Source organism: Equus quagga, chromosome 2 (assembly GCF_021613505.1).
Source record: "Equus quagga isolate Etosha38 chromosome 2, UCLA_HA_Equagga_1.0, whole genome shotgun sequence".
NCBI lineage: Eukaryota > Metazoa > Chordata > Mammalia > Perissodactyla > Equidae > Equus > Equus quagga.
Genome location: NC_060268.1, coordinates 169,111,344 through 169,370,222, shown reverse-complemented (window position 1 = coordinate 169,370,222; position 258,879 = coordinate 169,111,344). Strand labels below are relative to the sequence as shown.

The 258,879-nt window shown below is 43.1% G+C and overlaps 1 protein-coding gene across 3 annotated transcripts; it reads left to right on the top strand.

Moving 5' to 3' along the window:
• Positions 1-41,857: 41,857 nt before the first annotated feature.
• On the top strand, positions 41,858-253,693 carry GFRA1 (GDNF family receptor alpha 1). 3 transcript variants are annotated; one of them, XM_046654232.1, is made up of 11 exons: positions 41,858-42,035; positions 42,990-43,283; positions 44,120-44,413; positions 45,620-45,703; positions 102,421-102,435; positions 192,903-193,239; positions 221,319-221,428; positions 224,064-224,198; positions 227,968-228,149; positions 251,928-251,981; positions 253,145-253,693. In XM_046654232.1, exons 2-11 carry the CDS (start codon positions 43,244-43,246, stop codon positions 253,298-253,300), a joined length of 1,407 nt encoding a protein of 468 aa, XP_046510188.1. In that variant the 5' UTR covers positions 41,858-42,035; positions 42,990-43,243; the 3' UTR covers positions 253,301-253,693. The 3 variants fall into 3 exon arrangements, with proteins under 3 accessions (XP_046510188.1, XP_046510190.1, XP_046510189.1); XM_046654233.1 differs by lacking the exon at positions 41,858-42,035 and adding an exon at positions 42,557-42,695; XM_046654234.1 differs by lacking the exon at positions 102,421-102,435 and having other exon boundaries at positions 41,859-42,035.
• Positions 253,694-258,879: the final 5,186 nt, after the last annotated feature.

Below are 258,879 nucleotides of genomic sequence, written 5' to 3'. Positions count from 1 at the left end.
TTCAACAAATATTATTGAGCATCTCCTATGTGCCATATTAGAGAAACAACAAGAGGGTTTAATAAAAACAGAACTACATAAAAAGGATTTTTCTTCCCCCGGATATTTCTAACCTCATTGGAGAATTATTATATTTTTCAGCATTTTGGCAGCAGTATAAACAACTGCTTTCAGATGTTTCAACAGATGTTCTTCAGAAAGAAAGCCAATTATTTGCGTTATGATATCCACGTATGATTCTCAGATCTCAACTTTCCATCTGTACATGTTCCACTGAATTGCATACCCATGAAATATAAAAGTTAAGATTGTTCATTGTCTGTCAACCTCAGACTTTTACTCATAATAACACTAGCACCTGGGTTATTGAGCATTCGATAATTGCTTTGCTAGAAGGCCTTATATAAGGCTATATTGCTCTTGTGATTTAAAATGTATTTCCTCTCCTTTCTTAGATTGATGACTTCCCTAAGTTCTAAACCAGGCTTGCAAATACCCACTAGAGCCCACGGCATATATATTGCAATGAAAAGAAGAAAAGTAATTCATTTATTTTATGTTTTTCTTAAGACATCTGCCCCCAAAAAATGCGGGGTTCAACCAAGTTTAACAACCATTTATTGAGTATCTACTTAGGGTAAAAATCTCTACTAAGTACTATGGAGGATACAAAATTGAAAGATACTGGCCCTGCCCTCCTGGAGGTCATAATCCATCAAATGGGACACAGCGTGCACAATAACTCCTAGGCAGGCCGTGTACAAGAGCTTCACCCTTGTGCTATGAGAATATGGCAGAGGGAGAAAGAATAAGTCTGACGTGGGTGATCTGGGAAGTCTTATCAGTAAGGAATAAAATATGAGCTGGATTTTAAAGGAGGATGGGACTTTAACAGATAGAGATTAAAGGAGAAAAAAGCGGAAACTTAGATACGGCCAACACTTGGCCAGTGTTTAACATTTTTGTATACACAATGGAGGACCATGTAATGTTTTCTAGCAGGTGAGTGGCATGTCAGAGTTGCTTTATGCAGGCAATCTGTGGCAATGGGCTAGAAACATTAAAGAGACTAATAGCTAACATGTGTTATTAACTTGCTATGTGCCAACCATTGTCTGAGACCATGACAGCCCTTAATTCTTTTAATCAACTCAACAATGCTATAAGATCAATGCTTTTACTATTTCCACATTATTATTGGAGAACTTAGGCAGAGAGAGCTAAGTAACTTGTCCAAGGTCACATTTGGTAGCTACAAAGTAGCAGAATCAGGATTTAAGGCAAACTCTCTCTTTTTTTGTGTGTGAGGAAGATTGGCTCTGAGCTAACATCCATTGCCTATCTTCCACTTTTTGCTTGAGGAAGATTGGGCCTGAGCTGAACCTCTGTGCCAATCTTCCTTTGTTTTGTGTGTGGGATGCTGCCACAGCATGGTTTGACGAGAGCGTGCAGGCCCCTGCCCAGGATCCAAACCTGCGAACCCTGGGCCGGTGAAGCAGAGGACACGAACTTAACCACTACACTACCAGGCCAGCCCCAGGGTAAACCCTTAACCGTTTCACTTACTGCCTCCAAAAAACTAGAGGCTAGAGAAAATGAGACTATTTCAGCAGCTGTGTTTCATTTCCAGGCAGATACATTTCCTAAAAAATGCTTGTCACCAACAAATTAATATTTTTTCTGAAGTCATTTTCAGACTTCTAGAATTTGGATTAGTAATGCAATGCATCTGTAATGAATTAAAATCAAATGTGGTCTAAGGAAAAATAATTGAGAATGGACGATGGCTTATTGTAAATGCTTATTTAACCAGCTATATATCTAATATGTAGAACTAAAAATGAAATTCATATATGAAGTATTGTATTAGTTTCTTAATATTTATATTGTTTTCCTAGGGCTGCTATAACAAAGTACCACAACTAGGTGGTCACAGTTCCAGAGGCCAGAAGACTGAAATTAAGGTGTTGGCAGGGTTGGTTCCTGCTGAGCTCTCTGAGGGACAGTCTGTTCTTCGCTTCTTCCTGGCTTCTGGTCCCTGCTGGTGGTCTTTGGCGTCCCTTGGCTTGTAGATGCTTCATTCCAATCTCTGCCTCCATGTCCCTTGGAGTTCTCCATCTGTATCTCTGCCTCTTTGTCTCTTCTCCTCTCCTTATAAAGACATCATATGAGATAAAGGGCCTACCCTACTCCAGTATGACTTCATCTTAACTAATTCCATCTGCAACAATCCTATTTCTGAATAAGATCACATTCTCAGCTACCAGGGTGTTAGGATTTCCATGCATCTTTTTGGGGGACACAAGTGGAGCCATAACAGACCTTAAAAGTCAAGTTGTGGGAAATACTTATGAATTTTTTTAAATTTGAAGTTTATTTTTATTATAATCAAAGCATTTTTAGTGGCTTGTTGGACTTTAGAAAACATCTTGCATAATCCTTTTATTTTATAGATGTTAAAACGGAGCAGGTGGACGTTGATGGATTTCCCCAATGTTGCTCAGGCGATTAATGTGAGAGCGAAGTCTAGAACTCCCTCCTAATTCCTTCTGCTCCAGTGAAAGATCTTTTTTGTTCACTAGTGGCTTTCAATTACTTCAGTTAAAACAACTCCTCTTTTATGTTTTTTCTATATTGAACTTTTTAGTAAGAGTTTGAAGAAGGGGTATAATGATTTGGGTACAGAGCTGGCCTGGGGCAATTCATCTACTGCAGGAGCCCCTCCACATTAAGGAGATTAGATAGATAGATGATAGATGATAGATAGATAGAGATATAGCTAGGGACAGAGTCAGAGAGAGGTAGACAGGCAGAGACAGGTAGATAGATATAGAGAAAACACATGCATACATACATATATAGACACACATATGTGATAAAGTTATCTATATAAATATAAATGCTTAAAGACGTCAATTTTATTTTCAGTCGTCTTACACTTCTACAATAGAAATGACAGTAAACTGCCTGTTCTTAATTACGGATTCAGAAAAGCAAACTTTTCTTGGTTGTGAAATACATTGCATGAAGAAATTCCATTAACACATTATGAGTTATTAAATATCAAAATAATTAGAAGAAAAAAGCTATAGTGTAGCTGGTGAACTTGGATTTTCACGTTGGCAGAGCCCAGCGCCCAGCAGAGGGTCTAGGAGGGCGGCTCCAAGTGCCCTGCCCAGGAGGCTAGCCGGTCAGCCCCAGAAAACCAAAACGAAACAAAACTTGGAAACCACTGTTCTCCACCTTGCATAATTAACGTGTTTATGTAATAAATATTTGCTGGGTGTATACTATATGTAAGGCGAGTAAGAACTTGAGATTACAAAGATGAAGAAACAAGGGGCTCGAAATCTGGTTGTACCAGGTTATAGTTTCCATGGCAATAAATATAAGTGGTTTGGAATTACATAGAAAGAGTTAAAAGAGAAATTTAAGGCTTTTTGTTTGTTTGTTTTCTCTCCAGTTATTCGTTTTAGTCATCAATGTGTTCTTTGCCTACCTGCTAAGCACATGGTCACTTGGTAAATAACCGACTCTTTAGTTGTCAAATAGGTCTAAATTTAAACCAACAATTAACATATTGTACTCTAGTCTCTTATTACAATTTCTATGAAGAGTTCTATTAATTTCAGTGAATGAATCATAGTGACTATTTGGAAATTTGGGATAAATTTTAATATTTCTGTTACTTTCTGTGAATTATTCACAGTGACTGTAAATTTTGAAAAAAAAATGAAATGTACATATATATATGTGTATAGGTAAAGTGAACCATAAATCCTATTTTTTCTTAAAACAATTTGCTAAATTGCTCATTTATCAGGATAAAATGGCTTTATGCTTCCAACGTTTAAAATGACTTCAGTGGCCTTAGTACAATAGTATTACCTTATAAAAGCCAGACACTGCCATTATTTTCCCTTCACGATGCCATAGACAGTTCAAAATGTTTTATTCTAGTTTACATGGCTCATAAACTTTATCTTTTATTTGACATTGCAGGTGTGTTGATAATAGAATATGGAAACTCGGTAAGATGGTTAAAGGAAACAATTAATTAGCATTTAAATAAAAGAGCTCCCTAAGAAACATTTTAAACAGAGAATAAGCTGATTATTTCATAGGTAATAGTAAGCGGTTCTGGAACAGAATTGAAGGAAATAAATGAAGAGAGTGAAAGGAATTTAAATATCTGAAAACATATAAGGAAATATTACAAAATATTAGAATTACTGAAGTTATGTATATATCATCATTTGAAATTTGACAGTCTTTACTGTAATTCTGTGTCGTATATCTCATTATTCATCTTAGGAAATGTGTACATGCACGGGGTTCCTAAACCTTTTGATAATCTACCTGCACCATTTCCCATTTCCAGTCGTGAACACAGAGAAAAGCAGGAAGCAGCTGGGATCTTGTACTCTACGTGCCTTAGCCTCAAGTGAAGAGATGCAAGGACTGTGCACATGGGGTCCAAACACTCGTAAAAAAAGATTCATAGGGATATCCTTAGAAGAAATTAATAAAACCTAAGAGAATTTGTCAGAAGAATGTCCTAAAGATGATTTTATTTTGGTAATTGTTGTATTTTAAATGCTTTCCTTTTCTTTGGTGATGTCTTTTATCTTACTTACAGATGCTATTATTCATAAGATATGATATTTCAGTCCAGAAAGCTGTAACTGTAAATGAGACATAATATTCTCATCTAGAAGTAGATAAGGGGATTCAAATCTCCTGCTTCACAGTGTAAGCTGATTACTGCAGAGGTCGGAAAGCTAGTTGCCACTTCCTTTAAGTGCCAGCTGTGATATTTTACATAACTGACCAGACACCTTGTCTTTCCTTTATTCAGTCCCAGCATCTGGTTGGCAGCCTGTCTCAGTGGTTCGCAAGATGGACCAGGAATTCTGTGCCTTAAGAGCAGTGCTATGACTTTAGGGTGAGGCCATGAGGAATGACCACAAACATCTTTCACGAAATGTTCATTGAAGAACTACTACGGACCAGGCTCTGCCACCACAATGAATAAGACGAATGAGCTCTCTGCTCATATGGAGCCTACAGGGTCAACAAGAAACAAAGTACACACATTCACTAATTCAATACACACAGAGTAAGTGTAGGTGTAAAATCTAACAGTATGGGACAGAGACCTGCTGTAGACAGTGCGGACAACACGTTTACGCTTCCACAAAGTCCCTCAGGCTAGACAGAACCGGCGTCTGAGGGACGGAGAGGAAGCCCCTGGGATCCTTGCACAGATGGGGTTGGTGAAATGGTCAGGGCCCAATGCAGGGCCTTGAAGGCATGGAAGGAGTCCAGCTTTTATTTCAAATGCAATGGAAGGCCATGAGAGGGTTCTGTAGCGGAATGATTACATTTTAAGAAGAAGAAAAGAATTACTAAGCACTGCTCTCTTGATGGAGGAGTGACTACACATCACTGGGTAAGGATGGAGGGTGTTCACCAAGGTCCAAAGCTCGATTTAGCTGATAACTAGCTAGCAGAGCTTGAGCAAGTCATCGACTCTCTTTTCCCCTTATTGCACTTGTTTTCAAATGGGGATAGGAGAGGCAGAGTAAAAGAAAGGAGGAAATAGGAGAGATGAAAGAAAGAAAAAAATACTCAATACTGAAACATGGAAAGTTCAGATAATAAATTGAAAAAAGAAACAAACAACTAAGAATTTAGTAATAAATGCCCCTAAGCAAGAAGTAGTTATCCCACTCCACAGTCTGGAAAATCCCAATTTAGGTCACATAGAAAAGAATCTAGAAATCTGTTAGAACCATTGCCTTGGCTACTTTGCTTAAGGGTTAATAGCAGGGTCATAAGGAAGAAAAATTCAAGGGTGATGCCAGAATCCACTCTATATTCCTTAGATTTGGGTGTGCATAAGTGTGGGCACAGCAGAAATTCACTGGCACACCCATTCTGACTGTAATAATATTGAAATCTTCTCACAGTGGTTGGTAAATAACCGCTACCCCAGACCTCCAGTACCAGCTCCCACTACTGGGCTGTCCCACCTCCACGACCATGCAGATGTTTCCACAGTCTGGCAACTAAGGGTTAACACCCAGCTTAACAAAGAGCCTCGAGGAGCCTGCTCAGGGTCAGCTCTGATTTCTCAGTGCCTGGACCTGTAGGTGTATTGCCTCGTTGCTGCTATGACAAATCACCACAAACTTAATGGCTTAAAACAATACGAATTTGTTATCTTACACTTCTGGAGGTTACAAGCCCCAAATGGGTCTTCCTGGGCTAAAATCAAAGGATCAGAAGTCTTTTTGGATGCTCTAGGAGATAATCTGTTTCCTTACCTTTTCCAACTTGTAGAAGGTGCCTGTGTCCCTTGGCTCCCGGCCCTTCCCTCCATTCAAGCAGACAATGTAGCATCCTAAAATCTCTCTCCTTCTCTCACTTTCCTGTTGCTTTAAGGCCCCTTATAATTCCATTGGGCCCACCTGGATATGTCAAGATGATTTCGCCATCTCAAGATCCTTAACTTGATCACATCTTCGAAATCCCTTTTGCTATGTAAGGTGACATAGTCACATGTTTCAGGCATTAGGATGCAGATATCTTTTGAAGCCATTATTCTGTCTACCACAGTGCTTATATATTTTAAATACCATCCTTGAGTGATGTAATAAGCTACCTAGAATTTTCATAAAATAAAACTGAGTGTGTCACTGTTGAAAAGTGAGATATGTAGGGAAAGAATATGAGTCAAATAAGAAAAACCTAAAGTAGGTCCATATCTCAAGAATTTTCTGGAATGCTGCAGACCTTTAATTTTCCCCTCTGTTTGGTAGTTACCAGTATCAAATAGATGAAATATCTAAAAGGGGAAAAGAGTTGGGACAGTCCAGAAAGAAGGAGTGAGGAAGAGAGAGAAAGAATAGAAATATCACTCGTATGTCCAAATCTCCTGTGAGGGCTCAGGAGAGGAAAAGGACAGGGTAAGGACCCTCAAGCGGATGGATCCAAGAGAGGACAAGAGGGGGCTCCAGAAACTGAAGGTAGGGTGGTACTAGGTAATGTCAAACCCTTCGAGGGTTAATTATCTCCTAACCTGGGATACTGAGAGATGAAGGAAGTGCAAAATGACAATTTGAATTTCTTCTGTGATTTAATGCCCATGGAACTCCTTGGGATGGTTTGACGAGAGTTGGGGACATTTTAAGCAGGGTAAGAAACAACTAATCTAGTCTAGTTTATCTGCTCTTAGAGGGCAGGACCTTGTCTCATGGGTCTCTTATATCAAAGTGCCTTGTAGGCAATGGGGGTAAATGTCCTGAAATAAAATCCAGGCGCACAATAGAATGTCAGCTCCATGAGGAAGTGCCTGTTGCTCTTGTGCACCACCCATGCCCAGCTCCTGGAACAGGGCCCAGCCCATAGCAAGTGCCCAGTAACTCTATGTTGAATGAATAAAGGAAACTGAATGCATGCAAAGGTTTGGTGTAAACAACAGCTTTTGGTATGAACAGCGAACATTTCATTGTTCCTCTTAGTAACCAGAAAATGCTAGAAACCAATACTCAATTCAGTGTACTGACATTTTGATATACTATGTCAAAGCCTAAGTGATCAAACGAGCTGAGAAGGCCTATATTCCTGTCTATAAAAGAGTTGCCAGGTTTAGCAAATAAAAATACAGAATGCCCAGTTAAATTTGAATGTCAGGTAAACAATGAGTAATTTTTTAGTATGAGTGTGTCCCAAATATTGCATGATAACTTAGCTAGAAAGTCATATTGTATCATATTTTAGATACATTATAACTTTGTAAAAATGTTATTTATTTATTTTTGGGGGGGTGAGGAAGATTGGCCCTGAGCTAACATCTGTTGCCAATCTTCCTCTTTGTGCTTGTGGAAGATTGTCACTGAGCTAACATCTGTGCCAGTCTTCCTCCACTCTGTATGTGGTACCCTGCAACAGCATGGCTTGATGAGCGGTGTGTAGGTCCACACCCAGGATCTGAACCTGCAAACCCCGGGCTGCCAAAGTAGAGCTCACGAACTTAACCACTACACCACCGGGCCAGCCCCCAAAATGTTGTGTTTTTAATGATGGTATTATTAAGGAAGAAAAAGGAAGTGCTTTCACTAGACTGTGTTCAAAATGGGGGTAGCGAAAGGTGAAAACTGGCTGTGTCATATTGTGTTGTTTTAAAAGCATGCTTTTCTGTGAGCGCCCATGGAGGAGCACTGAAATTCAGCTCTCATAAATTCTGCAGAGCTACCAAGGAACAGTAATCAGCAAGGATAAAATCTGAAGGGAAGGTCAGTGAGGCAGGTAAGAGCTGCTGCATCCATATTACCTAAAGCACACACAATTCCACAAAGCAGGACCGGCAAGAGAGCAAGTAAGAAGGAGAGAATCACACCATGAGAGCCTCATTAGATTGCCTTTAGGAAAAAGCCCCCACCAGCCCCAACAGCTTCCGTACTTTTATTTTATGTGCATATTGTGCTTGTTTAGTCCATAAGATAGAGGTGAGCATGTTCTCCGTACTAAGTGATGTGTCTTCATAAAGCCCTGTTGCTGGTGAAGTAATTCACTGTTTTTCTTAGAAAGGGCATGATGTTGCTGTATTCGTCTGTGTCTGATCTGAAGAATCTCTATCGATGCCTTTTTTTCCACTAGGCATTTAGATGCTACCTGGCTGTTAGGCCTGAAAATACCAGATGGAGCTTGGGAGCAGAGCAGACACCGTTGTCATAGAAACGAGATGCTATCCCAGTTCTATGCAGCTGCCATCTTTTTTTTTTCTTTCACTGTGAGGAGTTCTGATAGGAACAAGTACTGATAAAATATAGAGATCACCCCCACTCCCCAGGTACACTTACCCACCTTGGAAAATAGTGCTACATTTCAAATGTTGCACACGTAATTCATTAAGATGTCCCTCAGCTTACCGAAAGCCTAAAACCACGGAAAAATGACTTAATGTCCAGGTCTCCAAATCAGAGTCTAACTGGGAAGCCCATGCTTTGACATCATCTTCTTCCCCTAAACTGCAGTGATGCATTTGTCTTATCCCAAAATGAGACAATATCCTTTGTAGCCAGGAGAGCCTCAGTGTTGACATTTCTGGAAAAGGCAACTTAAGTGTTCCTAATCACTCTGCAAGCTCTCTACTCAGCCCGAGAATAGGGAGGGACCTCTCCTGGTTCTCTGAATTCCCTGCAGTGGCTAGCAGAATGCTGAGCACACAGGAGAGGTATGATGAATTCTTGTGTGTCCAAGCTTGAGGGATGCAGTTATTGGCCACAGTCCCACACTGCTGCATTTTCTCTTTGTGGCGGCTATGGCATCCTCAAGGAAATAGGACTGTGAAGGAGGTGCTCAACACAGATGGGAAGGGGGGCAGCAGTATTTCCTAGAGGCCAGGCTGTTTTTGTGTCCCTCTGCAGTTGGGAAACAGGTTAAATCCTAGGGCCTTGAACCCCTGGCTTGAAGAGTTACATTTAGCAACAAAGGACTATTAAAACTGAGGTATTTTAGGGCAATGGTTCGTGTATTAATTTCCTACTGCTACTGTAAGAATTACCACAAACAGTGGCTTCAAACAACACAAATTTATTCTTTTACAGTTCTAAGGGTCAAATGTCTGAAATCTGTTTCATGGCTAAAAGATGTCAGGAGGGCTGCTTCCTTCTGCAGGCTCTGGGAGAGTCTTTTCTCGCCTTTTACCACTTCTAGTGTCTGCCTACTCATTGGCTTCTGGCCCCTTCCTCCATCTTCAAAGCCAGAAGCCTAGCATCTTGCTTTCATCATCACTTTGCCTTCTTCTTCGGTAGTCCAATCTCTCTCTGTCTCCCTCTTAAGAGGAGACTTCTGATTACATTTACAGCCCACCCAGATAATCCAGGCTAATGTCCCCATGTCAAGAATCTTAATTTAATTACATCTGTAACCTCCCTTTTGCCATACAAGGTAACATTCACAAATTCCAGGAATTAGGACATGGATTATTTGGGGAGGGGGGGGGCTGCCATTATTCAGTCTACCACAGTTCCCAAACCCGGATGATCATGAGAATTACCTGGGAAGGTTTTGAAAATAAAAATTCTCAAGCCCTACACTACAGCGATCCTATCAGAATTTCTTAGGGTGAGTGAAAGCCTAAAAATCTCTTTTTAAGACTCTCTCAGGTGATACTGTTGAAAACTTCTGTTAAGAGCTTCTTGAAGCTCTTTCCCAAACACAGGTGGTGAGGATTTAGTACCTCCGTGATTGGATTCTCTGGATCATGTTCAGGGTCAGTGAGTGTGTGGGAGAGATTTTCAAAATATGTTTGTTGGGAAGGTCATACCATCCTCTGAGGTTCACAACACTTCCACAGAACGGCTTTGGCAAATGATTGTATCACGTGGACAGGGCCCAGCAACTCTTCAATTTAATGGTAAAAATACCAAAATTGCTTGCTCATGCCTCCCTAGACCTTTAACCATATGAAATATGTATCTTGATATCTGGGATCAGCTGTTGTTTCTTCTCCTTATGGAGATTTTCATTTAGTGCCTCAGAACATTCTCTTCCTTCATAGATGCTGCCATGTTGTTCTCAGAGCTCTTAAAGTTGCCTATTTTGCCTGCCTCAAGAAAAATGGCTATGGTAGAGGAAAAAGCCCACACAGTATCTTTAGAAAAACTGTAAATATTTCATCATTTCTTACTAAACATACATTATTTACTCTGTAATGTAAATATTTTATGGCCTGCAACTGGCAATTGTAGAATATATTGGTATGTTTGGAGAATTGCGGTTCAGTTGAAAATCCTACACTGTACGCCCAGCTCATATTTAACTTATACAACTCTTTAAAAAGCATTTAACTCTCAGAATTAAGGGAGTAATAGAATCTATTTTTCAAAGGGGCCTGGAGGACCAAACTTAGAACCTGAGACAACACGTTTTTGTTAAAGGAGAAAGTTGGAAGCTGTAACTGCCCAGGACTTCTCTCTGCGGCAGGATGCCAATATAATAGAGATACCGATGCCTGAGTGGGTCTAATTTCATCCAATGGATAGAAGGGCCAGACATGCTCACAACTAGCTGATCAGAATGTTCATAGTCTGGTTGGGAGTGAATCTGAGAAGAAGAGTTTTACCCCACAAAAGGCGGCGCCAAAAAACCTTCCCCAGCTTTAGGATAAGTATGTGAAGCTGTGCATAGGACAAGAAAATCCTTTCATTAAATAAAATGGCTACATGTCAGAACATTTAAGCCAGATTTTGAAATATAAACCTAAACTGTTTGGAGAATTGTTGTTTTTTTTTTTTAATTCTAGTGACTCTCCAATATAGAGGTCATTGGAGCTGCCATCATTCTAAATAACAGCCCATTTCAGGGGTTGGCTGTAATCCAGGAGGTTGCATTATTCCAAATTGCCTGTCAAAAACTGTCAAAACACTGCCATTATCAAAAAGTAGTCCTTTTAAATAATTTTCTCACTCTTTTCCCTGAAACTTTACTGGCATTGGGCCTTAATATCATAGCTTATAGGCATAGTAAGTGAAAGCCTTTCAAATGAGAAGTGGAAATAACAAAAAACGTTCTAGGCATGCAACAACATATAAAATTCTAGGCAGAAAATTCAGTCAAGTTTGGAAATGCTGTGTCCCCCAAAAGCAATAGCCATTTCTAATCTACAGATGAAATGGTAAGCAAACGATACAGAATTATGAGTCCTAATAGTATGACTTTTTCCCATGTTTAAAGCATGGAAAGAATTCTGTAGTTAGTTGCTAGACTCCATATTTTTCCTTTTTTTCCTCTCCTTCCATATCAACTTTCTAATGAAAAATGTTGTACCTTACAGATTACTGGTGTCTATTCCTTTCATTTCATAAATGCAGAAATTGATGCCCAGACAGCGGCCAGATTTACCCAAGGATTCATGACAGATCTAGAACTAAACTCTGTACTCTTTTTAATACACGTTCCAGCTCTCTTCTTGACTTGGAAGTTCATCTCTTCTACGTTCTCTTCTTTACTTTATGTTTGACCCTATAGAATTTCCCTGCTTGGATTAGAAAAACCCACTGAAAAAAAAAGAGCAATCTATGCCGCTACATTCTCTCGGATATAGACCTTGACGTTAGGACTTCAATTCTAGCAAAGAATTTCAGCAACTCTTCTGTTTAAGGCCATTTATCTTTCAAACCGTGTAAGATGACAAAATATTTTAGAAAGACTGCTCTTATTTGGAGTGATTACAATTCAAGCAACGAATTAGGAAATCAACAGGGCAATTGAGTCCCACAATCGTTGTGACAGTTGTATTTGTCAACAACTAGTTTTCAGAAGAAAAGGAACTCAAAGAAAATACATATCTTCCAAATTCAGGCAAAGAGATACACAGAAATATTTCTTTAAACTATCAGTAGTATATTACAGAGAAAATTTAATGTGCAGGTGAATACTTTTAACAGAAAGACAATGCTTTGGACAAATGTAGCGTAAAGATATTTCAAAATAGATCTGCAGCTTCTGAGGATGCCAGTAATATATGTAATGGTGCTTGATCTCATTAACAAGCAGCTCAAACTCTTCAGCTACAATAAAACACAAATCATCATCGGCACATTCTCCAGAGCAGTATATCTGTCTGACCCAACTTCTGCTCTGCAGTTAACAATTTTGTTTTAATCCATAAAAAAGAAATTCTCATCATCTCTAAATTGTGCAAGTGAGTTCCCAAAAGATCACACTTAAGTTTAGTTTTCATGATGCATGTTGTTCTGTGTTCCACAGCAATCTCTAGGGTTTGGGGGATATTCTTTTCACAGTCACTGACTATCCATAATTAACTCATTGCCAACAAAGATGGCTCCAAGACCTTCCAGTGGAGGATTCCAAACCTCCCCCAAGAGCATTTGGTTGAGTACTTTTGATCCTTTACCATCCTGTTGTTAAAAATACAGCAGTCTAAAATATCTGAACTTGAGAAAAATTTCATAAAGAAATATTTCGTAAGCTATACCTTAAGGAACCTCTAATATTCCTCAAGACTTTTATAGGCTTTCTTTAAAAAAAAAACCCCAATGATTCTATATGAAAATAAGTTGAGAAACTGCATTCTCTAGTCCCCTGAAGACTCATAATGCACATTAGTTTATTAAAGGTTCTGAGGCATCCTATGATAAAGAAACCTGATTTGTGTAGTTTAACACTGTGTTCCCAACCATATTTGGCCAAGACCCTTTTTCACAAAGCATACTTAACCATGTTAGGGCCGATGATATTCTGCAAAATACAATTTATGTTTCAAAACCTGGTATGGATTTCTGTTTAGGCAGCTACCAAGGCCTTGGTCAGAGACCACGCAGCTTCCCTTTGCCCAGGAGTTCCAAAAGTTATGATCCTGGTCTGGGCTCCCATTCTGGTAATCTGTTGGTCACTAGCGAGACAGAACATGAGCGTATGTTTTGAACTGAGTAAATCACCACTGATAATTTTGCTGCTAAAATCTAGGCCCCCCGATGATAAAAATAATAAAGACTTATTAGGTACTTGCAATATGTAGAGACACCATTCTCAGTACTTTTTGTATTAACTCATTTAATGCACACAAACATACCTATATTTTTTTCCTTTCCAGAGAAGAATACTGAGACACAGCAAGACTTGTCGAGGTCACAAGCAAGTAAGTAGGATCCAAATTTAAGCCATCAGGTTCCAGAATCCCTGCTCTTAATACACGTGCACAAATACACACTTGTTTTTACAAATGCGTAGGAAGGCTCATCTAAGTATCACCAATATTTTCTTATGTCCCCTCAGCCCAGGAATAAAAATAGCATCACAAAACAAATAGCACAATGAGCTATCACTTTCAAGACAACAGCTACCCCCGGAAATAATGCATTATGCCGCCCTGCTCCCACAGAAGACTACATCTGAGCTATCCGAGACGAAATAGTAGCTGCGATTCTCCTTAAATTAATTGATTTTTGGATACTAATAATGGCAGCTTACATCTGTTGTCTCATTTGACCCTCACAACAATTCTGTGGGGGAAGCAGAACAATTAGTACCATTGTTTGCATTTTACAGACTGAGAAACTGAGGTTCTGATTTACGCGAATGTGCAAGTGACAGAGCTGGTTCTAAACTCAGAAGCGCCCAATTTTGGTTGACTTTTTCTAAACTGAGGAGACTTAAAGTATACAACTTCTTTGTCCAATTAAAAACATTCTCTCAGGGCTGGCCCAGCGGCGTACTGGTTAAGTTCACGTGCTCCACTTTGGCAGCCTGGGGTTTGTGGGTTCAGATCCCGGGTGTAGACCTACACACTGCTCATCAAGCCATGCTGTCGCAGTGTCCCACACACAAAATAGAGGAAGATTGGCACAAGTGTTAGCTCAGGACCAAACTTCCTCACCAACAAAACCTCAATAAATAAATAAATAAATTCTCTCAACTGCACACTTTTTTAAGGAAAGTGCAAAGTTAGTGTAGACATAGCCAAAGACCATTAGAATGTCACTTCAAAAATCGACCTAGGAAACCAATATTTACTTATGAATAGAAATCTTGGTTTTTACCCATTCTGCAGTCATGTTTATTTGATTTTGCAAAATCTGACATATCTGTTGTGATTTTCCTGCTAAAGTTTTTTTCATAATGAACTTGGAGAAATATTCTGTTACCCCAACTCCATATTGCTCTTTTCCTAGATTGTATCTCTCTTTTGTACTTAATCATCATTTGGAATGACAGATGACCACAAGGAGCCATATCTTGCAACCATTCAGCTGTTCCAATAAATCATAAACAGCCGACATATCCCTTTGGTGTACATATCCAGCTAAAAGTGAATTTAAATGGCAGGTATGTGAACAAAGTCACAGGAAATTCTGCCTACAAAGTGTATAGCCCTAAGAACTCTCTTCCATGTGTTTATTTCCAATTTGATATCTGCAATCAGTCATACTTTATTTCTTGTATAGTAAATGAGATGAATTATAATGGTCTGAAGCATTTTAACTATAACAGTAAGGGACAAAAGGTCTATTTACAATGCAGTCTACTGAAAATTTTACCATGACTTCAGTTTCCACACAAATTCATATTTTAGCCCCTTTGTAAGAAATGAATTCCAAGTGACGGGCCCAGTAGGCAAATATATTTTAAAGACATGCAGTACTGAATTTTCTACCTATTTCTTACGTGTAACATAAAGGGGATGTTCATACTCAGTTATGAACTATAGACAACTCCACTGTTACCCATGCTGCACTTCAGTTAGAAGCTTATGCTTCCTTCTGCCTTACAAAAGGATATACAGCTCAAGCCAAAGGTTAAACATTAGCAAATCCTAAGACTTAATGCTCATGAAGTGACATCTTTTTGAAGTGTATTTTCAGATAACATGAAGAAGTTCTGCCATGAGGGAGGAGAAAGGGTTTGTGTCATGGCCTTTTGAGCCCAGTGTTAACATGATGTTAGAATCTCCTCCTTCTCTCTACAACCAAACTCATGTGGTGCCAAATGGCCAAAGTTTTCAGTGAAGGGAGTCCAATGCCCTTCTCTCTCCTCTTTGCAAATAACAGAAGGGTAAAACACACTGAAAGTCATCCCTTAGCCCTCTGGTGATATCCAACATGGATCAATGTCATAATGTCATAATGACTGTTCTCCAATCTTGTTAAATGTGACACCTTGATGAAGGGACAAACAGATGAGATAGAAGGTATCAGATTAGAATCTTGATGTAATGTCTGCTTCTGTGGTTAGTATCAATTCTGGAGCAATTTCTTGTAATTCCGTTACTCTGTTGACTTCACGATAACACTGTGTGCCAGGCACTGTGTAAAATATTTTTTCATGGATTGTTCCTTTTAATACTCAATATAACTCTAGGCTGAAGGTATTGCCATTATTCTCGTTTAAAAACTGAGGTCTAGAGATTAAGAAACTTGTCCAAAGTCACACAGTTAATGAATGGTGGTGCTAAAACTCAAACTGAGGCCCACTCCATTTCTGTTCATTTGTAGTACATTTTGTGGACTTTAAGGCAGAATGTCTTCCCTCTTCAGATTTCTGCATACATTTCTACCAAAGACTTGTTTTCACATAAATTCATAATCCCTTTCCTTGCAAGGCAAAAATTTAATGCTGTTTAATCTTCAAAGGATGTGTTGAATGCTAACAAGCCACCCAAGCATTGGGAGAGACAGGATAATGAAGGAGAGGGCATGGGAATCAATTCCTAGAGTTGCATTTTATTATTTTTTTTGTTTCTTTTAGATTTTATTTTTCCTTTTTCTTCCAAAACCCCCTGGTACATAGTTGTGTATTTTTAGTTGTGAGTCCTTCTAGTTGTGGCACGTGGGAGGCCACCTCACCGTGGCTTGATGAGCGGTGCCACGTCCACGCCCAGGATTCGAACCGGCAAAACCCTGGGCAGCCGAAGCAGAGCACGCAAACTTAACCACTTGACCATGGGGCCGGCCCCTGCACTTTATTTTGATGTTAGTAAATTCTTGAGAAATTATTTAAGTAATCACCATCAGCCTACTACAACTGCTTATTAAGCTTTCACAAGGCACCAATTGCATATGGACACATGGTTTTTGCTCAATGGATTTGCTCTGAAGTGAAGCCTTCTCTGTCTACTGCCCACCTCTCCCTCCCAAAAAAAAAGGAAGAGGGAAGAGTGGAGAGAGAGACAGAGAGGAAAGGTTTTCATTTTCCTTTCTTATGAAGTTTGGTTTTCCCCCAGTTGAATCCAGGTGCTCTGGTTTTTCTCTCTTTTGCCTAAAAACCAGTTTTTCCATCACTTAACAATGTGTGGTCTCTGGAATCAAGACTCTTCCTCTTACGAAAATGCAGCAATGGCCAAATTCCCACAGCCAGGAGAAAAGGAAAGATTGAGACAGTTTTCTCCATAATTGCTTCAATCCTCACCCTTGTGCTAGCCACGGAAACTTGGCCAGCAACTATTAAAGAGATGTTGGATTGATTCCCCCCCCCCTCCTGTTACTGTTTCCTCTGCCTAAAATGCTGCTCTCCTCCTTCTGAGTTATCACTCGCCCTCTCCTTCTTCTGGTCAGATGTCACCTCTCCAGGGAAACCTCTACTGGCTTCTCTTTCTCCCCATATCCCTAATTACTGCTCATTGCCTCCATCCCCAGCAAAATTAATCACCTCTTCTTTTTGCTCCTTCTTTGTAACAGTTTGTCATGCCATTCTCATAGCATAATCACGTTGTGTTAGTTAGCTGTTTGCTTTTCTGTGTTCCCCAAAAGCTGTGAATTCTCTGAAGACAGGGAATTTTTTAAAAAAATTCACCAGTATGTCCCCATAATGTCTGGTACATAAGAGATGCACAGTACATCTTTATTCGACCAGATTTGCACCAGAAATGGCATATTCACCACCTTAGCCAAATCCCAAGGGAAGAGAATTTTCCTCCTGTCACTGCCTCCCCTCATTTTCCTGCAGTAAACTCCAGCTTCACTGCTCCACGGCCTGGCACCATGTCCACATTTTGAAGCCTAGATATACGAGCACAAGTTTTGAGGAACACATTTTTGGTGAGGATGCGTCCAATGCCACAGCGTGAGGTAGAAATGAGCATTCCTTTCCTCATTCAGCTAACAGGGACAGATCTCCATATTGGACTTATTTCAATTGATTTATGGATCTCAGCTGAATCAGAAAACTGAAATCAGGGAAAATCACATAAAACAATCCTGATTCTTCACAGGGGTCTCAATACTTGAGGTGGAGTCTGTTTCTTATTTGTGTGTGGTAGAACACTTCCTTTTGGGGACTGCTTCCCTCACCCAAATTGCACACGTAATCGGTGGGGTTATCCATCAAGATATGCTCCACTTCGCATAGGGATGGGCATGCCCTAGGCCCATCAGAATACTCCATCCCACTGAGCACAGTGATTGGCCAGGGTTGGTGGGGGGTTACCTTAGCAGACCAATTGATGTGTTTCAAAATTTGATGTGGATTGTGAGGTGGCAGGGGAGGGAGGAAGAGAAAATGAGAAACAAAGACAGAGCAAGACAGAGACAGATAGATACTCTTGCCTTGAGAAATCATCATGAAAGCCCATGAGCTGGACCAATGAGAGGGGACAGGGTTAGAAGTGTGCGTGGGCAGCGGGGAAAGATAGTACACATTCTAGGGTTAGAGACCCAGAAGAGTGCTCTGGACCTCAGTGTACCGATCAATACAAAACCAGTGTAAAGATTTTAAACTAGTTTACCCTTGCTGGAGCATCTGAAAAAAAAAATGTCCTCCAGCTGTACCAGCTCTCAGCATCCCTGACTATCAGGGCCCCTCCACATGGTTGCAGCCAGTTTGGGGATGAATCCGTTACAGAGGAAGCATGGCTGAGAGAAGCAGAGAAACAGACACCCTCCTGATGACATCATCTGAACTCCTAGATCCAGCCTTACTTGAATTCTCCAATAACATGAGACAGTAAATTATCTTTTTGGCTTAAGCTAGCTAGAGTTTGGTTTCTGTCACTTGCAACTGCAAGAGTTCCAACCAATAAATTTTTCTAATACACAAATCTGTTTCCGATTTCCAGGTTATGGGAAGAGAACTTCAAGTGCAATGATGCAGGACCATTGACTTAATTTCAATGCTATACTTGACTGTTACTTTTGGGAAGATGATACCTAAGGACAATTTTAAAGGAATGAGAAGGTTGAGAGAGGTCAGATTCAGACTCTATTAGACCACATGCCTCACCTACACACCAGAAGTTAGTTCCTAATAAAGTCTCTTGCCTGTGTAAATACATTCTGGGTCCCTCAAGAATGATTACTTTGGTCTACCAGGGTTTCCATTAAGGGATGTCACTCCCTATGGATTTTACCCAAATGTGCACTTCTGATATAAAGTGAATTTATATTCTAACTGAATATCTTGGTACTTTTCAAACTATAATAAATATGCTTGGCAAGAAAGGTTTGAAGTTAATGAGATTCCTCTTAGTTTACGTTGTTTTTACTATACCCCAAAACCAAAACAAAACTCCAAACTTTAATAATTTAAAATGACCATTGACCAGTCAAATAGTCCTCACATTTTCAATTTTCCTGTAATATATCATGTCTCCATTGAAGTGGACTATTATAGCTGCCTGAAAAAGTATTGTTTGATGTCTGTAAGCGCAGTCAGCAATCAATAATTTGAAATTTGTACCATTTGTACCTTTAAGTCCTGGCACATAATTTTTTTATTTCATTCAAACTGCTTACTGTTGAAGAAAAAGGATTTTGAACCACTGCCACAGAGCACATTTATGTGTGAAACAGGGTTCATTTATATGGTGGGAAGTACATCATTTTGACGTTTATTTGCAATATTAATTGTATATATTGATTCCATTTTTTCAGAAATTGTAAATTTATTATAAATATTGCCACTGATGACCTTATTTTGGTGAGAATATTCTTCTGCAGAACTTGAAAACATTTTGGAGTCAAGTCATGGATTTTTAAATTCAGAAAGACAACATATGCTGTAATATTAAATTAAAATTCTATACTCAGTTGTTAGTTCAAGGACAAACTCGAGCAGGAAATGCATTTTTTTTTAAAAAAAAGTTTTCTCTTAGCTGTTGGATTAAGAACGAATGACCTTTCACGATCAGCTCTTCTTTACTCATTTCTCATGTTTGATCTTAGCCCAAATATAAATGTAGTGTGGAAAGTTATCTTTAGCCATTTCTAAGTGTCACTGGTGTTTTCTGTTAGTAATCATAAGAATAACCTGTCTCAAAACCTTTTGCTGCCCTCCCCATCTATACCACCCTACACGCAAACACACACAGGGTTTGAAATAACTGCATAATGACCCTTACAGAGATCACCCGAGTTCAGCAGGCCTGGGAAGAAGAGAAGTCAAAGAGCTGCCGCCCGAGAATCCCGGGAACAGCTTCAGAAAGAAAAGGAAGACTTCAGACTTTCACAAGGGATGAGATGCTCTTGAGCTGTTAAAAGGGATACAGGATTTAGGCTGGGCAGGTAAGCTTATCCCTGGAGGATTGCCGCTGACAAGGGAGGAATCCTCTTCAGAGAGGATAACCACACTCTGGGAGAGAGAGAGATAATCTGGATTCTGTCCTTTCACTCACTCAAAAGTATAGGTCAGTTACTTTATTTTGTGGACATGATTAAAAATATTACGTCAAGCAATTTAGTGCTTGCATTCTTATCCAGCACCTCCTATGGGATGATGTGATAGGTCCTATGGAGGGGATGCGGGTGGGGGAGATGAAGATGTGACCCTTGCAGCTAAGAGGCCTCTACTATGGTGGAATAAAAAGTAAATGCATAGAACTCTAAGACATTTGAGTTGAATCTTGAAGGGTGGGTAAAGGGAGATGGAGGGGAGAACATTAAGCAAAGGGAATCACATAAGCAAAAGGCAGGAAGATATATAGTTATAAATATATAACAACATTCAGGAAATGTTGTCCAATATATGTGGCATGTAAAATATAGAGAGTAGAGAAGTAGAAGACTAAAAAACGCAGATTGGAGCCAAACCGTGGCAGGGCAGGTCTCAAAGGACAAAAACAGAATTTGGACTTTCCTCTGCAGACACTGGGAGGCCACTAAATGTTCTTGGGTAGAAGAGCCAGATGCTCGTTAGAGTCTAGGAAGGTCATCCCAGCGTCATTCTTCTTGTGCATGAGGATTGGGACAGACTAGAGGAAGGTGTCCAGGAGGAAGGCAGCGAGGAGCTGATAGGGGTCAGGGCACTTGGAGTGGAGAGAAGAAGAGTAATAAAGGAGGCATGGCGGAGGTAACACTGTCAGTCTCAGCAACTGCCGAGCAAGAGACAGGGGAGGGTTGAGCCTGGGTAAGGAGAGGATGATGGGAGGTGATGAATTCAATTCCAGACGTGTTGACTTCAAGTTTCCCGTGTGAGATTTAGGAAAAGAGTCCAGCAGACAGCTGGAAATGTGGTCGGGAGAGAGGATGCAGCTAAGATAAAGATTTGGGAGTCAGCCACAGAGAGGTGAGAGTTGAAGTCCTGAGAATGGATGAGATCACCAAGAAAAAACCATATGGAGGGAGGACCAGGATGAGCACAAAGGAAACTGAAAATGAGAGGAAAAACAAAGTACTTTGGAAGACTGGCAAGAGCCAGGGAAATGCGATATAGTAATGAGGATGCATAGAATAAAAGGCTATTATCTGGAGCTGAAAGAGACCTTAGAGATCAGTCGAGCCAATCTTTTCATTTGACAGGAAGCAGAGGCTCAAAAAGGTTAAATTACAGCTGGCCAACAACTGTATTCTGGGCTCTACTTAGTCCAAATGGAGAAGTAGGTAGAGCTTGTCTCCCGTCCCCCCACCTCCCTTTCTCAGACTGTCTTTTCTTTCTTTATTATTTATAATAACATTCATAGTAGCAACAATTGTTAAGCTCATTCTTGGGGACGTGGTAGAGAGTCACGGTTACGGACTTTGGAGCCAGACTCCCTGGATTCCAAACTCGGCCCCTCTGCTTACTAGTTGTGTGACTTTTAAACCAGCTACTTAAACTTTCCGAGCCTCAGTGTCCTCGGCTGTAATGGGGTAATAATAGTATCTGCCTCGCAGTTGATCCACGTAGAATACTTAGAACAGTACTTGACATCTAGGAATCACTAAGTGAGCATTAGCCGTTATTTTATGAAGTACTGTAAGTTGGGGCCACCATATAATTTATTGTTTGAAGTGGGATGCTTTTGAGCAGTGCCTTGCAGAGCCATAAGGGAGCCTGAGGGAAAAGGAAAAAAATCAGTAAGACTGATCCTTCTTTCATTTAAAATTTTGGTAATTTGTTAATCCAAAATTTGAATTTGTTTGGATTTTTTGCATTAATTTAGATTTTTGAAAATACTGCCTTAAAATATGATTTATCTTGATTACTGAGTTTTTGGGTGCCCCTTAACTTTTGCACCCTTGGCAAGGACTTCACTGACTTCATCTCCCTCCTTCTGGCTCTGCTGTTGAGGGTGATATGGGAAACTTTTAAAAATTACGACAGTGGGTCCTGCCTGGCAGCGCAATGGTTAAGTTCATGCACTCCACTTTGGCGGCCCAGGGTTTGCAGGTTTGGATCCTGGGCATGGACCTACACGCCACTTATCAAGCCATGCTGTGGCAGGCATCCCACGTATAAAGTAGGGGAAGATAGGCACAGATGTTAGCTCAGGGCCAATCTTCCTCAGCAAAAAGAGGAGGATTGGTGGTGGATCCTAGCTCAGGGCTAATCTTCCTCAAGAAAAAAAAAAAATGTATGTCAGGACAGCAGGCATAAATCAGTATCAGGTACGATGGGACACGTGGTCCCCCTAGCTTTCAGTGCACCATCTGTAGAGCTCCTATTTGTAAGTGTGTGTGTGTGTGTGTGTGTGTGTGTGTGTGACTTGTTTCCCACCAGTGTATGTGCTGCTTTCCCAGGGCATAGCTCTGACCTCACGACCAATTGGGAACCATATATGAAATCCAGGTGTGCTCCATGAAAGATCACCTGGAATTGGATCCTGGGCCCCAAGCGCCGGGCTCACTGCAGTTGTTTCCCTCTAGGGTTGTGGCCTCAACCTTCAATCCATATGGCCCTGCAAATATGCCACGAGGCCCGATGATAGGCTAATCTCACGAGGTGAAAGTAAGACAGCTTAATGTCTTACTATTTCTTGGAGTATTTACATAATTTAAGGGATAACATTAGAACTTACCTCATAAGATTAAGTGAAATAACATATATAAACTACTTAGCAAAGTATATGTGGACATGGTAGGTGCTCAATAGGTGGTAGGAGCTGTTATTGCTATTTAATGACAAATAATTATACAATACCTAAGTAGGTAGGTGTTGTTAATATAATTGAACTGTATGAAATTGTTGGTAGTCAACAACGTTTGACCTACAAAGTAGCAATCTCACGTGGTTCAACCTATTACTGCTGCTATTATGATAATTAGGTGGGACCATATGAACTGCCACTTGGGAGATCAAAGTGGTCAAGTGTTTGCAATTTCACGTGGCTCAACCTAATAAAAACAGTATATGGTTGGCAACATTGAATTAATCCAAAGGGCTAGGTGATTAACAGTTGTTATATTGGGTAATCACTCCACGTGGGCAACTGCTTGCTTTATGAATTAGAAAGCTCTTCCTAATTATATGCCGTATCATTATCTGCATAGTATCATTGCATACATTCCACAAACATTTATGGAGCTTCGACAACATGCCAAGTATTGAGAGATGACTAAAAGGACTGGATGCCAGCCACAGTGTAGATTTTTTCCAGAGCACAGTGTTCTGGAGACCGAGGTTGTATCTCAGATTGTGTCCTTTTAGAAGCTAGAAGTTACTGGGAGGAATTGTTGCACGTGGTCATTTTTCTATGTTGATAATATCCAAATTTTCAAAAAAATTCACTTCTTTTTAGCAGAGCCAGTGAAGTTATCAGGAATAATATATGAGATGGTGTCAGATGGTGGAGGGAAGTTGTTGCATTTCCGGCTTTATTCCCAGTTCCCTAAGATACAGCCCAGAACAAGCAGAAAGGCAGCCTACACACTTGATTTTGATTTGCTGACGTACACTGTGGATGCCTCTGCCCAGACCCTAAGTCATCCCTATGAGAAGGCAGGATTTAAAAATGTATAAGCATTATACTCTCCGGAAACAACGTGGTTTAAGTTACAGAATGTCAGCCAGCATGACCTTTTCATTTTTGCATTTGGAGAGAACTGGAGAGATTTGCAAACTCTTCCCTCTGTCTTTCCAAGTCCTCTCTCTTGACTTCTTACATTCTGCCCCCAGTGTGCTAATTCAGCCTCCTCTCGCTCACGAAGAATTTGGCGTCAACTGAAGTTTATCTAAAAGTAACCGTTGTGGTTAAATGTGGGTAAAAAAACTGGGAATCATTGGGCAGGCCAGTAAAATGTCTAGGAAGTCAGTTACTTAGATCTATAGAAATAAACTGATTCAAGATTTTTCTTGAATTCCTATGAAAACCAGTAACTGGGACACAAATAACTCTCAGAAATAGTGGCTGGTAGATAAGCAGGAACATGTGAACTTCAGCATAACTTTGATTGAAAAAATTTTCCCCCCAAAATGACCAAATATAAAAACAGTTTTTAGAGAAAATTATTTCAGAAAAAGAAGATGTTTCAAAGTCACTTAAAACGATATTGCGAGGTTCCATCTTTGTTTTACTGACTTAGTTATTAGCTATAATTTATCTTTTTTGTGTGTTAAGAACAGTTAAGATCTACTCTTTTAGCAAACTTCAAGTATACAATACAGTATTAATAACTAGAGTCAAATGCTGTACATTAGCTCTCCAGAACTTCTTCATTATGCATAACTGAAACTTTATACCATTCGGCCAACGTCTCCCGGCTTCTTCCACTCGTCAGCCCCTGCTAACCACTATGTGACTCTCTGCTTCTATGAGTTAGATTTTTTTAGATTCCACAAATAAGTGAGAACATGCAGTAGTTGTCTTCCTGTGCCTGGCTTATTTCACTTAGCATAATACCTTCTAGGTCTATCCATTTGGTTGCGAATTACAGGATTTCTTCCTTTTTAAAGACTGAATAATATTCCATCATACATGACCTCTTTATTTAATTCTCTTTCTTTCTCTGGATTAGAGGGGAAAGCACCTTTCAAACTGCAAGTTAAAACGTCCTCTCTTTCCTTTCCCTCCACACTCCCTGTCCTCTACTTCTTTCTCTCTCTTTACTCTTTCTCTGGATAGGAGCACTGATCATGTGTCAGTCTGAGCCCCTGGATTCTGCAATGCACAGACTACAAAATATGTCTATTTGCTCTCTCAGATTCTATAACTTACTCTGAATAGTCCTTTTCTTCTAGGCAGCATGGGGTTCTCAACTTCTCTTTGTCTGACGTTGGTCTGGTTTGCCCTTCTGGAAAGAAGTAGTCCCACTTCTGAAAAGGGCACTTTTTAGATAAGGCACAAGCTTCTTGAGGTAACTTTCTTTAAAAAAAAAAAAAAGTGAAAGTTTTATTTGCCTCCTTTTGTTTTCATAATTGTTTTGCTGCCTACCTTCTCTAACACATAAATGTGTTAATTTTAAGCAAATGGTAACCTATTTTTGCTTCTTTCCAAATGGTTGTTCTGTGAATCATGTTCAATTATTTGTTCATTCACTGAATTTTTATTGAATCTCTATTTTATTAAGGAAGCATCCAGCACCTAATACACTGTGAGTTACTCAGTGCTGATGCTGAGAACTATTCAAAGATGACTAAGAAACAGTTCCCACCATCAAGAAATTTGCAATCTGGTAAGGTAAAATCATAAATATACATGATAACCTGTAATACAAGGTAGATTATAATAAATATCATCCAAGTTAAACGATTTAAGTATTTAGAAAATCATTCTCCTGAATTTCTATGGGACTCCTGCAGCCTAAAACCTTTATCTCTGACTCAAGCATTTAAAAAATCATGTCCCACCAGGCACTTTTTCATAATATCAGATCTTTTAAAAGTAATTTAGCCATGAAAGGCTTCCTCTACTTTCCCTCTCAAAGAACCACAGCTTCCTAGTCAATGTGTCAAGATAACCCTTATATAGCATTGGTGAACTCTGGTAAATGTGAAAGTCATTCTTTTTTATTTTACTTATTTATTTTTGGTGAGTAAGATGGGCCCTGAGCTAATATCTGTTGCCAATCTTCCTCTTTTTGCTTGTGGAAGACTGTTTCTGAGCTAACAGCTGTGCCAATCTTCCTCTATTTTTTGTGTTTGGGATGCCATCACAACATGGCTTTGATGAGCAGCATGTAGGGCTGTGCCCCATATCTGAACCTGTGAACTCTGGGCCGCCAAAGCAGAGTGTGGGAACCCAACCACTATGCCACTGGGCTGGCCCCAAGTCATTCTTAAATGTGGAAGCCAAGAAATCAATGTCAATATTTCATCAATAACAAAAGGATGGATTAATGATGGAAAAAAAGACTGTCTCAAAAACTCGGAAGTCATCACTAGTGATACTTCCTTCATGGCTAAGGAAAAACATTGCTAATGTTGTCAACTCAGGTGCCTATAGATAGGTATTTAAGTATTAAATAATTCTTTGACAAACCCAGGGATCAGCATGGAGGGAAATTATTAATATTGATAAGTGGTATATGTGGATTTTGTGAAGCAATTAACAAAATTACATAGACAACAATTTCCTGTGATTTCCCAGCACCTGGCACAGTGCCTGGCCCATTGTACCTGAACAGATGAAGGAGCACATCATATTTCTCGTACCTAGTAAGGTGCCTGGCATACAGAAGGCACTTAACACATATTTGTTAAAGGAATGATTGATTAATAACTCTTGTTTTAGGTACTTAACTAAGTTATGACACCCATTTACAGTTCTCAGTGCTGATGAATGTTTCTGTGGCAATTCCAACATCTCAGTATTTCAGGTGAAGGTGAGAGAGCACACTTCCAGGCAATAGGGTCACTGCTGTTACCTCCCCTTCACCTGATATCTCTCATTCATCCTTTGAGACTCAATTTGAATGTCGGTTTCTCAGAGAGGCTTTTCCTGACCCCTGGACCAGCATTTATTGAAGTCTGGCTCATGACCCACCTGTATTAGATTCCCCTGGGTTATTGGTCAAAGTGCAGATTCCTACTCAAACACACACTTGTCCACCCATGTTTATTGCAGCATTATTCACAACAGCCAAAACGTGGAAGCAACCGGAGTGTCCACCAAAGGATGAGTGGATAAACAAAATATTCTATATATATACAGTGGACTATTATTCAGCCTCAAAAAGGAAGGAGATTCTGACACATGCTACAACATGGATGAACCCTGAAGACATTGTGTTGCTGGGAGTAGAGGGGAATGAGGAGTTATTATATAAATTTTCAGACTGGGAAGATGAAAAAAGTTCTGGAGATGGATTGTGCTCATGGTTGCACAACAATGTGAAGGTGCTCCTTCCGTTGAACTGTACACTTAAAAATGTCAAATCATAAAACGATAAATATTTTGTTATCTACTTTACCACAATGAAAAAAGATCAGATTTCTGGCTTCCACTCTGGCCTATTAAATAGGAAAATTGAGAGGAGAGGATGGATGCAGCAGGAACCTGCAAGCTTTCCAGGTGACTCTGATAAAAAAAATTTGAGAACACTGATACAGACCGTATTCCATCCCCCCGCTTCATACCTCCAGAGCAATCTCCACTTTCTCTTTGTGATCATGATTGTAGTTTGACTGTAAGCTCCATGAGGGCAGGAACTATGGGTATCTTGTGCAGCACTGCATCCCGAGCATTTAGTACAATATCTGGCTCAGAGTGGCACTGATTATATATTGATTGAATTGCTTTATTTGAACATGAGTTTCACATTCCTTGTTTGTAAAATAAGTATAATAATTATCTTGAGCGCCTGATATGAAGATTTGAGATAATACTCATAAAGGACCTCCCACCATGCCTGACTCACAGTATGTGTTCAATCACCAGAAGCTGCTTTATTATTATTACCAGGAGGAAGAAGAGTATAACTGTTCAGGGTTTAGACCAGGAGTTACAGACTCAGATGCCACAGGCTCCAAGCAGGTAATGTAATTGCACTCAGCATGCTGTTTTAGTATTATCCGATAGGAAGTTCTCGGAACTGTGGTGAACTGAACCTGTATATGCTGTATAAAGGAGGTTACCACTACTTAGCTTTTGCCTATTGGTGCTATATGGGTACTCAGTCCCTGAGCTACCAGATCTTTTGATTTTTCAAGAGAAGATAGAAATATGGATTTTCATCTGAAATTTGCCAATTTATAAAAGTCATCTAGTTATTTAAAGGTTTCTAAAGCTCTGTGCAAAACAAACAAAACACTTTTGACCATGGACCTTGAGTTTGTATGCCCTGATTCATCCCAAGGTCCAGGGTATCCCAGGTCCCAAGGAGAGCCCCTCCTTCTACTGAAATGGAACTGGAAGCATTCATCTTGATCCGGTTCACTGTGCTTCTGGGTTTAGGAGACCATCTACTTCAAACCAATGAAAACAATAGGTGGAAAGGGGTGACAGTGTCCCTGCAATCGACCTTTCAAGAAGTTCAGGGGTGCGCAGGGCCAGGATAGATGTCCAGGGATGCTCACAGCAGTGTTGCCATTACTACCAACCCAAATGGTAAACAAAAGTGGAGGATCACATTGCATGCTTTCATTTAATTCTTTTCCAGTAGGTTTCTTGGTGAACTACTTACTGCCTTTGCATTTAGGTTATTTATCTACACCCAGGAGGACAGAATTATTTCCAACAGCTAGGGGGCTCTAGCAGTCCACCTTTTAGACACAAATGGATTTGCTGTAACAGTTTCAAATCTAAAAATGGTTGACTCTTCGTCGTCATCTCCAAATGTCAATAGATAAATGCTATCTTAGCATTATTTAATCCATATGCAAAATTATTGATATTCTTTGTCAAACATTATTTTATTTTTTTCACTTTTCTCTCCTATCCATTTAAATTTTTTTTCTATATGTAATTAAGCTTCTTGATTTTATGTTGACAGAGTTCTTCAAATTATCTAAATTAGAAAATAAATTTCTACTGATGTGATAAATTATTGAAATGCCTGGTAATCATACTAAGCATTTAGGCTGGTATATTTTAACTCAATTCTTGCCTAGCACATCTAGGGGAAAACTATATATTGATACTGATAGATAAGAAAAATAAATTCTCGCTCCACAAAAATTATATAATTTGACCATTTTAGAATCAAAACAACTTTTCAGCTTTTAGGGATGCTCCACAAAAGCAGATTTAAGTGGAGCATCTGAAGTTTTATCTGCTTGTCACTCCTGCTATTTTTTCTGACATTTCCACTATCGAGACACTTAAATGTACTAATTTAGCCTTAATTCCCAGTTTCTCTTTCTTGTGCCCTCCATTCTGCTCTAAAACATGTTTTAAAAGCACTTAGAGGCACTTAATGGACAGATTTAGCCAAATCTTCATCCTGTTTCGAAAGCTCAGTTGCATACAAAAGCCTGAATAAACACTTTCCTCCTTCTGCCTTCATCCCTTAAAAATATTGATTGTGGTCAAGGGGGGATGCAGAGGGAGAGTTCTCTTGTGTGAAAGCTACACAGAAAAAAATTCTTTTTTGAATTGGTTCTTTTCAGATGCTAAATGCCCACTTCCTCTTTCTTATCAGCCACTTTAGTGTACTACTGGAAATAACAGTACTTAAACAAGTACCCACACATATTTTCAGTTTCCTGAACATCTCAAACGTCACTGTTTCCCAAATATACTGACTTCAGGAAAATAGGAAATGCATTTTATTCCAGACCCTTCTTTCCAATTTGCAAACCCAGGAGAATTTAAGGGAAATGCAATCCACATGTTTCTGGCCATTTCTACTCAAATACATTCATCTAAAGGCTATTTTTTTTCTTTATGGAAGTGATTTGATGTCTATGAAGCTTTTAAAATAAATCTTGGTGCTTTTTTTTCCCTAAGAGAGAGGGAGTTTTCTTTTTAGATAAGATTAAATTAATATAAACCCTTTAGGATTTGACTTTGGCTTCAAATTTAAAAGTCATTTCAGTAAGCATGAGTTCTGAACTCACTTCTAAGTGATCACATAATCTGGTCCCTCATCTATTTTTATCGTTTAAAAAATTATTTTTTTTATTTTTTGCTTGAGGAAGATTGGCCCTGAGTCAACACCTGTGCCAGTCTTCCTGTATTTTGTATGTGGGATGCCATGACAGCATGGGTTGACGAGTGGTATAGGTCTGTACCTGGGATCTGAACCCATGAACCCAGACCACCAAAGCGGAGCACGCAGAACTTAACCACTATGCCACTGGGCTGTTTCCTATCATTTCCTTTATTACATTGCTTCAAATCCTTTTCATACAGTAAATCATTCATTCACCCAACTTCTATTTAGAATGTCAACTTAAGCCAGGTCCTGTGCTAGGTGCTGGGGATATGGCAAGAACACGTCAGATACGCTCCCTGCCCTCATGGAGCTTAGAGTCCAGCAGAAAAGAGAGAGATTGAACAAGAGGATTGCAGATCTGAGGAGAGAACACCAGGGGATAGCAGAGAAGGCTTCCCAGAGGAAGTGTCCTATAAGGAGAACTTCAGCTAAATAAAAGAGGGGCCAAGAGCCAGGCTGAGGGAACAGCATGTGCAAAACTCTGAGGTGGAAGAAAAAGAAGGTGAGTATGACTGGAGCTTGGGAAAGTGAGCGGGAGGAGTGCAGGATGAGGCTGGGGCAGCTCACGCAGGACCCTGGTTCCCCATCTGCCTCTTCGAATTCATGGCACAGTCACCGCCACTAATAGGGATAAAACAGCATCCTCCCAGCCTGACACATCTCCCAGATCAGCTCTCTGTGAGCTTTTCACCTGAGTGCCACCAGCCAGGCAGAGCAAAGCCTCAAAGGGCGAAGGTAACTCCTCTGAAATCCTTCATATATATATGTACATATATATAAAAATAATATAAATATATAAGTAATATATACAAATATATACGAATATATACATATGTATGCTTATTGATATAAGAATATATTTATGTATTTAAATATGAACAATATATTCATATATATATCTTTATATGTATACACATATATGTAAATATGAATGTGTAAGTGTGTCTTTTATATTTTACTGCCTTTTAAGTGGAGCCCTTTTCTCTTGGCACTGTGGCTGCCTTGGTTTGGGCTTCGTTTTCATCACTCTCCAAGAGTTTGAAATAACCTCTTCAGTCTCACTGCCTCCAGCCTCTCCCCTTTCCAATCTCCCAGCTGCTGCCAGGTTTAATAATGTCACTTCCCTGGTTAGAAATCACTGAGAAGTCCTCGATGAACCTCTGATAAATCTGCTTTGCCAGAGTGCGGAATCCAGAGCAGTTTCTGGCCCCAATCTGCTTAAGCAGCCTGGCCTCCTGCCATTCCACCTTCACCCACATCCTCCCCTCCTCCCCCATACCACTCCCGCCCCCAGCATCCTGCTCTGTAGCCATGCAGCCACACAGACGTTCCTTTCTTCATTGAATAGAGCATCTCTAAACTTATGTCATGAAACACTGGTTCCATGGGATGTTAATAGGAGTTAGGTCCTCAAATAGTTAAATATGTTGGGAAATGATGATGAAGTTTGCTATGAGTTGTATTGCGTCCCCCTTCCAAACTCATATCTTTAAGACCTAACCCCTAGTACCTCAGAATGTGATTTTATTTGGAAATAGGGTCTTTACAGAGGTCTCAAGTTAAAATGAAGTCATTAGGGTGAGCGCTAATCCATTATGATTGGTGTCCTTATAAAAAAGGACAAATTTGGGCACAGAGACACACACACACAGGGAAAATCCCATGTGAACATGAAGGCAGAGATTGGAATAATATATCTACAAGTCAAGGAATGCCAAAGATTGCCTGCCAACCATTAGAAGAAGGAGAGAGGTGTGGAATAGATTCTCCTTCACAGCCCTCAGAAGGAACCAAGCCAGCTGACACCTGGATCTAGACCTCCAGCCTGCACAACCACGAGACAAGAAATTTCTGTGGTTTAATCCACCAGGTTTGTGGCACTTTGTTATGGCAGCCCTAGGAAACTGATATGAAGCGAAACAGCTTATTATAGTGCAAGATTTTTCAGAGTCCTTAATATGCTAACACACACCCTAAATCTCCAAGATGTTACAGAGCATCCCAAACTTGTTTCACAACAAAACTCGCCCCCGCGACACACCCAGTACGTCTTCTAGGAATCAGTATTCTGAAGAACTCACTTTGGGAAAAAGCTGACCTAGGACCCTGAACTCAGCTAAAGGTTAAGGAGGATAAAATGCAAGAAGTGAATGAGTAAACAAATTCACCCTAAATTGTGAATAACTAATAGCCATTTAACATTCCTAACATAACCCCTGTGGAAGGCTGAGTGAAAAATTGCCAGGGTGAGAAAGTAAGCATGGGCAACAAGATGTCCATTCTCTTATCTCTAAGTATCATCTTAACCCTCGACCAGTTTTGTAATTTGCAGGGCCTAATGCAAAATGAAAACGCAGGATTGCCGTTCATAAATTATTAACTTCAAAATAGCTACAGCAGAGCATTAAACCAAGCTCTGCTGCCTTCTACGCATGGGGCACTGTGTTAATGCACAAGTCTCATGCTCACGGAGACCACCGCCTTGACCGGTCCACCATAATCCTTTAAAATCTTATTCTGCTATCTGTTCATTGGACGAATTACATTTAAAATATTTCTGTGTTGAAGGTCCCTAAGACCACGCCCAGGTTTGACGACTCACAGGACCCAGCGTCTGGTTGTACGGCTATAATTTATTACAGTGAAAGGAGACAAAGCAAGATCAGAAAAGGAAAAGCCATGTGGGGCAAAATCCAGAGGAAACCAGGCGCAAGCTTCCAGGAGTTCTCTTCCAGAGGAGTCACATGGGATGCGCTTAATGCCCCCAGCAAGCAGTTGTGACAACACCTGAAATGTTGGCTACCAGGGAAGCTCATTAGAGACTTGGTACCCAAGGTTTCTACTAGGGGCTGGTCATATAACAACCCTCTTCCTAGCGTGAATCAAAATTCTGGACTCCAAGAAGGAAAGTGAGTGTTTAGCATAAACCATAAGCCATATTGTTTTCACAAACTGATTAGGCAGAGTGAGCCATTCTTACCAGGAAATGAGGGGGACTCTTCTCAAATCCAAGTTACCAGACACCAGCCAACAGCCAGCTTTGTAAGCAGGCCTTTCTAAGAATAGCAATTTCAGGCCTGCTGTGTTAACTCTTTTCTGCACAGTTCCAAGGGTGTTTTTTCTAAAATTCATTAGATTTTGCTAATAAGTGTTTACACTAACAGAAACTAGCAAATCAGGCACAGATCAGCTTCTCCGAACACTCTTTCCTGCCCGTGCTGGGTGGATGCACTTGTCAATGAATTCAGATTTCTCCTGCCCAGCAATTTAAGATGACTCCTCTAAGAAGCCTGTAAAAGATGGCACACAGTGAGTCTCAGCTCTGGTGGAGAAACCTTCCTTCTACCTCTGCTTCTACGACTTGCTTAGGCATGAAGCGAAAGTGAGAGTTTATTGTATCGTTTTTAGAAGCATTACATTCAAGCATTTGGGTGTTGTTAGACACGGCTGAAGTCCTCCCTTGCACACCCACTCCAAGCCTAACCAGTTTCTGGAAACTGGTCTCTTTTGGGGAGCTGAGTCTGCTGCCAATCCTCCTCTTTTTGCTGAGGAAGACTGACCCTGAGCTAACATCCGTGCCCATCTTCCTCTACTTTATATGTGGGATACCTGCCACAACATGGCTTGACGAGCAGTGTGTGGGTTGGCACCTGGGATCCAAGCTGGCGGACCCCGGGCCGCCGAAGTGGAATGTGCAAACTTAACCGCTGCACCACCAGGGTGGCCCCTGAAATTAATTTGATAGGACAGGGAGCTGTCCTGAAGCCCCTGAATGGACATTACACTCACTGTGGAATTGGTATCATTCAACAGAACTCTCAGTTTGCCCATTGAAAGGCTACTCTGACTTGACATTCTTAATGATTTCTTAGTCTTCACAGTAACTACTGTGAATGAGACTAACTCAGGTTCAGTCAACTGTCCTCTAATATTTTGGAAAGGCATATAGGAGAAGGGGTCTGGGGTAACTCTCCAAATTATCCAGATTTCTATTTATCCAGATTATGTTTGGTTCTGATCAATCCATATGAGGTTACTATCTTAGTATTTCATAAATGGAGCAATCAGACAATTCACTAATCATTTTCAAAGGTAAATTAGTATTTAACACTTGTCAATTCAATGTGCTATGGGATGTAGCATATGAAAATTTATTTTTTTGTCCCTTAGAATGAATCTCGGATAGGTAGTGTGGCGTACAGGAAGGACCACCGGATTTAGAACTTGGCTCCTGGACTAAGAAGCTGGGTGGCCTTGGGCAAGTCACTAGTTAGCCCTGAGCTTCAGTTTCCTCATCTGCTCAATGGAGAAAATAACACCCATCCTTCATCACAGAGCAGGTATAGGGATCAAATAACGTAACTGAATTCATGTGGAAGTGGTTGGTAACTATAAATCAAATTGTGTGTGCGTGTGTGTGTGTGCGTGTGTGTGCAAGGGCTGAAAGAATAAAGCAAAGTGATTGCATTTAAGAAAACTCTCACGTTTAATAAATGATGGCAATAACCCCAGCCCCATTATTGGGAGCAGTTACTGTCATCGTCTGCATCACTGATGGCACAATTAACTTAATTAACACATACCTCTGTGGCGAGTCTGCTGAAATAACAGTTTTCCTTTTACATGCCCCTGCCTTGCCAGCAAGGCATCTCCAAGTCGTCCATCTTCCATGTAGGAAGGCCAGAGTGTTAAATGGCTTTGAGTTGGTATGCAGAAGACAGAATTCCAGAATATTCACATTTTTAGCAGCTCAAATTACCTAGAGAAATAATAGAAGCTTCATCAAAATCTTGTAGAATAGGGCAAAGATCAATGAATGCTAAAGTGGAGGTGTGTCTGGTTGGGGTAGCTATGACCCCATAAGGACGTTCTCATCAAATCCAGAATGACTTCCATAGGACAACATCCTGTTCCACATGAGGTTCTAACAAAGAGCCTTTGGCCTTTGGTAACGAGGGTTTTTGACAAATAAGGATGAGTCTGTGTCTCTATGAGGAGCAGGTCTGTGGATGGGCTGCTTTGTCATATCATGGACCCTTGCTGATAGCCTTTGTTGAGTGCTAGATAGGGCTGAACTGGAAGACCCGGGATAAAAGGACATATCACTACTATTTTGGAGGTCTTGAATTTCATTCCAGTTCTTCAGAGTAGTTGAAAACCTCTCAGGAATGTGCCTCCTACTCCATTACCCTCTTTTACCCTTCTCTCAATTCCATGGATCCATTCATTTTCTACCTTTCTGCCTATATCTTCTGACTCTGTAGAGCCTTATTTTTATTTCCATTCATGGTGACATTTCATCCTACACTCTTTTACAATAGGATTTGATTATTTCAGATATGCAGTTCATCAATGAGATTACATTTTCCTTCAGAGCCAACGTTCTTCTGTATTTCCCACAGCAACCTAGCAGAGGGCTGGACCATGGCAGAATCTCAGTGAATAATTGTTGAATTGAATTGACTTTCCTTTCTTTCTCTCCTTCCATTAGCAGTTGGATGTACTAGCTCCACAAGATTGGCTGTATGTATTGGAGACCCACTGTAACTGTGGCTTCAATAAGACAAGTTTATTTGTCTCTCACATCATAGTATGGGGTGGAAGGTCCTGGATGGGCAAACAGCTTTGCTCCAGGAGGCCATCCTGGGACTCAGGTCCCTTCTATCTTGTTGCTCTACCATCTCTAGTTATTCAACCTGCCTGGTTGAACGTAGCACAATGAGCAGCAGGATGGAGGACAATCGAAAAGTTTAGAGTAAGGGCACCTCTCAGAGATTCTTCAAATCATTTAGGTCACATCTTATTTATCACATCCTGACCACATGACCACAGCTGGCTGTGGTGGAGGCTGGGAAGTGTAGTCTTTCCTCTCATGGCCAGATGTCCAAATACAGAGTATTATTAACATAAAGATGTGGTTTTCAAAGTTGTTAATGATGATTCATCAATATGAAATACATTCTACATGACAATCCAATACAGGCACCATACACTTATAGAAATTAAGAGTTTTTGAAACAATAATTACCCCTGGTTTGTGTAATGCATTTTCGTATTTTTATATGATATAAAATAAATGTTTGTGACTAATGAATGGAGCATGGCCTGCAGTTTGAAAGGCACTACTATAGAAGGATGAGAGAAAAATCCTAGGGGGTAATTAGAGTGCCTACCATCAGGAAGGAAGCATTCAGATCTGACTTTAGGCAAGATCATTTACCTGCATTCTTTGTAGTGTACTTCACAGTACCAGCTACTGGATAGGTATGAGAAAATAAATAAATCAACCAAAGCAATCCATCCATGAATCAAGTAGTCGATGAAATCTGAGAGAGTACAGGTGGAGTCTCTACTGACACCTGAGACAAAATGTTAAAGGCTCGAGGGCCTTTGCACCATGAGATCCTCTAGGGACTGGAAAAGAAGAAAGTCTTTTTGTCTCTTAATATGGGTTGTGTGTAGATAAAACACTCACACAAACATCCATCCCATTGATCCTTCTGTATTTTAAGCTTAAGAGATAATTCAGATCAAAACGAAATTGATCTCATTTTAATTCTTCATCATGGTCTCAAACTTATGAACTATGTCAAGGGCAACCTCATATATTCGTTGTGATAGTGTATCTTCTAGACTAGCCTAATTCACTTTTGTGCTAGAGTCATCTATATAACAGATTTGTCATTCCTTCTATACTTCAAATTTGAGGAAAACCTCATATCGTGTGATGTTTTTTTCCTTGACAGTTTCAACTGACTTTTGTCAGATTTTTGACAGGGGAAAATAAAGCCAACAACTCTAAGAACATTACATTGCATTTGTTTTCAGAGCAGCAGTTTTGGATGAGTTTGAAATGACTTTTAAATGATGTCACAATAGATGCTTTAAAACAGGCCCCAAATCCTTTGTGCTACAAGCACCGTTGGCTTAATTAGTTCTGGTGGGGGCATCATCGTTAACTGCAAGCTAATCGTGTTAGTGGGCTCATACTACAGTGCTGCCAGAGGTTTTGGTTTTGGTAAACAGTGCATTTCCATGGCATTTATTGAAAGACGCCTGGGTAAGTGGCATGACAAGGACATGCTGCACGACAGAGTCTGCCATTGTTGCAGCCAGGGCCTCTGAGCGTCTCACTCCCAAGTTTTTGGGAGTCTTTGCTGCTTTCCTGCTTCATCACTGCTGAGAGAGGCCCATCCTACCACTTCAGGCCTAATGAGCATCAGTAGAAATCAGAAGTTTTTACTCTCTTAAAGGCTGCTAAAAGGCTTCTGAAGAAATGAGTCAGTGTTTTCAGTCTTGTTTTCATTCTGCGTCCCAAAGCTCATCCGGATCGGCATCTGTGTTTGCTGCCTCTAGAGAGAGAGAGAGGCTAATTACTGGACAAAGCTGGGGATTAAGCTTCCCTCTCGCCCTTATGAAGGAACAGTCCCTCTGGAACAGGGTTTAGGGCTTATTAGGAAGGTGCTGGGGAGAAAGGTATTTCTCAGTGCAGATGTTCCCATCCTTTGTGGATAAAGAGGACTGAAATGTACAGGGCTTTTAATACAGTACCTTTGGCAATCACTAAGAAAACCTTGCAAGTCCCCCGAAGATGGGGTGTCTTTTGCCATATATCCAAGCAATAAGACATGACAGGCACTTTATTTCATCGAGGCTACACACCTTGAATGCATTTTGTGGCATAAGGCCAAAGTATAAATGACTTCAACTCTCATGAAATGCAATATTCTTTCACAAATGCATTAAAACCTTTGCATTGGCTTATTGGTACTAAGAAATGAAAATTACTTGCAAACTAAGGAGGAAGAGAGGTTTCCTAAGACAGGTTCCTAGGGGTCAGGCTCCTTGACAGCCAATAAGAAGACGCCGTTTGCAAATAATGTTCAAAAGATGTATCTTAATATAGTCAGCCTGGAAAAGGGTTTTGAAATCTGAGAGCAACTGCCTCTTCCTGTATCACCGAAGGGCAAATGCTGAAGCACAGCCTTAGAAGGTGAGATCTGTGTCAGCATTATAGACCCTTCCACCAGCTTTCTGGGTTCGAATGATGACTATTTTCTCATTTTCCTAAAACATTGCACTAGGTCTTATGTGTTTATAAAAGTTTTTAACACTTTTGGGTCAATTCTGCTTTTAAAAATTTGCCTCCAAGGATGAGGGCTTCAGCGTAGTTGTAACCTGGGCCTTCTAAATCCTTCTCTCTCAGAGAGAGGCACATTTCTAGATGATTAGAGAACTTCAGGTGGGAACGTTACTCTGCCTCTGGCTTTATGCCTTAAAATATGACCTAAGGCAAGCTATCATTTCCCAGAAATGAAATATGTCATATGTTACTATTAAAGTGAACCAGAAAAAGAGCATTCTATTACAATAATGGGTTTTGTTAAAAAAAAAAAGTAAATGCCAAATCCCCAAAGGAATAATACATATTTGATACTATTATTGGAACAGCAATACCAGTAATTGCATGAGCTCCTCATATTTAGTATTGTTCATATAGTAAAGGGATTTTATGTAAACCTTTCAGTAGAATTATTGTGTCAGAGGAAAATGAGAAACAGCATCACTCTTTATTCACGCAATCAATATAGTACATTTATTGGGATGACTGTGTGTCAGTCATCAGTCTAAATGCTGGGGATGCAAAAAACAAGAATAGAGCATCTTCCTGCCTTCAGGGAACTCACATTCCAGTGGAGGAGACAGATATAGCAACTAACTACAATGCAATGTCACAACAGCTACAATAAAGATTCCAATGGGGCCATGGGAGTACGCTACAAAGAACTATTCATTATGGCCGAAGGAGTCCTTGCTATTCTTAGTGGCCTGTTAGAGCTAAGCCAGATCTTAAAATATCGCGATGAAGCACATATTAGGCAGATGCAACAGCATGGGCGAAAGTGTAACAGTAGAAAAAAAAAACCATGGTACATACATTTAGGGAATGGTGAGTGGTTTTGTGTAGCTACAGAGGTAGGTCTGCCAAACTGTCTAATGCCAAATACTTTGATGGATTAGTTTGAGTTAAAGAAACTTGAGTGATTTTTGAGCAGCATAATTTTACAAAATGAATGTATTTTACATTATACTCTATAGGGCCAAGGCAATGAGAGTAGGAGACAAAATACTGCATGGAAAACTGTCATTCTCACCATGACTCATCTGTTAACTTATGAAAATACTCTTACATCAAGAAACGCAGGAAAATTGCTCACTTCACGTGCTTATGGGTGGATTGAAACTAATTTTCTAGCATTAAAACCAATTTCCCACTGAGAAAACATGTCACAGAGGATGGCATGAACCTTTATAATTATTAATAATATTTGATATTTCAATGTCACCTTTCATCCTGAGATCAGTCCCATACACATGGGAACACAAGCTCCAAGGAAACAGAGATAATATTAATACAGTAAGTCACACTACATTTTTATCTTTCATATTCCAAGGGCTTGCTGTGTGTTTCTCTCACTTTTAGAAGGTAGAGGATATAGCTGTAAGGCAGTGATTTTTTTTTTATTAGCTCCTATCACGGGAAGGCTTAGGATAGAGTCAGGGCCACAACTTTCCATACACAGTTCTCCTCAAGAGACCAACTTTTGAGGTATCTAGTCCCCTTTCCTTGGCTTCTTTGCCTGCTGATCTCATTCTGAGTGGAGGACACACCAGCAGTGGGCTGTGTCTTCATGGATTCTTCAACTTCCTCAGCAGAGTAATAAGTCATTATCATCATCATCATCATCATCATCATCACAACAGCTACTACTACTGCTGCTCCTTATAAAGTACTCGCTTGATGTCTGCATTATTCTGCTACGTGAAGAACTTTATACGTACACCACGTTAACTAATTTCACACCAACATTGTAGGGTAGAGCTGTCCAACAGAACTTTCCGTGATGATGGAAATGTTCTATATCTGTGCTGTCCAATACGGTAGCCATTAGCCACATGTGGCTATTGAGCACTTGAAATGTAGCTAGTGTTGCTGAGGAACTGCATTTTTCTTTTCTTTAATTTTAATTAATTTTCATGGAAATAGCTGCATGGCTAGTGACTATTGTACTGGACAACACAGTCATGGTGGCTGATGGCTTATTTTTTCTAAAAAAATAAAGCTCGGTTTTCATCATCAGTAAGAACTTGAGGTGTGAGTGCATGATTCTAAAATATTCTTGAATCTATAAATATTTTTAAAAGAAGCCCCGTATTCTACATTTGGAGAACTTTTATTCCACTCTTCCCCACCCTGTTAAAATTTGATTTAAAAGACGTCTGTGGAATATCAGGGTAAGGAGAGTCATTTCTAAACAAAGAACACTTACAAAAGATGTGGATGATGTCCTTAAATGAAATATCCTTGTCATTCAACCATCCCACGTGGTCAGCAATGATAGGCACTGGTCTATCCGTTGAGAATTGGAATTCCAATAACTGATTTTCCAAAGGGAGACATTCACCTCCGCTTATAAAACGGAATGGTGAAAGAGGGTTTTATGTTTTGAGTGTCCACGAACATTCACATTTCAGTCCCTGTCTCACTTAAACCACCTCCCCAGGGTTTCTCCGGTTTGTGTGTTAAAATACGGGAATAAACTTCTTTAAATGAAGAAACTGACTGAAAGACATTACATTTCCGCTTAGTCCACCCTGTAACTTAGACTGTTACCACTGCTTGAGAAAGAGAACTTAAGTAGCCCTTGGTTTGAACCATCTGTCGCGAAAATGTGACATATGTTTGCTTTGTTTACTCAACAACCAAGTGTAAACTGATACACTGAACAAAATAATCCGTGTATGGTGTGACTGTGTGTGTGTGCGTGTTTAGGGGAGTGCCTGATGAGTGCGTTAATTTCCTCATAGCTGCCCCGGAGGAACACGTGCCCAGGAGCGCGGAGCAGTGAGATGTCCCTGGGGCTTGGGGCGCGCATCCAGGCGCAGACACACTCCAAACAATGCGCCGCACGCATTCGTGCCGCCGCCACAGCCGAGGGGCGCGCCTGGCTGATGAGCAGTTGAATAGAGAGCTACCCACCCCTCCTCTTTCCTCCTCCTCTTCTCCCCACCCTTACACCCGGGCCTCAAACTTCAACCAAAGCCTGTGCCCTTTTCAATTAACCCCCCTCCATCAAAACGAGCTCTTCTTTCCTCTCTTCCTCGGCCCATTGTCTAGCGAGATGGGTTTACAGATTTGACAGCTGGGCTCACTCCTACTTGATTCAAACTCGGTTTCCCTGAGAGATGAACTTGGACAACAGCAAAGATCCCAAATACACGCCCTGAGCGGCCAGACCGCCATGCATTACAGCGGGCTCTTCACTAGACCCCTCTCTGGACCTAGCGTTGACTTGAGCGTCCCGGGCGCCCCCCGGCGTTCAGGGAAGGAATCGTGCGTTTGGGGCGGGGTATGGGGGTCTGCAGCACTGCTGAGAACGAGTGGTCCCAGAGACTGGGGTGAAGGGCTGTGTATGTGTTGGACTTTTAAATTTATTATTATTTTTAAATGTACTCTTGAACCAGCCAAGATGGAGGTCAGCTTATAAATTTTCCAAAGCCTGGTCTGATGCGGTTTAAAAGGCGTGGGCCGGGGGTTCCGCTTTTGTCTCCTTGTTCAAGCTTGAGGAGAGAGGTAGAGACTGCCTGTGCATGTCTGAGTGTGAGTGTGAGTGTGCGCGCGTCGGCGTGGATGAGTGGGTGGGCGCATCCCTCGATCGCGGCTCCGAAGGACTGGGTTTGAATGTGTCTTTAACGCGCCAAGTCTTGAGTCACATCAGCGAGTGACGTGGGGAAAAACTTTGTGTTTGGAAGAAGGGTCTGGTTCGATTGCCCTACAACAGAAGAAAGAAAGAGCTCTTGTTGCATTGTGCCCTTTTGTGTCTCTGACTGTGTGTGTTTGAGAGAGAGAGAGTCAGTGTGAGTCTGGCAGCGCTCGCGGCCGGCTGCATAGCGCTGCGTGTCCTGTGCGCGCGTGCGGGGTCCAGCCCCAGGCCCCACCGCCGGCTAGTGTGTTCATCTGCAGGGTCCGCGCCGGGGAGCATCGGGGAGGCAGGGGGAGGCTGGCGGTGTGTTGCGGGGTGGCGGGAGCCGGAGCAAACCGAGGGTCCTCTGGCAAAGAAATCTGCTCTCCGAACCTGCTTATCCTTCGCGCAGCTCCCAGTAACCACTAACATCCCTAACGGGCATCAGAGCTGGGGGCTCTCTTTGGAAATCGTGCTGGCCCAGCTCGGTTCTCCCAGCTCGCGAAGATTACCGCATCTTTCTTCCTAGCGCAGAGAAGTGAGTCTGGGAAGGGAAAGAGGGGGCGGGGACACCCCCCCAACATAAACAAACAAACAAACAAACTGGCTTTTCGCTGCGGCTGGACACGGTCGATTGAGTCCAGGTTGGTGGGATTTGGAGAGTTTTCTCGTTCCGTCGGTTTGGGAACCTATTTCCGCTCTCCCACTCCCCGCTTCGCCTTTTGAAAACGCCCCTCAACTTTGGGGCCCAGGGGCGCGCGCGGCGCGGGGCTGCACCTGCCCTGGCGCTCTGGGGCTGCCGGCCAGCGCGCTCGTCCGGGGCTTTGGCATTGATGCGCCCGAGTCCTGAGCACTGGGCTAGCGCGTGTGCGTCGCGCACGCCAGGGAGGGAGCGGAGGACGCACGGCGGGTAGGGGCTCAGGAGCTGTGTTTCGGCCTCAGCCGGGACGCCGGTTCCCCCTCCCCGGCTGCCTCTGAAAGGAGACAGATCCGGGAGGAGGGGAGACGGCGACAGGGGGCAGCGATTGGTGGTTTGGGTGGGGAGGGCCGGCGGCTGGGAAATCGAGCTGGCGCGAGGAGGGGGCGGCGAACTTCCCGGGAGAAGGGGCTCTTTCCGCGCCAGGGCTGGCGAGAGAGCTGACGCCGCCGTGTGCTTCGACTCAGGGCAGCGGCCGTCTCCGCTCGCAGCGCTCGGAAAGTAACGTTATTTATTTATTTGCTCGCGTTCAGCCTCTTGGCTTGGACCCGATAGACACCCCCTTGGACTTTGGGAGTCTGCGTCCGACCTCTCCAGCCCCCACCCTGCCCGTGCGGGTGGCTCCCGGGAATACACGCACACGCACCTCCCGCACCGCCTCCCCGCGCCCCGACCCTGGTAGGGGTGGGCCCTCACCCGGGAGCTGGAAAGTCCCTCAAGGCGGGAACAAGGGTGGGGAGGGGGGGAGGATCCAGTGCTCTCGGCTCTCATTTCAAAGCGCGCTCTCCCTTCCAGGTTGGATCGGACCTGAACCCCTAAAAGCGGAACCGCCTCCCGCCCTCGCGCCAGCCGCCCGCCCGGAGCTGAGTCGCCCGCGGCGGTGGCGGCGGACAGAGCTGAGAGTTTCCTCCCGCACTGGATGGAGCTGAACTTTGGGCGGCCAGAGCAGCGCGGCAGTCCGGGGATCACTGCATGCTGAGCTCTCTTGGCGAGACCCAGCGGCGGCTCGGGAATTTTTGGGGGGCGGGGACCAGCTGCGCGCCGGCACCATGTTCCTGGTGACCCTGTACTTCGCGCTACCGCTCCTGGGTAAGTCGAGGCGGCCGCTAGCTTTCTTAACACGCTAAGTCTTTCCGAGGGGTACTCACTGCAGCCCCCTCAAAATTGCGGCACGGGTGCTCTGGGTGTGGGAGGGTGAAGTTTCATTTTGGGGAAGGGGATCGTGAATCGTCAGCACCCCGGGCCTGGGAGGCGGTGGCGGCGCGGCACTTGCCCGCAGCTTTTCGTGGTTGTTTTTTATCTTCTGTGGTTTTTAATGGCCTAGCCTGGCAGGGATTTAAGGGGTCCGAGCTCTCCAGCCCCGGGCGCGGCGCCCCTTGCCAGTCCCGGGGAGCTCGCGGAGGCGCGGCGGGCAGGTGGGGTGTGGGCGAGCACTGGGCTGGGAGAGCAAACTTCGAAGGGAAAACTTTTCCCCGAATAGCGTTTCGGCGCTCCCCGCCGGGCCGGCTGCGGACAGGGCGCCCGCGCCCCGCCTGCTGTCCTCTTCCGAAAGCCCGCGGGCTTCAGCCGGGCCCGGCGGAGCGAGTGGCTGGAGCTGGGGGCGGCGGGAGGGCAGCCCTGGAGGCCAGGCAGCCTTTTGCGCACGGCTGCCCCGGGCGGCGGGGCCGGTGCGCGCAGTGGGCAGCGCAGACTCCGGGGCAAACCGCGAACGGCCCCTCAAGCCTCGCGGGCCTGGGGGTTGGGGTGTGGGGGAGACCGAGGCCGCAGGAGGTCCCCGGGCGGGAAAATGGACCCCCGGGCGTAGAGGGGCGGGCCAGCTCGCTGCGCGGCGCGCCTCTGAAGCCAGGTCAAGCACGCGCTCTCCCCCGGGCAGGGGCAGCGGGCGCTGCCCAACATTACTCACGCTCCCTCCCCTCCACCCGCAGACGTGCTCCTGGCGGCCGAGGTGAGCGGGGGGGACCGCCTGGATTGCGTGAAAGCCAGCGATCAGTGCCTGAAGGAGCAGAGCTGCAGCACCAAGTACCGCACGCTGAGGCAGTGCGTGGCGGGCAAGGAGACTAACTTCAGCCTGACATCCGGCCTGGAGGCCAAGGACGAGTGCCGCAGCGCCATGGAGGCCCTCAAGCAGAAGTCGCTCTACAACTGCCGCTGCAAGCGCGGTATGAAGAAGGAGAAGAACTGCCTGCGCATCTACTGGAGCATGTACCAGAGCCTGCAGGGTACGCGCGGACCGTCCTCGCCCCCCGTCCCCCCCAACCAAGCAGGCGGGCCCCTCAGCCCCCGGTCACGCTGACCTCATCCTCTACTCGCTTCTCCCCAGCTGCAGAATGAGGACCTTTCATTGGCCCCCAGGGACAGCGGCAGCTGGTGTTTGCTGCTTCCCGAGCAGCATTGCCAGGGCCTGGTTGTTGGAAAACCCATGAGGGTGTGGGGGACACCCCCGGGACCCCGCTGAGCTCTCTGAAACCTGGTCAGAGCACCGGAGTAGGAACCCATTAAAGGCCACGCGAGGACCCTGCAACTTCTCTCCAAGGAGAGCTGGCTTCAGAGAATAATAATACAAAGAATTGCCCTGCATCTTGGCTGCAGTTTTCCCCCTTTCTTCTTCCCTTCTGTCCATTCTGACATGAGATAAAGAATTAAGTATAAAAGGTCCGGTAGAATCCGTTCTGTCTTTACCCCTTTCAAACCCCATCAAAGACAGATGTGGGAAAAACCATTTGTCGTTTTAGATTAGCTGAGGCTTGAAGCAGCTGGTATGGTTCAACCTTGGTTAACAGAGAAATGGCTCAACTATAAAGGTCCACTTGTCACAACCATCCGTTCCAATGGGAATTCTTTGGTCCTTGTGTGCCAGAGGTGGCTCGTGTTTGTAAATCTAACACAAACATCCAGTGCATTCATTTTCCACTGAGACTCACACCAATAATTTGTAATAGCAGATTTGACCTCTCAGCTGCCATTTTCTCCAGAACCTATTAATGAAAACCTGTTTCAGAGGCTGACTGTTTAACAGCCTGGGTACTTGCTTTCTGACCCAATGCCATGTTTTGAGAGCAAAGAAATGGGAGCCTCTTTTGGGTCACCTTTCTTTCATTGGCTCCTGGAGGCAAGCTGGGCTTGTGACGTCACTGGGTTCTTCCTCTCTGATTTCATTCCTTTGCAAAGAGTGGGAGAGTTTTCTGGCAAGATCGGGCTGGGTCGCTCTCCAATGTTTTCATGGCACTCTGGGGAGAGCAAGGACAACAAAGGCAGAGGGAATGAAAAGAAATAACCATAGCCAAATAGATGCATTTGAAATCTTTGAAAGTTTCAGCATCTTTTTGTTACACAAGCATAACATAGTTAGAATTCAGTCAGTAACAAAAACTGCGTGAAATATGTCTGTTTTCCACATCTGAACCCAATCTTTCTGTTGTTTTTAGGAAATGATCTGCTTGAAGATTCCCCATACGAACCAGTTAACAGCAGATTGTCTGATATATTCCGGGTGGTCCCATTCATACCAGGTAAGCAGATTTATACTTCCACTCTGCTGCCTTTGCCGGCTTGAAGTCTGTTGGCTTGCATTCTCTTTGGCTCTCAAATAGTGTATAAGTAGATAGTTGAATGGCGCAGTGTTTCTGGGAAATTAGAAATAGGATGATGATAATGAAGAGGCAAAATGCCTAGAGATGATTGTATGACTTGAAAGTAATTCTAAGTGAAGTAATGTGCTACGGTGGTTTGAAAGAGGGTGGAGGGAGTGACTCGGTTGGATTTTTTTTCACATTAAAATATGATTGGCCAACTCTTGCAAAGGGAGGGCCACTTCTGTCTGTAGGTGGCAATCGTATTCTCTTTTTGCTGCTACATACCTTATACAGTGCCTCCCTGGAAATGGGATCTGTTCAAATGATGCCACTTACTTAACGAGACGTTTGAAGATAATCTTGGATTGTTGAAGAATTTTGGTTGGACTCACTTGTCTGCCTGTGATTTAAAGGATTCAGCTCTACCATTTGTGAATACTTCTTTTGTTTCTAAATTTTCTTGAGCAAGTATGCGCGTATATAGGAGAATGTATTGCTGTCCCAATGGCCCTTCAAAAAGTATTCTCACTTCCCATGGTTGGTTTGGTCTCTCTCTGGAATTCTACATTTGGTTTAGAAGTGAACTTAGTTTTAGAATTAAGTTTTTCATAACATCTGCATTCAGAAACCCCATAAATAATGAGCAAAGCAGGAATTTCTCTTAATGACATACAGATTCCAGACTGGTGTTGTCTTTATTTGTTTACAGTTAAGACATTTTCTCAAGTGTATACGGCCATTACAGATTATATGTTTCTCAGTGGTTAAACATGGTGGTTAATGTTGAATTTGATTCTGTGGGATAACGGTTTGTTACTGGTGAGAGTGTTCTGGCTTTCTACATGTTTTCCTTCAGAAAGCGGTAGAACCAGGAGAGTATATAACTACTGATGTTGTGTGTGGGTGTATTATATATACATTCATTCATTCACAAATATCCACTGAGCACCTACTAAGTTCTAGCTATTGGGATTTTGCAAGTCGGCCAGACAAATGTTGTCCCTACCTTCATGAATCTTAGTGGCAGCCAGCAACTGACGTTTATGAAGCTCTTTTTATGTGCCAGGCACTGTATCAAGAGCTTTCCATCATTAACTTATGTAATCATCATCAAGTGCTTCTTCAGTATTATTATTTCCATTTAGAGATGAGGTGATCGAGGCAGTGTGAAGTTAGGAAACCAGCCCAAGATCACAAAGCTCCTAATTGGCGGAATCAGAATTTAAACCCAGATTTGTTCTATTCCAAGCTTTTGTAACGCCTTCCCCTTGCTACCCAGAGTGTGGTCCTCAGACCAGCAGCATGGACTCACTTGGGAGTTAGAAGTACAGAATCTCAGGCTCCGTTGCAGACCTCCTGAATCAGAATTTTCAGTTTAAGATCCCTGGGCAGGGGGCTTCACATACACATGAAGCTGGAGAGGCACTCCTCTGCGTTATTCTGTCTTTTGGTTCAGAAGAAAAGTATGGATTTTGTGTGTTGTGTGTGTGTGTGTTTGTTTCTGTTTTAGGATAAGATATTAGGGGGTGTGTATATGTGCACACACACACACATATATATCAAAAGCATTCATACGTTATTCTGAATAATGCTGATAATTACTACTCCAGATCCCTACTAATGCTCTCTGTTCCCTTGGTCAGGACTGGACAGTGGCTGAAACAGTGGAGGAGAGATGCGCAGACAAATTATGTGACCCTCTAGGCCCTCATGGGAGCAGGGCTGGAGGAACTAGGATGGGGTGCGGCACATGGGGTACCAGAAGTGAACCTGGCCTTCCCAGTGCTTTGGGGGGCAGCACCTCTTGCCTGCAGCCTGCCTCATGGAAGGGTTACTCCTTCGTCTTTGTACCGATGCCTGGAAGGATATGAACCTCCCCGTGGACAGTGAGAGTGAGGAAGCAGGCAAGGAAGAAGCTTCATTTGGGTTTTAATTTCAGAACTGCTATGAGCTGTGGGACTTTAACAGACTCATTTTCCCTCTCTGGGTGTCTCTTTTCTTAATATAATGAGGCCACTGGAGTACACAATCTTCAGTCCTAACAGCCCAGGATTCTGAGGGAAGATTGAGGTCACCTCCAGAATCCCTCCACTGTGCTCTTGCATTGCAATTTCAGTTCTTGCTTTCATGCTACACTTCAAGTGGCTTGGTCATCCTCGGATACCACTGGTTTTCTGAATTTCTTTTAGGAGTATTAGAAATTCTTCTGCATGAACAAAGTCTCACTCACTTACTTTTTGAATCCCTCTCTCAGCCAGGTTTCTTTTCATAGCAAATATGATCCTGAGTTTGTGAGACCAGTCCTGCTGAGAACCAAAAAGTCATAATGAATTAATCAGAGCCAGGAAGGCCTTGTCTTGAGCTTCACTTTATATCTCAAGGGCATTTGAATTTAGGTTCCAGCACTAATGAGCTTTGACCTCTGACAGTGATTGTGTTCCTTAAGTGGGTATAAGAAAGCCAAATGGAGCCTTGAGAGGTTTTAAGTCTTTGAATAATGCATATTATCCAGTTTGACATTTGTAGAATGAAGAAGGACAGAGAAACAAGATGATAAACGTTGCTTTTCATGGTTTGAATTTGAGTTTCTAGAACATCTCTTCTGTCTTGAAAATCTCTCAGAAGAAACCAGGACAACAGGGCCTGTGCCTTTTACAGATATGGTAGCAATCAGTTTCCATATTTGGATTTCTCTGCCCAATGTGAAGGGAATGTTTATCTACATACATTAAGTGTGAGCTGAATCCTCTCACTGAGCAAGACATGTTTGACGTTCTTGCGTTTCCATTTTCTTTGGACTCCTCAAGCCCACAGCCATCTTTGCCATTGTTTACTTATGACCAGTGAAAAGGTCTTATTGAGGTATTATCTCTTGCCTGGTGGGAAAAAGGAAGGGAACAAAAATAAGGTAGAACCTAAAAACTGTCCTGTGTGTTCTGAAGCGGGAGCTGCAGAAGGGAAATGAAGCAGGCTAGTCAGGCGAGAATTACGGTGGGAGCGTGGAGGGACTATTCTTGTGGAAACTTGATAGCGGAAGCGTTTGGCCTCGAAGGTGCTTTTAAGGGCTCGAGAGGAGGTGCCTTTCCTGTGGGTTGATGCCGGTGTGGTTTTTAGGGGTCTTGAACATCAAGAATCAGGCTGTGAGTGGGAGTACACAAAGGAAAAAGCTAGCCCGTGCAAGAGGATGTCGAGGAGAAAACACACAAAAGTGTCTTGTGAGCCAAGAGGGCAGAGCTGTGTGGGGGCGCCGGAGGCCCAGAGGACCAGCCAGCACGTGGCATTTCACATCTGCATCTCTCTGTCCTGTAACCTCCGTTCCTCCCTCGCCTTTTCTTCTTCATAAAAGTTCAAGAAGCAGCAAGAAGTAAATAGTGATTTGGAAGGAAGATGAACCTGTTGGCGATGTTTTTGGACTCTCTAGAGGGGGAGAACAAAGCAGAAATTTTGAAAATACAGTGGGTGCCAAGAAAAGCCTGAGGATGGGGGATCAGAGGGAGGATGTAAGAACCTCTGTAGCAGCGAGAGAAAAAGAGGGCTCCAAGGTTTAGAAGTATTGATTGGGAGGTTGGATTTTGTAGAGAAGGGTCAAGTGATGCCAGGCCTTCCTCGAATATAGTCAAAGTTGGTGGTATTGCAAACAAGAATCAAGCGGATAGATGGTGGGGAAAGAGTGGTGTTAGGATTTGAACATGCTAAATCGGATGTGCTGAAGGACCAAGTTCTAGCTCTGGCTCTGTCATCATTTCCTGCTAAGTCCCAGGAATTGCTTAGACCTTCCCGGGAAGCCTTAGGATCTTGAGATTGGTTCCCAAGTAGTAATTGGAAATGGTTTGCTCCAGGATGCCCCTCAAAAAAGGGGATGGCCCCTTTTTCTGAATGATGCTGTGAATAACTAGCCATGTCTAGCATTTCTGTTTTAATGTACCTTCATATTTATGGCACTGTTTAAAAAAGCTTTCCTAAAAATTTTACGTGTTGAAGGAGAGCCTTCTAAGGTCATCTGCTGTCTTGTCAAATTGTGATGAGAGAAGGGCTTGTAAATACCAGCTGCTAGGGTTGTATGGTCCTTTCCTTTGCAGTCAGCTGTCTAAAACAGCTCTCTAATCACGTTGTCCCAGAATTTGAGAACGCCGGTTAGTTCCTTGCTACCTTTTCTGGCATATGGTAAACTCCTTAGCATATGGTAAACTCCTTAGCAGGCCCTGCCCTCCTTCTCTAAGCCTCCTCCCCATTACTTCCTCTCCACTCAAACTCCCTGAGCAATCCATTCCCCAGATGTTTCATATACCTTCACCTCCTTGCGCCTTTGCACATGGCTTTGCCTCTGTTTGGGAAGTTTCTATTAGTTCTTCAAGACGAAGATCAGACTGCATCTCTGAGGGCCATGCTGGAAATCCCCCAGCCAGGCACTTCCACTCAGAACTCTCAGGCTGCATTCTGCTCTTGCCTTTATGATAGCTGTTAATCACAGCATATCGAGAGGACTTATTTATGTGTCTGCCTTTCCCACTGCAAAGTCAGAGACTCGCTTGTTGTGCTGGGTGTCTGCTCAGCATGGAGCATCCTTCCTGGTCCTGAGTAGGCGTCCCGTTAACCATGGGGGTTGAATATCAGAGAAGAAGGACCTTACAGACTTAGTCTAACCCTCTGCTTTTACAGCATTGAAGCTCAGAGAGGGGAAGTGGTTTGGCCGGGGCCACACTGCTTGAGGGTGGCTTCCAGGACCTTTGCCAGAACATGGCGCTGCCTTAGGAAAGGCCAGCGTCGGCTTCTTTCTGTTCTCTATACCCTCTGGACAAACTTCATCCATTCCTAAGACCTCAGCTACCACTTACACCAGTGCCTCAGAGCCTTGCCTCCCACTCCAGCCACTCCTGAGCTCTAAACCAGTGTTTCCAGCTGAATGCTGGACAACTCCATCTGGATGTATCTCAGTTATTTAAAACTTGGAGCATTCAAAATGGATCTCATCCTCTCTCCCCTTTTCTCCTTACACCCTTCTCTTCTGGAGTCTCCTGTCCCACATGATGGCATGATCTGCTTAAGTGATAAGCTTCGAGGTCATCTCTACCCCCTCTGCCACCCTCACTCCTTTGGCTGGATCCATCATCAAGTCTTGCTGAAGTTACATTCCATCTTTTGTGCTGCTCTCCTCTCTTCATTCCCTTCGTATTCTCATCTTATCTCTCACTTGAACTTTGCATTGGCCTTCTTACTGGCCTGCCTGTGTCTAGTTTCTCCCAATCCAACGTGGCCTCCTCATTGCCAAGTCTTACCTTAGCACCTTGGTGGCTTACAGAAACCATCTGGCTTCAGTCTTCATCCACAGATTCTTCTACTAATAGCTTTTCTGTCTCGCCCCAGTTGCCCTGTGTCCAGATAAGCTGGGTTGACTAAGTGCTGTCCCACCAGTGCTCTGGGCAGCTTTGTGCCTACACATCTTTGTACGTGCTGGTGCTGGAGAAAGAACTCATGCTCTGGAGTTCCACCGACCTGGGTGCATCCTCGCTCTGCCTCTCACTTTGTCTTGGGCAGGTCATTTGAGTTCACTGTTCCTCAGGCTCCTTAGATGTAAAATGAGATGATGACAATGCCTACCTTATAGGTTCCTGCGAATTAAAGATGCTATATTTAAAGTACCTAGCATAGTGCCCGGAACATACTTGGTCCTCAATAAATCTCAGTCATTTTTAATGCTGTGCCAAGGTTCTGTTAGCTCTTGGCTTGCTCCTGACTCTAAGACTGCGACTCCTTGTAGCAGACCATATTCCCTGATCATGGAACAATGTTTGTACATCTTGAAAAGGATAGCAATCCGGAGACTTCGGAAAGGCTCCTCATAAACTACCTTGGACAAGAAATGAAAAATCTATCCTCTGTCTAATGGGCCCTGGAGGAAAGTCTTGTCTCTTAATAACCTGGTTTGAGTCTTACCTCCCCTTTGGGGAAGGTCTCCCTTATTTCTGCTCCGAACCCCCTGTTCCTGTGGGGCCTGATCCGTATGCTCTTTGGCCGGAGGTGAGTTTGCTGCAGCTGGTGGTCACCCAGGTGGGAGCTCTTCCTGTGCTTAAGGATTCTTGTGATCAGCCTTCCCTTCTCAGCTTGACTGACTCCCATTCTTCTCACCTTTTCCCATAAATCTTCTTTCCAGTGTCCCTCGTCGCAGGAAGAATTACTGCTTCCCGAGAAGGGCATGCCTTAAAGTTGGGAGATGCTTCTGTCTCCACAGGCTGTGCTAAGTACACTTACATTTCACTTTCACACACCACTACTTTTGGTTTTTATTCTCTCCCTCTCTGGCCCCTCCGCAATCCATTTTCTTTTTTTTTTTTTGTAGAACAATAAGGAATTCCAAACAGGTAAAGAAGGAAAATGAATTTAAATCACCCATAGTCTCAGCTCCCAATTATAACTACTGTAAACGTGTTGATATGAGACTTCAGATTTTTTCCCTACATATATGAATCTGCGTATATATGTGTGTATGTTGTGTGTGTGTGTATATATATCTTTTTTTTTTGAAAAATGGAGTCATAGTCTACACATACTTTTTTTATTACCCTCCTGATGACCTGAGGAATCTGTGTCTTTTTGTGTCACTGACCACTTCCTAAAGGCAAATTTTATTATTTAGATTAACTGTCAACCTCAAGAAGTTTCATGAATAAACCAGCAGGTCATTCCAGTATCTAGATACTTATGGCAAAGGCCTGAATGTTCCAGTGAAGGCTGTGAAGGTAGAAGACAGTCAAATATTTTGCATAGAGTCACTGTAGGTGCTGTTACCAGAAGAGGGGAGATAAAACATCAGTGAGTGACAGGTAATTGGGTGAACTGAAGATTGTTACAAGGTGCGCAATTATTTATAGCCAATGTGTCTGTCCTCATTCCTTCTCCTTAGTCCTCTGAAGTATTTCTTTCTGCCGTCTCTTAATTTTTCTGCTGTCTTAGCTTGTTCTTTCCAAAGGATGTCCTGTTTTTGTTCTTCAGGATACAGTACTGAATTCTCAAGAGAAGGTATCACATCCAGATTGTTTGGTCCAAAGAGTACTGGTCCAGGAGTCAGGAGAATGGTGTTCTGCTTCCAGCTTTACTCCTAACTTGCCGAGTGACCTTGGGCAAGTGCTTCCCCTTCCTGAGAGCGATCTAGTCCTTTTGTAAAATGAGGGCAGGGGTCTAGGGTGATCTGTAACATATTTTCCTTCCTTCTCGAAGGGCTTGCCTGTTGAATCGTGTATTATTTTGAGACTTAACTGTTTTGCTTTCTAGAGTTTTCTTCTTACCAAAGAAACTTGTGAACTTGCCATATATATTTTTCATATTAATAACATTTATAAAGCATGATTTATTCAATATACACCTTACTTTGAACCAGAATGTATTTAAAGCACCTCATTTGAGTACATGGAAGAAGATAAAACAAAATAAGAACTAAGTGTAGAAAATAGGGACGGGGAGAAAATGAAGCCAGGAGGGAGTTCAGTAGACAAAAGGCATATCATAAGATTATATTTAAACAAATTAACAACAAATTTAAACAAATTATTGGAAGTGCTATGTTTGTTTTACAGGGGCATAAATAAAATCAGTGGACTGTCGATGCAGTCAGACTTTTAGAGGTCGTTCTAGTCCAATCCCCTTATTTTACTGATAAGAAACTGAGAGTTCCATAAATTTCTAGGACAGTAGAGCATAAATTGTGTAGGACAGTGATGACAAGTAAAATTAGGTGTGTGTTTGTTTTTAAATTGATATTGGAAACTCTCCCCATCCTGGCATTTCCCCGCCCTGTTTAAATTGTCCTTCACCTGGCCGGGTCTGTGCCCGTTAGCATGCCACGCTTTGTTTTTACGCAGTCAGGGTGAGAACCACAGCTTCGGATAATGGGGGAGTTGTCCATTGTTTCGGGATTGTTGCGAAACAAGGGTTGATTAATAGGTGTCTGTTTGGCAACAGGAACCAGTGGCCGGAAGGTTAATTTTCGTATCTTTTGGCCCCATCAGAGTTGTCTGCAGGGGAAACTGAGAAATCGTTTGTTACTTTAAGCCCTCTCAGTCCTCGGATTAAAAAAAAAAATTCATCTTTCATCTGGAATTTTTTGTTAAAGAAGGTAACCACTTCCCGTAATTTAGAGACTCAACTAGCTGGGTCAGTGATGGAAACGAATGGGTGATTTGCATAAGGGGCTAATTTATTATGTCCCCTGGGCATTTCTTTCATCTCTCTTTCCATTCTAATTAATGTTCTAAGAGGGTCTATCACCATATCAGAAATTAGGGGTGAAAGCAGCCATTGTTAACCTTTATTCTTCTGATTTTTTGTCTTCTGTGATCTTTTAACCATTTTCTTTTCATATCCAGGGATTTGCATAGATAAGGCTGGGAGTGTATGGAGAGGAGATTGTAGGGGTGTGCTCTTTGTTGATCTTTGTTCAAACAGTAGGTTGTTGTAAAAATAAAAATGACTCAGGATAGCTCTCCAACCGCGGAGGGATTCGCAAAGCATGCGGAAGGGTACGACCGGGGTGCAGAATTGCTTCTAAATTCGAGCCCTCTGAAGCATCCATCTAAACTGCATACACACACACAGACCTAGATATATTTGTGTGTCTGCCTGCTCACGTGTGTCTATTTATAGTGTGTGTGTGTGGACGTCTATATCATTAAAAATTTTGGCCCCAAAAACGTCTTCCTTGACATGTGTTTCAATTGGTTCTGGCTGTGACAAAGGCAGCTGTGTGTGAGAGAGTGTGACACAGCTGAGGAAAGGCACGAGAACAAGCAATTTCTTCGGAAATCAATTGCAATTTACTCCTACTAAATTGGCCCAAGGTCCGCCCCGTCGAAGCATTAGCATATGACAGACTTTTAATCATTTGGTCAAATGGCCTATTTTTGACCAACCACAGTTCCCTCTGGGACTCTGCCCATCAGTCCCAGAACTCTGTAATCTCTAAAGCTGCACTCTTTTTAAAGGGATGGTGAGTGTGGGGAGAGGAGTACCTCTGGGGGACCTTTGCTGAGTGCCCTGCATGGCACAGCCTGTTCATGGGCGTTATTTCCTTTTGGTCCCCCACCATCCTAAAAGCCAGGTGTTATCTCTGATTTCTGAGGAGGAAACCTGGGCTCAGAGAGATTAAGCAACTTTCCCAGGGCCACACAGCTGATAAGTAGAAGAGTTCAGATTCTCATCTTGTTCCCCATCTCCAAAGCCTGTGCTCTTTCTGCTGTTACGTGATGAAATTTTAAGCACAGACCTGAGTCCTTGATTAAGGAGAAGATATGTGGTCCCTTCTCTCCCTCAATTCCCAGTTTCTTCACCTCTGTCTTCCACCTTAAAACTGTTCAACAAAAGGCCTTCAAAGTTGAAATATAAGCCAATTTCTATTACTTTAATATTTATCCCTGCATTCTGTGGGTTCTTAATTGACAACCAAAATCCAGAACATGCACAGTATTAAAATCATTCCTGCGGAACTGCAGAAATATTAACTAAAGAAGCAATTTCTGGATTGTGTCTTTTTTCATTTCAGTGGGAGATGGAAGGCTTCTAAAGTAGAGCAGAGTGCCTAGGGCCATTTTTTGTCATGTTGTCATATAAATAGCATTACGCAGTGGTAAAGAAAGGAATGCATAGTTTAGTCCCACTTTACGGTGACCTAATATGCTATTCATTTGTCTTCGCCATGCTGGTACCACTTTCCTTTACGTCCCTCTGAAGGGTCTAAGAAGCACCATGCCGACAGTTATTTCTGTTGCCCTCTGCACATTATCGTTTTGTATACAGTTAATAATGTATGAAAATAAGTATTGACTGCATTCTCTGTAGGAATAGGCCAGCAGGTTTCTTAAAGCCCATGTTTATGAAATGTTTCATTGATCCCTGTTACTACGAGTTTCAAGTAAACTCTTGATGAAGAAGATACCAGAGGATCCGTGAATTCCGGAGTCTCCTTGAGGGAACCACTATATTCTTGTAAGCTTGGGAATGGCAGGAAGCACATGAATGGGAAAAGAAGTGGCCAGGCTGAAACTCTAAACATATTCCCAATGGGAAATGATTACCCTTTCCATGAGACCTCAAGAGAAATAAAAGCAATAATTACAACGGCTGTGAGAGGCAATGAGCTAGGTGTTTCACAGGTAATAACTTCCGTCAACCTTGTTTAATAATGGGTACTCTTAGCCCCATTTGATGGGTAAGGAAACTGAGGTTGAAGTAAAAAACTTGTCTGAGGACACACACCTGAGAACTGATAGAGCCACAGTCTCATCTGGGAAGTCTGGCTCCAGAACCAGTGCTGTAACAACCATTTGCAGGAGAGAGAGTCTGGGAGGGTTATGTGCCCAAACTGCATGAAGGAGTATTAGGCATTTCAAACTGAGGGATATATATGTGAGTGTGTAAATAATATATATTTTATATAATACATGTAGTTACTTATTTATTTATTTTTTTGGTGAGGAAGATTGGCCCTGAGCTAACATCAGTTGCCAATCTTCTTCTTTTTGTTTGAGGAAGATTGTCGCTGAGCTAACATCTGTGCCAATCTTGCTCTACCTCGTATGTGGGATGCCCCCATAACATGGCTTGATGAATGGTGTGCAGGTCTGTACCTGGGATCTGAATCCGTGAACCTCGGCCACTGAAGCAGAGTGCTCGAACCTAACCACTATACCACCATGCCGGCCCCATGTGTTTATTTATTTTTGAATGAACAGAAGAATTGGTCAGTTTCTGTAATCTTTGTCAGTGTTCAGTATTTCAGTGTGATGGAATGATGTTTTGTCAAATCCATTCATCAGATATTTACTGAGAACTTATTATGAGCCTAGTGTGACGCCTGAGTGATTCAGAGGTAAATAGGACCCTGCCATTGCCTTCTAAGAATTCTCTTTTTTGGGGGAATAGGTATAAACAAAACAAATTATGATGCAAAGTGGTAAGTGAATGAGTACAACTCTGTACAAGGCTCAGATATAGCCCCAACGAGGGAGTAACTGACTAGATGGAGTTGTGGGTCAGAGAAGGCTTGCTGAAGGTGACTTTGAGCTGAGTTTTGAGGAATGGATAGGAGTGTTGTAGATAGAGATGGTTGGGGAGGGCGTTCCGGGCAAAGGCGACAGCATGGGCAAAGGCATGGAGTGTCCAGGGTGCTAGTAATGAGCCACTTGCTACGGCTGGAGCACCAGGTACAAGCCGTGGTGGAAGGAGAGCTGGGCAGAGAGGCAGACTGGCCATACTCGGGGGTTTGGCCTTTGTCTCAGCAGAACTGGGGAAGGAGGATGGCTAATTCACCTCAGCACTGCTGGAACTTTCAGGTTGAATCATACGAAATTGCCGTTGTTGTAGGTCAACATGGTAGAAAAGCAGAAATTTCATATAGTTCAACTTAATATGGTTTCGTGTCGTAAAAGCCTACCCAGGGCTCTGGATGCTCCTAGACTAGAGAATGACATAGGCCTGCTGTGGGTGAGGGCATCACAGAGGTCACCCTTTGGGGAAGTGAAAAATGAGGCCAGGAGCATCGTGCTATTTGCCTCAGCTCCTGGTGGACACAGAGCAACTGTAGGTCAAGTTCAAGCTCCTCTCTCACAGCTTTGCCTTTTCCTTGTGGGGGAAAAGGTACACAAGGCTCCAGAATGCAAAGACCACGTGCACACAGCTCCCCATTTAGGTGCCAACAGTGGGCAGAGGAGCAGGAGTCAGTGGGGCTGCCTGGGCCTCATAGGGTGGTCCTGGGAAGGTGGGTGGGACACATATAGAACAGATGACAGCAGAGCAGACAGATGCCAGCAGGAGTGAGTGCAAGAAGCAGAGTGGTCTGGAGCCACGTCGTGAAAGGTCTTAATGCTTGTGGTAGGAGAGAGGTGTTCCTGAAAATTTTTCAGTGGGGCCCCTTGGGCACTGAGTGACCTGCCTGGTGAAAGAAGGCCTCCACGGATGGGCAGTGGGTATGTGGACAGTCTTGGACCCCTGAGAGGACTGGCTCCCCACCTGCCTTTCTGCACCAGTCCAGTCCCCACCCAGCGCTGCCCTCTGTCTCAGGCTCGGGATGGGCTTCTCCTTTTTCACTTGGGGCCGGTGGCTCAGGCATGGGCGTTTGGATCCCCAGACCAGCACTGTCCTGCGGCTGGGAGGGCTGGCCCTGCCCAGCCTCTCTGTGGACCTTTGGAATCCTGACAGGGAGCACTTATTTGGAGGACTCGACATATGGGCTTGTTTTTTCATTTGTTTTCTATATGCTGTTTTATTTTCCTGGTTCTCCGGTCCTCTGTCTCGCTTGGCTGTTTTCTGTGCCAAATTCTCAACTGGCTTCAGAACATTTCGCAAGAGTGTGTCTGAATGAAAACTCAAAGATTCTAAATGCAGGGAGTTGTCTTAATTGAAAGAGATGCCCGCTAACCCCAGGGCGCGCCGGCGAGGGAAGGACCAGGAGGGAGGGCTCGTGGGATGGCAGCCAGTAATTACCGCAGCTCACAGAGCTGGTTCCTGAGAAGTTACTGAATCTCTCCTGTGTCCTTTCTTGAGCCCAGGGTGTGTTTATGACATTGTCTTCATGGTATCCTGGGGGTGGGAGTGGGGAGAGGTGGTATTCGGCGGCAGCTGATCCCTGGGTAGGAATGCACCCAGAGCTGGGCAGCGCTTTCATACCTCAAGAACCACCAGGCCGACCATCTGCGTTCATTCCAGAGATTAAGGTGGGGCTAGGGAGGGGCAGGGGATGAGGTCCTCCTGATGATCCTAGGAAATTATGAAATGCAGAAGAGCATTGGGAAAGAGCAAAAGTCTTGGAGTTAAGCACACCCGGATTTGAGTCCCGCATTCCTGCCTTTACTGGCTGTGGGACCAGTTACTGACTGACTTAGTTACTTACTCCCTTCTCGGTCTTGATCTTAAATGGGCATAATCATAGTATCCAATTCATAAGATTATTGGAAGTAACACTTGGAAGGGACACTCAAAAGTGCTCAGTAAATGGTTAGTGAGTGACTGCCAGTCCCTTCCTTTTGTAGGCACCCTTCTACCTCCTCTCCCAACTTATTAGCACGAAACAGAAATAGTGGATTATTTGAGTGGATGTAGATCTCTTCTGCTCTGGGAAAAAAAAAAAAAACCCAGAATAGATACCAATAGTTATAACTGGAATGATGATCACCAATTCAATTCAGTCCAAAATGCTTTTTATCTACTAAAAAAATAGCTAATTACATTCTTTGAGAACTTTCTCTGTGCCTGGCATTGTGCTGGTTGCTGGGGAGATGGTGGAAAACCCAGAAAGAAAGTACAGACAGAGTGAAGTGCCATGGAGGGAGGGGGGAGGAGAAGGAGAGAGGAAGGGAAGCAGGATGCAGGAAAGAATGCTCTGGAAGGAGGTGGCAGAGACTGGGGTACAGGGATGTGGGGAGTGAATTCCGGGTGAGCCAGGGCACGTTGGTGGGAGAGGAAAGAGTGTTCACCCAGCATGGAAAATTAATATTGGATATGCTCGCCCTGTGTTGAGCGGATATGAGAGAGCTGAAAACCTAGTGTTTTTTTTTCCTGATTATTCTCAAGACTGTTTAAAAAATGTAATGTTTGCAAACAAAGTGGAAACAGTCGAAGCATTGTTTTCTATTAGCAGGATAAGGTTCACTGGCTATGGGTATTTTTTCATTCTTGTCTTCCAAATTGTAATTTTAAAAGATGAAGCATTTCATATTCAAGAATTTCCTTTGTCTGAAATAAATTATTCATTTCTACCCAGTTTCAGAAACAATGAACATAATACTTAATGCATCACAATTAAGCGGGTGTAGCTTCATATAAAATTATGTTCCGTGCATTTTGGTGGCAAACAGAACAGTGTATCCTATATCTTGTCGACATTTGTTCCTCATAAGCAAAACATAAAGAAGTAGAGACTCAGAAATGCGTTTTCTTTCCTCTCCTGGTGGAGGAGGGGGAACTTCAGACCCAAGCGGCCTTGTTTTTGACATTCCACAGCTGTTGGTGGCTATGTCACTGCAGAGAAAGTGAAGTTACTGCTACTATATTGTGCATGGGGTCAGGTGAGGGTCAGAATTCTTGAGCACCACCATTCATCTCAGTCCCTTTGTCTGGGTTTGAGATCCCCTAGAATCCTGTCTTAGAAGGGCTGCGCCTGGAAATGACTTCCTTTTGGGTTTGGCGGCAGCTGCTTTGTGAATGCTGGCTGGTTGGTTGTGTGTATACCTTTCCCAAGCCTCTGGCTCTTGGAAAACTCTTCTTGTGACAAGGTTCCTCCTCAGAAAATTGTCATTGCCAGCAAGGGTCGAGATTTTCATGGAAAGCCTCTTTAGGCTTGAAGGTTTAGCTGTGATGGTTCCCGGGAACTCAAGTCCCAGCCCTGAGGTCAGAGTCAAAGCTGGCTGTGATTGCCGGAGAGCAACTGTGAAAACATTAATTGTGAAATGCCTGCTGTGTGCCCAGCAGGAGGATATGAGATGCCTTCGTAGGTTATTTCATGTAATCCTCATAAAAGCCCTGAATGCTGGCCCAAAGTTGGGCTGGAGGGCATTGTTCACATTTTATATAAGAGGAAACCAAAACCCAGAGAAGGTGAGTGATGTGCCTTAGGACACACAGCTAGTTGGTGGAAGATCCTGAATCTGGGCCATGGGTGTCCAGCTCCAAAAGGCGTAGCTCCTGGCATGCTATTCTGCTTGTTGCCTTTTTAATCGTTAGGTCAAGAACAAAAGCAACTAAATGCAAGATGGATTCGCAGCTACCTCTGGCCTAAACAATATTTTGTATTTGAACAGTAAAAAAGAAAATAATTTATAATTTTAGGGAGGCTTAGAAAGAAGACCCTGGACTTGGCCAGAAGTTTTCCCAGATGCTTCCCTGCCCTTGACCCTGGTATAGTTCGTTGAGTGCCTGCCCTGGCTGGCTGGACTGCCTGTAGCCCTCCAGAGATGTGGGTGCTCCTCTGGTCTCTGCTTCGACCTGTGTGCCAATGCGTCACCTTTGGAGCTTCTGCCGAGTCCTCTACTCTGACCTATGTTTCCTATGTGGGGTTCAGAGGACCCCTGGCAGCTCTGCACTCTCAGTTTGAGGGGCTCTCTTTTAGAATATATCCATCCGGCTGCCTCCTGGATAGTTCCACCAAGTTATCCTGGCCACAACTCAAGCATGTTCCATTTTGAACTTGCCTTCTCTCTTCAACATGGGGGATGAGGAAGAGGCATATTAGAATCTTAGGGAAGTGTTTTTCTGTTTTGGGGGAAGCAGGACTGTAGTGGAAAGAATGTGGATTTGGAGTCAGACCTGGGTTTGCATCCTGACTTCAACAGTTCATAACTTAGGCAAGTTATTCAGCTTCTTTAAGCCTCAGTTTCCTGATTTGTCAAATGTGGGTAATATCTACTCTGCAGGGGCATTGTGAGGATTGGCTCTGAGTTGGGAGACACTGTGTTTAAGTGTATAACACACTGTCTAGAGGCCTCAAAATGATCGAAGTTCTAGTTTAAAAACAAGAACTTACTCGTTGGCCTCAAGACATTTCCCTGCACGGTGGTCCATGTGCTCATCCTTCTAGCTTCTCTCAGACTTCATGGCTGCTTCTGCAGACCTCTGCATGCATTTGTAGTTGCCATCTTGAGATGCACAATCACTGATCGCCTGGTTCAGCTATAAAACAGAGCGGCCACATCACGCACTATGCACCAGCTGTATACCTCCCTTGTTATAACCTGCAGGCCTGCCTTATGGTTTCTTAATTTTCTCAGACATTCTCGCAGCCTGGCAGAGCTGATGCAGTAGCACACTGAACATAGGGTCAGTCACTGACTTTTTCCTTGAGAAAACTCTAAAATAGAAAAAAATTATACTCAGGGTTTTATATTTGGTAATTATAAAAAAAGGCCTGTTGTTGTTTTCCATTTCCTCTTGAGATGCCTTTTACAACAGGGATGACAAAACGGTGGCCTGCCTGGCCTGCTCACTCCTGCACCTTCCCCCTCGCTCCCTCAGCCTTCATCCGGGTCCCCCTCTCACCCACATACCTTCCCCCCATCAGAGTGACCCTGGGGTTTTTGCTCTAGAAGCCCAGCACCATCTCACCTTGCCCACTTTATGGATCTCCATGAGCTGAGTGTGCGATGCTGGCATTGGCAGATTTTCCTCCCCACCAGCTGCCAGGAGTACAGAAATTCTATTGACAGAGATGTTTAAAAGCCTAGAGGACTGGCACTGGGGACTTGAGAAATTCTTTGCATGTGTCAGACACTTGGATTTGAGTCTCTGAACGTCCTATTAAATAAGTTACTTTTCCTTTGCTAGACCCTTCTCTTCCTCTCTGGCAAAGCAGAATATGTGGGCCACAGTGGCTTTCACCAGCAGCGTCATACCTTTGGTGTGGTCATTGTCCCATGGGGGAGGTGTAGGATATTCTGATAGCTTTCCCCACCTCCACCCCAGATGTCCTGTCTTGGCTGAAAATTGTGCTACAACTGGATGATTTCTCCAGGGACTTTGCAGTTCTGACCCACCATGTGCTCTTTGTTGCTTTGTCAAGGATCTTAGGATGATTTCTTCCTTCAGTTCATCAATGGATATTTACCAAGCCAACCTTTTGTGGGCTGGACACTGTGGGGACATGGGCATGGACAGGACACATGAGGCCCCTGAATGCATGAAGCTCACGGTCTAGTGGAGGAAACATAATGAGTTGAAACAAACAAGTGGTTTTCAGTGACAGTAAGTACTCTGAAGAAGACAGACCGATGTGACAGCAAACAGAGGGGAGAGGGAAACCCCATTACACAGGGAAGTCAGGAGGTACTGCTGAGGAGGTGACTTTGCCCTGAGACCTCAATGACGAGGAAGAACTGGCCATTCTGAGCACCGGCTGAAGTGCACTGTTAGCAGAGTGCAAAGGCCCCCAGGTGGGCAGAAGGCTGGCACACTCTCAGTGAACAGGGATGCCAGTGTGGTTGGAGACTTGGGACCTTTTTGCCAGTGATGATCTCCTGTTGCTTCCCTGGGCAGGGGGCCAGCAATGGGAGCAAGGCCACCACCAGGGGTCAAGAGGAAGCTGTAGCCGGGGGTCATGGGGGCACTAGGAGGCTTCAGGGCCATGGCGCCTGCTTTTGGGGGGCTCATGTACCTTATACAAGAAAACATCTTTGGCTGCATTTCACCACTCTAGAATTCTGAGACGTGAGCAAAACAGCTGTCTGAATAGGAGACTTTGTGTTTGAGTGTGACCAGAGTGACCAACTTTGCCCTGTTGCACTTCCGATGTATGCTTCGAAAAGGAGATTCTTCAGTGACAGTTCTCTGTTAGGGCAGGCTTCATATTTTCCATTGATTTATTTCTTTTTTAAAAGACAAAGGAAAGTAATTATAGAACAAATTGGAGTTGAAGGAGTCTTTTATGATCCCCAAGTCCTGGCCCTTGGTTGATGGATGGATGACAGAACTGGAGACTAGAATGGTTAAGGGACTTGCCGGAAGACAGACTGGTCCTGGAGCTGCATCCTCCTGGAGCTGTGTCCCACACGCTTCCCCCTCTCCTCAGCTGGCATATGCAGTGTGTCCAATTAAGGCAGGCCTGGAAGATGAGGAGACTCGAAGGCGACAACTCTGTCCCTGCAGGCATCTGGACTATCCTCGCAAGAAGAATTCTTAAATAATCAAGTCCCTTCCCACTTCTCTGGCCTCGTCTTGTTTCATTTCCCCCGGAAGGATCATAGACTCTAAGCCACTCTGCCTTTTTCCTGCCCCTCAAACACATCAAGCTTGTTCAGTCCTGGAGCCTTTGCTCTTGCTTCCCGCATTGTCTGGAATGTTCTTCCATGTCATGTTTGCTTGGCTGGCTCCTCCTGGTCATTTTTAATCCAGAAGTCTTCCATAACCACTTACCTAAGTATTTTCCCCTCCTCCCTCATTCTTTATTACATCTCACTATTTCATTATCTCCAAGGGACTTACCGCTATCAAAATTATTTTGTTGATTTACTCGTTTGTCCATTTCTCTCACTAGAATGTTAAGTTGCATAAAAGCAAGGACCTCATCTTGCTTGTTCACTTCTCTGTCCCAAATCCTGGAAAACCACAGAGTAGGCACTTGGCAAATATTTGTTGATGAATGAGTGAATGATGAATGAACGAACATGCAGTGAGTGTGAGCTGGGTAGGCAAAAACAAATAATTAAGTGCTTATTTGACTAGAACTTAGGTGAAGTCGGACAGAAATGTACAAAACCGTGCTGGTGCTGTGAGGGATCTTACAGTCTTGTTAGGGAGCTGTAGCTGGTAGGATTCTTTCTCTCATGAATGATGGAAAACTCACCTCTAACAGTCTTGGATGATAAAGAGAATTTGTTAGATCTTGGAATTTATTCCATATCCAGGGGTAGGGCAGGTTTCCAGCACTGACACCGAGAACATGACTTCTTGACTTCCAGCTCTTGGATGTGCCCTTTATGTTGAGATGTCATCTTCAGGGTCAATAGAGCAAGATCTTCCAGCAGCTCCACACTCTTCCCTCATGGCCACAAAAGGGCCTCAGCCTTTCCGTCCATCTCAGCCTTGTACATGCCATCCCTGGCTAGGTACCTGGTGATACAATGGTGAACAAAGTCACAGTAACCCTGCCCTCATGGAGCTTCTGGTCTAGCAGGGGAGAGACACACAGATACATAGAAAATTCCAAGTGTCAAAAAGTGCTCTCAAGGAGAAGCAGGTGGTGTACATGGGGCCTGTAATGCAGGTTAGACTTGGACTGCGTGGGAACATCATCCAGGCAAAGAAAGGGAGAGACCATGTGGTGTGAGGAAGAAGGCCAGTGTGAGATGAGTCTGGAGGAGTCGGCTCAGGCTGGCTAGGACTCGGCAGGGGAGAGGCAGGGCTGTACACTGGGCCTGTGTGCCTAAACTGCGGAATGCACCGTGGCAGGGTCTGTGGGGCCTGCATGGTTTTCTCAGCTCATTGTCGTCATTGTCACATTTGAGAAGGACTAACTACACCCATCTGGGAAAAGGAGGCCCCAGAGCACAAGTGCTGGCATACTAGGGATTTAAGTCACTTGCTTTTCAGAGAAAACTCTAATCTCTTAGGCCAGGCCCTTCACCCTCGCAGCCTCACTGTCCTCAGCTGTGAACTGGGTCATATTCATACCTGCCCTGGGTACTTTACAAACTTGTTGAGTAGACTCGCATTACATGACACATGGCAGAATGCTTTGTGAACTCCACAGTTCAAAACCAAGTTGCTTTCGGGTTCTTCAATAGTCCTTCAAATGTGGGAAAAAATACGGATTCAAGACAGTTTGAAACAATGAGTCCTAGAACTTTGGGACCAGAAGGAGCTGAGGGAGCTTTTGGTTAAGCTGTGGAAGGTGAGGTGTGAATTGCTGAGGCTGTCCACTGGTTGGGGCTTTGAGGTCATCTCAAGGTCAGCTACCTCTCCTCCCCTGTGAGCAGCACATCCCCTCCGTGCCCTGTAAGGCTCCCGGGGAAGGAACAGCCGTCCTCTTCCCACCTGATTGGAGCAAGGCTGGCGTGTTGTACGTGAAGCTCAGGCCTAGAGACTGTAGGTGACTCACCCCCACCCTCACAGGGAGAGAAAGGCAGAGCCCAGCGCCCTCCCAGTCTCCAGCTCTGTGGCTGCTCCTCTGCTCTCCCTGTACCCTTGGCTGACCCAGGCCACATTCTGGAAGGAATACAAGACCACAGGTCTGTCTGATTCACCTGTGGAACACACAACTGGCTCCCCACTTTGCCTCATGTCTTTTAAAAGGAAACTATTATAGGTGAAGTTGAAGTTTCCGTAAAGCATCATTGAGTAATTGATAAATGCTACAGGTATTTTCTGAGTGCCTTTCTGGGCCCGGTGCTGTCCTGTATATTGAGGATACAGTGGGAACAAGCCAGAGAAAGGCCCTGCCCTCAAGGAGCCTACATTCTGTCTAGGGGGAGATAGACCATAAATAAACATATAAGGAAGACAAATCGAGGAGGGCAGGGATAGAGAGTAATAGGGGTGAGCATGTTTTAGGTAGAGGAAGCCCTCTCTGGTGACATATTTGACCAACAGTCACCATGAAACCTGGTAAAGAGTCTTTGAGGTTGAGGAACCAGCCTGTGCCCAGGCCCTGTGGTGGGAACAAGGTGACAAGTGAAAGTGCCATGTGCGGAGTGAGGGCGAGAGAGACAGCAAGGGGCCTGGTCACGTGATTGCAGGACCTTAGCAGCCACAATAAGCACTTTGGCTTTGTTGCAGGTGTGATAAGAGGCTCTTGGAGGGATTGGAAGGTTTAGAAGAGAATAATGTCATGATTTATTTATGTTTTAGAAAAATTTCTAGAATGTAGAGGGGTAAGAGGAGAAGCAGAAAGCCAGTTAGAAGACTGATGTAGCATCAACTCCAGAGCTGACGGGGGCTCACACTGGGTTAGCGATAAGAAGCAGTTAGAGTCAAGGAATGCACCCAACTCACTGATGGATTGGTAAAGGGGGTGAGAGATAACGAGAACTCAGGAATGACTTCTAGGCGGTTTTGGTGTTGTCGTTTCCTGGGTGAATGATGGTGCCATTTTGTGAGACGGGAAAGACTGAGGGTGAGTGCTATTTTTGCTTTGGGAGATGAGGATTTAGAGTTCCATTTTGGACACGTTAACTTTGAAATGGCTTTTGCTGTTCTGAGCAGATGTTTTCCTCCTTGCCTCTTCAGAATTCAGTGTTCAGCTGTGGTTTATCCTGTCCATATTTTATGCTTTTCCGCCTGTATGTTTTTCCATGAACAATATTCCACTCTAGATCAGCATTCGGGTTAGTTCCTTGTTTTTGAGATTACAAATAATGCTGCTGTAATGTTCTTACTCTGGCCTCTCTGTGCACCAATGGGGGAATTTATACTTAGAAATGGAACTCCTGGGTTATGGGCCATGCATGTTTTTTGGGGAACAGCTTTGTTGAGATAAAATTCACATAGCCTACATGGGGACACACATTTTCACCTTATTTTTAAATCTTCCAAAACTAGCTTTTGTTTTTAAGTCGTCAGTACATCTTTCAATTTACTAACACATTTAACCACTTTCTCTGCTAACCTCTGCTGATGCTTATCTTTTCATAGCTATTTCATCAGGTGTCCTTGCATAATAGTCACTGCCTTTTCTTTTTTAATTTTTCTTTTTCTAATTAGTAGACTGTATTTTTTGGAACAGTTTCAGATCTACAGAAAAATTGGGCAGATAGTAGAGAATTCCACTATACCCTCCTCCCAATCCCCCACTCCCAGTTTCTCCTACTGTTAACATCTTGCATTAGTGTGGTGCATATGTTATAATTAATGAGCCAATATGATACATTATTATTACCTACAGTTCCCGTTTTACATTGCTATTCCCTCTTTCTGTTATATAGTTCTGTGGGTTCTGACAGATTTATGATGTCCCGTATCCACCATTACAGTATCAAACAGAGTAGTTTCACCAAGCTAAAAATCCCTTGTGCTCCACTTGATCATCTCTGCCCTGCCCCTGAGCCTTTGGCAACCACTGGTCTTTTTAATGCCTCCATGGTTTTGCCGTTTCCAGAATGTCATATGGTTGGAATCATATAGCCTTTCAGACTGGCTTCTTTCACTTAGCGATTGCCCTTAAAGTTCCTCCGTGTGTTTTTGTGGCTTGATAGTTCATTTCTTTTTATCACTGAATAATATACCATTGTCTGGATGTACCACAGTTTGGTTATCCATTTCCATATTGAAGGAAATCTTCCTTCCAGCTTTGGTTGCTTTAGTTTTTGGAGATTATGAATAAAGCTGCTATAAACATTTGTGTTTCGATTTTTTGTGTGCATGTAAGTTTCCAACTAAATTGGGTAAATTGATTTCCTAGGAGTGCAATTGATAGATTGTATTTTAGGTCTATGTTTAGCTTTGTAAAAACTGCCAGACTGTCTTCCAAAGTGGCTGTATCATTTTTCAGTCCCACCAGCAATGAATGACAGTTCCTGTTGCTCTGCACCCTTGTGAGCATTTGGTATTGTCAGGTTTTTGGATTTTAGCCTCTCTAATAGGTGTATAGAGGTATCCCATGGTGGTTTTATTTACATTTGCAATTCCCTAATGGCATATGATGTTGAATATGTTTTCATATGCTTGTTTGCCATCTGTGTATCTTTTCTGAGATGTCTGTTCAGATATTTTACTCATTTTTAAAATAGGATTGTTTGCTTCTTGTTGAATTTTAAGAGTTCTCTGTATATTTTGGATACAAATTCTTTATTAGATATGTGTTTTTATGTTTGAAAATGTCTCTATTTAGTCTTAATTCTTGACTAATTTAGTTGGGTAGAATATTCTAGTTTGGCACTTATTTGCTTTTAGCACTTTTGCAATATTGTTCCACTGCCAGTTGGCAACTCTTGTTGCTGATGCAAAGTCTGTTGTCAGTCTAATTATTGTTCCTTTGAGCTATCTTTTTATTTCTCTTTCTTTCTAATAGTTTAAGATTTCCCTGTTGTTTTTTGTTCACTGATTTCACTGATATTTCGATATGGTTTGATTTTTAATTTGTCCTGTTTGGCATTAGGTTTTTTTTTCCTATCTGAATACTTTTGTCTATTTCTGGAAAATTCAATGATTATTTCTATCTAATACTTCTCTATTCTCTCAATTCTCTTTCTTTTGAGTTCTTCAGAGCTCTAATTCTTTCCTCCATTTCTCAGAACTTTGGGTTCATATTTTCCATTGATTTCTCTGAGGTATGCTCTGGGTCAGGTCTTCAGACTTGTCTTCCTGGTCATTAATTCTCTCTTTTGTGGTTCATTGAACCCATCTATTGAGTTTTTTGTTTCAATAGGTATATATTTTCATTTTAGAATTCCTATATGTTTTTTTCAATCTTTTTCTTCTTTTTTACGAGATGTGTTTTTGTAATTTCCATTTATTCCTCTATCTCACTGAACATTTGTATTTTTAAAGCCTTCTTTCGGATTGATCTGTTCTCTCATTGTCCCATTTGCGGCTCCTGTTTATTTTGTTGTATGTTTTAATATTTCACCTATAAGAAATTCATCTTTAGTGACAATGGCTTTCCCTAGGAGTCCTATGTAAGGTCTTGAAGGCAATGTAAGAGCATCGACTAGAATCAAGTCTGCAGTTTTGAAAGTCTATTTTGAAAATTTGACTAAAAACAGAGAATATTCTTTTTAAATCCATCCCCTATAAGAAGTCACTTAAGCAGATAATGCCAATTTGTCTCCCCAAAACGAATACATATACAATAAAACATGTCCTTAAAACTGCCCTACTTTGATTCTTTCATTATTTGAGGAGAGAAGGTATCCACACAAACAAAGTTTTTAATCACACAAAAACCCTTCAAAAATTGCCCTCCTTTTGCTTCAGAAACCATACTCAAGATGATAGGATCTTGAAATAATCTATATTTGCTTGTCTGGGCCTTACAGGTTTCATGGATTATGGGCCATGTTTAAGTGAATTCCTTGGCTTGGAATCCACACATCGTGTGGAGCATGCCCTTGGGATGGCACACTCTTACGAGATTCAGGCTTCTTTCTGTGTCCTGTCCCTCTGCCAGTGAACAGAGATATTCTGGGCCTGTTTTCAAGATCTAGACCTTTGGAGCTGCTGGTTTCATGCAGGAAGGTCTTTGAGAGTTTCCTGGTCAAGGCCTGTGACCGTGGTGGCTGCGTTCTCATGTCCCTGTCACAGTGGTTCTCAAGCTGGGCTATACCATGGAATTACCTGGGAGCTCTAGGATCCTAATGCCTGGAGCTCACCCTCAGATTTTTTTTTAAACCCCTCAAATGATTGTGAATGTGCAGCCAAGTCAAAAATTATTGCCTTATAGGCATTTGCCCAGTTCCCCAGTTTTTTCTTGCTTTCCTTTTGTGTTGTTGTTGTTATGTTACATTTAGTATTTTATCTTTTTTTTGGGGTGCATCTCTGTATCTGCATCAGTTCAGATTACTATACTGACCAGAAATGAGAATGACTAAAATTTTAATCAGATGATAAAATGACTCAGACAGAATATTTTAAGAGGCCTCATTGGCTTATTGAATTCTTCCTGCGATTTTTAATTTCTCTGTGAAAGATAACTCTTTTGCTGGTGCCCTCCCCCCTTCATTTCTTTCAGCATGTGTGCTTATCATATATCTTTAATTAAAATGAATTTACAGTTTGGGGCTGAATTTGAGTTAGTAGCATTCTCTCCTTCTCCTTTGTGATACAAATGTTTCAACGTATTTTGTAGTTGGAGAAAATATTCCAAAATAAGCTAAATTGGGGGTCATAAATGTAGTGAGATTTTAAATGTCAATTAAGAAATGATGGAAGTTGTTTTTTTGGGGGGTAGTGGAGAGAGTAGATTGTTCAAAAATCAAGGTGAGAAAAAGTGATATATAGAGGGAGCTGTTTTTTCTAGTTGATTTAAGAAAATATATTTGATATAAATGTGATTTCTGAGGCAAAAAGTGGGTAATTTTTGAAGGGTTTTTTTGTTATTAAAAACTGTTTTCATGGATACCGTCTCTCCTCAAATAATTAAAAGATCAAAGTAGGGCAGTTTTAAGAACATGTTTTATTGTATAAGGATTGTTTTTTGGGTACAAATTGTCATTATCTGCTTAAGTAACTTTTTATAGGGAGTGGAGTTTAAAAGGAATGATCTCCATTTATAGTCAGATTTTCAAAATAGGCTTTCAAAACTTCAGACTTAACTCTGGTCTATGCTGAGTTGCATCTGCACATGATTGTAACCATAGACACTTGTGTCCCTAAGTATGTACATCTGCAGATAATTTAATTTCAATTGCCAATGCACAGGACGAGTTTTAAGCTATGTCTAAATAAGAACGTTGTAGAGATAAAGCCATTATCTGGATAATTAAAGCCAAAACACAAGAATCTTGAATTATATCTTCCATTTTCTGGATATTTCAGTTGAGGGGATGTTTTGATTGAAATCATCTGGGCAATTGCCTCAGTTTTCCACTTCACTTTGTATATGTAAACACAGCTGTTGTATGATTGACATTTTTGGGTTTTTAAAAAAACCTCCTTTTGGAATCACTGTTTCTCAAGATCAAAACTCTTACTCAAGGATGGTGTACTTGAGCCCACCTTTAATATCTAGATCCTTGGATATTAGCCACGTCCAGTGAAAATGCCTTCCAGTGAAAATGGCTGGGTAGCAAGTTGATTTTCCTTATCCCGGTGTTGAAGAAACTTCTTTCTGAAGCTAGTGGTATTTCTAGCTAGCCTCTAGAGAAAACAGACAGTAGTCTAGCCAGCGCTGTGAAATCCTGCGCATAAAAAAGGTTCAGTCTTCACCTGTATCTAACAGTCACAAAAAGCATGGCGAATATTCCCATGTTTAGAAAAAGATCTAATTTGACCATCCTGTCAGCTCCAGATGGTACCTGCTTCTGATGAGCCCCTGTTTACTGCCAAAGTGGAACCTCAGCCAGTGCATTTTAATTCCATTCCCAAACTCATCTGCATCATGTGGCAATGTGTATTAATACCCATTGAGCTGCTGCTTCCATCAGCTGAGGATGCTAACGTGGAGAAGGGAAGACAATGCTGAGACACTCAGCTGGGAGGCTTCGGAGACCTTCTGAGACTCTGCATTTTTGCATCCGAATGAAGGCTGTATAAGATCTGAGAAATTCTGTGGTTGAGATTTGTTTTGACAGATTTGGTTCTCCAAGGCCTCTCTGTTTTCTCAGTCTCTTCCAGGCAATTTGAAATGCTTGCAGGATAGTTGGATGGAAGCATGGGGACCGTGAACCTCTTGGTGACAGGTTCTTGGAAATGTGTGAATTGTTTTTTTCCCCCTGTTGTTAGTTTTAAAAGTTCTTTAAGTTCTTCTGGCAGAAGACACACTGTCACTTCTATATCCGAGAGTATTGTTTTGCAGAACCACACATGTTTTAGAAATCCAATGTATTATGAAATTATAAATTATCCATTAGGGGAAAATAGGTGCATCTTAAGTCAGGGCTTGTTTTTGAGGATTGAGAGCCGGTTTGGTAATTTGGTTGAGAGCATAAGGTCTGAAGCAGATGGTTTGGTTTCAGATCCCAACTCCACAAGTCTAAGATGAGTAATTGTAACCTCTGTACACCTCAGTTTCATCATCTGTAATATGGGATGATCTTAACTGTCCCTACTTTATAGAACTGTCTTGAAGGTTGAAAGCTTAATGTCCTCTCTGACTCAGAATAAGCACTCTGTCTGTTATCTGGTATTCTTTTGTTTATTCCTTTCAGTCTGTAGACATTTGTGTGGTGGGCCAGGTTGTAGAGACAGGTGAGATTTAGTCTCTCTCCTTTAGCAAGCAGCTCAGGGCCTAATGGGTTAGAAAAGTAGGCGAAAGTTACTGTGATACTCTGTGGTGAATGAAGAGTAGATAAACGTGCCCTTTCTAGTCCTTTGCCAACGTTCTGAGGGCCTCTTTCTGCCCTGCCCAGGTGTTATATTGGGTGGCCTTGAAGGGCAAAAGTTCAAAATGAGTCATTCACTCTTTTTTGTTTTGTTTTGTTTTGTTTGGTGAGGAAGATTGGCCCTGAGCTAATATCCGTTGCCAATCCTCCTTTTTTGCTTGAGGAAGGTTGTCACTGAGCTAACATCTGTGCCAGTCTTACTCTATTTTGTGTGTGGGCTGCCACCACAGCATGACTTGATGAGTGGTGTGTAGGACCACACCCAGGATCAGAACCCACGAACCCCGGGCCGGCCAAAGTGGAGCACTCAAACTTAACCACTATGCCCCTGGGCTGGCCCTCATTCACTGTTGAGGTGCTTTGATTTCTGACAGATGGGAAGTCTTGATTCCTTGAAGAGAAATCCACCTCTAGAAAATGCCTCTTTGTAAATGTGGTTTTGTTGCTGTTTATGAGAAAGAAAATAGTTCTTGAGTGCCAAGCATTCAGTCTTAATTTTCGCTGGGTGGGGAGATGGGTGGGGCATTATCTGAGGACTGGAAGGGTGATGCAAGGATGAAGTGGAGTAAGTGAGCCTGGGGTTGGGAGGTCTCACCATCCAGCAAAAACCGAGCTGAAGAGCAGTTCGGTCACAACAATGGGGGTCAAAGGCGGGTGCATAAGGTCAGCCTGAGGCTACACAGTGGGAGCTTTGTCCTGAAGACATAAGATTATGGCAGCTGCTTCCTCAGACTCAAAGTCACTTGGATGTTCTTGGTGGCTTGATGAACCAGATACAGAATGAAATGCAATGGCTTCCCATTTTTTATAATACACCATAGAGAAATCAGACGGACACCTGCTGTCGATGTCCTTTTCCCCTCTCTGAAGTGTTGTCACGTCCCGGGTCTCGTGAAGCTCTAAGGGATAGATTGTGACGTTTTCGTCTGACGACCCTTTCCTCTGATTAGGAGCCGTACTAACAGGGCTCTATTGTGCAGCACTTTCAAAACTGCTTTTAGAGTTTTGCTCAAATTTAACTCTTCGAAAATTTCGATAAATCCCAGGTGACTTGACTGTCAGCTTAAGGGTTTGTTATTGTTGTTAGAGTTTTTAAAAACTCAAGTATAAATTAGCTTTTAATGAAGACCAGTAACCTTCTTTTGTTGAAGATGATACTTGTCTGTCACAAGATAAAGAATCACTTTAATTATTACTATGGCACGGGAAACTACTTTTTAAAAAGACTCTCGTTCTAAATGTATGACAGACTAAATTAGTATTTAGGAAGTGCTGAAAGGAATTCATTGTTAAGTTACTTTTTATCTTACATCCTATCTGGCTTTCTTTCTTTAATTGAATGTTATTATTTTGGGCCTCATAATATTTGCTGTGGGTAAAATAACAATAAGTCATTAGATTCACTGCCTCTGCATGAGATCAATAATAAAATTTCCATTATTTATTTTCCCAGAAGACCTTTAGACGCTGAACTTCCAGCATGGTATAAAGGAAAGGGATTTTATAATGATTTACTTTTAAAAGATTTTCACCTCTGATATATATCCGAGAAAGCCCCACTAGAATTGCACTGTGATAATAATAATTATAAAACAAAAATGTCAAGAAATTGTTCCTTCGTGATCTGCATTTTGACTATACATGAAACCTAAGAAATACAAGGCGTGCAAAGCATAACAGTGTTTAGGCACAGGCTTTACCTGAACAAAATTTATCAACATGATGTGTTAGGGAGAACTGTAAATATAAACGTTTTTAATGGAAACCCACAAATGTGGATGAACGTCTTTGTTGATTGATGGCTAGGTGATTTCTCTGTCTCCCTCCCTGGGCATCTTGGTAAAATACATATTCCTATTTGTTTCTAATGTAGCTGGACATGGCTCATGATATTTCTGCTTTGAGATTTCTATTCCATATATTCCCATTGTGAGCCCAGATGAGAAAAATGAAAAACAAACATATAAGCTTTAAAAGTTTCTCACTTTAGGGAAATTGCAAATGCTAATCCTATAGCTGGCAAGCTAGCCTTAAACACGGGCAAAAATTATAGATTTTTGTTTCTTTAGTAGGGCAGCCTTTAAAAGGAATCGGCATTTGTTTTGCATGTCAATAGTTTAAAATTAAATGTGGAGGAAGAGATTGAAATATTCTATCTCAGAAAAATCTGTAATGTCTCATAGATTTTAGATTAAATGGATTAGATTAGAATAAGTGTAGAGGACATTATTCTTTCACTGAGCAGATTATAGCCAATTAAATCGTAATTCTGAACTCTTGTTAAATAAATATCTCTTATCATCAAACAGGACAGCAAAGTGTCAGAGAAAAGACGGGTGTGTGTTTTCTGAGGCAGTCACTCGCTTTGCAGAAATTCTACATTTTTATGGAATATATACAAAGAATGTGGACAGGGAATGGTGTGTGTCACATTCTGAGTGATCGTGAGTCTGGCCCTTCCGAAGGCTGGGTTCCGTATCTCGAGGGACTGGGAGGCTGCATGCAGATGGTGAAGTTTGCGCTGTTCTTCTAACACTCCCCAGTCAGACAAGTAAACCGTTCTGATACCTTGCGAGGTCACAGGGAGGTCACCTTTCAGGCCAGCATCCTCCAGGACCTGTGATGTTGAAAGACACAGCTCTCCTGTCGTCAAATGCTGCACCTTCCCAGCAGCTGTGCCCAAAAGAGCCCGTGAAGAAATCAGCTGTGTTTGAATGCACTTAATGTTGTATATAATTCCGGTGTTAAATTTATTGGATGGCTGAGCCTAATGTAAAACATAGTGTAAAAACGAGGCTACATGTGTCAGCTTTATGGCACATTTGGAAGGAGCTGAAGGTTTTCAGGATGTCTGCCCCGTGGAGGAAAACCGGCTGTGACCGTGGCGAGCGAGGCGTGGAAGCTGGCGGTCAGATGGCTCTGACGCTTAGAGGTGTCCGTGTGATACCCGGGGATCTGGGCACAGATGCTCTCTGCCTCCAGAACTCTCTTCCGCTGCTGGCTTGTGACCTTGTTGAGCAGACCTTTGGGGCTTTTGGCCAGCAGAGGTGACACTTGCATCCATTCCAGGATGTCCTTTATCCAGGGATGGAGGAGGATTAAATAATGTGGGGGGACCAGGACCCAGGTTTTTGTAGGACCAAAGAATAGCTAAAAACCTCTTTGTTTACTACTCTGATAATATACAGGAGTGGATGAGCGTGGATGTGGGTCGCTACAGAGTGAAAAAGAAGAGCAGTGGTGGCAGTGAAGGATGGAGGAAAGAGAGCAGAATTACTTCTCTTGCTATTTTTAAATTTTTTCTTTCGCCATTTTTTGTTGGCTCATTAATCTGTTCACCAAGTATTTATTGAATATCTGGTTTATACCAGCATTGTGGCAGACGGTAAATACAACAAGTTGCTTAAGGGCTTGGGTTTGATTCTAACTCATTTCAGCTTGAGTCCTTGCTCTGCCACATACCAGCTGTGTGACTTTGGATAAGTCTCTTAACCTCTCTGAGCCTCCATTTTCTCATCTGTGAAATATAATAATGGAAGCATCCATCTATTCATCAATAGAAGTGTGGTTACATAGTTTATGCTTTAAACATAGAGTGGAATACTATACAGCTTTAAAAAAGGTATGAGACAGTTTTCTATGTATCTTCAAGACAAGTAAAAATTTCAAAGTATAGGGCAACTTGTACAATATGCTACCTTTTGTATAAAACGTGAGGCTTATATATACATACATAAGCTCTGGACTGATACACAAGATACTGATAATAGTAATAGTTATGTGTGAGGGGGGTGGGAACTTGACATATGGCAGACAGAACTTGGAGCGAGACTCTTCACTGTATACCTCTTTTTATGTTTTAATACTTTTTAACCAGATGAATATATTATCTTGTATAAAATGATAATAATACAGCTTAGTAAGTTTGTTGTGAGGGTTAAATGAGATAATGCACTTAAAGTTCTTATTCCAATGCCTGGCTCAAAATAGCCCTCAAGTTATGTCTTTCCTAACATTGTTGTGGTGGTAATGTTGAAACAAAGTTGCGTAGAAGAAGTAAACTTTCCCTGTTTAGTGGAGAAGACAGATAATCACAGGATATAACCAATGTGGCAGTGAGAGAAGGTGTAAAGTGTTCTGGAAGCACAGATGAGGTTGTACCTCAGTTTTTGGGGGGACATGGGGAGCCTCGCAGAGGTGGTCTAGATAGTAACTTCATTTTCCTCCTTCAACTCCTTTCTTGATTAACTAAATGTGTTATTTAATGTAACAGCTGCCCCATTCCTCACGTAGGATACACATAGTGTATGTTTAATTTCTATATATATTGGGGATGAATTCAGTAGTTTTCATCAGTTGCCTCCTTTTAATCATTTTTTTTCCTTGGTCTGTTTTTTCTCAGATCACCTGCCTCCTGGAAGGCAGGGACCATATTAATTTGACTTGTTTTCTTCATAGTGACTTGTTCTTACTTGGTAATTTTTATAAATAGGAAACACTATGCACTTTTCTCCTTTTATATCTGAGAAGGTACTGACAACCTTCTTTTGGGAATGGAGAGGAAATTTCCCACCCTAGGCCCCTTTCACTGATGAAAGGGAATTGTTGTTCCCAGTTCTGTGGCTCCTGGCAAAGGCATTGACTTCTGGCCGCACCGGAAGTGATACGGGTGAGGCATCGGAGGGAGTGCCAGCGCCACGGATGTGGGACAGACCTCCCTTGGGGATTGTGGGCTGGGGTGGTTATCCTAACAGGGCACTAGGGGGCGCCCACGTTCATGGCCTGCTGGTCTGTGCTTGTAACAAATGTCAGAGCAAAGGAAGATTCTGGTCGGAAGGTGAGCTTCCTTGCTCCCTTTCCGGGATTCCTCCTCTGTCAGTGTCCTGAAAGGCAGTGACAAAACTCACAGGGATGGACGGTGTCTCAGTCAGCTTGGGCTGCCATAACAAAACACTGTAGACAGGGAGGCTTAAACAACAGAAATCTATTTCTCACACTTCTGCAGGCCGCTGGTCCAAGAGCAAGGTGCCAACAAGGTAGGTTTCATTCTGAGTCCTCTCTTCTTGGTTTGTAGGCAGCTGTGTGCTCGCATGACCTCTTCTTTGTGCGTGCTCAGAGAGCATGCGAGTGAGCGAGCTCTCTGGTGTCTCCTCTTAGAAAAGTGCTGATCCCGTGATGAGACGCCTCACCTAAACCTAAGCACCTCTCGGAGGTCCCATCTCCAAATACCATGGTGTTGGGGGGTAGGGCATCGACATAATGAATTTTGGGGGGATACGGGCATTCAGTCCGTAACAAGTGGAATGGACATTTGCCAGTTTTGGGGAGGGGTAGTTGCTGGAGCCACATTATGCTGGACTCCCCTCTCCCTCACCCAGCGTAGGGTACCGGCCGGATCTGCTTCCCTGGTTTGGATTCGGGTTCCAGATGCTGGGGGTGGGTCATGATAGGGGGCTGTTTCTCGGTGCTCAGAGGTGTAGTGACCTTTTGGATGGGACTTGAGCAGGACGTTTGGATATCCAATCAGATATTGATACCATTTTCCTCATTGTTAGGGAAAGAGAGAATGTGCGCTGCGAGATTCATTTCTTGTGAAAAGAAACTTGTGGATCAGAAAAAGAAGCTTTAATTTAACAGCCTGGGAATGCTCTGGCTAACCAGTAGTTTTCAGACAAGCTGTGGTAGCCATTTTAGCTACATATCTCTTTTGCTTGACTGGCTTTGGCCAACCACCTCCAAGGGTAGGTTTGGTTTGGTTTTCTGCTTGCTGAGAGAGGTGAAGACGACCCTCGCTCAGTGGGTCTCATGCTTGAATATTGAGGTGTTCCCAGTGCTACTCTGGGTTAGTGGCATGGGTCCTTGTCCCACCCCAGGGCTTCACGGAGCGGTCCTGAGTAATACAGTTTTTGCATGTATGTAGTATAATTTACACTATAGAATGTTTCGTATACTAGGAGAGACATTAAGAGGCCAAATGTGTTGCCCAAGGGCCCTGAAAGATCTAATGGAGGGCACAACCAGGTGTACAGGCCCATGTCTTAGCTAAACTGGACCCAAATGAACAGACCTCCCTGAGTGAGGTCTCTTTTGCTGTTTGAGTTTAATCCTAAATTTAAGCTGTACTCTGAGGATTCAGAAACACCCATCCCAAGTGAAAAAGGCTGGCTAAATTTTAGGATTCCAGCCCCTTTTTTTCAGTACCAGCTGAAGCTGGTTTCTTCTGTATGCTTGTCCCTTCATTTCACTAGATCCTGAGATGCTGGCCAGATGAGACTGAATGGATTCCCAAAGCTAGAAGTTCTTCCTTGCACCTTAAAAGTTACATTGGAAAGGGAAAAAAGGCAACTGGTTATAGACATTTTCCTTGAAAGGTAACCAAAAATATATATATATATGACAGTAGGATAATCAGAGCTCTGTTCTGGTTTAACACAAAAATCCTACATTCATCAGGGTTGTAAATATGAGTCCAGTGCTCCTTTCTCCCAAAGAGTAGGGAGATTGAAAATGCTGAGGAATGAGACAAAAGGAGCCGTATCCAAAAAGGGATCTATCCACAGCTGCCGGTTCTGTCATCCACGGCATGGAACATCGATTATAGTAAATGACAGACTCTTTCCCAAAGCCATGTTCAGTGAGGTCTGAGGAAAATAATTCCTTTTCTTCCTTTTTATGTAAGATGGGCCTTTATATGTAAATTGTGTTGGGGGAAAAATGAAAAATCAAATGTGTTTGTTAAAAGAAACCAGGCAAGGTATTTCGATGGTTCATTTTTAAAGGAGGAAGCCAGTTGGGCAGGACAGATGCCCTTGAAGGAGGAAGATGGGGATTGGGAGCCCCTGATGGGTGGTGGCTCTTGGTGAGATGGTGAGAGAGGCCAGGTGACCAAGGGGAGCAGGCAGGCTGTGCCTCTGTGGAGCTTCTGGACTAACAGGGCAGAGAGAGAAGAGTGTCATGAGAGAGGACGGGGAGCCGTGGGTGCTTAAACCAAGGGACATCTGGGCTGGACCAGACCAGGCTGCAGCAACATCTCCCCAGGTGTCTGTGGGGGGGAGTCATTAACTGGACAGCTCTGAGATGCTGGGAATGAATCCTGGGAACTCTCTAAGGCAGGGAATTCTTGTCTTTTAATATGCTTACACACTGTCAGGAGTACTCAGAAAGCTGACTAACTCAATTAAAAATAATTTTACTTTTAAATAATAACAAGAAGGAACTAAAGAGGGCTACTTAGAATCCTGGTTTAGGCCTGAACTTAAAATAACTTGCTCTTTGATCTTAACTAGCAAACTATATTTAATTAAAGGTCAGAGATCTCTGTAGTCCCCTGCAGCAGGAAAACACATGAAAAGTGGGCGTTCCATCAGCTGCCTCTAGACGCGCTTATCAAAGAGGGGGCCTCAGACTGGTGACAGCTCCTAGTAGGAGGCCCTGGGAAGATCTGAGGCTTTTGCACCCTGAAATTGAGGCCGTCCCATAACCCTCCTGATTACTTTTTAACACCTTGAGGAGTTTAATGATTAAAATGTGTTCCACTTCAGAAAACTTCAGAACAAGCTGTAAAAAGTAATTTGAAATTCTCCCTTTCTCCGTATCTATGCCGAATGTGATCTTTAATTACTCCATAATAGCTTTTTGTGCTGGTGATTTGTTACAAAAATAGACAAGTCCTTTATCATCATTGAACACCAGGATTAGTATTTTTTTTTTTAAATTAGGAATAGTTTAACTATCTTAAAAGGGTTGAAGAAGAATGGCAGAGAACTTTTTCTTGAGATATGAAATTTTAAACACAATGCCTTGATATTTACAATAAATGGATTCATTCAAATGGTATATATTTAAAGAGAAGTCAAGGCACTAAAATACTCATCTCTTTAAATCACCCAACAGCTTTTTAAGGCAAGATCCTGGACGGCTGCCAAATTACCCTCTGTAATGTATATTACCTGGGAGGATGAAATCTCTGGTGTTTTGCTCACGTGATTTCTGAATAGTATGGAATATGTTTAGTTTTTAACCTGTTTGTCTTAACAGGTTCCAGAGTCCAAGGGCAGGTTTGGTTAGTTTGACCTAAAGGGGCAGCACTCTTACTTGAAATTCCCACCAGTTTGAATCATCGGGTATTTGTCGGTGAGAAGAGAAAGTGAGCCATTAAGGAAGAAAGAGATCAATTTGCCTTCTCCTCTCTCTCTCTCCTCCTTGGCTGTCCTCTCCATACTGGGGTCCTGATTTGATCCCAGTAATAACATCTACTTGTCCACTGTAGACACAGCCACATATTAAAGCAAATCCTTCTGAAATGGTGCTGGTTGCCGAAGGAAGGAGAGTTGATTCACAACTTGGTTGAGTTAGTTTTAAATAAGCTTGTGTGCCCAGGTCTTGATTTAGGTGTTGTGGAAATATGAAGTCATGCCTGTCACAGAGCATTAGCTTTTATATTGTAGTTAGAATTTAAATTTATGGGTATATTCCAACAGATTATTTTTCTGCACTAAGCAGGTGAGTTGGGAAAAGGTTGGCAGCTGTTTTTAGTTAAGACAAAGGTCTAGAATTTGGAAAGGGAAAAGGGGAATGCTTTCTAAGGCTGGGAAAGGAAAGCATTATCTAATCAAGGCAGCGTTCAGAACAAGAAGCTTTCACCTGGATTCACCTAACATATATACACTGAAAACAAATACTTTGTATAAATTATATCATGTGAATCCACATTGAGATCCAAATATCTTAGGACTAGTTATCACCATGCTTTATATGATACAAAGGCATATTTGCTGTGGTGGGTACAGATTTATAACTTTGAATTATAACGTTTTAGAGGTAGGTGTGGTTGTAGGTATTATTTAGTTCAGCCTCATCATTTAAGACATGAGGGGACTGAGGCTCAGGAAGTTTCAGTAACTTGACTCATGTCACAGAGCCAGCTAGTGAAAAAGCTGGGACTGGAAATCGAGGCTGTCTGTCAGATCTCACTGGCTTTTGGAATAGTCTTGAGGACGGGTTCTGTGCCTGGTTGTCACCTTCTCTGGGACCCATCTGCCGTTGCCAATCCCTGTACCGCTTTAAGGAATTCCCTAAAGCACAGCTGTGGACATTCTACTTCCCTGCTCTGAAGTCTGCATGGCTCCCCTGGAATGAATTTAAAATGTGTGTGTAAGAGTATTTTAAAATAGAAAATAAAGCCCAAACTTGCCTTAACATCATCTTCAAAGTCTTTTCCAATCTGTAATCTACTCCTGCCCTACTTTCCAGCGTCGTCTAAGAAGTCTAAGATGCTCCATTCGTCCAGAGATGTTCTGTATTTCCGCTTCCCCATGTTTTCCTCTGCTTCTACTTGGAGTGTACCTCCTCTCTGAAGCTTCCTGAATTAATTACTGGGCTGCTGCTTATTTCTGTAATGCTCTGCTAGCTGATAGCTTTGATGAAGTACTTCTCTTTCCCATATTGTAATTGTGTGTGTGTCCATGCCTGGTTTCTTTAGGAGAGGGTAGGGGCTCCCGGCCTCCTTATGCGCATTGCCTCTGTCCAGTAGTTTCTCAATAAATATTTCTAGAGTTGAAACAGGTCCTGTTTATGTCATCAAGAACTCCTCCCTGAACTAGTTAGAGAACCTCAATTTCAACTGAGAATCGACATAAAGCAGCCTTTTGGTGTATGTCTTCATTGTGGCACTTTTCCGGTAACTTCTGGGGAACAGATAGTTTCCATCTTGGGAGGCCATGTGGCATAATAGAAGAACTTGGACTTAGGCATGAGAGAGACCTGGTTTTGAATCTGGCTCCTTCATTTACTGTCACTGTGACCTTGAGCAATTTATCAGTCTTAGTTTCCTCATCTCTAAAGTGGAATAATAATACTTATGTGTCAGGGATGCTGGAAAGTTCAAATCAGAAAATACATGTGAAGTGCTTGGAATGGAATAGACACTCAGGAAATGGCAGTAAGAATCATCGTGATGTGTCAGGAATCCTTTTGGTTAGGAACCGTACTGTAGCTGGGTTTGTAAGTCCTCACTTACCCTATGTGCTGTTTGAAGATGCCCTTTGGGTTGATGAGATGAAACACAGACTGAAACCTCCAGGGAGTTGTCAACTGGGAGGCTGACTCCTCCTTTCGATGGATGGTTGGGTAAAGTACAAAATGACCAAAAGAAGCTCCTTGGAAATCTCAAGTCAAAGACAGAGCCAGGGATTTGCTGCTAGATTTCCAGGGTAATTTAGGGAAACGGCAGCCTCTCAAACCGTGGCAGTGGAGATATGTAACACTGTGGAACCGCGTCCTCTCTCGCATCAGTGAGACCTGCTTAAGATGAACTACCATCTCATCCTTAAGGAAAAAGAAGAGGGAGAAGGACACCCATCAGTCCCTCCAGCCATCCAGTTCCCCGTCATGAGCTGTGCCCCAGCAGTGTCCAGGCACTAACGTATTTGCTTAAAACGCAAATCTGTATTAGGGAGAAGGGCAGTCCTACTGCTGGTTGTCTGTACAGAAGCTTCATAGGTCTATGTTTCAAGCCAGGAGAGGAGTCACCTCCTCACCTTCATGAGTCACTCCAAGTATTTATTCTGCATAGAACACATTATGCCGTAATTAAGGAGGTTTGGGGAGGGTCGAAGTCTTAGGAACCAAACTCTGGGAATCCTACCCTTCCTTTCCCTGATCTCCTTCCACATGAGAAGAGGTCTGTCTAATAGTGTTGTTGGTGCTGAGAAAGCCCCAGATGGACAAGAACTAAGGGCTCTATAGGGCCAGCAAAAGCATACAGAATCAGGACCAGAGCATTGGCTCCTTCTCTATGGCCCAGGGCTTTGATGCAATTTGTACTTGCAGTCCCATCCTAGACTGGGCCATTCCACAGAAATACTTGAGCTTTCTTTTGGACAAAATTGAGTAGTTGGTTAGACTGGCTGTTTTGACTGTGTGATCATTCCGCTGGTCACTTGGCCTCATTGCCTGACCATCCCACTGTTTGGTTGTGTATAACCAGTGAATTCGTTTTCTATTGTGCTTAACAAATTGCCCCAAACTTAGTGGCTTAACCAGTACAAATTTATTCCCTAGTTCCAAAGATCAGAAGTCCAGTATGGATCTTTCTGGGCTAAAATCAAGGTGTCAACAGGGCCATGTTCTTTCTGGACACTCTAAGGGAGAATTCATTTTTTGCCTTTTCCAATTTCTAGAAGCCACCTGCATTTCTTGGCCCATGGCTCCCTTCCTCCATCTTCAAAGTCAGCAAGATACCATCTCTCTGACACTTTTTTTGTTCCAACATCTCTCTAGTGACAGAGTCTCTACTTTTAGAGGTTTATGTGACTAGATTGGGCCCACCCAGAAAATCCACGCCAGTCGCCTCATGTCAACATCCTTAATTTAATCACATCTGCAGAGGCCTTTTTGCCATGTACGGTAACATAATCACAGGCTCCAAGGATTAGAATATGAACATCTCTGGGGGCCATTATTCTGCTCACCATAGCCAGAGACAGAGAAGGGCTGGTGCCCTTGATCATCCATTGGAGCCATCCTGGCCTCCTAGGAGTGCCCAGCTAGGAGATGATTGAGGAACCTTTAAATCTCCTCATCAGAGGCCTCCAGATTTTGGGGGGCCTGCCGTGACTTTGCCTTCATAATTCCCTTAACTTTCCGAGTCACACCACTCAGGGCTTTCTAAGGCTGCCAGTTGCTTACTGACGCCAGGCCTGGGAGATAATGGGAGTGGTGGGAGGAGAGTGGAAAATGATGCCTCTGATTACCCAGACCCTGAAACAGTCCATCTAGAAATAGCCATGTTACAGCCAGTTCTTTTGAAACTCTAAGTCAGGTACATTTTGTAACAACTGGTATAATTTGAAGACGTCTCAAGCCACAAACTGGCTCCAGAAGTGAGCTTTGTTCTTTACGGCACACTTTGCCCCAAACACAGGCCCTGTAAAATAACTTGGAAGGCCCTTACTGAGGAACATCCTAGAGAGATTGCGGTATGTTCATCTTTGTTTATGCCCAGCCCTGAGCACGATGCATGGTCTGCCCTAGGTGCTAGATCAAGTGTAGTACGTGGCGTGCTCTTCCATTTATGAGCACATAGAAGAAATGGGTCTAGTGTGACAAGACGCAGAAGTAAGTGCTGTGTTTCCCCCTTCCACCCAGTGTGGGCCCAGAAGAAATTAAGGACCCTGAGATATTTTGTCTCTGCTTCTGTAATGCACAGAATGAAGGCAATTAAGCCAATGAAACTGTCTTCTATTTCAGTTTACTGGAGATTCTGAACAAAAGCAGGTGCAGGAATTTAAGAGTATCTCATTTGAGGAGGCAAAATTCTAGTTGGTACATCTTTTTTAAAAGGATCACCCTGACCTTCTGTTGCCACAGCATGCAGAGAGGAGTAGTGTTTGTGGAATGAAAGGATGGCTGTGTAGCTCAGTGCTTATTAAGAGCACTAACTTTGGAATTAGACAACCCCATGTTGGAATTGTGGCTGTGTTACTTACCAGCTCTGGCCACGTGACTTCAGCTCAAAACCTCTTAACTCCAGAGAGTGGGGAATGACACTGTCAGTTGACATAGTTCTTTGGGCATCAGCTGGGTAAGGAAGAAGCAAACAGATATGTTGGTAGTGGTCTCAGCTCTGCTGCTCTGTGATAACACCTTTATCACAAGAGTCTGCCACATCTGAGGTCCATTTCTGTTTCCTCTCTTGAGGCACAGAATAACTTTAGTTTTTTTATGAAGTTTCAGCAGACCCAGGAGTTCAGAGCTTGCCTCTGCCTCACGGGCCCTGTTCTCATTGCCCTGGACGTGTGGATCAAAGAGGAACCTGGAGAAGGAGAAGCAAAAAGCTTCCTAAACAATTGAGGGCTCACAAGTGAGGGGTGAAGGGGGAAACCCTCACAGATGACATGCAAAGCCCCTTTTAGATGAAACCCCTTTGAGAAGAAATTTTCTTCCTGTGAATAGGGGTCTATCATCTCAGTCTGAACTTGAATCGTTTTCAAAAGGCAGCTCTTTGATCATGAATCTTAAAGAGTTCAGATGAAATTTTCTGGGCCTGCCTTATTTGGGAAACATTTGTGCTTTGTAAAGACTCGGGCACGCCAATATTTAAAAGGCCATGCTGAGCATCTTCAACTCTAGTCCAAGGGACCAATTGGCAGAGGGCAGCGAACAAGGAACCTTTTGTGCCTCCATGATTGCAGAGCAGCAGGCATTTTGTAACTGCTGGGTGGACTTCAAAGTTAATTACCATTTAGAAGTCTGCATAAGATAATCCTCCAAAACACTGGAGATCAGGAAAGTTTCAATGATTTGTTTATACTTAAAAACCTAAGCCAGTACTACCCAATAGAAATAAGAGTGTGAGCTACGTGTGTAATGTAAAATTTCCTAGTGCCACCTTCAAAAAATAAAAAAGTGCAGGTGAAATTAATCTTAACATTTGATTTCACCCAATTTATCTGAAATATCATTTCAGCATGTAATTCAATATAGACAATTATTAATGAGCTATTTTACTTTTTTTGGCTGACCAAGGCTTTGAAATCCAGTGTCTGTTTTGTACTTAAGAGCGCATCTCAATTCAGATTCACCACGTTCAAGTGCTCGGTAGCCACACATGGCTGGGTGAGGACTGAAATACCAGGCGGTGATCCCTTGAGAAGGGGGGGCGTTGTCTTCCATCTGCACATAGCTTTTTCAGTGCCCAGTGTGGTACCCAGTACCTGAGTGTCGTTCTTTAGATGTGTTCATAGGATGAAGAGCTGGATACAGTTATGAGGATGGGCTTGCCCATCTGTGGCCCAGAGAGGCAGAGGTTGACGTTGCTAGTCATTAGAAATGTAGTCACAACTGAGGACTCTATTTTTTCTTCAAACAGCTTTATTGATATGTAAGTCACATACCATACAATTCACCCATTTAAAGTGTGCACGTCAGTGGTTTTTACTATATTCACAGAGTTGTGCATCCATCAGGCAATCAATTTTAGGATGTTTTCATTACCCCAGAAGGAAACCTGGCACCTCTTAGCTGTCATCACCTCCCCATCCCCTCATCCCTTCCAGACCTAGGCAACTATTAATCTGTTTTCTGTCTTTAGATGTACCTTTCTGGACATTTCATATAAATAGAACTGAACAATATGTGGTCCCTTGTAACTGGCTTCTTTCACTTAGCATAATATTTTCAAAGTTCATTCATATTGTAGCACGTATTAGTGCTTCATTTCTTTTTATTGCCAAATAAGATTCCATTGTATGGATATGCCACATTTTATTTATAAATTCACCAGTTGATGGACATTTGGATTGTTTCCACTTTTTGGCTATTAGGAATAATGCTTCTGTGAACATCTGTGTACAAGTTTTTATGTGAACATGTGTTTTCCTTTCTTTTGAGTATATGCCTAGGAGTGGAATTGCTGGATCATATGGTAAACTCTATATTTAACCATTTGAGGATCTGCCAGACTGTTTTCCAAAGTGGCTACACCATTTTACATTCCCGCCAGCAGTGTGTGAGGGTTCCAGTTTCTCCAGATCTTCGCCAACACTTGTTATCTGTCTTTTTGATTATAGCCATCCTGGCGGGTGTGACGTGGTATCTCATTGTGATTTTGATTTGCATTTCCCTGATCTCTAATGATGTTGAGCATCTTTCCATGTGCTTATTGGCTATTTGCATGTCTTCTTTGGAGGAATGTCTATTCAGATTCTTTGCCCATTTTTTAATTTGGTTGTTTGTTTTTTTATGTTTGAGTTGTGATAGTTCTTTATAGAGTCCAGGTTCAAGTGCCTTATCGGATATATGATTTTCACTTATTTTCTATAATTCTGTAGGTTGTCTTTTCACCTTCTTAATGGTACCCTTTGAAGCACAAAAGTTTTTAATTTTGATTATGTCCAGTTCATCTATTTTTTTTGTTGCTTATACTTTTGATGTCATATTTAAGAAACTATTGCCTACTCCAAAGTCACGAAGATTTATACCTTTTTTTTCCTAAGAATTTTATAGTTTTAGTTCTTTGATCCATTTTGAGTTAATTTTTGTATGTGGTGTGAGATAAGGGTTCGATTTAATTCTTTTGCACGTAGATGTCCAGTTGTCCCAGCATCGTTAGTTGAAAGATTATTTTTTCTCTATTGAATTGTCTTGTCAAAATTCAATTGGCCATAAATGTGAGAGTTTATTTCTGGACTCTCCATTCTGTTCCATTGATCTATATGTCTATCCTTTATACCCATACCTCATTGTCTTGATTACTGTAGCTTTGTAGTAAGCTTTCAAATCAGAAAGTGTGAGTCCTCCAACTTTGTTCTTTTTCAAGGTTGTTTTAGCTATTTGGTATCCCTTGAGATTCCATACAAATTTTAGGATCAACCTGCCAGTTTTTGGGAAAGAAGTTGGAATTTTGATAGGATTGTGTTGAATCTGTAGATTGGTTTGGGGAGTGTTGCCACTTTAACAAATGAAGTGTTCCGATCCATGAACAGGACTCTGGTCCCAATTTAGTGCCTTTTCTACCCTTCCACAGAGACACATCATTGTACTTTGTGAAACTCTGTAAAAGGACCTCGATCCCTGTCATTTACCTGATAATTCAGAGAATTGTAGATTGTTAGATCTAGGGGGAAAACGAGTAGAGTAGTTAAATCACCTTTGATGAGGCAGAAGAATGAGGTATGTGGGAAATATGTTCAGGAATCGTTACTTAAAATGCACAAATTTAAAGACTCCAATGATGTATTACACACAGAGTGTTTAGTACGATGTGTATCTTTGGCTACCATATGTTATTAACATCCAATTCCATGAGCTCGTTTTTCCAATATTTTACTATGACAAATTTCAACGTAAGTTGAAAGAACTATACATTGAACACCTAAATACCTACAAGCTGAATTCTTCAATTAATATTTTACTATATTTACTTTGTCACATCTCTGTCTCTTTCTTCATCTACCTATCCCTCTATCAATTCATGTTATTTTTGATTCCCTTCAAAGTAAGTTACTGGCATTAGTACACTTTATTCCTAAACACTTCAGCATGTATATCATCAATTAGAATTCAATATTTGTTTATATAGTTTACTTACAGTGAAATATACCATTTGTGAGTTTTGACAAATACGTATACTTGTGTTACCTAAATCTTTCTGAAGATACAGAATATTGCTGTCACCCTACAGAATTCCCTTTTTTCCCTTTTTAGTTAGCTTCAACCCCTTCTTCCCCCCCCCCCCCCCCCCCCCCGGGCAACTAATGCTCTGTTTTTTTTTTTTCACCAGAGATTAATTTACTTGTTCTAGAATTTCATATAAATCAAACCACACAGTATATACTCTTTTGTGTAAGGCCTCTTTCGCTCAGTATAATATTAATAAGATTCCTTTATGTTGTGTTGATGTTACTATTTCTGTTCTTCTATATTGTTGAGTAATATTCTATTGTATGAATGTACTGAAGTTTGTTTATTCATTCTCCTGTTGATGGACACCTGGGATATTTCTAACTGTTATGAACGTTCATGTACATGTTGTTCTTGTGGATTTATGTTTTCATTTCTCTTCAGTGAATACCTAGGAGCAGAGTTGCTGGATCATGGTATGGGTGTATGTTTAGTATTATAAGAAACTGCTAGACCTTCTCCCGAAGTCATGCCATTTTACACTACCACTAACAATGAAGGAGAGTTTTAGTTGTTATTTATCCTCACCAAAACTTGGTGTTATGAGTCTTTTTAATTTTAGCCATTCTGATGACTGTATAGTGATATATCACTGTAGTTTTAATTTACATTTCCCTTATGACTAATGATATTGGACACTTTTATGTGCTTACTGGTCTTTTGTGTATCTTCTTCTGTGAAGTGTCTGTTCACATATTTTATCCATTCAAAAAGTTGGGTTGTTTATGTTTTTATTAGTGAGCTTAGTGAGTTAAAGGAGTTCTTTATGTGTTCTGGATACTAGACTTTTGTTATATGTAGGTTACTCCTGAAAATTGTTTATAGATTCACTTTCTTTCTTTCGTTTTTTTTGGTGAGGATGATTGTCCCTGAGCTAATGTCTGTTGCCAATCTTCCTTTTATTTTTCTCCCCAAAGCCTCAGTACATAGTTGTATATCCTAGTTGTAGGTCATTCTGGTTCTTCTATGTGGGATGCTGCCACAGCACGGCTTGATGAGTGGTGTGTAGGTCCACACCCAGGATCCAAACCGGTGAACCCTGGGCTGTCAAAGTGGAGCATGTGAACTTAACCACTCACCTATGGGGCCAGCCCCCTATGGATTCATTTTCTTAATGGAATTCTTTATTGAGAAAAAGTTTTAAATTTTGATGAAATTTAACTTATTTTTTTTCTTCTATTGCTCTTAGTTTACTGGCTAAGAAATCTTTACCTGTTCCTAAGTCACCAGGATATTTTCTTATGATTTTTCTAGAAGTGCTATAGTTTGAGCATTTATCAAAACCTTTTATTTGTCTCTTTCTCTATTTATCATTTATCTATGACCTATCATGAGTTAATTTTGTGTATGGTGTGAGGTAGGGCTCCAAGTTTGTTTTTCTCTATGTGGATGTTCCATTATCATTTGTTGAAGAGACTTGCCTCTCCCCACTGGCTTGTGTTTGCTCTTTTGTCAAAAATCAATGACTGTAAGGGGCCGGCCCCATGGCCGAGTGGTTAAGTTTGTGTGCTCCGCTGCAGGCAGCCCAGTGTTTCATCTGTTCGAATCCTGGGCGCGGACATGGCACTGCTCGTCGAGCCACACGGAGGCGGCATCCCACATACCACAACTAGAGGGACCCACAACTAAGAATATACAACTGTGTACCAGGGTGCTTTGAGGAGAAAAAGGAAAAAAAATAAAATCTTAAAAAAAAACATCAGTGACTGTAAGATCACAGGTCTACTTTTGGGCTTTCTGTTCTGCTCCACTGATCTACTTTTCTGTACTTACGCCAATAATACTCTGTCTTGATCACTGTAGCTTTATTGTCTTTCTTGAAGTCAGGTAGCATCAGTCCTCCAAATTTTCTCTTCTTTTTTCAAGATTACTTTGGATATTCTAGATTCTTTTTTTATAAATTTTAGATTTGGCTTATCATTTCCTACAAAACATCTGGTGGAATTGTTATTGTGATTGTGTTCAATCTGTAGATCAACTTGGGAGAGCCAATATCTTAACAATATTGAGTCTTCCAGTCTGTGAATACAGCATATACCTCCATCTGTTTAGGTCTTCATCAGTTTCCCATGAGCTCATTTTATTTTTTCTGACTCACTTGTCCTGTTGCTCCCTTTTCTCTCGTTTCCACCTATTGAGTCCTACAGTGCAGTGGTGACAAGGGAGTGCCCTACAGTCAGATTGCCTGTGAGATCTTGGGCAAATTACCTTATTAGTAAATTGAAGATGAGAATGATATTTACCTCATAGCGTGTGAGGGAGCATTATATGAAATATTTAGGTAAAGCCCTTAAAAATGAGGGCTCACTAAATGTTGGCTTTATTTAGGACTGCTCTTCATGATCCAGCTCAGACTGGACGTGGTCTGTGAAGCCTGCTTAGTTTCCCATCTCTGGAATTGCTCTCTTCCTCACTGTACTGTTTTCTTCTTTAGCAATTTAGCACTATTGCCTTGAGTATGTCTGACTCTCCTCTTTACTATAAGCTTTTTGACTGTTGGGTCAGGATTTTAGCTTGCTTTGGATCCATTACTTGCTCATTATCATGCATCAGCTCCAGTGGACAGTAAAAAGTATCAGAAATGTTCAGTTTATTTTATCTGAGCGCGAGCACATCCACTATCTTATTTTTTCCTTGAAGAAGTAGTGAAGACAGGCTTTATCCTCAATTGTAGATGAAGAAACTGAGGTGCCCCAAGAGAGACTAAGCCACTGGCCATAACCAGTTAGGGACAGAGGTAGAACTAGAACCCAGCTCTCTGGACTTGAAAAATAATAACCATTATGCTTTAAAAAATATATGTGTAAAAGCGTAAAGCATGACTAAAATTTCTCAACCTCTATAAGATGCTGGAATCCTTTTTTTCAATGCAAGCCAGTGGCACAAATGCTTCATGAAACTGACATTTACATTTCACAACTGTATTGAGCCAGTGAATAATATCATACAGATTTGAAAGATTCTTGGACTGCCAAATGAACGTCCCCTTCTTTTCTTGAAAAGGTGCTCAATAGGCTATGATCTGTGGTAACCACATTTACTGTTTGCTGACTCTTCTTCACAGGGATGAAAATTTACACTGCAGAGGTTGGTTGTAAAGTGTCCTCAGCTCCCTCGGTACTCCGCCTTTTGCAAATGCCTGCTTCACTGTAGAAGAGCCCAGCCCAGTGTGTGGTCCCTGCCATACACAGCCATGACGCAGAATGATGGAGAGAGAGGAGCCAGGTTAGCTACTGAGCCTGGGAGTAGGTGACTTTTAAAAATATTCTGCCTTCCAGAAGAAAGACCTGTGCTCTGAAAGATTCACAAAGTACCTGTAGTTCACATTTAATTACTTGCTCCTAACTACCTTTGAAAAATACTAGCACTTATGTGATATAGATTGTGGAGTAATACTTCTAGGGTTTAATGTTCGTTCATGCGATAAACATTGATCCTGCTTCCAAAGGAACAAATATGACTAGGAGAGAATGAATACTCCATTGCTAGAGGTGTTCTCTCATATCTTTTCCCTGGGCTGCATCATTTCACGCTGGAGACTGGTGGGCATGGGGAGTAGACTCTGGGATATTTCACTGGACTCCTCTGATTTTTTGGTTTTAGAAGCCATGCAAGTACATTTTATTTATCATGACAAGCATAGTTGCCAGGGTGCCAAAGAACTGTGTTGATCTTAATGATATCCTGAAACTTAATTTCCCACAGGTCTCTGTCCAAATTGCCTGCTTCCATTAATTGCCTTCTTTGTGCCAGGCACTGTGTTAAGTCTTTACGAGCTTGATATCCTTTAATCCTCACAACAGCCTCTGTAACTCCAAGTGTATCAGATGGAGATGCTGAGCCTCAGAGAGGGCATCTAACTTTGCCAGTGGCTGAGCCAGGATCAAAACTCAAGCTCTCTTGACTCCAGAGCCCGCATGTGTATTGCCTGCACTGGGTTACCTCTTACCCTGGGCCTTTCCCTCCCACAGCCTCTCATACCCTTCTTTTCATGAATCCTAGTGGGATGACAGCTGGATCAAGGGCAGCTGCACGGATTTTTGTAGCTCTGTCATGTGTCCTTGTATTGTATTGTTCTCTCTTTCCTTATCCTCTTCCCGGAATGCTCATTTTTCATCCAGCTCTACAGTCTTTCCCCATGTCCTTACTTACCTTAGCTGTTGCCATGAACCTACTGAGATAGTTGCATTTTTTCAAAAAGAAAATTTGTAATATTTTTAAAAAGTAAAGGAATGTCTAGGTGCTTTCTGTATTTGGACCCAAAATCCACAGATAATATAGGTACAGAAAAAGTGTGGTTGGAGTTCTAAAAATACAGGGAGTATGATATTAAAAATATTATGGGTATGGCTTGAGTTAACTCTCTGGGGTGTTTTGGAAGGAAGGAGGCATTTTTGCTTGATTATCCTTCCACACATCCATCTACTGGGCATTCATTGAGAGACAGTGTAGCATAGTGGTAAAGAGTTTGGGCTTTGAAGCCAAACTAATTGGGCTGAATCCAAGATCACTTGCTTCCCTGTGACCTTCAGCAACTTAAGTTAACCTCTCTGGGCCTCTGTCTCCTTATCTGTGAAATGAGGATAATAAGGACAGCTACCTCTTAGGCAGTCTATGTAAAGTACTCAAAATAGTGCCTGATACAGGAAAAGCTCTGAAAACATTAGTTATTATTAATATTAATATGTGCCTACTATGCTCTAATATTCTGCCCTGGACTTTGGGACTACAATGGAGAAAACATCCCTGGCATCGGGGTGCTTTCAGCTTAGCTGGAGAGAAAGAGAGAGAGAAAATGACAAGTGTATATTAGTGCAAGTAATTTGGGAGCATATAGCAGAGGGTCCTAGTGGAAGACCCTCGTCACATTCATTATAGAACTCTAGAACTGGAAGAGATTGCAGAGGTTTTCGGGTCAAACCCCCTCTGGAACCCAGAGTGCTTAAATGGTTGTTCTCTGTTTATTCAGGGGATTTATCATAGGGCCAGGCCAGATCCTGTGCTTCTGAAACTCAAGTCAGGCCAGAGTGTATCATGTGGCCAAACCTCCTCCTTGAAGACTTGGGCCAATTTGCTGAAATGTATTTACTCACAAATTGTTCCAATTAGCAGTGCTTGATGTTGGGGGCAGTTTCTCCAAACTCAGATTTTAATTGTCTCTGGCTCCTGGGAGTTCTTCTGATAGAATCTGTGCCAAGCCATCAGAATAATGATGATAGCCATTGTCTTACATTTAATGTAAAGTTGTCCATCCTGGTAATGATCACCTGGCAAAGAGAGCTTCATTCTGCTGGACGTTTGTAAATATTTAGGAGACTGGGTAACCCCATCTGATTAAAACCAGGATCTCACAGACCTACCTGAGGAATCCATACGTGATAAAACTAATCAGTTGACTTGGAAATGGAGATGGAAGAGCATCTTTCAGGAAGTGCATGTTGGGGTTGGGGGCGCAGATAGAAATTGATTCAAGAAGGCACTGTAACCTTAAAGGTTTCAGATGATTTATAATTTATCTGTAATGGGAAAAACACTTTACTACCGAGACACTATCTTGGGATAAGTTTGAAATCACTAGCCGTATTATGGATGTGTTTGTGGATGTATGTGAATTGTGAGGAATGAAATTTTTTTTCTGTGAATGTAATTTAGCGTGGATAAGATGACTAATAAGCTATATGCAGTAAGAACCCATTTAATATAGTGTGTGTAACTTTAAACTTAAAACCGTCATGTTGTAGAACTGGAAGGGACCTTAGAGATCATCTAGCACAAATCAGTTTTTGGATGGAGGAACTGAGTCCCAGAGAAGGCGAGTGGCTTTGCCTGCAGTGTGAACTAGAATCCAGATATTATTGGATTATTGGATTTGGAGACTTTTTAGAACATAAGTTTTGATATCCACAGCCTCACTTTTAGTATTTTACCACTAGTGGTTTTATGTCATTGCTAACCAGAGCCATAATCTGATTTCTTCTGGAAGATGGACCAACTCTTCAGCCCTTTGCATATGTGGCTGCTTAATAAAAATACTTTCTGTGACTCCTAATTGATACTCAATTGCATAAGTTTAGGGAAATTAGAACAATATTATTTGTCAACTGCTTCTTTTGTTTGAGCTATTAATGTGGTTTCTTGTGATTTCTCAGTTAGCTGATTTAAAAGAATTCAGAGAAAGTCGTGTATGTTGTTCTTTTCAAAGAAAAGTACTGGTTTCTAGAGGGATTGAGTTTAATGTAGTTTCATATCATTGAGGTTTTAATAATGCAGTCTGAAGTATTTGTATATGAATTCATTAAGCCCAGATTAGTCTTATTATAATTACTCAAAAAGTAATTCAATTTAAGAGAAAACATTTTAAATGGATATAAAATACCCTGTTAGCTGGGAAGCCATACTGTTCTACTTTATCAGCTCCATAAAGTACTAGCAGATTTGAACATAACTTTCACAGTATACAGAATGCAATCATAAAAAGTATTATTCCTAAATCTATTTTTTTTATGTTCTTTCAGTAGTTAAGAGCTTTATCCCTCTGTGCTAGGAATGAGATATGCTAGGGATAGAATGTCATAAAAATGTTAGGGACTTACTAGCTTGTGTCCATTGCACTGCCTTCCCAAGTCACTGTAGGGTAATGGGTTACAAGCATGTGGCTAAGATTGATGTTGATAGCACATGCCATAGAAAATGTAGCAGGAAGATACTTCAGGGCTTTAAAAAAATTTTTTCTTACTCACAAATAAAAGACATTTACGTGTGCCTTCAGAGATACAACAATGACAGGCAAAGTGTTGGTCTTCATTTCGAACATGATAAAAGGTGAGTGGAGGCCAGGAGCAAGGAAAATGATAGAACTTTCCACAGTCCGCATAAAAAATGAAACAAAAGGAAAAGGAGCGAGAGATACAAGGCCTACGCACATTAAAGAGCGGGTTAGTTTTTGGCATCAAGGGCTAGAGTTTGAGTGAGGCCTTCCGGTTCGTCTTTAATAACCAAGACTCACCAGGGTCTGTTCAGTTTGAGCTGCCTGAATGTGCCTGGGAGAAGCAGGAGGGGCATGGATATTGGCTGTGTGGCCACATGGCTGCCCGAGCTGTCTGGCTTTGGAGACACAGAAAACTAATCACAGCCCCTGTGTGGTGCCATTGAGGCCAAGCAGTGGCTCTGGAGGAGCCCTTGACTCTGGCTGTGCTCCAGGAGAGCACAGACCCACACCTGGACAGGAAGGGGCTCCATAAATGGTTTGTTGTGTTCCAACTTTAACAGATTTATTTAATAAAGCAGCAGAACCTTTTTCTCAGGCAAATTCTTCACAGAACCCCAGTGTACTGAGCAGAATGGTTCTCAATTCACTTGTCCCCATGCACTCTCTCTCTCTTTTGAACCCTTGGCCTCCAGGGAGCATGGCTTGAAACACTGATCAAAGCCAATGGCAGGGCTGGGTGAGCCCCTTCCTTGGTAACCTTGAGAAATAATGACGGATCCAAAGGGGAGAGGCTGTGTCAGAGGGGCGAGTGGTGCTGAAAATAAAGGACAGGCCCTGGGTTTCTGGAACTTTTGGGTTCTAATCACAACTCCTTGGATCATTGGTGTTTGAAGATAGGATGTCATTGGACCTCTGATCTCAAAGATTAAAAATAATTCATTCATAAGGTCATATTTGAGAATTGCTTTGGAGTTTCTTAATGGCACATAGCTACATGATGACAAGAAGGAATTAAAACGATCATTTTATTTTAATGGATTTTCCTCTTGTGATACTTTTACAGTCCTATAAAAGTCACAAAGCTTTGTCAAATAGTAGGCAATCAATAAATGTTTGTTGACTAATCATGTTACAATTTATAGAAGTCTTTCTGAGTACCACTCCTTTTGCACCCTTATATGTATTACTTCATTTAACCTCCATAGCAATTTATAAGGTAACACAATAATTGGCAATTGTTATCATCTGCATGTTGCTGCTGAGAAAAACAAGGCTTGGGGAGGTTGAGTAATGTGACTAAGATCACACAGCCAGAGACGTGGGACCAGCTCTGACTTCAAGACCTGAGCTCTTTGCTGCCCTGTTCTATTGCTTACTATCCTAATAACATTAACTTTTGCTTGTTGAACATGTACTCTAAACAAGCTACCATGTGCTAAGGACTTTACATACATGATCTGAGCTGTCTTCATGAATTCTGAAACATGTTTTATTTTCCCCCTTTACAAATGAAGAAACTGAGACTCTGAGGGGCTAAATAGCTAGCCCAATATGGCTATGGCTAGGATGGTGGTTTAACAAGGCTTTGAACCTGGTGTTATTTGACTCGAAAGTCCATGTGCTCTATGCTGATTAAATTCTCCAACTTGATCCTCGTGATATCCCTGTGATATGGAAAAGCTTCTTTCTACCATCCCCTTTTTATGGATGAGAACATAGGCTACAAGAGGTTGAGTGACCACTCCTGGTTTCCACCTGGTGAGGGCCTGGGACCCAATCCTAGGTCATTGGGATCCAGTGGCCACAATCGTGGTGACACGGCAGTGGAACATATTTGGGAGAGAAGGAGTTAACCCTGCCCTCCTTGGGAAGCCCACCTGCCATTTTTGGACCTATGCTTTGTCAATTTGAAGCTGAACTAGTCTGGAGTGCTGGTATTCCTTGAGAGGGGAGGCATTTGTGGGCCCCACTTTTCAACACAAAAAAGAAAGATTTACTTCATTCACAGAGATTTGGAGAAGTACACAGACTGAATTCAAGTTACTCTTCATATTCATACATAGAGCTTGCTGGTTTTTGAAATTTGGTGTGGGGGCAGCTCCGCTGATCATGAAATTGACTTCAGTTAATGGTGAACCTGACCCCATTCAAGGAAGCAGCGTTCATTGCATCTGTTCCCTCCATCCCTTCCTTTGCCCCTGGTTAGTTGGGTCCCAGTAAAATTTCCAGTGCTTTGCTGTAAAAGCACTTGTACTTGAAAGGAGAATTTTCTTTCTGTAGCTCAAACCACAGGAGGACTCACAAGACAGCTGTCTCCCCAGGTGTCACTTCTTAAATGGAGTTAAGTGCATGCATTTTCAAGAAACTAAACTCCCTTCATATATAATTTAACCTAGAAAAGAAAGCAAAATTGAGAGAGTAGTGTGATTACATTGTTTGAGAACTAGTAACTTTACCTCCCCTAGTCTTATGGAAGTCATGCACACTTTCACTGTTTGGCATATCTTTAATGCTATGGGGTGTGGACTAAGTGTGATATTGTAATAATAGTGAGAGTTTCTCTAACCATAGCTGGGGACTGTGGATTGAAATAGTAAATTATGCCCAGCAGACTGAATGAGCAATAAGACTGCCATCCAGTTCTCCTCATAAAACAAAGTAATAGATGAATAAAGGAGAGCCAACTCACTTAACCCGTGTGGCTCTGTGGGCTGCTAATTATTAACCCAGGCGCAAGAGAGGGCTTCACCCAGAATGTAGTTAAATGATTTTTAATAGAGGTAAACACTAGCCGTGTGGATGAGTAGCACTCAAGAAAGTTTTTAATCAGCAACGTTTAGCAATCACCCAGCCTAATTGCCATAACTTATTAATAATAATAAATAATCTAGTCTTTTTATGGCCCCTGTCTCTGGAGGACTCAGTGCATTAAAGATCTCTGGGGTGTGAATCTCTCAGTAGCAATGTGGGAGAAGGACAAGTATTCTTGGTGCTCACTCCTAATGGAAGAAACTGGACATTGAGGCTAAGAAAGGCAAATCTGAGTTCCTTCTTTCTTATTTTCTTCTTGCCACATCTGAATCACCAACCACACATGCCGTTTCATCTATCTATAGGACCAGAATGGCTCCAGGGGGTGGGAGTGAAGCCAGAGAATAGGCTTTCTTTGTTCCTGTGAATGACTGGGGTTGAGCTTTTCTCCCTTGGGAAGTGAGTATGAGCAGAGCTTTGTCTGAAGGAGTTCATTTCCTCTGCACAAGTGTCGCTGGTGTCCTTTGGGCTCAACCTGACTGTGGCTAGGGTGGGCAGTGGAAACTCCCAAATTGTGTGATTTCCAGTTCCTGGGAGAGCAGAAAAAATGGCACTGAGTCTTACTCTCAGGGTGATTCTCCACAGCAGCTGATGGGAAAATGTTTGCGTGAATTATCAAACTTAACCTCCCCAACACCATGATGTGTGTATTAAAACATCCCCAGGTCAGCAGCGAGGCAACTCAGGCTCAGAGAGTGCATGTGGTTGACTCCCAAATAATTCTTAGTGGTTGGTTGGGTTGAAAGGAAAATATCACGCATGAATTTGAAGCCCTTTGATTCTTATAAGTAACAAGTCCCTATGGTTTGGGAGTTGGGGTGGTGGACGTGAACAGGAGAGTAGAAGATGGTAAGAGTATTTCTATGGCTAATATCCCCTGAGGTCCACAATTTTGGGGGAGTAAAATGTAGCCAGACAGCATGGAATCTACCTTTTTCTCACTTGTTTTCCATTTTTCTGTCCATAAATCATCTGAGCCTGAGCTGGAATCACTTTTTCAGTCTGGAAAAGTGAAATTTTAAAGAAAGTACCCAAGGCGTTATTATACAGAGCAAAGAGCTAAATAATGCTAAGAACAGAATTATTTATGCCATAGACTAAAAAAGACATAAATTTAGAGTGTAAATTACAAGATAACTCCTGTGCAAAATTGTTGCAATATTTATGCTAGTGTTTATTAAAATTTACATTTGAATAAAAATGTGCAAAATGTAAATGAAGCTGAAAAGGCTTTAAAAAATCTAGAGTAGCTTATACAAAAATCACGAGAGTCTTTTGGAATAGAAACTATGCATAGTACTCTATGCAGATTTGTCTGCTAAAGCGTGAAATATACATTGGAATTGGGAGGAATAAGGTCAATAATTCCCTGCCCGAATTTCGTGCCTCCCTGCTCACTGATACTTTCCAGTGATTCAAATGAGTACTGAATTTCGAAGGAAGTGCTCCCTGACAAAAGCCTTGGAGAGGAGGTTGAGGATTCTGGACGGATGTCGAGACTGGATCCGTGTTTGAAAGACTAATCTTATTTCACTGATGTTTTCAAGGTTGGAAATTTTTGTCTGTATTCATTAGAGGAGGATGATAAATCTCTAATTTGTACTTTGCTAATAATAGGGATGAGCTTTTGCACTTCATTAAGGTTAAAGGAATCTCATGTAGTCCTGGCTCAGCCATTAAAGCCGTGTGTGACCTTGGGAAAACTCTCTTATTTCTATGGGACTCAGTTTCCTCATCTGGACAATGAGGGGGTTGGACCAGATGAGTACTGAGACAGACAGCCCTTTTTCCCTCTCTCCTGTGTGGGAGCATACCATGCCAGACAGTCAGGACCCCCAAAGGCGGTCAGGACACATAACACTTGTCCTCAGGAGCTCATGGTCTACATAAATAACTAATTATAATATGAGCTATAATTGCAACGTGCACAAGTTCCTCTAGGAGCACAGAGGCAGAAACAGTGACTTCTCTCTCAGTGGAGATAGGCTCTGAGAAACTTCCCACTGGCTGTGACATTTGAAGGCTGAGGAGGAGGACTCCTCCAGGTGTGTAGGCTGGTCAGCGGGTGGGTGGTTCAGACTGTGTGTTCCAGGCAGCAAATGCGTGGGAAAGTGGTATATTCAGGGAGCTGCACATGGTCCTTCTCTCAGTCTCTGGACAGTGTCTGACACTGCTGTGTCAGAATTTGTACTAAGGATGAATTACTGAGAGTGGAGTTAAAGTTGTCCTGTAATGGTACCAATGTGGCCTGTGTACATTCCAGTTGGCTTTTATAAGTCTGAGAGAAAGGGTAGTGTTTTAGCTAACTGCCTGGGAATTGTGAGCTTGCAATCTGCCTTATCTGGGCCACCTCCACTGGCCTGGGTGTGCCCTTGGGAGCATGTGTGTATCGCATGTGAATGACATCCCTCATGGGGGTCACATGTGCGCTAGTGGGATGAACACTGCCCCCACAGGCATTCTCTCCTTGTGGTCTGTTTCACCCACCGGGTGCATGTTTCACCCACACCATTCTTGGGCTCTCGGCTCTTTGTGACCTTCTCGGATCTGATGTTTTAGTTGATGACTGACAGCAAATTTAGATGTTGATGTTATAGTTCTTATTTAGTTTTTAAGATGAAAATAACTTGTCTTAAAATTCAGATTATAAAGGTAAGTCATGTTCATTTAAATTTAATAAAGAAAGGCTTACATAAGATTAAAAAAAAAAGAACCCAGGTTCCATCACCTGAAGATAAACATTTTGTGACGACCATCACAGATCGCACTTCACATAGACATACGTGCACAGCAGTGGCTCAGGATACATGTTCCATGTTGCTGTCTGATTTTTTTCATTCAAAAGTAATCAAAGTCTATAAATAACCATTTTAAATGGCTGCACCATAATCCATTTGGTTAGATTATTTTTGGTTTGATTCCCTATTGACAAACAAATAAGCAATATCCGTTTTTTTGCCATTGTAAACAATGCTGTGATGAAGATCCTTGTAGACTTCTTTTGTACCTTTACTGATTTCATTAGATTAAATTCCGGAAAGTGGTATTGTTAGGTCAAGGAATGTATATTTAACATTTCTTTGCATGTTGTCAAATTGCCTTCTAGAAGTTTTGTACCTTTTAAAACCCCACCAGCAGGGCAGGAACTGGCTCATATTTGGGTATTGCTGTCTGTATTCCTGCCAGCAATATCTTCCCTCTTTAAGTTACTGAATGAGAAAGGATGAGCAGATAAGAATACTTTTGGAGCCATTGGGAGATAGTAGAAGCAGGGTGAGCCAGTGTGCACATGATGGGTGTCAAAAAGTACCTGGTTTATGCACATATGCTCACCAAAAGAGATATACAAGAATATTCATCACAATTGTTAATTGCCAAATACTGAAAAAAAATCCAAATATCCAGAACATTAAAACAGAGAAATAAATTATGATGTAATCACACAGTAGAATACTACACAGCAGTGAGAATGAATGATCTACTGCATGCTACAGCATGGATGACTCCCACAATCACTGTGGAGCAAAGAAGGCAGACAGAAAACATTCAAACTGTATCAGTCCATTTATATAAAGCCCAGAAACATGCAAGACAAATGTAAGGTGTTAGAAGGCATGCTGGTGGTTCCCCTCAGGCGGGTGTTAGTGACAGCTACTTCATTTATGCTCTTTGCTATATGTGTGTTTCCTGGTACCAGACAGTGCTTGGCATACAATAACCTTTCAAATATTTGTTGAAAAATTTTTTTTTCACCTTTTAATAGACTTTGACCTAGGATTTGTTATGAAGGCATGATGTTATTAGTTGGGAGTTATGATGTGGAGAATTCATGCAAATGTTTTGTTTCTGTGATTTAAATATGGCATTTTAGTCTGTTCACAGGCCTTTCCTCTGTTTTACTTCTTGTGTGTCATTGTTGCTTTTCTTGTCATTTATAAACCTGTCAGGCAACTTAGCGGTGGGTAAGAAGATGCTTTTTGAAATCAGGCAGACTTGGGTTCAGTCCTGAGCCCGTTGCTAGTAATCCTTCCTCTGTGGCCTTGGATAAGTTACTGACCCTTCCAGAGCCTCAGTTTCCCTATCTACAAAGTGAGGATGATAATACAACCTACTTTATAGGGTTGTTGTAAAAGTAATATTATTAATATTGATAATAGCTACCAAATTTTGTATGTTTATTATGTGCTGGGCACTGATCTAAGCTCTTAAAGCGTAGGGAGTAATTTATTTAATCTTCCCAATACTCCTATCTGTTTATGGTTTAGGGAACTGTAAGGCACAGAATTAGTAAGTGTTGAGTCAGGATTTAAACCCAGGCAGTTCATTCCAGAGTCTGAGCTCTTTAACCACTGCCTTCTCCGGGTTAAAGGAAATATTGTATGAAGTGCTTGGCAAAGTCAGCATATATTAGCTATGACTACCATCATTGTCATTTTCAGCATCTTTACTAATATATTTTTCTCTTCTCTCTCCCCTCCCCCTCCATTATTCCTCACTCCTGGCAGATATTTTGCAGCAAGGTAAGCTCACTGTCTGCTTCCTGCTTTTCCATTGGCTGTGCCCTTTTGGGAATAAGAGTGGGGTCAGTGTGCAGAGTTGTGGTGCTTTGCATTCTCTGTGGACATGTTTTGGGGGCTTTAGGAGGCTTCATGGAGACAGTGGCCTGAGGTGGCCTGAACACTGTCATCTTCCCTGGGCCTCTGCTGTCCAGCCTCTGCTTCTTCCTCTGGACCATGTTGTGGGTAGAGTGGAGACTGGACATTTGGGGCAGGGACACTGGGGAGGAGTTCAAGGCTAGGCCCCTGTCAGGGGCAGGCATGCTGTAGGACTTGTGAGACCGGAGAGGAGCAGGTGTCTCTGGAGGGGGTCAGGTGGAAGGCCCCTGTCCCTCAGGACTCCTGCATCAGGGCCGGCTGTTGCTTGGTCAAGGCTCCATATACCAGCTCCACATGGAAATTTCTTCACCAAGCAAATGTGTCGCTGTCCTGGAAGTGTGGGCAGGGCCATGGCTGGCTGGTTGCTTTGTGCCCTTCAACCCAGGGGTGCCTCACAACCCCTCCAACTGGGTCTGTGACTGAGACAGGGCCAGGTGAGGGTGTGCAGTGTTTTATCTGTTTTGCCAGCCAAAGGCAGGTGTTCTGGAGGAGCTGGAGACAGAAAGCCTACCCCTAGACTCTGTCTTTTTGCATGTGTCTTAGTCCTCGCTTAGGATGCACATCCACTGTGCTGTAGGAGACTCATGGGCATGGCCTTGTTGAACCTGCGAGACACATGGTAAGGGGGAACTGCCTCTTTCCCTTTTTTATCACAGTCTCAAACTCCCGGGTGAAAGCGACAGGGCGTACATAACTGTTTGTATTCAAACTGGGAAAATATGTTTGCAGCACACTTCTGATACATCTTTCTTGAATCCAAACCTGGCTTAGAATAAAAGAGACTGGTTTAAAAATACATCCAGGCATTCGATAAATAGCTTCCAAATAATCTTACAGGCTCCATATTTTCACACCGATTATTTCACCCCAAACAGGCTGCATGTGTTATGGAGAATGTCTGTCTGCTCTCTCTGGTAGAAGCACAGTTGCGGGTACCAATGAAGGGACTGTGTGTTGTTTTTTAAGAGTCTGGAGTCATACACCTACTTTTATAAATAATTCATAAGTCCCAACAAGCTATAAGTAATAAGTTCCATTTGGCTAGAGACTAAGAGATGAGCAAAATTGAAAAGGTGCCGGGACTGTTTGTGTAATAAAAATGCTGCCGTCAGGACCCGTTGCTGCAGTGTTTTCTTCCTCGACAAATTGGGGGTTCAGTGGGATGCTCCTGGAGAGGAATATTTTTTTTTCTGTGGGCTAGAATGCAAGCACCACCCAATACTGAGCCACATTTCTCCTTCTGAGACATAAACGCTGGAGTTTGGAAAGTCTTCCTGGTACATGTGTGCAGAGGCCTCTGGAGAATGGGGAGAGAAAAGGCTTGTATCAGATCTGGCTTTTCTCTAGACAACTGTGAGCCTTCATGTTTGTTGTAGTGGGTATAAAAAATGGCTTATCAGACTGCCTATGTCAAGTTTGCCTCCTTTTTTAATCAGTCACACCATTCGATTGATGGGATTTGCCTGTCAGTAACAATGATATGTGGAGCAAAAGTTATAATCATCTGCAAATCACTGGCTATCGAGACTTAATAGCATCTTCCAGAGATGGAAGCTGCTAGCTACCCATTGTCCTATGTGATGGTGGGTGGCAGTCCTTTATAAGATATTACTAGGATTTCAAATGGAGGGAACCGAACTCGATTTTGTGAATTATTAACATGGCTCTGGCCTTATCGGACCATTTTGTATGGAGAGATATTCTCTGAAATAGTGGCAGAAAGCTCACCAGTTGATACCCCCTCCTTACCTTCGCTTCTGGCCATTCTGCCTATGAAATTAATGCTCAGTAAAATGTGGCTGTAAAAATGTGCTGCTGACAGACACATCAGACCAAGACAAAAGGTTCTTTGTCTTACAGACAGAATCTAAAACATGACTCCACAACATCTAGTGTGCTTGAAATTCTGTTCCAGAATTGTGCCATTAAGTTGAAACATGGGGGGCTATGAATTGTGCTAGAAGTAAACAATCAAAAAACCGTGTGGCTTCAGATGAACAAAAGCCACTGGGTCGTCTCTGAAGCCCATCCATACACACAGTGGTAACTCTGAGTCGCTCTGACCTCCTGACCCACCATGGGCATCTAGGCCCTGCTTGTTTTAGTTTGGCCAAAGAGTCCCAGGCAGTTGAGGGAGATGCTACTTTGCAATGTGGGCTTCTGGCAGTGAGGGATTGAGGCCTCTTTGCCCAGAAGAGTCCCTGCATATTTGGGCTGCTGTGCACGGTGGCAGGCAGAAGAGGGAAGCGGGCTTGCAAGTTGACGACATCAGACATTCTCAGAGGAAACCAAAGTTATTTCCTCTGGATTGCATTATCTTTTATTTCGCTGCAGATCAATCTTGTTATAGTAGGTGACAGCACAGCAACTACTGCTGGGCCTTTCTCTGCTGTATCCATGGTGTGTGCACGTGGGAGCGTTTTTCTCCTCTGCTCCTGTGCCATTTTATAGCTTGTTCAGTTCTTTCATCTGTAAATGCCACTTGCTGTGGTGTTGGACCTCATGGCATGAGGACTGTCAAGGACCAGTGGGCCCACAGCTGGACCTTTGGTATGTATGAGTTCCAGGGCCATGGGGCCACATTTTCAAAGAGCCTTAATTGACCCACATTCTCTGTCATCCACGGAGCTCATGAGCCGTTGGATGGCTCTCAGAAATTCCAAAGTGCCATAGAATTGCTCTTCACAACATCAGATTCAATTGAAGGTGCTGTGTGTGTACACGTGTCTAGAATCTCGAGTTTTAGAGCACTTTTATACCAATCGTTTAATAATGAAGTCAGAACCACACAGGCGCACGCCTCATTTGAAGTTACTGAAGCACTGTTTGGATGCTCATCCATAGGCTCAACCTTGATTCTGAAATCGAACAGAAACCAAGCAAGCGGCTTGGAAATCAGAGCGGTGCCACTCAGCAGGGCATTTGAAAACATAAGTGGGCACAGTATAAGATTTCACCGTTGAGTTAATTCTCTGCTCTGAGCTATGAACTGAAGTTCCTTAAAGACTCCACCTGAAGAGGCATAGCCTTTCCTCCTCCTCAATTCTCACCTGGAGCTGGGATCTTGCTGTTGGAGAGATTTTTCTTCTAGCTCAAGTTATTTTTGATACCTCTCAAAATTGTTGTCTATTTTGCAACCAGTAAATATGTGCCAGACACTTTCTAGGCCATGAGGATAAGGGAGTGGACAAGATAGCAAAGGGCCCCGTTCTCATGGAACTCACAGTCTAGCTCAGGGGATATTGGTGCCAAGCATACAAATAAATAAACAAAGTAAATCCTGGGAGGGATACATGCAGTGAAGAAAGTATCACAGGATGGTGTGCTAGTGGCTAGTAGATGGGGTGGCCAGATTATGACAAGAAGGACCAGCTATTGGAGGATGTGTGAGACAGCAGTGGCACTTGCAAGGGAGAAGCTCATTAGGCAGGAACACCTCAATGTTCCAAGAAACTGGAGTGAAGGAGAGAGTTGTGTGCCATGAACAAGGAGAGGAGGGCAGGAGTGTAGTCTGGGGGTGGGAGGAAGGAAGTAGGTAGCGGGTTTTAAGCAGAAGAGTGGCATGGCCTTATTTACATTAAAAATCACTTCACTGGCTGCTGTGAAAATGCACAAGAACATCGTGTGAGAAGTTAAAACCAGAACTGGGACTGAGTGTTGAGCAGGCTCAGGCCAGGCTGAGATGGGGCCCTACCCACAGGCCCTAATTGCTTCCCTTAGTGGGTCTCTGCAATCCTGGGTGGTGGGAGGGGGCGGCCCCATTCCCAGCCAGCTGGCCTCTACTGAGTGTCCAATTTTCTGCTTGGTTTGCCTCTGGGGAGTCTTGTATCTATGACTTGCATCTCCTCTCCTTAAGGTTGGCAAGTTATGCTCATCAAGAGCATCATTAAAATATTCCTATATGTGTCTTTAGATTTTAAAAAACCACTTTTCTCCAATATATACATACATGTGTATCATATATGTTATATATTAATCTATATGTTATTGTGCTTAAGGGACCTCAGTTTGGCTCCCAGCAGGGTACTACCTTTGTAGGGGAGCTTGGGCCAATTGCTTTGCCCTCTAGCCTCAGTTTTTCCATCTGTAAAATGAGAGAGTTGGAGAAATTCCTGACCCAACTTGGCTTCCTGCTGATGCTCTATCTTGAGAAGTTTTAAGCGGATTTGAGTTGATAGAGTACAGAAATAGCTAATGCTACAGATTTTGACTGTTCTCTAGAGAACTTGGGTGAAAGCAGAGGCTTCTCTAGTGGCTGAGAATTAAGGTTGAAGGAATTGTGGTTTTAAAAGTGTAACCTACTCGCATAGCCATTTTGAAACATAAACTCTTTCCCACATGGATTAGTACTGGAATTCTCAATGGATGGCATCGCTTTTACTAATTTGAAGAGAACAATAAATCATGGTTTGGTTTTTGGCAGCCTGGCTAAGCCTGTTAATTGTTGGGACAGACTTGTGGTGACAGGGACCACTGCCATTTATAATGTGCTTGACTTGAGCTCTTTTGCATGTTTCAAACTTCTTGGTCGAATTGCTGGGGCTGGATCTTGGATTTTCCACCCACTTCAGAAAACCCATTTATTATAAAGCTCTGACCCGTTAGCCATGAATTATGGTCCCCTTGGTAATGTTATACATTATGAAATATTGTTTTCTTTATGAGTGTGGGATTTGGGTGAATAAATTAAATCTATTGTTACTGTTTCCAGATAAAAATTCCAAGTTGTTGTATGATGATAACTAGTAACTGAGAAAAATGCATTAATGTTTTTACGGTGGAAAGTGGTTGGCTCCCTGGTCACACTTCCTATATGCTATTATTTACTATATACGTATATCATCCCCCATTCTATCCAAAATCAGTAGAATATTCTGAGTCATGTACGAAATGCATCTGTCTTTCCAGCACAAAGTGAACAACATTACCATTTAATTTTACATAGATTCGCTTTGTGTGTGTGTGTGTGATGTATGAGGAAAATGATAACCATATTTAAATAATCACAGTCTCTGAGATGCTTTATCATATTCTGTGTAGGCTGTGCACAGCAGCCTCTTCCCTGCCAGGTGACCTTGGGGTGGGTTTTTCGTTGTAGCAAATTTATTATGTGCCCACTCCAATCCCAGGGTATGAGTTTGGGATGAGGTTTCAGAGCCTCTTCTCCCAGTAACTTGAGTTTCAAAATTGCCAGATCAGTAAGGGGGAAAGCTTTTAGATTCTTCTGTTGAGATGGTTGCTAATAAGAAGAGTGGTTAATCTTTTTAAAATTTTGTTTTATTTGGATGATGATAATGATGATAATAATAATAATGTCAACATTTTCGTACTTCCTTCCTATATTCTAGGCATTAGGACAGGTCCTTTACACATGTTCTCTCATTGAATCTGCCCATAAATTTTATGCAGTAGGTATTATCACTAATAATCCCACTTTACAGAGGAGAAAACTGAGGCACAGAGTAGAATCGACCTAGTGATGGTTATAAACTGGTGAGTGGTCAAGCCAAGCTTTTTTTTAATTGAGAGATTTTTTTCTATAGAACAGTTTTAGATTTTTAGAAAAATTGTGAAGATAGTACAGAGAGTTCCCATATACCCCATACCCTGTTTCCCCTATTACTAACATCTTACATTAGTATGGTACATTTGTTACAATTAATGACCCAGTATTGATCCATTATTAGTAACTAAAGTCCATAGCTTATTCAGATTCCCTTAGTTTTTACCTAATGTCCTTTTTCTGTTCTGGGATCCCGTCCAGGACACCACATTAGATTTAGTTGTGATGTCTCCTTAGGCTCCTCTTGGCTGTGACAGTTTCCAAGACTTCCCTTGTTTTTGATGACCTTGACAGTTTTGAGGAGTCCTGGTATTTTGAGGACTATATTGTAGGATGACCCTCTCTTGGAATTTGTCTGATGTTTTTCTCAGGATTTGACTGAGGTTATGGGTTTTGGGAAGATCACAGAGGCAAAGCACCATTTGCATCACATCGTCTCAAAGGCACCTGCTATCAGCTTGATCTATGATTGTTGATGTTGATCTTTATCGCTTGGCTGAAGTAGTGTTGGTCAAGTTTCTCCACTGCAGAGTTACTTTTTCTGCTCCTCCTTTCCATACTGTACTCCTTGGAAAGAAATCTACACATAGCCTACTCCTAAGGAGTAGGGGTGGGGGGTTATGCTCCATCTCATTGAGGGGACAGTATCTACATAAACTATTTTGAATGGGAGACTTGGCTCTTATCCCTCATTTATTAATTTGTTCAATCATTTATTTAGATCAATAGAGACTCATGGATATTCACTTTATACCTTGGGTTATAATGCAGTACAATTTTATTTATTCTCTTGCTTTGGCCCCTGGGAGTTCTTTTCCAGCTTTGTTTCACCTTAGCCATCGGAGGCTCTTTCAGTTGCTCCTCATGCCCCTTTGATATATCCCTGTCAATTTATTTGAGCACTTCTGTAGTCCTTATTGAGACTACAAGATGCTCCAGGGTCACCTTGTATATTTCCCACCTCTGTCCTAGATTCAACTGTTTCTCCAAGGAGCCCTTGTTCCTTTTATTGTAGAATGATATTAGAAACCAAGATCTGGGTGCTAGGTGTGCTTGTTGCTACTGGAGTTTTGTTTCTTTTAGGCCCTCTCAGCTGACAGAGCAAAGAAATTATGTGTCTATACAACCCATGTATATATATGCATATCTATTTCTATACGTAACTAGGTCTATCTATATTAAATTAAGTTGTGAGTTTTTACTGGCATCTCTAACTCTTATCCATTAGCAATCATTCTAGCTCCTCCCTTGCTTATTTGTACATTCCCACTGCCAAGGTGAGACACCTAAGCTGGGATTTTTGACACCAGGTAGTGTAACTTCAGGTCCTACAATATGCTCGCCTAACTCCTAGAGGAGGGTTTTTGTCTCCTCCTTGTGGGACATAGTCACAGATCTTTGATCCTTCCCAAGGCCCAACATGACTGCCCAGGTACAGAATCATAAACTGGAGGGACTCAAACAACACACGTTTATTTCTCGTGTTCTGGAGGCTGGAAGTCCAAGATCAAGCTACTGGAAGTCCAAGATCAAGGTGTTGGCAGATTAGGTGTCTGCTGAGGACCATCTTCCTGGTTCATAGATATCTGTCTTCTCACTGTGAAGGGGCAAGGGAACTCTTTGGGGTCCCTTTTATAGGGGTATTAATCCCATTCATGAGGCCTCTACCTTCATGACCTAATCACCTCCCAAAGGCCCCATATCCTAATAGCATCACATTGGGGGTTAGGAGTTCAGCGTATGAATTTGTGGGGTACACAGACATTCAGTCCATCTCAGTGCCCCTCTGCTTCCACACCGGACCCAGGCTTGTTCTCATGACTCCTCAGCCAGTTCTAGCTCTGCAAGTTTCTGAGCGGATTTGCCTTATACAGAGCAGTGGCTGATTACTTAGTGCCTTGTTTCTGAGCAAAGGCATTTGCACTTTCTCCCATAGCCTGGGCAAGCCAGAGACAAAACAAATGGTCTGTTTATAATATTCCAGCTATTGAATGCTCAAAGCCCCCTGCACCTTCCTTAGATTGATTGCTGCTCATTGGGGACCAAGATAGACCCATCCTTTAAGTTCCTGAATTTGTCCTGGGGACAGGTTGTGAAGCTGTGAGTGTTTCCAGCTTGGGCAGGAGGGTGCATGGGAGGTTGAGCATGTTTATCTGTTTGGGCTGGCACTCACCTGCCAATTTCCCCCAGCTTCGTCTCTCTGACGCCCCTCCCCAGATACCCCTGCTGGTGCATTGTCCCCTTCAGGCAGAGGGGATGTTCTCACATGGAAGCCTGCCTGTGAGGCTGCATTCATCACCTGGCTGACAGGTGCCTGTGGAGGTAGGTGGTGCCCATTTGACAGTGCCTTCTGCTACCTCTGGTGCACTTGGTCCCCTCGAGCCCAGCAGTCAGGGAGTGGGGGCTCTTGAATCCCATGATGTCAAGGAGCTCCACTCCTGTTGTTTTTGGAGTCTGGCTTGCGGGAAGCCACAGAACATTACAAACAAGTGCAGTTGATTCACTCAATTTTTTTGTTTGTAGCTGAAGCTGTCTTTTGGGAAGCATTTTGGGAGTTGATAGACATGTGTTCTTTAGACTTGACAGTGGGTTCGATGATGTGTTCCCAGGCTGATGGCAGGATGTGAGTGCTCGTGGACAAGCAGCTTCTTCTAGGGGACACCAGGCCAGACCACCTCAAGCCCACCCTTCATTTCTGACACCCGTTCCCCATCTTGCCCCGTTCATCCCCCGAAAGCTCTACCAGGTTGATCCCTATTCTTCAGTGTTCGTTCACACCTCTGTGCCTTTCGATCTACTGATTGTTCTATTTGGAATGCGTTCTCCTCTTTTCAGCACACCTTGTCGTGTTCTGCACCTCACCCTCAGGAAAGTACCCAGGTTCTGCCATCATGGTGACTGGCCCAGGGGTGGGTGTGGGTCTGCAGCCTGATGATGATGCCTCCAATGTGTGTGAGAGGTGGACGCTAATTTTCACATGGTCCTCTAATGTGTTATTATTACAATATTCACAACCATTGTGACAACAGATTGAGCTCCTAGAGAGACAAGATTGTGTCTTTTATTTTGAATCCCTAGCACAAATGCAGTGCCTAGCACATAGTAGGTACTCAATAGATGTTTCTGCTTTTTGTCTTTGTTTTGCTGAGGAAGATTTGCCCTGCGCTAACATCTGTTGTCAATCTTCCTCTTTTTTTTATGTGAGCTGCCACAGCATGGCCACTGACAGATGAGTGGTGTGGTTCTGCACCCGGGAAGTGAACCTGGGCCGCCGAAGCAGAGTGCACTGAACTTAACCACTAGGCCACTCGGGATGGCCCTCAACAGATGTTTGATGAATGAAAGTGGAAATGAAATAACAAAGCTCAGCAGAATTGACATTTTTTGCATGGCTCTGTGCATGTGTGTGTGTGCAAGCATATGCATGTACATTTGCATCTTTTGTGTTTGACAGTCTAGGTTCTTTAATAAAGTTGAGGCAGAATGCTGGCAGTGTCATAGATGGTCATGTTGACCGCCAAGCCATATCATTTCCTATCCTTGAGGGCAAACATCTTTTTCTATTCTGTTCCTTCACCACCATTCTTTTATGGCAGGGACAGTATTTGGACCTAGAATCAATCAGCAAGTATTTACCTGCTCAGGTTTGTGCAAGGCCTGAGCAAGGTATGAACATGGGGGATTTAGGAGACAGTGCCCCTGCCTTCCAAGAGCTGACGATTTCGCCAGAGACCTAAGGCTAGTCATTCTGTGGGCCAGTGGGTACTGTTCTCATCCAGTGCTGGAGGAAGTCAGGGAGGATGGGGGCCCTGGAAAAGGGGAGGCGCTGATGAAAGGGAGGTGCTGGAGAAGGTTTTGAAGGAAGCAGAGATCTGAGTGGGCAGGATAAGGGCAGGCCTGTCGGTGGATGGGGTGGTGGGAGGGCAGTGTGAATGGAGGCAGAGACAAAGACAAGCATGGTGTTGTGTCTATGGGATGTCGAGAGGACAGTGAACCTGACAGGCTCTGGGCTGGGATTGGATGGCACCAGTTACGGAGCCTTCACAACCTACTGACTGCCAAAACCACTTTGTTTCTCATGGCCCCCAACATTCCCAGTATGACCGAAAAGATTTTTGTCTACCCAATGAATAGTATTGGCTATTGATTTTTCCCATTTTTTTAACCCATTTTATTACTCCTTTTGCTATTTGAGAATTACGAATCAGCCAGTGTTCCTGGTTAGCACAGTGAGTATTATGCCCCTGAGCTGATGAAATTCCAGTCCATAAAAAGCCAGCTTGATAGTTTTTTTAGTACTGTAACATTGGTTTATAACATTATGTAAATTTCCAGGTGTACATCATTATATTTCGATTTCTGTGTAGGTTACATCATGTTCACCACCAAAGACTAGTTACAATCCATCACCACACACACGTGCCTAATCACCCCTTTTGACCTCCTCCCTTCCCCCTTCCTCTCTAGTAACCAACAATCCAATCTCTGTCTCTATGTGATTGTTGTTGTTTTTATCTTCTACTTATGAGTGAGATCATATGCTATTTGACTTTCTCCCTCTGAGTTATTTCGCTTAGCATAATACCCTCAAGGTCCATCCATGTTGGCACAAATGGCCAGATTTCATCGTTTCTTATGGCTGAGTAGTATTCCATATATACCACATCTTCTTTATTCATTTGTCCCTTGATGGACACCTAGGTTGCTTCCAAGTCTTGGCTATTGTGAATAATGCTGCAATGAACATAGGAGTGCACGTATCTTTATGCATTTGTGTTTTCATGTTCTTTGGATACATACCCAGCCGTGGAATAGCTGGATCATATGGTAGATCTATTCTTAATTTTCTGAGGAATCTTCATGCTGTTTTCCATAGTGGCTGCACCAGTTTGCACTCCCACCAGCAGTGTATCAGAGTTCCCTTCTCTCCACATCCTCTCCCATACTTGTTATCCTGCCATTCTGATGGAAGTGAGGTGGTATCTCATTGTAGTTTTGATTTGCATTTCCCTGATAGTTAATGATGTTGAACATCTTTTCATGTGCCTGTTGGCCATCTGTATATTTTCTTTGGAGAAATATCTGTTCAGGTCTTTTGCCCATTTTTTAATTGGGTTGTTGGTTTTTCTGTTGTTGATTTGTATGAGTTCTTTGTATATTTTGACTCTTAACCCCTTATCAATATATGGTTTGCAAATATCTTCTCTCTATTGTTAGGCTGTCTTTTTGTTTTGTTGATGGTTTCCTTTGCTGTGTAGAAGCTTTTTACTTTGGTGTAGACCAATTTGTTTATTTTTTCTATTGTTTCCCTTGCCTGGTCAGACAGGGTACTTGAAAATATGCTGCTAAGACTAATGTCAAAGAGCGTACTGCCTATGTTTTCTTCTAGAAGTTTTATGGTTTCAGGTCTTACATTCAAGTCTTTAATCCATTTTGAGTTAATTTTTGTGTATGGTGTAAGATAATAGTCCACTTTCATTCTTTTGCATGTGGCTGTCCAGTTTTCCCAACACCATGTATTGAAGAGACTTTCCTTTCTCCATTGTACCTTCTTAACTCTCTTGTCAAAAATTAGCTGTCCATGTGCTGGCCCCGTAGCCAAGTGGTTAAGTTCACGCACTCTGCTTCGCTGGCCCAAGGTTTCACTGGTTCGAATCCTGGGCGTGGACATGGCACTGCTCGTCAAGCCATGCTGAGGCGGCATCCTGCATGCCACAACTAGAAGGACCCACAACTAAAAATGCACAATTATGTACCTAGGGGGGCTTTGGGGAGAAAAAAGAAAAATAAAATCTTTAAAGAAACATTATCTGTCCACAGATGGTGTGGCTTTATTTCTGGGTGCTCAGTTCTGTTCCACTGATCTTTGTGTCTGTTTTTGCGCCAGTACCGTGCTGTTTTGGTTTCTATAGCTTTGTAGTATATTTTGAAATCAGGGAGTGTGATACCTCCTGCTTTGTTCTTTTTCCTCAGAATTGCTTTGGGTATTCGGGGTCTTTTGTTGTTCCACATAAATTTTAGGATTCTTTGTTCTATTTCTTTGAAAAATGTTGTTGGAATTTTGATAGGGATTGCATTGAATCTGTAGATTGCTTTAGGAAGTATGGACATTTTAACTATGTGAATTCTTTCAATACATGAGTATGGAATATTTTTCCATTTCTTTGTGTCTTCCTCAATTTCTTTCAACAATGTTTTATAGTTTTCAGTGTACAGATCTTTCACCTCTTTGGTTAAGTTTATTCCTAGGTATTTTATTCTTCTTGTTGCAGTTGTAAATGGGGTTGTATTCTTAATTTCTCTTTCTGCTATTTCATTGTTAGTGTATAGAAACACAACTGACTTTTGTATGTTGATTTTTTACCCTACAACTTTATCGTATTCATTTATTGTTTCTAAAAGTTTTTAGTGGATTCTTTAGGGTTTTCTCTATATAAAATCATGTCTTCTGCAAATAGTGACAGTTTCACTTGTTCCTTTCCAATTTGGACTCCTTTTATTTCTTTCTCTTGCCTGATTCGTCTGACTAGGACTTCCAATACTATGTTAAATAAGAGTGGTGAAAGTGGACATCCTTGTCTGGTTCCTGTTCTTGGAGGGATGGCTTTCAGTCTTTCTCCACTGAGAATGATATTAGCTATGGGTTTGTCATATATGGCTTTATTTTGTTGAGCTACTTTCCTTTTATACTCATTTTATTCAGAGTTTTTATCATAAATGGATGCTGTATCTTGTTAAATGCTTTTTCTGCATCTATTGAGATGATCATGTGATTTTTATTCTTCATTTCGTTAATGTGGTATATCATGTTGATTGATTTGCAGGTATTGAACCATCCCTGCATCCCTGGAATAAATCCCACTTGATTACGGTGTATGAAGTTTTAAATGCATTGTTGTATTCAACTTGCTAGTATTTTGTTGAAGATTTTTGCATTGATGTTCATCAGTGATATTGACCTGTAATTTTCTTTTTTGTGTGTTGTCCTTGTCTGGTTTTGTTATCAGGGTAATATTGGCTTTGTAGAATGAGTTAGGAAGCTTCCTCTCCTCTTCAATTTTTTGGAGGAGTTTGAGAAGGATAGGTATTAAGTCTTCTTTGACTGTTTGGTAGAATTCACCAACGGGCCGTCTGGTCTTGGACTTTCATTTTTTGGGAGCTTTTTGATTACTGTTTCGATCTTATTGGTGACTGGTCTATTCAAATTCTGTATTTTTTCTTCATTCAGTTTTTGAAGGTTGTATGGTTCTAAGAATTCATCCATTTCTTCTAGATTATCCAATTTGTTGGCATATAGATTTTGTAGTATTCTCTTATAATCTTTTGTATTTCTGAGGTGTCTGTTGTACTTTCTCTCTTTATTTCTGATTTTATTTGTTTGAGCATTCTCTCTTTTTTTCTTGGGAGTCTAGCTAAAGGTTTGTCAATTTTGTTTATCTTTTCAAAGAACCAGCTCTTGGTTTCATTGATTTTTTTCTTTTTTTTTTTTTTAGTCTCCATTTCATTTATTTCTGCTCTGATTTTTATTATTTCCTTTCTTCTACTGATTTTGGGCTTTTGTTTGTTCTTCTTTTTCCAGTTCCTTTAGGTACACTGTTAGATTGTTTATTTGAGATTTTTCTTGTTTGTTGAGGTAGGCCTGTATTGCTATAAACTTCCCTCTTAGAACTGCTTTTGCTGTATCCCATAAATTTTGGCATGTTGTATTTTCATTTTTATTTATCTCCAGGTATTTTTTGATTTATCCTTTGATTTCTTCATTGACCCAATTATTGTTCAGTAGTATTTTGTTTAATATCCACATATTTTTCACTTTTCTGATTTTCTTCCTGTAGTTGATTTCTAGTTTCATACCATTGTGGTCAGAAAACATGGTTGCTATTACTTCAATCTTCTTAAATTTATTGAGACTTTTTTTTGTGGCATAATATGTGATCGATCCTGGAGAATATTCCATGTGTATTCGAAAAGAATGTGTATTCTGCAGTTTTTTGATGGAATGTTCTATATATATCTACTAAGTCCATCTGGTCTAATGTGTCATTTAAGGCCAATCTTTCCTTCTTGATATGCTGTTTGGATGATTTATCCATTGGTGTAACTGGAGTGTCAAAGTCCACTACTGTTATTGTGTTACTGTCTATTTCTCCTTATATGTCTGTTAATAATTGCTTTATATATTTAGGTGCTCCTATGTTGGGTGCATAGATATTTATAAGTGTTATATCTTCTTGTTGGATTGTTCCCTTTGTCATTGTGTGGTGCCCTTCTTTGTCTCTTGCTGTAGTTTTTGTCTTAAAGTCTGTTTTGTCTGATGTAAGTATTGCTTCCACAGCTTTCTTTTCATTGCCATTTGCAGGGAGTGTCTCTTTCCATCCCTTCACTTTTGGGTTGTGAGTGTCTTTTGGTGTGAAGAGTGTAGGCAGCATATATATGTGTCTTGTCTTTTTATCCAATTGGCCACCCTATGCCTTTTGATTGGAGCATTTAGTGCATTGATATTTGAAGCAGCTATTGATAAGTATGTAGTTGTTGCCATTTCATTACTTTTTTCCTGGGTGTTTTAGTATTTCTTCTCTGTTCCTTTCTTCTTCTCTTGCTCTCTTCCCTTGTGGTGTGATGGCTTTCTTTAGTATTATGTTTGGGGTCCTTTCTCTTAATTTTTTGTGTATTTGTTATGGGTTTGTGGTTTGTGATTATCATGAGGTTCATATATAATAACCTACGTATATAGCAATCTATATTAAGTTGATGGTCTCTTTAGTTTGACCTCTTACTAAAAGCTCTACTCTTTTACTCCTTTCCTTCCACATTTTATATTTTTGATATCATATCTAACCTCTTTGTGTATGTGTGTGTGTGTGTTATCCATTCCCCTCCTATCGTGGGATAGATAATTTTAGAACTTTTGTCTTTTGGCCATCATATTATCTTCATAGGTGGTTGATCTGCTACTTTTACTGTATTTTTGCCTTTACCAGTGATTTTATTGCTCTTTTTGGATAATTTTCTTATTCCTACTTATGGTCTTCTCTTTCCCACTTAAATAAGTCTCTTTAGCACTTCTTGTAAGACCGGCTTCTTGGTGATAAACTCCTTTAGTTTTTGCTTGTCTAGGAAACTCTTTATCTCTCCTTCCATTCTGAATGATAACTTTGCTGGATAGAGTATTCTTGGCTGTAGGTATTTTCCTTTTAGCATTTTAAATATATTGTGCCACTCCCTTTTAGCCTGTAAGATTTCTGATGAGAAGTCAGCTGATAGTCTTACAGGGTTTCCTTTGGATGTAACTTTTGCCTTTCTCTTGTGACTTTCAGGATTCTCTCTTTATCTTTAATTCTTGACATTTTAATTATAATGTGTCTTGGTGTGGGCCTTTTTGGGTTTATCTTGTTTGGTGCTCTCTGTGCTTCCTGTACCTGGATGTCTGTTTCTTTTCTTAGGTTAGGAAAGTTTTCAGCTATTATTTCTTCAAATAGATTCTCTGCCACTTTCTCTCTCTCTTCTTCTTCTGGGACATCTATAATATGAATGTTAGTGTGCCTGATGTTGTCCCAGAGGTCCCTTAGACTGTTCTTGTTCATTTTTTCTTTTATCTGTTCAGCTTGGGTGAGTTCCTCTAGTCTTTCAGCCAGCTTGCTGATCCGTTCTTCTGTGTGATTTGTTCTGCTATTGAGTCCCTCTAGTGAATTTCTCATTTCCAGCATTGTATTCTTCATTTCTGATTGGTTCTTTTTTATATTTTCCAATTCTTTGTTGAATTTCAAACTGAGTTCATCCATTTTTCTCCCAAGATCAGTGAGCATCCTTATGACTTTTTGTTTGAACTCTTTGTCTGGTAGATTGTTTATTTCTGTTTTGTTTAGTTCTTTTTCTGGGGTTTGTCCTGTTCCTTTCCTTGGAATATATTCCTTTTCCTCCTCACTTTTCCTCTTTCTCTGTGCTTATATCTGTGTATTAGGTAGGTCAGCTACGTCTTCTGATCTTGGAGAGTTGGCCTTATGTAAGAGATGCCTTATCAGGCCCAGAAGTGTGCTTCCTTCTCATCACCAGTTCCAAATATTCCAGGGGTGTCCCCTGTGTGAGCTACATGTGTCTTTCTGTTGTGGCAGGGTTGCTCTTGCTGCAGGTGCCCAGCGAGGCTAGGCTGTCCCCCTGGCCAGCTGATTGTAATGCTCAACTGCGTGTGGCTGCTGTGGACTCTTCAGTCACTTTATTGGGCATGGGAAGCCCCAGCACAGATGGCTGCAAGGTCTAATATCACATTCCTCTTGCAGTTTTTCTGTTAAGTCAGTAGGCCCCCAGTGTGGCTGGTTGCTAGGCTCAGGGTCTGACAATTGTTGTAGGCCTCTGGCCACAAGGCCCTTGTCAGCTCCCTCAGGATGGCAGCTGCGTGGGGCTGGCCCCAGGCATGGGAGCATACAGTTGTTTCAGGCTTTGGAATGTGGGGCCAATCCCCTGTGTGGCTGTTGGAGAAGCACAAGTCTTCTGCAGCTAACAAGCCACACTTTCCACAGGGCCACACACACCATCAACACAGTCCTGCCCTAGGTGCAGGCCCCTACCACCTGAAGCAGACCCAGTTGCCCCACTGCAGAGGCCTCACACACTCCACCAATGCCCCACACACTGCATCCACTCTTCACACACACCCTGCCCCGCAGAGGTGGACTCAACTGCCTGGCTGTGGAGGTTCAAGGCACCCAGCCTATGCAGGCCCATAAGTTGCCTGAGGACTTGCTGTTGGGTGAGGCCAGTCCCTAGAGCAGGCTGCTTGCCCTTGCTGAGCTCGATTAAATCAGCATTCTAGTGGGTGGGGCAGACCTTGGGCTAACAGGTCAGCGGAGGAACTCCAATGGCATCTGCCAGTCTCTGTGTCAGCACACCTGTACAGGTCACAATAATGGCTGCCACCAATGTTTCAGTCCCTTGAGAGGTCTCACTTCTCACTGAGATGACCCATAGCTTATCAGGTGAGTCTCTTTTCACCAAAGGACTGTACATCTTTCTTTCTGGTGATTTTAGGTTGCTTTCTGACATGGGTGAATTTGTGCATGGACCCTTTAAGAGCTGACTTTTTTCCCCTTATGTCCAATAGCTGTTCTGGGGATATTCCCAGTTGTTAGTTGCCAGAAAAGCCAGATGTTATGACACTTGTCTCAGTTATGCTGAGTCCAAAAGATGCTTATAGTAGTAACGCTCCCCTGTTCAGGTCCTCCACTCTTCCAGGGAAGGCTGCATATTTTAGGATTGGTCCTGGTTGGCCATGAAGTGCCATGGCTTGCTAAGGTGCTGTTTTTTTCTCTTCATAAAGGAATTTCTGCCTCTTCTACCTTAGTCAGGACCATCCCTTGTTGTGGGGTTTCTTTTTATTCAGTTTTCAGTTCTCTCTCAGGAGTACTTCTTCCAAGAGTAGTTGTAAATTGGTTGCATCCATGGGAGGAGGTGAGTTCAGAGTCTTCTTATGCCACTATCTTGACACCAACCTTCCAGCTTGATATTTTAGATAGCTTGAGCAATGGTTTTCTTGGTTACTTCAATGTCTAGACAGCAAAATTTAGACTTGTTCTAGGAAGACCAAGAAAGCTATTGGAGCTTTTTAAACAGAGAAATAGCATTCACTGGGAACATGATAAAACTTCTCATGCTTTGTGTTGGGTGGCAGAGGATAAAGATGGTCTCTACTTACTTACTTAGTGTATGCCAGGCACATCAACTGCTCTGTATATGTTAACTCACTTCTTCGCCAGAATAACCCTGTGAGGTTCACACATTCATTTATCTCCATTTTTCCCTCCTTTTTTAGATGCTGAAATAGATTCAAAATCTTAAGTAGTTCTACTTTGGGGAAGGTCCCACAGCTAGTAAAGCACTGAGTCTGAGTTCAGACCCAGGCAATTGGACTTAGTCTAAATTCTTTTTTTTTTAAATTATTTTATGGAGGTCATATTGGTTTATAACAATTTTATTTGTACATTTTCATATTTCAGCTTCTATATAGACTGCATTGTGTTCACCACCAATAGTCTAGTTTTTATTCATCAACCTACATATGTGCCCCATTGCCTCTTTCACCTTCTCTCCAGCCTCTTCTCCTCTGGCAGCCACCCATCTATGCTCCTTATCTATGTGTTTGTTTATCTTCCCCATATGAGTGAAATCATAAGGTATTTGTCTTTCTCTGTCTCACTTATTCTGCTTAGCATGATAACCTCAAGATTCATCCATGTTGTCGCAAATGGCATGATTTTGTCTTTTTTTATGCCTGATTAGTATTCCATCGAATGTATATACCAGCTTCTTTGTCCAATCATCCATCAATGGGCACTTGGATTACTTCCACATCTTTGCTATTGTGAATAATGCTGTGATAAACATAGGGATGCATAAATTTTTTTGAATTATTGGTTTCATGTTCTTTGGATAAATATCTGTGGTGGAATAGCTGGATCATATGGTATTTCTATTTTTAATTTTTTGAGAAGTGTCCAAAAAATGGGCAGAGGATATGAACAGACGTTTTTCCAAAGAAGATATACAGATGGCCAACAGGCACATGAAAAGATGTTCAACATCACTAATTATTAGGGTAATGCAAATCAAAACTATGATGAGATATCACCTTACACCCATCAGAATGGCTATAATTAACTAGATAAGAAATAACAAGTGGTATAGAGGATGTGGAGAAAAGGGAACATTATACGCTGCTAGTGGGAATGCAAACTGGTGCAGCCACTATGGAAAACAGTGTGAATTCTTAAGGACCACATCACGCAGTCATCTTGAAGGGACCAGGAGACTGAATTGGGCTCATTAATTGTTCAGCATAGATAGTGCCATGATCAGGCAAGAAGTCCCAGCCAAACCCCAGAGAAATGGATGCAATATGTCCAAGAAGAGGACTCATGCATGAGTCTTCCTAGGAGTTTTATCTGTAATAGCCCAAAACTGGAGATAGCCCAGGTGTCTGTCAGTAAGAGAAAGGACCAATTGTACTACAGGCATACCTTGGAGATATTGTAGTTTCAGTTCCAGACCACCGCGATAAAGCGAATATGGCGATAAAGTGAATCACACAAATTTTTTGGTTTCCCAGTGCATATAAAAGTTATGTTTACACTATACTGTAGCCTATTAAGTGTGAAATAGCATTACATCTAAAAAAACAATGTACATACCTTAATTAAAAAATACTTTATTGCTAAAAATTGCTAATTGTCATCTGAGCCTTCAGCAAATCATAATGTTTTTGCTGGTCTTGGGGGGCGGGTCTTGTCTCAATGTTGATGGCTGCTGACTGATCAGGGCAGTGGTTACTGAAGGTCGGGGTGGCTATGGTAACATAACATAAGATGACAATGAAGTTTGTTCCATCAATTGACTTTTCCTTCCACAAATGCTTTCTCTGTAGGATGCCATGCTATTTGATAGCATTTTACCCACAATAGAGCTTCTTTCAAAATTGGAGTCAATCCTCTCAAACTCGGCAGCTGCTTTATCAACTAAGTTTATGTAATATTCCAAATCCTTTATTGTCATTTCAACAGTCTTTGCAGCATCCTCACCAGAAGTAGATTCCATCTCAGGAAACCACTTTCTTTGCTCATCCGTAAGAAGCAACTCCTTATCAGTTAAAGTTTGATCATGAGATTGCAGCAATTCAGTCACGTCGTCAGGCTCCATTTCTAATTCCAGTTCTCTTGCTATTTCCACCACATCTGCAGTTGCTTCCTCCACTGAAGTCTTGAACCCTCAGTCATCCATGCAGATTGGAACCAACTTCTTCCGAATTCCTGTTAATGTTGATATTCTGACCTCTTCCCATGAATCATGAATATGCTTAATGGCTTCTGGAATGGTGACTCCTTTCCAGAAGATTTTTTAATTTACTTTGCCCAGATCCATCAGAGGAATCACTATCTATGGCAGCTACAGCCTTACAAAATGTATTTCTTAAGTAATAAGACTTGGAAGTCGAAATTACTTCTTGATCCATGGGCTGCAGAATGGATGTTTGTTAGCAGGCATGAAAAAACATTAGTCTCATTGTACATCTCCATCAGAGCTCTTGAGTAACCGGGTGCATTGTCAATGGGCAGTAATATTTTGAAAGGAATCTTTTTTTTTAAGCAATAGATCTCAACAATGGGCTTAAAATATTCAGTAAACCATGTTGTAAACAGATGTGCTGTCACCTAGGCTTTGTAATTTTGTTTACAGAGCACAGGCAGAGTAGATTTAGCATAATTCTTAAGGGCCCTGGGACTTTCAGAATGGTAAATGAGCACTGGCTTCAACTTAAAGTCACCAGCTACATTAGCCCCTAACAAGAGAGTCAGCCTGACCTTTGAAGCTTTGAAGCCAGGCATTGACTTCTCCTCTCTAGCTATAAAAGTCCTAGATGGCATCTTCATCTACACTGAACACCTGTTGTTTGTGTAGCCTTCATTAATTACCTTAGCTAGATCTTCTGGATGACTTGCCGTAGCTTCTGCTTCAGCACTTGCTCCTTCACCTTGTCCTTTTATGTTACGCAGACAGCTTCTTTCCTTAAACTTCAAGAACCAACCTTAACTAGCTTCAAATTTTTCCTCTTCAGCTTCCTAAACTCTCTCAGCTTTCGTAGAACTGAAGAGAGTGAGGGCCTTGCTCTGGATTAGGCTTGGGCTTAAGGAATGTTGTGGCTGGTTTGATCCTCTGTCCAGACCACTAAAACTTGCTCCGTGTCAGCAATAAAGCTGTTTCACTTTCTGATCACTCGTGTGTTCACTGGAGTAGCACATTTAATTTCCTTCAAGAACTTTTCCTTTGCATTCATAGCTTGGCTAATTGTTTGGTGCAAGAGGCCTAGCTTTCGACCTATTTCAGCTTTCAACATGCCTTCCTCACTAAGCTTAATCATTTCTAACTTTTAACTTAAAGTGAGAGATAGGCGACTCTTCCTTTCACTTGAACAGTTAGAGGCCGTCGTAGGGTTGTTAATTGGCCTAATTTCGATATTGCTGTTTCTGAGGGAATACGGAGGCTGGAGAAGAGGGAGAGAGGGACATGGAACGGCTGGTTGGTGGAGCAGTTAGAACACGCATTTGTCAAGTTCGCCATCTTTTATGGCTGTGGTTCGTGGAGCCCAAAACAAGTACAATAGTAACGTCAAAGATCACTGATCACAGACCACCATAACAAATATAGTAGTAATTAAAAAGTTTGAAATATTGCAAGAATTAGGAAAATGTGACATAGAGACACAAAGTGAGCAAATGCTGTCAGAAAAATGGCGCCCATAGACTTGTTCAGTGCGGGATTGCCACAAACCTTCAATTTGTAAAAAACACGATATCTGCAAAGTGCAATAAAGTGAGGTGCAATAAAATGAGGTATGCCTGCATACACATAGAAAGGAATACTCCTCAAAAATAAAAAGGAGCAAAATGTTGATATACACATCAACATGGATGACTCTCAAAAACATCGTGCTGAGTGAAAGAAGCCTTTCACAAACCAAGGACACTCTGTATGGATTTTCATTGTAAATTCTTTCAACTTTGCTATATGTTTGAAAACTTCATAAGAACATGTTGAGAAAAAAAGGGAGACCTCAGTTGGGGTCTTTTAGATACATAGGGATCATGTGACCTCAGTAGACACCAATGCAGAGATCAGGCAGAGGTTGGACACCCCACAGGAGGAGGCAAGGCCTGGGGTTTGGCTGTAGAGCTTCATGGGAAGAGGAGGCTCCAGGCTAGTGATGGGTGGAGAGCAGGCTCTGGACACTCCGCTGCTTTCCTGGGGCTGCTGTAACAAAGTACTGCAAATGTGCTAGCTTAAAACAACGAATAGGTTTGGAGGCAAGGAGTCTGAAGTTCAGGCGTTGGCAGAGCCCTGCTCTCTCTGAAGCCGCTGGGGGAGGAGCCTTCCTTGCGTCTTGCAGCTTCTGGACGTTCCCAGCAATCCTTGGCATTCCTGGCCTGTAGCTGCATCGCTCCCATTTCTCCCTGCATCATCGCTTGGCCTTTTCTCTGTGTGTCTCTGTGTGTCCTCTCCTCATCTTCTGAGGGCACCAGTCATTGGATTTAGGGCCCACCCGAGTCCAGTATGACCTCATCTTAACTTAATGACATCTGCACAGACCCTATTTCCATGTCACATGATGAGTGAGGCTCAGGGTGGACATGGCTTGTGGTGGGACACTATTCAGCCATGACAGGTGACCAACCAACCTGGGGAGCCCAAAATGAGGAGAGAGCATTATGGGAGAACAGGGGCAGAAAAGAGAGTAAAGGGCTGGAAGCTAGGGAGGAAATCTTGAGGAGAGTGGAGAAGGAAATCAGAGTAAATTTGGCAAGAGGAAGAAACAAGGGCCCAGGAGTGAAGAAGACAAGGCAAGAATCTGGTTTTTGAGGAAAGGACCAGGCCTGAACCTTAGGCCTCTCTATCCATTTATCTCCTGAATATCTTAAATAATTAAAATGTAAATCTCGGAAATTAAATCCACGGGCAGAGTTGGTAAACAGAGGAGGCTTTTGCAAAACAGACAAAGCTGTTCTTTTTCCTTGTTAAACAGCCATGATGGGAAACCACGTCTGTATGCACAGGTTTTATTTGAGATGGATTAAGATTCATGATGAGTGAATCTCTGAAGGATTGGAGGTGCAGTTCTCATAAGCCCGCAAAAAGTTCAGCTCCTTATCTGAGGCTTATCCAAACCTGACGAAACCTTTTAGGCCAGCGTGGAGGTTAGGGACCTCCAGCAGCTGAAAGCTAATATCCTGCATTAGGAAACCACCTGCACTGTGAGGGGGAGTTGGAGAGAGAGGCCTATAAATTAATGCGCTCTCTCTCTCAGAACACAGGCCTGCTGTGGTTTGGGGCTTCCTGAGCTTGGACCACCCACTTTCTTTGGTGGGCGGATTACAAGTTCCGCCCTTTAGCCCTGTTGGAGAAGGAGGCAATGCACACTAGTTCTTGAGATCTTTTACTCACGTTCAGTTCTCAGCTCACGTAATCTGGCCCCAGGCATCCTGCTGGTCTCACCTCGCTCTGTTGTCTCCCCTCACCTTGCTCAGTCACCTCCTCGGGCCTCCATTTGGGCTCGTGTACTCATTGTCTGAGCTCACTCGTGCTTCAGGGCCCTAGAATATTCTTCCTGTAGCTGCTCCTCCTTGTTGGGCAATCACCTCCTTAGAGGTGCCTTCCGTGGGCCTCCTAACTGAAGTTTCTCTCCCAGACACTCTCCCTCATTTCCTCATTTAATTTCTTTTGATAGCACTTATATAAAATGGGTAGCGGGTCAAAATTCATGTCCCTCTGGAACCTCAGAATGTGAGCTTATTTAGACATAGTGTTAGTTAAGGATCTTGAGATGAAATCATCCTGGATTTAGGGTGGGCCCTAAATTCAATGACTAGTTGTCCTTAGAAGAAGAAGAGCGGACCCAGAAAGATTCAGAGAGAAGGCCACATAAAGACTGAGACAGAGATGGGAGTGATGCTGCCGCAAGCCAAGGAACACCTAGAGCCACCAGCATCTGGAAGAGTCAAAGAAGGATTCTTCCCTAGGACCTTCAGAGGGAACATGGACCTATGGAAACCTTAATTTTGACCTCTGGCCTCCAGAACTGTGAGAAAATACGTTTTTGATATTTTAAGCTACTAACCTTGGGTAATTTGTTGCAGCAGCCCTGGGAAACTAATACAGCACTCAACACTGTCTGAAATTATTTTGTTCATTTTTTTGCTTACTTGTTCCTTGCCTGGCTCTCCAGCTAGAACATAAACCACATGACTGCAGGGGCCTTGCTGTGTTATTCATTCCTACATCCCAGTGTCTAGAACAGAGCCTGGCACATCATAAGTGCTCACTAAGTATTTGTCAAATGAACCCTGTGTGATAGGAATTGTTGTCTGGACCTCTGGTTGATGAAAGTGACACCTAGAGAGGTTAATGCACTTGCCCAAAGTCACGTGTTTGGAAGAGTCAGGATTCAAATTCAGGCCTTCTAGTCCTCAAGGTCAGGTTTATTTTACCACATCATAGCAGCTTTGTAGTTATTTTTTAAAAAGTTATCTTTAGTATCTTTACAATTTATTTTGAAATGGATCCAAAAAAATTAGTATGGTTTTATAGTATATAGTATAGTTTCACAAAGCTGGAGCTGGAACTTTCTCCAAGAGGTTTTGGGTATGAGCCTGCCCTGGAGGGGAAGGAAGTCCATGCAAGCACAGAAACATGCAGCTTGCTCACATACACAGCAGAGCGAAGACTGCAGTCTCCTGAGGTCTGACAGTTCATGAGGGAACAGAATGCTGTTCCCACCTTGACTGGATGGGTGTGCATTTCACACAGACTGGGAAGGACTTAACACTTAGATGGATTGTAACTCTGATGGTCACTGCTGCTTTCCTTTCCCCACAAACGGAAAAAAAAAACTGGATTTGATTTTTTTTTTCCTGGTAACTTGAGCACATCTAGATCGTCCATTAGATTTTGTCTGGGACCAGAAGTTCAGCTTTGGGATTGATCGCCTTGTGGATTTGACTCCTGATGAAGCCCTTGCTCCCTACCCTTTACTCTCTCCTCTGAGTCTCAACATCAGCAAATCCAAATCAGTCCTCTTGTTTTGCTCTGGTGGAGCTGTTTCGTACCTGCATCTTTACGAGTCCCGTCCACCAGCTTTACTCTCCGACACACACACCCACAATTTTAATTTGTTTTTTCCTTTTCTTTTTTTTTATAAATAATGTACATACTGTCAATTTTTAATTCAAAGAGATACGATTTGATGTGCTGGCATAACTGCTGTTGTGTACCCTAGTACCATGTGGCTTCAGATTTAGCACCTGTGAACAGATGTGCAAGACATTTTTTACACTTTTTACCAAAGGGAGTTACCGCTGTAGTACTTTTGTGTAAAACTTGTCTTCCCCCAACTTTTTTTTATTGTAAATAAATAAGACTTGGTTCTTACTTAAGGGGAAAAAATAGTACATAGTACAGGTTTTCTAATATCCTCTCCTAGTGCATGTCTTGGTTATGTGAGGATAAATCTGGCTTTCAGAAATAAGTTAAAGCTCTTTCAAAGTTCATTTTGCTAAATATAGTGAGCAAATCATCAGACGTGGTACTGCCAATCTAGGACAGAATTAGGATGTGGCTTTAGGATTAGCAGAATGGTTTTCCTGTGCTCACCCCACTGGACTACAAGCTTCTCATAGGGGAGACCTATCTTAGTCATCTTTTTATCTCCAGGCCCTGGAACGCAATATGTATTTAATGGATATTTGAATGATTGGATGGATGGATGGCTTACAGGTTTACAGTGAGGGCAATTCTGAAAAAGAACTTGCTGTGGAATTTAGAAAAATGATTACGTATGTGGCCACTCTGAAAGTATATCAGCGTTCTAGTCTGTCAGAGGAGGCCCCTGGCTGTATATGGTCATGGCTTACATGTTTGAGTGGATCAACAGTGTATTAAATCCTTGTCTTTTCTTATGTTTTCCATAGCCACTAAACTGTGGTTGTTCTAAAATCTAGAAAAAGTATAGATTACAAAGTGGAAAATTCATGTCATAGTAGACTGGCATTCAGAAGGTATGGAGACTTTTTGGCACCATTGCCTAACTACTGTTTGATATCAGGCAAGTCAGTTTTGATGCTTGAATTTTCTTATGTGTAAAATGAGAGAATTCGACATCACTTGAAGACTCATCCTGTACGGTCTATTCTTCTATGAAATGATTATTTCCAATCACTTTTGTAATGATACTCTAAACTGTTTTACCTGTATCTTTCCCCTCATTTGTATCTTTCCTTCTTCCCTAGATTATAAGCCTGTCCTCCATCTCTGCAGCCCCAGTGATGGAGTTAGCTGAGGATGACATGTGTTTTTAACCTCACTCTGGATGAAGTGTTAGTCACCCTGAGACTGCCACGGTTTTTGGAACAGCTCAGGACAGTGTAATTTCTTTGAACTTGCTTCTTGTTTAAAATGATGATATACAGATTTCTGAAAAGTCAATCAAGATTTGGGGGGAGATTTTGAAGGCTTACTTGAAAGATTTCTAAGCCAAGAATGCTGATCCAAGCTCTTCTTTGTGTCTGGGGGGATTCCCAGTGGGGAGAGGCTCAGCTGAAGGCATACCTCTCCTTAGAAGCTTGAATGCCTGTCTCTTTGTTTCCACTGCCTCCGATCTCTTAGACTTTAAAGATAGTGTGGTAGACAGAACAATGGCTCACCAGAGATGTTTGCATCCTAATTACTGAAACTTGAGAACATGTTATGTTGCATGGGAAACAGGACTTTGCAGATGTGAGTAAATTAAGGATCTTGATATGAAGAGGTTATCCTAGGTTATCTGAGTGGGCCCAGTGCAATCACAAAGGTCATTCTAAGGGGGAGTCAGAAGGATCAGGGTCAGAGAAAGACATGTGATGATGGAAGAAGAGGTGAGAAAGAGAAATATGAAGATGCTGTGCTGCTGGCATTGAACATTGAGGAAGGAGCCATAAGCCAAAGAATATAGGTGGCTTCTAGAAGCTGGAAAAGACAAGGAAAAGGATTTTCTCTGAGAAAATCTAGAAAGAATACAGCCCAGCTGACACCTTGGTTTTAGGACTTCTGAACTTTAAAACTGTAAGATAATAAATTTGTGTGATTTTAAACTGCTAAGTTTATGGTAATTTGTTATGGCAGCAATAAGAAACTAACACAGATAGGGAGGCCTGTACTATGAGATTAAAAATACTAAGGGAAGAAGAGCTACTTGACCGAGATGATTCTATATTCTTTCACCCAATTAACATTTGTGGGGCATCTATTATGTGCCAGGCACTGTGTGAGGCACAAAGTGGGTGTGCTGGATTGAAACAAAACAAAACAAAACAAAGAAACAGATATAGATCTAGCCCTCAAGGATTTTACAGTTCTATGAGGAAGATAAGACATGTATAAGAATAATACCACAAGGCTGAAAATGGTTTGTATTTAAATGATGGGTGGGCTAGCGAAGCAGCTGCTTAGGGTATCCATCTATAAGTGGGGGCTAAAACATATCAAATATGGCTTAGAAAAGACTGTTCAGACTCTTCTCAAAAAGAGTATGGGATGTGTATGGAAGACATTATTTGATAAGTAGTTTGAGATAAGAAGTAGAACCTCAAGGAACCCTCTTTGCTGGTGAAGCTTAGGTTTCCCTGAGTTGGATTTGCAAGTTTGGGTCAGAGCTGAATTGCTGGGAACTGGGTAGGGGAGTCTGAGTGCACCCCTGAGGGGTCTCTCTTATTCTCCCCTAACATAGCACTCAGTCTGCTCTCTAAAAGAATGCTAAGCTGCTATTTAAAAGCTATCAGTTTGGAGAGCACAAAGTTAACAGTCTGCCTGGCATGCCGTGCATCTCAGTCTTACTGTGAAAGTATAACAAAAACAGACAGAACTAAATCAATAGGATAATTTCAAGTAGCGAAAGAGTTCTCCCAGAAGACACTAAAGAAGGCTCAGTGGGGAGGTGTTTTCTAAACTTGGCCATGAAGGGAAAGAAAATATTATTTTAGTGCAGAGATTGACAGACCATGTCCTGCCAGTTGGCTGTTTATTTTTGTAAATAACGTTGTATTGGAACACGGTCACACCCATTCATTTAAATATTGTTTATGGCTGCTTTTGCGCCACGGTGGCAGAGTTGAACGGTTTCCACGAAGACTGTATGATCTGCAAACTGAAAACATTTGTTATCTGGTCCTTTACAGGAAGAGCTTGCTGAGCCCTGCTTTCCTCCACAGTATGTATTTGGTCAGCAGCTGTAATGAATCAGAAGTTTCAGAAATGGTTCTCAGTCTGTTTGGGGAATTAAAATGAAGATATTGACAGAGTGATGAAATGAGCCCACCAGTGGCTCAGAGGGGCTCCTAAATGCTGAAGTATCTTCTTAATTCAGTCATATAGCAAACAATTATTGATGCCCTGCTGTGTGTGAATTAATAGGCTAAGGGTTGAATCATAAAAAGAAGGAAAGAAAGAAAGTTTCTCAGTGGTTTTGTTTGTATTCTAATTATTGAACATTGATAATCCATGGCTATAGGATAATTCTGTATCAACCAGAATACTTAATTATCCAGAAACCTAGTCCTTGATCCAGCTAAACATTGTGTACCTACTTAGATATTGACAAGAGGTACACCAGAAATTTTAATTAACCTTTCAAATTCCCTTTCGATTTCTTCAGGATAAATTAGAGAGCTTAGAGTGTCTACCGGGTTCATCCACAGTGAGGGGTAGTTTAAAGTTGACCCAGAAAGATGAGCTGGGTCAGGCATGATTCATTGGAAATGGCTTTGTTTTCCTGACTTTCCGGTGGGAAAGAATTCATGTGGTTATTTTTGGGTATTCTATTCTCATTTATCAGTCAACTTTGGCAACATTGATTTACCTAACAGACCCAATTTGTAAATAGTAAAACAAATTCGTGGGAATATTTAGAAACTACTTTCTGCATGTAGATACAGGAAATTATTAGTAACTCACTGCCCATCCTAAGGCTCCTCATTTAAGGCTCTATATTGAGCCTGCTTTTTATAGATTGTTGACTGTGGTTGGCTTTGGGACAGGGCTGGCACGGTAAATGAGGAGAGGGGAAGGGCTACCTGGAAGCAGGTCCAAATGCAAGAGTGCCCCACCAGGGTTGGCTCAGAGACTATCTGCCCCCATCTGCCTATCTTCTCAGGTAGCAGAGCACAGAATTTTCCCAACAAAAGCAGGATTTGTGTCTCTTAGGAGAGTGGCCCTTCTCTGCTGGCTACATCAGAAAATATAAAACAGATAAGATTGATGGTGAGCGATTGGTGACATTTCTGTGAATTTGGAACTTAATGAAACCCTTTATCTTTTATCCCTAACATGTAGGGGTTTTTTGCCTCATCTCCCCACAGTGTGTTTGGTTTTATTTTCCTTTGAATGGTAAAGAATACGTTAATAGATTTTTAAGAATCAACTCAAAAAACCCCCAAAGTCTTAAAAATCCTTTCTGTTTCCTTCCCCTCCGCAAACTTTAATAGCCTGTGGAGTGGGTGTGGAGGTGGCAGGAGTCCTTTGTACTCTCCAAACCTGCTGTTTGCACAAGTGGCTGTTATGACTGCAGCAACATAATTGCTCTTAAAATGCCTCGATAATAAAAAAAAAATCTATTTTTATTTCGTAATCTCGAGGCTCCTTGGCTCCCATTTTTCCAGGCCACTTCAGTAACTCCTGAAAATTAGCCTGATGAATATAGTTTCCCAGCTTGATCAAAGAACAGCTCTTTGTCATGGGGCTTGGCTGTGTGTGTGAACTGGGGAGAGACGGAGCGGGTGGAGTTGTAAAATGGTGTAGAGATTTGATTCTAAGACGGCAGCTGTTTCTGCCTTCTCTTGACCACTTAAAAGAAAGCATAAAGATAGAAAATGCACTTTCCAACACTCCCCTGGGACTGCCTCTGTTTCCCCAGGCTTGGTTGAGAATGAGCGGGAAGCATCTCTCATTCCTTGTCTGTTCTTTTCGCCCATAACTGTTTGCTGGGCTTGCCAATTTGGATCTTCAGCACTGTGGAGGGTCCAGCCACACTCAAGTGGCGTTTTCTATGTTTTTCTGAACCATGCTTCTTAGAGGATGTACTCAGGCTGAGGCTGGATGGACGAGAGCTTTTTAGCTTTGAGAGAGAGGATTCCTCTTGGGGTGAAGGTGTACTTGGCAGCCTTTTCTGATTTGACTCTGGACTCAGCCTCCAAACAGAGCCAGCTCTGTGTTTGCCTTGGATCCCTCATTCACCCTTCACTGGTGTTGGTCTCATTTGGGATGCCCTGGAGGTAAGGGCTCTTGGGGGGAGAACCATCTCAGATGGTCATCTTAGTGGTGGTCAGGGCAGGTCATAGAATGGTGGCTCCTGGGCAGGCCTACCCCTAACTTCTGGGGGCCCAGAGCAGGCGTCCAAGCTGAGGCCGACCCCAGCCACTTTCACAGGCAAGCAGCCTTAGGACACCCAAGCTGTAAACCCAAACTCCTGGTCTGTAGTAGGAATGAGGATTTATTTGCTGCATTAAGATAGATATTTCTGGCCCCAGGGGACAAGGAATGAGGGGCCCATTCAGAGCAAGGGCATTTTATCTCAGGGCAGGCAAAAAAGCCCCAAACCACTAAGAAATGAAACTATTCCTTAAATCAAAGTGAAGAACAAAAAGAAGAATTCACTGGGACTCTGCGGCGCTAGCCCGGCAGCTCCTAACCTCCTGTTGACTGCAGACTAACTCGGATTTGTTCACACTGCCCTGATCACTGAAATACCAGGCCTTTATTTTTCTTTTAAAAGCTTTAGCTCACTTTAAAATGTTTTCAGGTATTTGGAGACTTGAGGAGACAGTCTAGTAAAACCTAGTAATTTCCCCCTGGCGATGTGTAGGTCGCCCCTTCTTGTGGGGTGAAAGGTATAGTTAAAATGAAGTCGGGCTGTAGGATGCTGTACCATTTAGAATGTCAGTTCCTCACGACGCGGCTGCTAAGTTTATTGCCTTGTGCCAAAAAAAGTCATTCTGATTTCATTTTTGAAAGTTGAATTTAAAACTCAGAATATACTTTCTTTATAATTATGCTTCTTATTTGGCAACATATGGTGAAAATTTATACGGCCTATCAATGTAAAAGAACAGAGCCGAGGCTCCAGGCTTTTATGGTGATTACATCTACCTGTATGGGGGCTTTATGTGCTTACAATTTGAATCATTTATAGATGCACACTCAACAGAGTTCTAGCATAACTAGTACTGTGGGGTTTTTTTGCTGACTAAATGATAGGCAAAGCAATTTTCAACAAATGTCTCCCAGTAGGCTGTCATCATAGAAGGCTTGTAATATTGCTTTTTAACCTTAGCGCTGGCAGCTATCCAGAAATTATTGCATTGATACCAAACTGCCTTGCACCAGGCAGTTGCCCTTTTCTCCATGGGAACCCGGTGAACTCTCAAGTAGGTGCCTGCTCCCCACCTTGGACTCCCTTGTTTTTATTTCCGGGAGATCTTTTACCTGTTCTTGTTCAGCTGTAGGTAGCCAGGCACGCTGGAAGTTTAGAAATACAGCAAAACAATTCTGTGGATTGCGTTATTATGCCTTTAATGCATTTAATTAACATTCAGAGCTTTGTCACCAAATAAATGACGTGCACATCAGTGGCACAAAGGAGAAGGAAAGGAAAGGCTTTGTGGATTTTTTTTTCCCTTAGGCATCGTCGGATCCAGCTTCCTTCCTTCTCTCTTCCTTCTCTCCCCCCTCCTCTTCTTTCTTTCACTTTCAGAACCTCTTGTAAATGGCTTTTGGGAATCGGTAGATCATGATTCTGTGTTTGGGGAGGGATTTGCTGAGACTTCTGGGAAAGGGCTGAATGAAACACACATCCTGCAGTTTCCCCACATAGCGGGTGGAGCGGAGGGTGGGATCCTGGCAGACAGCATTCTTCAGGCCTCTGCAGGAGCTTTGGCTTCTGGTTCTGCACCTCTATGGGGACTCTGGAGAAGGGTGTGAATCCAGCTTCCTTGCATCTCCTGCTTGCAGAGCACTGCCTTGGGAAGGACCTGACTTCCTAGGAGCCCACCGCTCCTCTTGAACTCCAGCAAGAGGGGTGTGCTGCTTCTCTCTCCTGTCTAGGTCAAGAAAGGAGCAGTCTGGTGGTGATTTAGTTCTAGAGGTTTAATTTCAAGCACCCATCAAACTTTGAGTACACCTGTTCTGTGTCCCAACAGGCACTGAGCTCTTCACATAGAAGAAGCTCAGTCATCGTTTTGAAAGAATGGTTCTTCTCTCTTTCCGCGGGAGTACGCTGTTGTGTTCATGTGCCCAGCTCGCTCTGGGCCTGACTCACGCATGCTTCCCAGCTGCATCTAGGTTGCTCCACTGTGGTACCCTCCCCAAGCTCTGGTCTTCCTCTCTGCCTGGCCTGGGGCTCTCATCAGGCTTGAAATGTCTCCCTGGGGGGCATTTGTCTTCTCATAGAGCGCTATACCCATCTTCGCCTTCATCAGGAAAAAAGACCTTAAAAAAACCTCTGGCCTAATGCATTTGCCTTGACCTTCTAAAATGAGGAGTGCTATAAATGGAGAAATAGATAACTATTATATATCTATGATTCATAGAAAATTCTGTCTTTGGCTTGGAAAAAAGCATTGTACTGGATAAAATTAGAAATGTAAACTATAATAGAAAATCAAACTCAAAGCGTTGAATAAAATTGTGGAAGTCAATGGTTTTTGAACTACTTTCCTTATTTCCAGTGCCTATGGAGATGTTTCATTCAGTAAGTATCAATGAATGAATGAATGAATGAATTTCAGAACCTGTGTATGTAATAATTCTGCTATGATTAACACCGAAAGAGAATTGAACTTAAGATAGTTGATGAATCTAGTTGCAGATGTAAATGTTGCCCCAAAGGGTAAAGCATGCTTGGAGTGTAGCTGGAGTGGGTGGGGAGAGAAAAGGAGAGGGGAATGAGGGTTGTTCTCTAACACAGATAACGTGTAAATAGATGCACCGAAGAGCGTGCTGGGCCCGAGGGGATGCTAGTCCTTTGGTAGACCAGATATGTTAATCAAGGAAACTCCTTGAAGGAAGTGTTTCCTAAGCTACGATCTGGAGGAACAGAAACTCCGACGGAAGCTCCTGTGCCAGGGGCTTCCTGATGACACTCACCCACTGAAACAGTTGCCCTTTCTGGAGGAAGAATGATTATTCCACTTTTAAGTCAGTAAAAAGAGGCAGGACCAAGTCTCTGCCTGCAGGTGGATTCATTAAATGCCTCAGGGAGCATGCTGAATGATTAAAAATGCCCAATTGCTTACCCACCTTATTTTTTTAAATTGTGGTAATATATGCATAATGTAAAATTTACCAGTTTTGTCTTTCTTTCTTCTTCTTCTTTTTTTCTTTTTGCTGAGGAAGATTCACCCTGAGCTAACATCCATGCCAGTCTTCCTCTTATTTTGTCTGTGGGTCACCGCCACAGCATGGCCACCTACGAGTGGTGTAGGTCTGTACCCGGAAACCAAACCTGGGTGGCTGAAGTAGAGAGTGCTGAACTAACCACAAGGCCATGGGGCCAGCCCCCATTTTCATCATTTTTGAGTGTAAAATTCAGTGGCATTAAGTACATTCACACTGTTCTGCAGCCATCACCACTATCCATCTCCAGAACTTTTTCATCTTCTCAAACTGAAACTCGGTACCCATTAAATAGTAACTCCTCAATCCTCCTCCCCACAGGTCCTGGTAACTACCCTTCTACCTTCTATCTCTATGAATTGGACTATTCTAGGCAGCTCATATAAATGGAATCATACAACATTTGTCCTTTTGTGTCTGGCTTCTTTCACTGTCGCTTCCCTTTTTGAAGACTGGTTGATCATAGCCAAGAGCCTGTGCAGGAGGACTGCTGGTGTTCATTCTTCTGAACCTCAGCTCCTCTGGGTACCTCTGCATATGGCTGGACCCCTCACCCTGCAAATCTCAGCTTAAATGGTTTTGTCTCAAAGAAGCCCCCATCCCAACCATTCTCTCTTAATAGATCCCCTCTCCCTTTCCTTTCCCTCCACGTATTCTGCTGGTTGTCCTTATTTCTCTTCTTTGTGCGTAATTATATATTGATTTATGATTTCCTCCTTGCTGGTTGACTGGTCTCCACCAGATTTGAAGATCTGAGAGGGCTGGGACATCTATTGTCTAGATTTATATCTGGAGCAGCATAACCCACTGCATATTCACATAGTAGGTGCTCAGTAAGCACTTGGAGGGTAGAGGAAGGGGTGAAAGGATGCATCTCTGTCTCTAGCCTTGGCCGAGAACGCTCGTGAAATCATACATGTGACTGTGTTTGGAGCGCCTTACAGATAAATGGTAACTTAATGCTACCATTCTTATTAGAGTCCTCACTGCCTTCCCATAATTTTTCCATGACAAATGTTTCGATTTCCAGCTGCTCCCCTCTCATAGCCTGATAAGGTTCTGGACTGCTTTGCTCTAGTCCCTCCACGGATGTGTGCTCAGAGAAGGTAAACACATTTTAATATCAACTTAAATAAAACACAATTAAGAGCTAAAACCTGCTACAGAAAAGTCAGTCCCTGCATGCTTGTGCCAGATAAATTGCCTTCTGGATGAGCTCCTTCATTGGATTATTCAAGCCACTAACTCCTAGATTATTATGTTAATTAGACTTTATTAATATTAAAAATAAGACAGCAGTTTTCAGGCCTGGAGAATTAGGACATAACTCCTTGAATAAGACTGAAGTCTTAGAGGGGCCTCACTGAGCGCCTAGTCCAACTTCCTCATTGTTTGAAGGAGAAAATTGCAGGCAGGTGACATCAGGGGGCCACCCAGAGTTCTTCAGAAATGCTGGCCAAGCAAGCCCTGGAACCCAGGGCTCTGGTCTCATGACCCCAGAGGGCGTTTTTAAATGAAAAAATAAAGTACAAATACTGAATATTCATAGAATATTTGCATTCAGGAAGAGTTAGGTCTTTTTCTAGAATACTTGGTGCTATTATTAACCCATGAAAGTATTGCATTTGTCACTTTTTATACCTCGTTGCCTTGAAAACCCCATCTTTCATTCAAATGCAATGCTTTGATCGTTTAAATGGCACAGTTATCTGAACACACCTGTGAAAAACCTCGTTACTTCCTCATTGAGTTCTAACATTAAAGTTCCCAGGAGCAATCCGGGTTCTTGAGAACGGACTCAGACGTGACCCTCTGTGAACTGGTCATCTTGCAGCTTTCCGGGTACAGCTTTGAGGGCTCTTAGCTTGAGTCTGGCGAGGGGAAGAAGTACTTGAAGTTTGCTTAAAGCTTACAGGGGCTTGAGACGTGAATTGCAGTTAGAATTGTTCTGTCTCTTTGGGGGAAAAGTCATTTTCCTTATAAATACAGTACTTTCATTTGCCAAGAAAATTTCATTTCTTTTATGTTCTGTTCACCTGAAATGCAAATAAGAGTTTACTTGTGATTAATTAAGCAGATGATAGATGGCACTTAGAATGAACATTCAGCATTTTCTCCTGTCTGTATACAGAGTACAGAGATAATTGGATTGGAAACAATATGGCATTTAAATGTGGATTTTTTTTAAAGAGCCTTTCCTCTTTGACTTATATACATAAAGAGAAATTGGCCTTTCGAAATTGTGTAATGTCACAGACATATGTGTAAACCAATCAGTTGTGCCACGTGCCCTCATTTTGTAAGTGCACCCGCTCATTTGGCTGTTGGCAAGACTTTGCTTAGTGGTGCATCAGTAATTAGGAACGGCCGTCACCTCTGCGTGAAGTAATGTGACTTTTTTCTCTTGTCACGTAGTTCCTTGGGGGTTGTGGGGGAGTGAGATTTCATCACTGGTAAAATACAAGCTTATTTGGAAAATGGCAAGGGGGTCCACGACTGTTTTAACTGCATTTGGACCCTCAGAAGTATCTCTTTCCCGGACAGTCCCTGGTACACTAGTGCCCACTGCCATCTCCAGGTAGCACAAGAGGCTTTTTCATGCCTATGGTGCCATTTCTGGGTCCTGTGCTGAGAGCCTAGTCAAACCACAGAATAGCTGCTGCTGGCTGACCCCGTGTTATAAGGCCCTAGGAAGAAATTCCCCTTGGAACATCCTTCCTCTCTCAACCCCTCCCCCCCAAAAAAAGTATAAAGTAAAATAAAATAAAACAGATCAAAACTGCAGCTTTCCTGGAGGTACACAGAGTCCATGCCTAGATATCAACTGAGGGAATCCAGTCCTGTGGGACATTGTGAAGGGCACAATAATAGTTAAAATAGCAAGAGTATCCGTGGTGCCTAGGCTTTATTGTCCTGCTGGTGTTCAGCAGTCTTGGATGTGAGAATGCATGTGCAAATGATTTCTTAAGGAAGTGTTCCCTGAAGACACTGGTGAGGGAGCCAGGGATGCAGGACAGAGAAGTGGAAGAAGCCAGTGCAAATTCAGATGGAGGCCTCTTGTGGGCATATGTGGACTCCCAGTGAAAGAGGTGTCTCACCAAGGAGGCTCTCTGCTTTGGTCCTGGCTCCAGGGGCAAGAGACTTCTGGTTCCTGATGGCCAGGGCTCTGGTTAAATAGCCAGGAACCCGAGATGACTGACATGACCAGTTCTCCCTGGGCCTCCTGCTTTGAGAACTTGATCCAACTTCACGTTAGGGCGGGGAAGATGCGCTGAGGGGCCTCTTGTCTCTGTGGTGACCTCTGAGGAGACATTTCAATTAGAGCTGGAGCAGCCAGCCAGGGAGCTCAGCTGCGGCGCCACCTCCTCTTGGAGATCAGGGCCTGGCAAGAGAGATGGCCTTCTCTGGTGGCCAGAAGCCACCCCGAGCCTGTTGCGGGGTTGATGTGGGGCTGTAGCTGGGAGCTGCAGGTCCCTGTCAGGGCCAGTAAAGGAGCACACAATGCTCTTCTGGGGAAATGCTGTCATTCATTGTCAACTTGGTGAATCGAGGGCATTTCTGAGAACTGGGGAAGCTGATGGATGCTGGCATGTGGGCCCAGAGAGAAGCCTACCATCCATCCTCAAGCTGTGTGGACCTCTCCACTAACAGCCAGCCAGGCGGTGCCTGGTCCTGGCAGCCCATGATTTTCAGGGGCTCCCCAAAGCCATCTGGGGGCTTTGGCAGGGAGCTCTTCTGTACACCTGGAGATTCCATGAACTTGTTACTAGAAGGTCAGGGAAGCTGCTCTTCTGGGCCTATTTTTACAGCATAGGGAGGATCAAAGGGTCTGTTAACAGTGTGCATTTCATGAACAATTGGGCTTATACAAAAGCAAATGACTTTCTTAGATGGCTTCCAGGTGGGATGGGTACCACATTTTGTGAAAATGTTCCATATAACCTCAGGAAGCACTTTTAGTAGCCAGGACCCTGGAGTACTCCCAAGCACTGGCTGAGGCAGTGATCTTCACTCTAGTAAATTTCCCAGGGGAGGCAGTGGGACGATGCGAAGAGCATTCACCTGGAGATCTGGTGATCTGTCCCAGGCCCCGATAGTGAAATTGGAGTATGTCCCTGGGGATGCTGAGATGAAGCAAACCCTCTCCCAGCCTTCAGGGAGCTTGAACAGAAATTGGACTGATAGGTAGGCAGTGATGCTCATATCAGCAGCCCTGGTTTGCTGCCAAGCACAGAGGAGCCTGGCACCAAGATGCTGGGTCAAGCAGCATCAGCTTCTGTTGCCCTCTCTGAATAAGAGACTCGGTGGATGTAGAGAAAGAGTAAGTGAATTAGCAAGGGCCGGAGGAGGGAAGGGATGAAAGAAGAGGGAAGACCAAAAGCTGGACATCTCATCCCAGCCTGCAAGAGCCCTGGGCCTTTCCCGGAGAGGAGGCAGCTGGGATAAGGGAGAGCCCAGTGGTGCTGTTCTCTACCCACCCCTCATGCCCCTATGAGTTAACAGCATATGAGCACCTTGCACATGATCATCCATTGGGCTCTGCCTGCTCGGTGCTGAAAGTGGGGCAAAAGAGCATGATTTCAGACTGAACCAAAGTTCACCAATCCACCCTCTTTATCTTGAGCAAGTTAACTCCTCCGAGCCTGAGAACCCCCATGGAATGGGTATAATAAAGGGAAGCTCATGGGGCTATTGAGACAATTACGTGACATAATGCATTTAAAGTCCTTGGTAGACATTGGCAAGTGGCAGTCAACATTCAGTGAGTATGAGCTCTTAGAACTGGGTCCGACCCACTAGGGTGCTCCCTGAATGGTGGTAACCTCCCAGTGTATGGTGCTGTCCTCGCCCACTAAGCCTTAGCTGACCTGAGGGCATCAGCCTGAACCCCAGGCCCAGTGAGCAAAGCTTCCTTCTTCATCTTTCTAGAGTGCACTGATGAGATGTTTTGAAATGGGGAAAGAAAAGGAAATTGATCAACAAATGCCATGCTTATTTTCCCAGAGGAAAAGAATGCATTTTTCCCTTCAATACTCAACACTTGGGAAAAGTCAGGAAGGTAAGGAAAAATGAAGAGGGCAAAATGTGTCCAGCCAGACATTTGGGAAAGCCCTTGGGTGACCTTGATTCCAAAAGATAAATTACACAGTTGGGTCATGACAAACCACCGGGCTGTGTTTGGCTAAAAGCATGGGAAAACCAGGATCTCAAGATACTTGTGGAATGTCTTCCTGAAGCGCTCAGCTCTGGGTGAGAAGTGAAGTTGGACATCGTTACCTGATATCTTAGTGACTACAACCTTCAGACTGAGGCATCACTGGCTTCCTGTTCCCCTCTAAACATGGGCCCGGACATCTGGCAGGGCTGGCAGATGACCGGCCTTGGCATTTCTTTCATTTTGTGATCCTTGGGACTGGGATGAGTGGGGTATCCAGTGCTCCCAGAAAATAGACATGCGGCAAATGGTGGTTTGTTGACTCCTGAGTCATTGAGCTGCTTCTGGGTCATCTCCAACTTAGAAGATGGGAAACAGCTTGATCTGATTTGGAACTGGCCTTGGCATCTAGGGAGTTCCCGACTATAGTTCAGTGAGTGTTACTGCCACAGAATCAAGAGCTCTCCAGATCTGCTCACTCAGCGACTTTCCAAAGTGTTTGTTTAATTAGCCTTTTGACTTCTGGGGGTTGCAGGTAGAGGAGAGATTACAGATAGAGCAATGTTTAGTTCAAAACATGTTTTCTCTTTAACTAAACACTTAAGACATGTTTTCTTTTATGGTTCCTGAGTAAAATACAGAGCCAGCAAGAAAGTTATTGTTGTGTTATTATTATTATTACTATTATTTTATTATTAATAGTGTCATTAGGTCACTCAGTCACCCTCCTTGATTTATGGAATACTGTCATCATTGCATCATCCCCCCTCTTTGGTTGATCTAGGTTTTCCCCACTCCATTCCCCATCTCTGCCCTCCTCCTCACCCCTGACCCCTACTCACATATGTTTAATCTGTGCTCTTGAATATGTGTATGTTTTTGAATATGTGTGTATCCTTGAACAAGATGTTTTCCATTTTGTCCAACAAACAAGATGTGTCCATTTTGTTTGTTCTTTAATACAAATGATGTTGCACTACAGAGCTTGCTCAGTTTCTTACTGTTTTCACTCAAAACTTTCAAAGATCAATCCATGTTTTTGTACATATAGCTAGTTCATAGCTTCTGCTACGGGGACTTTTTAATGAATTCTTGAGAAAAATGAAAAAATGAACCAATAGTTCAGGGAAGTGTTATTATGGCTGTTTTACAGATAGCTAAACTAAGACTTCCAGCCCGAAGACATATGTTATGTTGCGTGGCAGAACTAGGCCTTACTCTTAACTCCCAGCCCAATGCACTTTCCACTACTGGGCCAGTAGCTTCAGTTTTCTTAAGCCCCTTCATGACTTGAGTCCGTACACCAGTCTGGTCTTGGTTGCCTTGGTGGTTGCATCCTCATCAATCCCAGTGAAGTTGTACCTCATTCTCTTATTCTGCACTTATGACTGTGCTCACAGGCCATTTCTACCTATGTTTCTGGCTCTTTGCTACTCAACGAGAGATAGCAGTGCCTCCCACACACTAGAGCAAAGGTAATATTGTAGGCATATTATTATTCTTACAGGCATAAGAATAATAGCATCTTTGTTCCTAGGTTCTCACAAATGGAGTCCAATAGGCTTATTTCACTTCATTATTATCATCCACCTCAAGAGCTTCATCAGAATCGGCTTTCTATCAGGAAACACATTATTTACAGACGATAGTAGATGTGAGTGGTGATTTAGAAAGAGGGGAAAGATTGCGTTTCTGAACTCAAAGCCCTTCCTTGCTAAAATTGTGGATCTGTAAAAGGCTTATAAATACTATATTCAGAAATGGAACAAAGATCTTAGAAAAGGGATGATTTCTCGAAAGAAACTGAAGATGCAGTTTACAGAAAGGTCTAGAAAGAACTTTATTTGGAGGGGGTGATGGTGGGTTGTGGAAGCCCAAAAGGGATGGAGCTTCCAATTGAAACAAAAAAAGAAGCTCTGATGCCAGAATTCAAAACCAAAACAGAGCAGTTAGAAAGAGATCTTAAAAGAAGAGGCTAGAAGGAGCCGAAAAGCAGACAAAAAGAGGCCAATGATTGGCCATTGTTGGGTGTAGAAGCTACAAAGTAAGGATGAGATAATTAGTTTTCTTGGGAGAAAAAGTTAAGAAGTTGGCGACAAAATTTAGTGACTGAATATTGAATCAAAGTTGATACATAACTTTAATTATATCATTCTGTTATTTGTTACTCTATTATTACCGTCTTTTTTATTTAGTAACTGAATAATGAGAGAGAGAGTTGATATTGATGAAGACCTTGAAGTCGAAATATTTATCATGGGACCCAACTTTCTTGGAATATGTGTCAGGGAGCATAGATTCACAAAAGAAAATTTCATATTTGTGAGGACAGTATAAGTATTTGGCTTTTATTTATGTTCTCACACACTACACAAATAGGTTTTCTGTCCAGTGTGCTGGAATTTATGCTGCAGAGTCTTATTACAATATTGTAAATTGAACTATGTATGAATTTTCCTTTGGAAGTGCCATTATTTTTCTTGAATGTTCACCTCAGCCAGGCACTTTAAACCCTTTGAGTCAAAAAGGTGTTGTCTGAATTAATTATGTATTTGTTCATAAAGAAATATTTGCTGACTGGCATGGATTGGAATAATGATTATTAAGGAATCTAATTCATTTGACAAATTGTGGATTGCCAGATTTACAAGATTTGCAGTGTAGGAAACAAAATGTCTCCTTTGCAAGGTTGGCTTGGTGGGTGACACCTAGAACCAGTGTTTCCTCTCTAAGGGACAGTGCACAGGGCCAGTCTCTCTGGGCTGACAACCCCTGGAACACTAGATTCTGCACCCTGCCTTGCTGTAGCCACAAAACATGCCCCTCTGTATACAGTGTCTACTCACTTCCAAACCCTTGCGGCTCTTCAAAGCCTTCAGGAGTGGGACAGGTCGTCTCCAGCTGCCATTTAGAGGCAGGCTTTTGGTCTCTGCCCAGTGTATGATTCAGCCTTCTTTCCCACTGACACTCTCCATATTCCCAACGCTCTAGCCAAGCAAGTTTACTCATGGTCCCCTCTGTGTACTTTCCTGGCTCTCCTTCTGATGTCTCTTCTGCATGAAGCGACTGTTCCTAGCCCTCTCTTCCTATCTAAATCCCATTCGTTATTCTAAGCCCAAGGCACACGTCTCTGTCTCAGATCATTATCTCAGACCACTTGAACCAAAGGGCCTGCCATATCTTCTGTCTCCATCATCCAACTCTGGTGTCTGTATGAGTAAAAGGCAGTGTATTGTGATGGTGAAGAGCATGGGTTCAAATCCTGGCTCTACCACTTACCTGTCACATGACTACTCGCTAGGCACTTAATCTCTGTGCATCAGTTTCCTTATTGGTAAATGGTGATGAAAGCAGTTACCTCATAGGGTTTTTATGGGGAGTTAGTTAATTACCCTTTGTAAAGTACTTAGACCAGTACCTGATATACAGCAGGCTTAATATATTAAATCAAATAAAACCATGAGAATATAGCCACTTGGTACTGAGGGCATAGTTGGTTAGTTTGGGATTGTATTTGGTCTTCTCATCTGGACTGTAAGCTGTTTGGGGACTGGCCAACCTGGTGCTTCTTGTGTAACTCCCTCTGCATCTAACACTGCACCGTGCTCACCAGCCATTGTTAAGGGAGGGAGCAGTTGGAGAGCAGGGCCCTGGCTGGGGAGAGCTCTGGCTACTGCAAACAGGTGTCCTCTGCCTACATACATCGAGCTCCAGTGCACACAGGGGCTTCAAAGGATGGACCCCAGGTTCTCCTCTCAGTGACCAGAGGATGACCCTATTGGAGAAGAACCTTAGAAGAAAATGGGAGAGAAAGCCCTCAGTCTGCACAAGAGATAGGATGATGAGTTTCTATTTGTACATCTCTCTTCCTTTTGGAACAGTGTTTCTTTGGTCCCACTCAGGGCTCCTTTGGTTTGAGTTTATTTATTGACTCTTGCAAAGACACATACCTTGGGGGATCAGAGGTCGTACCACCCAGTCAGATCAGGGGTGGGAATTAATCTCTGCCCTCTTCTGGGCGTCCACTGCACACTGTTTCTACCTCTTTTAGAACTTCGTTCAGTTACTCATAGGATATGAATCTGCCTTCTGCACCCAATTTTGAAATGTTGGATTGCTTCCCTAAACCACTGAGTTAGATTCTTGAAATGGTGTAGTCATTGAGTACCTGTTTTGTAACACACAGAACAGTGTAACTCAGCTCATTCTCAAGAAGCCTGACATCTGGCTAAATGACAATTAAATAATAATAAATCAAGAAGTAGTCAATTAACAGCACCAGACAGTAAAGACAATGTATATTGTATGAGTTTAGGGGGAGAGAAAGCCCCCCCCCCCCCCAACCCTTTGTGGGCTGGAGTACTCCAGGGAAGGGCTCCTGGCACAGAGAAGATTCTTGTGTTTATAATTTGGCTTTATTTAAAAACTTCACGATTTACCAGTTGGGAAGAAGCCAAGCCCAAACCAAATCTATATGCAATTCAACCTCAGGTTTACTGCAGGCAGAACTATCGCTGCTTGAAAGTGTGCATTAAGTCAGTCTAACGTGCATGTTTATAAAGAGGTATGGAAGTACAGATTTTGAAAATGCAGTTGTGGCGGTAGCTATTGGATCCCATCATTAGTGGACGTGGCGGAATAGGCTGCCATGAGCCTGGCCTCTTTGGTGGATGCTGTTTCATGGCATGTTCCCATTGCAGTTCAGGAGGTGGGACATTTGGCTTTGTCCTCTGTGCTCCCAGAAGTGCAAGTGTGCATACTTATTTGTGGATAGAAAGAAATAGCAGGGGGTGGGTAGAGGTGTTCTTTGTTAATCTATAGTGCTACCACTCAGATATTCAGGAAATATTCAATTTTATTGTTTCTTTTGCATGTGATTCATTTTCCAGCTAAATTACCATCTCCTTGATGGTACCTCATGTTCCTGTGGAAAATGGGAGTGAATTCTTGGTGCCTCCTTTTTCTCCTTCTGTATACTCTTATATACTCCCTTGGTGTCAATTACCCACCTGTATTCTGACAACTGCCAACTCTAGCCCAGATCCTCCTCCCAGCTCCAGATTCTTATTTCTGACACTTCTCCCTTGGCCTCCTCAGGCTCATCATTGCCCCAACCCCAGACCTGCCCGCCTCCTGTGTTTGCTATCACAGATAGCTGCACCGCCTTGGCCCCAAGCCTGCGGTCAGCCTGTTTACCTCCTGCTCCTCCCCTCCTCCACTCAGCACATAGATATTCATGAAGACCTGGGTTCATCTCAAATCCTTCCCCGCATTTCCATTCCTGTGTGCTTAGCCTGTGCCTTCATTATTTTGCCCACACCATTGCACAAGCCTCTCAATGGGCCACTCTCTCTCTGCCCTCCACACTCACTAGGGTCACCATCATAACACTTAGATATGCTGCTATAATCGTCTAGTTTGAGCACTGTGGATGACTCCTCATTGCTGGAGGCAGAAGGCTATGATACTCTTAGGTCTGCCTCGACCTTTCTTTCCAGCTTCATCTTCTCTAGAATCCTTTATGTTCTAGGCACACTTGGCTTTTTACGTTTTCCTAGATGAGGCAGATACGTTACAGTCTCTGTGCTTTTGTTCATGCTGTCCATTGGGCTCTGTTTACGTTGTTTCTCTAGTGAATGACAGCTCACCTTTCAAGACCCAGCTGTGAAGCTGTGTTCCTGGACCACAACTCCACTATAGCACCTGCCACACTGCATGGAAATCACCTGCTTGTCTATTGGCTTGTTAGTGGAAGTTAACTTCCTGAAGGCTGGCACTGAGTCTTATCTTTGTATCTCCAGTGCCTGGTCCATGGTAAGCCCAATATTATTGATTGTGAGAATGGTTGGAAGGACAGAAGGACAGATAGGAGAATCAGTAGAAGGAAAGAAGGAAGAAAGGAATGGATGAATTCTACTTAGAATCCTAAAGTATTCTCCATGCAGGCACTTCTGTCCTGTGCCCCTCATGCCTAAGGATGTCATGTACTTCTTGTTTCCCACACCAAATCTAACCAGGAGCACTGCCATGTAGTAGGCTCTTAGTAAATATTTGCAGATTGACATATGTTTGCAGAAAATGTCCTTTAAAATTCTCAGGTTGTAATAAATAGGCAACTCGTTGATATTCTGTATGCTTGTAAATTAAAGATTTTGCTTGTCCTCTTTTAAGAAAATAGTGCATTTGCTGGGTTATTTGTGGTGGAAACAGTCTTTCTGCATCAGACATTTGTAGCCCCGTCCCCCCCTTAAAAAAAAAAATCCACTTGGGAAGAAGCTAAAGGAAGGTCATTTGGTAACCAGCTGGGAGCTCCACTTCACATAGGGGCCTGCTTTTTGACTTAATGCTTAGCCCTTGCAAAGTTGAAATGGGCAGGTCCCTTTGGAAAATAAGGCAACGAACATGAAAAGAGAAAAACCAAGACTTTAATTTCCTCTTGACTTTGAAAAGCAGAGCAACTGAATGCTTTGTTTGCTTTTATTACCATATTGATGTTTACATTCTGTAACTATGGTAATGGAGCAGTCCCACTGTGAAAGATGAGGGGTAAATGTTTCCCTATGGTAGGACAATGGCAAAATAAAGGGACCCTGAGGACGGCAGAGGTCTGGGCCAGGTACCTTTACTGATTTTTCTGAAGCTTCTAATTTAGCTCATAAAGCAAAGCTAGGAAGGAGATTCTGGATGCAGTTCCCAGGCGAGGATTGTAACGAGCATAAAATCAACCAGCATTAATCTCACCCTTTAATGATCTATGCATGGTAATCTAACATTGCATTTTTTTGTTTCTTCTTCTGTCCTTGGCGGAAGGCAGCCTGCTGGGCTCCCGCTTGCTCAGGCTTTCTGATAAATGTCAAGCCATCTTTTGGAGTTGGCACGTACTTAGACAGCTAAGAAGTCACATATTTCCTTCAAGTCATCCTCTTTCCCAAGGATATGGCTCCATGTTGAGGATAAAGCCCAGTGCACATTCTGCACCAGGCACAGAACAAACGCTATTAACCTGGAGGGAAGCTGACATTTCTGCAGGCTGCCGCAGTGTTGGTATTTTATTTGCTTCCCTTGGGGCCTGACCGTATCCTGCCTCCTCCCCGTGATGTGCTCAGGTGAAGCCTGAATGCCATGTACAGTTTTTCTAACAGGTTACAGAAGAAAGAGATTTCATTTAGAGTCCTAGTATAGAGGGAGCCAGGAGCACCTGCCACCTTAAATTGATTAGGACAGTGCATTTGCAGGCAGGCCTCACGGTTGGGGCTTTCTCATCAGTTATGGGAAATGGTCGTGCAGATCTTTTGGAAAAAAATACAATAAATCCATAGCTCTCTCAGAGCCATTTATATATTATATTTTGCTTTCAACATTGAGAGAGAAAAATCATGTTTTAATGCTTATTAAAATGTTACCCATATAGATAGTTTTAAAAGATAATTTATATTAGCACTGGTGCATAACCTTTTAAATTAATAATTCAGAACTGTGACTAGAGGTTTCAGTAATCTCTAGTAGTATATTATCTGCCTGTTCCACTGAGAAATTAGCACTTATGGACTAAGGTATAAAATTGAAAAATCTAACCCATTTGGTAGTCTGTTCTCAGTTAGGAGAGCCCTGTTAAATGAAAGCCGATTAGTGTGAGAATTCTGATTTCTAGAATCAAATCTGTTTTAAGTCATTACGGAGTTTTATAAAGAAAGGCCTCTGCTGCCTAACAACACGTTGAAGTCTTAAAAGTAGGCAGACTATTGATTTTTAGCAAGAGTTTTACTGCCCCAGACACTGAAGAATGATTCTCATGACTAAAATTTATAGGTTATTAAGGAGAAGAATGCAGGGAAAAAGGCTAGTTGGAAGATTCACAGAATTAGCTCATTTTGTTCGTTAGAATTCACTTAGCACTCTTTCCTGAAATATAGATATATCTGAGTCTGAAAAGGACTTCTTGGTTACGTGGTAAATTTATATAGATCAGAAATATACTGGAATCATATTTTAGCCCACAAGGACACAATCACTTTTTGGAGGTTTGCAAAGAAAAAGCAAAGCGATTTTTTTGAGAAGCCTAATTTGTCGAAAAGATCAAGGTTGGCAGATCTGGCCACTGGCTGGCTTGTTTCACCTGGGAAAAAACCCATTCACCTCAAACCAACCAGACAGATTACAGAAAGCTTTCTCTACTTAAGGTTGGTATTTAACACAATGTTTTGTTTTTAAAAAATCGGATCCTGTGCCTCAGTTTAGAATAGAGGAAACTTTCTGAATTCCTTGGGGGTGATAGTTTATCGTTTGCCCTTCAGAGGGAATGTGTAGAGTTATTGGAAAGGTGGTTCTGTGAAAGTAGTAGATATACTCTTCATCATATATGGGTTAACATTATAAAATGTGCCTTATACCGGAGGCAGTGCAGTACGGGAGAAACCACTGCGCTAGGAAGATTAGAAGGAGGCATCTGGTCTCAGCTCCATCTCTGAGCTAATGTGACACTGGACACTGTCAGCCTCAGTTTCTTCATCTGTAAAATGGGAGCCATAACACCCATCAAACCCCCATCAAACACAGCCTCAGAACTGTAATCCAGCCTCTCCTCTACCGGAATCAAAGAAGGCATGGCTCAGCAACTGGGAAAAGCACCAGCCCCGTAGCACCCATCCCCAGGAACTGAGGTGTGCCTGGTACCCGGGGCTTCAGGGGTGAGGATGAGACGGAATAGTTTATATGGAAGTGCTTGTAAAAGTATATTGCTGTAAGGAACTGGGCACGTAACAATTTCCAATTTTAAAAATGGATGTTTGTATTCAATACCACCCACACAGAATGTATTCCACAAGTGTTTTTGTGTGAGTGAATGAATTTATATATTAAAATTATAATTGTCTTCTTCAAAGTATACCCCTGAAAAGTGCTGCTCACAGCCCACTGAAGAAGTTTTCATATCGGTATTTTGTCCTCAAACCTCCTAGTGACTGTAACGGCTAACCAGGGGGCTCTTGGCTGTTGAATGTGCCTTTTCTTAAGACTGTCTCCTCACAGCTGCCAGAGAGATCTTCCTCAAGTGCAAATCTGAGCCACTGTGTCAGCTCCAGCCAGGAAAAGGTGAGGGGTGGGGGGGTGTGTCTTGAAACTTGGATGGTGATTGCCCAGCCCTAACGGAATAAGGTCCCCACTCCTTGGCCTGGGACACACGGCCCTGTATTTTCTGACTCCTGCCAACTCTACACCCTTCTCCTCATGTATACTCTTCCTTCCAGGCCAGCTGGAACTACTTGAATTTCCCAACAGTGCCAGTCCCTCGGTGGCTGCCTGCTTTCACACCTGCTGTCCTTTCTGCCTGGCATGCCCTCTCTGAACCTAGCCTTCCTTCAAGATGGGACTCAAGTGTCATTTCCTCTTGAAAACCTTTGCCTCCCCTCTTCCAACTAAGTCTGGGGTTCTTCCTGTTTGCCACTGACAGCCTTACCGTGTTGAACTGTAACTTTTGGTCTCCATATCTACCTTTCTTACTGGACTCTGAATTTATTGAGAGTGGGGTTACTGGGCCTTCATTTCTCCCCCAAACCACATCAGCGGGAAACACATCCCAGGCTCCCAGTAACCGCTGGTTGGGTGGGTGGATGGATGAATGAGTAGACATACATAAGCTCCCATGTCTTACCTTCTAACTTCTGGTGTGTCAATTGTCAGGAGTGAAGAGCGCTGCAAAGGGATTAGGGGCTGCATATTCTGTTAAGATTTGTGAGTAATTCTGGATTCTTTCTGCTAATTTTCTAGCGAAATTCTGAAGGCTTTGTAAAGATGACTGAATCTGGCTCAGGAACATTTAACCTGGTCCCATCTTCCAAGGGGTTCTCAGGGCTGAGGATAGACAAGGCTAAAGTCTTGAAGTGTCTCCTCAGGAGAGGGAAGGCATTCATAATAGAGCAGTTGGGGATCCCAGTGGATACAGGCGAAGGGAAGAGGAGAAACTCCCAAACCAGGGCATACAACAATTGTAGGTGGGCTAATCTGAGTGTTATTTCCTAGCCACACCTCCCTCTGCCTATTTCCACACTGATCCTGCCCATTGATCCTTGTTGAGGACTCCTCTTTAATAGTGAGCAGGAGGCAGTCAGTAGGCAGGGGCCCTCAGACCTTCACAGACCTGGGGAGAGGGCACATGAGTTTGATGAATCCTTGGTCCAAGTGGCAGGGAAGTTCAAGGAAAGCCACCGCCAAGATGTGCTTGGGGTTAGCATCTGCCAACAGTCACCATCATTCCAGCTGTGTGTGTGTTGCTTCAGGAAGCCTCATCAATCTGGTGATTTAATTACACTAAATTACTTAATCAGAGAACTTTTTATGTTACAAATTATTACTTTAATAAGCCAGAGAGAATAAAGAAAAATTTCTTGAATATCTTTGCCAAATCGGTCTAGGCATCCATTTTCAATTTAATAACTAATAGCAGAGGAGATTGAAATAGATGTTATTACAGATTTTTACAAGGCAAAATATATTTAAGCAGGATCATAAGGTTAATTAAAATTATAGTTGGGTCTTGTCAGTACCCAGCCACTCTTTTTCTTCTGCACTGTTACTCCGAGTTTAGCGTTTTTTTGATAAAAATCCTTAAAATGGAATCCTCATTTAAAAGAGAATTAGACTCGGTATTATTCCTGAGCCTGATCTCATGTACCTACGTCGGAAATAAATGCATAATTAACCCTTTTTCATGATAAATTAACATTCATTTTCCTAGGATTAGTAGGAAATAGCATAATACAGGGCAGGGTTTGCCTTCATTGGAACAGTCCCGTGGGACCTCTAACACTCTTAAAGGATTAGTGAAGCCTGTGATTCATTGTGTGTCTATGTACATGAAAATAGGATGTAGTTCCTGACTGTCAGAGAGGGAGATTTTCTTAATTGACAGCTTTTACAACTAAACGTAGAAAGATTAGCCTGCAAATATTGTGAGGATGACTTTGGAGCCCTGGTCAGGGTATGTTAGCAAAAGGAAGTGTCCTGTGAATATTTAAAATTTAAAATGAATTCTTCCAGGACGTTTAGACATCAGGTTACAGCAGCTGTTGAAATGAAGGTCCCCGGAGAACAGATAAGCTTTCAGGAGAAGCTCTTTGTCTGGTGCCTTCTCGTCTAAACTCTTGGGGGTTTTCTTGCTTGTCTGAGCCCAGTTTTATCAACTGATAGGTTTAAATTTACATAAACAGTATAGTTTGTTTCATTTGATTTATTAAGATCAGATTGGAAAAAGCAGGGGCCTATTGGAGAATAGAATTCTGAGTCTCTTATAGTCTTTAACTCAAAATTCCCAAAGCCTCGATGAACATGAATAAGTTGCCATCAAATATGTATTGAGCACCCAAAAGTCATGAGGTGGGGAGCCTGCATTTTAAATGTTTAAGGACAGGGGGTGAGGAGAAGAGAGGATTAAAGACTTCTGCTACTGCAGTCAGTAACAAATAGGGTATGGGTTTGTTTGATTTGGTCCAAAAGACAGGAGTTTGGAAGGGCGAGTGGGGCCACCATCTCTTGAGGGGCTGTGATGTCCGGGTTGTACTCCAGGCATTTAATGTGAATTATCTCAATAGAGAAATTGAAAGAAAGGGTGAGACAGTTGTGAGCCGTGTAACCCAGCCCGAGGATGAGCTTGGCCTTTCCTCCTCCTTTTCAATGCCACACACCTAAGTAGATGCTAGAAAAGTAGTTAAGGATCCTCCCTGATTTGTCCTCTGTACTTAGTGGAATCCGTATCAAGATAGGCTTGGAGCCATGTGTAGATAACCCTGGTGACTTTCTTTCTGGTCGTAACCTTCAAGTGAGCTCCTTGGAGGCCTTTGATTAGCAGGTCATTAGGATCAGCTTTAGGAGAAGGAGCTTTTTATTTCACTTTTTAAAGTTTAGGATCCAGGCCAGCCTTTGAAACTTAAAGAATGAACTATACCGGTTAGGCCAAGGAAAATCTTGATTTCAGGGCACTGGGTGAGTCTGACAGTGGCCCTGAAGCTGGTCCTGTGTTTTGAAGTTGGAGACAGAACTCTGTGGTGGCAAGAGCAACCAGCGCAGGGAATGGGTGCGAGTTGGCCAAGGGAAGGAGGCCATGGCATCTGTGGCCATGAAACCACACTCATTTCCCAGGAGTGAGGTACATTTAACTGCCGCATCTGGAACCCGCCTCTAAACACCACTTAGGGTTTTGTTTTCAAAGGGAAGCTATTGAAATACTCTGAAGGACTGAGAGCTTGTTTACATAGCAGAGTCATTGCGGGTTTTATTTTTGAAAGAAAATCTGGTAGGCATGTAATCTGCATGCTGGATGTGGATGGCTTCAAGAAACAGTTGGATCAAATAAAAGTAATGATGAATAAAACAACTCGAGCAGCAGCCAATACACATGAAAGATTCAGCACCAGCCCCACAGCCTCTGCCTGACAAACAGCAGAAGGGAGGCTCTCTGGGGACCTTAGGAAAATTCCTTACCCAGCCCCCGCAGGCTTGCCCTGCCTCACCACTGGCCATAGTTGCCCTGAAGGGGCTTGAGTATTTACTTCTCCTTCTGTCAGAGGCCAGATGAGCAGGCAGAGCGAGGCCAAGACCAAGGATGACACAACAGCAGGTAGACATTTGGGAAGCAAAACAGATGACCAAGAAGAACACTGGGCCAGGGCCACCCCATGTGGGATCTGGTTAAACATGCTATGGAAACACTTGTGTTTCAACCCTATTGAAAACTTCAGGAGCCGGTTTTTCCCTGCCTTGTCCTCAGTCCTCTCTTGAGACTTACGTAAATGGTAACATGGTGGAGGCTGCACTGGCACTCAGGCTCCTCCAGAAGTCAAGCCTCAGGCGAGCAGGGATTTTTGCTCTGTTTAACTCACAGCCATATTCCAAGAGCCTAGAAGAGTTCCTTGCACTTAGTAGGCCCTCAATAAATAATGATTTATTGACATCACACTTGCCTGTCTCACCTACAAAAAAGTCCATGAGGTTTTTGGCCATTAACTCTTAATAAGAGTTAAGCATTTCATGAATCAGGACTGAATTTTGTACCCGACCTGAAGGTTAACTCTCATGGATATTTCTTAGCAGTGGTTATATGGGGATTATGGATATAAAACAGCCTTCCTCAAAGCTTGGCCTGATCGCTTGGAGTGCTTGATAAAAATGCAGATTCTTGGGATCCACCCTAGACCCACTGCTTCAGATTTGCTGAGGGTGGAGCCCAGGGATCTCCATTTTAAACCCAGGCTCTCTGGATTATTCTGCACAGTAAAGACTGACAGCTTTGGTCTTACAGTGGTGCCAAATGAAAGTCTAACAAAGAAACTGGGAAGGAAAAACAATGACTTTGATTGCAGCTAATTTTGAAAATGAACTCATCTGGCATTCAGCAGAGTGAGGCAATGGGCCAAATGCACAGAGATTTTAAGAGGATTGAGACAGTGTCCACCTGCAACAAGTAGAGGATCTGGCCAGCGGAGATAATGGGGATACAGACAACCATGAAGTAGAGCGTAAGAGGGCTGCATCAGAGAAAGTGTTCCACTTGTTCAGGGAAGAGGAAGATGGAGGGAAGCAAGGGGCAGGTCTCATGAAGCTGGACTTGTGATGATGGCGGAGAGGACAAGTTCAAGTCCAGGAATTTCTTAGCCAAAGTATTGATATGAGAAAGGCTTGAAGAGCAGTTGGCAAATTGGGAAAACCTTGAGGGTCTGATGTCAAGGGAGAAAAGTCCATGAAGAAGTGGACAATTGACAGTCTTCTGCTATTTAAAGGTGAAAGAAAAAATGTCGGAGAAAAAGCTGTTGGATTTGAGATTAAGGAGGTTGTGGGGATCCTTCAAGGGAGGACATTCCATGGCAGGGTTTGGCTGAAATTGGAGTTTAAGGAATGAGAGGAACTGGCTGGTGAGGAAAGGAGATTGAAGTATAAGCTCCTATCTTCCTGACTCCAGGGCGTGATAGTGGGTAGTTAGGAGTTAGATGGCAATTTGAGGAGCTGAGAGAATGTGTTTTTAGGAGGGAAGATCTGAATGTGTTTATGCACAGAAGAGGACTTTGTGGAGAGAGAATTTATTGAAGATGCAAGAGAGAAGTGAAGTGATCCCACAGAATAAGTATAGATCTGGGAGCATTAGTGTAGTGGGTTTAAATAGCCACGAGGTCCTGTTTCTCTCTCCCTCATATGTGTGGTGTCTATGTGTGTGTATGTGTGTGTGTAAAAGGTGGGGAGAGACCAAGACCAAGGCAGTAATTGGAAACCTCACACATGCACAGTGAGTTCCAGAATTGTTTCATGAGCTGGGAGAGTAACAATAATCCACCAGACTTATCCTGGTTAGAAGTGATTTCAGAGACCAAGGAAAATGCGGTTAATGGCCGTGGTTGGATAGCTGATCTGAATTACCAGTTGAGAGAGCAGAGAGTACAATTTCGTGAGAGTTACAGCCTGCCACTGTGATTGAGTAAGTTTTTCCCTCTTGGGATATCCTCGGTGTCATAAGGAGAAAAATGGACCAAACAGTTTAGGAATATTTAAAGTAATTTCTTATTATTCACAATAAGAAAAGGATAGTTGAGTGATAAAAATAAAATATTGCAACACAGAATCTCCCTATGTCTGCTATTTTGGGCATTCCTAGATATTTTTGAGGACTAGGATGTATTGAAGGCAGGCCAAGATATTAAGATAGAACCACTGAAGAAAGTTAGACTCTAGTTTATTCAAAACTCACCTCAGACTCAGAGATTTCAGGACCAAAAGCTCTTATATGCTCAGTGTTTCCAGAGAATACGAAGTCTGAAGGACAGTTGTAAAATTTAATAACATGTTATTAAGAACTGTCTGTCCTGTGCAAGGTAGAATGAGAAAACACAATATTGGTAAGTAGTGTTGGTTACATACTTAAAAAGAACAATAGTTTTTAAAAGAAACTTACAAAAATTTTGTTTAAATGGTTTCACGGATGAGGAGCAAAATGCCTGTGGTACTTTTAAATGACCTCTCCGGACAGTGGTCACTGGGAAGAAAATGAGGGCTCATTTTGGATGGATGACAAGGTCTGATCTGGCTTAAACTCTGCTAAAGGCAACACTGGGTTGTTGCTGTTTGAAAGTGAAGTAAAGATCTTATTTTTCAAGTGCAAATCGCATTTGACTTTAATAGTATGAATTCTGTCAAGTAGTTCATGGAATAAATTTGCACACAGTTTAACATAACACAAGTACATTAAATAGGATTTGGCATTAAAAGACCCAACACTGAATGGGAATCCGAAAATAAATGCCCACATTCTCCCCAGAAGACCATTCACCCTGAGGCCTTGGGCATTAATTTAACTGAATGAGGAAGCCACTGGGGCAGCTGTCGGGAGCTTATTTGATTTGTGAATAAACAATGCCTTCATTTTAAATGCTGTTCACTCTTACCCAAACCAAAGCAGGACTCAGAGCACAAAAGAGACTAATTGGTTACACAAAAACTACTGAAAAACAAAACAATCTGAGATTTTTTTGGGTGAGCGTTGCATTTTTTTTTTAAAGGAAAATGCAGAACTCGAGAAGTGCTGCTGATTTTTAAGCCCAGTAAATAGTACTAAGCCCCAGGTTGTGTCTTGCTGTTAAGTGATACAGAGCATTCAGACATCCAGTAATGAGGAGTTAAGGTATGACAGGCCATCCTGTAGAGTCTAATCCGTGGGCTTGTCAGCCCGAATTAGCCAGCATTCTGTCTGTGGCAAATAGGACTGGTGTGACAAGGAGAAGGGCTGAGAAGAGTGGCTGTCCTTTGTTGATGCCTTCAAAGGCAGGGAGAAGCCAGGGTCTGCTGCCCTAGTGCTGTGATAGACCTCTTCAGGAGTAGGAATGGTGTCCACTGAAAAGAAGCATCAAGGAGTTCAGTGGGAGCATTTCTGGTGTGTCTACAGCAAGGACTTCTTGACATTGCACAAGGTCTGGTGGCATTTGAAGTCTAACATCTCCCTGGTGCTGGAGAGACAGATTAAACTTGAAGACACCGACTTTTGAGAGTTCACTTGAATTAGAATCCCTAGATGAGGAGGGCCACTTGAAGGAAATCTGTGGCCAACGTTTGAGAAGAGTGTGACATTATGGCTCATCTAGGTCCCCCTCCCTACATCACTAACAAATTTTCCATATGCATTCTAGTCTGAAAAGGGAAGGTGGAAGAGCCAGGACATCCAAGTGGGGGCAGTGTGCTGGGTTCTGTGGACCTGCCGCAGGCCATCTGATACTGGGGGAGTGAGGCAGCCTAGCCTGGAGGGAGGCAGGCCTCACGGGACAGGCGAAAGCATGTATCCAAGGAGCAAATTGTATTTATTCATGAATTCACATGATTTTCAAGATGCTGCTTGGCATTTGCACTTAGCAACTGACAACCCAAGATGAAATGGGCCTTGAAGGCACCATAGTGACGCTGGAAATCTAGGTCTGTAAATAGATTGTTTTTCAACAACGTCTTCAATGTGTTGAGAACAAATAGGCTTGTCTGTGGTATTGGGCTGTGCTTTGGCCTCTGTTGTTTCTCAAACAACTACCTGGCATGTGAGTGCTTAGCAAATGCCGGATCCAACTGAGGAAGAAAACATTAGCATGAGTGTCCATGGGTCCTTTTCCTCCTCAAATCACATGTGTTAATGGAGCATGGGGTTATGCCCTACTCATAGATTTTTATGGTATTTTCTTTCCTAAAGAGCCAGCGAATAACCAGAGGTGTTTAGTGACCTTCTTTATGAGCTGGTTCCTCTTGTGGGTCATTACATTGATTTTCCTCATCCAGCCCTGGGGAGATTAAGAGCGGGGCACTTGGCCTTTCCCACACTGTGGACCAGGAGTTGTCTGCCAGCGGCAGCATGTGACATTAGAATCATCAGCTGCCTTGTGACCATTACGATGAGGACGTAGCTTCTTCCCATCTTGTTCCACATGCAGGTATATCTGGCCTTTTGTAAGACAGGAGATCCAGATCCCAAATCTGTCTTTGTGAATCTAGTCACATTGTCCATCCACCAAAGGCATGCGCAGCCCTCACAAGGAAATCTTTTCTAAGTCAGTCTTTTTTTAAACAATTGAGATATAATTTACATACCACAGACTTCACCCTTTAAAGTGCTTTTTAGTATATTCACAAGCTTGTGCAACCATCGCAACCAGAGTCCTTTGAACAATGGAATAATCATCTTTTTGAAAATCTATTTTGATAGGTGAAAGTTTTCAACATGAGATTTTTGCTCTCTTGTGAGCTTTTTCTGTTAAATGAAGTGCCCATGTTTGTGTGTGTGTGTCTGCGTGCGTGCACATTCTCTAGAGCCTCTGCAGATGAACTTCTTTGGAATGGACTGTGAAGCCTGACCACATGAGCTTGGTAAAAGGGACCTGGAGCCAACTGAGCTTGGGAAGTCCTGCCCAGGAAGCCAGCATTGCTGAGAGGCCATCACGGCTGCCTCAGCCGCCCAGCCACCTCTGATTAGTGCAATGCTCAAGCTGGTGGAGAAATACATGCCCTGAACTCTGAGACTAGAGTTAATGCTGCTCTCCTAGGCTCTCTGATCTCCAGCCTCTCTGTATCTAGACCTTGGGTCCCTACTTTTCTCTCGCTCGACCCCCTCATGCTTAGGTCCACGATATGGGTCAGACCAGGCCTGGCTACATAGACTCCAGGTCCAGCTACTGGTAGTTATCCCAGTTTTGGCACCTTCTAGATTCTGGGAGACCTGATAAAACATAATGTGGTCAACACTTGGGATAATCCCAGAAAACAAAGTCAAAGAAGATAATCCTGCTCAGAAACCTTGAGTTTGAGAAAAAAAGCTGTAATCAGGAAACAGCCTGGAAAACTAGCCCCAGGTGTTATTATCGGATGTTGTGGCTTAAAGTGATGCTAAGTGTTTTAAATGACCCTAAATGCTGCTTCTTGTTCTAACAAGGCCAAGAGATCCATTTGCAGGGTAGCCTACAATCTTTTTGCGCAATAGTAGTAAAAGTGTATATAGGTTGTATATTTTCATGGCATAGTTGTAATCAACTTCCTTCTTGACATAAGAAGTTTCCAGGCTTTATTACAGAAATGCCATTGTTTCCAAATTAGTTCTTGCAGAACATGGTGGGATTCATCATAAATAAGAATCTGCATGTTTGGGAGTTGGAAGGTGAGGGTCTTGGATTCAGAACCAGCAGGAAAAACAGCACATCAAATGCTGTGAGTCAGGGTGGAAGCATCGGGCTGGAGGACTAACCTTCCAGTGGACCATACTAGGAAAACCTAGAGTTCCAGAAGATCATGGATAGTGCATTTCCCAGTTGAAATTTTCCCAGACTGTGCTTAAAGATGTGTATCCCACATTCCCCTCCATCTGCTTAATCTCATGGATGTAGCACGCAGCACCAGGGCTCACCTCTCAGCTCCCAGTTGGCATCACAGCTCCTATGCCTCTCCTCAGTTCTGCTTCCCAGTCCCATCCTCCAGGCTGGAAACCAGCCTGTCTCTCCTGAGAAGGAGACACGAGTCCTGGTGTCCACTCTTGCATGGATTTCCTATGAGGAGGTGAGCAATAAATTAAGATCCTGTAAACAAAGAATTAATAATTCATTGTTGTTATTGACAGGTGTCCTCCTTTCTACATGGTTCAGGAACCCACACTGGCTTGTATAGAATTGAATGTGGCATGTGAGTGGATATTCAGATCTATTCATGGCTGTGTGCCTGGTGGTCCCCGCCACTTGAGGGTTGTCTAAATGCATGATTTGTTAAAGGCAATACATCCTTTTGTGAAACTTATATTGCCCATTAATTGGTCATTGATCTCCAGCCCATTTAGGACGGCTATTCTTACAGATAATTGTATGCCTTTGTCATGTTGTATAACACTGGATCTTAGTTTATTGCTTGTGGATTATGGTTTCATCCCAGGCACTTGAATGATGTCTAATGATTTCTTACTGACATTCATCCAGCAAATATTCCTTGAGCATCTACTGTGAGTGAGATGAAACGCCAAGTGCGTGATGCACAGAGATGGATAAGTGATGTTTGCTGCCTTCTAGGCATTTTCCGACTGGTTGTGGAAATAAGACATATACCCAAATAACTATTATGGGAAAGTGCTAAGCACCCATCTTCTATAGTGGTGGTCAGAATGTAAAATGGTTGCAATAGTTTGGGAGAGTAATTTGAAAATATCTTTTAAAATTAAAAATATCTTTTCCTTTGACTCTGCAATCCTCTTTCTAAAAATTTAGTGTCCAAATGTGGTACATAAAGACATAAACTCCAGAATGTTTACTGCAACATTATGTGTAACAACAAATAATAAAAGCCCAAAGACAAAAACCAAAGCCTTTGACGTCCAGCAATAGAGGCCTGGGAAGTAACTGACGGTTCTTACAAGGAAGTAGAGTGAAGTTAATCACATGGACAGGGCAGTTCCATGTGTTGGCCAGGAAAGATGTCTCTAATAGTTTGGTTAGTGATAAAAAGTAAATTTCACATGCTTCTGGTTTTGCAAAGAAAAAAATTTTTTACATTGAAATCTTTATGGTTTGCTTATCGATGGGAGGTGGGATTAATTACTAACTTATATGATTTCTAAATTTCGGAATTATTGATGGACTTCACTTATTGTTTTCTGAATCCACCTAAGAGCAGCTCTGGTGGCTGGGAGGAGTGGGGAGGGTATGCTATCCCTCTGGCCCTCTGTCTGGTCACCTGTGGCCCGTGTGCTGTAGGGGTCACCTGGTGATCAACAGAGCAGGTTTTTGCCCCAGGCTCCCCCACAGCCATAGTCTCTCACTTTACTTGTCTGTGGAGAGTGTGAACCAAACAAGAGCAGTGCAGCATATAATGCAAGTTCAGAGTGCTCACTTCTGGCCAGCCCTTGACATCCACAGCCAGACCTAGGGCCCAAGCAACATGGACCTTTATACCCTGAAAGGAGCGCCTTCATGTGGGGAAGGTTCCTGTGACACAAAACTCTGCCCATCCCCTGTTCTGTGACCCACTCTATGAAGTAAGGTCGGAAATACAGCATAGTACTTAGTGTCACCTGCTTAAGGGTCCACCATATGGTAGCATATGTAAAGGCTCTGACAAGTTCTGCAATGCTGAAATGTGCTAAGCGGGGAGGGACTGGGTGTGGGAGATGGGAGGAGGGGGACAAATGAAGGAAAGAAAAAAAGAGAAATGTGCCAACATCTTTTAAACCAGGATGGCCCAAGTTTATTTGACTGGGGAAAACTCCACATGATCCTTTCATCCAGTTCTGAGGAACACATTTGGGGAGTAGTGGATTAGAAGATTCCTGAGACTAGAATGAGTTGGGCCCGAGGGGGTTCCTGGTTACTCTGCCATCTGCAGAGAGGCAAGATCAGAAGGTAACCTGGGACCCTGATTTTAGGGACTTTGAGGTTGTGATAGAGGCTGGTTTGTTCTTCCTTTGCCATTTTGGTCTGTACTTAGTGATTTTGGTCCATAGCTGCGTGGTCCATGTTGAACACAGCCAGGATAGATGTTGGCTTTTTTTTTTTTTAAATGTAGTTGTATCACACCTCCATAGCTGAGGTTATGACAATGCACTGTTTCCTTCGCATGCAACGTTCTCAGGGCGAGGATGGGAAGCTCCTGTGTTTAGTGTCACTGAAGGGTCCAGTATGTGTGCAAGGTTGGAAGGACCACACACACTGCTGTCGAGGGCTGAGTCTGGGCATCAGTGTTAAGCCTTTAGCACTGCTGTAGAGCTTCGGGCTCCCTGTGCCCCGGTGAGCTTGCCCCTGGGCACCCACTGCCTTTGAATGAAGGGTAGCTCCCTGGGCTCTGGGCTCTAACTTTCTGTGGAAGACCTCACTGTTTTGTTCTCCCTGAGTGCCCCTTGGGGTAGTGGGGACAGATCTCCCTGACTTCCTTGTTTTGGGTGGCCACAGCATTTTACTGAGCAGTGGCTGGACACTGCTGTCCCTGTGCTCACACTGTCCTCCCAGCACTGCTGGCTTCTCCTCTGGAATAGTGGTCTCCCTTCTGGTGGACTGGCCTCACTCCAGGACCTTAAGCCCCGCTCCTCCCTTCCATGGGGCCTGAAGTTCAACTCAAGCTTGTGTAGAGCAACCTCTTTGGGCCTGCAGAGTCTTCTCATGAATGAAACAGAGAGAAAATCACCTTCTTTGCCCACCTCCCAAGGGTTTTGCCTGAATCGTTCATTCATTCAATGAGTATCTTTCGAGACTGACTCTATGGCCGTCCTTGGTCCTAGCCCTCATGGAGCTTGCAGCCTAGCAATCTGTTCATGTCATTTCTGAATGCACTTGGCGATCACTGTCACAAGGAGATCTTCAGTCATTTAGTCACTCTCTCTACATTGCTTTCTGGGCAGCACAGACCAGGAATAGTTACAGCACCTTCTAGCCCCATGGCTCTTTACTCTTTGCAGAGTACATCTTACTGTCTCCACTGGTTGGGGGAGTGGTTCATCATTCACTCATTCATTCGTCAGGCTGTCATCCATTGTATATAGTGCTGGGGACAGAAAACTTGCTAAGGTAGTTCTGTAGCAGGGAACTCCCCATTTAGCAGAACAGACAGACACGTGAACAGATACAGTGACAAGTGTCATTGGTTCTGTGAGGGTGTGGCAGGGCCAGGAGGAGGAGGAGCCTCACTGGAGGAGAGGGCAGGGTGGTGAGACTCAGCAGGCAAGGCCTTTTCTTTAAGGACAAGTAATAAATCACCAGGAGGACAAGAAAGTGCTCAAGGGGTAGGGACAGCATGTTGAGTAGAATGAAGGCTTGCGCAAGTAGAACTCTAGCTTGTGGGAGAGTGACGCATAGGCTGGTGCCTCCCACTGCCAATGGTCACCAGAATGCAAGTGTGCTGGGTTTTTCCCAGGTGGCTAGTTCAGAGAAGTGCAAGAAACAGTGTGTCTGCCCTGCTTGGACATTTGATATCCCGATCTAGCAGCTTTAGAGTATTGGACCCTCAGAAGAAGTCACTAAAACCCTGTTTTGGAATCCACATGGAGAATAGTTCGCATTCAGGTCAGCTAGCAGCATATTTTCAATAAACTACTTCCAAATATTCTTCCAGATTTCACTGTCCACTCACAAATGACACCCAGGGAGCTAATGCCGGAGGAAACGTTTGGATTAACCTTTCCTTTAAATTTTTAATGTTTAAAAGCACCTTTTCCCTGAGTTCCCACCTTATCCATTCTAGCTGGGAGAGTAACACGGGTTGCAATTGAGTCCCTTGTTGTCTGATGGTTTGAAGGCAGTTCTGCCCCTAAACTCTGCAAAGGAGTCATTCGGCTGTCGAGAGGAGCTGGTTCTAATTAGCAGCGTTGGCCAGGCTACATTTATAAATGAGGGCGCCCTGTGCAACACGTTGGAGGTGGAGATAATGAACCCTCCCCTAGTTTGCTAACACAATGGGTACAACTCAAATTAAAGAACAAAAGGGAAACAGTGTAAAGCCTGCAATGAAATATCATCTCTAATTGGGTTTTCCTTCCACAATAGCACAGATTAAATGCAGAGTATCAACTTAACCTTTTCATTTGCCGCCTTTGTCAGCCAAAGACAGATGGTTAACCTGATTTATATTTTTGTTCTTATTGTAGTTCTTAGCCGTTTAATTGGAATCAGATTATCAAACTGTTTTGTAAATTGAGGTGTTTGTTTTATCATTGAATAAAATAAATAAAGAATAGGTAGGGATGGAATACATGTTCCATTGAACCAGAAAAACACTGCGTGGGAGAAATGTGGGGCAAGACAGATTTTTGAAACGGTTTTAGTTGTAGTCCAACGTTCGGGTCTCCACACAGTTCTTTGCACGTGAATGGTTTGTGAAATCATGTAAATATTATCTATCGTCTGAATGAAACATGCAAAATAAAATTCTGGGTAAATTCTTCAGAAAACTGAAGAAAATCATTTAAACCCATAACTTAATTTGAAATTACTCCTAATGACCTGTAATTTCCTCCTTTTGAAATGGTCCCATTACATTAATCAGATTGGTGTAGTGGTGATAGATTATTCTCATTAAAATGAATATTCTTTTGTTGTCCTTGCCGATCTACCATCTAGGATCTCAAACCAGGGACAGTTCAGACAGCTATGGCTCCATTCCTTGTTTTGAGCGGCACATTTCATCTGGCTTGATTTGAGGTGGGGCCCTACGTTGCTTGCTTTGGTGGCTAAAGAGACCCATTTGTGAATGGAAATAGTCTCATTCCGTGTCTGCTTCACATGAAACCGATTCTCCTGGGCCACTCAGGCCTGCATGGTCCTTCTTTATTTTCTAGTATTTTCTTTCAGGGTGCCTGCTGGAGAGCTTGTTCCCTTTCCAACTGGCCAGATTTGTAAACCAGAGTTGGTCTTTACAACCATCTATTCGTTACCAAGTCCATAAACCTCTATGGCTCTGGCAGTGCTGGTGGTTCCAGCATGCATCGAGCGTGATGATTTGGTGGCACAGAAGCGGGGCCATTTTACACCCTGACAGCTAAGCCTTCAATTTTTCATGAGATGCTAGAGGAATAATTGTGCTTTCCCGCATTTTCCTCAGCACATTCCTTTCAGAGCTTTTCCTTTGTTAACCGTGTTTCTCTGAACCTGACGTGCTTGAAGGATAAAAGTTGCTCAACAAATCAGTGAATTTTGGGGGGGAAATACAAAATCAGATTTTATAGTTTTGTATTCCATTAATGTTTTGTCAGTGTCTGGACTCTGGAAGAAAGGCCTTTGTTTTCACTGGAGCCTTCTCTAGATGTTTGCTGGTGACTTGGAGCAAGTCTCTCTCATCTTGGGGCTGCCTTTCACTACCCATGAGTGAAAGGCAGGTGACGGGTGGCATCTGCTGCTTGCCTCTTCCCTCCATCCACTAGAGGGTGGAAGGTTTAGAGGGAGACTGTGTCACTGTGTTTGGGACAGTACCACCCATTCTTAAAAGGGCATGAGTGCACAAGAACTTGCATTTAATCCATTTTGCTCTGCCAGTCACCAGCTTTGTGACCCTGGGCAAATTACTTCACTTGCTTTAAATCTATTTCTGTATTTTTAATATGGAAATAATAGTACATACCTCATAGGATTGTCGTGAGCATTAAATGACATAGGCTTCTTGACACTTAAGAGTTCTGAGAAGCTATTAACAATAGTATGACTTTAAAATGAGCCTGAAAATGACCCATGTTTTCAGCTTTACTATATCTGGTATATAAATACCCATTCTAGAAAACAGGCAAGGTCCTGGACAGTTGTATTTCTCAGGATGATGCTTTCTTCTGAAGAACTGGCAGAGGTACTTTGAGTAGGTCTCCCCTGATTAGTCTCTATTTGATAGTCTCTATTGATTTAATAGTTTCTATTGATTAGTCAGCATCAGCCAAGGGGGAGAGGCCTAGGGACTTCAAAGATGGGGGGCCACTCAGATGGGGACCTGGTCTTCTGCATGGGCAGACCCCTTCCCCTCTGCCTCAGCCTGGGACCTGGTATATTGCAAGTGCTCAATAAGTATTTGTGATGAAGGTGTTAGCAGTCACTATTTTTAGAGTTAACTTTTTATTGAAGTTAACAGAATAGTGATGCAGTACTACTGGATACAATTTTCCAAAGTGAACACAGTCATGTAAGCACCACCCAAGAGAGAAATAGAACATTGCCAGGATCCAGAGTCCCCATCCTGACCCCTCCGAGTCACCATCCCCACAAAGATAGCCACCATTCTACCTCCTTCCAGCATGGATTAGGTTTACCCATTTGAACATTGCATAAATGGAATGATATAATATGTATTTTTGAGACCAGCTTCTTTTGCCCCACATTATTAAGTCCATGAGATCCATCCGTGTTATTGCATATAGTGCCAGTTCATTTTCATTGCTGTATAGTATTCCATCATACAACTACATCACAATTTATCTGTCCTACAGTAGGTAGACATTTGGTCTTTCCCACTTTGGGCCTATGAATAACACTGCAATGAAAATTCTTGTATGTTTCTTTTGGTGAATATGTATGCACATTTCTGTTGAATGAAATTGCTAGGTCATAAGACAATGCTTATGTTTATCTTTAGTACTACCAGTTTATTTTTCCAAAGTGGTTGTACCAGTTGACAGCCCTACCAGCAGACTAGAAGAGTACTGGAGGCCTCATATTCTCACTCATGGTTTTTTTTTTTTTTAATTTTGTCCCTTCATTCTAGCCATCTTGGTGGATGTGTAGTGATATCTTGTTGTGGTTTTATTTTGCATTTCTCTGATGATTAATGATGTTAAGCACCTTTCCATATGTATATTTGGCCACTCGAATGTTCTGTGTTGTGAAATGCATGTTTGAGTGCTTCTACTAAGTTGTCTATCTTTTTGTGGTTGATTTGCAGAGAGCTTATAAAATCTGGATATAAATCCTTTGTGAGATAAATGTATTGCAAATATCTCCTCCCACACTGTAGATCGCCTTTCACTTTTGAAATGGTATTATTTGATGACCAGAAGTTTGTTTATTTAATGTAGTACAACTTATCAGTTTTCCATTATGGTAAGTGCTCTTTGTGTTTTGTTTAAGAAATCTTTGCCTGTCCCAGGTCTTTAATATGTTTTTCTACTTTCTAGAAGCTTTGTTATTTTCTTTCACAGTTAGCAGAGTCACTAATTTTTAAATAACTCTCAAATAAATGGAAAACTATCCAAAGTGATGTCTTCCGGTGATGGATGTTTAATTTCCAAAGCAGCAGATAACACCCAACCTGGGAGGAACTCTAGCATTGTTTAGGTGGGATGTATTTGACAAAGTCCTGTTGCTCTGCAAAGGGCCTGACCCTGACCAGGTAGCCATAGGAGAGTCCTCACTTTTCACGTGTGTCCTAATCCTCATCTGTACAGACTCGTTCCTGCTCTAGGAATTCCAGAAAGATGCATGAAAGGAGGGAGCATGGGGAAATAGTAGCCCCAGGGGCTCTGGGAAAAGCTTTATCCTTGGTTCAGCACATCCCTTGCTCACTGTCTCTGTATCTTTTGAAAACCTTTGTGTCCAACTTCTACACCTGCTCTCTGGGCTCAGTAGCTCCATAGATTACTGGCTTTGTGGTGTTAAATTATTCACTTAACTGTCTTGTGTCTGTTTCTTGATCTGTAAAATTGGAACAATAAAGAGGACCACTTAGAGTCCTTATTTGTTGGACAGATGGATGGATGGTGGGATGGATGGATGGATGGATGGATGAGTGGGTGGTTGATCAATTGTGCCGACCATTAAATACGATTAGGTTTATAAAGTACTCAGTCCAGTGTTGACACGCAGTTCACTGCTCAGTAAAAGGACTTGTCTTCTATTCCCTTCCTAACAAACGATAATTACTTGCTGAATAATAAAATGTCACCAGTTTAGCAAATCTAGTGCAGCGGATATTAAAATAAGCCTAAATTATGTTAAGAATTCCATAGTACAGCTTTGCCTTATGATTGTGGTAGCAAATGTGTGTGATTTTGAAACATCACCAAAATAAATAAATACATAAAAGACACTGCCTTAAAATGTTTAAATTGGAGTATACCTGACTGCAGCTGAGTGAAGAGCAGTGCGTTTTTTTTTTCCTAAAGATTGGCACCTGAGCTAACATCTGTTGCCGCCTTTTTTTTCCCCTTCTTCTTCTTTTTCTCCCCAAACCCCCCAGTAAATAGTTGTATATTCTAGTTGTGAGTGCCTCTGGCTGTGCTATGCGGGACGCCGCCTCAGCATAGCCTCACGAACGGCGCCATGTCCGCACCCAGGATCAGAACCAGTGAAACCCTGGGCAGTCGAAGTGGAGTGTGCGAACTTAACCACTCGGCCCCGGGGCCGGCCCCAAGAGCAGTGCCTTTTGGTAAACATTTTTAAATGGTAGTTGTGCACATGATGTTGTGTGATTACACAGTGTAGGGTAATGCATTATTGCAATAGCCTCCCAACTGGTATTCCTGCTTCCTCTCTGGTCCACCTTATGCCACCATGCGCATCCATTCTTCACCCAACAGGCATGAATTTGGATCATGTCATTTCCCGCTCAGAGCCCTTCAACGATTTTTGCATTGTACTTAGAATAATATCCAGACTTTTCCCATGTTTATGAGTCTGTGCATACCCTGATCTTTGCCAGCTTTTCTGTCCTCATTTTCTACCACTCCCACTTCTCACACCACACTCCAGACACAAAAGTCTCCTTACTGGTGTCTCCAAATCACCAGGCTTTTCCCTGTCCCAGGACTCGGCTCAACCTTCATCTTCTGGGAGAGGTCTTTTTTGACTTCTTTTCCTAAAGTTGAGTGGTCGAGTTGACTCCTCATCTTACCATGGCCTTGTTCTCTCTGTAATACACATCTTATTTATATGTGTTTGTCTGCCTTGCTTCTCTCCCCCACTGGAATCTAAACTGCGGTTCACTTCTGGAACACAGTAGATGCCCAATAACCAATTAAATAAATGAATGACCATTTGTTACCAGCCTCTCCCCAGCCTGGATTTTAAGACCACCAACCTGCCAGGTCTTCATCATGTATATATCATGCCTCTTTCCCTAACTAACCACCAGGCCTGCTCTCTGCCCCCTTGATTGTCATTCACAAATTCCAGATGGGCCCTCTTCCTTCCATCTTGCCATAAGAGCTTGCAGCCCCTCACCTCTCTAGCAGATCCATTGTTTCCATTCAAGTCTTTCCTTAAATCCCATTTTATCCAGTGACAAAAGTTACTGCTTCAGTCCTGTACTAAAGGATCATCGGCTGTCTCTCCCCAAGAGAAGAGTCAGTGGTTGTGACATAATGGATGCCCCCTCCCTGTCTGGCCTCGTAGCAGGTGTGGGTGTTCCCAGCATCCTTGCCAAGGGAGGGGCTTCCTACTGTCATCAGTTCAGTACATAAGCTACCAAGGCTCTCCTTTGGGATGTTTCTTAGTCAATGGTCTCTTGGTTGGGATAACAGAAACCAACTCAACTTGCTTAATGCACAGAGGAGAATAAAAACCCAGGCATGTCTTATGGAAACCTAGGAACAGAAAACATGTCCTGGGCTTGCGAGGGGCCTTGCCTTGATATCCATTCTTGGTTTAAGCAGTCAGCAGAGAGTACCAACACTAGATTTCTGGGAGACAGTATTTTGCTGATCCAGGTAGTGACCACCCCTGGGTTTAACCAGATGTGGCTAGGGTCAAGGGACCACCAGCGTGTGAAAACAGTTCTTAGAGAGATGTGGACTGTGTAGACACCCAAGGGTCACCTACTGTAGAACCCCTCAGAGGCATTTCCTTGTCCCTTGCCTAGGAGGTCACATATTGGGCAGGAATATCAGTAGGAAAGGCTGGCCAGCCCTCATCTGGGAACGTTCCTGAAGGAAGTGCAGTATGGCCAGGCTTTTTCTTTAATGATGAGCAGTGGGACAGCTGAGGAGGTTAGAGGAAGCACATTCACCAGGATGGAAGGAGGAGGAGCCATGCAGACTCTGAATACCACTACTGAGAAGACTTGGAATCTGATGGGCTGGGATGGGGGAGCAAGTGGAGGAGAGAGGAGGAGTAATAGGCCCTCAGGAATGCGGCAGACCCAGAGATTAGACATCTGCCTGAATTCAAATCCCACCTCACCACTTAGCCTTTCTGGGCCTCTGTTTCCTCATCTTTAAAATGGGGAGAACACAGTAAGATAATGTGTGTAGGGTGCTTAATTGGTACCACATATGAAACCTCAGTAAATATTAACAAATATAACCATTAATCTCTAGAAGGTTCTAACTGCATCTGCCCCCAGTGAGGTCATTCTTGAAGTGCTTGGAACACATTAAGAAGGAAAAGTTCTGTGTGAGACTCTCTTGGCCCCTGGAACCCTGATTTCAACCTTTAAAATGATAGTGATTTTGTTTTTAAGGATAAGGAAGAATGGTTTGGTGAAGTCAACCACACTCATATCCTACTTAACCTGGGAAATAAAGGACTGATTCTTATCTTTACATAACTAGATGTGTAAATAAGGCGAAAGGCCTAAATCAATTCCTTCATTGATGTCCTCAATTAAGATTTGAACCGTGTGACATTAGGATGGACGGAGTCCATTAGGGGGATCAGCAGGTGAATCTACCTGAACCAATTTGACATGCTCGGAAATTGTTAAGCACCAATGATGTACCAAAGAAAGAATATATTTTCTACTTCTCAAATGGCAGGTGTCTTCCTGCAGAAGGGAAATATGTTTTCTTCCTCAGCGAGTAGGGAAGAGTTTGTGTGCTTACAGCTTAATACCCCTTCAGCTATGCATTCCCTTTGATCCCGAGCTTATTAAAAAATGCAAATCTAAATTGTATCTTATTAATGTGATCCTTTGTATTAAAGCGGTGGGGGGTTAAAAATCCCAGTTTCTCTAACATATTTGGATTTTTAATGTGCAACGTGTGACGAGAACCTCATTTTCCGCAGGCCAAATTTTCTAATCAACTGTTATGAAACATTTTTTCATTGTGTTGCTATGTTTTGTGTTCTTGGGATTCCTGGAGATAAAGAGTAATGATTTCATTGTTGTACCCACGTATTCTCAAGCATGTGCAGATTCTTATTAATTTGCTATAACTTCTCCAACATGACAGTGGCTCTGTCTTACAGGAACATCCTGGAAGCACATTTTAAAGATGTGCATAATCTTGGAGGTAGTTGATCCATATAATTTGCTGGTGATCCCCCTAGGCTTGTGGGGAGCTTGTGTGGTGACAGTGACAGCCAGTCCCTTGTCCGACGTGTGCAGCAGTTCTTGTTGTTAGAACATTTCTTTCTCTTAAAAAATAATGCGTTTGAAATTTAATTGGAATCAAGTTAAAAACTGATCCCGTTAGCGTACAGAGGCATTTTTCTCACTTGTCTCATTTCTAGTGCTCCCAACTCCTCATTCTCTCTTCCTTCCTCTCTTTTCTCCATGCCCTGGAATAAGCTGCATCCTCGTGTTTAATGATTTTTTTTTCTTAAGATCAAAGCCAATTATTTTGCAAAAGTCATCATATGGAAATGATCATTTTCTATTTACTAGGCTGTCAGTATGTACCCCCAGTAAACCTCTTCCTGAAACAATGCCTGGAGAGTAGAGCCCTAACAGTGTGGAAGAAGTAAGTGAACTGGCTAATGATAAAACTAAGGCAATCAAGACTGCCAGCACTTGTGTTGTGCTATGCGTGTACCATCCCATTTAACCCTCACAACTCTATGCGGTTCATGCTATTACTCCTATATCCCCATTGAACAGATGAAGAAATGGAAGAATAAAGGTGAAGTAATTTGCCCAAATTTGCCCCATGGTCATGGGGGTCTGGTTTGAGTGTCTGTGCCCATAACCACTGTGGACACTCCTGTTTCCTCGCTGTGGGAAGATTGGGTTCTCCTCCTGGCTCTGCCCTTAGCTGGCTGTGTCACTTCAGACGGGTTGCTAGTTTCTCTCACCTTTCTCTAATTTAATTTAAATTAAAATCTCAGACTAGATTATCTCTTGAGGTCACATTAGACCCTAAAGTTTTATAATTCTTGGCGATTATCTTAAAGTGTTCTGAGGTTAAGCCAGAAGACAAATGGCAAAATTCTCAAAACACCCCCCCCCCAAATAATTTTTCCTGTGATCACTCTTGATGGAAGCACAAAAGAAAGAATCCTAACCATTGCATCCTAGGATAGCCTTCATTTTAGGCAGAAATTGTTACAGCTTGTATTCCAAAAAAGCCTCTGTGTTGGCTTTTTGACACCTCCACTGGGTCCGCAGGAAACGGATATCTGGGGAAGGAATGTTCGTGGGTGGGAGGAATGGAGGGTCTATTTTTAACTTGAGACCTTTTACAGAGTTGCTTCCTCCTCTCTTGTCTCCAGTTCTAGGAAATGAGATTTCACCTCGCTCTCATTCACAGAGATGGCATCGTGGTTCATAAAGGAAATTTTCTCTTGGTTGCTGTTGAAGTGTTTTACAAAAAGAAGTTTGATATGCTCTGGGAGGGGATGGCAGGTGGCAGCTTTTTGTGTCATTCTTTGACATGTGCCAGCTGATGTGAAGTGACATGTGGTGACAGAGTCACGCTTAGCACTAGTGATTTCTTCTTTCCTGATAAAACAGGTAGCCCTTTCTGTGGGGAGTCAGGAGTCGGGGGCACAAGCTGGGCTCTTCTGGAAAAAAACGATACCTCACCACATGCATTTTTAGATGCAATAGTGTGGTGTGAACCACCAGCTCCAACCAGTAGTGCAGGTGACCTTGACCATTGGTGACTGACAGCTGTCATAAGAGCTGTCAGGCTGCCCCTCCCCCAGGGTCTAGCAGCTCTCTCACAGCCACTTCTGCAGAACTCTCCCCCGCTGTTCCCCGAGAGACTTCAGGATGCAGGCTCACTCAGCGTGTTCTGTCTCTATCTCTTAATGGAACATTTCAAATATACAAACAAATGTAAACAGTACTATAAATGTACATACAAGTACCCACCACCCCAGCTTTATCAAATCTTGAAATGTTGCCATATTTGTATCTGATCTTTCTTTGTCTCTGTCTGTCTGTCTGTCTCTCTCTCTCTCTCTCTCACACACACACACACACACACTCTCCAGCTTTATCAAATCTTGAAATGTTGCCATATTTGTATCTGATCTTTCTTTGTCTCTGTCTGTCTGTCTGTCTGTCTGTCTCTCTCTCTCTCTCACACACACACACACACACACACACTCTCTCAGATAAATAAATCATTACAGATTCCTTCATCATCCCCAGATCCCCGGGGGTGGATTTATGGTGAAGCTAATGAAACTTCAGATGCTGTCCACTTCTTTCCATAAGCCCGAGCAATGTGTTTACATGACTATATGCTTTTGTAAAAATTTGCAAAAGTAGGAGATTTTAGCTGCAATTGGTGAAGATCACTGTCTCTTTCCACTCTGACCTTTCCTCCATCACACATTCCCTCCTGTGTCCAGCAGAATTGGACAGGTCTGAGACACTTGAGCATCTGGCTAAGGGGAAGTTGACATTGGGGATGCGTTTAGTTTGGGTTTAGCAGGATATGTTTATGTGGGTCCCACTTAATTCCATGTGTTGTTAAGTTATTGCTGGACGTCCCAGTGGAGGAATGGTGGCTTCCAGGAATACATCCACCTCTCACTGTTCCCACTCACCAGCAACATGACACAAAGGCACAGGACCAGAGAGTGACACGAATGTGTCATGTGGTGCCCACACCTGATGTTTGTGGGTAGTAGAGGAGAAACAAAGTATGACATGTATAGAGCCAGAAGCTAGTCAGGGAAAAAATGTCAAATCATTAAACATGCAAATTACAAGCAAATGATTCTATTCTTATCAACACCTGCTCAAGTCGGAAGTGCTCTCCTATCAGGGATATATGCTTGATAACATAGCGTATGCAAAGATAACACATCATATTTTTCTTTTCAAAACTCTATTCTTTTTCTTAAAGATAGTAGTCTCCTAAATGTACATGCTGTGTCCCCACAAAATCTGGGGTCCACTCAGATACTGGATTCTGTTCCTCTCTTGATTTGGTGTTTATCATTCTCTTGCATGCTTTATTTTTATCTTCACTACATATATAAATATATACATATACGTGAGTGTTGTGTGTGTTTGTGTGTATCTGTACACATTTGTTTCCTAGGTTTTTATTCTGTATATAAATGTAACTATTCAGTACATATACGTCTGCAACTTGCCTCATTTTCAAACACTGTTTTGAGATTTATTCATCTTGATACATGTAGCTCTTGTTTATTCATATTCACTGCCATTTACAGTATTTTATTGTGTTAATATATCATAATTTATTTGTCCTATCTTCTGTTAATGGGCATTTGGCTTATAATAATGACTAATTGGAAGTAAATAACATACAATGAAAATCTTATATTTATTCGTATGTGTGAGAGGTTCTTCATAGCTGTGGGCCTTCAACTGTTTTGCTCAAATATTCTCTAAAAGAATTTTGGAAAACTGTGTGCCTCCTCATACATTTTTAAATAGACATCTAAAATATTTCAGTCTAAGTTTATATAGTTGGAAAGAATTTAATCTGCATAATATTGTAATATAGATATTTAAAGATAAAACTAAAGATCATTTTTTTCAAAGAATTCAATGAAATGAAAATAGTGTAATGATTTGACTCTCACTAGCATCCATTTAAATCTTATACTACTAAGACTTTTTAATAGTTTGAAAGTTTATATCACTTTCTTTGCCCTTTGAACTTGAAATTCCATTCATTTCCATACTCAGAATCTCATCTTAATGCAATATATTTTTATGCTTGACAATCTTTTATTAATCACCTTATCATATTTCTTTCATGTTGATTCATAGGAGTTCTATGTGATTTTGGGGTGTCATTCTTTTCTCATTTTGTGAGTTTAAATCTTTTCCTAGTCTGTGGCTTATCTCTGTACTTTGTTTTTGGAACTTTTTGGTTGGTACTGAGTTTTTTATTTTAATGTAGTCAATTTATTAGTCTTTTCTTTATGGTTTGGGGATATGTGTGTCTTATTTAAGAAGTTTTTTTCCTACCCCAAAGTCGTAAAGACAATCTCCTCTGTTTTTCTAAAAGTTTTAAAGTTTTGTTTTTCACATTTAATTCTTTAATCCATTTAGAATTTATTTTTCTGTATGGATGCCTTAGAAATCTAATTTTATCTTTTTCCAAGGGGATACCCTGTTGTTATAGGGCTGTTTTTAAGTAGTCATCCTTTGACAACTGATAGTTTCTGTCAAATTCCCATATATATCCAGCACTGTTTTATCCCTTTAGTGTATTTGCTCCTTGAGTTTTTAACAAAAAGGGGCTTTTTTTGGTTTAGCTGACATTACATTGTCTTCCTCACAGGTAACCAGCACATTCACACCATGCCATTTGTTTAGTTAATACTCACTGACTTGAACAGAATGTGAATGGGTAGATTGGTCTTGGAATAATAAGGGCACAGTTTGTGTTTGTTAGCCTGATAGTAACTGCTATGAATGAATGAATGAAATTATTAAAGCATACTTGTTATAGCTTAGATTATATTGGCTTATTTTATACTTTGGGGTGCAGGAAATTCATCTCATTAATGGACTAAGCTTTCTAGGAAGCCATTTTCCTTTAGTACTGCAGTATTTCTCAAAACGTGGTCTAGCAGAATCACATGGAAGTGTGTTAAGATGCAGGATCGCACCCTAGATCCACTGAATCAGACTGTGGGAGTGGGATCCAAACTCTCCAGGAGATTCTTATGCTCAAAAAAATTTGAGTCACTGGTTTAATAAAATGTCTTTCATAGCTCCCATTCAGATGTTCTACTGAAAAGAGGAGTGGCATTTAGGCCAGCACACCTCTTTTAACAAAGCCATCAGACTTGCAGGTTATAACACATTAGAATAGAAAGAGCATTGTCCTGGGATCAAAATCCTGGAGTCTTATATTCCAGTCCTCTTCTGAGAGCACTGATAGCTTATCCTGCGACCTCCCTGGGCATGTTCCTCAGTTTTCTGTGTGTTAATTTCCATCTGTGGCTCTTCCGGCTTGTTGGAGAGTTACAGTTAAATTGGCCATGTTCCTTGTAGGGGAGAGAGAGAATTAAACTAGGACAAGGAGCCCTGCCAGCTGCTATCTTTTTCTCTCTCCATAAATCTAAATAACTTTCAGGTAGCAGTTGCAATGTTTTTTGTCAGCAGCTCAGAGCAAAGTGACCCTTTCAAAAATTTGGCTTGGGGTCTCGGCATGGAAAGTGCCATCACTGCCATATTTGTAGGTTGTCTTGGCCACTCAAATGATTATTTATGCAGACCGCCTGAACATTAGTGGGCCCATCATGGTATGCTAAAGACACCCTAAGAATTTCTTTCAAACCAACCTCTTTAGTAGACTCATTAGGCCTTCTGGGTATTAAAAAAAAAAAAACAGCTGACAGTTTCCATTTGTTTGAGAAGTGCTTTACCCAGTGTCCTAAAACCCAGCCTCAGGAACTGGTTCACCACAAGTCTCCAGAATACGCCAGCTTTTCCTCTTTGCAGTAATTCAATTTGAATGAACCATACACTCAAAGTATATGAACCGTACAACTGGTTTTAAGCAGGGATAAAGTTGGGCTCATCCCCACCTCCATCCTGATGGTACAATCATTTTTTATTTCATTCTGCTCGGCAGTGGCAGCAATTAAAGCTCCCAAAGTATGAAATGTTTTCACCAAGTAAGGCATTAAAAATATTGGCCTGTCAGAGGGGAAGTGGACCTGGGCTTTACTGCGGCTATTCTTCAGCGGCACTAGGGCATGAAGTGGTGAAAAGCATTCATTTCATGCACTGGAAAAATAAGGCCAACTTCAGCTTTAATCTCTATCATGAGGAGTCTAGTCCCTGTTGGAATGTAATGAGTGGATGCACCCCATTTAGCTTAAAGTAACAGATCTATATGGAGTTGTTAATTTGTAGATAAATATGGGTTTTCTACTATTGATGTTTCTTGATCCACACAAAGTGGTTATATTAATACTGAAACATTATTAATCAATAGTTTGCTCTTTAAAAATACATCAGTAGGACTACTCAATTACCTTTAAGTATATATCAAAGGGCAGAAAGCAATCTGACGAATACTCAAGTCCATTAGAAGCCACCAGGCATATTAATTAAAATTTCTAGTTACAATGAGCTTTACAATGTGGGTGAAAACGTCTGTTTTTGGTAACAAACAATTGCTGGCTAACTGAAAGCTGAAACTTGCAAATCCATTTTGGGACGCGGGAGGGCTTGGGGATTTTGGCCTTAATGAAACCCAGGGTGACTTCGTTTTACTTGAATCCGATTGTGAAATGAAAGATGCAGAGGACTTCACTCCTGTGTGTTGAAGGGCTGGGACGCAGTCTCATACTTTGAAATGTAGGCATTACTGAGGTGGTGGTGGTTTACAGGCAGTGCAGGTAAAACCTCACTGGAGATGAAAAACAAAACAAAACACTGAGATGTGTGTAACGCAGCCCTTTCTCGGTCCTGCTGTGTGGCCGGGTGTTGTTGAACTTGATTGATCTGGTTGTAGCAAATGCCCACATGAATAATCCTGCACTGTGTGGTCGCTGCCCCTTCAGCAGCCATTCATACTAGTGGAAGGCCCTGAATTTGTGCTGAGAGGTAAATGGTCTTTTGTTTTGTTGTCTAGCGGCAGCAATAAGCTTTCCTTTCAAACTTCGGTTCTTGCTGCCAACAGCCCAGCCACATCTCTTGTCCAAGACGACCTCCTTAACCAAACTATTCACCAGATTGGCACCCAGAGCTCACAGATGGTCCAGGAGCTTTAAGGAAAAAAAAAGAGGAGAGAAGAGCAAGTCATGGGAATGCTGCCCCCTCCCCAAAGCCCACCACTGTTGGGTTCTGCGCATCTGGTTACTCGCTGCGAGGAGAGAGACAGGGCATCAGCTCTTATGGTCCAGGAATGTGATATGCTCACTCAGAAAAACTCAACAACGAAGACCTGGGTGCCCTGGGGAACTTGCAGGACTCTCCAGCCTCGTACATTTCTAATCACTTTGTCAGAAAGTGGCAGCCTCGTCACATCCAGAGGAGGCGGCCAAGACGAAAGATACCTGAGATCCACATTTAAACGTCGCATACCTGCATCTCTTGTTTGGGGATATACTCTCACCCCACTCCTTTGGCGTCTGTCCCTGGGCCATTATCCAGCACAAGCCATCCACTGAGACTAGTGTCAGGTGTAACTGATTGCCATTCAACGCAAGTGAAATCTTTAGGTGAACATTAGTCACTGTTTTAGACATGTTAGCTTCAAGTGGAAGCAGTCAATTATAGACCAGAGGTTTTATGGCTACATTATTACCATCATACTATTAGGTTTTCAGCAGTAGCATTCTGTTTGATCGATCTGTGCCAGGACATTGATGGATAGCTTTGTTCTTCAAATGTCAAATATGTGGGACTTCTGTACTTTATGTATTTACTGACACACTAATCTCCCGTGGATACCTTTTCCCCTCTGCGGTGTTCAGGTTTAGCAGACGATTGTGATCTCTCTCTTTGGAAGACCAAGTGGAGTTTGTAGTCTCATTTATGATTTCCTTCCTATTCTCTCTCAAATGCAGAAGTACTTCTGAGTTATTAGTACTTTAAAGAATTCTTCACCACATTAAGAGGACCTCTCATTGGTGTCAAGAAATAGATTTAGACAGTTGCTTTTTGTTCCTAACCTGCAAACACCATACTAGAAATGAATTCCCCAATTCAGGGTGTGGGTTAGATTTCCAAAACTTTGTTTCTCTGTTTTTATGCTATTGACCTATCTTTCTTAAAGTTACATTTAATTTTTGCTTCTTAAATTTTTTTTCTACAAATGTATTCCTAAGCCAATCTCTGAACTGCATAAACACCACTACCACCCCCAGACATCATTAAGTATGGTCCCACTTATAATATCGAACAGAACTTCTCATGTGAAATCCTTGAAGGGCTCATAGAAGACTCTAGGGGATAGATCTTTAAAACTAACAGCTCTTAAATCTAGCATTGAAGATGATCTGTCCCACACAATAAATAAAATAGAAAGTGGGAAAGCCTGGTTCCCCACCAAAAAGCCAACTGGACCTTCGATTTGTTTTTGCAAGAACTCCTTGGAGGACCCTCCATGGTCCTGGGAATGCAGCTTGCTTACTGAATCAGACCAGCCCTCATTTCCACCTTCATGCTTCTTTCTACCTTGGAAAGCCTAGTTCTACCATCTTTTCCACCTTAGGAGCTCTCTAAGCTCTCTTGGGTCAGTTCACTAGCTAATGCCACAAGAGGAGACTGTCCAGTTTTTCCTGGTGATGGAGGCAGCTCTAGACACATCAGGGGAAATTCCCGGGAGCCATTCATTATTCATTTTTTAAGGCCAAAGGGCAAAAAGCTAATGCCTGTGTTTGGTAATGTGGTAAGAAGTCTAAATGTGGTAAGGAGATAGACAGTTTGGCTTTGTGTGGTTCTCTCGTGTCTTAAAACAGGATTTTCTGCAACCCAGAGCCTCTTCCATTAGTGCAGGGCTGTTCGGGGACCCAGGCTTGTCCTCCTATGGGGCAGAAATTCTCTGCTGCTTTGCATCCCTCCATCCCTTCTGCATCGAAGGGCAGCATGCCTGCCATTCTGAGGCTGGCCTTCCTCACTTCTTCTGTCGTCCCTGATTGCCCTAGCGAAAGGGTGACCCCGTACCTCTGGCATGTCCAGGGGTGCTGAGAGCAGCATTAGCAGCTGGCCTGCACCCCGGCACTTGTGCTGAATGTCCTTCTGATCTCTCTAGGCGTAAAGCTGATGGAATCATCTTGACCCCAATACTCACATCCAGCTTTAGCCTCGCCCAGGGTTAAATGTGACCGTTCAAGTGGGCATTTCTCACAAAAACACCAGCTATATGCAAGTCCAGATCTCTATCAGAAAAGGCAGGCTTTGAAGCTTGAAGGAGTTTTGGGTAGAACACACGCATTTTGCCTAAACTATACCTGTTTTTACTAAGCAAATAGCTAAGTGGCGATATCAGGCTCTAGGAGCTGGGATTGTTCTCAGTTGGCCCAGGTTCTTAATTTACATGTACATCAGGGACTCTACATGTACATTAGGAACACAGCAACTCCATAGCTGACATGCTTGTGTGAGAAACTGAGGAAAGTTCCAGAAGCAGCCTGAGAGTGCTGGTCACCCACTTGACTCAGCTTGCCTCCATACACTCTCAGCATCCCGTGGACAGGAGCCAGGTGGCAGAACACCTCCCGGGGAGAGGTGGCTTGGTGCCCACCAAGCACCATGCAGATATAGCTGTATTTCCTCTGCAATTCCAGCGGGAGACAGAGCTGCCGATGAAGTTGCAGAGACACAATGCAGGTCCTGCCTAAGGAATTTTAATGTAAAAATTCCGGAGTGTCAACCTAATCCTTGAGCTAACCAGTGTAGCCCTTCAAATGGGGATCTAACAAGAGTTATCCTGGGGCTCAGAAGGGTAAATGTGTGAATGCATTTGGAACCAATTTAAAGCTGGAAATGAAATGAGTGGGAACGCTTGCCAACACACCATTAAAATCAAACACAGAGTTCACTGAGGCATGTAGATGGGCACACACACGCCCGTTCTGCTGTCGGCTTCCTCCACAGCTCACGGGGGGCCATGGGGATTGGTGGGGGGGCTTTGTCTTGGCGCATCTTCAAAGTATCTGTGTCCTTAGCCCACCTGAGAAGTATCTGTTCTAGGGCCACGTGATAAACATAGTCTGGGCTTAATTCTGAAGTTACACTGGGAATACAGGCAAAGAAAGTCCTCTCGTTAGTTAACAAGATCTTCATGGAATGAGGCTTGAATGTGCTGTCCACTACAAGGCATCTCTTAGGGGCCACGTTCCTGAAAATGTGACCAGAACTAACCGGAGATCCAGGATGTATTAGGAAAATAAGTGGAGGTGCAGGTGGGGAGTGAAAAGGAACGGTTTGACTTACTGAAGATCAGCAAATTCCAAGTCAAACCATCAGAAAAGTACCTGGGAACTTTGTCAAAATACACATTCTCCGAAGGTGGGACAGGACCCAGGAATCTGTGGTTTTTGGTTTTTAAAGTTTCTTCTCCCAGGCCTCCTGATGCCCCCGAGGTTTAGTCACTGCTTGAATGAACCAACTTTTCAAATGCTTAAAACCTGTTTGCTTAAAAGAGAAATAATATGCTAATCTTCATTAAAATGGGTCACCGAAGAACCCTTAACCAAACGAAATTTTATTAACCCAAATTGACATGAAACACCTTCTTGGATGAAACAAAACGTCATTAAAAAATATTTGTATGTATAATCCGGATTCACAAATCTGACTAATTAAGATGGACATTCCTTCTCCCATAATCCTCTGGAACATGGCTACACTTATCTCTAGACTTTCTGCCCAGCTAGTGGCTTCTCTCCCTGAAACCAGCCTGAGCTTATGGCTACTGTCCTTCAAGAATGCACACCCTATAAACGGAAAGCCTGCTATTATTATTCATGCAGCTTTTGTTTCTCTTCCCAAAAGAAACAATTGAGCTGTAGCAGATGAGTGATGCTTGCAGGACCGTGGCGAAGGTAAAGCCACTGCAGGTGGAGTGGCTTAATGGGGTATTAATTGGGAAGCAGGTGAAGTCAAATGGGTAGCACAGCAGGTATGTAAATAGGCTCGTGGGAGGAAAGGTATTGAATTTTATGCTCTTTAACTAAAAATAAAGACCTGATATTTAGCTTATCTTTGCTGAAATCCTGCACTGTGAGGGCCCTGACAACCGCCAACATCATCCATGATTCATTATTATCTCAGCATCATCCAGGCTACTTAATAGGATCTTCAGCCTCTTCATTTTTCATTGTTTCAGCTGATCCTTTGGCTTTAGACGCATACTTTTTCTTCTCTCTTTGTAAATCAGAAGCCAGAACAATTTTTGTAGGTTGTGTAGAAGTGACATTCAGGCCCCTAGCCTGCCTTCTGGTGGCATCCTTTTGCTCTAGCTCACTGGAGAAACACAGCAAATGTACAGTATGACTGAGGATTATGAGCCTACCAAGAACTCATATATCCAAATGAGTATTGTCCTTCAAAGTAGTCACCTTGAGAAGCAAAACGTTTATTCCAGTCATCATTGGCTTAAAACCTTTCCAGGAAAGCCACTTCACTGGTTAATTTCAGAGCCAATTTGTAAGTCACCCATGTGAAAAAATCCTTACATGTATTCATCACTTATTTTCCACCCTTAAGCTTTGCCCAACATCATCACCTATTTCATTACTGCATTTAGTGCTAAATGAAGTTTGGCTTTTAAAATCCATCCCTAATGCAGATTTGCTGTTGCTCAGAGTATTCCAAAGAACGTGCCTCAGGCTCCTAAGGAAGAGTTCCGTGAAATGTCTGGAGTGCTGGCAGCCTCCTTGGGATAAGTGTCCAGCTTCCCAGAGTGATGACTTCGCATGGCACACACTTGGAAATTTCTAAATTTGGCTCTGCTAGTTTAAAAGTTCAGGCACGTTATTTTAAGGTACCTTTTTATTTAATAGTAACTTAGAAGATTATTAAAAACAAACCACTCCATATTTCCCTTCCAGTTAGTCCTCTCTGTGGTGATACAGTGATGGAAAAATAAAGGGGCACTTGGATTCATTGTTACGTCATTGACCCGAATTTGGTGTTTTCTCTACAGCTGCATTGGTTTTGAAGACATGTTTAGCCCTTTACTGTTGAAATGGCTAAATATCAGTGAAGCTTAAGCAGGCTAAATATTAGTGGAGCTACAGTTTGTACCCCATAAAATGAATTAGGTTTACATTATCATGCAGATCTTTTCCTGTAGTTGGAGTACTCATTAATTTTACTGCTAATGAGATGTTAGCAATTAAATACCTTTAATTAATGAAAATCAGACAAAAGCAAGGGCTGCTTTCTGTGTCTTCATCAAAATAGGGAAGATGTTTGTAGATCTCATTGTAACTTTTGTCTGTAGAAAGACAACAAATCTGAGCTACTTGGGATCAAGCGTTCTGGCCCAGAGAAAGTCATTAAAAGATTTTGCTTTTAGAAAATTAAAGGAGTAGCCATTTGGGATGTTATAAATATTGTCTGAGATTGGGAAAAAAATTCTCATAACTGAGAGCCAGGGCTACATGTAATAGCAAATTTCATGGTTGGAGATGCAACAGGATTGAGTACAATTAATAGTTCTGAAGCAGGCGTTGAGTTCTGGGGTAGGCCCCGAACACATAATTAGATTATTAAAAATGGCCTGTCTTAGGCTGACTATTACTAAATTGAAATCCAATTATGGCTTTATGATTTTGCTGAAAAATACTTAGCTGTTTTGCTTGAGTCCTCGTAGAAGATCATTTCCTCTTTGCATTAGCGTTTGCACATGTCTCAATACATTTTCCAAACAAATCTGACCTCAATTATCTCAGAATCCGTCTTACATTAGATAGAATATATTTTAATGAGTGTTTTTATGTCTAAATATCATAATTGTGCCTCTCCATACTTGAGGAATTAAAAGATGGCGATAGAAGACTTTGCAAAATATCTTTTTAATGAGAGGCATGCATATTTCAGAAATAACTAAATTGTGCCATCTTAATACACAGAAAGGCATTATGCTCAAATATGTGCCTGAGTGAGCTGTAAGACAAACTTGGTTCAGTTTTCAGTAATTGGCATTGGAACTGTAATAAAGCAGTTGTTTGCAAAGAGATGGGCTCAGAAATTTCGTGCACTCCTGCAGTGTGGATTTAAATGCTAAGTTAAATATTTATGAACCCGAGATTTTTATAATTGATCATTGTATGATTTATACACAGTAATTATAATTAGGTTGAAAGAGATTTTCAAAAGCCAGTTTCCTGGTAGCCAAGGCCATTAAAAAAAGCTAAGCTGCCAAAACAAAAATTAGGTGGGAACCCAGCCACCAAGTTCTGAGCGCCTGTCCCTGTATCCCATGTACAATGAGGCACCGCACCTCACCAGGCATCTCACCTGGGCACCAGCTCCTGCATCACCTGCTATCATTTTTCATGCCTTTGTTTCAAACCTAGTTGAACACAAACAAGTAGGAAACTTCAGAGATCCAATGTATAACAAAAGGAAAAGGTGGAGGAGGTTGGAAAGGTTAATTAAAAATGTAATGATCCCATTTGCTGAGACAGCACTATTAATCATTTTGCAGCAGCAAGCATGTGGCTTGCACACCACTTATAGGAGGCATCTAATTTTTTAAGGTATGGGGGGGCACAGTGTGTGCATTATGGAACTGGAAGCTCTCATGGGTGAGCTTAGGGGTGAGCCCATGACTTGTGGTTAACGTTGGCACTGTCTTCACCAGACAGAAGAATTATTTCCAAATTCATAGGTATTCAGAATAATTCAGTCACTGTGAATTCCAGAGAAAACTTGGGTATGGCTTGAGGCTTAATGTAGTTGTATCAGGTCTGAAAAAACAGAACAAGGAGGAAGTTTATCATCGTGTAATACAATATATCTGAAACGATGTATGAATGACAAAATGGGCTCCGAAGAGCCAACATGTGCTTTTTAAATGTAATTTTTAGCACCCCAGCTGCAAAAGGCCAAGCTCTTGAAGGATCGATTACAAGGGTCAAAACCTGTATGATCAGATTTGCCATCTGAGCCACATGGAAATCAAAAGACCAGACTGTAAATGTGGGCTTCCAAAAAAGCCTGCCTTACGCCTGTGAAGATCCTGGAGCCTTTCGCCTATTTTCTATTTGCTGGGACAACATGTTAGAGGGAGCCTATTAGAAGAAGAACAGTAGTTACGTTAACATGGTAATTAATCAAGTCAGAAAGAAAGAGGAAACCAGTTGTGAATTCAATTCTGTAGCCCTAAAGAAGAAAGGCAGAAAGATACCCGGAAATTGGCAAGCGTTTGTAAACAACACCCTCTCACTGTGTCTTGTGAACTTTCTGCCTAATGAATCACATCTTCATGTGGGCCATGCAAATTTTAATATATTTACTGTTTTATTCCACCTCATAATCTATAGAAATGGATTTCTAGTTGCTTGCATCTGTGTTTCGTCCTGAATCATTCTGACTGGTTAGCCGGCCCCGGCATTTGCCAATAATGGTGGCATTTACTAAGTGTAAATAATGAGAGGCTGCTGGCCACACCGATAGCCTCTTTGATTTGGGACAGTGTGAGGATTGTACTTGGAGAAAGGCAGTTCCTTGCTCCAGAGGAATTTAGAATATGAAAGCTTCTCCCAGTGCATAAATCATCCCTGACACCTTCACATCTCGCTATGTTGGAGGGATCTTTTACATTTGTTCTGCCTGTAGGTCAGGGTTGAAATCGTTGGTCCATGTACTCTTTGATGCCGCAAACAGCTGAGAGGCTAGTGCCTTCGAGTGCTGGGGTTTTCCATTCTGTCCTTGATTGTCAAGTTTTATCGTAAATATTTGAAGTTATAATCAGAAAGCCAATTTGTATTATAATCATCAAATCAAAGAACTTTGAGGGTTGAAGGGACCTTGGATATATCGTCTCACAAATGGGGAAACTGAGGCCCACTTGTACAAAAACACTCAGATGATTGGACCACATTTAAACTCCCTGACTCCTAATTCATTGCTCCTTCAGCAGCACCTGACCCTTTTCATTCTATGATCTGGGAGTTGACCCTCGAGTCGCTATGAATGTTATACCCCCCCAGAAAACAGGAAACAAATCACATCAGGTGTGATCACAGCCTAAGAGACTTAGAATGACAATAGAGAAAACAATATGTAACCTGCAAAGTAACAACATGATTATGTCTAACTTTGAAAGGAGAAGCTGGTTAAATGGCGTTCTCTGTAAGACAGCGATGGGCCGATGCTGGAGAGCAGCTCATTCATTATCCAGCACAACCCACACGCATATGCCCTCCCCCAAGAAGAAGGGATTTCTAGTAAACAGCCTTCATTCTGAGAATACTTCCCATTCAGACAGCATCCTAGACGTTCTGCTGAGTTAAAGAATGAATAACAGCAGATGGAGGGAGAGATTAGAGGTGGAGGGGCGGGGGAGGAAGCAACGTTTTAATGCTGAGCTCTAAAATGAGCTGTGGAGAGAATGGCACTCAGAGTTATGGTAAAGCTGTTCAGTAGCCTTCCCACGCAACCGAGAAGGCTCGTGTGCCCAGACCGTAAAACAGAGACGTGTGCCTGCTCCTCCGTCGGGGTGGGAGTTGATGGAGAACTGGATGTGACTCGAGTGGCCTCAACTGAATCATTCTGCTCGTTCCGCCCCCTGCCCTCAAGTCGCTGAGGTAGCATTTTTGTGCACTGGGGGACCCATTTAATAGATATGGGGGAATCAATCTTCTTACCAAGTGAAAACTCGACTCTAATTTATAAATGTCTTGTGATTTCAGGAGTGTTTATTTTGAGCTTCATTGCAGTGGGATACACAACATTAAGGCCTGAGAGGGAATTGGAGGTGCACTTGTGAGGTGACTAAGAAGGGAGGCGAAAGGGGATGCGAGGAGGTCTTTTCCATATTCTGTGCATGTGAAACTTTTTGAAAAAGAATAGAGTATACATGAATATTTTTTCAATATTTTATTCGAACATTTTCAAACATAAAGTGAAAAAAATTTTACAGTCAACCCACCGCCTAGGTTCTATGATTAAATTAGAAGGTAATTGCTTTGTAAGTATCTTCTCTCCATCCTTGTGTCCATCTATCAATCCAGCTTAGTTTTTAAAATGCACATATCAATATACTTCCCCTAAATGCTTCAGCATGCATATCATTAACCAGTTTTCATTATTGGTTTAGGTATTTTGCCCCTTTGAGGTAGCTCTATATATGCACAAACCTCAAGTGTAGTTTTGACCCAAACTTCTATCAAGAACATTACCAGCATGCCAGAAAGTTCCCTCTTGCTCCTTCCCAGCCAATACTTACCTCCATCCCATAGAAGCAACCACTCTTCTACTTTCTTTTATAATAAATTAGTTTTGCCTATTCTAGAACTTCTCATAGATAGAATAATACAGTGTGTACATTTGTGTGTAAGACTTTTTTTTCACCTGGCAGAGTTTTTTGGAGAGTCATCCATGCTATTGTGTGTATCAGCAGTTTATCTGTTCTTGTTTCTGAGTAGTGTTCCATTGGGTGTATAAACCACAGTTTGTTTAGCCATTTTCCTATTGATAGGTACATGAGCTGCTTCTAGTTTTTGGTTATTATCAATATAGTGTTATTCTATATGTTATATATTATAACACATATAGTGTTATATAGTGTTATTCTATATGTTATATATTATAACACATATAGTGTTATATGATATTCTTGTATGTCTTTTTGTGGACATATGTTCTCATTTCTCTTGGATAAATATGTAGATGTGGAATTGCTGGGGTTTTGGATAGGCATATGTTTAGTTTTATAAAAAAGCTGCCCAACATTTTCCCAAAGTGGTTGGACCGTTTTACATTCCCACCAACAACATAGGGGATTCCAGGAGCTCGATATCTTTGACAACATTTGAGGTTGTCAGATTTTAATTTCAACCACTGTGGTGGGTGTATAGTATATCTCATTGTGGTTTTGATTTGCATTTTTCTGATAATTACTCATGTTGAACACTTTCCATGTGCTTATTAGTCATTCATATATCTTCCTTTGTGAAGTATCTGTTCAAATATTTGGCTCATTTTTCAATTGGCTTGTTTTCTTTTTCATTATTCAGTTTTAGGCATTCTTAATATATTTTAGATACTGGTCCTTTGTCAGATTTTTTTTTTTTTTTGAGGAAGATTAGCCCTGAGCTAACTACTGCCAATCCCCCCCTCTTTTTGCTGAGGAAGACTGGCCCTGAGCTAACATCCGTGTCCATCTTCCTCTACTTTGTACGTGGGATGCCTACCACAGCGTGGCTTTTTGCCAAGCGGTGACATGTCCACACCTGGGATCTGAACTGGGAACCCCAGGCTGCTGAGAAGCAGAACGTGCAAACTTAACCGCTGCACCACCGGGCTGGCCCCTATCAGATTTTTGTTTTGGAAATATTTTCTTCTAGTCTGTGATTTGTCTGTTCATTTTCTTAATTTCTTAACAGTGTCTTTTGACGGGCAGAAATTTTAATTTTGATAAAATTCAGCTTACCAATTTTTTCTTTTATGGTTATTGCTTTCTATTGTCCTAAGAAACCTTTGTCTATGTCCAAGATTATCTTATGTTTTCTTCTGAAAGCTTTATGATTTTAGCTTCTATGTTTAAGTCTGTGATCTGTCTTTTATTAATTTTTACTTATGTTGTGAAGGCGGGGTTGAGGTGTTTTTGGTGTTGTTGTTTACATTGATTTTCGGTTATTCTAGTATCATTTATTGAAAAACTTTCTCTGTTGTATTTCTTTAGTGACTTTGTCAAAAATCAAATGACTGTAGATGTGTGGGTGTATTTAATCTGAGCTCCGTTTTCTGTTCCATTGTTTGATTTGTCTGTGCCTATGCTGTGCCACACTCTCCTGAGAACTCTAGCTTTATGGTGAATCTAGAAGTCAGTGTAAAGTGACTGAAACTTTGTTGTCCTTTTTCGATTGCTTTGGCTTTGTTATGTCCTTCGCATTTTCCTAGAAATTTTACAATCTGCTTGCCAATTTCAAAATATGTGATTTGGGGATAATTGACATCTCAACAATACTGAGCCCTCTGATTTATGAACATGGTATATATTTGCATTTATTTAGGTCTTCTTTAATTTTCTCAGTAATGTTTTTTAGTTTTCAGGGTAGCGGTATTGCATGTGTTTTGTTAAATTCATTCCTAAATGCCTTTTTGGGGTGCTATTATAAAGGAATTATGTTTTCAAATTTTGTTTCTCAATATTTTTGCTGGTAGCTTATAAAAATACCATTGGTTTTTGTGTATTAACTTTCTATCCTTCGACTTTGATAAATTCACTTGTTAGCTCTAGTAGCTATTTTGTAGATTCTTTAGGATTTTCCAAGTCGTCTGCAAATAGAGATGTCTTCCTTTCCAATCTGCATACCTTTTATTTCTTTTCATTGCTTTACTGCAATGGCTAGGACCTCCAGTACAACATTGACTATAAGTGTTAAGAATGGGCACCCTTCGTTTGTCCCTGATTTTAGGGGGGAAACAGTAAATATTTCACTATTAAATATGACTTTAGCTGTGGGTTTTTCATAGATGCCCTTTATCAGATTAAGAAGGTTCTCCACTATTCTTATATGGCTGAGCATTTGTTATTATGGAATGAGTGTTGAAATTTGTTGAATGCTTTTTCTTTGTCTATTGAAATAACCATACGTTTGTCTTCCTGCCCTTCCTGTCTGTTAATGTGGTGAATTACATTGACTTTTAAATATTAAACCAACTTTGCATTTTGGGATAGACCCTACTTGGTCATGGTGCATTATCCTTTTAATATATTGCTAAATACTATTTACTAAACTTGAATATATATCTGTAAGGAATATTATCCTTTTAACATATTGCTAAATACTATTTACTAAACTTTTTGAATATCTATCTGTAAGGAATATTAGTCTATAATTTTCTTCTTTTGTCTTTGTCAGGTTCTGTTACTTGGGTAGTTCTGGCTTCGTATATCAAGTGGGGAAGGGTTATGAGAATGTTTTCTGTGAATGAGAATTAGAACACAAAGAAAGTCACACATTGATCTGTGAGCTGGAAATCAATTAGTAGTTTTTTGCTTCTCCTAATGTGCCAGGTTGTGCATTCTGGAATTTGTCAAAGGCTATGAAATAACGGTAGGGAGATGTGCTCTGGCAGAGTTATATATTGATGAAAACAGAATCAGCTGAAAGTGAGGCTGAGTCACGCCAATAGCTTTGAAATATTGCTTTTCTTTTTTGATAACATTACGAAGAAAAAAATTAGTAGTTTATGTAGTTTTAACAACTTTAAAAAGGAAGCTAAATTATAACAAAGCAAGCAACACTAGGCCACTGTTTTTTTCATTTTTCTTGAGATAAAATTGACATACAGCACTGTATAAGTTTAAGGTGTATAACACAATGACCTGACACATACATTGCAAAACGATTGCCACAGTTAGTTTAGTTAACATCCATCACCTCATACAGACACCAAAAAAGAAGAGGAAAAAAATGTTTTTTCCTTGTGATGAGCACTTTTAGGACTTCGTCTTAGTGGCTTTCAAATGTACTGTACAGCAGTGTTAACTATAGTCACCATGTTGTACGTTGCATCCTCTGTACTTATTTATCTTATAACGGGAAGTTTGTACCTTTTGACCTACCTTCATCCAATTCCCTCACCCCCTCCCCCTGCCTCTGGTAAACACAAATCTGATTTTTTTTTCCTTATGAGTTTATTTTTTTAGATTCCACATATAAGGGATATCATATAGTATTTGTCTTTGTCTGACATTTCACTTAGCATAATGCCCTCAAGGTCCATTCGTGTTGTCACAAATGGCAGAATTTCCTTCTTTGTTATGGCTGAATAATATGCCACTGTATATGTATAACCACGTTTTCTTTACCCCTTCATCCATCAATGGACAATTAGGTTATTTTCATATCTTAGCTATTGTAAATAATGCTGCAACGAACATGGGTGCAGATATCTCTTTGAATTAGTGTTTTTGTTTTCTTTGGATAAATACCTAGAAGTGGAATTGCTGGATCATTTGGCAGTTCTATTTTTAATTTTTCAAAGAGCCTGTATACTGTTTTCCATAGTGGCTGCACCAATTTACAATCCCATCAACAGTGCACAAGTGTTCCTGTTTCTCCACAGCCACACTAGCCTTTGTTATCGCTTGTCTTTTTGATAATAGCCATTCTAACAGGCCTGAGGTGATAGCTCATTGTGGTTCTGATTTGCATTTCCCTAATGATTAGTGATGCTGAGCACCTTTTCATGTACCTGTTGGTCATTTGAATGTCTTCTTTGGAAAAATGTCTATTCAGGTCTTTTGCCCATTTTTTAAAGGAATTATTTGTTTTTTTGCTTTTGAGTTGTAGGAGTTCTTTGTATATTTTGGATATTAACCTCATATCAAATATGTGATTTGCAAATATTTTCTCCCATTCCATAGGTTGCCTTTTCATTTTGTTGGTAGGTTCCTTTGCTTTGCAGAAACTTTTTAATTTGATGTAACCCACTTGTTTATTTTTTATTTTGTTACTTGTATCATATCCAAAAAATCATTGCCAAGACCTATGTCAAGGAACTTTTTTCCAGGACAATTTTTTAAAACTTGTGTATAATATGGACTACTTTCAGAGAGAAAGAAATTTTCTGGACCTTGTATGTTGAGTTTTATTATTTTTATTATAATTTTATTTGAAATTTATAAACATAAAACTATCAGCTCTTAATCTTTACTTTTACACAATTATAAAAGCAATACACAAATTAAGTATGAATAAAACTTTGAAAACAATGAAATCCAAGTTAATAACATTAATTTAATGTAAGAGATGATATTGTTTTGCTGAATCTCAGTTGGTGCTGACCATCGGAATGTAGTTCTCTGCTTCACTGTGAGTTGTTTTGAGTTTGTCAGGCCTATATTACTGGGTACCATGTGAGGCCTTAATTCTTCTGCTATTTTTCTCCATTTGAACTTATATGAACTATTTGTTCGTATATCACTGGCTACATCATTTAAGCATTAGGTCCACCTCTGTGCCTCTATTCTTTCCTTTTTAGCCAGAGATCCTAAATTACCATTCAACACTGATGAAGGTGCAGATGCAGGCAGTGAAATTGTGTACCAATATCCAGCCTTGAGGGCCTAATCCAGATGATCCAGAATATGGTCATATTAATTTATTTTAGATTATCATTAAAAAAAAGCATAATTTAGAAATCTCCAAACCCACCGTAGACCTTCAAGAATATAAATCACTATTGCCTATGGGCCCAACAGCACAACATTAGAAGTCTCAAAAGAGGAAAAGGCTAGAAGTATTCCCAAGGCCTGGAGGCCCTGGTGATCCTGTCAGGCCACGTGGTGAATATTTCGCTCCTTAAGTCCTGAGGAGGCTGTGTATGAAAATAGAGGAGCCTGAGAGAAGCTGGTTCAGGAAGGTCATGATGGAGAAAATGCACCAGCTGTGCTTGTTACACCAGCGGGGATATGTGTGTGCAGCTGCTGGCTTCCTGCACTGCTCACTCAAGAAGGGCTGAATGTCTTCTTGATTGCCTTTCCCAGCAAATTGTTAGACTCAGATGTCGTAGGCAGAAACATGAACCTGGGGCACAGTAAAATACTGCTCATGGTGCAGGGTGTAATTTTGTGATTTCCGATGTTTGCATGTTGGGTTTTCTTAAAGCGAGGCACATCATCCGTAGGACAGGGAGAGTTGTTTCCCTGAAATGGTGGACTTGCTTCATGTGCCCTGTACTTGTTTTTTATCTTATTGGAGTAAGAACATTTAACATGAGATTTACCCTCTTAACAGACTTTTAAGTGAATAATTCAGTATTGTTAACTATAGACACGATGTTGTGCGGCAGATCTCTAGAACTTATTCATCTTGCACAACTGAAACTTTATACCTCTTGAATAACAGCTCCCCATTCCCCCTCCCCCAGCCTCTGGCCACTGCCATTCAACTCTCTGCTTCTGTTAGTCGGACTGTTTCAGACACCTCATGTAAGTGGAATCATAGAGTATTTGTCCTCCTGTGACTGGCTTATTTCACTTAGCGCAATGACCGTAAGGCTCATCCATGTTGTCACATACGGCAGGATTTCCTTATTTTTTTAAGGTTGAATAATATTCCTTGGGCCCTTTATTTATTTATTAGCACATAGACTAAATGCTCTGCCCTGTCTTTCAGGGTAACCCCCCCGTACTCTCTCCTCTCCTGTCAGTTCTCTTGTCTCTTGTAATTTCCCAAATGCCTTTATGGTCCCGGTCCACTGGGGGCATCAAGAGAATGAAAGATGGTTCCGGAACCCAAGAAGGGGTGGCCAAAACAGGAACTTGCTGAGGATCCAACCTCTCAGTTGTATGGCACTTGTCTGCCACCTCCCTGCTGTCTCTGGGGGGTGGGTCACTGCTACACCTAATTATCAATTTTCCATGGACCGTCTTATAACTTGGCTCTGGAGGGTTTTTCCATCACTTCCCCTCCCTGTGGAAAATACCTGTATCATGGGGACTGAGTTTAATTTCTCTTGGTCGCTCATCTTTTAACTTTGCCCATTGGGCTTGGCCCTGGACAGCTCATGCAGCCACTCCAGTAGGCCCTGCCTCTGTCATGCTCTCCCTCCAGGCCACACAGTGGGCAGCCTGGCAGTGGACGGCCCTGGTTTTTCTGACAGCATGAGCACAGAGGGCTTAGGCAGAAGGCAGCGTATGTTTTGTGAGATTCCTAAGGCCTATGGTTTGTAAGCCCATTGAAATTCTAACCAAAATTCTAGCTGAATTTTTCTAATCTGCAACCTCAATACTCATAGATCTCACATTTTGTATGTGGTAAGTTAAATGGTAATTGAGGTTTGCAAATTTTTATGTAATTTATTCTGGTTTTCTTCCAGTGGGCTGTGAGGTGGAACTTAAATACAGCATCACTGTAGTTACTTCTTCCTGTTTAGAGAGCCTAGCATAATATTTTGTCTTCTGGGCTCAAATAACCATGTAATTACTCTGTAATCATATAGTAATTAGCATGTACTATATGCATTTATTACATAATTATATTCCTGGAGGATTGCATGGTAATTATACTTACATTCAGCATATCATTTTATATACTGTATAATGAACAAGTATATAATTTGTTGCTTTTTTCTTTTATCCTAATTTCAGTTTACCAACCAGGAGCTGGAGACTTATTCTCCTGTTGCCTTGTTTATACATAGTTGGGCAGGTGCCTGAGCTCCTTTGGCCCACTCAATACCTCCTAATTATATATCTAAGAGAGTGCTAGGAGCTTGTGGGCTGCCGTGGGCTCCCAGCCTTTGCACTCCTAATACTTCCTCCTTGTCATGAACTCATTAAGTTATTAGCTTCGAAACAGAGCTCCCAGCACTGCCAGGTAAATGGCCAGATCACAGTTAAAACAGACAAGATGTGAGCAGCCCAGGTGCCAGCACCATGATCACACCTGCCTTTCTCTCCTTTTGCAGTGGAGCACATCCCCAAAGGGAACAACTGCCTTGATGCCGCTAAGGCCTGCAACCTTGACGACACCTGCAAGAAGTACAGGTCCGCGTACATCACCCCATGTACCACCAGCATGTCCAACGAAGTCTGCAACCGGCGCAAGTGCCACAAGGCCCTCCGGCAGTTCTTTGACAAGGTTCCGGCCAAGCACAGCTACGGAATGCTCTTCTGCTCCTGCCAGGACATTGCCTGCACTGAGCGGAGGCGGCAGACCATCGTGCCTGTGTGCTCCTATGAGGAGAGGGAGAAACCCAACTGTTTGAATTTGCAGGATTCCTGCAAGACGAATTACATCTGCAGGTAGGTGTGCCGCAGCCGGGTGATTGATGAGGCAGCAGGGAGAACCTTTGCGGCTGCTTCAGCGGCCAAGCTCCCGTTTTCTGTGTTTCTATGGACGGCAGGAGGGAGAAGAGGGCAGTCATTTGAATGGATCAGCCGGAAACTGACCTCTGCATCTGACACACGGTTCTTCAGAAGCTGGTCAGGCTCTCATGCTGGGGAAGGTTCCTATCTTTAACCTGGGCAAGCTTGGAGAGGTGCTAGAATGAGATAAATGTGTCTGCGCTTAGTAAGCACAGAGGGTCACCTGAGGCCAGGTGAACTTGAAGGCATCTGCCTACCTGGCAAGCCTGAGCCATTGCCAGGGATCGCAAGGGGTTAAGTAAGTCAGGGGACGGTTGGACTGGAAATATGGAGGCTTTTGACTGTCAAGGTCAGAAAACTGGAAGAGACCAGTGAGAGGGATTGAGCTTTGTCCAACCCTGCAGAGGAGAACTTCCAGAATGCCTGGGTCTGTTCTGGGCCATTCAGTCATCTATGTGGGCAGGAAGAGTGGGCATCTTCCTTGTCAGCTGTGCTTCCTGGTCTCAGACACCCTGTCGAGTCTGGGCTGTGATGTTGAAAACAGTTGCTTCCTTTTCCTTTTGCTATGTATTAATTTATTTTAACATTGGAAAGAACTCATGAACACATTCTATGTGTTTTAAAAAAAGAAGCAATGTAAAATTAGGTGTAGTGGGAAAGAGAAAGTTTGCTTTTGCTCTGCTCTCGCTCGCTTCCGACCGTCCCTGTCAACAATGTGATATGTGTCCTTCCAGAACTTTGGGTTGAATTCAGTTGCTGATTGAAGCAAGTAGATTTTGATAAGCAGAGCTTGATTCTTTGCAGCCTGAGGCGATGCTGGTGCTGCATTCAGATGTGCAGAATGGATCCTGGGCTAGAGATTCAGATGGGGCATCATATTGGACAACACCTGTACTTTATCCCCAGGGTAGAGCCAGGGGGCTTCAAATGCCATCTCTGACAAAATTCTGTGCACTCAATAAATGTTCACAGGTGGACAAGTAGGTGAGGATGTGGCTATGTGCTTGTTTTCTTATAGGCTTCCTATTTCTAAAAAGTAGAGAGCAGGAAAAAAAGTGTTTGATATTTTGAGGAGTCTGGTGAGCTGAATTTCTGGTCAATTTAAGTTTTATTATGGTAGAATGGGATCTCATTCTTTCCTTAAACTAGCTGTAATAGTGAGTAAAGAAAAATAAAAGTTCTCAGGGCCGGCCTGGTGGCATAGTGGTTAAGTTCACATGCTCCACTTCAGCTGCCAGAGTTTGCAGTCTCGGATCCCAGGCACAGACCTACAGACCCCTCAGCAAGCCGTGCTGTGGGGATGTCCCACATACAAGATAGAGGAAGATTGGCACAGACATTAGCTGCGGGACAATCTTCCCCACCTCCCGCCCCCTCACCCAAAACAGTTCTCATTATCTGTAGAACCCTCTCATGCTGAAGATTTTCTGGGAGTAATGACCCTCCACTTTTTTTTTAAGTTGAAAGTAGGTGACCTACTGTATGAGGAAGTACTCAGATGACCAACTGTGTCTTGGGAGGACTCAGGTGATCCTGAAATGCAACTTCATCAAGGACTCTTTCTCACTTCCGTGCCCCTGTTCCATGGAGACCCTCTTAACTGCAGACTAGGATTAGGGTTTGCTGTGCTAGAAGGTCTCTGCATAGTCATGACCTGGGGAAGCCAATCAACCAGGGAGTCAAAGAACCCCCTGCTACAGTTGAATGTGCCTGAGGAGCAGGACACAAGGGAGAAGCTGTAGGAGCTTTGCTCAGGGTGTAGGGTGGGAAGGAGCAGAGATTCTGAAGACCCCTGGATCTGAAACCCACATCATTGAGTAGAAGGGATCCCTCTGCTAGGAGTAGGACTGGGTTCCAGGGTCGTCTTTGGCTTAAAGGCAGACAGCTACAGCTCCTCACTGTCCCTACAGTAAGGCGTTATCCTGTCCACTGATGAGTCCAAGCCAGGAGGCCTGGAGACGGGAAGCAGTTCGGGGAGGGAGTAGAGCAATGGGTGAGCCCTTCTCCATTGGGCATTAGCTGGGAAGTGGGGGAGGGTGTGGTGATGAAGCCTTTTCTTTCTCTTCTCATGAGGTTCATCTTGCACGTGAGGTCCAGAGGAGGTCCGTGACATCTCCCATACAGGCTGAAAGCCCATCCTGAGTGATTCATTTGCATTACCTGGCCTTCTCTTCTAAAACAGAGACTCCTTGGAGGGTTGGTGTGAATTAGTCAAATCAGATTGCTTTCCTGCTGAGCTCTAGTGAGAAATAGCTGAGTATGGGAACTTGGCTTGTTCGGGGGGAGGTGGCAGGAGGAACCCACAGATAACAGGATGGTTTGGGTTCTGTTTGGGGCTCAGACTGAACTGGCAGGAAGGTTCCAAGAATCATTTGTGTTGAGACAGTAGCATAAAGTAGCCTCACCTAATGGGGCAGAAATCAACAAGAGGCAGTGGGATGGCCCTTGCCTAGTAACTGACTGCACCTGGTCACATCAAGGTCGGGATGTGGTGACAACAGCCACCATGCAGCGGGGTGAAGGTGTGCTGGACTGGAAGGTGTAACTGGAGGCAGCCTTTGTGCTACTGACACATTTCTAGCTCTGGGAAGAACGCGGAGGCTGTTTGGGAATCCAGATCCTAGACTATCCAGGGGCTCTACCAAGTGAGGTTTGTCTCAGCGTGATTGATGGGTTTTATACCCTGTCTTGAGTCTTCCCTGGGAAGGTGAATCAGTGACTTCCTCTGGTGTTAGCTGTCGTTAAGTTAGTTAGCCCATAATTTCTTTCCAAAGCCTGGACTTATTACTCATGATTACCCCCTCACTGTCAGATGTGGTAAATGTAATTTAAGGTGCAATGTAGGCAGCTAGGTGTTTTCTTCCATCAGATTTTGTTAATCTTCTCTTTAACTTTATGCCTTTTATTCCATCCCTTCTCTATCCATCTCAGGGAGGCCCTTGAAGTTACTACTACCCAGAGCAACAGCTAGTACTCACTGGAGCTGGGGCTTCTGGGGGGTTTCACATTATGACCCATCCTCATCCAGAGAGAGGGAGGTACTGCTGATGAGAAGACTTAAGGCTTAATTTGAATATCCCCAAAGCAAAGGGATAGCAAGAGGGAAAATCGCTTCTTAAAAACCATATTCTTCGAAAGCTCACATTTTCAAATGCTCCATTTCCATCTCAACATCAGCGACTATCAAAGAGCTGCTCAAGCTCATTAAAACTTCCCTGCACTTAATGTTTTCCAACTCGCAGCACATAGATTTCCTTCCCCCAGGGTCCAACAGTGCCTCTGTGCAAAACCTGTCTTTCTCCTGCCTTGTGCCTTCAAACAGAGGAGATGCAACTTTAGCTTTCCCTTTTGACTTTGTTTTCTTTTTCCCTTTTCCCTTTTAGGGAAGCTGACAGGTTCCTTTCCTCTCGGGGTGGTTGGGGAGAGGCGAGAGCTTGACTGTTCAGGCCTTCAAGCTTGTCTACAGAAAAGCAAACGTGGAGGTATTATTAGAAGGGTGTGATGAAATTTAAAAGCCTCCCATTCTTCCCCTGAAGCACAGCGTCTCCCTTGCCAGTTTTCCTCTGGTTGCTTTCCTTAGTGCCTGGAAGGATGTCAGGACTGAGTTTGGCCTTAAAGGAAGCATATTCCTTTATTCCTGATGCAAGTTGTTATATATGCAGAATTTAAACTTGTGCCTTACTTCCTTTATCCCAAACTCTGATCTCCAAAATCAGCTCAGCACTTGAGCACTGGTTCAGGGTGCTACAAATATGTTCATATCTCTTTTATTTTTCTGATTAATCACTCAGACACCTCAGCTATTCTTTATCACCAAGAGGTCTAGCATCTTCCTCTTGAGCATGTCCCCACCTATTTTCATCTATGAATTACAGAATTATATTCCAAAGCCCGTTCTGCCTGCAATGCCAAACAAAGAGGGAGCTTGAGGTTACCGACCAGCTAACCTGCCTTGTGACTATAGCTGCTGCCACACCACGTCACTGTTGTGAACAGCCTGGAGGATGCTTGGTGATTCAGTGGCTCTATCCCTCTTGGTCATTCTGCATGTGCAGCAGAGGTGCTGCATCCTTGGGTGCCAGAGTCACAACTCTTAGTTCATACTCAGTATGTGGCCACTAGTTCCCAAGCACCACATTTTGCCCAGGGGGCTGGGTTCTAAGGGGTTCCAGCCACAGCCAGCCCTCCAACTGAACACATAGTATCCCAGACTCTCCCTTTCCTGGCAGTGCATCGTAGGTGGAATTGAGTGTTGTATTTGCTTGCTTGCTTTTTAAAATTTTATTGTAGTAAGAACACTTAACATGATAACTACCCTGTTTGCAGATTTTTGAGTGTACAATACAGTATCAGTATCTATAAGCACAATATTATACAGTAGATCTCTAGAACTTATTCATCTTGTGTAACTGAAATTTTATACCCATTGATCAGCAACTCCCTGCTTTCCCCCCTCCCCCAGCCTCTGGCAACCACAATTCTATTCTTTGCTTCCATGAGTTTGATGGTTTTAGATGCCTCATCTAAGTGGAATCGTGCAGTATTTGTCCTTCTGTTTCTGGTTTATTTTGTCACCAATTTTGCTTCCCCCTGTTGGGACTTGAACCCACAATCATAGGGGACCCAAGAAAGGGCCCAAGGCTGGTGGGCCTCGAATCCACAATCAGCCCTTTTCTTCTTCAGAGGATTGTTTTCCATTTGGGGTCACAGATTTGAAATGAAACTGAAGCTGAGCATTCAACAGCACAAGCTTCATTCAATGGCCAAAGAATGGAGAAGTGGGCTATGTTCATGAATCAACTTCTCAGCTCTTGGGGCGATTCAGCAGCTGTTATAAGGGGTCAAAGTAATGAAGGGGAGGAATGTTCATAGATATTTGGGGAGCTGGGCAGGCTTTTTGGGGAAACAAACATGCCACCTCTTTTCTTTCCTTATGTGGTTTATATCTTACCATTGCCATGGCAGTTGTGAACTGTCATGGCGACAATGGGTTTGTTCCATAATATGGTAATGTATTACAATGAACATATAATGAGCTTCGGTGTCTATGTCAGGTCAAGTCTCACTGCCATGTTGCCTTCAACCACTTTTAACTGGTTTCGACTATATGTCTCAGCCATCTTCTCCTTCCTCTCTTTGTGGTTTCCTGTAAGCTAAAAAGAATGTGTTAGGTTTGTTCTGACCAGGGTTATGGTTAATGTCTTATGGGGCCAGGGCCAGGGTAACAATTTCACTTAGCAGAGAGTCCTCCAGGTTCCTCCAGTGTTGTCACATACTGCTTTTTGAAGGCTGAAACAGTACTTGGTCAAGGATATCTCATTCCTTTTAGAAAGATTCTGATAATGCTGAACCTCAAAAGGGAAGGGATCAGGGCCTTTGTGCCCTCTGTCTCCAAGGCTTTCTTGGCCCCACTGGAGATATACTTGCTCCTCCAGGTGCCCAGCTTCTGTGTCCCCATAGTTTCCAAGAATGGTGGCTTTGATCAAGTCACCAATTATATGGTTCTACCTTTCCCCAGCGACTGAGGATCCTATCATTGTATCCTGCAGACCTGGGGGATTTTTAGCAAAGCCAAGAAGATCTCCTGGGGTACAGTTCCAGAAAAACAGCATATGTAATTTTTCAAAATTCTGCCCTAGACAGCTCCACATTTTCCACACTAGAGCTGACCCTGTTATACTTAGAGGAAATGTGTTGTTGTTAATTTGTTAGCTGGGACAATTGGGGAAACATGTCACAAAACCATGCAGCAAATTTCTGCTCTGGTAACTTATCTGGTCTGACAGTGTTAGTGCTCCTTTAAAAGGTGAGGAATGTGTTTCATTTGCCTGGACTCAGACCCCTTTCGCACAGTAAACTGTGGGTCTTAGAGATCAAGGATGTCCTCCGCTGTTTGGGCTGAGTTCCTGTTTTGAAAACTGGATTCTACATCACTATATCTGGGCTTGTCTTGACATGCGGCAAGTGCAGGAGAAAATGGCTCAGAGGATAATTAATGCCTAAAACTAGATGGGTAGATTAATTTGGCACTTAATTTTATTTTACACTGATTCATTCACAAATGGAAATCAGCAGTTAGACAATGCAAACTTTTGAACCATGGAAAGAAAGGTTCAGGAATGTGAGAAAATACAAGTAAAACATTTTCCAGTTCATTTGAGCAGTTTTCATTTCAAATGATTACACGAGTGTCTTTAGCAACGGATTCAGAGTGCCGAGCGGCTCGTTTTTAATGCACTGCACCTGCACGAGCTGCCTGCTACCCCGTCTCTGCCCCGGAAGCCCCCCAGACTCATGCCGGGAGGCTCCTGCCTGTGTGCAGCAGGTTCATCAAGATCCTGAGAGAAGGGCAAGGATATCCTCCGACATCTGCTGCCACCTCTTTGCCTTTGACTCCAGCAGGCAGGGAGGAGCATGGTTCTTGTTGGATCTCCCAGCCCTCCGCCCCCAGCCTGTGTGTCCAGACGTGTGGCTCTTCAGCACCAGCTGAGCAGTGTCAAAACTCGCCATTCTCCCTGGCTCACAGGGGTAACTCGAGTTGTGAATCAGGCGGGAGCCTGCTACAACTTGCTCTATCTTGTCGCCTCGTATCTCTTTCTGTATCTCTCCTTTGGCAGAGGCGGGTGTGAAGCCATTTGTCTGTTCCTGCTGGAGCCTGTCGCTAAAAACGCCTGTCCAGATTTACTCCGTAGTCTCTCGCTCCAGCCAGCCCCTTCCCTGCACTTGCCCAAGCTCAGTGTCTGCCTCATTTTCCTCACCCCTTCCTTCGCCTGCTCTCATCCACACCAAGGTCATTTTTGCTACTCTTGGCCTTGAGACAGAAAGAATCAGAGACTCCTTGTCTTTACATTTTGCACATTCTGTTGGTTATTAGATCCTTGCGGACAGATGGAGTCTTGGCACCAGAACTGTCATTTACTGTCTTTGAGTGTGAACGTGGATGGAAAAGGAACGGAATTGAGTCTGTCCAGGAAGCCCAAAGAGGAAGTCCCACATTTCTTTGGGGGAGAAAGTGTCATAGTGGAGGATCTTAGGAGCCATATTCAAACCAGGCGTCAGTGGCTGAGAAGGAAGGAAAGTCAAGCAGAAGAAAGACAGCTTAGTTTCAAGGGGGATGCAGTGGTGGGTGGGAGGTAGGGGCCTGGGGACTGTCCTAGAGGCAGAGGGAGAAAAATCAGTGTGATATAAAGGTAAGGTGTTAGGGGTCTCCAGTGCCATGTTGAAGTATTGGATTTTATCCATCAAAGGTTTATGAGGATGAGAGACATGATCAGCCGGGCTTCAGAGAGCTCTCAGATGGCAGTGCAGAGGGAGGATCAGAGCAAGGCGAGGCCAGGAGACCAGGTAGGAGGATCTTACAATGGACCAGATGATAGGTGGCCAGGAGAACAGGTGAGAAGTTGGGAAACTTGATAGGCACCATGGAGGGGAGGACTTGGTGATTTATTGAACACCCAGCATAGACAGAGGATGATGTGGGCCTCCACAGCCTGGTGATGGGGCAGTGATGGCGTTAGTAGCTAGGATGGGGAACAAAGGAAAGAGGGCAGACTTGTCTCTTGGGTTGGAGGCAGGGGAAGAAGACGATGAATTGTTTTGGCCATGCTGCATTTGTGGAGTGTGTTTATCAGAACTCTTTTGATCCACAATAGAAACCCAGCTTAAGCTTGCTAGGACTAAAGAGGGGATTATGTATTAATTCATAGGACTGGAGGGGAGAGTAGTTGGACACAGTCAGGACTGAGGGCTCAGTGCCACCGTGAGCTACACTCTCAACTCTCTGTTCTCCTCTGCTTGTCTGCTTCAGTCTCTTATATTATTTCTCTGAGCGCAGCCACCAGCAGCTCCACACATTTAACCTGTCACCTCATGATCGCAGAGATAGAGACCCTATCCTCCAAATCCTGTTAAAAAAAATCCCAAGTGAGAACTTTGATTGGCCATGCTTAGATGGTGTACCCATCCTTGGAGCAGCCACTGCGGCCAAAGGGAAAGTATGCTGTGGCCCAGTCGAAGCCAGGGTCAGCAGAGACTACTACCAGAAGGCAGGGAAGGAGTACTGGGCTCAGAAAACCAAGACCATGTCCACAGGGCATAAGGATGTCCACATGGAGATGGAAGGCTCATATAGCCAGGCACTTGGAGTCAAAGGCAGGGTCCTTTCAATGGCCCCAAAGCCCCACATGGACTGTCCTCCTGCCCTTCACCCATCTTGTTTTTCTCTGATTGTCCTGCCTCTGCTCCCTTTGCTTCAGCCACACTTGTCTCCTTGCTGGTCCTTGAATGACCAGGCATGTCCCACCTCTAGGTCTTTGCTCTAGCTGTTCTCTCTGCCAGGACCATTCTTTCCCCAGATGCTCCCAGGCAAACTCCCTCACCCCCAATCTGCTTAAATCTCTTCTTAATGAGGCTTACACTGGCCACCCTATTTAATACTGCAAGCCCCTGCACATTCCCAATTCTCCTATCTTGCTCTCATTTTTTTCCCCAAAACACTTATCACCTTCTAACACACTATATAATTTACTTATTTATTTTGATTATTATTTACTCTTTCTTCACTAGAATATAAGATCCACAGTCAGGGCTCTATCTGGTATATATCCCAAGTGCCTAAAACTATACCTGAACAATATTCTGTGCTTACAAATATTTGCTGAATGAGTCAATGAATGAATAAATTTAAAACATCCATCCATCCATTCATCCATCCATCCGTCTATCCATCCATCTGTCCGTCCATCCATCCATCCATATATTCATACATCCATTCATCTATTTGTCCATCCATCCATCTGTCCACCCATCTATCTGTCCATCCACTTACCCATTCATCTACCCATCCATCCCTCCATCCTGTAGTTATTGTGCCAGGAGTAAAGATCAGGCTTCTCACCTATAGTGCAGAGAGGAAGGCAGGCACACATACCATCATTGCAGCCTGGCATGGTAGTCTGTGGTCAGGAAGGTAAGAAGTGCTACGGGAGAACAGAAGTGAGAATGGCCAGCCCATCCTGGCAGGTCAGCAAGGCTTCCGGGAGAAGCGGCCATCTGAGCTGGCCTGGAAGGATGAGCAGCATGCAAGAGAGTAGCCTTAGGAGTAACAGACAGGGGCATAGGGCTGTGGGTTTGAAGAAGTCCTGGGAGGCAAAACAACAACCTGTTTACTGGGTTTTGATCATGAGCAGCACTGGGCACACACCTTGCAAATGTGATCTTTAATTAGCCCAGCTGCCCCACGGGGGAATGACCAGTGGAGCTGCCCAGCTCCAATGTAGAGGAGTTGGAATCAGCCTGGTCTTTCTAACTCCAAAACCTGGTTTCTGTCACTATTTCCAAATGGTTCTCTTTCATGACAAGAATACAATGTTCTTACACTGTTCAGCCTTACTACCTTTAGTTCCAGACAGGCAGAGTGATAACTCCGGCCAGCCTCTGAATCTAGACACTCTTTATGGCTCAGTAACTAAGACAGCATCAGTTTTAAAGACAGTTTTCACAGAGAGTTAGGACATAATGTCCATCACAGCCTCTTAGCATCATTTAAAAAAATTTTTAAAAAGCTACTCTGGTAATGCATGCTCATTAAGTTCTTACTTTATCTAATTTCCTTTTGAACACTCATTGCTTATTACAGAGTGGTTTCTCTGTGACAGCTTACTGATTGCAAGAGTCGTTTCTACAAATAAGAAAAAAATCCTCTCAGACCACACTGGTTTTCTGGTTATTATTATTAACTCAATAATTCACTTCGGGCACGTTTATTGAGCAAAGTCTTCTTGACCTTGAGGGTCCTAGAAATGGAAGTCATGTGCCCATCTCCCAGGAGCTCCCACTTGCCTGGTTGGACTCCATAACTCTCTGCTGAACTGTCATTGGAGTTCAGAGTCTTCAACCCTCACCTACCCCAAGGCAGCTGATATCAGGGACCTGGCTGTGTATCTCACCGGAGGTGAATTCTTTGCTGTCACAGGGTGACAACTAGCTCTAAATAATCCATGGTTGTGTCACCGTGTTGGGGTCATCCAGTTGTTTGCCTTCTTACCTTCTCTCTCCCCTGTGCCCATTCCATTAATCACAGGAAAACCTCCTGGTAAAAGATGTGGTGGGTGAGAGACCTGGAATAATTTCCAGAAGTGCTGAAATGGGAGTGGATGGGGAACTTGAAGGGGGTCTGTGGGACTCTAGATTTCAGACCACCTTGTCCAAGACTGCAGGCAGCTGAGAGACACCCCAATTGATGTCCTCTGCTTCTCTATGCATCTTGTTCCTCTTCAAAGGGACCCTTCTGTTCTGCCCAGCAGCTGTTCACAAATAGGACCCATGCAGTTCACAGGCAAACTAGCTTGTCCCTCAAGCCAGACCTAAACGCAGCCAGATAGATTTTGTGATCTCTTTTTTTCCTAATTCCAAGGGCAGGGCATGCTTCCATTTCATACAGCTCTTTTTTTCGAATGTGTTTTATCCACTGAGCAAGGAATGGGGTCAAAAGAATGGAAGAATAGGAGACCTCAGTATTCCTAGGGAGCTGCCCCCTCATCCAGACCAACAGCCTGCGAGGTCCCAGGGCATCCCATGCTGGCTGGCATGCTAGTCCCATAAACTGCGGCTGTGACCTCCCTACCCTGGTCCCCACAGGAGATAAGAGTTCTTCTGTCGGTCGTACATGGTTTGCAGTTGACATAAGCACCCATAACCTGTGTCCCACTCATTTTTGGGTGGGAAATCCGCCCCCTCAGTCACCAGCTGACTGTCCTGTGTAATTAGCACCCGAGTCTCAAAGCCAGGCTTGGAGTCCTGCTACACCCAGGGAGACCCCAAAACGTCCCCCCAAGCCGTTACTCCCAGTTAGGGATCCTGCAGTCACGTTGGCACTTACATTTCTACTGGGCTTTTCCAATTCAGTGAATGGGAAATTGCTCTGTAATTTCCAAAAGCAATTAATTATGCAGAAAATTTTGCATTCAAGAAAAACAAGAATTTAAAAGAACCATCAATGTGAAAAATGCCACTCTAAGAAGGAGTTGGGACTCTTTTTGTTTGTTTGTTTTTGCCTTCCTCAGTTGCTGTCAATGTGTTTGTGAGTGAGGCGCACCTGGGCTTCTATCCTCGTTCTGCTAGTTCTGGGACGTGGGCAGCTCGAGACCTCAGTTTTGCATCAATAAATGGAGTTAATGACTCCATCTTCACAGGGCAGCTGTGAGGATTAAATGAGGTAGCTCTGCAGATGCATGAGCACAGTGCCTGTCACCTACCCCAGGAAACACTCAATAAATATGGCTCTCTTTCTCCCTCACTCTTTCCACAAGTTTGTATCATAGAGGACAAAGAAAGCTTATGATTCCAAATGTAACATTTCCCCTCCCCCAGTAGCAGACAGAGACCTTTAAACTAGGATTCGTGGGTGGAGGGGGTAGATTCTTACTGCTTTACACTTGCACACACCCACAGCACTAAGCCGCATGTGAAAATGCCAACGCCGTTATGTGAGGCCATGTTGCTAAGCTTTATACATCACCATCTTTTCAGTTTTGTACCATTAGGGAAAACTGGGGGGGCAGAGGCGGGAGTAGACAAAGTCCCGAGGTGTTTGGAGTATGTGTCATTTCAAGAACATTCCTGTCCAGAATAGACAATTATTGACATACAAAGAGACACAGTAAGACGTGAACAGAGCTGGCCACGAGATTGTTGGGCCTAGAGTGGTAGATACACCATTGTTTAAACTGAATAGGCAGTGGGGGGACCACTGGCAGCCTCTTGGGGCACGTGCTGCTTCAGTGACCCAGAGTAACTGCGAATAAAGGGTTCTTAGAGGTGCTTGTGTCTGAGTCAGTGATGCGAGCGATCCAGCAAAGGGCAATCACTGACTCAGTGCCACTGAATCTGAACGTCCCTCTCCTCTGGGTGGTTCTGTGCTGTGAATCATGCCATCATCCTGTTAGGAAGCAAGCCACAACCGGGGGCAGCATGGCTTGTTGTACAGGACTCAGGAGCCCAGAATCTGCAGAGCCAGGGACATCATTGTAGGAATGTGTGGACAACAGTGATGGTGATGAGGGTGATGATGAAGAGAGCAACATTTATTTGCCATTTACTGTGTGTAGGCACTCTGCTGAGCACTTCACCACAGCCCCAAAAGTGTGGGCTGTCATAGTCATCCCCATGTCACGGAGGAGGTGGTGTGGTCTTGAAAAGCTTCTGCCGTCGCCCAAGTGATGCTACTGCAACAAAAGCCCAGAGGGTCTGTCGGCTGCAGAGCCGGGGGGCCATATGCAGTGCTGTCTGCTTCTGCATGAAGTGAAGTGTGCGTACCTTGCAAACTGCCCGCATAATTTTGCTATGACGCTCAGGGTGTGTGGCATTGGATACTAGAGGTGACTTTGTTTTCACTTTTTATTTATTCATTTTAAAACAAAAAATTTAAATAGAAGCTCTTTGGATCTTGTCAAGATACAGCCTGAGTGCCCTTTACCAAACATATTTCACTTCTCGTTAAAACTGGTTTTCAAACTTTTTTGGTTTCAGGACTCCTTTACAATCTTAAAAATTACTGAGAATCCCAAAGTTTGCATGGGTTAAATCTATCAATACTTATCATACTGGGAATCAAAGGTGAAGAAATGTTTGTGTAGTTATTACTTCTTTTAAAAATAACCCCAAGAGGGGCCAGCCCCGTGGCCGAGCAGCAAAGTTTGTGCGCTCCACTTAACTGGTTCAGATCCTGGTCTCGGACATGCACACCACTCATCAAGCCATGCTGAGGCGGTGTCCGACATGGAAGACCTAGAATGACTTGCAACTAGGATATACAACTATGTACTGGGACTTTGGGGAGAAAAAAAAGATTGGCAACAGATGTTATCTCAGAGCCAATCTTTAAAAAATAATAAAATAACCCCAAGAAGCTGGCCCGGTGGCGTTGTGGTTTGGTTCACATGCTCTGCTTCAGCAGCCCATGGTTCATAGGTTCAGATCCCTGGTGCAGACCGGGCACCGCTTATCAAGCCATGATGTGGTGGTGTCCCACATACAGAATAGAGGAAGATTACTACAGGTGTTAGCTCAGCAACAGTCTTCCTCAAGAAAAAAAGAGGAAGATTGGCAACAGATGTTAGCTCAGGGCCAATCTTTCTCACCAAAAAAAAATAATAATAATAACTCCAAGAAGCCCATTACATGTTACCATAAATAGCAGAACATATTTTTATTAAAATCACGATATTGTCCAAAACAAAATAATTTAGGGAGAAGTGTGGCATTGTTTTATTCTTTTACACATCTAGTGTCTGATCGGAAGATTCTTGGATTCTTATACATATCTGTTTGGGCATTCAGTCTCTTGCAGTATCGCATGTCATGTGGTCTGTGGGAAAACTCCATCAGTGCTCTTAAGAGAGCATGAGAGTAAGAAAGGTTCCCTCTTACCTTTCTACGGCTAGGAAGACACTTTTGACCTCATGGACTCTAAAAGACTCTCTGAGATTGCCAGGGTTCCTGGACCTCACTTTGAGAACTGCTGCACTAGAAGGACCAGAATAATTTTGGACTAGAAGACATGTGTACACAAACATTCCCTGGGTGTACGCACCTGCTTTATGTCCAACCCTTTCAGCTCCAGCAGGTTAGGATGGTGAGCCTGGGGGACATGTGTGGGAGCCCTTCTGGGTTGAAATGGGTACCTGTAACTGGAGAACTGCTGAGCTTCCCATCAGCCATCACTCCAGGACTGTGTGGCAGGCTGGTGAGCCCGACCCAGCTCGGTTTCTTGCTCTGAGAGATGCTCTCCCGAAAGACAGCGCCTGTCTTCTCTTTTCTAGCACACCAAAGGGTTTCCAAATTGTTTTCAGCTCAGTCAGGCAGAACTCCAGGCTGATGTGTAAAAAACCCTCTGTGTCCAGAAAGACTCAGTGGCGCTTCTCTCTTCGGTAGCAGCTTGGGAGAATGTCGCAGGTAAGCCTCTGCTCCTTGCAGTGCTGGATGGGGTGGTGCACCTGGCTTCAGGCCATCTCAGGTGCAGCTCCTCTCTGCTCTTCCTGCTCCATGATCATTTGCCATGGCGAGAGCTAAAGGATTATAATGACATGGAGCCTGGGATAACGCTGAGAATTGGAAATGCCTGGAAGCTGGAAGTTTTAGATTCCTTGTCAGCACCCAGCAGTTGGAATTCCTATTGGAGAATCAGCTGACTCCATCTAACACCTTTGAACTTTTCAGGATGGGGGTCTGGAGAGAGAGAATGCCATCTCTCCAAGAATGTTCACTCCAGCAAAGGGTATTGACACTGTCCTGCTAGAAAACCTTTCTGTGGAAACAGACAAAAACAAGTGAGAATCACTCCTTCCTTGTTCCAGGTTCAAAAATTCAAGTTGAAACATTTTTAGATACAAATAAGCCATGTGGTTTGCAAAAGTTTGCTTTTTGCCTAGTGTACTGGCTGGTGGCGGGCTCATTCACTGGTTCGGCAGGACGGGAGTGCCAAGTGCTCTGCCAGGCCGGGGGGGTCAGAGACCAGTGAGCTGTCCACACAGAGTGTCCATGCACACCTGAGGGAGGAGGAGTGGCCTCAGGGACTTCTCCCAGATGCCATTCCTCTGGAGCAGTGGTTCCCCAACTTTAGCCTGCATCGGGATAAGTTTCTGATTCCTGAAGTCTGGGGTGGGGCTTAATAATTTACATTTCTAGAGCATTCCCATTGATGCTGCTGCTGATCTGGAGTCCACACTTGGAGAGCCACTGCCTTAAGGGATGTTGACCAGGTGACCTAGGCTGATAGGCCTCCCTCTGCTCTCAAAGGGGTCTGCAATGGTGAGGATGAGGAGGAGTGGGCAGCCAGAAACTTATGAGGGGATGTGGGAGATAGGCAGCACAGCTGTGGCTGGGGGTGGGCTGTCAGCCCAGTGTAGGGGGTTGAGGGATACCACACTTGGAAAGTTTCTTTGCTGTACTAAGATCTGGAAGGCTGTAGGGATCCACTATGAAATCTGTAATGCCAGCCCGGGTGATAGCTCCTTCAGGAACAGGATCCGGAGATGTAGCTAATGTGCATCTATTTAGTTACTGCCTGAGCCGGCCCCAGTGCAAGGTGGGAACTTACCCTCATTGCACAGGGGAAGGAGATAGACTGTTGTCCGTAGGCTGAGCTTGGCCTGAGACTGGAATTCATTTGGGTGAGTTATGACTGAAAAATGCAAAGCAAAACAGAGGGTTTAAGGCAATTATTTGAAAAGCAATCTTCCTTCCAAAATGACCTTCAGAGCAGTCTTTGACCTGAGCTATTCAAATAAGGAAAGCTGACATGCTTTACTCTGCTCTTCTTGTCACTTTTTCCAAGCGGAAGCATCTTTGATTGTCAGGAGGGAACAGGGGATGGGCAGTGCCTATGGTGGAACTATGAAGCGGGTTACTCAAATACACATGCATGTCTGAGATTCAAAAGTGCTGTGATTCCGTGAGCCAAGGTCACCATGAACCTTGACCCGTACAAATAAATATTCAGTGCTGTCTCACCTCTCACTCACTGCTGGTTATACAATTGCGAAGGCGGTGTATGAAGATGGCGGGAGGTAGGATGCAGTATTCCAAAGGGATTGTATCTCCTTCATCTTTGTCCCTGTCCCCCCATAGCCACCACCTCACACAGCATCTTGCAGTGTAGGTGCTTAGTGACCATTGTCATGGGAAGGTTGGTGCCTTTGTTGAACCCTCTGTAGTCTGTGCCAGGCACTGTGCCAGCCGCTGGGCTACAAAGCTGAAGATACGTGCTCTGTCCTAGGTGCCTGGATGCTGAGGTACCTCTATGAGTCAGAAAACCTCAGGCCCAGGGCTCTTTTCTAGGCTGCTCCCCAGCATCTCCAGGCTCAGAGAATGCGGGAAGGGGTGTTTTTTGGCTGTATAAGAGGTGCCACCAAATACTGCCTGTCCACAGGACTCTGGTTCAACCTGAGTGGGAGAGCGCCCTCTTGAGGGAGCCAGGCCAAGTGTTCCTTGTCCACATGGAGGCAGGGTGTACTGGCCTCAGGTGCCTCCAGAACCCAGCTGCTGTTGTGTTCCCATGCTGGGTCTGGCCCTCCCTGGCTGAGGATCCTGGAGAATCCATTTGATTCCTCTATACCTGTCCCTTCACGTGAAGGAGGAGCAGCACCTGCCCCATTATCTGCCTCACGGGGCTGTGACTGGAGAGAGAGAGCTAGTGTTGAAAGCACCTTGAGAGTAGTAACAGCAACATTCATATCCAGCCCTTTACTGAGCACTGACCTCTATGCCAGGCACCTAGTTTCAGGCCTTAATCCTCCCCACAGCCCTGTGAAAGAGGTGCTGTTGGTGCCTGCATTTTTTACATGGGGAGCTGCAGAGATGAAACCCAGCAGCAGGGGCAGTTGGGATTTGAACCTATGGTTTGACTGCAGGGCCCATGCCCTTTCTCACTATGCCCATCACCCACCAGCTCTGGGAAGGGTCCACACATGTGTTTGCTCTTCCCAGGGAGGCACCCAAGAAGTGATCCCTGCCAGGTGTCTCCTGTCTCCAGCCTCAGGAGTAATGTAGTCAGGAAAGGGCTGGTTGGAGGCCTTCTGGCTTCTCCCAGTGGGCCCGAGTGGCCCCGACTTTTTGCACCCCTCACTTCTTGACTTCTGTGGCATCTTCTAGGGGTGACTGTGTAGACAGCCTGGGGAGTTGGGGTGCTCAGTGGGCAAGGCCTGGGCCAAGATGACTTCTCCACACAGCTGTGTTGTGGATTGCATTTGAGCCCTACTGAACAGTAACAACAGATATTATTTTTTTATGTTTTTAAACTGCAAGCACTATTAAATAAAAATAATGCCCACTAATTCTGTCATTACACTTTATTGGGCCTAGTAAAGATCACTTATATCCACCTAAATCAGATTTCGGCTCTTCGAGCACACAATTCACATCAAAATGGCGGCAGAAATCCAAGAACTAAAATTAAAAGATGGACCATTAATTCTTATTTCAGTGCTATGGGGGTGAGTGTGAGCTTGAGTGTCTGTGACCTTCTTTTCAAAATCTGGCTCTAACTTTTACCAGCTCCATGACTTTGGCTAGATGTTGACCTTTCTGGACCCAGTGCCCTCTACTGTAAAATAAGGCTAACCTGGCTGGTGAGGTTATTGGGTGTTAAATGACACAGGCTTCTGAAGCATTGGGCACAGTGACTCACTCTAAATAAATGTACTTGTTGCTAGTGCAGTGTCTGGAGCAATTAGCAGTTAGCTGGGCTGCTGTTCTCCTCACCTGTGCCAACACTGTAGCTCTAAGATGTCTGTGATGAGTACTGATCTGTAGGTGATTGGAGCCATAGTATATGGCACTTGGATTCATTCATTCATTCATTGACTCACTCATTCATTCAACAAATATTTACTGAACATCTACTTTATGCTGGGCACAATCCTAAGTGTTCACCTTCTTATTGTGGAGGCAAGGCTATCAATAAAGTTAAGACAGAAAGTAGAGAGTGATGGAGAGGAGGTGTGGGCAGGAAGGCTGAAGCTAGTGCCCTCCTCGGGGCTCTGAGCCCTCAAGGAGAGTTGGTGGGGAGGGCTCAGAGGAGCCCCTTGCGATCGCTGCGAACGGGTCAAAAATCCCTTAAGATCACCTGGTTGGGTGGAGTGGTTGAGGGGACAGTTTATTAGAAAATGGCTTATGTGGACCATGGAAATCAGCTCCTCACCCTGAAGAAAAAAGGGAGGAAGTAGTTTTAAATTCAGCTGAGAGCTAAGTGTGGGATTGGGGGGTTTGCTGTATGATGTATGGTGAAAATGAGAGTATGATGAAAATGAGAATGGATTACTAAGAAGAGTTATGAGTTTTCTGAAAAGGGGGGAATTGTCATCTGATGGCAATGGAATAAGTGATTTATTCTGTTGATGTCTAACACCACAATTCCCTGTCTCCTGAGCAATGCCCCTTCTAGGAAGGAAGATATTGGGACTAGTTGTTTGCGGAACTAAAGTCTCTGTTGACCTTAAAACAATTTGCTTGCAAGAAAAATGACCTAGTGTATATTTACTATTGAACATAATTTTCCTTAGGAAGTCTGCAACCCTACTAAAGATTAATAGGGGGACTTATTTTCATATGTTTCTGCTTAAAGTATGTTTGTGCAAGTGTAAGCTGTTAGCCATTGAGACATGCCTTTGCCTTCGCGCTTCCCTACCCGCTCCCAGGGCACGCAGAAACTAGGCTCGTTTAATGTGAGGAAGATCAATTACCATTCCCTTCAGCAGAGCTTGGAGCCTGGGGTTCAGGTACCACAAGAGGTGTTTAGTGCTTGTCCTTTGGGGGTGGGAGCAAGGGGAGGAGTTCTGCAAATTAGTAAAGTCAAGAGAGCCTGTGTAATTTTAATTTTTCATCTTCTGGGAATCCCCAAAGAAGCAAGGTTTGACTGAAGGAGGCCAGGCAGCATTTGGGATAATTTCTAGAATTTATCTGTTTCCCTAAAGTAATTAGAATTCAGTTTCTCTGGATATAAACATCATGATGTGACACTTGTTAGGGTGCAGACAGCACCTCTTTAAATTTACGCAAGCCTGGTGCCAGCTAAGCCAGCAGAGGACGGCATATAGGGGCCACATGTAGTGACCTGTGGAATTGACCTGTTTCCTTGGGTGTGGCCTATAAAACATATTTCTTTGCTTGAAGGTGTGGAGGACTCATGGGAGAAATGTCTCCTTGGGCTTAGTGGTAGGAATAATAAGCCTGATGTTAATCGTGACTTTATTGAGCACATACAGACCTTGAACAAGTGGATTAGTGACCTCAGGATAAAGAGTTTCATATGGGAAGTTATTAGGAGATGAATTCTAAATATCAGTGTGGTCATCTCTACCCTAGGGCTTCATGGAAGTCTCGAGGTCAGAGTGGACCTCCTGGGCTGATCCAGAGCAGAACAGAAGACACCAGTGCTGATGAGTCCTGTCCTCATTTAGGAATCCAGCCATAAATGGGTGCTAGGTGCCAGGTATACCTAGTTCTCCAGTAATGCCTTGAAGGACTTACTGTCATTCAACTGGAGTAAATTAAGCTTCAGAGAAGTTAAGGTAGTTGCCCAAAATGTCACGGTTAGTAAGTGGTTGAATTGAAATTAAAATTCTGGTCCATTTTCAAATTCTATATTCAAAACTACTGTGTACCTCTGTTTAGTAGTGTTTTAATTTTCTGTTGCTGCTGTAACAAATTACCACAAATGTGGTGGCTTTAAACAACACAAATTTATTTTCTTCTGCTTCCGGAGGTCGGAAGTCCTACACAGATCTCACTGGCTGAAATCAAGGGGTCCGGCGGACTGAGTTCCTTCTGGAGACTCTAGGAGTGAACCCGTTTTCTTGCCTTTTCGCCCTGATGACCCTTTTACCATGTCATGAAACATGTTCTCAGGTTCCAGGGGTTACAGCATAGACATCTTTGCGGGGGAGCATTATTCTGCCTACCACAAGTAGTGTTTCTTCCAAGTATCTATCTTGTTTTTCATTTTTGTTATATCATGAATTGTGGAACTGGTTACTTCTCCCCTCTTCCCAGTGGTTTCTGGAAAGCATGCAGTCAAATACATAGCTTTCATCTCACCAAAGGTATGTGTGCTGTCTCACTACCTCTACCTTACCTTTCTGTGGCCCCCAGTTCTCTCACTGATTTTTACATTTATTCTGTTGCATCGAAGCTACATCTGAATGCACCTCAAAATTCTCTCTGAATCAAGAGTGGGCATAAATAATTAAATGAACCATAGCGGGTGACCTTTGCTACCCAGGGTTCCTAAGCAAGTGGCTTGGAGCTTAGGTTCCAGGAAGAATGTGCGGCCACCTCTGGAATTCACTCCTGAAGATGAGGGTGCCGCAGAAATCTACATGAAGTAAATTCACACCATGTTGGTGTGGAGTTTTAAGGTGTAGTTCTACCAGAGAGAGACTAATTGAAACATCTAGATTTCTATGTCTCTTTCTGGCCAGAAGTCACAACACTGTCTTCTAAAGTTTCCCTGCAGATACGTAAAAGACTTGTTGGATAAGATTTACTCCTAAAGAATTTTAGCATATTTGTCACCTGCCATTATCCCAGCAGATAGCTACTGGATATCTGAGAGCTTTATGATAATTTCATCATTCAGAAACTTCCACTTTCTTTTCTCCCTCAATTTCTTTCCATAAAAGCAGGTGCAGCCAAAGCTAGCTTTTCTGCACTAATGGACGTGTTGTAGCATGCATGATACAAAACAACTTTATTGACTTGGCAGTGCATCATAGGGTTGTCTGCAGTCTCTCTGTGCTCCTGTTACCTCTCACAGTCTGCTTGTACCGTGCTCATCAGTGTGTGCATTGGAGAAATTGGCTGAGGGGGTGGAGGGAGGAGTCCCGGCCCAAGGGCAGCTTTGGGGCATCTGAGCAGAGGCTGCCGAGAGCCCCTTCTAGGTTGGAATGGATTCTCTTGCCAACCACCATAACTTGCTTTTCAAATTTGCCACGTAGAGATTAGCTGTCAAGCCCTGTCAGCCACTCTGTGGATATTGATTGATGGCTGTCAGTGTTCATGCAAGGTGGCTTCGTGAGGGATGCTGAGATTGATCAGATGCTGACCTGGACTTCCCTCAGGGGGCCGCTGCAGTGGGATGTGATCAGAAAGGCTGAGGAAGCGTCGTGTCTCTGTCCTGCAGCCTGTATTCATGAGCCCTCACCCTGGAGAGACACCCCAAGCAGGATACGTAGACTAAAATGATGTGTGGTTCCACCTGTGTTCCCTGCATTCCTTCCTCCATAGGTGAGGCTTTGTCACAGCCCTATGGGTCAAGCTAGGAGGGCAGTGACCACAGCCTCCTGTAACTCACATGCTGGGCCAGGAGCTCCAAGCAGCTGGATGAACAGCCATGATCAGGGCCTCCCCAGGGTGAGTGGGGGGCAGGAGGGTTGTTAAATGGCTTGTAGCCTCCTGAGTATCAGGGTGAAGCTGAGCAGGGATTTGGGGCAAACAGGCGTTGCTCCCTACTTGGCCACAGAGGCCACATTGTCCCAGGAAACGGAGGCAGTAGGCAAGTCATGAAGGCTTCTTGGACCTCATAGCGCCCTTTCCCAACAACATGTGGCTGCAATCTGGCTTCAGTCACCGAGAAACACATCAATTGGCCAAGGCTTTAATCATCTCACCGGGAGTGGGAACCCATGTTAAGAGCTGAGGAACACAAGTGTATGGAGCTTTGGGTGTCTGTGCCTGGGGCGTGCCCAAGGCCTTTGCTCCAGAGTGGCCACGCTCACTCCCAGGCAGGGGGAGGACCCAGGCTTTCTGAAGGGCAGCCTGAGCCCCCCAGCTCCACAGCCTGCCCCCGGGCAAACACTGGGCCTTTGCTTCAGGAAGCCAGCATGCCCAGCACAAAGTGGGGAACAGTAAGGCAAGAAAATGCCGCCAGCAAAATGTATTTAATATAGGCTGTGACTTGCTGAAGGATGCTTTCCAGATGTGCTCTCCAGTAGGGTGCTGGAGAAGAAGGGCTAAGGTAATTTTCTAAAAACAGAAAGAGAAAAATCTGTTTTGTGTCACTGTACCAGAAAATTGCCATCAGTGCTTTTGCTTTGCCGTCCCAGGTCTAATATTAGCAGCATGTTTTTCAAATTATTTTTATTCTGCATAAGAGATTAGCAGTATTAACAAACTTACTGATATTTACTTGTTTGAAAAAATATGCCATTTTCCCCTAAACCCCTGGGAAAAAGTAGCTTTTCTTCAAATGCCGTTGTCCTACGAACTCATATGACCGAGAGGTTTTAAGCAACGCCGCAGGGTTCCTGGCTTCAGACGTCTCAAATTTGTTTTGGTCAAAGTTGCTACCTTCAATTCCATAAATGTAGCCTGTTCTAAGTAGGTAATCCAAGGGCCAGCAGAAGATAGACTGAGATAAGTGTTTCTCTGTCTTGAGCTTGCTGTGTGTTTTTGCTGCAAGGGCTTAATGTTGGCATGGACCAGGAATTGGGGAGAGATGAAGGGACGGGAAGTAAAAATTTATTGGGCAACGTATATTCTGGGTTCGGGGTGAGGCACTTTATATAATTGTCATTTAGGTCTCACAGCAGCCATTTAAAGTGACTGTAGATAGCATTGGACCCATTTCCCAGTTGAGGAAACTGAGGATGGGAGAAGTGAAACAACTTGCTAAGATGTAAGAGTATAAAAGGTGGGGCTGGGATTAGAAACAGATGCGTGTCATGCCCATGCCTGTCGTATTTGTTTCCCCTGACCCATTGAGAAGGCTTTCAGAAACTAAATGGCTCGAACTAAACACCAAGACTGTAAAGCCCTAATGTTCACATTGGGTTCAGAGATACATGTTAGTGGTTTCTTACACAAGCAGATTAATAAAGGGATCCTGTCTCCAGGTTCTGGATTTCTACTGGGTAGTCAAGACTTGCAGTCCTGTATGGGCACTGGTGCGATCCCAAAGACCCTCTTAATGAAGGGAAGCCTACTTCATTGATAGACTCACCACCCTCTTAGGCAGAGGTCTGTCTGCGTCCTCGGGCCCCTGCTGTACTCCTGCAGTGCATTCAGAGTGTTCTCTGAGGCTAAGTCAGTGGAACACTAGGAAGACGGCTCTGAAGAACAATCTGGTGCAATGGTGGCAAGAGGACAGCAATTATACACTTGATGACTTCCAATAAAATCCTGGGCTGTTACAGGCAGTTGCCAGTTCCTCTTCCAGTGAAGGCCAGCTACCACCACCCACGATGTCTGTGACTCTGAGCAGGAGCTTAACCTCTGTGACCCTCAGCTTTCTTGTATGTGAGATGAGGGATCCACTAGAAAAATCTTGGTCTCTGTACACAAAGGAAATCACATGCCTTGACACTAAAATCACGTGTAATGGCAGAATGGAACCATGAGTAAGAGTAATAATAATGCCTTGAAAACGAGTGTTTTTCCCCAAGTAGCTTCGAGTGCCTCATCGACTGCGTTTCTGAAGTGGAAGGGAAATCCAAGAGCTTAAGTTGTTAAGCAACATATTCAGGAACTCTGGTTAATTAGTGTCAGAGCCTGGATCCCATTCAAGATCTCACAATTCGTAGTCCAGGGCTCAATTCCACCAACCACACAGCTTGTGTCCAAGTATGGGATTTATCCTGGAAAAGCCTTTAAAGGATCAGGCTTATTCAGAATGAGTGAAATTGGGCATTTCTAGTATGTTTTTAACCTGTTGACCGGAACACTGTTTTCCTAAAAGTGTTACAGAAAAAGTAGGTAAATGATTTTTCCCCCACTGTCAAAAAACCATCTGCTGTTTGAGAAGACTGTCCTAGATTTTATCATTATCATTTTTCTATTTCCAGTTAGCATGCCTCCTTTAATACGATATTTTCTGCATAAACCACTGTTTTCTCCTCTGCAGATTTCCTAAGGCCCACTTGGCATTTGCTTTGGTTTCCTTTCTCTTAAGGGTGGGAAATTTTCTCTTTTGGAGGAAGATACGTTTCTGCTTTAGCATCTATTCATTTCATTTCGTTTTCTCAGAGAAAAACAATCAGGTTCATCACTGCTGTAGTCATGGAGATTTCATGTCTCCAGAAGAAATCCAGTTGTGGAATTTCTTTGTTAATCCTACTTTGGATGTTTAAGCTTTCTTGTCTGGGTCACTGCAGCCCAGGCAGGGAAGCCCCCTAAACAGGTTACAGTGTGATTCTTAACCCGGGGGGCAGGGGGAAGCATCTGAGGGGCTGTCCTGGGATGCTGGGATGGATAGCAGGTGCTCAGGCCATGGTTGGACAGATGAAGATCTGGGGTTCTAACAACCTACTAGACGCTTGGCTCCCCTCAGTGCCATGAACTCAGCACAGCCACAATCCACCTCCCTGTCTTCCTTGCAGACCTGTCCTCCCCTGGGTTCCCCCCAACCACGGCACCAGTGTCTGCTGAGTTGTCCATGCCTCGCTTCCGCCTCCTCTCTGCAGTCTTGACTTCCCTTCTAGCGATACCCGCCTCAGTGTATCCTCCTTTCTTCCTCTCCTTCCGGCCCTCAGTTCTTTCCTCTGCTTCACTGCTAGCTGCAGTCTCGTAAGTAACCGTCCCTCCTCCCACCTTTTCCTGTTTCCTGTCCCCTCTGCTGCTAGGACAGTGAGGGCACAGAGTAGATCTCAAGAAAATCTTGGCTAACAACTGAGAGACCCAAGAGTCTTCCCACTACACAGATCTGATCGTGTTACTTCTCTGTTTAAAATCCTTCAGTGGATCCCACTGCTTTTAAGACAAAATCCAAACCCCTGGGTCGTTCAGGGCTCTTTGTGACCTTGCTAGCACCATCTCTCATGCTGTGGTCCAGCCATCCCAAGTGAACCACTAATCAGTTTCTGGATGACGCATGTGTTAAGTGTAGTGGTTGTGAATAATCTCTGTTCCTGGAGTCAGATTGAGTGTGACCACATTCTAGCTCCACCACAAGCTCTACAACCTGGAGGGAATTACTTAGGCTCTCTTTGCCTCAGTTTTTCCCTCTGTAAAATGGGACTGATGGCATCACCTACTAAGGTTGTTGTGAGAATTAAATGCCTGAATACATGTCAAGCACCTAGATCAGCGCCTGGCACAAACAAACACTCCATTGTCGTTACCCTGGAATTACGCTGCTTCCTTCTGCCTGGAATACCCTCCTCCCTTTACCTGACAGATCCTCCCCATCCTCCAGGTCTCAGTCCCAATATCATGGCCTCTCTGAAACCAGCTTCTGTAGCTGGGTAGTGTTTGCTAAAAGCTTACGTTGTGGGATCAGAATGTGTGGTTTGAAATCCTGCTTCTCCAGCTCGCTGTTTGACTCTGATCTAAACTTGCTAAGCTGTGGTTTCCTCCTCTGTGACAGGAGGATGATAAAATAATAGTCTCTACCTTGTTCCAGTTGTCAGGAAGAAATATAAAGTGTGTAAAGACATACCGACCATACACTTAAGGCCTCTGTTCGTGTTAGGTATTACTTTTATTAGCAGCCTTTCTTTCCTTTTATCAAGAACTAGCCACTGTGTTATTATAATCTTTCTACTTGTTTCTCTCTGCTGATAGACTGTGAGTTATTTGAGTTGAGGGACAGGGAACTTATTCGTCATTCTATCACAGGCACTTGACACATCAGGCAGTCGATGGAATGCACAAGAATTCAGCTGCATTCATCCACACGTGTAGCCATTTGCACACCCTGCTTTAAGAGATTTCAGAGGACCGTGTTGGTAAGAGAAGATGTTGAGAAGGAAAAATCTTTGGGGGATAACTGTTTTCTTTTTTTGGAAGGTATTGAAGACTGGAGGTTAATTGGTACTGCACCATTTCATTTGGCCCAATGGTGACTGGGGAGGGAAGAGGAAGCTTATCCTGGAGAAGGGCTGGAACTTGACTCCCAAAACACAACACATGCTGTATCGGTGGGATTCGGCACATCATACCTGTTTTTAAACAGAGTTTTGCTGTAAATATTTAACAACTGGCTCTCTAAGAACAACACATGGCCCTGATTTGTAGTGTTCGCTGATGACTGTAGTGTAAACACTCCCACCAAGGCTGCTTTCGAGCTCCACTGTGATGTTAACTAACTTGCAAAATTCCTGAAAATCTACCAGTCAGCCAGTAATGAGCTGGCTCCAGCACATCGCTATATTAACTTCTTCTTCCGTATGTTTTTCTATCTGTAAAGTCTGAATCCTGAAATGTGACCATCCTGACTCCAAGTATAAATGTCAGGGGGAGGTGGGTCAAATGTGAAAGAATCTTGGAAATGTTAGTGTCTTAGCAGTACTACATGCACTCACAATTATTTGGAAACGCTCTTTTCTATCCACCGGCTGGGTTCGTCCTAGGGCCTGGATGTATGCTAATGATCTTCTCTCAAAAAACAGCCTGTCCGGGGTTCTGCTCAGAGCAGTATATCTAGTTTTATCCTCCCAATCAGGGCTATGCTCTCTGCAGCAGACTGACTCAATTAGCCTTTCATTCCAGAGTCCAATTGTGAGTCAATTCTGAGGTTGTTAAGCAAAATGAGTCTGGTGGCATTAGCCTCGCGCTGAAGGACAGTAATCCACATGACGGTGCTGTTCAGTTAATAGTCTGCTCGAGAGACTAGGAGAAACAGGAGACAAGAAGTCAGAGCGACCTTTCACCCATTTTTGGGGGACAGACCAGGAGTGCAGGGCTGCCAGGTCAGAGAGCTGTTCAGAGTTGTGTGCAGAACTGGAACCCCAGCTGCCTACACTGCAATTGGCCTCTGCAAAGTTAGAAGCCCAGTACCACTAGATCATTAACTTTCATGACCAGGAAAATTCTTCTGAAATTAATACTCAATCCAAGCTGGATGCCATTCGAGCCAGTTGAGTAAGCCTGAGCCACCTTTAGGGATTTCCTCTGAAAAATAAATCCTTTAACCAGGCTACAGAAAGTGGCCAGGTTTTATGCCCTTCACTGTGTTCAATTATAGTCAAAAAACATCAACTAGGCTCAGACCGTGGGAGAGATCCAGGCGCACACACAGGCACATGCGCAGCCTCGTTTGCAGGATTTTGCCAAGCCACTTAGCTTCAGCACATGGCCCTGCTTGGGCAGCATTATAAAGGGCCTCTCTGAGGAGCGTCAGGTGCTGTGCAAAGAAAATAAAGCAGAGCTCCAGCACTTGCCCCGGGAATCACAGAGATGGAACCAGGCACAGGACTCAGATCGTGCAGATAAGGGAGCTCTCCCACACCTTGTTTACAAGGGTCCAGGGAGAAAACGATCCCATAGGAACACCATGCAGCCTTGTGCCGTGAATTCACATAATTTCATCAGGCCTTTTAATCCCCTTCTAGTTAAAGTGGTAGGAAAGGGACACATCTGTGCTTCCTCCAGGCCTTTCACAAACCTTTGTGATCTCCACACATCCTACCGTGCTCTGCCCCACCAATGCAAGCTTGTTTATATCCTAAAGCATGCTAAGTAAATACCGTCCCTTGAGTGCAAAGAATTAAAAACCAGCGCTGGGTGTGCTGATTGCCAACTCGGGTGAGCTAAAGAGAAGAAAGCTGAGACAGCCCTCCATTGTCTCCCATAATTGCCAGATCACTTAAATTCTCTTGAAGTCCATTGTGTTCTTCACATAGAAACAGAGCTGTTGTCTGCTGAGATGACCTCAGAGGTGGCCCAGCTTTCATTCAGAATTTCTCCAACAATATCCTCTTCAGATTGAGAAACAGCCAGTTGGCCACAAAGAACCCTCCTTCTCCCCAGACCAGCATGTCTGCAGCCCCTCTCCACTTCTGGGTCTCTGCAGCTTCACCACCCCGCAGGGCTTCTGGGTGTACTGTGTTGGCTCCTAGAGAGTTCCCAAACTGCAGACAGATGCGGCACTTACATCAGTGGATCCTCCGGGCACCAGCTCCAACCACAGGCCCACCGCACCCAGTGAAAGACAGTGAAACCGTTGCCAAATGAGCCTCACCTGTCCCTCTTGCCTTTCCCTTCAGTTCCAGAAAGGCCAGCTCCTCCTCCGTGTCACTTGGCTGGAATAAATCACTGCCCCCAAGGCTGGTGGATGAGAGATGACTTACGAGACAGATACACGTATTTTTAAAGCCAGTAGGAATTACGAGAGCAGATGGGCTGTAGGATCCTATTTGGATGCCAGGGACACGTTTCTGTATAAAGTAAATATTTTCCCAGTGTGGATCTCCGGTGAGTACGTAGAGAAGTGTGTTTCCTAAAGATGCAAATAAGTCTAGTCAGAAATAAATATTGAATGGAAACTTCAAAGTATCTAGATTTCTATAGTTATAGGCCCTGAAGACTTCTCTGCAAATAAGCAGACACACAGGTGGGCGAGGGCTCGGGGAGGGAGGAGACGGTTGGGGGGTTGTATAAGAGAGGATGCTAACATTTTAAGAGTTTATGTTTTCTATATTTTTGGGGGTGGAAAAAGGCATATCCACAAAGGAATAAAGAAAAGTTATGTCTGTCCGGAGGTTTAGGGTATTTTAAAGCACACCCCCCCTTTCTTCCTATTGCAGATCTCGCCTTGCGGATTTTTTTACCAACTGCCAGCCGGAGTCAAGGTCCGTCAGCAGCTGTCTAAAGGAAAACTATGCTGACTGCCTCCTTGCCTACTCAGGCCTCATTGGTAAGAACAGGGAGAAGCGGGATGGGAGAAAAGTCTGGTTTACAGATACTCACAGACTCTTTCCATTGTAGCCCGCTGCTATCTGTGAGAGTAAAAACCTCCCAGTAACCCTCTGGACTAGGGGTTTGATAGTAGGCCCTTTAGGACTCGCCTGTAAAAAAAAGGGAAAAAGAGAATAATGGAGGCACAAAGGCAAAGGCAGGAAGCAGGGATTATTAAAGAGCAGGAAGGTGGCAAGGGTGAAGACCTGTGAAGTGTCTCCGGTGGAGAACTGACTGCGCAGAGCAAAAGTAGGAGAGAAGCATAGTGTGGAAGAGGGAGCGAGTCAGACCAAATTAATTGAATCAGAGGACTTAGGAGAAAGGGAATGTGGAAGTCATTCAGTCTGGGGAAATCAAAAAGGCTGTTTCCCAGAAACGGCCTGTTGGAAAGAAAACCCCTTAATACTGGGGTCCTTCTCAGCATTAATATTCTTGGTAAGTCAGCTCCTTGTGTGCAGGCTTTAGAAGAACCAGGTTGTCAGCATTCAGGAGAACAGTGCAATTCAACAAGGCACTGGTGAGTTGGAAGAGAGCCAGAAGTGAAGAACGTTTGTGCCCATGGATAAACAGGGCAGGCAGGAGGCGAGGTGGGTGCTCCAGGTACCAGTGACTGCAGAGGCCTTGGTGGCAGGGTTCTGTCACAATTGACATTTGAGAACAAGCACATAGCGAAGGCTGTGGAGGGATGAGGGAAATCATGGTTGTCAGAAGCTGACGCCTCAGCCAGGGTGTGAGTTCCTGCCAGGATCACACAAGTCACCAGGCAGGAAGAACTTCCCCCCCAAGAATGATGGCACGGACTGATTTCCTTGTAACCAGAGTGTCTTCGGCCAGAACCACTGGGAAAATCAATGACGGTACTTAAGGCAAGGATATTACAGGTGCCTGCACACTCCTCCCAACTGTTTTTTGAAAGGATACCTGTGCTCTCTTGGGAAATACCTTTCAGCAGTTATTGACCATTCTTATGGATATGTCAAATGAATGCATCTTCCTTAAGTCAGTATTCCAAATTTGCATGTAGTCTCTCCTCTCCTTAAATAAGTTAGTCCCTAGTAGAGATGACTTAACGACTATGGAATTACAGGTTTAAGAAATAACAGAAGTAATTAAGACATGCTCTTTGTAAAAAGTTAAAAAAATACAGAGAAACACAAAGGAGACAGTGTTTCAGATCTACAGCTCCTCTGCCAGATGTACTCACTGTTAACACCTTCGTGCCTATCCTTCTAGGCATACATCTTCATTAAATCCTCCAGGAGTGGCCAAGGTGCAGTGCTGCCAGGCATTTCTGGCTTGGCAAACTGTTACGTGCCTGAGGGGGATGAAATCCTCATCATTGAAGGGAATAACTGGTTGAGGCAATGCATTCTGTGGACCAAAATTTATTTCTCTCTTGGACCCAGATCTCTCCCTCCGCACTAGTCTTTGGGTTCTAACTTCTTTCAGGACAAAGCTTGTTCCTGCTTCTTCCTTGTGTTGGAGGTCCACTGTGGCATCCAGGCATACTGTGGGTGCTTAGCAGACATACTTTAACCTCTTCACTAAGTGTTTGGGGTAGCTGTTGCTTTCTCGCCCAAAGTTGGGAGCTCCCTATCTGCCATGGGGTGAAGTTCTCATTCTGAGGTGTAACAGGATATTATTTAGTTCAAGTCAGTAAGGAATGTAGGGCAAAGAAGATGTGCTGTTGACCCAGAAGAGCTTACAAAGAAATTCTTTTTCTGTTTCTGAACCAAATATATCCTGTGGATCACTGACCACCTATTACATCTTACTTCCAAAAAACATATAAAAACAGAAGACTTCTTGGCATGAGTAGGCCTTGCCTGGTGCGAGCCACCCAGAGAAGACATTTGGGTTGTGTTAAGTATAAATGCGTTGTTTATTTGTGCCAGTACAGAACTCATCAGGAAAACATGAATACAGGGAGATGTACGCCAGAGAGACCACCCAGCATTTCTGTGAGGACTTTTGAGGACTTCTGAGACAAATACTCTAGGAGCCATTTGCTTAGAGAATTTCCACTGTTTGTTTCCAATTCCTTCACAGCTTGGAAGAGTTTAAATCAGTTGAGGCTAGTGAGCAGAGGCCTTGTTACATACATTCAGGATGCGGGGTGACCCATAAGGATTGCTTCTAAGCTTCCCTGTGTTTCTCTGAAGAAGCCATTTGCTTCTGAGGGAAGTGGATTCAAAGTCCTAAAAGGAGTTTTAAGATACGTAAAACCGGTTCTATCTATTTGTGAAGATTAATGACATTTTCAAGAAAGTGCAAGGGATTTGGCAACTCATGCATTCTAAGTTAATTCTTTCCTGCTGCATGACATCCATACCATTTGTGCAGAAAAAAAATTTCCTAAGTGCAGCTCAAGGAGTTTTGTTATAATTTTTTAAGTAAATGTGTAAATTATTTTATGTGCTCAAGATAAATTGCCAAGAAAATGCACTGCTTAACATAATTTCCCACTCAGCAAACACAATGTTTGTAATTATCCATGGTGCATCCACCATCAGAGGAACACTTGTTTCTTTTTAGGCTATAGAAAAGTCTGTATCATCACACAAGAATAAAACACCTTGTTTTTACTCTTTTAGGTACAGTCATGACCCCCAACTACATAGACTCCAGTAGCCTCAGCGTGGCCCCGTGGTGTGACTGCAGCAACAGTGGGAATGACCTGGAAGAGTGCTCGAAATTTTTGAATTTCTTCAAGGACAATACATGTCTTAGTGAGTTTAAAAAAAATCAGAAACACACAGACGTTTTCCTCTCCAAGCTCAAGCGCTACCTTTGTGTTTCTTGTGTCTGCCTTCTCTATCTCCCTCTGTGTCTCTTTTCCTGATCACTGATGGTGAACCCGACTCCTTTTGGCCACACTGGGTAATGCAGCAGGAACAAAGCAAGTGATGGACTGGGCCCTGCCAAGACTGTGAATCCAAGGACCTGAGAGAGCAAGAGATTCAAATAACTGAGGGTACATTGTGTGGGAAAGAACATTGCTACCCACAGATCAAATTTTGATCTTGGCAACCAGCACAAAGTCTCTTCCAAAGGTTCTTAAAACCTGGGCAGAATATACAATGTGAAAAGCTCAGACAAATTAGGTGGGGGTAGGCCTCCAAGGGCTCTCGGAGAAAAATTAGAATGTTAACGTCAGTACCCCCCGGATGTTCAGGGTTGGCTCAGAGGAGAAGCAATTCTTGAGTGGGATAAGCTGCTGATGTAGCCAGGAGCCTCAGGATGTTGGTTATCTCAGGAGATGAAAAAAGCATTGGGGCAGAGGCAGGGTGGGGGCTCCTTGGGAACAGTATCAGTTATTATTGCAGTGTCCTTTAGGCAATTTGGAAACTTGTTTCCCAAAGGGAGAGGGATAGAGAGAAATGTACTGATGTGAGCAATGACATTTATCAGAAGAACTCCAAAAGCACCATGCCAGGTCTCCCTTCTATCCACTGAGACATGCACACTTGAGGTGACGGTCCAGCTGAGATGCTTGAGTACCTCACTGACATTTTGTGACAGCCACCATTAATTTGTTTGGTGCCTTCTATGTGTACAAACAAACTCTGTAGGGAGTGTAGTATATACATTATCTTGTTTACTGTAATCTGCACAAGAATCCTAGGACATGTAAGTTTTGTGTTATCTCCATTTCACAGTTGAGTGAATGGCTGGTGTTCACATGGCCCATCTATGCCAGAGATGGGATCCAAAGCCTGAGTTCCTTCTTCTGCAGCCCCCCATCCCGGAGGGCTTTTGGGTCATGCCTGATACTGACAGGCCCACTGGACAAGAACATATGCCTGGACATCAGGGACCAGGTGTGACTTCCTGGTGAGAGGCGTGGACCACATTTCTAGGAACCAAGGTTCAGCCACTCCTCTGAGAGCCATGTCCTCAAGTGACAATTTCTCCATGATACTCTGCTGTATGGTGACTGATTTCTTGAAGAATTAGCTAGCAACTTACCATGTGCACATGAAATGCTTTTAAGTGTTTCTTCAAAAACCTCTTAATTGTTTCCTTTGTTGAAAAGACAAATCTGAGTGATTTGCTCACTAGGTACTTGAGTAATGTGGCTATAACTAAATGCTTTGATCATCTTAAAACTAAAAGATGCTTTTGGACACTTGAAATTCAAACCCACAAAGCTAGTCTCAAGTATAGAGACATTTGCTAAGACATTGGGCATACCATGGAACTACACGTTGGACCTCTTGTTTGGTCTTGACTTAAAAAAATAATAATTATATATATATTCTTTTTCACATCCTGCATGCTCTTCTGGCAGAATACAAGTTTTAATGCAGATAAAGCAATGACAATAGAGATCAGTATGAAAAAAGATTATACTCATCATGCTGGCTGGAAAACCACTCCCTCACAGAGAAATTAAAGTTGTCCCTGCTTAATAATATTTTCGTGAAGGGAGAATAGTCTGGTATCTTATTGCTAATGACTGTTCAATAAAAATAAGTACATTTGATCTTCAGCAGGGACTAAAGCCAGCCAGAATTTTTCAGAGTCATTCCATTTATACTTTGATTAGAAGAGGCACAGCATACCAAAGACACAGGGCTGTAGCTTCAGTCTCTTGCAGAACGCCCTAGAATAGAAGGAATTGGAATTTGTAGATTCCAACCCAAATGCAGTAACCTAATTCTGCTCCCTTTAGATTAACAAAAACATCTCTCAGATTCCTCAATCATGAACACAGCTTCCACCTGTTGGTTACTTCTGGTTATTGGGGAGGAAACAGTTGTTTTTAAGCCAAGAGCGTGGCAGACGTGAGGGGAAAAGAGAAGGAGGAGGTAGAGATCGAGGTGAGATATCAGTTACTGTCACTCAAGTCTTTGTTCAGAATGCCACCTTCGCCTCCCTGGACCACTTCATCTAAACTGCAGCTCCCTACTCCCACCCCAGTGCCCTCTGTACCCCACCTCTGCTTCATTTTTCTCCAAGCATTTCTCACCGCCTAATGTGTTGTATCTTCTACTTCTTTGTCTCTCCAAGTAGAATGTGACCTCTGTGAGGTCAGGGACTTTTGTCTGTTTTTGCTGTCATTGCTCTTCACTGCTGCATCCCCAGCACAGAGCAGTGCTTGGCACTTACTGGATGTTCCATTGACATTTGAATGAATGAATGAGCAAGTGAACAGACTCCCCAAGTGGCAAAGCAAACTCGCGGGAAAGCGCAAGTAGTTTCAGTCAATGGCAAGGGCCTCCTGAATCTACACGTCTTAACGAGAAAAGGGAAGATTTTATTTGTTGTTGTTGTTCTGGGTCATTCAAGGAAACCAGTCCCTCATGTGCCTCTTTCTTTATATGCCACCCACCCATTAAACCATGTAACATGGCTAGGAGCATAAAAAGCATTTATATTAATTTGAAGCTGTTTCTCACAGCCTAAAAGGTGTAAAGTTCTAGAAAACAAGCTTCCAATTTGCTGAACTTAAAGGATAACAACTTTAGAACAAAATGTCACTTCTAAGAGGAAGATTAGGCTTAAATTATTCTGTCTTGTGTATCGAAAAATGCCAGCTAAGAGACATATATTAACAATTTGCACATTCAGGTCCCAAATGGAGGAGTTTGATTTCTTATACAATGAATATGAAATAAAAAATTCCTAAATCCAGACCAAATCCCTGAAGACCTGATTAAAAACTGTTTTTTATTCATTTGGGGGAGGGGAACAACACACAACCAATTTACTCTTGCCATAAAAACAATCTAATCCCATGAAATTGTAATAAGCTTTTAAAGTTTTACGTTTTAAACTTTTCATTTAAGCAAGGCTGCTCCTACCTAATTATGTAGATTTTGTTTGGAAGACTGGGAGCAGAAAGGGAAAAAAATAATCTTACTTAAATTTTCACTATATATTGATGAGGTTTGGGGTAGGTTTTTCTCTTAAAGAAACTGGTTGCATTTTGCTTTGAACAATGCCTGGCTCATAGTAGGTGCTTGTGGTAGTGAATCACGTTTTTTGCTGTTTCATTTTACTGCCTGTTAAATTAGTGTGAATGCCATCAAGTCGCCTCAGTCTCATAATTAAGAATGTTGTCCTTTAAAAAAAAAGCATTAGTTAGTTTGCTTTTTGTATAGAATCTTGATAGAGCACAAGGATTTTCTTGGAAGATGGGACAGTGACTATGATCCCAAATAACAGGTCCAAGGCTGGGTTTCAGAGGGCTCAACTGATGAGTATTTTAGGGCAAGAATCTTGCTTACCACCTGCAACATAAATATGAGCACAATAAATATTTGCTGCACTTGGAGCATAGCTAAGTGTCCAGCTCAGTGTCTAATGAATGAATTGATTTTTGAGCCAATGGCCAGCTCTCAGCTCATGTAGGGTGGATGGATGGATGGGTTTTGTTCAGAGAAGTCCAGTGCTGCAATCAGAATTCCTAGTGAGCCTCTCTGGCTTCATGTATCCTGTCTGTTACATTTGCTGCTTGACTTTGAAATTGGATTTCCTCCTGTTTTACTGCAGAAAATGCAATTCAAGCCTTTGGCAATGGCTCCGATGTGACAGTGTGGCAGCCAGCCCTCCCTGTTCAGACCACCACTGCCACCACCACCACAGCCTTCCGGGTCAAGAACAAGCCCCTGGGGCCAGCAGGGTCTGAGAATGAAATCCCCACTCATGTTTTACCACCTTGTGCAAATTTACAGGTAAGGGTGGGGGCCGAACTCCCTGTTGGAACTCACTTCTCGGGGGAACACAGACTCATTTTCTGAGATGCGTTTAGAAGTAGATGGCAGATGCTACTCAGGTTTGAATCTTCAAAGTGCATTTTAACCGTGATAAATGGAGATTGGGAAGTGCCGTAGAGTGGAGAGAAAGAAGGGCTCTGGAAGTGATTCTGCCATTTACTTGGGGTGTGGCTGTGGTTAAGGCCCTTGTGTCTGGCCTTGGTGTCTTTACCGATAAAGTGAGGAGGCTGGACAGGTGAATCCTTAAGCTTTCTGCTTGTGGAGGGGTAGAGTTGAGTTGGCTATTTATTTATTTACTATGCTTATTCTGTGTTTTCTAGAAGCGGCATATTGAAAAGAAAGGAACTCTTGGGTTTGTTGACATCACTGACATATAACTTAACATGGAGCATTTAACTCTATCTAAAGGTGAACCAGACACAGTGTTACTAGTGAAGGGTTAACTCAAATGTAGAGTCTGGTATGGGTTCATTCTTCAGGAACAGAAGAAAATGCTCTTCCGCAGCAAGAGGAGCTGTGAGGAGCTGCCCTGCAAACTCCTCAGGTGACTGAACCCAGTGACAATGGCCAAGAGACTTTGGGGTTAATCCAGTTCTCCAAGGCCAGAACCACAATGACACACTAATGGCGGCTTCCTGACTTTAATCAAAGCAGAGTGTTTATTCTGCCTTTTTATTGATTTTTTTTATAGTAATGAGTATTCAGCTATTTGGCAAGATATTACATATTAATATGTTCACAAGGTATTTTCACCCACTTTACCTCTTTGGATGTTATCCTCCTGACAGCTGCAGGAGAGATGCCGTTATTATAGTATTAGCAGCTTGTTCTTTCGTTTGGGGACACGGGGGCTCTTCGAAGTCGCACTTTTGCTGGAGCCTGCAGAGCTAGTGAGGCACAGAACCAGCGCTGGGAATCTAGGAGCCTCATGTTCTTTTCATGATTCCCTCTGTGTTTGGGGGGTAGCGGTGACCACATGGTGACTTCTGCCTCCTGCCATGCTAGGGAAAGGGATGTTTGCCAGGAACCGTGATGTCACTTCACACTTGTCACTGGAATACATCATCCCTTCTCTCCCCCCACCATCCAAGGATCAGCCTCGCCAGAATGCTCACCAGAAACCTTCTTTTGCCAACTATCTGCTTGATTCACAGCCTACTTTGTTCCTTAGAAAGTATTGGGGCAGTTTTTCCACTTCTGATGCGCTTGCTATCTTCTTGTCCCTAATGTCTCCCCTCTTTCTCCTGGATATCCTACATGCCATTCATCTGAGCTTTGGTGTCTGTCCTCTGTCTTTCGTTGTCTCCACTGCCCAACACACACCGTTAGACACGCTCACACACACAACACTAAGGAGAAGGCAGGTAGGGAAGCCACACTGCCTAGGGTGAACCAGATGTGCTTCATACTTCTAAAGCATTTCCAAAGCACTTCCCATCTCCAAAGCGCTATGCAGAAGATGCTGGAACTCAGAGGAGGCTTGGGGAATACTATAGCATTTAACTGCTACACCCTACCGCAGAGCCCTGAGGTTCAGGGAGGGGAAGTGACTTGTACAAAGTCCCCCAGCTGGTTAGGGGTGGGTTTAGAGCCAGACTTAGCAGGGAAGAAACAGGGTCTCTTCTTTATCTCTGGTCAGTGCTCAGCATCCTGCTTCCTCCTAGGTCAGCCTTCTGCTCTTGTTGGGTCCACGCAGATTCTAGCATCAGTAAAGACACGTAGCCAGATGAGGGATAAGACCTTGTTATCATAAGGTTGTAACAGTGGGCCCGAGGTGGTTCCTGACCAGTAGAAGAAGCAACAGGGCTGCAGTAAAACCAGATTCTTCTCTGCACGTGTCTCATTGCAGCGAGCATGACTGCAGAGGCAGTGTTCATCCTGTTTATGAAGCCCCTTCTGTGTTTTGGAAAGTTCATGGAGATGGGATTCAAAAATGATTGTTGTTCTCAGGGAATTTACAAATAGGGGGAAGATGCAGCTTGTCCACATCTTTGGAAGGTCAGACTAAGGTGATAGATGACGTCTCAGAAGAGTAGTCATCACTGGAAACTCCATGAAATTAGTTTCCCCCATGAGAGAGGAGTCTGTCAGCCATAAGGGGGTGTTCTCCCCACCTCCCTGCCCCCCGCCCCCACATCACAGCACCTGACTTTGGCTTCCTGTGATGCAGTGCATGCACCTTGGCCACACAGTATTTTGCCTCCAACACAGACCTGCCCAACCACCCCTCCCTGCAAGGAGGACTCTGTACCGCTGCTGTAGGGTTCCCTGGCAACATCAGGGGACCCATGAGCTCTCTTCCCATGAAACAGCGCCATTCCTTCCCCTGTATTAGTGATAGGAACTCTGCTTCATAAATACAGGGGCAAAGTAAAACTAAAGGATGGTGTTTATCTCAGGGCTGCCATTTAACTTCTCAGCAGAGGGAGAAATGGAGGTGTGGGACTACCAAGGAACGAGGGGGCAACCCCACCTCTCTTCGCTGTGACACAGAATCCACATATCTTGGAGCTAAACAGCATTTCATTTCCAGGGAGCCCTTAAGGGTTCCACAAAACCTCACCTTTCCTCCTAAGATGACTACCTGCTTCAGCCCATTTTTGCACACATGAGGCAGGAGACAAGGGTGTGGACTCTGCAGCCCAGCATGTGTTCAGACATGACTCTCGTCTTCACCAGCAACTTGTCCTGTCCAAGCCTCAGCTTCCACATCTACAAAACACAAGGATGGTCCAGCTGCTAGAGTTGAGAGGACTGAATGGGGGTAATGCTTCAGTGCTTGGTGAACGCTCCAGAATGGTGCTTTGAAAATGTCTCATTTGATGCCTGATTCCAAGTCAGTTGGCCACTTGGTCTCTTTGCAACAGATGGATGGTGGTGTTGTGCCTTGCTTGCTTGGGAACATTGGTGTGAGTTTGCACTAACAGGCGTATGGTATATTTTACTTTTCAAAACACTTCGCATGCTTTGTGCCCATTACACCTCACAGTAGCCCATGAATCAGGTATGGCAGAGGCGTCCTTCCCTTTTACAAATGAGGCACCTGAGGCAGGGAGAGGCAAATGACTTAACTGAGATCACACAGCAACTCCCTGGCAGGGCTGGAATTTCTGGCTCTGAGGCCAGTCTACTTTTGCCTTGTTCCATGACCTTGGACAACTTGGGCTCTTTCTTTGAATTAAGAATGGACAGAGAGGATGAAGTAAAAAATAGAAAAGGAGGTCATGCAGTATTTTTCTTTCTGTGTCTGGCTTATTTCTCTTAGCATAATGTCCTCTAGGTTCATGATCTTATTTATATGTGGAATCTTAAAAGGTCAAGCTCTTGGAAGCAAAGAGTAGAATGGTGGTCACCGGAAACTAGGGCATGAGGGAAATGGAGAGATGTTGGTCAAAGGGTGCAAAGTTTCGGATATGCAGGTTGAATAAGATCTGAAGATCTAATATACAGCATGGTGACCATAGTTAACAATACTATATTGTATACTTGAAATTTGCCAAGAGAGTAGATCTTAATTGTTCTCACCCCCTAAAAAACAGTAACTATGTGAGGTGATGGATAATAGGTTAATTAGCTTGATTGTGGCCAACCTTTCACAGTGTATGCATATATCAAAACATCATGTTGTACACCTTAAGCATATACAATTTTTATTTGTCAGTTGTACCTTGTAAAGCTGGAAGTAGAAAAGAATAGAAAAGGAGGAAAGGAGAAGCTGGTTCTCAGACGCTGTATACTCCACTTGTTCCTTGAAGGCAGCGATTTGAATGATGGGAAAACACAAAGCTCAGACTTTAGGCTGGGTTTCTTCATGCCACAGTTCCAGGAGACAGGGCATAGGAGAAGGACTGAAAGTTTGCCCACAGAACTCTTTGCAGCTTGATCATCTCTTTAGGATGACCTCTGTAAAGAATGGTTGAAAGAATCCTTGGAGGCCAGAGGATCGGGGGGCTGAGTGAGTGATGAGAGATGGGCCTTAGCCTGTGAGAACGTGGTCTCTGGTGCTGATTTAGGACTCTTGCTTCGGCGTAGGGCTCCCAGGAGACTCATTCTCCCCATCTGTCCTTCCTTTGCCTGCCTGGCTGTCTCCAGATAAATTACCATTTGCCAGGGGGTCCTAGAAATATCTTAGAATGGCGTTTGTCCCAGCCGCATGTGTCATTACTCAGAATAGAACTGACTTAAACCAGCTTCGGATCCATTGGTAACAGATTTGGAGAAAGTCAACTATCTTTGGCAGCTCTAAAGTTCACTTCCCTTGAGAAGCACCCTCTTGTAATATTTTAAAATATACAATAATATGAGAAAACTCTCAGGGACTTGAGTTTCTGTCTTAACATTTGTGATAGATTTCCCGCTTGGAAAGGAAGAAGTAAGAATAAACATTTTCAGAAGTCAGCTTCGAAGTGTAATTATCAATAAACCAAACACAATTCTGTTTGAGGAAATGGGTGGCCTTGGGTGTGGGGCATATAGGACTCATCTACGCTTGCTATGAAAGGCTCAGCTTTAAAAAAGGAAAGTTGATTGATTAGTCTAAAATGTCATAGAAATGTCCAAGTGCTGACTCCCCGAGGTGATAAAATACCAGGTTTTGGGTAACCCGCCAAGCTTCCATGTCAGGATTAATTGGCAGTCATATTAGTAACAAGTGTGACGCAGGCTGTGGTATTGTTGGCATATCCCTTTGACTTGTACAAAATGGTCACACAAGAAACAAAGAAACATTAAAAATTCTACCAATTATTTCATCTTCTGTGCACTTGAGTGGTCTGGTAGCTGGGAAAAGCTCAGGATATTTAAACCAAATGGATCATACTTGTCGCTTATTTAAAGTAAATATCTTTCAGAGGTGTAAGTGTTGGAAAAATCTCTATTTTGCATCATTGTGCACTGCTTCACTCTGATGGCATGGAAGTGAAGACCTCTTAAAGTGACATTTGTAAGCTCCTGATTTCCATGGTCAAATAGGATTATAGAGACTGAGGAATACTGCCTTGGGACTAGGGCTGAAGACCCCTGAGAAAGTTTTGCTGCCTCTGCCCCTTTTCCAAAAAGAGATGTGATGGATGATTGAGAGGAGAAAGTCTGATAGATCAGGGCACATGCTAAAAGCCAAGGCAGGATGATATAGGATAGTTAAGGGGAAGTGGGTGGGAGCTCTAGTGAACAGTGTAAGCCATATTCAAAGTCAGCTTTTTGTGAGCCAAATAAAACATATCTGTGGGTGAGGCATGAAGGGCCAGCAGTTGCAGAGCTCAAGATCAAGTTTCCTCTCTTCATCCCAAGGGGACTTCTAAGGCAGAATTCTAGAAATGAACCCACAAAGTAGTTTTCTCAGTCTTAAAAGATGTGAGCAGGATCCAAATGGATAGCCTTTGCAAGAATGTTTACTACTAAAATCAGCAGTGCAGATGCCACCTGTCCCTTTCTCCCTCAACAATCTCATCATCTGCTTTGGTGGTTAGATCATGCTGGCCCTAAGGGTCTCACAGTGGGGACAGTGCTGGCGCTCTGTGAGCTGTGGGCTTGGACATCTTCCCTGGAGCAGAGAACCTGCAACATCCACTGGATTTCAGTCTAGGTCCACACCTCCCTGGCCGCCTGAGAAAGGCTCAGTCCAGTCCCTTCTCTTTGAAGAATACAATTGGAAGCTTGCAGGATATAGTACAACGTTTACAGATTGGTAGGAGGGGCAGGGGGCGGGCAGGATTTGCCCATCTTTTACACAATCCATTTAACTTCTACATCTTAGAGTACTGTTCCCATATTGAATTTGAATATTGAATATTAGAATACTGTGTTAGAATACTGAAAATAATCTGTATCTGAGACAAGACCTTCCATCCCAGAAGAACACTACATCCTCCACTGCCCCAGTACCTCATGAGATCTAAACGAAGTCCGTTTGTACCGGACAGGCCCAGACAAGACCAGAAGTGATTCTGAAACTCTTCCCAGGGCCAAACCCCAAAAGTCTCTATGTGGCAGGTGGGCAATTATCCAAACCTGCTAAATACTCAGGACTCCTCTGGCTGTGACCAAGAGAAAATTTTAAGTGTTGAGTTTTAAAAGGAAAGTTGCCAATGGGTGTTCTGTAAATCATTTGTGCCAGCAGACTGACCCCATTATGTCAGCTAATCCTGGAAATACAGGAGGTAAATTTAAATCTTCTAGCATGAAGCACTTAATCAATATTCTAAATGTTTTCCTTGCAATTTATGCTAGCAGAGCAATGGGGTGCTTTGGCGTCCCGTTAATCTTCCACTGGAGGAGAGGCGCTTGAGAGCAAGGCCAGGGTGGTGGGATTTTGTACAGGATGACTGGTAGGAGGGCAGGGAGCTGGAAGGGGGGAGAGAGGTGCTTATTTCTACACCAGGCCTGAGCATACTCGTCCCCTGTACTCACTCCACCCTTTCAGCGGGCAGAGCTACCCTGTGGGCACCTCCTCGGCACTTTCTTTTCAACCTGTGGTTGACAGCCTAGGAGTCGGTTAGCTGGAAAGAACATGAGCTTTAGAGTTGGTTGGACCTGAGTGAGAATCTCAGCTCACTTCCTGTTGCTCTGGGACCTGGGGAATGTTTCTTACCCTCTCTGAATGTCTGCTGTAAAATATTACCCACCTCTTGGGTTTGTTATGAGGATTAAAGAACTAGTGCCAGTGTGCAAAGGGCCCAGCAAGACTGGCCAACCCTCTTCACTTGGTAAGTGGCCACCACTCTTATCATGATTGATGAGATATGTTGGAGCTTTAACTCTGGACACTGAGGCTATAAAGGATGGGCTGGTCCCAGGGACTGGGGCCAGAGAGGGAAAAAGACTGAGCTCTTTAGATTTTGCTTTCTTAATTTGTAGGAAGGATTTGAACCAAGAGATATTATGCCAGTTCTAAGATGTAGTCCTTGTAGAAAGTCCCAAGGAAGGAGGGGAAGGGGTGGCATGTTCTTTGGAGACCCGGCCAACAAGGAAGGGAAACAAAAAATGCAACAAAGAAAGGAGCCTGTCTTTGAGGGGTTAGAACTGGTCCAAATTCCATCTCTCCATGCCCAGAAGGAGTCTTCTGGAATCCTCATCCTAACGACCAGCTTCTTGGTGCCGTGACTTGGAGCTGCGACGATAGTCAGATCTTAGTCCAACCTGGGCTCCAGAGTGGGCCTGTCTGCCAGGGGCTGTTGCCACATCTCTTTAACCAGTGCTGACATTGGGAAGAGGTGACACAACTATAAACAGGAAATACTCTTAGTTGCAGAAAAGATGGTGTTTGAGAACTAGCCCTGCCTCTTAGCCTCAAAGAAGAGGATTTTGCAGCCTTCCCCATATCTGCATTCCTCTGGTACTATTATTTGCTTAATATTTATCTTTAAACTCAATTACTAGATATATGTATTTATATACACACTACTGTTTTTAGACTCATCCGAAGCTGTTAATAACATATATGAAACATATGTGAGTCAATGTGCTAGCTCTCTATAAGTTACATCAATATATAAATATTAAAATTAAAGCAATAAAAAATGTTTGTATGCCGCCTAAATAATGTCATATACACCAGTAGTCCCCAAACCTCACTTTGGGAAACATTATAAACAATCTGATCATATGACAGATCCCAGAACTATTTGCTCTGATAATTTGCATCACCTCTGCTTTTTATGTTTTGGTATTAATAAAGCAAATGTGCACATAGCACTTCCCATGAGTCGAGTACTGTTTAAAGCACATTGATGTGTGTGTATATATATATTAACTCATTTAATCCTCACAGTAACCTCATGAGGTCAGTACTATTATTATTCCCATTTTTCAGACAATAGACCTGAAACACAGGGAGTCTTCATCAAGAGAGGAGGAATAGAAAAGTAGCAATTTTCCCCTCTGTGCCTTGTAAATGGCTACCCTGTATTAGCTAAATCAGAGCACTTTACCTTTTGTTTCTAGATAACATTATTCATTCAATATGGGTTAAATCAGTCCCTAAATTCTTGTTGAACATCTGGCGGGTTGAGGTGCCAGACTGGTTCATAAACTACCATAAAGAAAGGTAATGATACCTATTCTGACACCAACTGGTGCCCTGCAATACAACTCAATTCTGATGCTAGCCCCCCTGGAGTTGGCACAGACTCCACAGGTTAAGGACCTGGTCTTCTGCAAGACTGCCCCTACTTCAGATGCCAGCCACACTTCAGAGGTTCCCAGGCCACCTGTACTTCTGACCAACCAGCTACAAATTCAGTGCTTCCCCTGACCCCCTCAGATGCAGTTTGCCAGAACAACTCAGAACTCAAGAAAGCACTGTACTTAGGATTACAGTTTTATTATGAAGGATACAAATCAAGACTAGCCAAATGGAGAGATACTTAGGCTGAGGTCTGGAGGCTCTCCAGTGAGACCTTCTGTGCCCTCTCCCTACAGAATCAAGGCACATCATCCTCCCTGCACATTGATGTGTTCACCAACCAGGAAGCTCCACCGAGCTCTGTAACCAGAGTTTTAACTCGAGTCTCATTACATAGGCATGATTGAGCCCTTGGGCACGTGATTTAACACAATCTTCCATCCCTCCCTGCTCCCTGGAGGTCAGGAGGTTGGGCTCACAGCCCCAACCCCTTGACCCATGGTTGGTCTTTCTGATGACCAGCCCCCATCCTGAGTCATCTCATTACCATAAACTTAGGTATGATCCAAGAGCTCATGACTAACGAAACACTCCTGTTACTCAAGAACTTACAAGGATTTACAGATTATCTCCCAGGAACCAGGAACAAAAGCTAGTCAAATTCTAATTTTAATTCTAAGGACAAAACGTGAAACTTCTCATCAGGAAGCTGGGGTTGAAATTTTGAGCATGGGCTCACTTCACCACTCACCAGCCATGAAACCTTGGGCAACTTAGTTATCCTCTCTGCCTCAATTTCCTCGTCCATGAAATGAGAATGACAGTAGGAGAGCCTCCTGGGTGTTATGAGGATTAAATGTGATCCTGCGTGTAAAGTATGCTGGGGGTAGCACCCAGCTCAGAGATGGTTCTATGTAAGTTTTTATTATTTGTAAGTTTCATGGGACTTTTGGCACTCAGATATTACTGGCCCTGGGTCCCGTTTTCCAGTGGCTTTTCTAGTCTTGGTAGCCCGTGGGGCTTTGCACCTGTAGAGTGGATTTGTTATGGATAAGGAAAGATGAGGCCTTGTCAGAGGGGAGGTTTTGAAATGTAATTTAGAGTCCAATGCTTTTCCATCTGAAGTCACTTGCTTCCCTGGCATTTTTTGCAGAAGGTGGGCTGCTCACCTCTATGCGAATCTTGGAAATTTCAAAAAGGATTGTTCAGTGACCTCTTGGCTATGAATTGAACAGTTCCTCCAGGTCAAGCTTGCTTAACCTAGGCCCTCTCTGTGGTGGGGGCTGTCCTGTGTGCTGTGGGATGTGTAGCAGCGCCCCTGGCCTCTACCCATTAGATGCCAGTAGCATCTTTCCCCGGTTGTGACAACCAAAAATGTCCCCAGACTGTCCCCTGGTGGGAAAAGTCGCCCCTAGTTGAGGATCACTGCCCAGGAAATGAGGGCTGCCTCAAAGACCCCCTTTCCTTCCTACTAACAAGGGAAATAGAGGCCTTAGAGAGTCTTTTCAGGTTTTCTCCTCCTTACATGGTAAGGAGCTTAAGGAAATGTAAGAACAGACTGGTCCGTTGGACCAAATCTTTCCTAGGTAGTGCAGGCAAGAACAGTGAAAAGGGCTGCAGTTACCACCAAATGCCCATTTTGAGACATTTAATTTCCCCAAGGCCACACTCCCCCTTTAGTGAGACCTGTGGATAGTATCCCAAGTGTGTTAACTGAGGTTCTTTCCTGGTTCTCATCATCCAGAGGCCTGCAGGAGTCTGCGGGCTTCGGGGCCTCACACCCTCACCTTCTTCTGAGTGATGCCTTTACCTGTCCAGCACCCTGGACAGTACCCTACAGGTGACATTTCAAAGAAGACTTTTGTGTCACCACCAGAGTTGAGGGAAGTGTTTATACCAACACACAGTCAGGTTTCTCACGCATGGGCTCTGAGGATGGAGGAGTTTTAGGAGGGCTGGGGATTGAGTGGGAATGTATGGCTAGTGCCAGACATGTCAACACTGAGCCCTCAGCACATGCGCTGAATCTAAATGACTGTGGCAACGCAGATGCCATTTCCTGAGCCTTTTGTTTAAGAAAACAGTCTTGGTGCTGCATGTTATTTGTGGTATTTGGTTTATGGTCTTTTTGAGGTTTCCATCATTTCTGTGTATCCTGTGATGTATTCCATCATTTCTGTGTATTTTCTAGCACCCACTGTTGTTTTGGTCTCATAAAAAAGAAAAATCAAAATCTTGGCTACACCTAGCATTTCCTTTGCATAATGGTGTACTGCTCATTGTGAGCTTATTTACCCATTCTGGGAGAAATGAGCTGTGGGGGCGTCTTCCTTGGTAGAAGTGCTAAGCTGCAGGGCCCCCCACCCAGGCTGCTTCTGGGCTACCCTGGAAAACTCACTACTGCGCTCTGGACCAGGCTGCCAGGCGGTCCCGGGGCCCTGTGGGATGGGCCTGGCTACTCCCAGCGTGGAGAGGCTGCCGGAGGCCTCCTGGGACTTAATCTTCCCGACTCCAGGTGCCAGCAGATGAGCTCAGAGGGAAGCTGCATCCCAGAATCCACCCACGTTAGCTCTGGGAGGAAAGAGGCTGTTGTAAAAACAATTTTTGAAATAACTGCTTGTGGAGCGTTTTCAAAGCCCTTCATCCAGGAGAGTGTTTGAATTCAGAGCTCGAAATTGGATATTACTCTAAGTTTGCCATACAATCCAGAATGCCAAAATGCATTTTCAAGTGCATTCAAACCCTACTGGAAATGGAAGCTTTCAGAGTATAACCAGTACCAAAAAATAGTAATTTTATCCTGGGGGCCAGGCTTCATGCTAGGTGGGTATGCATATCACCCTATATCACAGAGCGCAGTGTTGTATGGTGTGTCTGCTCGGGCTGCCATAACAAAATACCACAGGAAGGGGGCTTAAGCAACAGAAATTTACTTCTCACCGTTCTGGAGGCTGGAAGTCCAAGACCAAGGTGTTGGCAGGTTTGGTTTCTCCTGAGGCCTCTCTCCCTGGCTTGCACGTGGCTGCCTTGTCTCTGTGTCCTCACACGGCCTTTCCTCTGTGTGCACCCCTGGGACCTCTCTGTGTGTCCACATTTCCTCTTCTTATAAGGACACCGGTCAGACTGGATTAGGGCCCACCCTACCGGCCTCATTTTAACTTAATCACCTCTTTAAAGGCCCTATCTCCAAATATGGTCATTCTGAGGTACTGGGGTTAGGGCTGCCACATGTGAATTTTGGAGAGACACAATTCAGCCCATAACATGTGGAAGGGGCAGGTCCTCAGTAACTAAACATTTGACATTTTAAAAATCTCACTTATGGGGCGACTTTAAGGGGAAAAAATTGCTATTACCACAAGCCTGTCCTCAATCCCCAGGGTTCTGCCAAGCATCCCTTGGGGAGCCTCTGAACACGTGAGGCTCTGACTCTTGCCTAGTCCTGAGGCAGAAGGAACATGGGGAAAGACACCTCCCTTGGGGAACGAGCTGTGTGTCCGACCCGCCCCCCCCCCCCCCCCCCCCCCTCCCCCCGCAAACATCAGGTGCTCTCTGCCTGGCTGAATCAGATGCTATCAGATTTCAGGCTTCTGCAAACTTAATTCAGCTAATGATTTCTTTGTGATTGGCATGTTTGCATTGTAGCAAACTTTGGTTCAACGTATTGTTAGAATACACAATACTGTAATTTAAGATTATTTTATCAGCAGTAAAGGGTTTTATAATTCATTTCAAAAGTTGTAATGGGCTTGAGCATCTTCAGTATAGTTTAATAATATAGCATTTTATAGCTGGCTGTAAAATTTCAGATTACGGTTTTAGCAATTGTGCAATTCTATTTTATAGTTTAATAATTGTTCAAATGAAGGAGAGTGTAAAGTTCCCAAAAACCAATTTAATGACTTAGAAAAATAGCCTTTATCAAAATCTATTGCACACTTTTAATGAACCCAGATGTTACCTTTTCAACAAAAGCAGATCGTGGCATCTATTTTTCTCAACCACAAAGCCCTCCAAATTAAGCACACAGAGTGCAGTATCTCTGAATTATAATTTTTCTCTTTTTTTTCCTCTTGTATCCCTAATCTCTTATAGCTGGAATAAGCCTATTTGCCAAGCACAAGGTGAACACCAGTTAGGCCAGAAAAACTTTAACAAGAACAGAGAGTAGATTGGGTCTCTGTTGAGAAGGTTCCTCATTTTACAGATGGCCCCTTATCATATGGCTTCAACTCCACCTCCTAAGTCTAATAAAGTCTCTTATTAATGTCTCCAGATAACCCATATTTCATCATTCTGTGAAGTGAGTGGCAAAACGAGGAGCCCTACATTCTAACATAATTGTGTACTATCATTACAAGTAATGAAAATGTTAGCACAGGGCAGTGAGGAGAAGGCACTATCTCACATTGTCATTGGAATTAGAGTCCTTGTTATTGAATTTCTGGGATTTTCCAGGAGTGTGTTGTAAGACGACTGAAATCAAAAAAAGAGGAGGCCCTAGGCCAGGTACACAGACATGGTTACCAAGGTGCCCATGCAGCACACCTTGGGAAGACAGTCCCAGGACCCTTGGGTGCAGGATGATTCTTGGGCAGACCAGCTCTGGCTCAGAGCCTTGTTTCTGTTCCACAGAAATGACAACAGTCAGGGGAAGTCCTATATGGCTGGGCTCCTTCCTCTCTGGGGTGCAGCCGAGGGACTTGGGGCTCACAGCTCATTTCCACTCTGTGTTATAAACAGTGGTGCCCTTTGTGTGAATGGTAGGGAGGCTGACCCGGAACTACTGACCTGGTAAATAATCCAGGGGGAGAGGTCACCTGCAGCAGCTGGAACCCCTCTCTTGGGTCACCCTGAAATGATCTGAGCCTCCTTTCCTCCACCTCTCACTCGGTTCCCTAGTTGCCTCCCCTCCTTCATCAGCTCTAAAGTATTTCTGGTTGAAATTTGGTGTTGCTTGGAAACAACTTAAGGCTGTCTGTCCCTACCACATCGGGGTATCTTCTGCCAGGTCACAGTCTTCACAGCAATGATGCCACAGGTGGAAGCCAATTTTGCTGCCTGGGAACACGCGTTTGCTCCAGGCTTCAGCTGTTGTACCCCTGTTCCCTGCCCAGCACGTGACACCTTCTACATTATAATGGGGATGGGGGGATGGCTCTTAGTGATTCTTAGGTCCTATGGAGCATGGAGGCAACACTAGCATTTGTTTTACTCCAAAACCAAGCTCACTTTAAGATAATACAGCTTGAACTGTGCCAGTGCTCAACAGGGGATCGTGCAGACAGTTGGCCAACAGCTGCATGGTTAGTTCTCAACGTTGCTTTTTTCAGAAAAAGAGGCTGTTGTGCTTAAGAGTAGAGAATACTGAAGGGCCAGGCTTCTTGCCACAATAAAATCAAACCTTCCTGTGGACTACAGTGGAGAATAGTTTAATCTTCTTAGTCCCTGGATTCATCATCTGTAATATGGGAATAATGAGCACTAGTACCTAGGAGGGCTGTGATAATTAAACAAATTAAAATTCCTCAGCACAGTCACTGAGCCTCCAGCACAGCAACTATTTTTATCATTATTTTATCTTCTTGGTTCGTCTGTGTTGACCATGAGACAGAAGGAGCCTGTATTGAGGGGGCGTTTGGTGACCTTTACCCAAAAATTCATCCAGGAAATGAACTTGGGCATGATACAGGGTGTGGACCCTGAAGAAGTGGGCCTTAGGTTGCGCCAGTTTTTTATGATCATCTATTTGTGATGTCTTCTCCTAAACATCCTTTTTTTTTTTAACCACTTTTCTCAAAAAATGAGAATAACAACTTAGGATGGGGATGGGAAGAGCAGACCCCCTCCCTACATTCTGTGAAGAGCCATTAGGCCACCTGCACCTGTGGTCCAGAGGGCAGTGAGGCTGACCCATCAGAGGAACAGTAATTCAGCAGTTGGACAATTGCTTAACCTAATTGCTGGGTAATAAACATGCTTAATAAAAAGGAATAGGATGTCTGCACCATCTTGGCTATAAATATGCTCTCTTGTTCTGGGTAACCTACGTGAATACCTCTGAGCACACTTAGATCACATACTATAAATACATCCAATTTCTTGTATCCCCTACTGACCTTTTATCCTTAGGATTTCTAACCAACCATGCCTCCCTGAATAATAGGCGCTACTTTGTACTTGAGCCACGGGCTCCTGTTCTCTTGGGGGTGAGGTTCAACAAAGGGCTCCCCTCCCCTGTACCCCTCATATTTGAAGCCCAAGAGGAGTCATCATGGACAAGACTGTCTAGAGAGGAAGCTCAGGATGGTGGGCACGGGGGAGGCGTTGTAGGAGTTTTCTCCAGAGTGGCTACAGGGACCTCAGGTATGACATGAGATGTGCTCACCTCTGAGGCTTGTGGTGGAACAAGAATCACCAGGGCTGGCTTGACCTGTGATCTTGGGCAGAAGCCACATTTGCGCAAGTTGCTCTGGTTTCCGGGTGAGTCTTAGGAGGACCCCCTACTGCTGTGTACCCCTTGTCAGCCGCTCAGTTGACTTTAGGCTACCTGAGCTGGCTCTGTCCTTGCTGCCTGTCTGACCCCCAGCTTATTACTCCCCACTCAGAACCTTCCTCAGCAGTTAGCAGGAGAACAAGAACTATTTCCAAGGGTTGATCTAGGGATTATGGGAGGTGACGTGTACTGTGTCTGGCACGGAGTCAACATGCATGGGTTTTGGCATCGAAAAAGACCAGGTTCAAATCTCAGCACAACCACCCCAAGCTGTGGAAACCTGGGCAAGTCCCAGCCTTTCAGAGCCCCCGTTTCCTGATCTGTACAAAAGGGGAGTACTGCCTTCAGAAAGTCCTTTGAGTCCTTGGAAGTCTTCAGTAAAACGCAGATGGGATCATTATCAGTGGAGGCTGTTATCAATGGTAATCCTCACAGCCTTCATCACTATTCGTCTACGTGGTTTTCCTCTATTTTCTAGACTATTCTTCTCTGTCTACTAAAAGCACATTTTTAAAAAAAGTTTATAAACTTTTTGCTTTCATCTTGTTTTTCATAGCACCAAGAGTGCTCCATCTTCTGAACAGAGGGCGAACAAAAGCCCTGGGTCCATGATGTCTCCAGACCGCAGGGTTTTATATCAAAACTTAGTTACCACCATAAGTCACAGAGCCGTTACAGGGCCGCACTCAGCTGCACATAAATGCACAGGAGAATGAGAGGCTTAATAAATATTATCTGATGGTGATGAGGATGCGTGTCTGATGCGATAGGCTTCATGCGCTTCTCATCAGGGACCACAATGAATCTTTTCTGGTGCTCCTGCACATTTGCATTTCTGACTGCACAGTTTGAGAAAACAAATGTTTCATTTTGGGGCCATCCCCCTTGTTGCCTTTACACCATTATCGCAAAATGTTGGCTCTACAAAACTCCCCCACCCCAAACCAAAACGTCTTTCACACATTGTTTGGCATAATCTTACTGTTAATTGGGTGTAATTTTCTAAAATACAGCTCATAATTGCTTCTTGTCTGAATATTTTACTAATCAAGCCAGTTAACCATGAACGAAAACACACAGTTCTCTGATGTAGTTGGCAACCTGTGTTTGCCCCAACTTGGAGAAAAGCAAAATAGATGTAAGATGATCCTGTGAAGTTATGGAAAGAAGCAAGGCCAGCTCGAGTGCGGTGTTAAGCTCCCTGCTGTAGACAGTGTCTGCACACAGCTCTCCTTGCCATCCTGCCATTAGTGTTAAATTACAAGTGCAGGGCTGCGGGCATCCTTTCTGTGGTGTGCTGGAGACTGACAGGCAAGCCCCCGGGGGACTGCTTAGCTAATGGAGGACTGTTGATATATCTTACTGGACTGTATCTCTTTCATTGCATTCATTTTTAAATCTAAGGAACACCATGAGTCAGTTCTAATCAATATCATATTCACAAGCCAAATTGAGCTTTCCTATTTTCCCCACCTCTACCCCCATCGGAGGACGACCAGCATAGGGACCACAGAGAGGCTTAGAGATCAACAGCAACTTGGATTTTAAAAGGACTTCCTCCCAGAGTATCCCATTTGATTCTCACAACTCTGTGAGGTAAGCAGGAGGGCACAGATTATTATAATTATAGCTGATGGTTGAAAAGCCAGGACCAGGACCCTCCTAACCTGTGTTCCTTTTACCATCCCATATCAATCAAGCCAGTCCCAGGAGTAAGTGCTAAACCTTAGTAGCAGCTCTCTTAACTGACCCTCCTTTAACCAACTCACCACGGAAGCCAGCCTCTCCGTTCCCCTGTAAATGTCTAACGCCCAAGGCAGGCCGAATGCCCCAGGCTAGTGGGCCTCTCCCCTGCTCACCTGGGCCTCGGCTCTCTCTGGTTGAGACGCAGGCTTAAAAGAGTCAGGTATGTTTGTTCTCAGACTTTTTTGTCCTGTTGTGTTTGGTGTTTGCTTACATCATTTAATTAAATATTACATGAATGATTGAAATAGGAGCACAGAAGAAAGCATAGTTGTTTCAATAAAAACTAAGTTGACTATATTGGAAAAGGCGAATTCCTAAAAAAAGAAATGCCTTCAGATTAGGTGTGGGTGGACAACTGTAAAAGACTGAGAAAAATTATAAAAATGTCGAAAGATTCAGCACTGAGATTCCTCTGCGGGTATCAAACAAATGTCACTCCTGTTTTACAGAAGCTAAAACTGGAAATTGTAGACTAATAATTCTCTGTAATTGTGAATTATAAGTGTAGCTTACGCAGGACGTAAGCCAGGGAAGTCCGATCAGCAAACTCTTTCTTTAACAAACTTATTTTAAGAAGGTAGCCTTGGTCATGTGTCCAGAAATCAGTAAATGAATGACATTCAGAGTTTCAGTTAAAATATTTGATGCAATACATACAGTGGAATATTATTCAACCTTAAAAAAGAAGGAAGTCCTGCAATGTGCAACACCATGAATGAATCTGAAGGACATTGTATTAAGTGACATAGGCCAGTCACAGAAGGACAAATACTGCATGATTCCACCTACATGAGGTATCTAAAATAGTCAAACTCATGGAAGCAGAGAATAGAATTGTGGTTGTCAGGGGCTGAGGGAAGGGGAAATGGAGATTATTGATCAAGAGGTAGAAAGTTCCAGTTGTGCAAGATAAGTTTGTTCCAGAGATCTGCTGTACAACGTTGTGCCTATAGTTAACAATGCTGCATTGTACACTTAAAAATTTGTTAAGAGAATAGATCTCGTGCTAAGTGTTCTTACTATAGTAACAAAAAAAGAAGCTTTGAAATAATAAAAAGTTTGATACAGATGTATAATTTTTAAGGGATTTAGTGGTTTTACCTTTTAACTTAACTTCTGATGAATAACCAGAGGTCCACGTCCCCAGGTCTGTCCGGTAAGAGGGTTTCTGCTCTAAGGCTTGGCTCTAAGCTCAACCTAAATTGCCCAGTTAAACTTGGAACACCCCACAGATGCCAGGAATCCAAGCCCTTCCAGCTGTAGACCATGAATCCACGTCATCTTCGAGGCTATGACCACCACACACACACACACACACAAAATCTGGTTTCATGTCAGTTCTCTGCTCTCATGATGTTGGAGGCCTCTTCTACACAGCCCAACCGGGATCTGAGCCTGCACTTCCTCCGGGTAAGGAAGCATGACTTCAGGCCTCCCGAACTTTCCCCACCCCTGTCTCATGACCAGACACAACCTCCTCAGAGCCTGCCAGACTAAATAAACTTGGCACCCAGTGGGCCCTCCTAAACCTGTGCTGAGTGAAATATCTTTATAAGGCCTTCTTAGAGCTTAATGTAATGAAAGCCTTTTGGCTGAGGTTCAGACAGTCTGTAGACACAGTGTCTTAGAGGGAGCAGGTAGAAGGATGTGGTAGAAAAGCTGCCAAGGATTATCCCCACCCTCTGCGCAGAAAGATACTTGTCTCCTCTCACCTTCTCTCTCCTCACAACCCCTCGGCCCCTCCTCAGCCTGTCCCAGGGCCCGTGGGCTGACAGAGATCAGCTTGGAGGAAATAGATCCCTTCCCTGCTGAGCAGTCTCTAAAAAACAAACACCGAGCCCAGGGGCTCAGGGCAGTTTTATTTATGTGTCCACTTGTTTTACGCAGCTGACTTTACCACACATTATTCAGACCACTGGTTGCAAGTGGTTGTTACTAAGTTTGTAGGAAAAGCAAATCACCAGGAAGGTGAGTTGCAAAATAGACAGTGGCAGGGATTTTAGAAAGGCCGGCCAACTGCTTGTGACCAGACCAGCAAGAAAACCTCCCCTGGCTCTCTCAAATCCAAGAAGCAAAATCCGAAAAGCTGGAGGGAGTGTCAGACTAGAGAACCCTGGGCAGACCACCGTTACTTAGCTTGGATTCACTAGCAGGCAGCTTCTTTTCTCCATCTTTTTTTTAATATGGCAAAATTAATTTGGGCAAATACATATCGAGTACACAATAGAATTGTTATATAGTAAGTTCTACCCGTAAAATTCCATAATCAGGTGAGTCAATTTTATTAAAATGCAGTGTGAAAAATGCAAACTCTGAAGCAGATTATTCTGCTCAGTTATCCTTCAGAATTTAGTGCACAGCTTTCTTCCTATGTTTTGTCTTACGAGAAAACGTAAGATGTGTAGATTTCCATTGAGAAATGGTTTTCAGTTCTGAACTATTTCGGGAAGAACTCACACAATGGTTTTCCCTAGCAGAGGTCCAATTTATGCTGCAGAAGAGACTCAGATGCTAATAAACTGGTATTGACAAGTGTGATAGATGCAGCTAGGTACTTAGTGAGTGCTGGAGAGCAAAGTTGATTGCATTTTACAGTCTGTGTATTTCTCTGTTTATTGCTTGTATTCTGTCATTAAGCAAACAGGTTCCTAATATAGCAAATCTGTCTAATCAGTAAAGCAAGGGAGAAAAGAACCAGAAGCATCATTAATTATGACCATTTGGCTGCAGCCTGGACAGTCTGTTGCTATTGGATTGGGAAACTTCCTCTGGTTTTATTTTCTGGAGGTAGAGCAGAAACTGGCCTTTCTTGAGCATGGAGGAGAGCAGAGAAATGTTCCATGCCCTGCTGGCTGACAGCTGCCTAAAAACCAGAGATTAACCACGGGCTTCTCTACAGAAATGGAGTCCTCAGGCAGCAGAGGCTAGGCTCTGAGTGGGTGCGCTTTGAAGTCTCCAATTCCATAAACAGGGCAAGCATGCTGCTCCAAAGCCTGACCCATCCCTGAGTAGGGGAGAGCCTACTGTGGGCAGAGCTCAAGTTTGCATGCGGTGGCCGATGAGTGGGCTTGACTGAGAGCTGTGAATTATGTGTGTCTGTGCATTCTGTACAGGAAAGCCATTGGCACCATGGCAGGCTTTCCAACTGCTAATCAGAGGAGTAAAAGGCGGGAGAGTCATCATTCTGACTCCGGGTAACGGAGGTTAACAGCATCTAATGCATTTATTAACCCTCTAATGTCAGGGACTGGCGAGGTCTGGCCCCGCAATTACAGTGCCCTGGAAATTCTATTACGTGATATTACATCTATTGTGGGTGACCGCCAGTGACAATTGTATAACACTGCTGGAGAGACAAGGCTTATGAAGTTCCTAAAGAATAATTTCCCTGCTTTTCCAGAATGACAGCAAGGCTATTGGTTTGGGAATAGGTTTCTCTAGTATCCTTTTCATGTCCCTATTCTCAAGATGAAAACCTCATGCTACTGCGTTTTTTGATGGTAGTATTTCCACCAACTTGGAATCAGACAGCTTCCCCCATAACCACATAACTAGGAATTAGTGGTTATGAAACACTCTTTTATAAAAGAGATTAAATAATGCATTTTTCAACATGCTGTAACAATGGTTAAAATTGACTTTTAGAAAAATGAAATCCATTCTCTTCTCTTCTTCATCGCTCTCTCTTTTCAAACAGATATCTTACTCTAGAGCCACTAACTGTAAGGTGTGATGTCTAGATAGATCTGGGCTGGCCAAGCTCTATGTTGGGTCCCTGCATATCCTATTAATGAGCAGGGCTGCAGGGCTCGCAGACAGGACCTTGAGCGCTGTGCCAGCTCTTCCATAATCACATTCTTGTTTTTACGGGTTTAGGACTCAGCAATAAAAGGTGCTCTTCCAGTTTCTAACTTACCTTATACCTTACAAGGTCTCAGAATTTTTTTTTAAATTTTCCTGGGACCATCCCAATTTTCATCAACTGGGACAACATTTAAAGCATGTAAGTACTCTTTGCAATAGTTGAAAGTGGGGGACGCCCTGTAATTTTATCTGTTTTCATTTATCATACCTGACTAGCAAGACAGTGATAGCTTGATGATATTTTCAAAAATGCTCAGGATAAAAGCCTTTAAAATGTGGAAATAACAGGTTGTTCAGGCTTCTAAAATAGGCTTTAAGAGCCAGATTTTCTTAAGTGGACTCTGGCTCTGCATAGGTAGAGTTCTGACCCTCAGTGGTCACTGGAGGGGTTCAGACAGCATACAGGACTTACAAGCATTTAACCAGGTAGACATACACAGGTCTAAATTCCAAGGCTCTGCCCCTCCATCTGTAGCTTACAAACTCTTGGAGGCACGGGACAGCCAATGTGACAATGCTCCACCTGTAGATGACACCGTTCAGTCTAGGCAGCAGACCCACTGCCTCTCATTTCGTAATATGCAACACAGATTTGGTGTGGGATTTCCAAAGATCTCATGTCTATGTGCAGTCTTTTGATTCTGTTACCCAGGTGCCACCTGCCATTCCAATGGCAGACAGGTAACATTTGCCCTTTGCCTTCTACTCAGACTCACAGACCTTACTGAGGTCTGTACTAGGTTCAAGTGGAATTCCATGACGGCTTTGCTCCACCTCTGCAGTTATGGGCATTTCTACCAGCACACAGACCTCTTGATGGGACGCTGAGTTAATAAACTATGTAAACAGAGTATTTGAAGGCCTGTGTTCGTGGACTGCTAAGCCTCTGGAGTTCCAAGTGCTTCCGTGAGTGGGGAAGGTGTTTAACAGAAGTTAACATCGTCTCAGAGCATCTGCAGGGGCCTGGCTGCACAGTATTACTTTTACCTAGCAGTTCATCCAGTTATGCCAACCAGAATGGTCCTCAAGGTAAGAGGAGCTTGGAGCTGCTGCCTCTAGTTTTAGTGAAGCCAGTGGGGCTACAGGGAGACAAGGCCAGAAATTGACCATTTCCTTTATCTAGAGGCCAACAAGATGCCCGCTTTAGGGGAAGAAGAACCCAGAGCCTTCACAGACTCGAAGCTGGTATAAATTCATTTTCTTGTGTGATTAAACAGTTATCCCAGCCATTCTCAGATGGAAGGAAAGAGCCTGGGAATTTAGACCCGTGCCTATATTCCTGGTTGTACACCTGTAATCCCGTACACAGCTGAACTCTCAGTGACAAGGGAGGACCAGAAATCTACCTCTACACATCCAGACTCCACTTAAGAAAAACTGTGCAGATAGAGGTCTTTTCTAGTCTATTGGTGGAAGCCCCTCTATAGTCATTTAACAATAGTGGGCATTGTACTAGTACTTAGGTTCCTGAAGGCACTAAGAGCCATAGCTGGTGCATGTTGCAGATCGTGTATACAGTGAGGGAAGCACTGCACGCTGGCTGGTGCCAATCACACAGAACAGGTCGGAAGGAGGCTCACTCAGCCCTTAGAGCTCTTAGAGGCCACTGTAGTCTAGGACACTGAGCGCTTAGCTGTGACCACAAGAACAACTTGAAGGCGTAACGTGTCCTGGACAAGACATTTCAGTGAACTTCTTAGTTATGCAAACGTCCTTAGCGAGAGTTTATGTCTTTTGTGGATTATGGCCTAGAAAAGAATAGACAGAATGTGATGTTTTAGGGCCATTTTGGTGTCTGGGCACAATTCCAGTCTTGAACAGAAATAAAACATGTAAAGTTCTACACGCTATTCTCTGCAGATAACAATGCAATGGACCAGATTTGCTATTAATATAGAATAAAAGTAGGCTCTTGAGTAAGGTTCAATTCCTCTTCCAGTTTCCCCTCAGATCTTCTTATCCATAACATTTAGTGACCTTTGAACAGCCTGGGGATGCTTCACAGTGTCTTATTCTTGATGCTTGTTTAAAGGTTTCTATTTCATATTCACAGCTGACATATGCAAATATAGGTAAAGATTATGATGCCTCCCAAGTAGCATTATGGTCAATGAATTACTCCTTGGGTGAACATGCTGTCATTTCAGCCTGGCATGTCTTCAGCAAGTTGCAAAATTCTTCCCGCGACAGGCAGCCTGCCGGTGCCATTCCCACACAGCTGCCTGGCTAGACAATCCTTGATTCGGGCATGATGGTTAACCAGGATCGTCTCATTGGCAAATGAGCTCTCTGTCTTTCAACGCCAATGGGCTTCTATTTTGGGGGTGGGGGGGGCAGGAGTCCTGGGAGGGGTTCTCTGTGTGGATTTTGGGATGGGTAGAGCCCGAAGAGTCAAGCATGCCAGGATTGTCTGGGAGAAACACTGTAATGCCGTGAAGAGCACATTTTCATTCAAGAGTTTTTGCATCCTGTCTAAATCCTGATTCTACAAGTAAATTGCTGTATGACCTCGGATAAGTCAATTAGCTTCTCTGCACACTAATTGTTTTCTTTTACAAAACAAGAGGGCTGTACTGGGTCAGCAGTTTCATCGTAATTGTTTGAGCAATAGAACCTTTCCTTCAACTCGATTCTCAGGTAGAAGCCCGATGGAAACTCATGCCAGTTGCAAAGAAATAGGGAGCTTAAAGCCTTCACAGCTCAGCCCCCTTGTTACTGGCCTAGAAGCAGCTTTAAGATTGCTGAATCGGAGATCTGTAACGCCCTGCGTGATTCTCAAGGGCACTGTCTGCAAGAGTCCCTGCCCTCTGCCTTAGCCCCCAAGCCGTGAGAGGTTTGCTCACTCAACAGCAGCCCCCTGAGCCCAGGGACCACATTCTTTTTGTCATATCACCATATGCCCAGCATGGGAAAATACCTTGGTAAGTGTTCGTTGACTGGGGCGACTAATAAATAAACGAATACACAAACAAGCTTCAGGAAGACCAAACTCTATATTACTAATAAATGGGATTTTTATTGCAACATTTTTACCTAGAAGGCACTTCCTCAAAGTTAACATAAAAAAATATAAATGAATTCAAAATGTAAATAACTTCACAACTTTTTTTTTAGGTAACCTAGTCCCATGCTACCCCTACTAGCCGCAGGCAGCTATGAAGCCTTTGAAATGGGGCAGGTCCTAATTGAGATATGCTGTGTCAAAAACACTAAATTTTGAAGATAAAAAAAAGAAAAAAGGGAATGTAAAGTATCTCATTAATAATTTTTTGTATTGATTATATGTTGAAATGATATGTTAAAATATGATCAAAATTATCTTCACCTGTTATCTCCTTACTTATGTGGTTACTAGAGAATTTAAAATTACATATGGGGCTCATAGTTGTGGCTCACATATTGCTATCAATGACACTGCCCTAGACAGTTGGTTAATGGATCGGTAGTTACTCTTCCATTTTATGTGTCAGTGATTTTGTGTGTGTGGTGTGTTTTTGTCTTTTCCCAGGCACAGAAGCTGAAATCCAATGTGTCGGGCAGTACACACCTCTGTCTTTCTGATGTAAGTTGTATTTCCTTCTGGGTCTCCCTGCATTTATAGAGACAGAGCCTTTGGGCCCTGGGGCAGGGTACGATGTGAAGGATTCAAAGGCAGCAAAGTTTCAGGTCCAGCAAAAAATCTAAGGCAATCTGGAGGCTCCTCTGCCGTTTGAGCAAGATGCAATCCTCAGTTCTAGTGCACAAAGTTAGAACTAAGCGTGGGACCTGGGATCCTCATCTCAGAACTGGACCTAGCATGAATACCATTGTCCCAATGCCATGAAGACTCCCTGTGATCGTGGTCAGGTAAAATCACCTGGCACAGAGAAGATACATGACAGCTCTCATTGCTTACCAGATGCCTTCTATCTACAGTTCCTTTGACCTACATAGCAACCCAGAGGTAGCTAGGGCAGGCCACATTACTCTCCCCAATTTACAGGGGAGGAGATGGATGATTCTGTCACGATCATAGCTCATTGTGACAGGATGTGGCATTAGGTGATTGAGTGTTACGAGGGGGTGGGGATGGAAGAATCCATCCTTGGGGGAAGGACAGGTGTTCTGACTGGGAGTCTGGAAGCCTGGGTTCTGGTCTGGGCTCTCCAACTTACAAGCAAGGGCAGGCTCCTTCATCTGTAAAATCTAGGATTGATCTGGCTGATGGAGGGAAAGGCTACTGCCTGCTCTGGTGCGATTTGTGACCCATCTCCACATGAATCGGTCCTTGCCTGAGCAAGTTTTCTGAGCTGATTCTTCCTGCCCTCCTTCCATGATGAGGAGAGACAGTAGCATTCCTCCTCAGTCAGTGGTACCCAGAAAGAGAAGGATTCCATGTTGCACAGCTCCTGGGAGATCTGGGGAGTGGGCATGAAGAATGGCAGGGCTGTCTGGGCTCAATCTCTTCTCACAAGTGGATTTTAATAATCCATAACAGAGGTGAAAGAAGTAAGTGTGAGCCAGACAGTTTATCAAAAGTATCCAGTTCTCATCTAGATTCATGATTCCTTCCCATAAAACTACGAGTCAGTGAATCGCAGTCTCAGTGATAAAATATTGGGTCAGCTTTGGTGAGCGGTATAGCTAGTTGGGGTGGGGGTGTGAGAGAGAAAGAGTGTGGTTAAAATGTATTGAGACAGAATGAATACATGCAGTGGGTGATAATGAAAACATTCTTTCTTACAGCGTGATTTTGAAAAGGATGGTCTCGCTGGTGCTTCCAGCCACATAACCACAAAATCAATGGCTGCTCCTCCAAGCTGCGGTCTGAGCCCACTGCTGGTTCTGGTGGTAACCGCCCTGTCCACCCTATTATCTTTATCTTTGGCAGAAACATCGTAGCTGCATTTAAAAAACGATATGGACATGTAAAAAGACAAAAACCAAGTTATCCGTTTCCTGTCCTCTTGTATATCTGAAATTCCAGTTTTAGGAGCTCAGCTGAGACACTACTAAAACAGTTTTATCCAACTGGAACTTTTTTTTTTTTTTTTTCTTTTTTTTAAGAAAGCTTCTTGTGATCCTTAGGGCTTCTGTGGAATACCCAATGCAGTGCTACATTCCAAACTCAAAAGGCTTTGGGGCATGCTGTATTGTAAAGGGACAGTTTGTAAATTTAGCTGTAAAGCAAACTGGGGCCATGTTTTTCATGATGATGATGATAATTTTAACAGCTTAACTCTGGCCTTCACTAGCTAGAGGAGTTAGTATTTCTCAAAGATCTTGCATATCTCATGTAATGGCTTTGATTTCTGATGACGTAACAGCCGCCTAACATGGATGCCAGCTTTTTTGTCACAAAGTGAAGATTCTCATCAACAGAATCTTGGTAGACTCTGTGCAGACAAGCTTGCACCAATGTTCACCTTTCTATACGTACTAGCATTTTCTTCGCTAATGTTTATGTATTGTGACCAGTTCTGCTCTCTCCTCCAAAAGAAAAAACACCCGTCATATCCAAATGTAGTGTCTGTCTTCTAGTCAAAAGAGAGAGTGAGAGTGGATGTGCAACTTGACAGTACCTTGATCATGGGAGGACACTCTCCTAAGCCTTACCTGAGTTAGAAGCCCTTAAACTAACAAGAGTCCAGTATAGCTGAAGCATTGCTCTAATACTCTTTACACGTATGAGGTTATATGTAGAAAAAAAAGATTTTACTACTAAATGATTTCAACTATTGGCTTTCTATATTTTGAAAGTAATGATATTGTCTTCATTTTTTACTGATGGTTTAATACGAAATATATGGAGCTTGTTCTCCTCTCCTAAGTAGTGTTAGCTCCAATATTAACTTCACAAATACAGCTCTTCAAAAGCAGACTCTGAGGAGCCTCATCCTTTAGCAGGAAGCTCTGCATCACGTTACTGTGGACAGGCGGGAGAAACAGAGCAGCCAAGCATTGTCTTTTATCATTTCTTGAAATGCAAGCGTGCGTACCCGTGAGAAAGCCGGTGGCCACTTGTAAATGTTCTGCAATGTCTAATGGCACCCTTGCCAGCCGACACAGTCCAGTACCTTGGTTTTCATGTTCCCTAACAAGGACAGCTTTGATTGGGACAGGGGCTGGGGACGTGCTGCCCTCTTTTCTGAAGCAGATCCATGCCAGGGTACACAGCTTTTTTCTAAGGATTGTCTTTGCTCCCAAAAGTGAAATGTTGGTCACCGTTTAGAGCAGTTTGGTCTGAAATTCATCAGAAATCTGCTTGCATCTTGTTCTGTGTTCTCCGTGACAGACTGTGACTGACTATATGAAAAAGAAAGAAGGTTTGTGGATCAAGAGGATCAACATTAGGTCTGTGGAGATGAGTTGATGGGCACAGATACACAGAACAGAACAGGACTCGACATAAGCATCTGGCTTGTTAACCGCACATCACCTTCCATCGTTCTCCTCCTTAAACCCATAGACCCTAAAGTACACTTGTGAAGTCTGGCTGAAATGGCAAGATTCAGAATCTACAATGTTCAAGTCCTAGTGGCCGTGGTTCTCCAAAACTGAGTAGAGAAGAGGAGATTCCTGAACAGAGTGCTGGGAGCATTGACTTGCTTCCAGCATCAGTAGGGGGGCTGGTGGAGGAAACCCATGGTGCACGTTTCATACTGACCCCCTTTGCCCGCTGATATTTGCCTTGTAAGAATTAATCAAATTACTGGGGTGGGAAATCTATTAAATCCAAGATAAAGGCATAGTCTTTTAGCTCTATTGGTGTTTGAAGTACATTTATGTCCAAATGTTAATAAACATAAATGTATAATACTAAGTACCGACTTTTTTCACTTCAAAATGTTTTCAAGAGAAATTCGTCAAACAAATTTGATTAGTGAAAGGTTTCGTGAAGACTCTTACTTTGAATAAACACATTAAATGTGTTGAAATATTTGGAATTCCAGTCATCTATGAAAGCTTCTCTCTCAAGGAGCATATTTTGTTTTAATTAAGGTATCTCTATGTATCTACACTGGACTAATTGCATATGGGTCGGATTCTATGTGATCTACTGTAGAAAGCTATTGATTACTTCTGCAGTGAACAGCAGCTCTAATTAGCTTCAGATGACCAAAGAGGAAATGGGAGTTACCAGAGCTAACAAGGGTAGCTTCAGTGAAGAACGCGTGGATGTGCAACACATAAATTAAATTTTGAAAAGCCTCATCTATCACCAATAAAGATCTCATTTTTCTTCAGAGATAGAAGCAAATTAGAGTTACCCAATCCTCAATTTGAAAATAAATTGCTGATTAAATAAACAGGGGGAAGGATGTTCAGTGACAACACATTGGAGAGATTCTTATAAAATCATGCCAAGCCTTTCTGCCATTCAGTGTGATCTCAGTTTAACATGGTGGCCCTGAAACACCGTCATTTGCCCCAGGACTGGAGCAGGCAAGTGACAAATCCTTTACCTATCTGACTTCCTCACTTCCTTGACTATCTCACTTCCTTGCAGTGCTGAAACTAAAAATGATTCACTGCTTCCTCTCCTTCAGGTCCTGGGTTTAGGGACAGGGGCTCTTTGTTGGGGTTTGCGCCTCCCGCAGAAAGCATTTCATTGCACTTGATTTTGATGAAACAAAACAGTAATTCATGTCTGTGTAGACCATGACTCCCAGATCAAGTCTAGCCACGCCCTACTCATTTCAGAGAAAAAAAAAGGCAAGACTGCCAAACTAATTAGAAGCACATTCATTCCACTTTGATGTTGACTCTCTTTGACCAATAGATGTTTGAGTATCTTTTTAATAGAGCACACGAAGGAAAAAGTGCACAATAAAGAGAGGGAATTCAGAATGCCACCTGAATATTTATTTTTCCATATCTGATTTTCTTCAAGCCTCTAGTAAAGAAAAATGTAAGTTGAAAATTACGTAGGTTATTTTTCATTATGTGTAGCAAACTGTAGTCAAAGTGTGATAGGAGGTTCCGTTAAAAAAATTTTTAACAATTCTTTATCCTGTAGTAAAAAAGTTCTTAGAAGCTGTGTCTTTTTGTTCATCAAATATAGGACAGGGCTCCTCCAGAGCTGCTGTGGCCTTTGACTTGGTCTATATTAAGACTGTTCCTGTCTTGCATACGCTCCGAGGATGGGTTGTCTCCAGCTGCATCCATTTCCCCACCTGCCTCAGTACTCTAAGTCAGACACTCCCAAACACTCCATCTGCTGAACTAGGAAAGTGGGAGAGCGGAAGCAGTTTGGAGTCAGTGTAAAGTGCTTGGGAAAAGAGATGTAAGAGCAGTGGGAGTTTATATAATTAGCAAATTCTTTTCTTAGAATCCAGCAGAACTGTATTTCTGTTGTTATTATTGACAAAATAGTGGCCTCAGAGGAGCTATCTTTGGGAAAAATAAGTTTTCATTCATGTAGTCAGACATGCATGACTTATCTGAGTCAATAAACTGTGGGCCAGAAAAAGAGGTGCTTACATGAATTCACATTTTCTCATTCTCAACGCTGTTCCTGGTCTCCTGGATTCATACCCCCCTGATCTCTGTGGTTTCTGCTCTTTGACAAAGCAGATGAGACCATGTGAGACCCATCTTTGCAAGAAAGACCGAAAAGCAATGGCAACAGATGGGAGTGAATTACCAACGGCCCGGGCACCGTGATGGCAGAAGGGCCTGTCTGCACTGAGCGTGGGGAGTTTGGCGAGATGGAGCAAAATCAAGGAGCAGTAAGAGGCCGCGTGCCGTAGGTGCCTGGATCATGCAGTCTGATCTAAACGGGAACCTTGTTCTAGCGAAACAGCCAGAGTTCCCTGACTTAGACAGCCGTGCCTTTGCAAGAAGCAAGCCAGAGTGAATATCTGGAAGACAGAGGGAGGAATGTTTTTTCAGAAATTCTAAAACAGCTGGGATTGTGGTTAGATACCCTTAGAAGCTATGTTTTTCTCTTACCCCTAAGATAGGCATCTCATGTATAGACCTGACACCTCTTGACTTTGACACAGCTTTTACTCTCAAGTGACCATTTGTTTTAAGTCTGTTATCTAGAATTCTTCATGAGGACTTTACCTCTAAAACATATTCTCACTGCAGAGGCCTTAAATCTGTGAGTTTTGCCGCTGCCTCCGTCCTGGGATGTATTTGGTGGGACATTTCATTTCGCAAGGAGAGTTGTCTTAAGATACTGGCTGATTCCGTTCTCTTTGATATTGATTACCAATGCCCACAGCCCCCACCCTTGTTTTTTATTGCCTAGGTATTTAACAGGGTCCCTTCCCATCAAGTCTTCATCCTAATCACTCAAAATTCAGTCCTACCCAAATTAATTCTGGTCCCGTCAGATGCCCATTTTACATCATGGCTTTTTGAAGATGGAGAAGCCTCTCTCAGGAGCCAGGCAATCTGAAGAAGGTGCTAATTCCCCGAGTAGGAAGTTCGTCTATCCAACCCTCCCTTGCGCCCTGTCTTCTTAGCTTTGGGATTATCTTGTCAGCTCCATCCTCACCAGGCACGCCTTTGTTGCTCCAGGGATCTCTGATGAGCTTCTCCTCCCTCCCGGAGATGGCACGGAGCACGGGTTGTTCAGCAGGATGCGCCACCTGCACTTCTGATTGCTCTGAGACCCAGCCCAGAGGGGTGGGGAAGGCACACAAACCCTGTTTCAATAAACTGCCTGCAGAGAACAGCAGACTGCTAGCAGAACTCGAGGTCCCAGCCCCCGAGGTCTCCAGGCTCATTTGACCAGCACAGCTGTGACTTCGGCTGTCTGCCTCTGGCAGGTGCCAATATCGGCATCTTGTCCCACTGCCACGGGAAGTTTATTTTTGCTCAAGGGCAGCTGCCAAGCCCAGCACCAGCATCAATAGAAGGTTTTCTCTGATTTTCTTCTCTTCATCCCAGGCCGGGCTTTCTTACCAATCCCTATTTTCATTTTGTAGAAAGTGCCAAGAAACTAGCCAGAGACTATCAGCCCCTTCCTTCGTTTTAACATCTCTTCCCACTCCCTCAGCCTTCCTAGCAGGAAGCATGACCCAAAGTAGGTACTTAAACAACACTGGGTGCCTGAAAAACTTGGGACATTGAAGGGCTTCAACATTCTGTAATACAGCAGCAAGAACTGGAACATCTTGCCAGTACTTGGCTGTTATACATCGACACTGAAGGTGTCCTCCTGAGCTTGTTGAAGGTGACCTGGAAGAAGGGGTCTAGGAAAGCATTCAAATCAAAGCAGCTTTAAATCTGCCCGCTATGTTCCCTGCTGAGAGATGAAAAACTAGCATTTGTCCCCAGGAGGAGCTGAGCGTGACCAGCCAGTCCCAGCAGGTTGACTACATCCACCAAGAAGGACAGGACCCAAAATAGGATTGACTTTTGGGGAAATGAGCCAGTGAGTCTGCTGTTATTTTAATCTGCCTCATGTGCAGGACACTGGCAAGAAAGATGCACCACTCCACCAGTCCCAGACCAAGCCCGGGGAT

Bases quoted from the DNA above. Each gene is read 5' to 3' on its own strand.
- GFRA1 (XM_046654232.1), top strand. From the start codon at position 43,244: ATGTTCCTGGTGACCCTGTACTTCGCGCTACCGCTCCTGG. The intron at 221,429-224,063 runs GTAAGAACAGGG...TTACTCTTTTAG, and splicing joins TGCCTACTCAGGCCTCATTG to GTACAGTCATGACCCCCAAC. The intron at 251,982-253,144 runs GTAAGTTGTATT...TCTTTCTTACAG, and splicing joins CACACCTCTGTCTTTCTGAT to CGTGATTTTGAAAAGGATGG.